This window comes from Carica papaya, chromosome 3, assembly GCF_054855325.1.
Source record: "Carica papaya isolate Zhongbai chromosome 3, ASM5485532v1, whole genome shotgun sequence".
NCBI lineage: Eukaryota > Viridiplantae > Streptophyta > Magnoliopsida > Brassicales > Caricaceae > Carica > Carica papaya.
The window spans coordinates 32,590,819-32,841,671 of record NC_142311.1 but is presented as its reverse complement, the minus strand read 5'-3'; the positions used below and the strand labels follow the sequence as shown (position 1 = coordinate 32,841,671).

Genomic DNA, 250,853 nt, shown 5'->3' with positions numbered 1-250,853 from the left:
CTCTCTAATTATTAAAATTTCCTTCATTTAAACCCTAAGTCCTAATTTAATTAACTTATTTACACACTTTTTTATTTTTGAGGATCGGATATTACAATTTTCCTCTCTTATAAAAATTTGGTCCTTCAAATTTGATACATCTTTAAAGCAAGTAAGGATATCGAACTCGTATCGAGTCCTCATTTTTTCAAGTTACTGCTGGTGAATGATGTTGTCATAGTACTTTGACCAATAGAATAGTCTTGTTCCTTAATACTCGCTATTATCTATCTAATATGCTTATGGGTACCTCTTGATAGGATATTTCTTTCTTGATAGGAATATCTTCATATTGAAGTACATGAAATGAATCAGGGTGATACTTGCGTAGCGTGGATACATGAAACATATATGGATATTAGCTAACTCTGGTGGCGATGTCGATCGGAAACAGTGGTCCCAACTCTTTTCGGTATTTTAAACGGTCCAATAAAGCACGGGCTCAATTTGTCTTTCTTCCTAAATCTCATAATGCCCTTCATTGGTGATACTTTTAAGAACACATGGTCCCTGATCTCAAATTCTAAGCCTCTTCTACAATTGTTTGCGTAATTGTTTTGTCTACTTTGGGTTGTTTGAAGTTTTTTCTTAATAGGACAATCTTTGATATAGTTTCTTCGACTAATTTAGGCCTAATTAATTTTTTATCTCTAATCTCTTCCTAACATATAGGAGATCTACAAGGTCTGCCATAAAGTGCTTCATACGGAGCTGCACCAATACTGGACTAATAACTTTTATTGTAGGCAAATTTGATTAGTGGTATCCCAATTTCCTCCCATGTCCAGTGCACAAGCCCTAAACATGTCTTCTAATGTTTGGATGGTTTTCTCCGTTTGGCCATCTATTTACAGGTGAAATATCATACTGAAAGATAATGTGATGTCTAGAGCATACTGAAGACTTATCCAAAATCTAAAGGTGAAACGAGCATATTGATATGAAATTACTAACACCAAAATACCATACAATCTAGTCACTTCTTTAATATATAATCTATCAAGTTTGTCTAAAAGGTCTGTAGCTTTTATCAGTAGAAAATGGGTTGACTTTATAAATATGTCTACTATCACCCAAATAGCATCGTGGTTCAACTTGGTTCTAGGCAAACTCATCATAAAGTTCATAGTGATATGCTCCTACTTCCATTCTGGAATTGGTAGGATTCGGAGTAATTCCCTTGACTTTTAATGTTCAACCTTGATCTTCTGACAGGTGAGACATTTATTAACAAATTCAAAGATGTCTTTTTTCATCTCATTCCACCAATATCAAGGTCACAAGTTCCGATACATCTTGGTGATGTCTAGGTGTATGGTAAATCTAGAATTATATACTTCTTATAGGATGAGTCTCTTCAAGTTTGGGTCATCAGGAATGCACAGTCTTCATCTGAATCGAAGCAACCCATCATCATGAACTCTTAAGTTAGGTCTTAGGCCTTGTTCGATTTTTTTTCTCAAGGTCTCTATAACAGAGTCAACTTTTTAAGCATTTTTAACTTTCTGAATCAATAGTGACTCGCTTGTTAAGCTGGCTATATATATTCCCCATTTCTGAATGCACAATTGTAATTCTTGTAAGGTTTCTAAAGTTTTCCATTCAGAAACTATTAGTTTTGCTATCATATTGGAAGTTGTGCAACTCAATGCATCAGCCACCACATTTTATTTTCATGAATGGTAGGATATTTTGCAATCATATTCCTTAAGAAGATCATCCATCTACGTTGGTGCATGTTTAGTTCTCTCTACATAAAAGATATTTAAGACTCTTGTGGTCAGTATAAATCTTAAACATATCTCTATACAGATAATAACGCAAGATCTTAAGAGTATATACAATTGCAGCTAATTCCAAGTCGTGAGTTGGGTAATTTCACTCATGGTTCTTCAATTGTCTTGACCCATATGCGTGACTCTACAATGTTGGATTAAAACACATCTTAAACCCTGACCTGATGCATCAATGTACACTGCATAACCTCCTGATCCACTTGGTATAGCTAATACTGGAGTTGTCACAAGTCAATTTTTAAGTTCTCTAAAACTATTCGCATAGTCTGTAGTCCATTCAAACTTATTATCTTTCTTGGTAAGTCGGGTAAAGGGGATTGCAATCTTAGAAATTCCTTCAGAATCAGTGGTAATACCTAGCCATACCTAAAAATTTACAGACACTTTTCACAGTGGTGGGACATTCCAATCCCATAAGAGGCTCAATCTTTGTCGGATCCACAGATACTTCGTCCTTGAAAATCACATGACCTAAAAAGGCAATCTGTTCGAGGCAGAATGCACATTTACTTCATTTTGCATATAACTTCTCTTTCCTATGGGTTTTTAGAACATGTCTTAAGTGTTCTGCATGTTCTTCTCGACTCTTTGAATAAATCAATATATCATCAATAAATACAATAACGAATTGATCTAGTCATAGCTCAAATATCCATTTCATCATATCCATAAATATCGTTGGGGCATTTGTCAACCCAAAAGGTAAACCTAAGAACTCATAATGATCATATCTAGTTCTAAAGGCGGTCTTTAGAATATCTTCAGCTTTAATTTTCACCTTATGGTAACCGGATTGTAAATCAATTTTGGAGAAGACTTGAGCCCCTTTCACTTGGTCAAAAAGATCATCAATCCTTGGTAAAAGATATTTGTTCTTGATGGTGACTTAGTTGAGTTCTCTATAATCAATGCACATTCATTTAGTTCCATCTTTCTTCTTAGTAAATGTCACATGAGCGCCCCAAAGAGAGACACTAGGGCGAATAAATTATTTTTCTCAGAGTTCTGTTAATTATTTCTTTAACTCTTCCATTTCAGCTCTTACTAGTTTATAAGAAGCAACAGAAATAGATTGAGAACTGGTTGTAGGTTAATAGAGAATTCTATTTCGTGATCCGGGGGTAACCTTGGAAGTTCATCAGGAAATACATGATATTCTCAAACTACCAATACATCATAAAAACCAATCCCTTTGTTTTTATTACCTACCACATCAATATCCACACGTTAGGTTTAATAAGTTGTATAACTTAAATAATGATATATTATTAATAGCACCATCCTATTACAAAGTAAAAGTTTCTTCATTAGAAATATTAAATACAACATTCTTATTACAATAGTTTAGAATTGCATAGTAAGCTATTAACCAGTCTATCTCTATAATTACATCAAAACCTCTAACATCTAAAAGTATCAAGTGTATCTTTAATTCTCTCCCAGCTATTTCTATTATATAATCTTTATATATAACATTAGAAAGTAATATATTCGCACCTGGTGCGGATATCATTAAAATATTCTTCAAATAAACAGAGGTAATACTCAATCGTGGTGCAAAAGTGTGTGACATGAATGAGTGTGTGGAACCAGGATCTATTAATATCTTAACTAAATTTTTAGAGACAAGATACATACCTTGGACAACGTCTGGATTCGCTTCAGCATTCGATGCAATAAGGGTATACACTCGTCCCTGCTTTAGAGCTTCCGTCTATTCCTTCATGAGTGGGCAGTTACGAATAAGATGTTGTTGGCTACCATATTTGAAATAGGATTGAGTGACATGATAGCACGACTGATTACCATGATTCTTCCTGCAAGTACGGCAGGGCGGCACTTTACCTGGTGCTAATAGTAGTCTAAGAGATATTTCTGTTGTCCTTATAGACATTTTATCTTGTGAACCAAACACTAGAGTCGGTCTTCTCAGAGGTACAGAAGGTCTAGAATTGCCTACTCCTGATGATGAACCCCTAAGTCTATTTTCTATTATCTTTGCTTTTTCCAAGACTTCATCATAAGTACTCAGTTCTAAAAATATAAGAGAATCCTGAATTTCTGGATGTAGCCCCCACTAGAATTTCCTTACCCTCTGTCATTCATCAGTCAGAATTGCCGGGGTAAAACGAGTTAATTCAGTAAACCTCCGAGCATACTTAACTACTGGCAAGTTTTCCTGAGTTAGCTGTATAAATTCTAACTCCTTATGATGTCGAAGTCGTGCAGGAAAATACTCGGCATTGTATGCCCCCAGAAACCGTTATTAGGTGATGTGAGTAGGTAAAGTGGTCTGTCTAAACTCCCACAAACGGTCAGCTTCGCTTATGAGTAAGTATGTAGCAATAATCACTTTCTGCTCAGTAATCACCCCCAAAACTCTGAATGCCTTTTCAACTGCCTTTAACCATCCCTCAGCTTCAATAAAATTCTTTGTACCAGCAAAGGTAGGAGGATTAAGTCTCATAAATCTCCTATGATAATCTAGATCTATAACTTGTGGTTCTGGATTATATGGAGCTGGTATTGGGGAAGGACCCGATAATTCTTCTCTACCTCCTTTACGCTGATTGATAAGCTCCTCTAGTATGTGGTACAAACGATCAATATTTTTCTGTAAGGACATGTAATTAGGATGTTGCCCCGATGGAGGTCGTCCATGTCTCATTTTACAACCCTACACTTAGAAAAGAACGAATTAAAACATTCCAATATAACTTTTCCTACTCCTCAACATCCCAAATATTATAAGAAGTCACATTTAAACCCTAAGACCTCATGCACAAGTGATGATTCTAGGAACATGGGTTTTGATACCACCTGTCATACCCCAAAATTTTAAAACTCTATAATGATGCACAAATCCTTCTAATGCCATTTTTCATAAAATGAGCCCACAAAATATGCATATACATAACTCAAAAATTTAATATAAAATCTAACATCTCATATGATATATACAGTAATTATATATACAGAATATGAGGTCAAAAATTTAATATTTAACAAAACAAATGGAAATGTTTAGAATATGAACAAAATATACATGAACTAGAACACTTTTACAAGTTCTACTCATCCGGCAACGGTTCTGACTTTTCTTTCTCCTCTGAAAAATATCATGGTGAAATTTAATGAACTTCACAAACTCAATAAGTATTTTTGTTCTTCCAAACCCATATTAGATATCATGCAAAACACACAACATGTGGCAGAGGTAGTAGTAATATTTTCAACACAAAATTTATTTATAATTTTTACCATTTTTTAAACCAGAATTTACTTATTAAACACAATTATTACGGACATTCTGATTTTACATGTTTATGATCTGATTTCTTAATTACACTCGAATATCATTTATAGCCTCGAAGTATCACTATAATCACTCGAAAGAATATATATACAATCGGAAGGGTATCTCTAGGATTTCATCCCGCAATACCATTTATGTCGTCGTTGAAAAGAGGCAAAATAGATCCCTTCATCGCATGAATAACACACACACAAAATCTCACATGAGTCACAACAGTTATGTTCGCTAGGTGATCCACTATCACAAACATCTATTCACGTCTGGATTAGGTTTTAAATTTTATCCATGTGCAGGTTCACCATACCCACTGAACTTCAGCAACACACACACTCTCCTTCTCAATTCAGACTAAACGAGAAAGCATCCAGGGTCCATATACTATTCACTCACAATATCTCCTTTTCCAATTTCTTATTTACTTCCATTTTATTTTATTTTTTAAAAATATTATTTAAGTTAATTTGTTTCGTAACCATAATTAATTCATTTATACTTTTATTTAGTTTCTTACGTTATTTCATTTTTCTCAATCTTTTATTTTATTTGTGGTTTCTTTTCACTTATAATTTTGTTACTTATCAAAATTTCAAATATTTATCAATCCTTAATTTTACGGTTTCCATCTCCTTATGATTTCCAAATAAGTTAGGGTCATTTATCATAGGTCCATGTTCTGTTCTTCATCAACGAATCATGTCAGTATCTGTTCACACACAAATTCAAGAATACACATACATAGGCTTTCAAAATCCTAATCCAAGTTAGAATAAGGAAATACTTACCAAAGTCCCTCTCTAATACCCTAAATTAAATTTTAATGTAATTTAAGATTTATTTATAAATATAATTTCTTAATTTTTTAATTTTAATTTAGAGTAAAAATGAAGTGAAATTGATGGGGGGTTAAATTGAAAATAATTATTGGAAAAAAGGATGAAAATTTGGGTTCTGAGAGTATTTTTGAAAGAAAAATCAAAAACCGGAGGTCAAAATACAATTTAGAGAAGTTTTACCACGTAGGATGCCAGGTCAGTAACCCCGACGAATCAGGATGTGTCGTGTTGCAGTGGACATTGATGCGGTGCCATATGGGAGGCCACGCAGGCGATCTGCGTGTCCGCGATCGAACAACTCAAATCTGTTCCCGCGTGCACGGATTGCCTGAATGCATTCCCTTCCCAAATGCGATCGGACAGTCAGATTTAAATGTGATCAGACGGTTTAGATTGGATCGCAATGAATAGTTCAGATTAGATTGTGATGAACGGTCCAGATTCACTCTCTGTTTAATTACGATCGGACGGTCCAGATCAAATGCGATGGACGGTCCAGATTAACTGCAGACAGACATAAATAACCCCCATTCGCACCAAATCCTAACTCTAGCAGTCATACCCCCTCGCCGGAGAAGAAGACCCAACCGCCGGGAAGGAGACCGCCGCCACTTGTTATCGCACTGGAGCCCTTTCTGACTGTCAAAATGGGTAAAAATTTTCTCCTTCGCTCAGAATTCAATTTTAAACACATCTATGGCCAAATCAGAGCAAAAGGATCGGCCGATTGGTCGAAAAACGTGGGCAAAGACTGGCGGCACTGCCGCATAGAATTTCACAAAATGCATTTGATAAGGCCCTTCCCGGTTCCCGTTCTGCGTAATTTTTCTACCATTGTGATCACCGTTTCTTTTTCTACAGGTTGACTAGAACAAAACACTCAACTGCAACGTGAGCCAGAGGAGCCGCCGCACCGGAGAGCCCCGTCGCCGGTGAGTTTTGATTTTTTATATTTTTTCGGACAACCGAGATCCCTTAACGTGTTTTTTCACAAGGATTGATGTAAAATTGGCCGAAAATAATCGACTTGAGGCGGACCGCCGACCCGGGCAGCGGCACCGTCACCAGAGCACGGCGGAACTAGCGTGCCAGAATTGGCCAAAGTGGACCCTGAGACTGATTTTTGGTTTTTTTGGGACATTTGTAGGTACTTATAGTGCGTTTTGATTTCCGAAAAAAAATTCAGAGAACCGAGAAACCGCCTGTAGGCGCAGTAAATAGCTTAGTTTTTCGGACATCAAATTGTGTAAGAATCCCTCACCATATTCTCTATCATAGAATTGAAGTCTAATTAATAATAAGTATAGTATTTTGTTACAATTTAGAAAATGTGCACAATTAATTACGGATTGTTAATGGAGCCAGAACCAAAAATTATCTACTGTTGTTTTGTTGAATGTTTTTACAGTTTAAATGTATGATAATACCTTATTAACTGATTTTATGGCTTTGAATACATGTATGATTTATTTTATGTATTTACGGCTGAATTGGAAAAAAATAAAGGTTAAAGGAAAACAAAAAATTGTGTGATTAAGTGAATGGATGAAACAACAGCCTTACTGGATATCCTGAGAGATGGTGGACGGACCGGGCACATAGGGAACCCTACCGTGAATGTTGTCTCATACCGGACGGGGTATCGAGACTTGGTAATTTAGCACTCATACCGAACGAGATATAGGGACGACCCGCTTCACACTTATATCAGATTGGGTATTGAGGTTTAGTAATTTGACGCTCATAACAGATGGGGTATGAGGATAACCCGTAATTGAGAATGTTAGAGAAAAGGGTTCATGTATAACGGAGATATCTCTATGAACCCCCATGGATACCAACAGGCTGATAAAAAGAGTGACAGTTGTTGTTTGATTTATTAAATATGGATATGGATTTATAATATGTGCTATGTTACCGATTATATATGAAATTATAATTTATATAATATTATTGTTTCTATGGGTTGTTTTTATAAATCTCACTACTGTAAGTGCATGGTAAATAGTTTTATTATTGATAAATAAATTTGCTAAATTTAGTGCTCCATTAGTTGTTTTTGATTTTCTATCAACCTTTATTTCTGTGTCGGTGATATAATGTGATATCTTTACAGGAGTAGTGTAGGTCATCCCTTATTTGACCATTTCAGATCAAGAGGATTAGGATCTAAAGCCCGATCCGCAAGAGAATTGCGAGCAGAATGCTAATTTTCTTTATTTTCCGTTCATTTCCTTATTTCTTTGTATTTCTTTCAAAAGGATAAATTTCGTAACACTAATTGGTACTTTAAGTTATTGTGTAAGGAATGTAAATTTTGAACATTTATTTCGCTTCCATACTTTAATTATCATTTATTTTTTTTGGATATTTGCGAGGTCGTTACACCCTCAACAGATTGTACTCCACTTGATCAACAGTCTAGAATCACCATACATAAATACATTTAAATTTAATTAATAGAAATAAATTAAACCTAAAAGAAACTACTAATAATGGTTGTTTTGGGTAAGTACTACAACAATCTGGTTCTTCGGTATTCGATGAACCACCACTTTAGCTCTTTGTGTAGGGTTGGACGATCTGATTTCCAAAATCTACACGTATACACATACATATGTATTAACACCTGTATTCACCAAACTCAATAACAAGGAAGGAAAAGGAAGGTTACCGAATTTGATTAGGTGCAGTGAAGGCCAAACAACTTCACTTTTCTCGATTTTCACTATGGGAGACAATTTTCGATTTTCCCCAAGAAGACCCTCACTCACCATGGCGAGGTGAGTGCTCTAGCTCCCGAAACCTACACACAAACACACATGAATACCTATTTTGTCGAGAACACACACTGAAAGAGGAAAAGGAACGCACTTGGTTCGAGTGGAGTGCTCTGAAAACCCGAACAACCTCGGGTTCTTAACTCATAGCTTTCGGAGGATGGTCTCCCTGGGTTTCCTGAGAGCACTCCTCGCTTACTTGGAAGATTTGATGATTGGTTTCACACCTACACGCCGGTTAGTGTAAAATAGAAAAATGAAATCTAAAAAAAAATAGAAAGGACGAAACTTATTGATTTTCAAACACTGACGTCGAGTGCAACACGGTGTTTCTCGGGCACGATTCCCTTTTCTTTCCTTCCCTTCGGCTTTTCGCCTCTGCGACACCTCCTCCTTTCCCTTTTCGGTTGCATTTCCTTCTCCCCTTATAATTTCTTTATTTATCTCTCTCTCGTGCTACGTTCTCTTCTCCTTATCGGCCCGACGACTCCTCAATCTCGGCCTCCTCTCTCACCCCATTAGCCCCTCTCTTCCTTTCTCATTTTAGTTTTCATTTACTTAATGAAGGAGAAAACCCTAATTGTTTCTTTAAATACCCATCTCCTTAGCCGTCTGATCTTGCAAGATTCAATATGGACTGTTTAATATGATGAAATTGTAAGTCGTTGGATCAGTTAGACGGTTCAATCAAGACTGTCTATTTCCTGATTTCTTTTTGTCTCATTTTGTTTTTATTTAATTATGTTTTCACCCTCTTTTTTTTCTATATATTTTTATCTAGGTCCTTAAAATTTATAAAAACTCCATAATTACTAAAATTTCCTTCATTTAAACCCTAAGTCCTAATTTAATTAACTTATATACACACCTTTTTATTTTTGGGAACCAGATATTACAAAATATGGTAGTTGAATTTGCGCCAACTAAATCTCGCATTAATCAAGTGCAAAATAAGCAAAATAAAGAACCTAAATCTCTTTATAAAATTTATCACAATCTTTTGATTCTTTTCAACAAACTCGTCAACCAAATTTACAAACTTTTTCGTATTAAATATCATGAAATACTTGTTTAATCTTGCACATTATTGAATTATTTATTTCTTTTTCCTACTTTGAAACTTAAAGACTGATCATAGATTAATCAATTATATTATAATTATTTTTGTTGACTTTAGTTCTTACGTGTTGGTCAAATAACAAGCACGACAAAAATACTCATTTTTTTGTGGCATTTGAGCTCCTTGAAAAAACAAAGTAATGAAGTACTAAAAAATCAAACTGGAACTTTACGTACTTTCATTTTATCATCAGTAGTTTAATTTATAAACATTCATCATCGTTTAATTTTATAAAAAAAAATATATGCATTTAAATCTCTATATTCATTCACAAGTTAACATTGATATGCGTCACATGAGACTAGGAGCAAATATATTCACTTGGAAATGCGTTCGAATACGTCTCGTAAAAATACCACATTATATTAATACGATTTAGTTTGTCAAGTTTTCGAGAGCTCACACAAAGCATTGACAATTAGCGGTCACGGATCGATATTCAACGTTTTATTAGATACTATGTTACCGTATTAATTAGATTTTCTACTTACTATAAACCATATTGAGACACTGTATTCACTAGATATTCTGTTACCGTAGTCAATGGATTTTATAGTTAATATTATTAAACTTTCACTCTGTGTTATAATGACCAAATTAGAACCGGCCATGCACTTCCTATAAATTAATTAACACTTCAGAAGCCACCGCCCAAAAAAAAGGGTAAAGCAGGACGTTCCCGCCAAAGAACGCCAGCAGTTATGCTTCTCGGGGGGATTTCCTCGTAGATTTCCCGCCAACTACGCACTATTTTCTCTACTCTGCCAATCAATGGCATCTCCTCCTTTTTCCTCTTTTACGCTATATTGTTTGCTAACAGTCGTACTCTCTTCTCTCGTCATCTTTTGAGAATCTCTGTCTCCATCTCTCTGTACTGTCTAATCTCTTTCTCTGTTGCAACCGGAGCACAGTGAATTCAAATGGCGTCGTCACGTCGTCAAAGCAATGGTAGATCGCCGCTGGTGAATCAGCAGCGTCAGATCACTGCCTTCTTCTCCAAAACCATGTCTCCGTCTCCTTCTCCTTCTACTATTCTTTCCAAACAGAAAAGCACCGAATCTACAGATAACACTAACCCTAGTCCGGGTCCACCTAGCCCGGGACCAAGCCCGACAACGCCATCGCCGCTCCAATCGAAGCCTAAGAAGCCTCTCCTAGTCATTGGCCAATCTTCCTCTCCTCATCCTTCGACGCCAGTCGCCAGATCATGTGGGGAAGAAGTGTTAGACGAGAGGATTAGGGTTTACTGGCCGTTGGATAAGAAATGGTACGAAGGTCGCGTGACATCGTATGACAAGACATCCCGGAAACATTCGGTTCTGTACGACGATGGCGAAGAGGAGTTGTTGGAATTGGGAGAGGAGAAGATTGAGTGGATTCAAGGAGACAGTGAGAAGAAGTTCAAGCGGTTGCGGCGAGGTTCTTCCATGTTTAATAGGGTTGTGATTGAGGATGAGGAGATGGAAGATGTTCAAAAGGAAGAGGATAAGAGTGATGGCGATGATTCTAGCGACGAGGACTGGGGCAAAAATATGGAGAAGGAGGTCAGTGAGGATGCTGAAGAAGATGATGTTGTTTTGGAGGATGAGAAAGATGAAGACAACGAGGAAGAAGAAGCAGAAGAAATGCAGGAAATTTTAAAAGGAAAGTCCAGTGGGAAGATTAAATCTAGGAAGAGGAAGACAAGTAGAGGAGGGAAGCCTGAGTCGGGAAAGAAGAGTAAGAGTATTGGAGATGTGGGTAAAGGAAACTTTAAGGTTTCCGTTATTGAGCCTGTGAAGATTACTGAAAGTAAGTCATGCAGTATGTTTGGATACCAGTTTTTTCCATCAAGCGATTTAATCATTTAGAAAATTTAAGTCATGGCATCTATTATTTTTCTTCAATTTTGAGCTTGTGGATGGAGAGCATGGCAATTTGGATAGTGTCACTAATGGCCAGTATTTGAAATGTCTTTAATATATATACTTTACCGGAAATTAATTGAATATAAAAGATAATTCTGTTGGTAACAACTTCATTTCGATTCGAGTTTCAAATTGGAAATTTGCATGAATTATGACATTTCTAACCTGGCTTCCTCTGGATTCTAGCTACAAACGCTTCTGCCAATTACTTTTCCTGCTTGTACTATAAATTCATTAATACCTCCCAGGAATAGCTGAAACTGAAAGTAACAATGTAACTTCAGATTATTGATGCTCAGCTTTAGCATATTTTACTGCAGGTGAGAAAACATTCAATAGTGATAATGTATTAACAGGTGAGGCCACAGACAAATTCAGCTGTCGTGAAGCAGAGAAGTTGCAGTTCCTGGGAGGGTAAGTTCTTGATCAATCTTTGTGGTTTATGGCCTAAAAGAGTGATGAAGCCAGAGTATGTTCTGCATAGCAACAGTCTTAAGTATCTTTGACTCAGTCTCTTGAAATTCCAGTTTCTTTATGTGTTTATCTAGCCATGGCTTCTTTGTGCTTTCATTTAGCCACACTGTCGCATAAGTAGCATGTCTGCACCTCTATTTGTTGCCTTTTCTGTGGAGGCCATTAATTAATTAATTGAATCTTACTTGCTATCACCTGTCCAATTCATTTCATGCGGAATTGCTTCGATCTTGAAACAGAGAGCGCAGGGATGCAAGAAGGAGGCGTCCTGGAGAGGATAATTATGATCCCAGGACTCTGTACCTGCCTCCTGATTTTGTTAAGGGTTTAACGGGTGGCCAGGTAATCACTATCAGTTTGAATGATTTAAAATTTACTTCCACCTTAATTTTCTTGAACTGATGGCCTTTTATGGTTAAATAGAGGCAATGGTGGGAGTTTAAGTCAAAGCATATGGATAAGGTTATTTTTTTCAAGGTATATATAAAATAGCATACATTATCATTTGAATTTTCATCCTGTTTGTAGCATTAACATATAAGCATTTCTTTCTTCTTTTCTTTTTCCTTGAAGCAGATGGGAAAGTTTTATGAGCTTTTTGAAATGGATGCACATGTAGGGGCAAAAGAACTGGATTTGCAGTATATGAAGGTATTGATTTTGCTTCATTTAACATTAATAGCTTGTTTCTGGAGTTTGGATACAGTCCTTCCTTTCTATCTTGAACTAACCCATGATTGTGACAGCTTGGAGAAAAGAAATGAAAATCTTCCTCCTGTAGTTTTTGGGAGTTGTTATGCTTCTTTTTCATCTTTGAGAATATGTATCTTCTACATTTTCTCTCAATCCCCCTCCAGTCCCAAATCTTTGCTTGACACTTGACATGTTCTGGAATTTTCAGGGAGAACAGCCTCACTGTGGGTTTCCTGAGAAAAACTTTTCAATGAATGTGGAGAAATTGGCCAGAAAGGTTCATGTTTATTTGTCTTTAATCTATGCATTACTTTTTCTGTTGCCCATATTGCAATTTTTTGTTGGTGAGCACAATTTTGATTTTGGATCCGAAAATGTGCTTAAACTTGTTTATGGCTCAGGGTTATCGAGTTCTTGTAGTTGAGCAGACAGAAACACCAGAGCAGCTGGAGCTGCGACGGAAGGAAAAAGGTTCTAAAGATAAGGTCTGTCTTACTGAGCATAAGAACTGAAAAAATCTGCAATCTTCCCAAGATAATTAAGTATTTTTTTTTTATTTTGCATGGTGCACTACTTAATGACATACCTCTCTCTCAATCTCACCTCTTTCCTAAGGCTATACCAATTGATGATATGTTGATTATCAATTAACCTTTGGTGCATTAGAAGGTTGAGATCAGAAACATTTGTGTTGGGCATATCTTTTAATAGTTTCTATTATTCATTAATCCACCTTTTTCGTCAGGATAATTGTGGATGATGATTCTGACTTCCAGATGTCACAGTGATTCTTGCTGATGAGAATTGATGTTTCACCTATAATCTTAAATCATTCATTGATCCACCATTTTGGAATTAGTGGACCTGTGTCTTTTTTTTTCCCTTACACTAATATTCTTACTTGTGTCTATAGGTTGTGAAGCGTGAAATATGTGCAGTGATCACCAAAGGAACCGTAACAGAGGGCGAGATGCTGTCAGCCAATCCTGAGGCCTCTTTCATAATGGCAGTGGCTGAAAGTCCTTGGCATTCTTCAAACCAAGCATCAAATCTAACATTTGGTGTGTGTGTGGTTGATGTGGCAATCAGCAGGATTATTCTAGGACAGGTGTAGGTCAATAACTCACAGCTTGAAAGCCCCTCAATTTACCCCATGTTTATGTTACTACTAGTGCTCTAAATGTCCATAGATTACTGCTTGGTCCTAACCTATTGATATCATAGTCTAGTTGACCGAATGCACTCCCTTTTTCTTTTTCCAGTTCAGGGACGATCAGGAATGCAGTGCCTTGTGTTGCCTGTTATCTGAGTTAAGGCCAGTAGAAATTATTAAACCTGCCAAAATGCTCGGTTCTGAAACTGAAAAGATAATGCTCAGACATACAAGAAACCCATTGGTCAATGAGTTGATTCCAACCACTGAATTCTGGGATGCAGAGAGAACTGTTCAGGAAGTCAAAACTCTATATAAGCGAGTTGCTGATCAATCACCTACTGAATATTTAAACAGTGCAAATTCACCTACTGCAAAATCTGTCATCGAGGAAGATGAATGTGGCTGCATGCCAGAGCTCTTGTTAGAGTTAGTGCGCAGAGGCAGGGATGGCAGCTTAGCACTTTCTGCCCTTGGAGGCACTCTTTATTATCTAAGACAGGCATTTCTAGATGAAACATTGCTTAGGTTTGCAAAATTTGAGTTGCTCCCTTGCTCTGGTTTCAGTAATGTAGTTCAGAAACCCTACATGGTACTTGATGCTGCTGCCCTGGAAAATCTTGAGATTTTTGAGAACAACAGAAATGGAGATTCCTCAGGGTTAGTTGATCATTTGCTTCTATATTCATAAAAAAGGAAATGCATATACATGCAGAGTTGTTCTGACTCATTATCAAGCAATTTTTTGTTTGTGAAGGACACTATATGCACAATTGAATCACTGTGTGACAGCATTTGGGAAGCGTTTACTGAAGACATGGCTTGCAAGACCTTTATATCATCCAGGATCAATCGAGGAACGACAGGATGCTATAGCTGGTTTACGGGTGAGTTATGTATTCATAATTTGACCTTCAATATTCCTTTATTGGTTCATGTAATCTTTTCAGTGCTGGTTTTCATTTAACATTTTTTTTTGTATTTTTGGTGATGACTTATTCTCCAGCATTGTATTTTTTCTCTCTCATTTCTCAATAATATTTCTGATTTTATAAAAAAATATAATATTTTCAGTGCAATAGTCACATTAAGGATATCGGATAAATATGAGACTTCCAAACCCTTTTCCAAGAAATCTTGTGGTTTGTGGTTGGAGTTTGGGTTTGACAAACTACCTCCCAGTAATTCTCATACCAAATTAGTCTGTGTCTTGAAATTTTCATCTCCCTCAATATTCATATTGCATATGCTGGATAAACTGGGGACTACTACCTGTGGCCACAGAATCAGATCCATGTTGCAGATCTTCAATGAATGAGATCCATGTTGCTTGCTGTAGATAAATGAGGGAAGCTCTGTTTTCATTGCATTTCTTTCTTAATGCATTGCTTGCTTTTAGCAATCACATTTTGTTTCTTACTATGCTAAGTAAATAAGTTGCCTCCAACAAATGTATAATCACTATAGGTTGATCTCCTACAGATGGTATTTCCAGCCCAATCTACATTTGTATATACTTCAATTTGCAGACATTCAAGTTTCTGTCACATCAATTCTTTTTCAGGAGTTCCCTTTAGGTACTTTAGGGTCCTGTACACAAGCTCAAAGTTTTCTGGTTCTGGTTTGGACATGAATTGAGTCAGTATACGAACTGCAAAAGTTATGGACTGCTCCCTGTTAGCCACTTCTTCGGCATTGGCAGATTTAAATTTTATGTGGGGCTCAATTGGAGCTTTAGTGCCTTCACCAAGTAGACCTGTTTCACTGAGTTGATCAAGAATATATTTATGTTGATTAACAAATATAACTTCCTTGGATATAGCAAATTTTGTTCCAAGAGAATATTTCAAAGTAGCCAATAAGAAACAAGCATCTGCAGTTCTACCAATTAATTACAACCAACCTTTCTTATTTTAACCCAATGACTTTATTTTATATAGAATCTAAAAAATCTGTAAATTAATTCCCGTAATCTCTCAACAAATCTAACAACAGATCTGCTGGAAATTAATTTCCCAACTCAACATCGCATAAACTAATTTGGATCCAATATAGAGTTCGAACTTGTGAATGTTGTATGGCCTGTAACTAACTTTCCATCTTGTATGCTGTTGGGTTGGAGGGTGGCCTTGCTTATATAAATTCGGAACTTTTCATGGGTTTAGGCATGAATATCATGTCCTCAATGATGTAAAGCTTCAGCCTGGATGATTTGGAAATCTTGCTGTTCTGCGACATTTATGACTGAGCATACTGTTATATTATTCATGTTTCTAGGGTGAGAATCTGGAATATGTACTTGAGTTCCGAAAAGCACTATCCAGGCTTCCAGACATGGAACGGTTGCTTGTGCGTATCTTTGCTAGCAGGTAAAGCATGGGCCAAACTTAGACATGTATCAATATGAATACAATTCATGATTATGTACGTCAAATTTTCTGGTGTCCATGGAAGATCTAAGATTGGTGTTTGTCATTGAAAACAGTGAAGCAAATGGAAGAAATGCAAATAAAGTTGTTCTATATGAAGATGCAGCCAAAAAACAACTTCAAGAATTTATTTCAGCTCTACGGGGTTGTGAATTGATTGCTCAAGAATGCTCCTCACTTAGTGTTATTTTGGAAAATGTCAAATCTAGACAGCTACATCATTTGTTAACTCCTGGTATTGCTGGCTTTGGTGCTCTTATATCCTTCATAAATATTGTTCAGCATCTTATACTTTAACCATGTGCAGGTGAAGGTCTTCCTGATACCCAGTCAATTCTTAAACAATTCAAAGATGCTTTTGACTGGGCAGAAGCCAATAACTCTGGACGTGTGATACCTCATGAAGGAGTTGACGGGGAGTATGATTTTGCCTGCAAAACAGTTGAGGAGGTCAAATCTACTTTAGCAAAACACCTCAAGGAGCAGAGGAAATTACTTGGAGATACATCAGTGAGAACTTTGTCAAAGCAATTCTTGCTTGTTTGTTTGTTTGTTTGTTTCCAAGTTTTCATTTGGTGAATAATTAATTGGTTCCCATTCTCTGATCAATACAGATTAATTATGTCACTGTTGGGAAAGAAACATATCTGCTAGAAGTACCAGAAAGCCTGCAAGGAAGCGTTCCTCGGGATTATGAGTTGCGTTCATCCAAAAAAGTAATTATTATTTTTTGCTCACTTTTATTTTTGGTTAAACATTGGATCATTAAAATATGAAATATCTATAAAGCACTAGATGTGCGCCATGATCTTTCACTTAAGGCCTCTTTGATATCTTAATTGTGTACTTATAATTACATTTTTAACATTCCTTATTTTCAATCTTGTAATGAGCTGCCATTTCAATTAACAAGTTAAGTCAAAATTCACTTAGAACATGTTGTAAAAAGATCTTTTTTAAGTAGATGGTTGAACAGCCTTTTTCTGCCCCTTTAAGAATTTGACGACGTTAACTTTTTACTTCCGTACATTCCACGAATGCTTTTTTGCTAATTTTGTTTTACTGTTCTATCCCCACTACATAGTTTATATATAATCAAAATTGAAAATTTATTAGATATATGCCTTTCGGCTTTCAATCATTGTACTTATTAAATATTTCAATTGAATTCAGTACTTAATTATTCAGAAATTACCACGGAATTTCTTAGCTTTCAAATTCAGCACTGAATTTAGTCAAGATTATTTTCCTGATGCGTGCAGGGTTTCTTTCGGTACTGGACTCCTACTATCAAGAAGTTACTGAGAGAGCTCTCAGAAGGTGAATCTGAAAAGGAGTCAACTTTAAAGAGCATTTTGCAGAGGCTAATCAGACGTTTCTGTGAGCATCATAATAAGTGGCGACTGCTGGTTTCTGCAACTGCAGGTTAGCCTTGCTTATATTCATGCATTTGAAGTAAGTTTTCTATTTTGTGATTCAGCACCTCTCTTTCAGGTGGCAAAAATAATAACATCACGATGGCTATTTCTACATTTTTCTTTAAGAACATGTGATGAGATTATCATAATATTTATACATTTAAATTTGTCCCAAATTTTGATTTGGTTGTAGAACTTAACTAGTTCACAAGGATGGTGGTGAGAATGGAATACATTTCCAATTAAATTTTTGCAACTGAATTTGCTTATGTTGGTTATGCCATGTTGCAGAGCTGGATGTATTAATCAGTCTGGCAATTGCAAGGGATTTTTATGAAGGACCAACATGCCGCCCAGCTATATTAGGCCAATCATCTTCAAACGCTGTGCCATACTTTTCTGCTAAAATTTTAGGACATCCTGTTCTTAGGAGTGATTCTTTAGGCAAGGGTGCATTTGTCCCCAATGATATGACTATTGGTGGTTCTGGAAATGCCAGTTTCATCCTTCTCACTGGTCCTAATATGGGTGGAAAGTCAACTCTTCTTCGCCAAATTTGCTTGGCTGTAATTCTAGCTCAGGTAAAATTTGTCAAAACCTTGTTTCTTGTTTAAGGAGAAAAAATCAGTTCTGGATCTTTAATATTTTCCCCAGGTTGGAGCAGACGTTCCTGCTGAAAGCCTTGAACTTTCACCTGTGGACCGAATTTTTGTTCGCATGGGTGCCAAAGATCATATTATGGGAGGGCAGAGTACATTCTTAACCGAACTCTCTGAAACTGCTTTAATGCTGGTGAGTGTACATTTGGTTTGGATTGACAGATTAGAAAATGCCATATTATATGACCCTGACCGAGCCGCGTTAAAGATGTTGAGTATAAGAAAAAAGTGAAAAAAGGATGGATCTCACTATAGCATTCTGGCTTTGAGACATCATGTGCCAGAATTACCATAAACGAATCAATTTAAATTTTGTACTTGCATTCTCCAACAAGTTACTCAAATTGAATCAGTATATATGTTTTTTCATGATATCCTTTTCTGTGGGGACTTCTTGTTTCCATCTTCTTTTTGTTAGAGCGCCTATGCTTTAGTTGCCTAAAGCATTTATGGTGTGGAAGAATGGAATTCCGTATTTATTGTTGAATAATGAGGCCCTATATATACATATTCTTGTGTAAGAAAAGAAAACCTACAATTATGTACAGGTAATTTACTAATATACCCTTTATTCTAATTATGCATAATATACACTTTCTAACACTTACCCTCAAACTGGTGAATAAACATTATCCATTCCCTACTTGACAATGATTGTCTGGAACACTGGATTATTTAAACCCTAATCAATACATCTGCAAATTGAAAGTTAGTAAGCATATAAGGTATATATTTCGAGCTACTATTTAGTTTTTCTTTAATAAAATATTTGTCAACTTCAACATGTTTTGTCCTATCGTGTTACACTGCATTATGAGGAATGTTGATTGTTAATTTGTTATCACAGTAGAGTCTCATAGGACCAACCCATTGATCATTAGGTCTCACAGAATCATATCTAGTCATAGTAACTTACATACTTGTTGAGTCATTGTCCGAAATTTTGATTCTACACTATATCTCGTCATTGCGTTCTATTTATTACTTCTTCATGTGACTAAATTTCCTCCAAGATACAATAACCTATAGTGGATCTTCTATCCACTATTGATTCAGTGTATTCATTATGTTTCCATGAGTAATATGTTACTCTTTCTAACCATAATATATTTTTCTAGTGTTCCCTTCAGGTACTTCAGTACTAGTTATGTTGCCTGTAAGTGCACGTCCTTTTAGGATTGTGCATAAACTGGTTTGTCACACTTACTGCATAAGCAATATCTAGTTTTGTGTGCGGTAGATAGATAAATCTTCTAATTAGTCTCTAATACATTTTCTTGTTGATAGCTACATATTCTTCTGCTAGTCCCAGTTTATGATTGGGATCAATTGTTGTGCTAATAGGTTTGCATGCCAGCTTGCATATATTTTTTAGAAGTTTGCTGATGTACTTTTATTGTGAGATGGAAATTTCAGTTTTTGAATAGATCACTTCAATTCCGAAGAAGTATCTTAGACTCATCAGTTCTTTAATTTAAAGTTCCTTGGCCGAGCATTATTTGAGTATTAATCTCTGTTGTTTATCATTGCTTCTTGTAATAATGTCATCGACATGCACAAGCAGCATTGTATCTCCTCTTAAGTCTTAGTATTTGATAAACAAAGTATGATCTTTTTTAATTTATTTATATCCCATGGCCAACATCACCTATGCACACCTTCCAAATTTATGCCCTTGGTGACTGTTTGAACCCATAAAGAGCATCGTTTAATCTGCAAACTTTAGTTACTCTTGCATTTTTTGTGAATTCTGGTCGAATTTCCATATAAATTTCTTCTTGAACGTCCTTGTACGATAATGCATTCTTTACATAAACTGTTGCAGTTTCTAATCAAAATTGGTAGCTAGAGACAATAGAACTCAAACTGTGGTTATTTTGGCAATAGGTGCAAAAGTCTCTTGATAATCTATTTCATATGTTTGGGTATATTTCTTGGCTATCAATCTTGCTTTGTATCTCTCTTGTACCATCAGCTTTGTACTTTATGGTAAACACTAATTTGCATCCCCTAGATCTTTTTTCCTTAGGTAGTTCCACTACCTCCCATAGCTTGTATTTCAATGTTCATAGCATTTTCCTATTTTTGTAAGATGATGTCTTAGATAATATGTTAGAAATAGACTCTATATTTAAACTTACAAAGAACCTCTTATGGCATGATGAACACTCAAATAACATAAAATTTGAGATTAGATAAAATAGGTGTTTAATACATTCTCTGGTTCCTTTTCAAATTGCAATAGTTATAGCCATGTCAAAATGCAAAAGATTATCAGAAGTTACCTCATTTAAAAAATTTGACTCTAATGCTTTCTTCTTGAGTGCACTTGAGAGAATCTTGGGTCATGTATGGTTATTGATGCTGGTTCATTCTCTTGGTTTGAAGTAATGGAGGTGGATAATTTTCTGGGTTGTGAGGTAACTGAGGAGGGTTATTTACTGGTGGTAGAGGTGCCAATGATGTTGAGGGTAATGTAAGGTAACTTTCTGGATTTTAAGGTAACTGAGAGGTCTATTTGCTAGTGTAGAGGTGCTGATGATGTAGATGGTAAGGTCAGGTCAAAAAAGAAAAGGTCTTTATCTTCTGCTACAATCTCCCCATGACGAGTAGATTTGTTAAAGTATGAATCAATCTCAACAAATGTATCAACATTTAGTAGGCGGATGATAACATTTGTAGCCCTTTCGAATTGAGGAATATCCCACAAAAACACACTCGAGGGCTTTTAGGTCGAGTTTCCCTCACTGATGCTGATGTATGTGAATAAAGGCGAAACACCCAAATATTCTAAGCACAAGATGAAAGAATGTATATATATATATATATATATATATAAAATATACTCTTGAGTATAAGAAAAGGAAACATACAATTAATTACATACAAGTATTTTAATAATATACCATTTTCCCTAATTAAACATAATATACACTTTCCAATATATGACATAGATAAATTTTGTTATAAGCATGTTGATGTCAGTGGCTATTTATGATGCTTAATACAGTTGTCAGCAACTCGCAATTCATTGGTTGCACTGGATGAGCTTGGGCGTGGGACAGCAACTTCAGATGGACAAGCCATTGCGTAATTAGCCCTCACTTTTCTAATTGGTTCTTTCCACCTATTCAGCATTTTCTGTGAAATGCTAGTTTGGCGGTTTGTTAGGTTAGTGATTTACATCTCAGTTTCTCAAATTCAATTTGGCAGGGAATCGGTTCTTGAGCATTTTGTTAATAAGGTCCAATGCAGAGGAATGTTTTCAACTCACTATCACCGATTAGCTGTAGACTATGAGGGAGATCCTAAGGTATGTCTCTGTATTGTTGACATAACATTTCATAAACTGAACTTTCTAGATTAATGATTTACATCTCATTGGTGTTATCTAACTCATAAGCATTATTGAAGATTGAAAGTGATGTTGGTAACTTTGTTGTCATGGACCTGATGCCTGGACCTCATAATGAATGTTATACCTTTCTTCTCCTGAAGTATTTAAAGCTTTTCTAACATTTTGGTTGGTTCCCTTTCATATAATACAGGTCTCCCTCTGTCACATGGCATGCCAAGTTGGAAATGGTGTTGGAGGTATTGAAGAAGTCACATTTCTTTACAGGTTGACACCTGGTGCATGCCCCAAAAGTTATGGTGTCAATGTTGCTAGATTAGCTGGTAAGATTATTTGGACTTCTCTGCCTCTCTGTTGTCAAGGTAGAGTTTAATGGTTTATTTTGAAGTTATACGTTGTGACCCATACTTATGAGCATCTTGCTGCAAAATCCATGCTTTCTTCAAATTTGGTATGACTTAGGCATCAAGCTGACAGATTGTATGATGAATACTTCAAGTAGGAAATTACATTTACTTTCGTATGTGCAGATCTGTTCAGAAAATGAAAATTTGCCTCTAATTTATTTTCATAAATTATGAATTAATGTTTGTAGTGCTGTCGCCTTATCATTAAGCTATGTTCCACTCCTTGTAACAATGTTCAGGTCTTCCTGATTCTGTGCTATTGGCTGCTGCTGCCAAATCTCAAGAATTTGAGGCTGTATATGGTAAATGTAAAAGAAGATCACACAGGAGGGTAGTTTTCATTCAGAAATTAGTCAGTGCCATAGAAAACTGGAAACATCTCAAGCCTTCTGAAGGTCTTGGACTAGGTTCTATGGTTGAACTTCAGTGTAGAGCAAGAATACTTCTCCAGCAAAGCTGATTGAATCCCTCTCAACAGATAATTTGCTGTATGCAGGTATATTTTTAAAACTCATTGTGTACACAAAGGAAGCTTTCTTAGTTATAGTTTTGCCACTGGCATTGCCAATTTTTCCACCTGAGGCATTGCCTTGAATTTTCTAAATTGTCTAAAACCAGAGTGATTTTTTTGCTGCATTTAATTGAGCACATAATGTAAATGATTATTCCAAGTACCTTGGTCCAATCCCTTTAGACCGATTGGATTAGTTTCTTCGACCTGGTCATAGTATGACCAAAATCTCACTCTTTATAAGTTGGACTGAACAACTTATTTCTTGTATGCATGTATAAAAAGTAGTCACAATCATGAGAAAAAGCAGCAGACGTTGTATCTGTCTCAACTGGATAGGAGGTATTATGACCAGGTCATTTATACATGCTAGTGTACATGTTCTAATGTCAAACGCAGTGGTTTTAACCAAGGAAAGTGAAAGGTCAATGACCTTACCCCTATACGTAACTATAAAAATCTGGCTTATCTTAGAACTTGCTTTGCTACTTGCTAATCTTTCCTTATTGTCGGTAGTTGCACAAAGAGGGATTTTTGTACTTTTACTAAAAGTTTCATTTGGAATGCAGAAATTTGTTTGTTGAATTCAGTTAAAAATCGGCACTTATTTTAAATATGAGACGGACAAAAAATCTTTCCCAACATAATAAAAATTGAATTGCGAAGGATCCAAAGTGAAATTTACTTCCATGTTTAAATTTCACTGAAATTTGTGAGACTTAGAATTTAAAATGTGTTGTCTCAATTCCATTTGGCTTATTGGCCTAACATGTTTCGGAAAGTGAGGATATATGTTTGTTAGTATGACTGGTCTGGTCTGTTGGGTTATATTCATCCCACTTCCAGGAGCTGATTTTATGTTGTCGTTAACTTCAAATTCTACTCTATTCTGGATAGTTGAACAAATAGGTTTTCTGTACTTAGTGAGAAGACAATAGAAAAAGATTATATAATAATATCAATTAGATGTTATTTTACTGAAGGAAAAAAGTTGAGAAAACTAAAACCTTGAACCGAAGTTATGGAGGCAATACAGCACGGCTAACCTCCATATAAAGAGAAAGAACTAAGTTGCAAATTATATGCAGCAAGAATTGAGCGCACCACAGTTTTCATGGTTGTTTGACCCCTGACAGCAGAGTGTGATGAAGTGGTCATGCAACATTCATCAGTGACTCGCATTACAACAGGTTTATTAAGGTAAAGCTTGGACGGAGCATCTTGCTATACTAGTTTTACGAGGTTGAAGTACGGTCATATCATATTCTAATGTATTTCGTGACACGATAAATTAATAAGCTACTCATTGTTATTCTCAATAATGCATGTTTACTTACATTATATTCTTCAAATAGATGCTCTCTGCGAGTTTTGAATCTGGCACCTTTCCTACTGTGTACGGCTTGACAAGTCCCACAGAGCAAGTTGTAGTACTACTACCTGCCAAGGCAACTCAACTCTATGATGTAAAATTTGTTGGCTGTCTACTTTGTTAATGGGAAGGAGAAAGCAGTTGAATTTTGAAATCTCGTTTTGCATGCTTTCAATTTATAAACATGCCTGTGAGGAGGCACACAGTGCAGTTGCGCCACCCATGAACTTGCTCAATCCCCAAGTTATTCTATAAATGAAACTTGACTTTGCTTAAAAACGTATTCTTATACAATATTACATTGACTGAGAAAATGATTGTTTTATAGGATTCAAGTAAACTGTCAAATACCACAATCTTTACACCAATAACATAATTTTTACATAATGATGTTTTTCTTCAAATTAATGAATTACATCTTTTATATTTATCTGCATCATTATCGTAGTCGTACTCGAATGCATCAAATTTTACTAATCGGCAACATAGTTGCGTTGTAATTGTAGTAAAATCGATCAAATTGTAGGAGAGTGAATCACTTTGGTAGGACATCAAATGGTATAAGAATGCAAATAACAATAAATAAACTTAAATAACTCAGAGTTACATCCCCATCTAAGCAGTCATTACGATGTAAATCTGCGTATACTAATTTTTACTTTCATTTTGACTTTGTTTGTGAAATATAAGCCAAGACAATCACAGCTTTCTAGCCTCTTAGTATATAATCAATGACTACTGCAAGAATCCACTTTTAATATCAATCACTAATTAGTCTATTATTATTATTATTATTATTATTATTATTATTTTGTTTCAAAAAAAGAATTAGGAACACATTAAACAATATAATAAAGTAAAAATTGTAACTATTGGTACCATATTTGAAGTGGGTCTCAAACTTAGGAATTTTGATGCATTGAGGTATTTTTATTAGAATGTTGATACAAAATTAAAGGAATGTTCAGAGTATCTCCATTGCCCGATAAATAATATTCACGTGTCACCACATCAATATCTGAAAGACAACAAAGCTCCTCAAAAAATAAAATTATTTCAGAAACTGTCATGAGAATCACTACTGCAGCATAAAGTTTTGAATTTACAAGGAATTAGAGATTTAAATTCCAAGGGATTCAGGATAAAAAGTTGTGATGCAATTGCTGTATAGTATAGACTAATTAATTATGGAGAAATTACATGAAACATTTATTCATAACCTAAGAAATGCGAAAGTGCTTGAGGTTGATAATCTTCTACAAATAAAAACTCATTAAACTATACGATATAAATTTTTACTTAACTATCTCTCAAAACTAAATATGTAAGAGGGAAATTGTAATACCCTTCATGATCTTTTACGATCATAATCTCACAAATATATGAGCAACTAAATCAAGCAAAAATTCAAAACAGTGCTCCTTTAACTTGATGATCAATTAAGTATTAGCAGTCATTATCTTGATTTCCATAATTTTCTTTTTTAGAACCGTTTCATCTTTAAACATACATGAACAATAAAATTAGACCATCCACATTCAAATAAGTTTCTTCAAACCATGTCTTAAAGACTAGATATGTGAAGAAGCATTGAGCCATGTCCCAAATGTTTAGCATGCAAAACGTAAAACTTTTAGAATTTCATAAAAATATCCATATCAAAGATATCAGAGGTAGAGAGAGATATTTTAGTATTTTCTTAATCCTAGACGAAACTTATGGAGCTAAAAAGAAATCGCAAATAGATATTCATGCAAATCACAATTTATCATGACCTAACAAAGAGAAAGCAAATTCATTGCAATCAAAAACCTTATAGCAACTAAACATTCCAAAACATAAAAGAGACCAAGTGCCCTCACAGGGACAATAAGATTTGCATAGAGAAATAAGGGATGCAACACTCCTTAAATGTTATTTTTCTTAAATAATAAAACATAAATGACATGGAGACAAAAGTACAGAGAGAGTAATAGCTAATCGCTTTAAAACAATAAACCCAAACGTATTTCCTTAAGCCTTTTCATTACCATTTGGTCATAACAAGCTCTAGAATACAAGAATAGACATTAAACAGGTCTAGTAGCAATAACAAGATCAGTTAAATGATAAAATAGGGAAGTCCATTAACCATCCCATAAATTAATTCAGTTGTCGGTTAATCTTTTGAGGGTTCTCGAAAAAAACTAAATAGCAAGCAAGAAAGAAGAAAGAGATTTGAGCTTAAAATAACACTCTTTTTGGACTTTAACCAAGCAATTGATTTGCAAAAATTTGTACATAAAGGTTGAATTATATCAAGATCTGCTCAATTGTTCTTAATGTAGAATAAAGCATCTTAAATGGTCTCAAGAAAATCATAACATGCTTTATAATAGTCCTATTCCAGATAATCATAGCAGTGAAAGTTCAAGAAAGTGAGTGAGTAGAAAGAAATAAAAGATAATGATTATGAGCACAGAAACCAATTAACCAATAACCTAAAGAATAAAGTGTCGTTCATTCATAATTCAAAGCAACATTCGACATGAATTCATAATAGAAATTAATACATACCTCTCACAAATTACGGTCTCTTTTTTTTTTTACCTTACTTGTTTTGCAATTTTCCTAGTTTTCATTCCCTGAGTAGAATTTAAAAGAAACCAAGAAAATTCCAAATCCCAAAAACAGAGAAGGTTTATAATAAGAATAGCTCTCTTTTATGCACTCTTCTCCCAAAGAAACCTCATAGAACTCCCTTCATCTGTTTTTCGCTTCCTCAAGGAGGACAAAGACCCCCTCAATCTTCGGCACTCTCTCTAATCCCTTACCAAAAAATCCTAGAGCCCGACCCTCCCAATAGTGAATAAGAAAAAAGCTCCCTTTGTAATAATCTCTCCAATCCTAATCCGCTTCTAGGAGCCTCCCCTTCCCTTATCGGTCTAAAATCTCTCCTAGCATTGCCACTCCCTCCTCATGTTCCCACATAACGACCTCTGACCCTTCTGTACACACCTGCGCTCCAACACCTATTCTCCTGTTCTCAGGTCCTCCCTCTGGCCCCATCACATGAACATATCTTCCTTGTCGCTTCTCTCTTTCTCGCCTCTTCAGGAGTGACTCCCTATTGTTGGCTATCCTCCCCACTTCTTTCTCTTTCTTTGGCAACTCAAAAACATAGGAACCCTGAAGAACCTTTGTTTTTCGATCATCAAAAAACCACAAGAAAACTCCTTGGAACAAGCACCATTTGGAAATTTAAAAGAATAGGCTGCAATTTGCACGAGCCAGGATAATGTTTGGGGCGAGTTGAGTGCAAGACTGAGCCGCGAGTTGCGTTCGGTGTGGGTTTTAATGTAATAAAATAGATTTAATTGGTAGAATTTTTATTAATTATATAATTGATCGAGAAAAATTACGATGATTAAAAAATTTCACGGTTAATTGAAATAATACACTTAAAATTTCATCAAAATTAATTTTGTATTTTAAATTAAGTATGAAATTATAAATGAGTTCATATTTGTTTTTAGTATACTTATATTTATTATATTCTGAAAATACATTGCAGGCACAGCCTTCACGTGGTCAAACTTTGACCGACGGCTTGACTTTCATAAGTCAAATCCCACGCGGAGGTCGGTTCCTCCATAAAATTACAGCTCTTTCTCCCTCCATCAACCTTCAACCCCAAATCCAAAACCTTGGAACTCCCTCTCTCTCTCTCTCTCTCTCTCTCTCTCTCTCGTGAAACCCAACCAGAGAAACCAAAATGCTTACTCCTTCTCCGTTGCCGTCTTCCACTAAACTCAGCCTTAACATCACAATTCCCTTGCCCAGTTTATTGGGTACCAAAGCCCAAACCGCCATGGCGATCATGTCCACGCACCGAGTCAGAAGCCTTCGCCAACCAATCAACACCATTAACGCCGCCGTATTTCAGAAACGTTGTCCCTTCACCTCCGTTAACAACTTCACTGCACAAATCCTAACGAAACAACCGCGCCCCAGCGAGAAAGAAGGCGAAAGCTCTTCTCATGATAAGCCTGAATTTCTGGACGGATTGGAGCCGGATATGAAAACCGTAGTTCAGAGGTTGAAGACGGCCGCGGAGAGAATCAGAAAGTTGGAAATGGAGAAGTTTATGGGAAGAGTTAAAGGAGAGTTGGCGGTCGAAGAGATTTTGTTGGCCGAGAAAATGAGTGAAGAGATTGTCGCCGAGTTTTTGGAGAAGCCCATTGGATATTTGAGATCGAAAAGTTGTCACGAGAATTTGGAGGAAAAGGTCAAGAATGTCGATTTATTGGTCAACATCCTTGAAACATCGTGTTTAAGAAATTAGACATCCCACAAAACCTTTTTTTTTTTTTTCCTTTTAATTTTGTTTTTTTTTTCAATATTCTTTTATATTTAGATTTATTCCATAATTTGTAAAATTCATATGTAGAAATTATAAAAATTTGTTATATTGATACCAAAATTTTTAATATACATATATATATATATATACTCTTATCTTAGTTCTCTTTCGTTGTAGCACCCTCATCTTTAGCTTCCTTCATTGTCGAGCCACGTCTTCCTTCACTTTTGCTCGTATATATTTATTCATATTTTTACCATAATGTAATAATATTTAATTAAAATTAGTAGTATATCCTCTTAATAATATATATATATATATCATTATTTTACTTTTTACATATATTGTTATTGATATATTTATTTTGGTTTATCGTGTAAATGATAATTTTAGAGAAAAAATCGAACAACCAAATGCTCACAATAAACAAACGAAACTTATAGATTATGGTCACCAAAAGAAAAATAACAGTGTGAATTATAATAATAATATCAATCCAAAAAATATATATACTGCAATTTATTTGAATAAATAATTCATCACTCTTCTGATGATTTTACTCGAATTTTGAGATAAATTTTTATAATATTATGATTTTTTTTTTGTTAGTACGTATCCTATTTTATTTAAGTTATTGAAGGATATTGACTATTACATACCATAGAGCTTAGATTATGAACTAAAAATTTGTCTATAAATACAAAAAAATATATATGTATTTGATATTTCGGTATATGAAATCACTTTAATGGTATTGTGAATGAATACAAAACTTAAAAAATTTGTTGTTTTGCTTATATTTTTAATTTTATATTTATAGCATTTTGAATTATTGAGTAATTATATTTGTAATTTAATTAACATGTAAATATACTATACAAATTTTGGGTAATTTAATCAACAATATAAATATATATATATATATATATTAGGTGGTGAAGGAGCGTTGGATACCAACTTTTTTTTTTTTATGCTCAAATCATTGATATAGATATAATTGTTCAAACAAAATTCCTCTTGTATAGACTAGACCTTTGGTAACACATAAATCTTTACTTTGATAATATAACTAATAATAATAATTAAATTTATAAAAGGATAAATCATTTATATAATATGAATTTAAAGGTAATATTTTTAAAAATTAATATTAAAATTAATGATGATATATTTTATTTTTATAAAATATAAATATAATTATATTTAATATAAATAAATAAATAAATCATCTAGATGCGTGTTAGAATTGGAACTGAAGTTTGGATTTGTATTTTATAAAAATACCGGGATAAGGACACGTGTAATTCTAACAATCTACGTGGCCCCACCCAATCAGACTAATATGATTCCACAAAAGTTCAAAAACGACACAACAAAAGCATATCCTTTAACAAAATACGCAACGAAAAGGCATCACTCCCTCTCCACAATAACCTGCCACGTACGCTGACGGCGACAGCTCAAATCCCTCGTTGCTCACCACGCGTGCCTACAAACTCCTGGGCTTCAAATCGAGACTGTGTGTCTCGTGGACACGCGTCACATTACCATTGGCTGTGAGAAGATTTTATATTATTGGAGACGTGATCTTAGCACTGCCAATCAATGATTGACAACCGAGGTCTTGTCTCCCCAGGTAATTAAGAATATTTTAATATTCTTAATTAAATTATTATATGTGAAAAATAACTAAGTTAAATTGTAATAAATTTTGAATTAATTAATTTGATTATTTTAGTATTAAATATTATTTTAAAAATTACGATTTGTTGAGATAAGTGATGGCGCAAGATTCGATGAATTGTCGTTTTGTCACCAAAAATAGAAAACCAGGGTGGGGAAAAGTAAGAGTAACAGTGAAAGCCACGTTCTGGAAACGGAAACCAAACCACTTGAGTTATTTATTTATTTATTGGAATTACACCCCCTCCTTAATTAATGCCTTCTTCCCTCCCTCCCTCACCACCTTCCACGTTCTCTTGCTGACAAAAGCGAACGCCCTTAATTTTTGCGCTCCCCAACCTTTCCCATTTTTCCATGCTGTAAATTCATATTTAATTAATTCAATAATTTAAAATTATTATTGAAATACAAATTAATTTTTTTAAAATAAATTATGAAGTAAATATAAGTTTTTTTTTTTAAAAAAAATAACAATGAATTATAATATTTTTAAGTTAATAAAATCTAACCGTGATTATGTTTATGTAGATTTTTTTTAATTTATCTAAATTATATAAACGTTTGTGGACACGTGTCTGCTACTCCGTTAGCATCTACCGCGCAGAATCTTAGATATTTTGGAGCCACGAAATTAGATATTTTGGGACACGTGGCGCTTTCTGATAAGATTTCATTGTGCTAGCTGACTACGGTCTCTTTTTTTTCGATTCTCTCTCACGGCACCCTGCGTCTCTTATCCAATCCTAACTAACCACGTGTCTGCCGAGTAGCGAATTATTGAATGACACGTGTATTTCTTAAACCTCGCTCGACATTTATATATCCGCGCCCAGGAATTGTCAGCACTTTCTCCAGACCAGAGAAGGATCGAGAAACATAATTTAGAAAAGAACAAGAGAGAGAGAGAGAGAGAGAGAGAGTCAAAGTAATGTGGTACAATATGAGTGCTAACCAGAGAATTAGAACGAACCCACCGAATCAGGGGTCCGAGTACTCTGCCGAATCGGGGATACTCAACGAGAGAATTCTGTTGCTTGTGTTCGAGTCTATCAAATGGGACTTACAGGTGCTCTGTTTGACCGCATCTGTTAATCGTAAGCTCAGAGCCATAGCTAATCGAATTCTCTGGCGAAACCTCTGTGCGTCCAGAGCGCCGCGGATGGTGGCTGCATTGGCCAACGGAGTGCCCGACGGAAGAATCAGCGGTGGGTGGCACGCGCTCGCGAAGCTAATGTTCTTCTGCTGCGGTTGTGAGTCAACTCGGCATTTCAAGTTGAGTCGACCAAGTCCGGGTCATTTCGTGAAGGCGTCTCGATTTTCGAAAACGTCGGGTCAGAGTTTCTTGAGCAAGAAGTGCCGCGGCGATTTGTTGTACGTTAGCGACCCCTGCGAGCACCCAATGGGGGATAAAGAGGATGATCTAGGGATCTACAGAGGGGTATTTCAGGGATTTATGAGATCGAGGACGATGGCGTGTTTGATCAGACGACAGGTGGAGCTGGAGGAGCAGGTAAGATGTTCGTACTGCGGGGCCCGCGTATGGAGCATGTCGACGGCTCGGCTGGTGCCGAAGAGCGCAGCTAGGCGGCTTGGCTCCCACGATGGTGGAATCGAGTACTTCGTGTGCGTGAATGGGCACCTGTACGGCAGCTGTTGGCTGCTGCCGTTGTCGTCCGATGAAGATGAGCGTGAAGGTACTCGCCGCGACGGCGGTGATGATGATCATGATGTCGGTAGCGATGATCCCGATGGATATCGGCGTTGTGATTGAGACGATCGTACGGCGGTGAGATGTGGATATGTCAGGACTGGCCCACATATTTGTTATCCTAACAGTATGTAGTTGAACTTTGACAGACTGGACATGAATGTCGAACGATGACACAGAGGATTAACTGATGAATCCGGATTACGCTCTGACTAATTCTTTTCGACCAAAAGACCGACTTTCATTTCTTAATTTTTGTTAAAAAAACTAAAAAGCATTATTTAGTGAATTAAGAATTTGCAAATCCCATAAATAATTACAAAAATTAATCAAAATTAGATGTAAAATGTGATTTTAATTAGTTTTTAACATCGGTTTATGCTTTATTACGCGCATAAGCTGCTTGTTCGGCTACCCGAAATAGAAAGCAATTTGGAGGATATAGATTTTAATTCTATCTAATTTTATCTTAATAAACTCAAATATGAGAATAAGATATTTTGAATTGACGATAACAAAAAATCTCAAATATATAAATTAGTACAAATTTTTTATATTTATATGAAATTACATCATATAATAATCTCCCTCAAACTAAACACTTACCGCAATAAGTCGGATGCAAACATAATATTGACAATATACTAGACATGGGCCGTACGACCAAGTTTTGATGTATAATTGACTTTAATTGTATTGTGTGTTTTTAATTATGAACTGGATTCAGATGGTGTATCATTTATATAATAAATTTAACTTTGGTAGGAACTAATCTATATAGAAAATAATATATGCGTACAAAATAACTTATATATAACTCTATTTAAGATACATGCTTTATTATATTAACATTTTCTTTAAACTTAAAGTGGATGTATTAATGTCAACTTGAGTTTGAAGCTAAGTCTTGAAAACGATTTAAAAGATAAGATTTGGGGGAAAATAGCAATTATTTGCACCCTATATCCATTTAATCAAACTTGTTAAAACCCATTATGGCATTTTTTTCAAGTGTAGGTTCGCACGAGGTTGAATTTCTATTGACATAAAAATAGGAGAGTCGTTGTGGTTTTAGGGTTCCGTTTATATAAATCGTCTAAACTCTACCCACTATGTATATGTGTGTGCGTATATATATATATTTAATATTTTATTATAAATGTATTTATGTTTACATTAATAAATATAATCTATTGTATTAATTAAGATAATATATTATATTAATAAAAATATTATTATATTTATATTGATAAATATAAGTATATATTATATATATTATTACTAGATATATTTTTAATTTTTTTATATAAATATAATGATATTTATATTAATGTAATAAAATAACTAGATTGAAATCGATTTGGATAACTTAAACAGATTTATATAGCAAATGCTGTACAGTTTTTTTTTTAAAATCAAACATATCCTAATTTCACTTCAACTTTTGTGCTCATTTTTTATATGAGCGTTCAGATCTAAGTTAACCCAAACTCATATTATTGTTGTCTCTATAGGCTAAGTTGAGAGTGTCATAAACATATATTATGAATAAAATGACAATTGATTTTTTATATATATATTCAATATATCAATATTAATTCTTAGTTATTTTATTTGATAAATATATAGAGATTAAATAGAGAGTTTATAAGCATACGACAACACAAATTGATAATTAATTTCGATATATTCCGTATGCTTGTGGAATACATTATAGTGTCAATATGAACAATAATTTCAATTACCACAACACAACATGGAGTAATATAAAAAAAAAGAGTGATACTCATAATTTTTAGTAGTTACAAAATTAAATTAATTTATAAATGATATCGTTAAGAGTGTAGCACTTAGATTATCTAAAGAACTCCAAAAAAAGAAGCATGTCCAATAATAGAAAGAGGTTCAGTAAAATTTTACCACTTACTCAACATTATTATATTTAGATAAAACTAATAAAGAGTTGGTTAGATTAGTTGAAAAATAAAGTTTATAAAATAAGTATATTTTATATAATAATTCATTCACAGAACAAGTATCATGAACAAATATAAATTGACTAATTAAATAAACTACAGAGCAGTATTAAGAATATCGATATAGAGATAAAACGGACTTTTGGCTACTTGTGAGTATATACTAGGATCGGCATTAGGGATATCATTTAAGAGTGACGAGTTTCACATTAGACTCCAAAAAACACATTGATAGTTCTATGATGGTGATACCATTACAAGATAATAAGTGAAAATATATTCAATTTGAGCTTGATAATATCTATTAATTCAATACTAAAAAAAAAGAAAAACAAAGAGTACAAATATCCTTCATTTCAAAAAGTTGACTACAATATTATTATAATTACAGAACATGTATTACATTATTACTAATCATAATCATATTATCAAAAACAGTAACAAAAGATTAATACAAAAATTAATCCATTAGACAAATAAAGTTGAATCATAAACTTTAAAAATAGTTAAACTAAATTTGGCAAACCAAATACTTGGTGTTTGTTTCAATTCACATAATATTTGCTAAAGTCGAAAAACCTTGTGAAGTACATGAGAGTAACCAGGAGATGATGCGTACAAGTGTTTCCTTATAGTTTACAATTAAGAAAAATATTTATATGTTTATTTACATAATATGATTATTAGTAGCAATAATAGTTAACAAATTATAAAAAGAAGTCAATAGAGAGGTAAGATAAAAAAAATACCATATTTATAAAAATATCTTTTGTATATAAAACATACTTTGTAACATCAATAGATACATCTTCGTAGGTTTTGATCTTCAAAACATATTTATAACCAATTTATTCTTACAACAGGGAGTCAAGTAAATTTTACACATGAGTTTTCTCTATGTCTAAAGTTTTTTTTTTAAAAAAAACAACCTGTTACCAAAGAGAATATTACTTACCTATAATAAAAATGAGACTGAGACAAAATGATAAAAATATAAAACAATAATAATTGTTGAGATATTTATCCATCGTTTTTATCTGAGTAGACTGATGACTAATGGTAGTGGAGTACTAAATAACATCAACAACTAAAGTAATCTCGACGTGTGCAGTTGTTGTGGTGCAAGAACTTTGATTAAGCATAATTGAAGTTGAAAAACTATAATATAAAAGTAGTCAATAAGTGATAATATTTTAATAGTGAAAAAAAAATATGATCCCCTTCCATGATATAATAAATTTTAAGATAAACAGTTTGTTAAAATACGATCCTGAAATATTTTGACCTATAATTGAACGAGTAATAAGATAGTTACGGGGTTCTTATTTGAACTTTTAAAACATCTGTTACCTTAATGAATTTGACAAATATAATGCACTATAAGCGAATGAAATAAGAAATTTAGCATGTATTATAATTTTATTTGTAGATATAATTTACTTTTAATTATAAATTATTAAATATGAGAAATATAAAATACAAAAACTTATTTTTTATGCATCTTATATAACGAAAAATATTAAAAAAAATTAGAATTTAATTTATTTCTGAATTTCATTCCTAAAAAAAATCGTAGAAATTGAACGTGTTATTTTACAAAAAAATAAGATTGAATATTTCTAAAAGTCATACAAATTTTTAATTAAAAAAATATTTTTATTTATTTAATAATAAAGAGAATTTTAATTTTTATGTTATGAAAATTCATTAAATATTTGGGGGTGTACTCAAAATCTCGCATTCCATTTCTCCAAAAAAAGAATGTCTTTCACTTGTCAGTTACAAGGTGACAGAGGGCAATTTCGTCAAATTGAAAAGAAATTCAAATATTTGAGCGTGGCCGTAACAGCACCAAAACCGGTCCGAGCTTTTTGCCGCCATAAATACAACGATTGCTCTCTTTTCTTGCGCCACTCTTTTCCTCTCTCCTGGCTTCGATTCGTTGGAGTTCAAAAAAGAGGGAAAATAACAACCTAACCAGCGAACTAAGGCCCCGAATTTCGATTCTTCGTCGCGAGTAAGATCGAATTTCAGTCTCCTTGGATTCGATTCTGGTAAGACCAATCAAGAACGACGGACTATCTGGTATTATATTATCAAAACTTTTTTGGTAATTTATTTTCCGCCTTACATTTTCTTGTCAGACGAGGACGAAGAAAACGTTTGGTTTGGTTAAGGATTTTTCATGTACTGGTAAAGAAAGGTATATCAGGGACTCCGCCTCCTCTTCAGATTTCGTTTTGCTTTTGTCTGTTTTCACGGGAATCAAACAGAGGTAATTGCTAAATTTGTTTAGTTGATGTCTTTTATTCTATCTAGGGCTTTATTTGACGAATTGTTATCCATGCAGTGTTTAGATTGCTCTTCCTTTGATTATGGTGGAATTATGTCATTTACATGCCTATATAATTGTTCGTTATTAGAAACAAACGAACTCTAACAAGTTGTTGAAATAAGAATTGACGACGAACCTATGTTTGCTTTGCTCTCTCAAATGAGGCCTTATGTCAAATATATTTCATTAGTTCTATTTTTTAAAATGTCAGAAATTGCTGCAGGAGCTACAAAAATCAATCTATCGCTGGAAATGTTAGTGAGCTGTATCTATGCAATATTATTTGCCTTTTGTTTGATGCTCTAAATTTGTGATAAGAATTAATAGTTTCTAATGGAGCCATCTGCTTCGTACAATGTATCGATTTCCTCACGTATTTTCATAATTGTTAGCGGGATATCAGTAATATTTTGGGAAAGAGATGGCCAGTTTTCAAGATATTGGTTTGTCAGCAGCGATTAATCTTCTGTCTGCATTTGCATTCCTTGTGGCATTTGCAATTCTAAGGCTTCAGCCGGTTAATGATAGAGTTTACTTCCCGAAATGGTATCTGAAAGGGATAAGGGGCAGTCCAACGCACTCTGGAGCCATTGTTAGCAGATTTGTCAACTTACACTGTAGTACATATATAAGGTTTCTCAATTGGATGCCTGCAGCACTTAGAATGCCACAACCTGAGCTCATTGACCATGCAGGACTTGATTCGGTTGTCTTCATTCGTATTTATCTTCTTGGGTGAGTCTTATATATTATAAGTCTCTGTATTGAGTTCAACAATACCTATATGCATGTATGTTTCTTTCCTTCCCTTTTACGCTGTTTAGAGCAAATGAATTCCACAAACGTAAAAAAAAAGGTATGTAAGTCATTTGTATATGCACATTTTTTATTCTTGCTAAATTACTGAAACTATTTTTAGTAAATTCTACATGGAGTTGAGCAAGTTTAAAGTAATTAAATTTGGTAGATTCTTAGTTAATCAAATGAAATTAATTTCATTAATCAGTAGTTGGAAACAACCTCGGGGAATTTCTTATTTATACTCACGACCGTTTTGATAGTTTTAATGAATAACCATTTGCCCAAAGATTATTTTGCTTACTTAGAACATGACAACATGGTGACTTTGCACTTTGTGAGATTGATATAGTGTATTTGCTAATTTTTTGAATTGTAATTTTGTATCTTAGGTCATAGTGATGTTGTCCCTTGTTCTGTGATTGGTGACTGATATACCATTAAATTCCTGTTTAAATTCATTTTCTAAGATCATTGAAATCATTAATATGCATTATTGAGTGTCTTGTTTGTTGTTGCTGGAATATCTAATATGATTTGTGCTGGTATGCAGCTTGAAAATGTTTGTGCCCATAACTTTACTAGCTTTTGCGGTTTTAGTGCCTGTCAACTGGACAGGGGGAACACTAGAGCACATCAAGGATTTGACTTTCAGTGATATTGATAAGCTATCAATATCTAATGTTCCATCTGGATCGAAAAGGTGTGAAGTAAATATTTGTTATCGTTCAATGAAACTTCATATTTATCTTGTGTGTGTGTGTTTTTTTTTGTTTTCTAAAAATAGCTATTGCCTTGCCGTATACGGACTAAGGAACGTATTCCTAGGTGAGAGAGAATACCTTACAATAACCTTTCAGCTTGCCCGTACTTATACTATCTATGTTGTTTATGGTAATAATCCTGCTAGTTTTATCAAATGGAACGTGAAAACGCTGGTACCACTTTCATTGGTAATCTTCATCATTATCTTGAAGCTTGCACTACTTGATTTTGGCTTTTGAGTGATAGCACAAGAAATTAGTGGTAGTTCATTCACGTGGATTTTCATTATATGTTTTTTTTTTAATTTTTTATAAGATGTAAATACTACTATTTTGAGTGTTAACGAGGGATCATGCATGTTTACTTGGAGTCTCAACTTCTCTTTCCAGGTTTTTGGCACATTTGGTTATGTCATATGTCTTCTCGATCTGGGCATGTTATGCATTATACATGGAATACAAGCAGATAGCTGCTATGAGGTTGCGATTTCTGGCATCAGCCGATCGTCGCCCTGATCAGTTTACAGTGAGTTCATTTTTTTCATGCGATTTATTCAATGCTTCAAACTACCATAGTTCTAGTTGTACAATGTTTGTACTTTATATTTTCAGAGTGTTTGACTATTTGCGACCTTCGGTTTCTAACACAAATCAATTTGTTTTTTCATAAATATTATCTACAGTTGAGAAATAGACGTAAATTACCATCGCCAAAAAATTAAAAGTGAGGATAGGGGTAGGATTAAACATACATAACATTAATGTAAAGTTTGGAGATGAGAAATTGATGTGAATGGTAACAGGCCTCCTTGGCCACTTCATGCGATACCATTTCTGATGAGTTATTACTTGAGTCAATACCACCACTGGCTGAGGAAGAAGATTGAAATGGAAACTCAGGCTCAACAAATACAACATGACGTGAAATGTAGATTTTTTTAGACGGCGGTCATAGCATAAGAAGGCACTTTGAGTAAGTGAATAGCCAAGAAATACATATAGACGAGAGCGAGACTCTAACTTGTGAGACGTGTACGGACGTAATCAGGGATAACAAAGGCAACTGAACACACGAAGTTTTAAGAAATTGAGGAGTTTGAAAGAGACATTCAAAGGATGATCTCATTGAGAGGTTTTGTTTAAGCATACGATTGATGAGATATACAGCGACAGCAAAGGCAAAGGGCCAAAATGAGAGGGGAGGGGGGGGATAGAAGCGTGATGAGGCAACATTAAGCCGGTTTCAACAATGTGACTGTGTCGGCGTTCGGAGAAATCATTATGCTCAAGTGTGTAAGGTGGGGTTGTTAGGTGATAAATACCATGAATTCGAAGAAAGGCTTTAAGAGCCAGATGTTCCCCACCATTATCGGTGTACAGTGTGATGATAGATTGGAAAAATCATTTTTCGACGATAGATTTGAAGCATTTGAACACAGAAAGACATCAGATTTATATTTAAGTGGGTAGAACCAGATATATTTGGAGTAATGATAAATAAAAATTACATAATATTTATAGTCATCACATGATACAACTGGAGAGGTCCATACATCTGAGAACACTAAGTCAAGAGGAGAATGAGATGTAAGGGATGAATCATGAAAAGGTAATTTATGACTTTTATTGCAGAGACAAGCATTACAATGAAAGATAGTTGATTATAGTAGAAAAAGACAGACAAGGACGATGATAAATGACGCATGACTCTATTAAACGGATAACCTAAACAACTATGCCATAGAGAAAGGGACTCATGAGACACAAAAAAAGCAAGTGGTGATTCCAACACACCCAAAGATGATGATGACCAACTGTAAATACCGCCTTTAAGTGGTCCTTGACGGAGGATGGAGCCCTCGTGCGAGGGTCCTGCACCTAAAAGTGTGTTGGGGTAAAAATAACAATAACATTATTAGTTGTGCATAACTGGAAAACGGATAATAAATTTTTGTTCATTGAGGGTACACGTAGGGCATCAGAAAATTTTAAAGGAGATGAGTTAGGGAGGGGAGAGGGAGCCCGTGTGGGTAGTTTTCAAACCTGTACCGTTGCCAACTACAACATCGTCCGTTCCCTCATATGGAGAGTGTAGTGAGAGGTTGGCAAGATCTGTTGTCACATGATGGGTGACACCTGAGTCAAGAATCCATTGGATGATGTCGGGGAAGAGGTGACGGTGTTGGCTTGAGGAGAAGCATAGCCTGGTCTATTTTGCCTGCAAGGTGTTGTTGAATTAGTCTAGGGAACATGTTTGAAAGCAGGACACCGCTTATCAGAATGGCCTTGTTGGTCACATAGCTGGCACCGCCCAAGATATGGACGAAAACCTCGATGATTAAGTGAATGTTGTGATCGTGGGGGCCATGCCTCGGAGGAGCGAAGAGAGCCAGATTGTGGTAAACCCGTGGGACCATTATGCATTCTATGAGATGATGCAGACTTTGCAGCTGCATGAGCAGTGGTCGAGAAGGTTATTTGGGTACTCTTTACAGCAACAAGGTGTGCTTCGCGGTTGAGAAACTTTTCGTACAATTCTTCAAAGGAGATTGATGTCTCTTGGGCGTGAATAGCATTGTCAAGTTCTTTATAATCCTCATCAAGTCCATTGAGAATTTTTATAGTGAGATTCTCAACATCAATAGGAGCATTCATCATTGCAAGTTCATCAGCCTTGGTCTTGATGTTTTGCATAAATTCGGTGATCGTTTGAGAGCCTTTGACCGGACAACTAAGTTGAGTTTTTAATTGGGTTATACGACCACGGGTTGGTTTGCCGTATGTGCGAGCGAGAATCGACCAAGCATCTTGAGAGGTCCGAGCGGTTGCAATAAATGGAATCAAGATTGGAGACAATGAGCCGATGATAGTATTCAAAATGAATTGATCTTGCCGGATCCATGTATGATGCGCGAGGTTGACAGTGGCGACACCATTAATTGTGATGGTGTTCTCGGGGCATGGATTTGTTCCGTCAACAAACCTGAGCAGGACATAACCGGTGAGAAGAGTTGAGAACTGGAGGCGCCATGAGAGGTAATTGGACGCAGTAAGCTTCAATGGTGCTTGCACAACAACATTGAAGGAGATGATAGGATGCTAATTAGCGGGAGCGCCGATGGTGGTGATTGGTTGAACCAGAATGGGAGCGTCTGTGGATGGAATGGAGGAGGTAGCATGCGCTGGGGAGGATTGTGAGTCCATGATGGCAGCGGCACTAAGCCGATAGTGGAGAAAAAGGAGAAAGAAAAAAAATTACTTCTTTCTGGTGTGGGCGTGAGCCAGCTGCTTTGATATCATAACAGAGATTATTTTCTAATGTTTATTGCTTGAATGACTATAGAGATATATACACCATGAATTCACTAATAAGGAAAGTCTATGATTAAGGAAGCAGAATATTTAAATTAACTACAGCCTAATTTAAAGGATATTGATAATATTCAACTATGCAACAAATATTCAGTATCACAAAATATTTTGAAGATGCAAGATATAAAGCAATGTGTATCTGTTCATAAATGGATTAGGAATTGAAGAACACAACTCAAGTGAAATTGAATCTCAACCCAAATGAATCGAAAGTTGGGGAGAAGATATTCAAACACAATAAATCTATTGTAATTATGAATGTAAACAATATACCAAAATTAGAAGTAAGAATTGATTAGTAATTTAATGGAAAATGAATTGGATGGAAATTAATTGTAGTTGTTGAAGTTACTTGCCAACTGTTCCGTGAAATAGTATAAGGTCTATGCCTCTGACAATGCTTGTACCTTTCACCATCATAGCTATTTATTTTATTGAAATGTGAATCGTTGTGGGAAATTCACTCAGTGACTTGTATCTCTTCGACAACAAAGAAGTCTACCTTTAGGTAAAACACTTGACAAAGATAAATAGAAGAAAATTTCAAACTTCCACTGAAAGTATACCCTATCGTCCCCTACAAGTTGAGCGTAGGATCGCAAGCAAATTGGATTCCGATAGTTGAAATCTTCTAGAAGTGAGCCCTTTAGTAAAAATGTCTTCCAATTGCTATTAAGTAGGAATGTTGGAGATTTGTAGATGACCCGGATAAATCAATATCAAGTTCGACATGTATGTGGCATTCGAATTCTCACACCAGATAATAGGCTGTTGGAGATGGAAATATGCAGTTCATATAGAAGATTGGTGATCGAAGTAATATCTGCAACTGCAGAGGTGAAGGGCCACAACATTATCCTCGGCTTCAGCGCTTGAGCGATGGGTTATTTCGTGGTGCTCTAAGACAGTACATTGGATCCAAGGAAAATACAATAAAAGACAGTAAATTGGGTGTCCAGACCCCAAATCCACTCGTCATTTAAATATCCAGTAAACTTCAATGAGGAATTTGGGTACAATTGCAAGACAAAAACCGCGGTGCTACATTTGACTATCATAGATGAACGTGCTTCACTGCTTGAAGGTGATCTGTAAAACCCATTGCATTAATTCATGGAAGAACAAGTGCCCTTTGATAATTTCCTCGAAGCATGTGGGAGGAAATTGATTTTGGAAGAATTAAGACCACCTTCACTATAGTCGGTCAAGGGCATTTTTGATTGATCCAAGAGTAGGTCATCTTTTGTTTTTAGTGACTCGAATGCGTAGACAAAATGCAAGTGCCAAGATCAGTTCATTGCGAACTGCAGTTTCATGCGGTGCAATAGTTCCTGCGAAAGAGCTTATCTAGTTCTCAAGATTATGACATAGCATATAAAAGGAGTTGCCATGCCACTATCATACTTGTAAATGAAAAATGATCTATCTGTTTTGCTACTCCAAAAATAAAAAGAGAAGAGGAAGAAAGCAAATCGCTACTGCAGGCTCTGAGGGCCTATGGAAGATAATGCATAGCTTCATGCAGCTATACTACTGGTGAGTAGCATCCTCAAATCCCTAGAGCTACCACATACATATATTCTTTTAAAGTTAAGACTGCGCTATTAACATCTAGTTGAGAAGAGTTGTTTTCAGCGGTTTGAACTAGTGGGGAGCATACGGTTGGTTGGCATAAGGTTTTGAGGAAGCATAAGGCTAATGTCTATTCCGTTTAAAACATAACCGACCAATACTAGCAGAACAAACCGATCTTGCAATATCCTGAATTGAAAACCGTTCATTTGGCTTAATAACCAACCACAACGAAATGGCCAACCCTGGGTTCTGTCAGTTATGGGCCGAAAAACCAACTAATAGGCTGCCACTATTTCTAGCGCCCCCCCTCCCTGTTAAAGAAACTGCAATTAGTGCTTGTGTTTAAGTATTGGTTTTTATATTTGTATTTTTTAGATTTATTTTTGGGATTGAATTTGGATAATATATAAATTTTGATTCAGAACCAGTTATTTGAGTTGGTACCGATCTTAACATTTCAAAATTGAAAATGAAAGGTCTAAATTGGTCATTCTTGTCAAGTCACAGCTAAAATCTCAATTTTTTCCTTCTGGTTTTTGTTCATCCTTGGCGCACTACTGCTCCACCCTATTTGAAATGGTTGGAGATGGTTGGTTTTGGTAACAAATATTTTTCCTTGATCGGTGATCCAGAGTTTTTGAATTAAGTATAGGAAAAGTTTTAGCTAATGTGAGGAGCATCATTTGCCCAGTTATTGTTGGAGGATATTCGAGGAATAGAATCAGTTATGGTGTGTTGGATAGGTAAGACTTGGTTGGATAAAGATTGAGGAAGGCATTAAGATTTAAAGAAGCCAGATGGTGAAGTCTTGTTTCGGGTCATGACGTTTATAGGTTGGATGAATTTGGGAATGTCATTGATCTCGTAACTGATTTGTAAGTTCTTTTATATATAGGTCGTACTTCCTTGGTGTCTTTATAATATTTACTTCACACTTTTTATCTCAAAAAAAAGAAGCCAGATGGAGAGGTAAGTGAAGGAGACTTCCTGCACTTGGAATTCAAAAATAGGAAGGCATCTTCTTGAAATATAACATATCTTGAGATGGTGGCTTTCCTTGATTTGGAGTAGCAGCGTTGATTTCCTCTCTAGTTATCACAATGAAAAGTCAGGGTAGATAATGGTTAGAATTTTTGAGATCTAAGCCCTGAAATTAGGAAAGTGTTAGTTTTGGACAAAGAGAGGAGAGCAAAATAGTATAGACTTGCTGCTAATTTCCAATCTTGTTGAAGCTGTCCATCACAGAAGAAAATTTTCAAAAAGAAAATGATCCTTCGCTTGCAACTTTCAAATATCTAGAGAAAATGAAGCATACATAAAAAGCTTACTAACTAATACAAGCAACTAACATTTCAGTACTCGGGAAAATTGTAGAATTTCGAAAAAGATACATGCTAGAAAGTTCGAAAGCAAAGAATGTCACACCTTAATATTCTTTGGCATTTTTGCTAGAAACACTAAGTTTTCTCATTCTATTGTGTTACAGATGCAAAAAGCGCAGCAAGAATAAAAAATTAACGTTCAATTAAATATAAAATTCTAATTAGTATTAAATTCTTAAGTAGTTGGAATTTTAATTACTATTAGATTTCTAAATAGTTAGAATTTTAATTAATGTTAGATTTCTAAATAATATTTTTTTTTTCATTAGTACTTGATTGCTAAATCGTGTAGGATTTCCAATATTTTAGTAAAGTATTTCTAATTAGATTTAGATTTCAAATTATATTGACATTTTTAAATAAAAATTGTAACCTCTATATAAACGGGTATGCTTGATATTGATAAAAACATATCAGAATATTATTTTAAACTATAAGATTGAAACTCTCTTTAATAAGATCCAAGGTAGCAATTTTTTTTGATGAGTTATAATTTATTTTTACAAAATAGATCACTATCGCAATAAAAATAAGAGTGTTAACCCTTTACTGAAAGACGACTTTATTGTTAACCACTCGGTGACTCAATTTTTAATCAAGGAATATAATAATTTGGTATCAAAATAAGGCACTATAGGCGACCAAATTTTACGCGAAAAGTAGCTGAATCTAAAATCTCGGATGACGGCTTCTGAAACTGCAACAAAAGAGAGTTTGCGCCAAATCACACAGTAATTAGAAATTCTTTTTAGCCGAATCGCCCAAGTGTAAGAAAAAAATGAAATTGATAACGTAAAAACTGATAATGGTGGTTGAAATCAGAATCAAGGAGCGAAAAAGCGGCACACTAAACCAGGGTGCGAAGAATTCAACATCAGTTCCCATAACAACGAAAGGATTCATCGTTATACAAAATTTGATTTTCCTGCCTAAGATGGATTGGACGACCCGTTGACTTGGCTCTATTGTTGCGAACAGTTTTTTATTAATCAAAAAATGGCTAATAGCGATGAGGTTGGATTGACAGCCTTTTACTTGTTAGGTGATGCTCAACTTTGGTACTACAAACTGCAACAGGAGGAAACAGGGATGTCATGGGGCCAGTTTGTTAAATTCTGCACATTGCGGTTTGATCCGCCCCTGCAGAACAATTCATTAGGAGAGTTAATCAACCTAAAACAAACAGGCATAGCGGAGGACTATATACGACAGTTTCAGAGACTCTTGTTCTGTGCCCATAAAACACAGCAAGACTAGTAAATTGACATGTTTACTATGGGTCTAGTAGATTCAATCAGACTGGAAGTCAAAATCCAATCACCCACCACTTTTATGTATGCAATGAGCATGATCAGAGCTTTTGAAAGGAAATAACAGTTGTAGGATATGACCGAACACAATTATAATGATCATTTTCAGTCCGTTATCAAACCTAACAATTCAATTTAGAAAACACCATAAGGCAGCAACTTCACGACAACTGGTAACACTTCATCTCCATTTATAAAGAAATTAACAAAAATAGAAATGACAAAAAGGAGACTGAAAGGGTTGTGTTATAACTTCGATAAGTCATTTGTTCTACGTCACCAATGTAAATAATTATTTTGGATCGAGATTGAACACGACACTGGTCTTGAGCAACAAGAAAAGACCAATAAGGCAGATATATCCATAATTCAAGTTTGAGAATAAACTTGCAAACAAGGGGGGAGTAATGTTATGAATGCAAATATAGAAGGCACAGTAAGAATAGGAAATTGACGTTCAATTAAATATGAAATCTTAATTAGTATTAGATTTTTAAATAATTGAAATTTTTATTAGTATTAGATTTCTAACTAGTTGAAATTCTAATTAGTATTACATTCCTAAATAATATATATATTTTCCATTAATACCTGATTTCTAAATAGTGTAGGATTTTCAATATCTTAGTAAAGTATTTTTAATTAGATTTAAATTCCAAATTAGATTAATATTCCTAAATACGAATTGTAATCTCTATATAAAAAGATGGTATGCTTGATATTAATAAAGACAAATTAGAATATTATTTTAAATTATAAAATTGAAACTTTCTTTAACAAAATTCAAGGTAGTAAATTTTTCTCGCAATAAAAACAAAGGTGTTAATCCTTTATTGGAAGACGATTTTGTTGTTAACCACCCAGTGACTTGATCCTTAATCAAGAAACATAACATATTGCTCTTAATCCTCAACAACTTAGGTTTTGGTTTCTCGATGAATTTTGGACTTGCACACTTTTCTTGTCAAAACCTCATGCAGGACCTATATCGCACTCCAAGTCTATACCAGCAATATTTCTCCACATAATTAAACTTTTTGTTAGTCTGCACCAGCAATACTTCTCCGAGTGACTAATCTTCTTGCAGCTTGGACATGGATGAAATTTTCTTCTTTTTTCCTTTTTCCTTTTTCTTCATTTAGCATCTTGCTTGTCTTCCTAGCAACCTTCTTGTTTCCACCTTGGCTGTTTTGTGGCTTCTCCTTCCTTTTGGCCAATAAAGCTCCTTCAACTGTCATTTTTCCTCAAAGACCTTCTCTATTTAGTAGCTTTTAGGGCATTCACAAGCTCTGGCGAGGACCTTGTTGAGATGTCCTTTCAATTTTCTAGGGAATTAATTTTTGCTTCAAATTTTTTCGCAAACTCACAAAACCTTCTCAACCATGATCATATTGTTAGCCCTTCTCCAGCACCCCTGTCTAGTTGACAAACTTCATTACTTTGTCTGCCTTTTTCACTATTCTACATCACTCATTCTAAGGACTTCAAACTTCCTCATCAATGAAGCATTTGACTTGGTTTGTTTTCTCATTTCCTTGACCTTTTAATCCTATCCATTCTTGTTTTTCAGTTTCACAAGATAAGATCAATATAAAAATGGATTCATAGCCTGCTAAGTGGATGGAGGAAAAAGAAATTTCACATGGTGGGATTGCACTCAATAGGAGTAAGCAAAAACTGACTGAAACTGAAAAGCCGAACAAGCCAAACCAATTAAGGAGATCAGTTCGGTTTATTTGGTTAAATTGGTTAAAAAATAAAAAACTAATATCTTAATCAGTACAGTTTCACTTTCAGAATTTAAAAACTAAACTAACTGTAAAAACAATTAAGGTTTTTAGTTTTTGTAAAATTAATAATTACAGTGATATTAAATTAATAATTACATATATACTATTTTTTAAAATAATTAATAATTATACATATTAAATTAATAACTCTATATACTTATATACTGACTTAGTATATGTATATATATTTTTAATTAATATGTTTATAAAATTAAAAAAAATTAATTTTATTAATTTATTTTTGCATTATTTAGTTTATTCGGTCATTTGTGCAACTGTGGGATTAGCTCTCAAGGTGGGGATTCTCTCCTACAACAGTCTCCAATAATCCATGCCTTTTAGAGGTGCCTACATCCTAACAGCTCATGGCTCCAATGAAAATTGGTGGTGCAGGAGTTCTAGAGCTTCCAGAGCCATGATCTAATCAGTGCAATTTTTTGAGTTTTTATTAGTTTTAAAGCAAGGAAAGAACTTTCTTTCAGTCCTTTAAGAGCAATAAAGCTCTGATCCCATTTGTTGGTTTTGGACAAAAAAGAGAGGAGAGAGAAAATGGCCTAGAGTTGCAATTAATTTTCATTAACATTTAAGTTGAATACAGAGATGTACAAAACTTGTTGAAGCTGTCCATGGCAGCAGAACGTAACCAAATAGGAAATGATCCTTTGCTTGCAACTTCGACAATCTAGAAAACATAAAACATACATAAAAAGCTTCTTAACTAATACAAGAAGCTAACATCTAAATATCCATTCAAAAAGCTACATGACTTGGGACAAAATGTACGCTAGAAAGTTTGAAAGCAAAGAATGTGAAACTCTAACAGAAAGCAGCTAAAGGCTAACATTCAAAAGTCTGTGTTGCAAAGAATCTTCTAATGTGGCCATGAATAAGGTGTATCATTGACCGTTGCAGAGCATGGCACTATGTTAAGAGTATAAGCAATTTTTCGGTCTTGCTGCTTTGTTGAGGGGTTTAAGGGCAAGAAAATTGCATGCAGGCCCTGTTATAATAAAAAACAATCAGTTGGTCCCAAAATTTCCTGCTGCCATCTTATTGGAAATTCTTGATCTTGATACCCCAATTAGGTGTGCACAATCTTATGAAAACTAACAAATATTTTATAAACTTAAGACCTTTTTTAAGGAAAAAACAAAAAGATTAATAGAATCATCTTGGAAAAGCATATAATATCTAGAGCTAGGGAATTATGAGAGAGGAGAGGTCCAACTGTTGCTTTATATTATTTTAAAAGGACTTAACATATTGACATGAGACACCAAAAAGAGCTGCCTAACATTTTTACGTAAGTGATGAGCAGAACATCACAGCTTGCTAAGAATGGACCTATTGAGGGACCAGCAGGGAGCTGCTTCGTTGTTGCTAGAGTGGAGACTCACAAAAATAAGTTGGCAAATACCTTGAATAGTGGTGCAAAGTAGGTGGAATGGAACTAGAGGACATGGCCTGTGTTGAGAGAAAGGAGTAAAATCACTTGGACAATTACAGTTAAGGAGTGGATTAAGTCTGAGAACTTTGGAGGCCATGGAGGAGAAAGATGGGTTGGAGATGAGGGAGGAGAACACTCTGCTGGAGAACTCATGGAAGGAAAAATGTATTAGGATTGCTTTTAATACCATTTAAATTGTCCTATCCTTTAAAATAAAAACTAAAACCATATCCTATGATTAAGTTAATCATTTGAATTATTAACTGACTCTATATCCTTCATTAAGTTAGTTGTTTTTCCTTCTTTTCTCTCTCCTGAATTCTTTTGCAGGTTCTTGTAAGAAATGTCCCACCAGATCCAGATGAATCAGTTTGTGAGCATGTCGAACATTTTTTCTGTGTAAATCACCCAGATCACTATCTTCAGCATCAGGTGTGACTCTTCTGACAATATTTTCTTTAGAAATGTAATTTTGTGCCTAGAAAATCAGTAAGGGAAATAAGAAAATGTTTCTGGATTGTAATTTTTTATTTTATTTTGAGTGATCCTCTCCTGCATCATTTTAATATGTCTATTTTACTCCAGTAGCATTAATAAATCATATCAGCCCTGTGGAAAATTGCCAGGCTGTTTACAATGCCAATAACCTTGCAACGTTGGTGGCGAAAAGAAAGAGTTTTCAGAATCGGTTTACATATTACAATAACAAACATGAGAGAAATCCTTCAAAGAGACCCACCACAAAGGTACTAGAAAGTGAATTCTTCTCTGAATTTCTTTTTTAGTGGAAGAGACCATCTAATTCGATAAGTTATTGTTAGTACTAAATTGTATATTAAGTGTATCATCTAATCCACCATGTACAGACAGGTCTATGGGGTCTTTGGGGGACTACAGTGGATGCTATTGATTACTATGCTTCTGAGATTGAGAAGCTGACTGAAGAAGTATGTTCTTATATATTATCATCATAATTGTTGTTGTTATAGGTGGTCTTGGATAATAACAACAGTTTAACTCGGTAACTTGCATTGGCAATTTCTTATTTGAAGTTTCCAATTCTATTCAATATTCTCAGTCTTGCTGATATCAGTTCTAAATCTTTTCTGAACTGACTCTTAAACTGAACCTTGGCTAATTTTCCATACAATTGAAGTTGAAAACAAAATAATATATGATAATGATATCCTATACATTTAACAGTCGCTTCAGTAGGTGTTAAATATGAATGTGGTACAACCACAGGGCCTACAAATATTTTTCTTTCCTTGAGCTGCTTTTGATGTATGCTATGTCACATTCGTATAGGAACGCACAGAAAGAGCAAAGATTATGAGTGATCCTAAATCTATAATTCCAGCAGCATTTGTTTCATTCAAATCTCGATGGGGAGCAGCTGTTTGTGCTCAAACTCAGCAATCTAGTAATCCAACTATTTGGTTGACAGAATGGGCTCCTGAACCTCGTGATGTTTATTGGCATAATCTTGCAATTCCATATGTTGAACTTACAATTAGAAGACTGCTTATGGCTGTTGCACTTTTTCTGCTTATTTTCTTCTTCATGATCCCAATTGCATTTGTTCAGTCTCTTGCCAACATTGAAGGGATTCAGAAGGTTTTCCCTTTTTTGAAGCCACTGATAGACCTGTAACTTTCTTATTCCTTCTGTTATTTAGGCCTTTCCTTTTGCTAGCTGAATGATTTGCTCCTTGCATGATAGACTACTGATGTTTTGACTGGTTAAAAAATTGTTCTGCAAATAAATTCATTTGAACTATTTTCTTAATGTCTTCTATATTGGTGCACTATGTCTGGCCTCTTTATTTGATAGACAAATTTCCTTGATACCTTCAAAACTCATCTTGAACTAAATGTTTTGCATTTCTAAGAAACTACTCAAGATGCATGCCTCACTTTGCTATCAGAATTTTCTTCCAAGACAAAGGCGGAGTATTGTCTTTTTTTTTTCTTTTTTTTTTCTGAAGTGCAATGGATATCTGAAAAACAGGATATATTTCACAGAAAAGAAATTAATGAAGACAAAATGAATTTACAAAGATGATCTTAATACATTATATTACCTAGGTTGATGAGTTTCTTTGCTAGCTACCTGAAAATGGTATTACTGTTTCGTATTTCTTGTGGCCAAAAATTCAACTGATGATTTTGTTACTTTTTGCAGGAAGACTATAAAGTCTCTCACTCAAGGCTTTCTTCCAGGGATTGCACTGAAGATATTTCTTATCTTACTTCCAACAATTCTCATGACCATGTCAAAGATCGAAGGATTCACATCACTTTCAACATTAGAGAGAAGATCAGCTGGGAAATATTTTTGGTTCATACTTGTCAATGTTTTCCTTGGAAGCATTGTTACGGGGACAGCATTTCAGCAACTTAAATCTTTCCTTGACCAGCCCCCAACAGAGTAAGTTGTTTCCCTAAAAATGATGCTAAATATTTATGGCCTGTAAAAAGTAAAAATAAGTTAGCAACATAGAACTTTAGCAACTTAAGATCATAGATCCGGAAATCAAGTCTCAATCTTTTTTTTCAAAGATTTTCTCATAAAATTGGCTGGATATTTGCATCAGTGCACATCTTCAGCCCAGGATGATATTCAACTTTACAAGTATGTTCTTTATTGCAGCAAGGTTCAAGCATTTTCCATTTTGAACTTCAGTTTGAGATAAACTCTGGATTCTTTAAGATCTTAACTGGAATCTTAGCTTCTCTATTTAGATAGTTTCATTTTATGGCGAATAACCTATGAGATAAAATATAGGATGCTGACATGAGATTTTGCTACTTGTACAGGATTCCAAAAACTGTTGGCGTTTCAATCCCAATGAAAGCCACATTCTTCATTACATACATAATGGTTGATGGTTGGGCTGGAATTGCAGCAGAAATCCTCAGACTGGTACCACTAATAGTGTTTCACCTGAAAAATACGTTTTTGGTTAAGACAGATCAAGATAGAGAGCAAGCAATGGATCCTGGTAGCTTGGACTTTGCAATATGTGAACCTCGAATTCAATTATATTTCTTGCTGGGGCTTGTATATGCGGTTGTTGCACCTATACTTCTGCCTTTCATCATCGTCTTCTTTGCTTTTTCCTACATTGTGTTTCGTCATCAGGTACATAGGCTAAGTAAACAATATATTAAAGATCCTAAAAATTACATATGTCTCTTCATACCACCACATAATGTTGCACCTATACTTCTGCCTTTCATTATCGTCTTCTTTACTTTTTCCTACATTGTGTTTCGTCTCAGAGACATAGGCTAAGTAAACAATATATTCAAGATCCTAGAAATTACATGTGTCTCTTCATACCATCACATAATCTTTCTCATTGCAATATATATCATCTCAGTATTTTGGAATATTTTGCATCTAAGTAACACCATTGATGCTCCTTTGAATAGTTATGCTCTCTTCATTAGATTTTTGGTCCTTCAAAGGGTGGTTCGATGTTTGCCTGGCTAATAGAAGCATCTATAAGTTGCTTATAATTTGGGAATTCATTACATAAAATAATATCTCCAGGGGCTACGTGAGCCGACATTGTGCTGGTAATTAAGTTTTCTTTTTGTTTTTTTGAAATAAAGTTTTCTTAGATCTCATATATAAAAGAGTACTTCTCATTTGAGAGAACTCAAAGTTTAACTTGTTAAGATTTATAGCTCAAAACAATTTTTTTGTTAGAGAAAAGTGACATTATTAGAGATAACAGGGAAGATACAAGAATAGATTATTAGATATCATCCCAAAAGGAAAAAGAGTAGAAAAAAGATAAAAAAGAGAGAAAACTCAATATAGGATATTCTATCAGTTTCTATGCAAACTAAATAGAGAGCAATCTCCAAAATGCCTCTGTGCCTTGACCTAGGGAGGGAAGAAAAACAGAGAAAATAAACCTATATGATACAAGACAAGTAGCAGTTGAACTAACTTCTTCCACATATAGTTTAACAATAGAGAAAATTTTTCGGTGAGAAATAGAAACAAAGATAGGCAAGAGGAAAGTAGAGATCAATGTGAAGAAATATAAGGAGAAATAGACTGAATGAGATAGGGTAGACAAAACAATAGTTAGAAGAAAGGAACATAGAGAAAGATAACAAGGAATAAAAGCTCTAGAAAAGAAATGACAGGAATACCAAATTTCACCCTGTAGTTTTAGAAAACATTCAAATCGCACCATCTCTACTTTTCTATTCGAACTATATGTGTAACAAGTTAGTTTAACCGCTACTCGTCTTGTATAACACAGGTTTTGTTTCCCTTTATTCTCCCTCTCTAGGTCAAAACTGACCCGATCAGAATCATACTTCAACAAAAAAACCATATCGGGTTAGGTTAATACGTGTCGGATTAAGCGGGTTTGAATATAAAATGCAATTTCTAACATTATTAGAGTCCTTTTGTCTTTACCTACCAACTTTGATTGACCATTTCTCCAATTGGATGTGAAGAATGTCTTCTTAAATGAAAATCTAATAAAAGAAGTATACATGAAGCTTTCTCCTGGCTTTGAGACTCAGGCCTCAAGGAATCAAGTTTGCAAGTTGAAAAGGTCTCTCTATGACCTTAAACAGTCCCCAAGAGCCTATTTCGGCAGATATACAATAGTGGTAAATTTACAAGGCTACTCTTGATGCCAAGCCGATCAAACCTTTTACATAAAGAGATTGTAAAAAGGTAAGTTGTCTACCATGACTGTGTATGTTGATAACATAATTTTCTGAAGCATACTCTTACTAGAAAATTTGAGATTAAATACTTCGGAAATCTTAGATATTTCCTAAGAATGGACTTAACTTGACCAAGCAAGGGAATCTCTATGTCTCAGAAAAAATATATTCTGGACTTACTGAAAGAGTGTGGGCCTCTGGAAACTACTAGGAAACTTTGAATGGCAAAAAGTAGTGCTCCAATTGATAAGAGTCGATATGAAAGGTCAGTAGACAGACTCATCTATCTCACTCACACCCATTTAGACATTGGGTTCTCGTTCAGTTTTACGAGTCAATTCATGAATGGCCTGAAGGAAGAACACATGGATCCTAAGGTACTTGAAGCTGACACCTGGTAAGAAATTATAAAGTGAAGATTTATAGTGATGCAAATTGGGTTACTGATGCATACGGAAATTTGATTACTTACCAAAGGGAAAGCAGTGTATCGTGTCAAGAAGTAATCAAAATTGAATTTCGTGCAATGGGTCATGACATCTGCTAGAAGTTGGATAAGAAGACTACTTGAAGAACTTGAAGTCAAGATTGAAGGATTTACGAAGTTGTTTTATGACAACCAATAAGCCATTTGCATTGCCAAAAATCTGGTTCACTGTGATAAGACAAAACAGTGGAGTATCCAAGAAAATGTTGAAGGGAATGTTATTCAGATAGTCTACATGCCAACAAGCTCCCAACTTGCTGACGTCTTAACTAAAGCCTTGTTTTTTGAAGTGCTTTGAAGGCCTAAGTTCAAAAGCTTGGAAGGGGAACAGTATGTTCAGTGCCGCTTGAGGGAGAGTGTAGAATTATTCTAAACTTGAATTTATTATCATTCATTTCCTATTTTATTGTTTTTTTAGTTAGGATAATTAGGAGATTTGATTCTTGCCTTTATTGAGAGTTCCATTAGCTGCTTTTAGATATTATTGCTATTCCCTCATAAGATCTATTTGTCAAACTCTTCCCTTCTTATTAGAGATCCTTTTCTATACGTAGAATGGTTAAAACCAGTCATAGAAGTATAAAATATAATTTTAACTCGGTCAAAGTCTTCAGCATCCTTAATATTTCAAACTCTCTTTTAAAAGTTAATAATTTGACAACCTTTATCTTTTTCAGTTCCTTCAAACTCTCGGGACTTGTCCCCATTGCTTGCTTTGCTTTTGTAGCTCCGCAATCTTTGAAAAATTTATTCCAGAAAATTGCTGGATGTAGGAAATATATGTTAGTGTGTTCTAAATTTCAACTAGCTTAATAAGCCAGCCAAACAGTTCTTTTTCTTTCTGAAGAGTCGGCGAGCCAAGTGTATTTTTGGGTTTCTTCATAGCCATAATAATATATGGACGGGCATACATATATATGTCATTAAAGTTTATTTTATATCGTTTAATGTTTCTAAGAAAGTTATATAACCAGAAAAATGCTTGTTATTTATTTGGTTTTGTACTTCATGGTTTAGATGTGCTCATATCTTCTGCTCATCATTACAAGGTTATCAATGTCTATGACCAAAAATACGAGACAGGGGCTGCATTCTGGCCAGATGTGCACCGGCGCTTGATTATCTGTTTAATAATTTCTCAACTTCTTCTCATGGGTTTGTTGAGCACAAAGAAGGCTATGCAGGCAACACCTCTGCTCCTTGCTCTGCCTATTTTGACCATCTGGTTTCATAAATATTGCCAGGGGCGCTTTGAATCTGCATTTGTGAAATTCCCCTTACAGGTAAGCAATTAATGACTTTGAAACTTAATTCTTTAAATTAATTATTTAAGGGGAAGCTTTAGACGAACTAGTAATAGGTGAGAAACATTTTGTCTTTCCATCATTTAGGAGGAAACATTAGCAAACTCCTGGTTAGGAAGTATCATTTGCATAAGAGCACTGAACTATTCCATTCTTGCAAAAGAAAAATCATGCGTCTTTTGACCCAATTGGTACATTAATTAGATACCAACAGAAGTTATAATGGTAGTTTACTAATAAAAAATTAAGTTAATATTAGCTAAGTTTTGTTTTAAATGAATAAACTTTTAAGTAAAATTTATTTAAAAATCTATAGTTGATGAAAATTTAATAGAAGGTAACAAAAATAATTTTCTAATAGATATGTTGATAAAATTTAAAATTTAAAATAATATATTTCAAATTTTATCAAAATTAATAAAATTTAAAGTGTGTTGTTCCAATTCTTTTTTGAAATTTATTATAAGTTCATTTTTTATAATTTTAAATAAAATATTTATCATCCCCTAATTATGAATTTTACAAAAAAAAAATTAATTTATTCTGAATATAATTGCAGCATTATAATAGAGAATTCGAAACAACATGGATATAGGTAAAGCTTGAATTATATTTGCTGTTGAAATAAAGTTCCAAATTTTATTATAGAACTAATTATTTTATAATTAAATATTTTTTATAAAAAAAATTATAAATTTAAATCAGATTTAATATTTTTACGTGTTATAATTGTTATATATATTTTACTTAATAATGAAATATATTGATTTTAGTGTAACATTTGATTATAAAACTTTATGAATAGAATGCAATGGTGAAGGACACGCTCGAGAGAGCAACCGAACCAAGCCTAAATCTAAGAGCCTATCTACAAGATGCTTACATACACCCAGTGTTTAAGGGCGGTGAAATGGAGAGACCGAAGGTAGTCGACGAGGAGGAGAGCAGCCCACTTGTTCAAACGAAAAGGAATTCTGTTAAGAGCAGCAAAAACAATTCGGAATCGGGCAATGAAGGTGTAACTCCAGATTTGTAAAGAAAATTTTATTGTTATTATCATCATCCTCTTTGCTGCCTTTTTCCTTTTTGCGTAAATGAATTATTTAGCAGCAAAAATTGGAGGCAAATGTTGTTGGGTATGTGTGAATAAACATATTCCACTTACCTGCATCTTACAAATTGGTACCTCCTAGTTTTATACCTTGTAAATGACAGGTCAGAGGCTGCTCGTTCCTGTTCTTGGTTTGGTTTAAAATTTTAAATTTTCTACATTAACTGAACTTATAAAATTATTTCCAAATGTAATTTGTTTTTGTAACTCTAAAATTTTAATAATTTTTTTGAGTAAGATGACAGAATAAATAAAAAAATTAATTAATTTATTTATTTTTATTCTAATTCCGAGAAGTCATAGATTAATTTCAAAACTGAAATCGATGTTGAAGGAATAAGTGTTTGTTAGTAAAAAATTTATTTTATTGAATCGATCAATTTTAATTAATTTAATATAATAAAAGGTGCAAATAAAATAATGATTGATCGTAACATAATATTTATTATTCATAACAAGAATTCGGAAGGAATATTTTTAAATCCTGTTTATATTTTAATTTTTATTGAATTTGAAAGTCACGATATTTAAAAATTATTTTTAATAAAATTAGTAACAATTATTTTATTATATTTAACATTAGAACAATGAAAATTAGGAGAAAAAAAAAATGTCCGCAAGAATTGTCTTTTCCTAAAAGTTTTTGGTTTTAATTTTGAACTTCGGTTAAAATGGAATTACATTTTTACTTCACCTGCAAGTAAAAATAAAAAATAAAAAGGCATTTGTAAAAAAAGAATAAATAAACGCAACTCGGAGGTTCCAGACTTCCAGTGAATTTCGTTTAAACACAAACTTGAAACGCAGCGTTTTTGGCCCTACCCGCAAAAATTGAACGAATTAAAAAAAATAAATAAATAAGGGCGGGGATTTTACAGTACTACTCGGTAAAAGTCGAAACGCAGAAAAGTAGCCCGTTTTGGCTCGCATTTTGCGATCTCGGTGCGCCAATCGCAATCAGCCTCGCTGTGCGGTTCTCCAGGAGCTTATAAATAACAGAGGGAGACAAATCCAAATTATTGTTCTTCTCTCTGCAGATTTGAACTCTCACTCCTCTACTTTGAACTCTCTCCTCGGTCTCTGTCTTCGTTCATGGATTTCTTCAGTTCAACTTTACCTTTTCTCACTCCTAACCTTCAATAATGTAAGTTCTTCTCCCTTTGCTTTTACTCCTGCTTTCCGTGCTTTTGGCTTTCTTCGTTCTGACGTTTGGTTACCGTAATTCCTCTCTTCTTTCTACTGGACATATTTGATGAATGAGGTACATTCGGTTTGTTATGCATTCATCTTTCTGAACAAATCTATTTTAATTATATAAATTGCGACATTTCTGTCTTTTTTTCTCCTGTGAAGATGTCGATATGCTAATTCTTATTGTGAATGGAGTTTTAGATGACTCCTAATATGATTACGGTGGTTTTGAATCGATAGTTTTAGTTTTTCTGGATCTTGTGTCATTACGGTGGTGATCATGGTAAAGGTTTTGATATGTTTTGCATCACGAAAATTTTCTGGTAGTCAGTGCTTGGGAATATGGATGGTCAATTGTGGGGTTTGGTTTAGGCTCATAAATTTGAACCATAATGAAATATAAGAAAAAAAATTGTTCTGTGCGTGGTTTTGCTTTCCTGATATGTTGCATTGCTCTGCATATGCAACCTACACCTCCTATGTCATTAATAGAATTCATTCTTCAGTTCCTTAAATATAAAAATAGTTAACTTCCACCTGTAATGTATTTGAATAGTACTTGAGCTTTTGTATTTATATCTTCATAGATAAATTTTTTTATATGTTTTCTTGTTTATATTAAACTGCTTATGATTAAAAAAATCCAGTATGATAAAAATGTATCAATACAACTCCTTATGCTTAAGAAAATTCAGTGTCATGATAAGTTTTTGTACTTGCTTCAGGGATATCCATTCAGTTCACTATTTCTTTCAGATTCATTAAGGAAGAGCCCCCTACTTAGAAAGGGTTTATTCTACTTTCTGGTTTCTGTTTTGCAAGCAAAGATGGCAGCTCTTCCACCATCGCTTACAACGAGATCCTGTTATCTGAACTACGGCACTGCAGAAATGTCAAACTTGATTGCTGCTGAACATTTTATCAGTAAAAGCAAAATTACACACAGACCTGAGAATGTAAATGTAAAGAATGAGAATTTTTGTGGAGGATCTATAAAGAATTTGGGGAACACCCGTAAAAATTTTGATGTAAGGATGTTTGCTGCAGCACGAGTTTCTGTTGAACACAGTGAAACGATATTTACAAGAAGTCTTCAAGTTGCTGATCTTAAAAAGGTAGCAACTTATCTATTTAGGACAGAAATTGGTGGCCAGGTGAAAGTTTTTGTTAGAAAGAGAAATGATAAATATGCTGTGAATGTTGAAGCTTCATCCTTGCAACTATGTGGTAATGACAGTTGGCTTGCATTAGTTTGGGGAATACATAGATCTGATTCTTCATGTTTCATGCCTGTAGAATCTCAACACTACAACCAAAATGCAAAAACCCGGACCACTGAAAACCCATTCATAAAGACTTCCTTCAGTGAGTTTGCAATTGAGTTGGAGCTTGAAGCGAAATGCTCCCCATTCTATCTCTCCTTTTTGCTGAAATCTCTCTCAAATGCTAACCCGGATGGCCAAGAGATCAAGAGCCACAGAAAGGCAAACTTTTGTGTACCAATTGGATTTGGTGCAGGTTATCCAGCTCCATTAGGTCTCTCCTTTTCGAAAAATGGTTCCATGAATTTTGCATTTTTTTCAAGAAATTCAGAAAATGTGGTTCTGTGCTTGTATGATGACAGCACAGCTGAAAAACCTGCTTTCGAGCTTGATCTTGATCCATACATCAACCGAACAGGTGATGTTTGGCATGCCTCTGTTGGAAGTGCCTGGAATTATGTGAGCTACGGTTATAAGTGCAGAGGGCCTGCTCTTCAGGGAGATGGAGATAACTTCCCTGCGGAGCGCATTCTTTTGGATCCCTATGCAAAAGTTATTGCTAATGTCATTTCTGACAATAACGATTCTGTTTTGCTTCCAACATATCTTGGACAGTTATGTAAGGAGCCTTCTTTTGACTGGAGTGGTGATGTTCGTCTGAACCTACCAATGGAAAAACTAGTGGTTTACCGACTGAATGTGATGTGTTTTACTGAACATAAATCTAGTAAGCTGCCTACCAATATGGCTGGGACCTTCTTGGGTTTGACTGAGAAGGTGAATCATTTGAAAGCTCTAGGTGTAAATGCAGTTTTGTTGGAGCCAATATTTCCATTTGATGAACAGAAAGGACCATATTTTCCATGCCATTTCTTCTCTCCGATGAACATATATGGGCCTGGTCCTGTATCAACTATTAACTCAATGAAGGAGATGGTGAAGAAACTGCATGCAAATGGCATAGAAGTCTTGATGGAAGTTGTCTTCACCCACACTGCTGATTCAGGAGCACTCCAAGGAATTGATGACTTGTGCTATTATTACAGTAGTAATACTGAAAATTTAGGACCAAGGAGCAACTTGAATTGCAACTATCCCATTGTTCAGCAGATCATTTTAGATAGCCTTCATCACTGGGTAACTGAGTTTCATGTTGATGGTTTTTCCTTTGTAAATGCTGCTTCTTTGTTGAGAGGGCCTCATGGTGAATGCCTATCTCGCCCTCCCTTAGTTGAAGCAATTGCTTTTGATCCATTGCTCTCAAAGACAAAGATCATTGCTGATTGTTGGGACCCACATGGCTTTAAACCGAAGGAAACTCATTTTCCTCATTGGAAGAGATGGGCAGAAACTAATACCAAATTTTGTAATGACATAAGGAACTTTTTGAGGGGTGAAGGTCTTATTAGTGATCTTGCCACTCGGCTTTGTGGGAGCGGTGACATTTTTTCAGATGGACGAGGCCCCGCTTTTTCTTTCAATTTCATTGCTAGAAATTTTGGACTTCCTCTTGTTGACTTAGTCAGCTTCAGCAGCCCTGAGCTATCTTCACAGTTAAGCTGGAATTGCGGGGAAGAAGGACCAACGACTAACACGGCTGTCCTTGAAAGAAGACTTAAACAAATCCGTAATTTTCTATTCATTCTGTATGTTTCTCTTGGTGTTCCCGTTCTTAACATGGGAGATGAATGTGGCCAATCTTCTAGGGGTTCTCCTTCATATGGCGACAAAAAAGCTTTGGATTGGAACACACTTGCTACAGGCTTTGGTATCCAGATTACACAGTTCATTTCTTTTCTGAGTTCATTAAGAATTCGGCGAAGTGATGTTCTTCAAAGTAGGAATTTTTTAAAGGAAGAAAATATCGATTGGCATGGAAGTGATCACTCTGAACCAAGATGGGAAGATCCATCCTGTAAATTCCTGGCCATGACATTGAAGGCAGATGAAGAAGATCCCCAGTCATCTCAGCAAAGTGGTGATCTATTTATTGCCTTCAATGCTGCGGAACATTCAGAGTCTGTTATCTTACCTCCACTTGATGAAGGGATAGAATGGCGTAGATTAGTTGACACGGCTCTTCCGTTCCCAGGGTTTTTCTCAATTAGTGGTGACCCTGTTCCTGAGCAGATGGCAGGGTTGGTTGCTTATGAAATGAAGTCCTACAGCTGCACTCTGTTTGAAGCCAGCAGCGGTCTTAGTGGTTGAAATCTTCTACTCTTTTGTCATGGGACAAGGCTATATAATAGATGATTAACGTACACTAAATCAACCCATTCTTTCAAAAGGCTCCAACGCTGTTGGTTTAGTGTATATTTGTCTAAGTTGGCAGAAATTCTGTAATGGTTTCCTAAAATTTTTGGAAACTATATAGTTTATCCAGGTTAGTAGCTACTTTTCAAGTAAATCTAAGCTGGCTTTCCATGCACATTCCTTCATCTTGTACATTTTTCTTTAGTCCTTTGAGCACGTACTAGCTCGTTTCTTTGAGTACTTGACTGAGCTACTTGTGCTGCAAATGCAATGATCTTAACAGTTACCAGGTTAAAAGCTATTTTATTATCACCTTTCGAAGAGAATAAAATTCGACTAACAGAACTGATTTAATATTGTGACAAGAACTACTGGTAAGTGAATTGATGTTTATGACTGATGAGCATTTTCAATTTACAACTCAATTACTAAATTAAAACACTGCTTTACTACATTCCCCCAAAGTTGTAAATCCTAAGAATTAAAACACTGCCTCTTGAATGCAGGCCCGCAAAAACTCAACTGTTACCACATTAGTCATCTCCACTAGATTAAAAACCCCGAATCTTCGTGACAGGATTATACAGAATACATCTGCAAACTTGACCTGAGAATGCAGAAGATACTTCTACCGGTCGGCCCTCCGTGCCATGAAAACAAGGAAATGCTACCACTGCAAATTAATGGCCAGCTCCAGCAATGCTTCCACTTGACGAATTGTCCGCTGCTTCTCTTGCTGCTTCAACCTGCTTGCTACAGATTCAGGATCAAGTCCTCCTGCACTCTGTGATTCATTTTCTTCCAACCGAACCTCTTGTAACAATGCATCGACCTCTCTAACAAAATCTACCCTTAAGAGAGCATCATCAGCTTCAGCTGGCAATCGCAGTGGTCCTTGATGCTGGCAGAGAATTAGCCAATTATAATTTTATTTAACTTAGAAGCTACCACAAAATTCTTGTATGTATTCTTGATGGATAATCAAATATGTGAGATAATATCTAAATTGATCAATTGCTGGAAAAAAAACGAAAGAGATACGATTGCGGAATTGCAAATCAACTGTTCTTCATATCATCAGGTAAAAAAAAAATCTAGTTCAAATGCCAGAACATTGAAAGCTAATCAGCATGAAAAATGGTCAGAAAGCAGTTCATACATAAAGATTATGTCACACAGCACACCTTATCAATGTCAAATCCGGATGGCACGAGAATGCTAAATGGATCTTCCCTTGGAAAGGTATCAATCATGCTTTTTCTGCACTCCTTCAACCACCCTTCATCATCAAATCCATCATGCATATTCAAAAGATCATTGAGCAGTCTCATGGCAGGACTAGCCTCCCGTTTCAAAATCTCAGTCTAAAATATTGAGTGAAACTTAGATATTTTGATTCCTTTCCAGAAGTCAAAGAACAGAAATGACAACTCATAAATAGCATCAATTAGTCGCGTTGCATAGAAAAAATTAAGAGCAGTACATACCTCGACCCTTCTATATAGAAGATCAAGACTTCTAATAGCATCTTTCTCATCCTGGGAAAATATACAATCCAATTAATAGAGAGAGAGAGAGAGAGAGAGAGAGATCAAATCTATTCGATCTGTGGACTCATTCAGCACTTGAATTTCAGGAACTCCATTATGTTGTGCGGTTCATCGTGTATGTTTACTAATGAGAGCCTATGGTGAGCAATATTGTAGCGGCAACTACTCATCGTGTATGATAGAATACCAACCTTAACATATTAACTGAGCTAGAGATATATTATGTAACAAAAAGGTCACCTCCAAAAGAAAAGGCGGGCAAAAACGAAAGAGGCAAACTAAGAAAAGGAGTAACCACTAAACTAAAGAATTACAGAGCATAATAGAATAATCTTACATCACGTCGAGCAAGATCAAGGCGATTCCAAATGACCATGAGTATAAGTTCATTGAGTTCTCCTTTCTCTGCAGCTTCCTCTATTTTCTGTGTCAAAAGTATGAACATGAGATAAAGATTAATGAAGTGATCTGAAATTTATAACCGAAAGAGCATTTGACAGAAGATATTACGAACGATGCATATGCATGGAGGGCAATCAAATGGAGTGTGTTTAAAAATTGAACAAAATGAAGCATGGTTCACTTTCAGGAAAAATGTTAGTAAGTAATCTAATAACAAGCCAAGTTGTTCTCAACTTCAATGCTCGGTTATAAAGGCCAACAATGCTGCAATTTACTAATTACATAAATGCTGAAATTAGTTAATGAGGTAGTCACAATAATCTACTTCAATATAATAAGCAAAAAAGCATGGAGGGATCTTTGTATCAGCTCGATTTTTCACCATGAAGGAAAAACAGCTAAACAATAAAATTCTCCTGGAGAGGCAAAGCATTACAGTTGAAACTATTTTTAAAGTAATTACTTAGCAAACTCTGGTCTAAGTTCCCCTATAGACAAGCTAGAGTAAATAAAGCAAATGTGGAATACCCATAGAATCATGATCAAGCATACCCATCATCTTTAAGCATGAAGCCATTGGATAGGAAGAAGAGGAGTGATGTCAATATTGCTTATTAACCTTTATTAATATAATCATGTGAATACCTCTTCCACCTCTTCAGCAGCTCTAATAAAACTTGAAACCAATTTTCTGGCTTTTCTAAGATCTTCTTCTGGATATCCCTTCAACCTTGTGCCAATTTCACGATATTCTTCAATCTTTCTTTCCTCTTCTTCTTCTTCCTCTCTACGTCTCTGGTGCAACTCCTTTGTCTTTTCCCTTTGTCGGGCTTGCCATTCCTAAGAATCATAAGGTCATTTATAGCTCCAGAATACACATTTCTTTTACAAAAATGCTAAATTTAGCACAATAAGTTATCCATTCTGCTTAAGTTGATACATTCAAATAACACTAACATTACAAAAATACATAGATTCTATCTATACAGCAGCACCTAAACATTCAGAAAACGAATAAATTTTACAAATTCCACTGTGAGACATGACTAATAATATGTTCAGTCATAATAAGATTAACAAATTCCACTCCGACCCATGACCAATTATGCTTTGAGCCATAAATTACCACAATAAGCTATTTACATAAGAACCAATTTGCTTTTGCATATAGTTAATCTACTGGCAACCCAGCTCAAGAAATTAAGGAAAGAAAAACTGAACACACTCAGATACTAATAAGAATTCCATAGCAAGACAAGAAAACAAGAGAATCCCAACAGAGTAAAGCATAGGAAAAAAAAAAATAAGAAAGAAGAGGCCAAATACGTTGTCGTAATACTCCTTCGGCATCCCTTCTAAAACCGGCTCTTCTTTCCCCATACATCTTCCCAAAACGGCCCCTTAAAATCAAAACCCACAAAAAGGATGAAAAAAAAAAGAGAAATTCAGAAGCAGAAATTGTTTGAAACTTATCAAATAGTTGATCTTTGAGAGTGAAAGTTAAATTTGTGGTACTAAAGGGGACGAACCTGCAGCGGCAAGTGGGGGGTTAGTCTTGAAACAAGATATGCGCACGTTAACGGATAAAGGTTTTTGTAATTGCAGGGGAGCTATGGACGTAAAGGGCAACGCTGATGCCTCCATTTTTCATTCGACAACCGTGACAGAGCGAGGACGGAGATTCAAAAGTTCAGTCTCTTCATTTCTTACTCACCCTAGGAAGTAAGCTGTTTCATACTCAATATCAGATACCATATCATAGGTTCTCCTGCACAAGTAGATTTTATTTATATATTTTATTTAATTTGATAATCTGTGTATTCTTACCAGTTTTTTTTTTATCATTATATAAAAATATAAATTATAAATTTCACCATCAACGAAAATTGAATTTAAATATGAATTGGAGATGAACTTACGTACTACTAGTAAAATAAATACTGAAAAATAAAATTTATAAATTACATGCATTGGGTTGTTGGATACTTACCCAAACATTGGGACTCAAGCCTCAAGCGTTGGGCATCCGACACAGTCCTTGGGCCATGAACATTAGGCCTCGAGCCTCAAGCTTTAGGCCTTAGGCCTCAAACCCAGTACTTAAGACTTGGGCCAAGTTCTTTGTCCTCAGCAACGGGCCTTGGGCTTGGGCCTTTGGTTAAGGCCTCGGGACCAAGCCCTAAACATTAAGCCTCTAACTTGGTTCTTGGGTCATCGGCCTTCAGCCACAAGACTCGGGTTTCTGACATGGGCCTTGGACCTTAGGACTCCGACCAAGGCCTTGGGCCTCGGACCTAATTCTTGGACCTTGGTTTCGGGCCTCTGGCCCGATTAATGGGCCATGATTTCGAGTCTGGGGCCTTTGGCCACGAGCCCCCTTGGAACCCAACTTGGGTCCAAACTTAGGCCATAAAACAGGTGTGGACGAACCATGGGCCTCGGGTCCGGACTCGAGTCATGGGTCTGAGCCCAAGCATTGGGCCTCTGTTCAAGCCAAAGACTGGGGCATCCGGACTAGGCCTAAGCCTCGGGCCTCAACTTTGAGCCCAAGACTCAACCCTCGGGCCTGGGCACAGTACTTGGGCCTTGGGTCTGGTCCTTGGGCATCAAGTCCAGGCCTTGGGCCTCAAGTCTGGGCCTAGGTTTGGGCCTCAAATTCTAGCCCGGACCTTTGGCCTCGGGTCTGGCCTGGGCATTAGGCTGCGAGACTAGGCCTCAACCTTGGGCCTCGGTTCTGGGCCCGATCCATTGGGCCTCGATTTCTGGCACAGTCTTTGGGCCTCAGTTCTTGGGCCTTGGGTCCGTGCCCCAGCTTTGTACACAAGCATTGGGCTTCAGGTCTATTCTTGGTCCACGGATCTAGTTTTTGGACCTCGAGTCCGGATCCGGGCCTTAGGCCTTGGGTCCGAGTTTAGTCATTGGGCCTTAGGATTGGCTATGGCATTAGGCCTCGAGTCTGGCCTAGGCCTTGGGCCTCAGATCTGGACTCGTACTTGGGCCTCAAGCCCAGGCTCGGGGACTTGGGCCTCAATTTAGGCTCAGGCTTTGGGCCTCTGATCCATTCATTCGGCTCGAGTCCGGTTCTTGGGCCTCATGTTTAGGTCTCGAGTCTGGGCCCAGCTCTTGGGGCTCAAGTCTGGGCATTCAACCTCGGGTCCAGTCTTGGGCCTCATGTTTGGGTCTCGGGTCCAGGCCCAGGCCTTATGCCTCGAGCCCGATACTTAGGCCTTATATCTGATCATTGGGCCTGGGGTCCGGGTCTCGTTTCCAAGCCCGAGCCTTGGGACTCAGGTTTAAGCATTGGGCCTCTTGTCCGTTTCTTAGGCTTGGGGTCCAAGCCTTTGGCCTCAATTCCAAGTCCATTTTTTAAGCCTCGGGTCCAAGCCAGAGCCTTGGGCCTTCAATCCGGGCACTGGCCTTAGCTCTCGGTTTCGGGCCCAGGCCTTGGGCTTGGGTCTGGGCTAAGGCCTTAGGCCTTGTGTCCAAGCCCGAGCCTCAGACCTTGGGTGAGGGCTCGGGCCTTAGGCCTCAGGTGTGGGCTTGTGCCTTAAGCCTCGTGTTTGGGCTCAGGCATTGAGCCTCCATTTTAGGCCCGGTCCTTTGGCCTCGGGTTTGGGTTTGGGCTTGGGCCTGGGCCTCAGTTCTGGACCTGGGCCTTCAACCTCAGTTCTGGACCCAGTCTTTGGGCCTTGGGTCCAGGCCTCCTGCCTCGGATCCAGGGCTAGGCCTCGGGCTTCGATTCTGGGTCTCATTTTTGGGCTCGGGCCTTAGGCCTTGATTTGATCCTTGAGCCTCAGGTTCTCTCGTCTCTGTTTTTCCTTTTTTTGTTTTTGTTGCTACATTAGTTCTGTCATGTTCGTCATCTTCCCTCCACTTATAATCACTCTCTCTTTCTGGAAAGAGTCTTCACAGCCCATCTTATCGTTACGCCCACTAGAACAAGTACTGATGATGGATCAACGGGAATCTTAGAAACCAGAAGAATAAGAAAAAGAATGTGTGATCTTGATCTCATAGGAATATCTAAAAGATGAAGAGAAAAGAAAAGAGTTTCTACCAGTACTATTCATATACGGAAGTGTGAAGACAGATTGCGGAGAATGTGCAATCTGCTTAGATGACTATGTGTTGAAGGTGACATTCCAGATGCTACCCATGTGCCAACACATCTTTCTCTTCACCTGCATTAATAAGTGGTTGATGGAGGGTCACTCCACTTGCCCTCTCTTCAGAACCCATGTTCTTAAACTGGGCCTTCGAGGACCCTTAAATGTGCTTAAAATGGGCCTCAGATTGCCTGGGATTGGCCTCAAAATGGGCCTAATATGGCCTTAAAGAAAATACCAATGGTACCTTTGTTGTTTTTAGTTGTCTTATTTGGTTTTGGACTCAAAACTTTTAAGACATTTAACCTTAACTCCCATTTTCTTGGATTTATTCCTAAAGATACGTTGAAAAACATATATATTTTCATAATTCATATAATTTTCCGTCATTATAAGAGACACAATGAAACCCATTGATATTTTCTTTATTCAACAATTTATATGTCCATATATACATATAATGCGTGTTTAATTAAAATAATTATTATGAAATAAAAAGTTGATAAAAATAATTAATTATAAAATAAAAGTAGATAGAAAATAATTAAAAATAATTATTATATGGGCCTAAAATGGATCTCATATGGCTCATAGATGGGCCTTATATTGGGCCTTAGATGGGTCTTAAAATAGGCATGAAATGTGCTTTAGATGGGCCTCATAAGGGGATCATATTGGACCTAATATGGGCTTCTGGCAAACTTAAAATGGGTCTGAGTGGGCTTTAGACTGATCTTAAAATAGGCTTTATATGGGTTTTAGATGAGTACTATATGGGCTTATACGGGCTTTAGATGGGTTACACATGGCCTTAAAATGGGCCTTATGATGGGCCTTCCTTAGTAGAATATCTATTATCTTTAGTTGTTTTATTTGATTTTGAATTCATCTTTTAAGACATTTGACCTTAAACTCACACTTTTTAAAACTATTTTTAATAAGATGTTGAAAACATATATATATATATATATATATATATTCACGATTGTATAAATTTTTGTCATGATAAGTGACCTATGAAGTTGATGGAGATTCAAGAGGTTTTTTGTGGTGGGGGGTGGGGATCAACTTTCTCGTTGAACCTCCTTGTGCTTGAAGCTTGAGCGTTAACGATGGGTTGCGAAACGGTGAATCCTGCTATAGTCTTTTCAGGAATTTGTGAGGTTTATATGGAAGGAATATGAGTTGAAAGAAGTTATAGTTTGAAGTTTTACATGTATTGATTCAAGTGCATAATGCTATGAAAGATGAGCAATTTACTCTTTTTTACCAACATAAGAAAACAAAAGAAGCATAAATTTTAGAATAAATTTTAAAATTGAGGCAATAAAACACAAATTTTTAGAACATCATTAAAAAAACATAAATTTTGTTCTAAATATTATTGAAATAAAATAAAATAGAAGTACTTTTTTTATAATTTATTTAAAATTTAATAACATGTTTTATAAATTACTCTACTAAATCCATCTCTATTAAAAAAGCGTAGAGACATTCCAATTTAATCCTTTTCTACTCCACTTATCCAACACTCTCTGTTTCCGCAGCCCGTGTCCTCCTCTCTTCGACCTCCTCTTCCCAAGAAGAGCAGTTGCTTTAATCCTATTTCGTTTTTATAATAACAATATTATTGTTACAGAATAGTAACATTTAAGTATTAATATAAAAATATATATATATACTGCTATACATCATTATTCTGATATATAATATATAAAATAAATTATTATATAATTTAGGTTGAATCACATTATTACGAATATTTACTTTAGTTTTAAATAATTATTATAAACAAAGTGAAAACTAAAATAGGGTTGCTGATCCAGCAATCTATAAATACAATTTTTTTTAAAGTCTCTTGAGCTATAATAATAAATGTTATTATATATTTAAAATTCGTCCTTACCTTTTTCTTTCCGAAATTTTTTTAATGATAATAGTAATAATAATAAAATTTCGTCGACAAATGGAGAATAAAAAAGGGCTGATTTTACTTTATATACTCTACAATTCTACAAAAAGACTAACAGGCAGAGGAGCTGAGAATTATAAAATGAACATATCTACCTATAATGAGGACATAATCTAGGGATTCATATTCAGAAATCCTAGATTCTACAGTCAAAAGAGAAAACAAAAAAAAAGTTAAACTCTGCTTTGAAGGATCAGTTCGGCAGCTGCCCCCATCGTCCCTACTCCACCACTTTCCAGCAAAGTCAGAGCCAACTCTTCCTCATTCCAATGCCTCAATCCTTTGCTCAACCTTTTTAAGACCTCCACATCAACCTCCAACACCCAGGTCGGTGCGCAGCTCACCATCAGGCTCACAAACCCTGAGACGTACGCTCGCCATGTCGCTTCATCACAACCCAGTGATATTTTCCCATCAAGTGCACTCACCACAAATTCTAAATGAGTTCCAAGAACCTTAGGCCGACGCTTTGATGCCGCTGTTGCAAAGTCCACACCCCAGGCAAATGTCCCGCAAAGAACAGCAAAGTAGGCGAGTGCATAACCTCTAAGCATAGCAATTGCCCCTCCAGATTCTCCATCTTTCTGTTCTGAACCATGGAGTGATAAAAACCAAGAAGGTAAGGTTTCCTTGATAAGAGACTGAACTAGTCCTAATCCACCAGATATCCAAACTAATGAAGCCCCAAGAGAAGCTGCTAACTTCACCCGTGTCATCGCTGCAGCGAGAGAAACTTGCCCGTATTTTGTCCCATATTTGGCCTTCCTTAATTTTCCTAATTTCTCTTTAGGCAATCCGCTAGTAGCAATATTCCTAACAGATTGCATTAAGAGAGAGACAATTTCCTCTGTCATGAACATGACATCTCTGATAGATCGATAAACACGTAAGTAAAGAATTCCAGGTGCAACTGCAGAAATGCCCCCAGAGAAGTTAGAGCCAAATCCATGGCCAAGAAGTGCACCAACACCACTATTGCCATAAATGTGGGAAGGACTTGAACCAAGAATGGAGGCAAAACAGACCTCTAGGAGTTGAACCACGGCATCACTATTATGATGGAAAACAGTTTGGGAAGCAGAGAACACAAGAAAATCACTCCAACGCTTCACTTTCTGTGCCCATAGGGAAGCTAAGATGGGCATGCATGGCCAAGGGCAACCAGCAGCAAGAGAATTTAGGGCTGGACCAATTAACACAAGAAAGCGTTCTGCAGCTTTGTCAAGTTTGTAAGTAATGGTGAGGCTGACAAGAGCAGCCAAAGGCAAAGGAAGTGTAGCTGGAGAGTTCCCCCCTGCAAGCAAAATCAAGTTCAAGAAATTGCATCCTGACTGAACAAACCATTAAATTTTTAATAAAAATCAGAAGTAAAATTTTGTTTGTCCAGTATATTTCACTGTTCCTGCTTCATTGTTACAAAATTACAAGTCAAGAGACATTAATAGGTTTCAAGAGTCCAAAGCATGCAATCTTTGCAACAGATCGCTTGGGGAAAAAAGAACATATAATGTATGCAAAGTCTGAACATAGACTGAAATTCAATAAAATGAATGTTATGGTAGACAAAATAGTGTGAAGTACCTATGGTCAGGCTAGGAACATCGACCCCAGTAGCAGCTAGAATTTTTTTGATCTGCTGCTCAACACTTGCTAGATTTGCAGCAGGGCTTGGCCAGTCAGTTCCATTCATAAAAGCCGGCTTCCATATTCCCCTTGTTACTTCAGCTGAAAAATAACCAACAATGGTTCCCAAAGTTGCCGGTAGAAAATCAGCAAGATCCTTGAGTCCTGATATCAAACATGCAAAATTCAGCTCAAGGTATCGCGTGGTTTGATTTACCAAGAGGATAATAGTTAAGTCTTCTATTACTTCTGTGTTAATAGATAAGAAATAAGCATATGATTATCCAAATAATGCTAAGGACAATAAACAGTATTTAAACTGTATTATATTACTTCCGTGTCAATAGATAAGAAATAAGTATATGATTATCCAAATAAATGCTTCAGGCTACAACTCATTCTAAATTTCTCCTCACTGTGACTCCTCCTCTTGGACCAAAATCAGCAAAGGAACTAAAAGGGGAAAAAATAGTTTTTTAAAGGGAAAAGATGTTTTCTTTGTTGGATGACCAAAATTTTAAGAAAGAAAAAAGAAATAAAGGATTATTATGATATTTTGTTTTGCATAGATTTATAAAAGAACAGAAAGTTAATGATAAGAAAATTTATCAACAATATCCTCTATTAATAAAATGACAAGTTAGACAATTAAGCATAAGATAAAACATTAATCATTAAAAGTTTTAAATCTTTTACTTTCCCTTTTCCCCCAATTTGGAAAGAATACAAAATTGATTTTGAAGGAAAAACAGTGAATATTCAAAATCCCTTCCTTTACTATTTATATTTTACCCAAGAAAAGAAAACGATGGTGTAGACATTTCCTCCTTCCATTCCCCTCATTTCCAATCCAAACATAATGTAAATCAAACAAGGTCCAAATTGAAACACGAGTAAGCTGTATAATTCAGATGTGAATGCCTATTTCTATGAAATGAGGAAAGAATTAAAAAATATATAACTTCTGATGTTTGGGTAGACTGAACAAACCTGTAGCCAATTCACGAGGAGAGAGCCTTCCATGAGCACAAGCTGTTAAAGCAGCATCAAGCACAAATGGAGTTGCTTCCAGGATATCCCATGCAGGTACTTTGAGTCTAAGAGCAGCATCTTCAGCTCCAGAGCCAGATGAATTATTACTTCCAGAAGTAGAACCTAAAGATTGACTTCCTTTATTTACCTTCCTGAACATCAAACTTAGGAGTGCATCCGCAATCTGATGAACAGCAGTCCCATGTTTGAGCTCAGAAAGAATGGAAGCAATACATTCTTGATGCTGCCGATACCAACTTTTTAACTTAGGAAAAGAATCCATAAATATGGGGTCGACACTCATAGTCAACACTTTTGACAGTCTCTTACTTCTCAGTCGATCTTTTGGCAAATTACCAAATGATGCTAAGCGAGAGTTCCGCACTAATAGAAGATATTCAGGGCTTATTTCGGTACACAAATGTGGTGTCTCTCCCATTGCATGCTCAAGAGGTGGATGATAAAATCTCCATAACCTCAGAAGAAGTGTAAATGCATTGGAGAAGACTGCATGACAAGAAAGTTCTTCCCCTGTGGGAAGAGTCCACGAGATATTGGGGACACATGACCCAAAAGCCTCACAAATGGGCATCAGTGCACCAGCTAGGAGTGGGATCTGCCATGATTTTTCATATAATGTCAGTTTATTTAAAACAAAAATATTCCATCCACGACTGGATTGCATTTGCTAGATGCTTGTAGATGTACATGCACACAGACACCCACAAACAAGCACATTCAACTAAAAGAGTAAACACATGCCCACATGAAAATATCACAGAGAAGCATGAGAACAAGTGTGCTGCCACACAGACACAAAAGTCAGCAGTAAACATGGGCTGTTCAGTGCAACCTACCAAGCCATGCAAGGAGAATATGTGGACGCAATCTACAGGTGATATTCCAACAAGAAGAATATTAAGAAATGGCGCATAGCCAATTAAAGGGCTTTCATTCCCGGAGTAATCTGCTGGAACGGGAGGCGAAAGTAATCTTACAATGAAAAGGCCGACATGCTCCTGCAAACAACAGAAATAGAGATAAACATAAATAGAGTAATTAAAGCCCAGAAGGAAATGAGAATTTTAGAGGAAGAGTCAGCTTCGAAGGCAAAGAAGATAGTAAAAACATCCTCCAGGCAAACCAAATGGAATCCAATGCGTTACCTGGACACTCCACCCACGAACAAGAGACGCACCACATAGAATAGTAGCAGCAGCCATCTTCTCATCATCTGAACCCCCAACTGCGATTTCATATATTTTTTCGATCTCTGCTAAGCTTCCATCAAATCCAGGAGCTTAAGTTCAGTTGTCTTACCACTGGGTAAATTTACAAAAAAGAGCATCTGATATACCTGGCTTCAGGAAAAAGAAGAGAATAACTGAAGGCCAGGTCTTAGTCAGAAAGATTATGGAATACCATAACTAATTGACAACCATCCTTCTTTTCCCAGACACCCTGCGACCCAACTAGCAACCTCTCCACAAGAGAGAATCAAAACAATCATTGTCTTAAGCATGAATTCACAAAATACGTTACCAAAATGGTGGAGCACAGAAGAAAGCATCCTGTGCATATGGATGCATAACTAAATGACAACAGGAACAACATTAGAACAAAACTATTGCCTTTAACATGCGCCTTTTAATGTTTGTGCATGTTTTAGTAGCACAAAGAAACAATGCAAGAAGATAGACGATGCTTCTTTCATGACCATCCTAAACCACTCTTTCAGCTGGTTTGTAGCATATCATTATTTGGCAAATGATAGAGGACACACAAAGGTTCATTGAACATAACACGAAAGGACTCTTTGGTTCATTGAATGGGCTCTGAGTAAGAGCTCGATAGAATAGCCATTACACATGCGAAAATAGTTCCTTCTTTGGTTAGCCATTAGTACATGTAGTGCACTGGCTACCCCTTGAATTTAAGGAATAGACATTCATCGGTAACGACCTATAAATTGCAACCAAGTGAGTTGAAAATAAAAACACTGATCGGTTTTGCCAATGATTTGTTCAGTATTTTCTTTTTGGATCCTAATCCTTCTGCTGATCCTTTGTCAGATGTAACTGTGAGATGGAAGACACTGAGCATGGTGGGCAGTCAGGTGCGAGGGTGCGGATTTAGGTCTCTCCTAAAACCTACATGAGAATGGAGATAGGGATTAGAGTTGCTTTAGACCATAGTCCTTCCAAGAACCTTCATAGTCCATTCCAAAATTTACATGGTCTGTTAATAGGGGTAGAATTGCTTCTTCCCTGCTTTTTTTTTTTTTTAATTGTCTACTTGCTGGGAGGATAGTTTTCCTAACTTGGTTCAAGAGGTTCTCCCTTGCTGTATTTTTTATCATTTCACTTTGAGACTATATAATTACAACATACTTGATTCTTTTACAAAGCGAAGGAATGCTGAGATTCATGAGGATGCTCCAATTCCTAAAAGATAAGCTGTACGTATGGAATTAGGAGGTTTTTGGAGATGTAGGTACCAGGAAGAAAGAGTTAATCAAGGAGGTCTCTTCTTTACATAAGTTGATTGCTTCTAATACTATTTATGATTAAATTAGTGAAAATTAGGAAACAAAAACATAGAGAGAAACAGAGAGACAAACGTAGAGAGAGAGATGTACTGAGAGAAACATAGAGAGAGACAGAGAAAAGGAGGGATGGGTAAGGGAGTAGGGAACAAGAGGAGCTGCAAGGAGAGGTGAAGGCGTGTATCCCGGCCGATCGGAGGAGGCTGAGGAGATGGCAAAGAAGACAAGATGCTTTCTGGTAATAGACAAAAAATCCTTCGACCTGGTTTGTGAGGGATGCACATAAGAGAGAATGAGCATAAGCAAGAACGGAAGAGGCTTCAGGGTGACAATTGAACTCGAGGAAAAGGAGGTTGAACGGCTGATGGACGTGCTTGGAGACTTTTACTGAAGGAAGGGAGGGAAGACCTAGGGAAAGCACACAGTTGGGAAGAAACATAAACTCTGAGTGGCATTGGGCAATAATTGCAGGGGGAGGTATCTAGTACTGGTAGATGAGGCAGGTTGATCGGTAAAGAGGATTTTCATCCCCGAGGGAACCGAAGCAGGCGGATGGTGGAGAGTCATGAAAAATGTGTATAAGTTGCAGAGAGGTTGTTAGTGAACCCCGACAAACCGAGGGCGGCCATACAGGCGGAGGAGGGAGGAAAAAGGACTCAGAAGGTGGAGGAGCAACGGAAAGAGTTTTTGAATTGTCCTCATTGTCATGCAAGCATCTGAGTCACTGTCAAAGGGGTTGAAGAAGCATCATATGCAGATGTCGTACAAAGGAGAGGAGAAGGGGTGATATGGGTTGAGAAGACGGATCTCGTTTCCAAACCGGAGCAGGCCAGTTTCAAAATTCAAATTGGGTCCTCGTCCAAACCAAAACGTGGGAGTGGTTGGTCATTTTGGGAAGAGGTATTCTGGGCTGCCCAATTAAACTAGGCCCAGGTCATTTCTCTAGGATTTGACTATCATCTGATCATATGCCTTATTGAGTTCCATCATAAATTGGTATGTCATATCTTTCTCGATAAAACTTTTAAAGGTTGTTCCCTAGTGATACTGTGATATTGATCAAATTCTTGCTATAAGCCTATTAAAAGATTATAATATTTTGTGTCTGCCTTGTTACTTTGTTTAGTTGTTAGGGTCTTGACGGTCATATCATACATCTAGGTCACATCTTTTCCTTTGGAATAGATTTCACAAATTGATTCCAAATATACTTTTTTGTAGATAAGCGCATAACTGGTCTACTAAAATTCTAGTGACACAGAGTAACAAAGTTAGACCATGATCATCCTCATCCCAAGCATCAAAAGTAAGATCTCCCAATTTTGATCTAGTGCCAAAGAGATGGCTTAACTTGCCTCTGGTTTTGATGTGGCCCGTGTGAATTGTGATCAACTCAAGTAATTTTTGCTGTTAAAGTGGTAGGCAGCCTAAAGGAGAAGTTTGTGCTGGTAGATTGAGACGTAACCTCTGATACCTTGGACAAAATTTGGGGTGACTAAAATCAATTAAAAGTGACACAAATAGAGATTACCGGCTAGTAGCATTGGCAGTGGCCGAACAGTGGGTGGCTGATGTGGTCTGAACATGGCTGGAGGCAGATACACGATAAAGAACAGGTAAGTTTGTCTGGTCTACAACTAGTTGGGATGCAAGGGTTGGCTGGTTAGAGTAAGCAAATTGTGCATACAACCTTTCTTGCTAGATTAGGCTAGTCACATGGCTGGTTTTTGTCATTATGCAAATCTCTTTTGTACATAGGTTGGCATCCCTTGCTGCCTGTAATTAATGTATATATACTTCTACCTTTTTTTGGAAAATAAAAAGTGTAAATTGTATCAAGTACATGCACCAAGAGGGAGCAACAACTCATGTATAAAAAGAATTTACATATCAGTGAACCTATCAAATTAGTTCACTTATAATTGTTGTTTCAAAACCAACACGCCAAGGAATTGGAACCATCTCTCCCTAAGCTTCTCAAAAACTCTCCTATTCTTTTCTTTCTAAACCACCTGGATAATTGCCATTGGAATAAGTCCCAAAAACTTTTTCCTTCTCGCTAAACTCTTTCACGCTCATATTTCTCACTTTACAGTACCAGTCAGAGTCCACTTATACCCCAGAAGCCTAAAAGTTGTAGACCACAAGCTATATGCAATAGGACAACGAAGGAGAACATGACTACAAGTTTCCTCCGCTCTCTTTCATAAACAACACCAACTCACCAAGATCTTCCCTCTGTTCACAAGTTTATCTATAGTCAAAATGCTCCCTCGCACTGCTTCCCAAGCAATAAAAAGCTACCCTTGGCAGTGCAATGAATTTCCAAATTTGTCTAATGGAAAACTTGCTCATTTGGCTCTTTCTTGATCAGAAAGTCATAAAAAGTCCCAACAGTGAACTAGTCCACACTGGTTGCCCATATTCCTCATTTAGCAAAACAAGATTCAAAGCACTTAACAATGATTCATATTCATTTACCTCCCAGTCATTAAGATTGCGCAAAACCCCCACATGCCACTCTCTCCTATTCTCCTCTCCAATAAACATCCTCTTAACAGAGCTCTCCTTCTATCGTGCTATGGCATAAATCCTAGAAAACCTCACTCTCATGGACCCTCCTCTCATCCACAAATCTGTCAAAAAACTGACTTTCTCCCACTCTCCACTTAAGACACCCCTGAAATTTTTCTCTCGCCAAACAGATCATCTTCCACAAACCAGTCCCATATGGCCTCAGTAATATGCACAAAACTAGTAACAAAAACTTCAAGCTCAATCAGTCCTAAGTTCTCCAACAAGATTACAGAAGCTATTGACAAAAATTGTAGGAAGAAGATAAACTACAATGACTTAGAAAACAGCTCTGTAAATAGCTTAAATCCTCACACAGTTTGCTGGTGGTGCAGCGGGCAGTAGGCTTGCGTTGAGAAAACTTAGGAAACATGATGTATCGATTTTAAGTTCTAATACCAATTGATGTAGGACAGAGAGCTGGAGTACAAACTTAGAGAAATTTTATTAAAAACAAAACTTAAAGATCTCGAATTTCAATAATCAGAAAAATATCTCAACGTGTGAAAATCATGAGTAGTCTACCTAATAGTTAAGCTAGGATACTTATTTATAGGCACCAAAATATATCAAAAATAGAAAAATCTAGAAAACCTAGTAAAATAGGAAAATGAGTTAAATAGAAGAAAACTAGGAAATCTTCCTATTTCCTTCTGTTGTAAACAAAGAATCCTAAAAATAGGAAAATAAATTAAATGGAAGGAACTGGAAATTAGAAAGTCTTCCTATTTCTTTTAATTATAAAACTTTCCAGAACTTTATTTCTACTATGAAAGGAAATTAAAAATTTCTATTCTCTTTAGTGAAAAGAAAAAGGAAATTAACATTTCCTATTCCATTCAATGTAAAATTTCCCAAAATCATTGTTCTCCTTTGTTGGTTCTGCATCAAAATATCTCTTTATTTTTGTAATAAAAGAATTCAAGTGCTACTTTGTAATGAGTTTTTCTTTTGCTTTGGTTTCCTTCCGTTCATTCTAGGAGGTTTTTAACAGAATGTCTTATCCTCTATTCTTGAACTTTTGTTTCACCTCCTATAATAATATTTATTTTACTTTTTTTTTTAGATAAAAGTGTAGTAATATATTGAAATAGGTCGCCGAGGAGGCGCCAACCCATGTACAAAAAGATTTACAAGTCAATTAACATATCTACAATTGACCCTAAATCATCATGATGGGTGATGCTATGTTCTAGTATTATATAACAAAAAATATGGAACCATTTGTTCAAAATATTGCTAAAGTTGTCTTTTTTCTCTTCAAAAGCTCTATTGTTTCTTTCTTTCCAAATAACTCAGAAAATGGTAAGAGAGATGAGTTTGAATTTTTTGTTCATTCTGCTTATCATTTCCCATACAAGCAATTCATCTTCGACGGTTACAGCCATGACCCAATGGATGCCAAGTAAACAGTAGACCATGGACCATAGAGAATATGTGTTGGGACACCAAAGCAAGAGATGGTTACAAGATTCTAAATTATTCTTGCACAAGTAGCATCTGTTTGTTAGGATAATACCTCTTTTCATGAGATTATTTATGGTAAGTATACGATTTTTGGAAGCTTCCCAAATAAAGAAAGAGATTTTAGGAGGTGCATTTGCCTTCCATATCATTTTTGCTGGGTACATCTGTTTGTTAGGATAATACCTCTTTTCATGAGATTATTTATGGTAAGTATACGATTTTTGGAAGCTTCCCAAATAAAGAAAGAGATTTTAGGAGGTGCATTTGCCTTCCATATCATTTTTGCTGGGTACATCTGTTTGATCTTGTTATTTTGGCCAGCAATGTGGTTATTTTTTTTTTTTTAATATCAGACAAGAAATATTATTCACAAAGGTACCAAGGGGGTTATTCACAAAGGTACCAAGGGGGTACCGTCCATGTACAAAGTATATATTACAAGTCTATTAAATGGTCCATGACCTAACTATAATCATCCCAATCTATGATATCATGACCTAACAAAATAGAACCAAAAGAATAGATCCACTTATTATTAATTTTTGTAATATTAGTCTCTATACTCTCAAAAGCTCTTACATTTTTTTCCTTCCACACAACCTAAAAAATAGTTAGTGAAATAAGGAACAAATGTTTTTTCTTCTTACAATACCCTGTCCACGCCCACAACTCTTTACTCACATTTTCAGTCATAACCCAACTTAATCCCAGCAGACCCAAAACAGTATACCAACAATGTGGTTATAGAAGGATTTGATGCTAAATGATCCACTTTTATTCAAAGTCCACATCAGCTTGTCTTCTCTATTGCTAATTCTTGTAGATTCCAGCAAAGCCATCAAATTTTCAAACTCCTCAAGTTCCCAATCCTTCAAATTTATGTGCAATACAATATTCCAGCTTCTGCCAGTACTGTTATCAAACGCTTGTTCAATTCTCATTAGTTTGTGCTTGGATAAAGCATAAATTTGGGGGAAATGGGATTGCAGATTATTGTTTTCGCACCAAATATCCGACCAAAATTATTTTTTTACCATTGCCCACCTCCCATTTAGAGCAGTGCATAGCTTCATTGCCCACTTTAGAGATACTCTTCCAAAGACTCACATCATAGTTACTATGGTTTACCAACTTCTGATTTAGGCATCCCTTCATGTTCCATTTGCAGTCAACAACTTTTTTCCACAAACTGTTTGATTCATTCCAATATCTCCACACACATTTACCATGTAAGGCTTTATTTAAAGTTTTTAAGGATCTCAAACCAAAGCCACCAGAACTGATGGGAGTTTTCACCTCTTCCCAATTTATGAGATGAAATTTTTTCTTATTTTCCTCATCTTCCCATAGGAATCTGCATTGTATACTTTCAAGGATTTTGGCAACCTTTGTAGGGATGGTGAGGACAGAACGATAGTATGTTGGGAGGTTTGATAATGTGTTTTTGATCAAAGTCAATCTCCCTCCCTTAGACAAGTAATTTCTTTTCCAACCAGCAAGACATTTATCAAAAATATCAATTATTGGCTCCCAACTTTTTGAATCTTTATGTTTCGCTACAAGAGGGACCTATTTGATGGGAAACATTGCTGATTTGCACTTTAAAACCGACGCAAAAGGTTCTACAATGTTGTTAATTCCAAAACCCACCATCTCATACTTTGACATGTTGATCTTTAACTCCGAAACAGCTTAGAAACAGAGAAAAATACATTTAAGATTAAGTAGCATATTAACATCAGGTTGGCAGAAAACTAGTATGTCGTCGGCAAAGAATAGATAAATGATCTCAATGTTTTCCTCTTTACCCATCCTTATTTTACCATTTAAAACAAGCAAACCCCGTCTACAACCTTGACCACCACCAGACCTTCATTATCCGCTGCCAGAGCATTTGCAACTTATGCTAGAGACCACTGCACAACCTGGTCTGGCACGTCATTGTCGGTTCCAATTCCAATTGCAGATTACCAGCTCTAGCCATGTGTCATGGATGGTTTCAATGGAGAATGAACAGTTCTAGCCAGAGCTAGCCATAAATTTTAGATGCGTTATATCCAGTTTTGGCCAGATCTGTCCTAGCAAGGGAGGACAAATAACTGGCCCCAGGTAGGGGCCTCTGTCCATGCAACATTTGGTGTCTCTGGGCTGGTATGCCATTGATTCAAGCTGTATTGTTAATTTATTATTTTTTTCTAGATCAGTTGGTCAAATCTAGTATGAATCATACATGGACGATAGTTAGAGTCGGCGGCTCTACTAGGATTCCCTCATCTGGGATCCCTAGGGAAGATAATCAAATTGGCCCTTGCGAATAGCTTCATGCACTGTCGAGACAACTCTTTCTAAGGAACTCAGCCCATAACTTTGGGAGAAGGGATGCCTCCTCACAAAAGGGGTCGTAGTAACCAGGCCCGGGTGATTGTTTAACAAGAACACAGGTTTCCGTAAAATCGTAAGACCATGTATGGAGACCAAAGCCTGTCAGTGCCAGAAGGTCAAGGAAGTTGGTGACCTGATGACAGGGGAGCCAGCAACTGAAGTCTCAGTGAACGATAGCCGTAACTATAACGGTCCTAAGGTAGTGAAATTCCTTGTCGAGTAAGTTCCAACCCGCACAAAAAGCATAACAATTTGGGCACTGTCTCAGAGGGAGACTCGGTGAAATAGACATGTCCGTGAAGAGAATGTGTTGTAGGAGTAAACCATTACCTTCTAGGTGGAATTGCCACAACATGAGCATTCTTCTTAGCAAGAATTATTGCAGTAGGACAATAATAATGGACAGGAGGATTTGAAAGGCATTATGATATTAAGATTTCCATGGTTTAGCCAAGACTTAGCTTAGGACACCACTACTCGTCGTATTTGGTTTGGTATTGCTACCGCACATGACTTCGAGAGTCAATGATGATATTACTGAGGAACGTCTTTATCAAAATATTTTTGCTTCTCACTTCAGGTAATTAGCAATAATTTTTGTGGACTTCTGGAAATTTGTTTCATGTAGCTTGGCAAGGAAATTTTGAGGCATGGATACAGGAACCTTTACATGTAAGAACGATTGCTCATGCAATTTGGAATCCTCAGTTTGATCAACCAGCTATATAATGGTACTAACAAGGTGCCACCCGTATACAAGATATTTCCAATTAAAAGGTCAATGACATTCCCAAAATCTTCCATCCTATTAATGTCTGACCCAAGATTAGGGAATGTTTGAAATGCCAAGGTTAATTTTTAGCAATCTGTCATTTCTTTGGGGAATGGTTATCCTCTTATTTCTTTTCGGCAAACCAGAAGCTAAAGCTATGATTTTTATGGAATTAATTTGGAAATCAACACTGATTTTCACTGTGAAGGGATGCAAGAACAAGCACCCCACACAATTCCAAGTGTGAATGAGCAACCAAAATGTGACCTTCCAAATCCCATAAACAAAGTTTATGACTTTGGCCATGCATTATGCACCAACAGCCCAGCCCATCTGCCCTGATCACATGAATAAAAAACGTGCAAAAGAAAATGGATAAAAAAATATAGTTTGGAACTACAGCAGATATGGGTGGCAGCTTACCTAGAAGCTGGAGTTGCAACTAGTGCATTTGTCAATGGCGGGGTTAGAGGAGACCCCTTCATCAGTGATGACCAACTAGGCATTTGCCCAGCAACACCATGAGCTACTTGGTTACTTCGCATATTCACATAGCCGGGCCATAGATATGATGATGTGTCCAGCAGATTTCTGGCAATACAAGCCTCCACAATCAAATGCCGCATGTCACCAGCTACAATAGAAGGTGATTGATTAGAAAGCATAAAACATTTAGAGAAAAAAAGTAAAAGAATCCAAAAGGAAAACAGGAAAAGAGGGTGTAACAGTGATTAAACAAAACACTAAGTCTCTGTTAAGTACATGGAGACATTTCCTAAATTCATGTATTTATAAATAAAAAAGATGCATTGTAGGCGGAAATAAGAACAATGTTTAGACAATATAGTGAGCTTTTTGTTTACAAGAAGCCTATGAATCTAAGTACATTAATCTTTTTTAATTGATTAAATTGAAAGAAATAATAAATAAGAATCCTGGAGGATATGGAGATAAGGAGAAAGGATGACAAAAGCAAGAGGATATTTCACAAAGAACCTACTTAATCAACTACTGTGGTGCATTTTCCTGAAATTAAGTAAACATTTTTTAAAAAAGAAAAAGTACAATATATTAAAAGGACACCAAATGAGAGCAACCCATGTAAAAAACATTTACTGCTCTGTCAAAAAGTCAAAAGGTCCCCCATAACCACGCTAGTATGTATCTGAAATTAGGTACACATGACAGTTTGCAAAACATAAATTAAAACAGCCAATGCCTTAATTGATCTTGAAGTTTTTCGGAATTGTTCAATTCTATTCCTAAACTATTTCCATGTTTAACTTGATACATACTTCTATTTTGGGCTACATTGACTCTACTTTGGACTGCATAGGAAACAGTCAATGTGGCATTCTTACATACTTCAACAAGAAATGAAATAAACTATGAATACTTAGAACACTAATTATTTAAAAAAGAAAATAAGAATGGCAAGTTCTACTTCTCCTTCTGGCTACTCCTCCCCCTTTGGAACTATCCTCCATAGCCATCCTCAGTGAGTCCAACCCATAAAACTGCAATCTTACTGCTCTCAAATCCTTTCTTCACAAACCTGCCTCTTGAATGGAATCATAATCACCAAATCCATATGTTATTCATCGACATGAGAACACAATCTTCTTCCTCCACAATCCGCCTGTATAGTCCACAAACCGAAGTCTAAATCCTTCATTTTCAGCATCCACGACAATCATCGCTCTAATTTTATAAATCTTTACTCAAAAATCAAAACTAAAACCCTCAATACTGCACTTCAGCCTTCAAACACCAACCGGCAACCACTCCCCCCCTCCCAAAAAAAAAAGAAAACAAAACAAAACTCAAAACTCTAAAACGCTTATTACATACAAAATCTGCATCAAGTAGATTTAATCAATTTTTCTTTCTCTTATTTCAAGTTACACCCTCTAATTAGATCTGTTAAATCCGGTCTTCATAGGTATGAAGTAAGATAATGTGATTTCTCTTTCCTCTCCATCTCTGTTCCCCTCTCTCTCACTCTCTAGAAGCACTAAATGCAGTAAGTAAATCCGTATTGGGGGCTACAGACTGGATTTGTTGTTGGTTGTGAGTGGAGGCTTTTGGGTGATAACAAGGTGGTCGGTGTTGGTTTGGGTAGAAGGATGATTAACTCATTTCCTTAATGAGAACAAAGAAGAGAACTGGAAAAGAGAAGAGGAAGAAAGACAAAGGTGAGTTGTCAAGGAGCGGAGGGACCAATTCTGGGTTTGATCAAATGAGCTTGTCAATTCTGCACTGTCCATGGTAAAAGAGTAGCAAAAGAAGAGGGAGAGAAGAAAAGGGAAGGTCTCGGCAGCAAAACAAAGAGAGAAAAGGAGGACAATGTCAAAGCAGGAAGATTCGTGATGATTATGGCAATTGGGGATGGTTTTTTGGGATAAAATAGCCCCAAAAAGATCATCATGGGGAAGAATTGGCAGTGGTTGTTCTTCACAATGCCCCTGCAGCAAAGGGAAGGAGGTGCTACTGAACACAAGAAAGAGAGAAGAGAACGTGAGAGGAAAGGGAAAACTAGTTAAATAATATATTTTCCACATCTGTAAAATACTACATTATCAACCATGTGTGCAAAAATAAACCTCAATTAATCAAACCAAATGCCTGTTTCACACTCCCTCTGAATTAGGGTCAATTTGGCACCAAAATAAAGGTCCAAAGTAACCATAAAATAAGGTTGATCAGGACCATTTTGAAAAGTTGGAGGTCAGTTTAGGCATCTGGCCAAATTAGAACTATTTCCTCTTCCTCCTATAAGAAAGAAAATACTAGACTTAATTTTACTTTGTGAAAAGAAAGCAATTCAAAATGATAATTCCACTTACAACAGTTTAAAGGCATGTCATTCAGGCTCATGGATTCATAGTATCCACTACCAGCTGTTAGCCCCGATATGAACATAACTGCTTTGGCTGCAGCCTGATTAGCTGCTGCGCGAACAGACTGAGGGGGAGTTAACAAGACCTCGTAATCACCCAGCAGCTGCAAGCTGCTAACTAAACCTTTCCGACATGCTCCTGGAGCCTGTTTCTCTTTCCTTTGATTGGTTGAGCCGCAATCCATCTCATCAATCCATTCACTTTCTTCGTCATCAATGATGTTTGCAACCGCAAGTGTCGTAATAGACAACAACATACAAAGGCAAGTATCAAGACGAGGTACTGGACCTTCTCTGGAGTCTCTTTCCTACAAACCCCAAAGGAGGAAAGATGAGGGCAATTAAATTTAATTTCCTCAACTGAAATATATAAAATTAAGACTTGAGAATTATGTCACCTAAGATAAAATTGCTTGCGTTCACTAAATTGAATAAATTGTCAATCGGGATTAGTCAGCATAACCATCACAAACAAAATTTGTCTGACCAACCCTCTTGTGAACCTACTTTAACTAATAATTAACTTACCATCTAGAAATGATATCTCTTGACACTATTTGCCTTCTCTATGGCAAATGCAGTCTCTTTGTGCCTTCTGAAGATAAACATGTTTTTGGTGTCAAAAAAAAAATTTCGTCTTCCTCTTCTTATAAATACATAACCCATATTGTCCTCCTACCCAGTTTTTGGATGTTTAGAAAATTCATGTACTACAAGTCTTAGTGAACTCAGTAAGATCCAGCCTAACTTACTAAGATTCCCCAACTTGGACACAAAGTAATGAAATTCAACAGCTAAATCAAGAAACAAATGCAGCAACAAGAAAGTTAAAAAAAGGAAATAGTTTAAGATGCACTGAGATTATTAGTCTAAAGAAGTTTCTTCCCACTCCTACTAAAAGGATAACAGTTCAGATTATCTTCCAGGCAGAATGAATTCATACCCTTTGAACAAGACGTAAAGATGCAATCCATAGACCCAAAAATGCATCATGCCATTTGGTACCATTAACTGCCTGCAAAGCCTTCACTAGACCTGCAGTATTCACTCTAGCTCAAAAATGTGCTTAGAAAAACTAGTCTTGTCCACAAATATAGAATGACTTCAGAACTATAATATATGAATTGACTTTTACCCATGAGAATCTCAGCAGCACTAACTGCTGCCACTCGTGACCCATCCATAGCATCTTCAAGAAACAGATCAATAGGAAGCCAAAGGCCAGATTGACTAGTCCCAGTACATTGACCAAATAAAGATAATTGAGAGCCAGAAGCCCTTATAGAACAAAAAGTTTCTTGTGGTGTTGTCATTTTGCATTCCCTAGATAAAACTTTACGTGTATCTGCAGTCAACTGCAGAAGGACTTCTGGAGTTATATGTTTTGAATTCCTCAATGCCACTGACTTTGCCGCAAGCACTCTCAGTCGCTGAAGGAAGCTTCCCCAATGCGATGACCTGCGAAGAGTGATAAATGTACGAGTTACATTTAGCAAATCTCTTCAATTGTTACTGGAATGCTTGCTAAAGTTTAGAACTGAACCAAGACATCAGCCATTTTCGTTTCAAATAATAACCTAAGTTGGAGATGGTGTCAATTGAAAGGGGAATGTACTGAGTTAACTTGCATGCTATATGTTTTCCTCTACCAAAGACCACGATTGGATAGGGGAGAGGACAAACTAAGTAACAAAAATTATTTAAAAAGAAAACTAAGTAGCAAAAACAAGGTCTTACATGTTTTGACATGCCAAGTGAAGAATCCTCGAAGTTATTTTATTCTGCAGGAATTCTCCAACAATCTCAATAGCCATTGTACTATTTGCTCCACACAGCACCTCATAATTCTCAGTTCTCTTCCCATTAAAGCTATCAGGACCATCTATTTCCATGTCTTCTGGGCCAGTTGGCCACCTTGATTTCTTCTCTGGAGTAAGTTCCAGCAGTCCTTCATCATCTAAGGATGCATCAAGTAACTGCCACACAATTGAGAAGACAAATTCAACCAGAAGAAGCCCAGGTTCATAGGCATGGGCCCCAAAGATGTGAGAGAGATTGAGGACACCATCTATGGATTTCATGTTCCTGCAATCTCATGGAAATTTATGGTGAATACCCACTTACTAGTAATATAAAGAAGTAACCAAACAAAGCTTCTGAAGTTATTAAGTCATAATGTTTGATAAATTAACAGGAACAAAGGTTTCATTTAGAGAGAAGGAAAAGAAAAAAAAAAACGAGTCTATTTAACTGCTTGTAGCACTTGAAAAAAACTTTTACTGCCACGTGAACTTGATATACTGATTTTAAGTTAAGTTTTAAATGTTTGCATTATTAAGGAGCCACTTCTAAGATAGCCATGTCGAGTCAAAGTCTGGCCAAAAGATTTAATATTCCAGATATATGCTGATCTAAATGACTATCGCTACCAAAAGAAGTGGACAGCACAATATCGTAAAAGATTTTACTACAAAACAGTTAATAGATGCAAAAACGGCTAGCTCATTTCCGTTAAAATAAATACCAGGCCTAGCAAACATCTACGTACAATGTTTTTAGCACGTGATATTTTCATGCAAGTAATTCTCATTCACAAAAGAATCTGAAATCCTAAATTTCAAGTTGAATTTTAGGACTTCGAATCTCATTATGACCCAAAAAATTTTATAACTAACATCGAAACCGCATAATGTGTAGATGATCAACATACTATATTATAAATGCAAGTTGATCATCAAAACAATGCCAATTTCAATGAGAAAACAAACGTTACTTGACAACGAAAAATGCCACTCAGAACCTTCTGCAATAAATTAAGAGTTAACACTCACTTCTGATAGTTTGACCCTGTGATTTCAGATGAGAAAGGCAAAACATATCTCTTGAGGAGTTCCATGTAAAGCCTGTAGGCTGCAGGGTGAAGCTTTCTATTTGGGATTACCCTGTCAAAAGCAGATATATGTCAAATTCAACATTAGAATTCGACCAAAAATATAATAGGAGAGGTATAACAATGCTTACATTTATGCATGACATAGACCAATTTTACTTCTCAAGCTCATCAGAAGAACATGCATTGACACAGTAAAATAGCAAAATATTTAATCATCCACATCAATGCCAAGCACCTCAAAACCCAGAACCGCAGCATTTTGCGCATGCATTATGTGGATAATTCAGCCAATATAAAACGCTCTCAAACAACACAATCATAATCAAGCCTCTCCAAATGCAATCTCTCACAAAAATCATCAAAACAGAATAAATAAATAAATAAACCTAAAAGAAAGCAATAAATTAGGCAAAAGGGGTTTTTGGCCACCTTGTAGAGAGAAGGGCGAGGACAAACAATGGGGGAATGATCTTGATTGAGAGTGCCTTCTCGAGGAATTTCCAGGCGATAGGGACGTGATTATCCCAGAAAATATGAGAGACCAAGAGGCGAGCGAGTTCGATGGAAGGGAGGGAAACTCCAGCGGAATTGAGAGTGGAGGTGAGTTGAATCGCCCATATAAGAGGGTCGGTGGTCTTGTCCTGAGCAGACTTGGTGAATTCCAGCACCGAGTCCCAGAGACTCGGCTGGACTGAAACAGCCATGGTTTGATCTTGGAGAGTGTGGGAAACGTTTATGTAGAAGACAGGTTCATGGAGAGCGGAGAGACGGAGAGATGGAGTACCGTTTGGTTCGTGTTTAGTCTCATTATAAATAAATAAATAATTAATTAATTAATTAATTAATTAATTAAAATAATAATAATAATAATAAAGAAAAGATTCAGTGTCGTTTTGGTTTTTCGTGGTTTTGCTTTTCTTGACCGAATCGTGAAAGTGAAGTGGCTCAGGGTTTTCAAGTGTTTTCAACTGGCCCACTGCTACGAAATATATATTTATGCAATTTGATTTTAATTTTCTTTTTCTAGAAATACAAGAATTCCTTTTTTTCCACAAAGATTATTTTTTAAAAATACTCCAATAGGAATTAGTCAAATATATATATATTATATATAATACTTATTCTAGTACCACTTAATAAAAATATTCAATATATTTTAAGAAAAGAAAAACACTAAAAAGTCAAAGGTACGTATCGTTTTAAAATAATGCAGTCATAACGTGATTGAAAAACCGTTTGAAAAAATCTTTAGTTCTCTAATTCATTTTTTCTCTCTGTCTAACTATTATGCACAAAAATTTTATAAAATAAATTATTTATTTCGAGTTGATAAAAACATACATTTCATATTTTAATTTATTTTATAATAAATATTACTAAAAATAAAATTTTAAATATATTAAATAGACCAAATAAAATTTTAATTTAATTCTCTAAATTTTGAATTAATAAAATGGTAAATGAACACCATGTGTTGCTAAAAAATTCAAATTTGTTTATTTTATTTTATAAAAAACTTTAAGTATTTTTCCTCAATAATATATGCTTATTAACTTTTTTAAATGGTTTTTTTAAAAAAAAATAACATATTTCTAATTTTCTAAATTTTTATTTTTTATCTAACAAATTTATTTAATTATTTTTATTACCATTTACTTGAAATAAACAATATATACACATAAAAACTAATTGTTTGTTTTTTTTTAAACAAAATCTATCTTTAAAACACTAAAATATTTAAGTACATTTTTTTCCAACACTTCTTAATTCAAAAATTAAAAAAAAAAATAGAATAAATTTTCTTACTACTTTTGCCTTGAGAAGTAAAAGGAAACAATAGAGAAAAAGAGAGGGAGAGATTAAGTTCATCATTTCCCTCACCATCTTTTAGCATTAAAAGGGAACAAACTAAGAAGAACAAAAAAACAAAAACCTATAATGGAAATGCAATCAAATTATTAACAGAAATATTTGTAAAAATTATTTAAAAATAGAATTAAAAAAATAAGTATTTTTTATTATGTGATATTTCTTTCAGAATTGTACGTATTAGTTCTCATCTATTATATATTATAAGTCTTATTTATACATATAATGTTGGACTTATAATATTGTACTAAATTATTCAGATTACGCTCGTATTGCAACAACAAAACAAACACTTTATTCAATTGAGGTAGCAAATTCATTGATAAAGTATGAGATTTTACGACATTAAAGCATTCATTCAATCATTTAAGAAATCTTATTATTTTGCCCTCTTCTTGATATTTCCTACTAGCATTTGTTATAGTATATGCACAGTGTATTTGACGATTACAAACAGGTATTGATCTTAAGTTTGATAATTTTTCTCATGAAATTTTAAATGAGTGAAGTAATCAGTGGCAGAATTTGTAACTTATTTCAATAAATTTTTTGTTAAAGGGCTGGGATCCTAACGATATTATTTTCCACAAATCGATCATATAGATCTCTCTACATTTTTTCAGTATAATCTATCTAGATCAAATTTTGAGCTATGGAAAGTGAAAATGATCTCATAATCCATGACACAATGTGTTAAACCATTCCCATGCTCTATACACAAGATCATCTTTTGCTAGGGATCAAAACACATTCGTCCACAAATTTCAATATGTTTTTAGAAATCAAAACTAATGTTATCGATTTTGATAAGGAGTAGAAAGTATTACCTGTAAGGACAGATGACACGAGATGGATTAAAAGAATCGTTCGGATGGAAATAATAAGAATTCACAAGAATTTCATCAATTTTTGACGAATTTGAACTAATTGAAGTATCCATATCTGCTCCTCAAATGAATCTTCAAACTTTAAACAGTAATCGAAAAAAAAAATGAAAACCTAGGGTTTTCTTCTCAAGCTTCGAATCACGGCCGATCAACTAAAAAAACTTTAATTGTTTTAATACCATATCAAATCTGTGAGTGATTTACAACTATATTTGACTTAAACTGAGTAAAATTGAAAAATTTGGTAAAATCTACGAAGGGGGGAAGGCTCGAGAAAGTGCAAACTTAAGAGGGAAGAGAGCTCTGAGTTCACAAAATTGGGAATTTTGAGATAATTGTTATCAATGAGCATTAATGAGGTATTTATACAAGAGAAGTAATTTACAGCTATTTACAAATTTAACCCTAACATTGTAAATAATTACAGTTAAACCGGATGTGTCACTTCATGCCCACAAAATTTCCTGTGTTATACGGGAGAAATTGAGAAGTCATAATATTGTAGGCAGAGAATGTTAAAAATTATTAATTTGGTCTTATAAAAAGCTTTCAAGTATTTTTTTTTTCCTCAATTTCCAGTAATATGTTTATCAAAATTTTAAAATAGTTTTAAAATAAATAAATAACATATTTCTAACTTTTTAGATTTTATTTTTATCTAATAATTTTACTTATTTAAAATAAACAATATATAAGCAATAAAAACATCATCAAGAAGTGTAATTGTTTATTTTTTAAATAAAATTTATCTTATTCAAGTTCTTTAAAACACTAAAATATTTAACCACATTTTTTCAACACTTTTTACTTCAAAAATATAAAATTAGAATGAATCTTCTCACTACATTTGCCTTGAAAAATGAAAAGAAACAAAAGAGAGAGAGAGAGAGAGAGAGATTAAGTTAGTATTTTCCTCAGCATCTCCAGCTTGGAAATTAAAAGGAAACAAAGTAAGAAAAACAAAAACAAAAACCTACAAAGGAAGTGCAATGAAACTATTACAAACATATTTCCAAAAAAATATTTACAGACAGAAAAAAGAAAGTGATCATGGCTAATCGATTGCAGAAAAACTTCTACATTACCTAATCGGCTTCCAGCCAGAGAGATACCATGGACAACTAGAAGTCTACACAAACGATGGTTAGGTTTCGTTTAGTCAAAAGACAAAAAAGTTTCATCACATCTCCCTTCTCATCATGATAGAAATAAGGGGAAAAAAAGGTGTCTGACCTGGAGTTTATTTCCACCTGAATCATAGACCTGTCAATTTCTTCTGTCGCATAAGCATTTCTGGTTTCAAATCAATCCTTGTTCAACATCATTGAAATCCCTACAAACTCGAGAAGCTGACTAAATAGAAAATACAAAATTGCAAAGACAAGACAAACAACCATTAGATTCAACTGTGTTAGCTAGCTGATGATTCATCTAGCACTACCGTGGGAGAACATCCATCTCATAACAGCATAGAATCTGCAACTGCAATATGTACTTTAAAATTTGTGAAATATCACCAACTGAACTAATGGCCAACTGACCAAGGGATCTATTCCGCAACTATGCAAGTTATGCTATGCCTAATTACACAGTAAGAGGGAAAAAAAGAAAAAGAAATTCCTAATTATTCACATTTCGGGGCATGACAAATTTCCAAAAGGTAGAGAGAGGAAAAACCTTAACATGTTTTCTGAAGGGAAACTATTTCTGTAGTTGGACGAAGAACAATGTGAAAATCAATGGCGGGTGCTGCATTACTTGCATTGATCAAGACACCAACACCTATAGTCTGATCTTGAGATCTCATAAAGCTCCTCTGGACTCATCTTCTCAAGTTCCTTAGATTTCCAGGAGTCAAAAGCATTAATTAGATTGTGGGTTTCAATTCCTTTCCCATGATGATCTTTTGCACGCATTCTTTTATAAAGTCTCATCACAGAGACACAATCTTCATATGGATCATGTATTCCAGATTGGATATCATACCTGTAAAACAGAAGCCCCATGACATTGGAAAGTAGGGTTGACAAAAAATAAAAATGAAGACTTGAGGAAGATTTCCAAATCTGTGAAAATGGAGGCAAAAAATATTTCATATTTATCAAATTTTTTTATCCTAAAAATAATCCCTCCATGTAGTGCTTGTGTGATAAGGCTAGCAAGAAGAAGAAAATATTCATACTATGAACTCAAGTTGGATAAGTTTCAAATAACTCAACAGATAACTCTAAACCTTTCATTTACTGAGTAGTCTTTGATCCTTTCTCTGTTACTCGTACTTTAGAATGAATAATCTACTTTTTGATGTTTAGAAGAGCAAAAATATGTGAGAGAGAGAGAGAGCGTCCCTCTTCCCCTCAGTGATGCTTCTCCAAACCATGAAATTAGTTCCAAGAACAACAAATAACTTATATCTTATCCTATGGTGAAGAAAATAATCCAATTTCAAATAGTTTTCTATGTAAAGAGATTGAATGGGAAAAGATTTGGGAAACAATATGACAAAGAGCAATGAAATAGACACCACCCCCCCCCCCCCCCACCCCCTCCACCCTAAAAAAAGAAAAAAAAAATTGAAAATGACAATCAATAAGAATACTTGCCCCAAGTATGTTTGGGTTAGGTACTTGAGCGAGTGGCTCATAAGATTTGTTTTCATCAATGGGCGGTATTTTGCAGTGTCCCTGCAGAAAAGGAAGCTAAATAAGATAGAGAGAAGCTTGGATTGCCCTATCATGAAAAGCTTTCCTTACAAAGGAAGTGTGAAAGTAAATTACTCAAACAATCAAACCTTACATTGAGAAGGAAAAGATTCACTGCATTTGACTACATATATCCATGCTCCCTCATGATAAAACTAAAACAGACTGATTGCAAATACCATAAAAAATTAATCATAAAAGTCCCCTTAATTACTTTTTTGCCCATACTGAATTTTGCTATATTTTCTATTTTGGTGATAACCTCTGAAAATTATGTTCTCAACTCTTTTTTCCAATGTATCAATTTATGTTTAACACTGACAAAAATGATCGATGGCTAAATTTTGTCCTGGTGTCAAAGATATGATGTGATGACTGCAAAATTAGATGTACTTAAAGCATTAACTTGCTATTTTAATTTTCAATAACATTACTGATGTGAATTGGACATGTCAACATCAGGGTTCAATAGAAATTGCTAATGGAAGGAATTAAATGAACAGAAATGAAAAACTAGGACATTAATCTTAAGATTTTAAAAATCATGGACCAAAATGGGAGAGAGGGAAAATTCAGAGAGCAAACACATAATTAAGATAAAATATACATTTACAGGATGCTTGGATTACTTAAAGATATGTACCGTAATTAAAGCACAAGGTGGAATAAATTAGTCTAAACAGTCAGGTACTTATTTAAAAAATAAGCAACTTCAAAAAATAGAAATTTGTTACTAACTCTTTTCCTACTTAAAATTACTTTTAAGTGCTTCATAAGCACCCTACTACTTGTTACCAAACGGGTTAGTTGAAACAGAGTACTTAAAGTTCTTCATAAGCACCAAATAACAAACCGAAACCCTCTCATAGGTAGAAACTAAGAAAAATATTAAGTTCATGGGCTCTTAAGATCATGCTATGTCAATAGAAAAAGAGCCAAATGTATATAAGTAGGTTTGATAAGAGTAAATGAATTTATTTCCAATAAAATAGTTAACTTTGGACAGACAAAAGGTTAGAATATATTTGGCCATAGAACATTAAAACGGATGAGTTTGGTTATAGTTGCATGGCTTTGTTTATGGTTTCATTCAAACTTAAAGCAACCAATTTGATAATACTGCATGTACACGAAGATGAAATACTGATGCCAATTGATTTACCAAGTTCAGAAGTCAGCAGTCTATTATACCTCAGCAGATCACGAGGATACTTAATTCGCAAGCAATTCAGATCATGTTCCAAGCTATGACCCACAAGAAGCTTAGCTTTTCCACCATCCAACTTTGGTCTTGCAACAGACTCTCCATTATACAAAATTTCTAAAATTTTTGTTTGCACTTCCCTAAGTGACATGCCATCCTCTAAATGCTCTTCAGTTAACCCAGTCACTTCATACCTGATATAATCATGCAATATGCAAATGATCAATGTAAGATCCTTCAAAATTTTCCTTCTTCCTTATCTTTAAGAAACCAAATGAAAGCATGGGAGATTCGAAGTACCTATAATTGGTAACAGGATTTTGTGGTTTAATATACGTGTGGAAGATTAGATTCTCAGCTTCATCAACAAGACATACCCTAGCACAAATATCATCAATATCACCAGCAACCATCTCACAGTCAACAGCAATTGCTTGAATACCTCTGTAAGATTGATCTTCAACAACTGACCGGGAAGTGTTGACTTGGGATTTTGGACAAGAGGCTGCCAATTTTTCCTACAAAAGCAAGATAACATAAAGTAGTATGATAAGCAACACATTTCTGCAATTCCTCACTCAACTAAAGGAAAAGGCAGTATAATAAAGATGGAAGAAGCTTAAATTGCATAAAGGCATCAGAATCTAAAACTCAACTTACAAGGGGAAGAGGTGCAGACAAGGAACATTCTGACTTATGCTCCCTTAGAGAATCTGGGCTATCAAAAACTTTCAAGCAAAGATTGCAGCCTTTTTCCAAGAAAATCCTTGAACAATTTCCTTTTGGTAATGAGCCTGGATGTCAGAGGACCAGAAAGTAAAATACGCAACTCACCAGAAAAGGAATCAGAATGAGTGTTATAATGATATTGTACCGCGAAGATGTTCTCGAACTGATTCAAAAGATTTGCAGTGCTTTTGACAAACCCCACATCTAGGCTGATGAACTGAATGGTACGAGATTTTCATGTGCTCAACGAGATGTTCCTTTCTCTTAAACTGCTTGTAGCACGCAAAGCATTTATGCCTGTAAATGATCATTAAGGATCAACAAGCATTGATCAGGAAGACCACCTCCGAATTTAGCCAATTATTTACTGGTGTATTACAAAGGCAAAATGCTCTTCGTTTCAGTATCAAAAACCATGAATGATGTAATTAAACTTTTCTGCCACCGAGTATGCTATCAAAAAACATTTGAATGTGAAAAGAGTAAAAAAAAAAGTATATCAATGAAAAGGTGTCAAATTTGGGATATCACTGACATGATCAAAATTAAATAAAAGCAGATACACAAAGAGGTGGAGTTAAACGATATTTTCTGTTCAAAACTTCAAGTTTTCATTCTCCTATCTTAACAGCTCCAGTACTGGATAACTCTGTTGAGAAAACATACCAAAGGACAAATCTGAAAATCAAGAAAAAAAAATTCAGAAAATCGAATAGACTGCATAATAAGTGAACATAGAATTCGTCGGCGACAACAAACATTTAAGTAATCAAAGGTCGCGTTAGCTTCATCTCATGTACACAATCACGAAGTACCATCGCAAGCAGGATTCTACAAACACAAAAAACCACTTGCAGACAACAAGATACCACATGCACGCTGTTTAAATAGCTATTTAGCTTCAACCAGTAGCCATTTAGGGCATCCGCATTTTATAATCCAAAATCCCTAGTTCAGTTTACGGGGTAAGAAGAACACCGGAGGTAATCTGCTGAAACTGAAAACTAAAGGACAATTAACACATTGTTTCCTTCTCCTTCTCGATATCTTCTCAGCAATGAAAAACGGCCTTTTCGGAGATATGTAGCGGAATGAGGATAAGTATCTACAAAGTAAGAGCACAGAGAGGGACAGAGACAGAGCGAGAGAGAGAGAGAGTAGAACCTTGCGGTTAGGGGTTTGGGATATTTGGTTTCTGAGTCCATGGAGACGGAAAGTAGCTCTCAGGTAACCTCCAGACGCACCTAAAAATGGCGGCAAAACGACGACCAAACCCCCACGAATAGAAAAAGGTCAGTCAGGCTACGGACAGAACAAACCAAAAATGTCAGACGAGTTGTACGGTAACACTACGTTTAGGTTAAAATGAGTCAAGAAACGGAGAGAGTTTTCTCCGGGGGGAAAAGCTTTTTTTTCTTTTTTTTTTTTGAGAAAATATTAATTAAATTAAAACATTTATTTTTTTTAAAAAAAATATCCAACTTCATTAAAACTTAAATAGTCAATACATTAATGTTCGGAGTTAAATCATTCCGACACAAAAGTAAAGATAACATGCATTTCTTGCTAATTTATGTGTCAACTCGTTACTTTGTCGTCGGATCCAATTAAGCGATATATTCGATCTTAATTCAACAAAATTCTGCAGTTATCATCGAATTTATGATCATTTTTTACTTTAAATAATAAAATATATATTATTAGTTGGACACCCGTTATTAGAACATTCAATCCCTAAATGTAACTACCATGTATTGTAAGACAGTGCGACGGTTCAACAGTTCAACTAAATAGAATTAAAATATTAATTTAAAATTTATAATATTATATAAAATTTAAAATTATAAAAAAAAAGAATAGTGTGAAGAATTAACTTATTTTTGTAAATTAAATAGAAAAATTCTTATTCCAATAATTATTATATTTTAATCGTATTAAATTTAACAAAAAATTATAAAATTTATTTTGTTTAATAACGAAATTATTAAAACAGGCTTAACAATTTATTTAAATAATAAAAATACGTAAAAATTTATTAAACCAATTTACAATTGGCATTAATAAAAATTATTTGTAAATAATTATTCAAATAAAAAAATAAATTAATTAAGTAACAAAAATATATTTATATTTAAAAACTGATATTAAATGGAGACACAAGCTTCTCTCATTATATGACAATTTAAAATAAATAAATTAGTGGGATTATATGACAAACTATATTTATATTTTCCATTATTACAGATTTTACTTAGTTTTGTACCAAGTTGAAAATTTTATTTTTGTAGGAAATGGTTTTCTTTTCTCTTAAAAAAATTGAAATATGCTTCATAAATTCAATTAAAAAATTGAAAATTTCTTATGATTTGAATATTTGAAAATTTAAAGTTAGAGCTAGAAAATATAATATCCTAATTTTGTATGGAGTAATTTTTATTTTTTGTTTTGATTTAATTTTCAAATTCTTTATTATTATTATTATTATTGTGTGGGGCAAACAAAGAAAGAGAGAAGGAAAAACCAAAAAATAATAATAATAATTTTTTCAAAACAAGAAGGTTGGTATTTCTCCTTTATTTAGTTATTTATTATTATGTAGTAGTTTTTTCTATTTTTTATTTATAGAATAAAATAAAATAAAAAATAAAAGTTTTTATGCTCTCAACATAAAATCAGAAAAAAAAAATTATGAATATTTATTTATTTATTTAATATCATACTTTCATTATATTCTAATATTTTAGATTTATTATTTTTTAAAATAAATTTTTACCACTTTTTTATGAAATTTTTTTACATACATAAAAAAAGTCGTAATTGTTTGTTGTTGTAGAGAAATTTCAGTCCATCATATTCACTATTTTATTTAGAATTTGCTCTTTCTTCAACATCGACAGTAATCTTAAAAAAAGCTTATTCATTCCTTCTCTAAGAGATGTGAGACTTATTGAATCTTTTTTTTTTAATCTTTATTTTGTTAATATCATCTTTCCTTTGATCAGAAATATATTAAATTGATTTTGTATTGTACAAGAAAGAAAGTCCATTTGTATATGTGCTCCCGGAAAATTCTAGTACTTCATTCTATTACATATATAGATGGGGAACAATCGAAAAAATAAGAGACTCGCACCCCAAAATCTGTGGGAGTCTTGAATATAAGGGATACTATCGATATTTGTTTGATGAGAAATGAAAAAAGAAAAAAACAAAGATACTATTGGAAATGAAATTCTACCATTTATATCCCTTAGTCATAGAAAAGGGGGGGTGATGGATTTTTTTGGATCCGTCAGGACTAACAGGGCTCGAAACCGCAGCTTCCGCCTTGACAGGGCGATGCGCTGACCAATTGAACTACAATCCTAAGGGTATAACTATTCATCAACGGATGCCGCTTTCTAGATTGGGTAAAAGTGCAAACCTATAGCTGCAGAAGTAGGAATAATGGTACCAGAAATAAAATTGTTTCCATAAAGTAGAGATCTAGAAATAAATTTACGAATACCATCAATATCTATTGGAAGAGCAGCAATGAATGCGATAATAAATACAGAAGTTGCGGTAACAAAGGTAGAGATCATTAAAACACTAAACCATCCAATGTAAAGACAGTTTTCAATGCTAGTTATCCAATTACAGAAGCGACCCCATAGGCTTTCGCTTTCGCGTCTCTCTAAAATTACAATCATGGTAAAATCTTGGTTTATTTAATCATCAGGGATTCCCGAGCACACAAATTCTCTAGAAATAGGTAATTAAGAGCTTGAAACTATGAGATCACCCCAAAGATGCCTTCGGTATCCAGGGGTCGCGGACCGACCATAGAACCCTGTTCAATAAGTGGAATGTATTAGTTGTCCGCTCTCAGGTTAGGCAGTAAGGGTCGGAGAAAGGCAATCACTCATTCTTAAAACCAGCATTCGAAAGAGTCGAGTCAAAAAAGGGGGGAAAGCTCTCCGTTCCTGGTCTCTTATAGCTGGATACTCCAGAACCACAAGAATCCTTAGTTAGAATGGGATTCCAACTCGGCACCTTTTGAGATTTTGAGAAGAATTGTTCTTTAGAGAGCATAGTACGATAAAGTTGTAAGCTATATTCGGGGGAGAGTTATTGTCTATCGTTGACATCTATGGCCATCACGTATGTGATTAATGAAGACATAAATGGCAAACCAAAAGACTAATCAAACTTGTTGACCATTTAAATCTTCAACATTATAATAACTAACTACTTGCTGCTCAGGGTGCTCTTCAGCACAAAGTTGACAGCTTTTCATATGATTATGATCATATAGCCATCATAAGAACAAGAAATTATAAACAGTTCATGAGGTTCACTCACAGCTATTGCAGAAGCAGCAAGTCCTGATCACTCCCTTGGATCCTTACGGTAATAGTTACCGAAGTATAGAACGGTTGCGAAGTACCAAATCAATGGACATACAAATCCAAGGAGAAGGCTATGGAAAGCAGTTAAACCACACATGAGGGTAGGAAATAATAAGATATCGAGTAAGTGGAGGAGGTTGGAAGAACTTACGAAGACCATCTTATTCCGCAGCCAAAGCAAGGAAGGGGTTTATCATAAGCTCCTAATTGGGGACCCTCTACATCTCGAATGGGTGCATATTCACCTTTCTTTTGTTCAATCACATCTGTTGAGAGTCCTGTGTTTGAAGCAAGTGTCTGATTACTACTTATTCATTAAGAACCATACCATACCTGCAGAATGTCTCCAAAAGAAAAAAGAAGAAAAGCATTCTGCATTTTCTTTTTTCATTATAAAGGAAAGTATTAGTCATGGAAATATATGCATGGTAACATATTCCCAACACATAGATGAAGCAATTAATGCATGGGCAAAGCAATTGTGTTTATGCAGCTTTTAGAAGAACAACTCAAAAGTGTTCGAGCCCGCTTATCTCCAACTCGTGAACTTAGCCGATACAAAGCTATATGATAACACCAATTTTTTCCGATTCGGCAGTTCGATCGATGATTTCTCATTCATGAACGTTGATAAGATAAGATCCTTCTATTTAGCAACACCTTAGGATAACATAACCTTAAAGTTAAGGGCGAGATTTAAACGAGGAAAGGCTTACGGTGGATACTTAGGCATCCAGAGACGAGGAAGAACGTAGTAAGCGACAAAATGCTTCGGGGAGTTGAAAATAAGCATAAATCTGGAGATTCCCGAATAGGTTAACCTTTCGAACTGCTACTGAATCCATGGACAGGTAAGAGACAGCTTGGCGAACTGAAACATCTTAGTAGCCAGAGGAAAAGAAATCAAAAGCGATTCATGTAATAGCGGCGAGCGAAATAGGAGCAGTCTAAACCGTAAAAATGGGGTTGTGGGAGAGCAATAAAAACGTCGTGCTACTAAGCGAAGCAGTGGAGTGTTGCACCCTAGATGGTGAAAGTCCAGTAGCCCAAAGCATCACTAGCTTATGAAATGACCCGAGTTGATGGATTTTTTTGGATCCGTCAGGACTGATGGGGCTCAAACATACAGCTTCTGCCTTGACAGGGTGGTGCTCTGACTAATTGAACTACAATCCCAGGGAAATAAAGTGTACAACATATATATTCTTATGATTTCATTTAAACCATTTATATTTCGATTTTAGAATAGAATCCCTGTGTTGTACCAAATAGAAGTGCGAATGATATATTGACATCCACACGGATATGCACTTTAGTGAGAGCAACATAGATTACTGGTAATTCTTTCGTTATTGCCAAAACAATTAATAATCAAATTTTCAATAAATTTCGGTCTTTTTTTTCTTTACTTTACTCTTTTTTCCTTATTAAACTTTATACTTAATGATCCTGATATTAATCTAAATCGTTAGCAAAATCAAAATTTATGTAAACAAAATAAATCGAGTAAATAAAAAAGAAATAGAAATAAAAGTAGGGATATATCAGAAAATTTGACTTTTTTTTTCCCTGCTGTTTTTTTTTCTTCCTTACTGACTGACAATTATGAAAAAAAAAACGAATTATATCATTTTATGGTGGACAACAAATTATTGGGTCAAACTGGATTTGAACCAGCGTAGACATATTGCCCACGAATTTACAGTTCGTTCCCATTAACGGCTCGGGTATCGACCCAAGAAAAATCAATTTGAAGTTTATTGATAATCCATTATCAACTTCCTTTTGTAGTACCCTATCCCAGGGGAAGTCGAATCCCCGCTGCCTCTTTGAAAGAGAGATGTCTTGAACCACTAGACGATGGGGGCATACTTGCCCAACCGCCATCATACTATGTTCATAGTATGAACAGTTTTTTGAAATTATCAATATAATGGAATGGTATGACTAGCCCTGAAGGCTCTTTCCATCTTTTATGATTCCATAAAAAATTTTGATTTGTTATTTATATTCATGAATCATTCATTTTAATCACAATTCTATAGAGAAATTAATATTCGATTAATTTATATTATTTCAATTTCATTTCTATTATATGTTAATATTCAAATCAAATAGAAATAATAGTACGAAATATATGATCTTTTCGAGAAATGATTGATCTAAAACCATAAAAGAAAAGAGAGTTAAGCTTCATATTTTTTTTTTTTCATTTTCATTCATTTATTGATTTACTCATTGTTAAGATGAAATAGGCGCATCCCTATGTCACACTATGTCAAGAAATTAATCATTCTATGACAAACTTACCCTCTATTTTTGTGTCTTTAGTGGGCCTAATATTCCGGCAATTGCAATGGCTTCTTTATCTCTTCATGTTGAAAAAAAAAAAGATTGTTTAGATCTGATGAGACAAAATCTCATTTATTTATTTTTTATTTTCAAAACTTAGACAACACAGATATCTATTTAGTAGAATATTATATAATATGTACATTATTCTGAATATAAATGAAAAAAGCTCTTATGCATGCGTAAACATAATATATGGGTAAATGAATTATAGCTATTTTCAAAAATAGATCACGATCGGATGGATGTATAAAATTAAAGTCAATGTATCTATATGTCTGTATATATCTATAGTGGATATATGAAGAGGATATTAGATCTAACTAATTCTATGAATTACCCCTAAAGGTTCACATCAAAATAGTGCTAGTTGATGAGAGTTACTTCGAAAACAAAAAAAAAAGTAAAGTAAACTTTTTGTTATTCTCTCAATTCCAATAAAATGCAACTGGATCTAATATGTATAAGTTGGCGACGGCTGGATAAAACCCCATACCTAAAGCTAACATCATATAACCCAATTGAGACATTGTAGAATAGACTAACCCTCTCTTAATATCTCTTTGAGCAAGAGCTAAAGACCTTGGTTCAAACCCTTCGTTATTGGATAAAAGATACATCTTCTTTGCATTTATTAGGGTTCTGTCTTAAGTATTGTAATTGGAATTGGAAGAGTTTTATTACTCAAAAGAAATCCATTTTGAATCCAAGATTGTTCTTGTTCTTATATAATTCTCATGTATGTGAATATGAATCCATCTTCTTTTTTCTACACAATCAATCTTCTCATTTACGATTAACATCTTTTGGAGTCCTTGAGCAAATTTTATTCTATAAAAAAATAGAACATTTTATAAAAGTTTTTGTTAATAATTTTCAGGACATCTTATGGTTGGTCAAGGATCCTTTCATGCATTATATTAGATATCAAGGAAAATCCATTCTGGCTTCAAAAGATACGCCTCTTCTAATGAATAAATGGAAATATTACTTTGTATGGCAATGTCATTTTTATGTGTGGTCTCAATCACGAAGGGTACGTATAAAACAATTATCTAAAAATTATCTAAACTTTCTGGGCTATTTTTCAAGTTTGTGATTTAATCCGTTAGTGGTACGGAGTCAAATATTAAAAAACTCATTTCTAATCGACAACCAACTCGGCACCTTTTGAGATTTTAAAAAGAATTGCTCTTTAGAGAGCACGGTACAATAAAAGTTGTAAGCTGTGTTCGGAGGGGAGTTATTGTCTATTGTTAACCTCTATGGTAGAATCAGTCGGGGACTTGATAGACGATGGTTTACCCTATGGCGGATGTCAACGGTTTGAGAAAACTGAGAGGGAGAAAATATTAAAAAAAGAAGAAGAAATAAGGGAAAATAAGAAATGAGAAATAGAAGAAAAAAGAGAAAAAAAAATGTATAAAAATAAAATGAAGAAAAAATCTTCTTTAACTTTCCTCTGTTTTCCTTTGAATTCTCAAATGTATAGTTTCAATTCAATTTTGCTTTTTGAGCTGCAGTCTATTTCTTCCTCACTGAAATTACCATTAAAAAACAAGTTGAAGAACACCTAAAAATGAGTTGTATATCATAAAATTATAGTCACAGGAAAACATTTTACTTCAGCATCAGTCAAAACCCTAAAAAAAAAGCATGTTGAACTACATTTCTCTGCTTTTAATGCAATCTTGTTTCAATTAAGAACAGAAAGAAATACAGCCACAAAAAGCCATAAAAAATATCTCCGATAACATAGCAAAATGATATTTACCTTATGAGACCGACAAAATCTTCTGCAGAAAATTGTCTGTTCGTGAAGAAGATGAGAATTAAGATTGCAAATAACGAGCTGACTGAATTATCAAGCTCGAGTAGGAAGTTGGCTGGCAGTACAAGAACAAAAAAGTGTTTCCAGGTAGATATTCAATGAGAATACAAAGGTAGATACCTCTTCCTTTGAACAAACAAACTGAATTCAAACACACCATCATAATAAAAACACACCTTTTTAATTTGAACACCTTTAATGTATAGACTAAAATAAACTAAGATAAATACAGATTCATTTGTGGGAGGTGAACCTCATGATAAGTAAGAGAAAGAAGAAATAAGATACAAAAGTAGGCAAGAAATAAGATACAAAAGTAGGGAAGCCTTGCCCCTACGGACCCACCAAACATCTTGCCTTACAGCTGGTTTCACATTTCTTACCAAAACATCTTGCCTTAAAGCTTTGTCTTGGATTATCTTACCAAGCCCTCCCTCGCACAAGTAAAAGGATCAGGGATTAGAAAATAGCAGAATCAGTAAAACTATGAGAAGCCAGAGCTCCTGACAGACGATCTCTGAAAGAAGATAGAAACACAAAAAAGAAGTAAAATCTCCTATTGTTCTAGTAATTTCAGCATGGTCTTCATAGGACAGTCATAGAAGCCGAGTAACTTGTTCTCCTAATCTATATTGTAAAGTTTGAAATACACAATCGATCAAATATAATTCAGATCCAAACATACATACACTTCAGTGTTGGAGCTCAATCCACCTACGGCCTATATCAAATTTAAGTTTTCAGGCTTTATTCTTGAAGAAGGGGACAAACAATACTTCTGTAAACTTCTGTATCAGGAACTACTCCATTGAGAACCATATAGTCATGCAGTTCAATCACTTCCTCTGGAGTGCAATTTTTACCGAAAGATGTAATAAGAGTTGTATAAGTAATAAAATCAGGAACCACACCCAGAAAAACCATCCTCTTCACAAGTCTCTTCGCTTGTTCATAACACTGAAATTTGCAGAAAAAGTTCATTAATATATTATAAGTGACTCTGTTTACTAAGTTGCCCATTTTTATCATTTCTGAGAATAGAACGAAGGCCTTGTTAATCTTTCCGCTGAAAAAATACCCATTCATCAGAGTATTGTAGGTTACAGCATCAAGAGAATCAATTCTTGCCAATGAATCCACCATAAGTTCTGCAGCTCCAACTGATGCCTCCTTGCATAATCCATTAATAATGGAATTGTATATCACCAAGTTGGAGTAGTTAGTTGCCTTCGTCATTTTTTCATAAACATCAACAGCCTTTTCAATATTTCCTTCCTTGCAGTACCCATCAATTAAAGTACCGTAAGTGACAAGATCGGGCGTCAATCCACGAACATACATACTGCAGAATAATTGGTTCGCCCCTACCAAATTCCTAGTCTTGCACATGTAATCCATAAGAATGTTGTGAGGAAAGGCATCTTCTATGAGGTTCTTGCCAAGAAGTTGATTAACAAACTTAAAAGCTTGAGTTACATATCCATTTTTACAAAGCCCCTTTGCAAGGATGGAGTAGGTGAATTTATCAACACGTATACTTTTCTCAATCATGTCTGATATTACGGAGGAAGCTGCTTCAACATCACCTTCGGTGTACAACCAATAGATAATTGAGTTGTAGATAACAGTATTAGGCATCAAGCCGCATTCCACCATTTCATTACACAGCCTCAGGGCCTCATCTAAACTCCCTCCTCTTGCATACCCATCTATCAAAGTCCCATATGTCCTTTCATTACACTCAATGCCTGCCTTAATCATGTCATTTCGAACTTCTTCTGCAAATGCTACTCTTCCTGTTTTGCATAAACCGTTAATGATTGAATTGTATGTTATTGTGTTTGGCAAAATACAATCTCTTGACATTACTCCCATTTTCTTGACAAGCTTCAAGGCAAGATCCAAGTCACCCATCTTGCAAGCTCCATCAATTATCATATTAAAGGTAACAACATTAGGCCAGATCCCACGCTTTAACATCAAATAAATTACCGATATCCCTTCTAATAATTTCAATTCCTTACAAAGAGCATATATGACCAAGTTAAAGGTGTTTATATTTTCGATATATCCACAAGCCAACATCTCCTTATACAGCTTCCAAAATCTATCAATCTCATCAGACTTCAAGAGATGACTCATAAAGTTATTCCAAGCATGAATTGAAACCCAGCAACCTTCCATTCTCAACTTCTTGATCACTTCATAAGCGCCATCAATGGCTCCAATTTGATTACAAGCCTTAACCAGTGTATCAAAGACAGCAGGAACTGAATGGCAAGTTTCATAACTTCTAACCAAAGCATCCAAAACTTCCAATGGTGAAACACCATTTACAAGCATCAACTTCCTCATAAGGCATAAAGCATCATCGAATCTCCTCGAACAAACTAAGACATGACATATTGTACAACAAGATTCTAATGAATGAAAAAAACCCGCTTTCTCTGCAACCAAAGTGTAGAACTCCAGAGCTAACCGTGGCGAGTCGCGAAACTCCCAAATAACTTGATTCACCAAAGAATTGTTGAGATTTGGCAATGTCTGTTGCAAGATTTTCCATCTCCTTTGTCTTAAACTTACACAAATAGCTCGAAAGACAATATCCTCAGTTCTTGGATTGGAGAATTGCTTGCCCACGTGAAAACCTCTGCTTAAAATATTACTTCTTTTTAGAAAACAGCGGCCTAAAAACATATCGTGCTTAACATTATCGCTCTAAAATCTTCTACAACTGATTGAAATAAAGAACAAAAATATCAGCATAGAATCAAGACTCATCTCAAAAAAAAAAACAAAAGAGGAATCTGCTTCAGCTTTCAAATATCGTTGAACGACCACTTGTTATACACAGGGAAGTTAAAGAAAACTGTTTACCCACTTGGAATATAGCTAGTTAGAAACCGAATCACTTGTAAAAATAATAACAGAATCTGTAAGAAATATATAAATAGAATAAGGTAATGCAAGGATGCCTACCTATCTATGTTCTATCCTTATCCCTCAAGCCTTCTCTCCTTCTTCACCTTTTTCTTCTTTCTGCCTTCACCTCTCTAATCTTCTATTTCTCTTCTTCTTCTCTCTAATCTCTCAATCTCTATGAATGTCCAGCATATACAACTCTCCTTGCATCAACTAGCACGTACCAGGCCAAAGTGCGACGAGCAGGGCTGCTAGCTGCGACCGTGAAACTGATAGCCGAGAGTCCTAGAAGCAGGGGAGAGGAAACGCGAACGGAAGGGATAGAGGAGAGCCAGATGAACGGACAGACAATTAACACTGTTAAATGTTCAAAAAAGCCCCCAAAATTTTCTGTGTTCAAAATAGTCCTTTTACTTTTACAAAGTGTTCAAATAAGCCCCCCTAGCGTTAAAGCAATTGACACCGTTAAATATATGTACATGTGCAAGCTGACAAGGCAGGGTCTTTTAATTTTTGCCACGTAAGCATCCACGTAGGCGACTAAGCCCAAACCAGATTACATTCCTCTCCTCCCCTTTCTTTCCCCCGAAGCTTCATCAAGCTTCCTCTTTTCCCTCTGCAACACGCCTTCTTCCTCTGCAATACGCCTTCTTCTTCCTCTGCAATACATCACATTATAGCTTGTACGTCCATCCGAAAGCCAAAGAAAGCATAAAAAAGGCTTCCTCCTTGCCTTGGGACGTCGGAGAACCAGAAACTTCATGAAGCTCCTACCTTTTGTTCTGCAACAGTGACGAGGAAACCCGAATAGATGTTTTGTATCAGTAAGTTTTCTCCTTTTCTCCATATTTCTGCAACAAACACACGTTCAGGAAGATTTTTTTTAAAAAAACCCAACCTCAACAGACCTGCAAGTAATCTTCTCTCTTGAACTCAATTTACCTGCTTGAGAAAATCAAATATTGGTAGTCATTAGCCTAGGGCCTGCTTAACTTTCATTTCCTACAACCTTATATGTATATATGTGTTTTAGATTAATCTAATTATAAACTATATCATGAAATAAGATTACTTTTCATAACAATACATACATGTGTGTGTGTGTGTGTGTGTGTATATACACAACACATATGCTCATTCAGATAATTACATATGACCAGCAAGAAAATATTACATGGATTTAAAGAGTCCTTGAAGCATTTTGTCAAGCACATTATGAGCAGCCTCTGTATACTCTTCATTGACAACAAACTGCAGCCTGTACATCTCTGTAAATTAACTAAACAACACCAATTATCACCAATAGGATTAAAATGCAAATAAAAGTTAAACATGAAATTAAATGTAAAAATAACAATATAGTAAGAATATATTATTTGATGGATCATACATAAAAATGACCTTCGAAATTGGTAGTCTTTATGCATTTAAGAAAAATTAAAATGCATATTTTACAAAATTAATCGATTATGAAATATAATTGGGTTAAACATCAACCTATTTTCTCACCTAATCCACCATTTTTAAACATGAATGAAGGTATCCAATATATTGGGAAGCTCAATACAGTCTAGAACAATTGCCTAGAACCATACAATTCATGTATATGCACTTGCTTTACCTCAAGAGACCTTTAGTTTGGAGGAACTAACTAATAAATGCAAGAAGTCAAGATCTTTGTGTGTGACTAGAAATTCTATATAAATTGGTGTAACCATGTTCAAGTACCAAAGCCAAAACAGACAAATTCATTTCTCCATTTTCCTTTAAACACAACTGTGCATAAACCTATCTATTGCCATGAATTTGTTTCCTTTTTAAGTCAAGAAGTACCAAGAAAGGAATGCCTTGAACACTACATTCCTTTTCTCAATCTTTCAAATAATAATCCATTTGGTATTTGCAAAAACAATACATATCAATACAATTAAAGCAAAAATAATAACATGTAGAGCACATCATGACCAGCAAGAAAATATTACATGGATTTAAAGAGTCTTTGAAGCATTTTGTCGAGCACATTATGAGCAGCCTTCATATACTCTTCATTGTCAACAACCGACAGGCACCTATACATATATCTAAATTAACAAAACAACACAAATTAGGAAGTAAAATAAAAACAAAACGGTAAGCATGGGAATTAAATGTTAAAACAACAACACAGCGAGAATATATTATTTGATTAATCCTATATAAAAATCACACTTTCTAAATTGACAGCCTTCTGTAAAAAATAAAAAATGTGTACGTTACCAAATTCATCAATTATGAAATATGATCTGGGCTAAAGATTCACCTATTTTCTCACCCCAAGATCCGGATTCTTGAATCTTTCCTTGATGCAGGTTCAGTCGTGTTGCAGAAATAAAGAGGAAAATTCAGGTTTGCAGATTGAAGAAGCTTCAGATTGAGGAAGCTTCAAAAAAGAGGAAATGAGAAATGTGGAAGCTTATTGAACAGAAGCTTCAGGTTCTGCAAGATGCGTTGCGGAGAGAAAGGAGGAAGGTTGATGAAGCTTCGCATTTTCTGGTTCTAGTTTCGAAGTCCGCCTGCAGTTCTTGCAAGCTTTTTGCCTTTTCTTGTTTTGCTGAAGAATCAGATATGGAGTAAGAAGGGGAAAGACGGGGGAGAAAATATATGTAAACGTGTTTAGATGTAGGGGTGCCCATATCAGCGCCATTTAGACGCCAACATGGACGTCCACGTGAATGCCACGTGTCAAAAGATCCTGCCTTATCAGCCTTCACGTTTGCACCCATTTAACGGTGTTAATTATTTTAACAGTTTGGGATTTATTTGAGTAATTTTTTTAGGTAAACTATTAGTTTATTTAGTAAATTACTTGTCAATAATTTTTTTTAATTTTATTTTTAGACTTATCAGATTATCTTAATTTTAACAGAAAATAAAAATTAACTTTTTTTTTATTTTAAGGGTATTTTATTTCTTGTAGAATCTTAAAAAATTATTATAATTAAATATTTTATTTCTTATAAAAATTTAGAAATTATAATAATTAATAAACTAACCTTAATTAACTTAGAAATAATAATTAATTAGTTTTATTTAAATTATGCAAATAATTTGCTATTTTATTTTTGAGATAATAATGTCTTCTTCTTTTTACTATTTAGAACCATTAACTAATTATACTTATTATTTAATTTGATTCATTATCATATTATTTGAGTTTGTCACAATTAATTTTTGAGTTATTATTTTATATTGATATATTTATTTTTTTTTGTTTTTTTTATGAGAATGAGTGTTAATTTAATTAAAAGTGAAAAAAAAAATTAATTTAATTGCTTCAAATAAAAAAGTTAAAAATGAATTTTGATACAAGAAAGTTGGAATTTAATATCATACCACTATTTTTTTTTTTTTAATAAATAGCACTCGAGACACAAATCGAATATATAAAAATGTTATGTCATATAAATTAAATGTTATTGACACATTATATTATACTTTATACTAAAATTATTTGTAACAATTGTAAATCATAATAAATGCTGCAAAGTTAAGACCAACATGGTTTTTTGCTTGGCTGAGCCGGGGAGGTTTTCTCACCGTCGCCTGAGGTCTTCTCACCACTGCCTATGAGTTAAAGTTTCGTGCCCGGCTCCCAACATGTTCCGATAAATTAGCTATCGCCAGAAAAGGTTTTAGTGAGGGAGAGTAGAAAGAACATAATTATGTCGATTCCATGATCCATCTTAGTTGCCATATCCAAGAGTACCCCATGCCTAACGCACAATACGTCGATATCAACATAAGGGGCAGGAAAGGAAGCTTACCACCAAATATATGAGGATGTAAAAACTGAGCATATATCTCGATAACTAAAAGACCAAATACGTAGCTCTTTCTAATCCATCCAATATCAAACCGGAGTCTTTCATACTTGACTCCCACATTTTCCTCATTCGATTCCCATTCAGCACTTTTTTTCTTGGTATTCACTTTACTAGCTGCGTCCCTACTGTATTGTGCAGAAAATCCAAGCCATGTTACAATGGGATGTAAGAGCAACAATAGCACTTTAACTGGATATTCTTGGGCTTCATATAGAAGTGGGAATAGCGAGTAACAAGACACTGCACGTGATAACACAATCATAAATAGTATTAGAACATGAATGGATGCCAAGAAATCAAGGGATGACAGTTTAAAAAGTTACAAAATTTACTTCCTTTTTTTCTGGTTTTAGGCTTGGTTAGAGCTAAAGAAGAAACCAAACAATGCACTAGTATAAGCTTAACAAATTTGGGAAGGACAAAAAAAAAAAAAAAAGAAAGAGAAAAAGGACCTATAGATATAAGGACATTAAAAAGGAAGAGATGGCGGCATGGTCCACAAACTCTTGGAGAACATGCATAGGCCAGGCTCAATAGCATTTACGCATATGATAATAGCATATTCCAAACAACCCAACCAAATCATCATTCCAAGGAGATGTAAGAGAAGGAAGAAGCATACCGATAGAAAGTAAGAAGTAATGTTTTGCATCCTCCAAAGTTTGTACTGCAACAATAGCTAGAGGGATGACAAAATGGAGGGATGCTTTCTCATGAACATGCCATCCAAATAGAAAACCACATGTGTAAGCATAAGCCACCCATCTAGCAACCAGTCCCGGTCGGGGATTCCTCCAGGCTTTAACAAGACAAGGAGATAAAGCCAGTAGGACAATCATGAAGTTTGTGGGGGGAGTGATCTGTCATTATGTCAATTTAAATAAGCAAATCAAGCTTTGGCAGCACAATAAATTTGGATAAGAAAAGGAAAGTGTCAATTCAATCCTACAAGAAGAAAAAAAAGAAAAAGAAACAATTTAACCCATTATCCAAGAAAGTTCATCAAGTCACTGCATGCTATAAAGGCATTGCCGAAATAGAAAAACTAAAAGTGAAACTGCTACAATTAACAGCCATGGTGCTGATTTCTTAGAATTGAGAAAAGTCAACCAGTTAAATAATCTTATGACTCAACCCTTTACCTGGACTAAGCATCAAATACCGTGTACTTACATGCATCCATGTCCATCTTAGTCAAGTTCACAGGAGAGAATTTACCTTCGGGAGTACAGCAAAAGGTGAAGAATCCCCAACTAGTCCGCCACTGAATGAAGCAGTTGGAGTCTGAATATTGAAGCCGAGTTTTCTAAACAAGAAGGCCAGCCCTTTGTCAAGTACAATATAGAAAACCCAAAAGTTTGGCGCCCAATATGCATGGCACAATCCCCTGCCAAAAGGAAACAAGCGGCGAATGACTTGTTGCATCTGCAAGCCATGAAATGAATATTAATGCACTAAAAACCATACAATTTAATAAATGTTTTTTAAATTAATTGGCATTTGGGGAAATCTGAAATTTCTTTAAAAGGCTGTCCACCATTTGGTCTTGCATCCAAGAGAGACGGAGAAGCCTATACTGTTTTAGTGAGTGTTACTACAATTACACATATACATGTCCACAAAAATTTTAAAAAAGAAAAAAGGAAAAGAAAGTAAAGGTTTATACACAACAATTGCTTTAAATTGATTCATGGAATTGAAACTATATATTCTGTTGCCAGAGGAAGGACAGAACACAGACCTAACACCCCGACTTGAGAAACAAGTCAATGGTCAACCCAGATTCTTTTCTTTAAAATATGAATCAGTATGATGCCAAAGTTAGCCAGAGGCTTTTCTATTCTTGAAGACAAGAAAATTGATCATTCAAATAAAAGATTTCACTTACAAACTTCATAAACAAACATGAATAAGATCTCATAATTTGCTAAATTTCAAAACTAGTTACTTTCAAGGTTCAAAGCTCCTGGAATCTTTCTTAGGCAAACAAGAACTACACTGCATAGTGATTACTAATTAAATCTCCTTTTTCGTTCTCTACTGCTAGAATTTGCTTATACTTACAGATCAATTTGATTACAGTGGTTTAATTTTCCAAATTTTGGAAATAATCACTTATTCAGTACACCCATATGCATCACTACAAACCCAAAAAGCGCCCTAGTTTACCAGTAGTAAACAGTATGAAACACATTTAATGAAGAAAACATGTTTAAAATCACTTGAACTGCCATCTCCATGCAAATATCTGTCTAGATAAAAAGAAAGGGCAGCAAGAAGCTCCACTCTCATGACTAAGAAGCAGAAGATAAAACTTAGAAAACTGTTTGATCTCACAGACCAATAATTGAAATGTATAAGCTCACTTACCTGGCCATGGTAGATAAATGGCCCATATGATGCAGCAAAAACTGATAAAACCACTGCACCCATAATCGAAAGCCGCCAGAAACCCTTAACCAGTCCACCCCAACAATAATGCCTCAACAAATACACAAAATAAACTGGAGCAGCAACAGCAAACAAATGCTTGAAACAAAGCAAGACCGCAAAAAGAAACCCGCCCATCAAATCCCTCCCTTCCTGCAAATACGAAATTGACAGCAACAAAAACCCTAGCAAAAATCCATTATACTGAAAATGGATATGATCCACAATCATAAGCCCCGGACACCAAATAACCAATATGCATATCAAATTTCGCCTCGCAGAATCCAAGCCCGGAGTCAATCTATAGACCCCATATAAAAGACACAGATCAGATACAACCACGGAAATTCTCTGAAAATAGATAACTGAATTTGAACTATAGTTGAGACCTTTCTGGAGATCGACGATCTGAGGATCGACAAGATGAGCAAAAATGGAAAGCAAACGCTCAAAATATGCAAAGAAAGGAGGGTAATCGAGGGTCCATGGACTGGTCTCGTCGAAGTACCATTGATCGAGAGGGAGAGAATGAGTGAGAGCCAGCCAGTGACGATGGACCTCGAAATCTGTGCTGCGGTATGATGGGATCAATAGGAGCTTCAACGTTGTGGCTATGGCAAAAAACCAGAGGAGTTGCCGCTTGTTGCTTGATATGGCTTCTTTGTTTTCCATGGGGGAAGAACCAGAGGAGCTGCACCCTTAGATTCTAAATGCTTTTTCCATTTTCTTCATCCTGTAAACTTCACCGACGCCTTAAAATGGTGGATTGTGCCAAAAAATTTAAAAATAATTTATAAGCTGAAATTTGGTTCAAGTGATTAAAAAAAATTATTTAATAATTTATTTGAAAATGTATTATAATATTATTTTTATCATCAAATAATATTTTAATTATTTTAATTTTAAGTAAAAATGTTCTTTAAGATTAATTTTAATTATCTTGCTCTAATTTAAGGTTAATAAGTGATTAATATTATACATATAACTTTTATATAAATAAAAGAAATTTTCAAAATAATAATAATATGATTAAATACTAATGATATAGTTAGCAAATTATAGGTGGATCAAAGAATGTAGGATCACAAGCAACCGGCAACTTGTTTAAAATTAGGCTAAAATATTAATTTAGTTTAGTTCTCGTACTACTTCAACATATTTTAACCGAATCGATGTATATATATATTTTTATTATTTTGGTCATTGTATTTTTTAAAAAAAATTATTTTAGTATCTTATAGTTAACAGTACTGTAAAGTTACCATGTAAATTCAAGTTGATTATATTACACATTTTGAGTGACTCGATATCCGTGTCAATTTTACATATATAATTAAATTTTTTTAATTTATATACTATAAGTCGATTTAATTAAAAAACTGGTTCATTCATTTTAATTTAAAAGTTCTAAATTTTTTATTTTGCCATTTTTTTTCTCCTCACACTCTCGTTAGAGTAACGTTCGTCGCTCTCATTTTAATGGTTTATTCTTTAGAAAATTACAACACTTGTATTGAAGTTATCCACGAGAATCAACAAAAGCGAGAAGAGAACAAAATAATGAATTTGAAAATTTGAAATTTTACGGTTAAAATTAGTGAATTAATTTAATTTTTTTATAAATTTATTTTTTTAATTGAGTCTATTTATATTATAAAAAATAAAAAATTTATATCAGATGTCACATTATTAAATATGTAATATTTGATATGTATACAATTGATTCGGAATCACCAAGTGGTCAATATCAATTTATATGGTAATTTTACTAATTAACTTAACGTTAAAAAAAAAATTACTGTTTTTTTTTAAATAAACAGATAAAAATAGTAGAAAAATATAAGGATTAATTTAAATATTTAAAAATAATATAATTACAAAATTAATATTTTTGGGAATTAAAATTTCTTAAATCTGCGAGTGACATTTTGGGGGTCCCGAAACAATTTCCAGTCGTTATTAACGTAGAAAGTCTTCAAAACCCCACGCTCTCATCATGTTGCATATATCACCACAAGGTCATCATCTTCGATCGTCTCTCTCTCTCTCTCTCTCTCTCTCTGCGCCATTATAAACTTTAAATTTCCAAAAATTCCCCCAACCAAACCCTAGATTTTCTCACGCAAATATCAATTAATTTTCCCGAGAAACTCTTAATCCAATCTTAGTTCTCCAAATTCCTGCTCCGCTCCCACCTTAAATCTCTCCGATTATCACCGACACCGAACCCTAGATCCCCAAAAGAATCCAACGCCTAAAACTCCGAAATTCCCCTCAAAGATTTCAATCTGAGGGACATGGGTAAAATTTTACGGGAAACCTCGAGACCCTCCTCCTCTCACGCATCATCTTCCTCGTCCTCTCCTCAGACGACGACATCGACGTCTATCACGGAGACCGTGAACGGGTCTCACCAGTTTAAGATCACCGGGTACTCTTTGTCTAAAGGTTTAGGTGTAGGGAAATATATGGCTTCCGACGTTTTTATGGTCGGTGGGTACCGCTGGGCGATTTACTTTTACCCAGACGGGAAGAGCGTGGAGGACAATGCCGCGTATGTTTCGCTTTTTATTGCGCTGGCCAGCGAGGGTACCGACGTGCGGGCGTTGTTTGAGCTAACGTTGTTGGATCAGAGCGGGAAAGAAAGGCACAAGGTGCATAGCCATTTCGGAAGAACACTTGAGAGCGGGCCTTACACGCTTAAGTATCGTGGTAGTATGTGGTGAGGATTCTCGATTTTCATGGTATTTGATCTGTTTGTTTCATTGCGTTTCTCGAGTTTTCCCCCTTAATGGTGGGTAGGTGGAATTTTAATACTGGTGTCAAAATCGTGGGATGATTTGCTAAATACTTTTTAATATAGTTAAGAAACGTGAAGTATCAGGTCCCTTCAGAAATGTAAAAGAAAAAGGTAAAATTGGCAAAACATTTAAGCTCCGGGCTTCTATAAAAATATATACATATATATAAATATATTGATAGAATCTATAAGAATATCTTTTATTTTTAAGGTTTGGGAGATAGAGATAGGTGATACTGATTGCAATTAATTTATAATGGTATAAGTTGTGGATGTGTTAACGACTGCTAAAGTTCTCCCTATATTTGGATGGTCTTTTGAGCTTTTTTAAATTTTTGGGAAAGGTTTATCTTTCAGACACCAGTTTGCGACATTTTGGTTTGGGAACGATTTAAATCCTTGCAATTGCAGTTCTCGTCGGTCTAAGCTGTAACCCTTGGCAGGGCAATCATCTTTTGACATTTTTTTCTTAAATTTTAATTGTGTTGCAACTGTTGTCTCTCACTTTTCTAAGACTTTATTTTCTAGACCTTATGCTTTGCAGCATCTTGCAGTTTTTCTCTTGAATGATATGCACAGAGCTGAGAAAAATTTTCTAGTTTATTATCTAATTTTATTTCAAAACTAAGACATTTTTCTGAGGAAATTTTGTCCCAATTGGCTCTCTTTAGTGGGTAGTAAACAATCATGAAGTATTTGGTTTCCTCATGTATCCATTTCCGGCATTGTGATGCATGTGTTTTTTTTTTTTATTCTCTTTTTGGGGTGTATTTATGGGTTTGATTTGAGAATTTGGTCCCGTGAAAATATAATGTTTTAAGGAAGTTTTCTTTTGCAAAAACTCTCGAGTTTGGTGCTTGCAGGACGGAAATTGAGATTATTTATTTATTTATTATTTTGTTTTCATATTGTTGGATGCACTAGTGAAGAAGAGACTGAAAATGCTAGCTAATATATTCTCAAGTACTTGGCTGTGTTTTAGAGAAGCTCAGTGGTTTAAGTTTATCCAAAGGAAGGTTTTATACTATTTGTTTATATTGCTGGACGAAATTTGTTTTATTGTAATTCTAAAGGTAAAAATCTAGGCTTCTACGTGCTGTTTCTGTTCATTCATATTTTGTTTATCAATATTCTATATCATGTTATGATATGTAGTTTCTGTGCTGTAATCCAGTTAAGCTCTCTGCAATTTCTCAATGAAATTGCTTGTTGTGATCAGCCATAAAGTACAGTTAAGTAGAACTAACTGGTTACTTGATGGATGCTGTAGGGGATACAAGCGATTCTTTAAAAGGTCTCTTTTAGAGACATCGGACTATCTCAAAGATGATTGCTTGTCGGTTCACTGCAGTGTTGGTGTTGTCAAGTCACACACAGAGGGGCCGAAGATCTACTCCATATCAGTCCCTCCTTCTAACCTAGGTCAGGATTTTGGTAAAATGTTAGAAAGTGGGAAAGGAATTGATGTAAGTTTTGAAGTTGATGGGGAAGTCTTTGCTGCCCACAAATTGGTCCTTGCTGCGCGGTCACCTGTATTCAGGGCTCAACTTTTTGGTCCAATGAAGGATCATAATACTCACTGTATAAAAGTTGAAGATGTGGAGCCTCCAGTTTTCAAGGTTCAATACTCAATTTGCTTTTTGCCCTCTAATTTTGTCGGCCAATTTGTACTGGTTATTATATCATGGAATCTTTGCAAATTATCACCCACCCACACGTGCTTCGTCTATATACATGCTGCAAAACTACTTGAGATGGTATTGAAAATTGTAATATTTTGTTTATATAGAAAATGTAATAAATCAGTCATGGTTACTGCTCCAGAATTTTTTCTTTTATCAATTGATCAAGGATTGTGCCTTCATGATATATTGTTCATAATCTCTTTTTTCTTGGGGCTGATAATATTGGGCAATGCTTGTATTTTCCAATTTAGGTTTAAAACCGTGACTTTGGTCTAACAATATTCTAAATGTTTATTTAAATCTGAAGAAAATTATTTTAAGTTAAAGAAAACTTAAAATCTAAATTAACTCCATGAAGTGCATACTTGAAGAATTCTTAGTGATTGTTGCACTCTGAAAAGCATGAGGTGAATACGGTGAATTTGCGTCTGACAGTTGTGCTGGTAAGATGAAATTCCTGCCCCCTTGCCTGGGGAATTTTGGACCTTCGCATGGTCATAGGAAAAGATCTGCACTTTTAAGGTACATGACCAACTGATTGTAGCTTCTAGCTACTTGAGAGATTGTCTTGAATGTTGGTGCTAGTAGCATTTTCCCAGATGTAGCCCTTATATATATGTTTTGTTGAAGTATAATTTTTTTAAGGTGTCCTTCAATTTCCATGCTTATTTGTTGAGTGGATTGCACTTTATAAGAACAGTAACTTCACACAATACAAATATTACTTACATATTTTTTTGGCCATACTTTTTGGGACTTACAGGCTTTGCTTCATTTTTTGTACTGGGATTCTCTTCCTGATCTGCAAGAGCTCACTGGTTTGAATTCAAAGTGGGCTTCTACTTTGATGTCTCAGCATCTTCTTGCGGCGGCAGATAGATATGGTCTAGATAGGCTCAGATTGCTATGTGAGGCCAATCTTTGTGAGGATGTTGCCATTAACACTGTGGCCACAACATTGGCCTTAGCGGAGCAACATCACTGTTTCCAGCTGAAAACTGTGTGTCTCAAATTTGTTGCGATGCCGGAAAATCTAAGAGGTATCAGTTCAAGTGCCATTTTCATATTTAGCCTTCTAACAATCTTTCATGGATTTGTATATGTTGAAAAAAGTTGTTTGTAGACATTAAGAATATGCATAAGGATAACTGACAATCTGATTCTTATATTTCTGTGAATTTTATCTGGTGTAATATGCCAGCTTAGGGGTCATTCAGTATCTGAAAATCTTGTAAGTTCATTTTTAGTTCTTTTGTGATGAAAATTTATGTCAATTGTGATGATTAATTGGGTCACGTGTCGAAAGCATGTAACCATTTATTTGTCTTGCAAAATGTCAGTACAATTGGATGGGTTGTTAAAGCATTCCATTGATGAGATTAAGTTGCATTTTATATGTTCGATTTGGCTCATGATTGTTTCTTTTATTAAATGGCTTCTTTTAAATGATAGTTTGGGTTCAAACCTATAATTGCTAAGCTGTTGACTGTATTGGCAATCTATGCATAATGAGGGTCTTGTAAATAGGATGTTATGATGGATGAGTATGTACTTTGATGGCTTTATGGTAATGCTTCTTGTTTTGTGCCAGCCGTGATGCAAACAGATGGTTTCGAGTATTTAAAAGAAAGTTGCCCTTCTGTCCTGACTGAGCTCTTAGATTACGTGGCTAGAGTTAGCGAGCACTCTGTAGTCGTAAGCAGATACGGGAATGAAGCAATTCTCGATGGCAGTGACGCGAATGGTAGACGGGTGAAGCAACGGCTATAGTGAGAGCCATTCTCTGTTGCACTTCCCCTTCTGTATTCCAAAGATCTTTAACAAAAATATAGAACAGTTTGTTTGTGATAGATGTAAATTTAGTTAATTGTTGTCTGTGCCTCCCTCCACAATTGGTTTTTCTTTGTAATGTTTTAGTTTTGTTTTGTTTTTTTTTTTATTCCTTTTGGTATTTCATCTTTTTAGTTGTGCCTCTTGATGTGCTTTTCAGCTCTAGGAAATGTATTTTTTTTTTCTTTTTTTGGGTAGAAGTCATCAGCAGCTAATGTTGAATAACAAATATGAGTTTGCTGGAGGTGTTAAATTTTTTTCACCTCAATGTCCATTTGAATTATATATTATTTGTTCCAAAATTCTTGGTTTGAAATATTGTGTTTTATATATTTTGTATGTATGTACATACATATATATATGACAGACAGCACATGAATATAAAATATGAATATATATATGTATGTATATATCATAGTATGAATATGAATGTATTTGTAGAATACATACCATAAAAAAAAAATATATATATATATATCTTCTTCATGTATTTTTTTTTTTAATATATTAGAATTTTGGTTGGATTTGGTATTAAACTAAATATCATTATGGGCTACAGAATTAAATTAAATATACTGAAAATTGAAAAATTATTATAATTTTAAAATTAATCAATGTTTTACGTATTTAATTATATTAAATATTTGTATGTTAAATAATTTAAAAATTAAAAATTAAATAAAAATCAAATAAAATTCAAACAAAATAAGCTCTGCGTTATCAAGCTTTGACGATTAAATTACTATATTACCCCTCCCTTAAACTCCCCCAAAACCAGTTCAGCGTTCATATCTCGCGCTCTCTCTCTCTTTTCATCTCTCTTCCTGGGCATCGGCTGGTTTTTCTGAACTCCGGCTCGTTACAGTCGATTAGCAGCGCCTCTTTCGAGGTCTCTGGCCCAAGCACCGGTGGCCTATCTGCCTGCGCATTCCCACTCGCTGCTAAGGTATGTTTCTTCTTTCTTTCTTAAAATCATTTCTCTCCTTTCTAATCTGTTCTGGCCTTCTCATAATCGACTATCGTCTTTCGTTAATGTGAGGAATTTTTAGTTTCCGCCCTCTAGTCTATCCTTTCTTTCGATTTATATGCTGTAATTTAGAATCTTGGTTAGTTTGCTTAACAATGAATTCTCTTAGGGTTTATGCATAGGGTTTTCTTTTCCATTTTCGGTGCTTCGTCTATGTTGTTGTGCGATTTATGATCTGCACATTTCTTTTTTTTTTTTGAGTGACCTATTTTTGGCGGGTTTAAAAGAATGTTCAAGACCAAATACTTCACTGATATACCCTAGATTGTTTGAATATAAAGAGAGTTGCTTTGACATATTGTGGATCGGGCATTACGAAGGCTGTATGTTTGTAACTTAGAGGAACTTAGGAAGTAGGAAGAAACTGGGAAGTGACAAATGACGTGATACAATTAGTTCAAAGAAGGGAAAAAATTGTAAATTCATGCATCAGCCTCCACCTTTTAACTTTTTAGTTAACAGCAGTTTTAATTTGTTTAATGAATAGGACTCTCTCCGGAACTTCTCGTGTAGTTGGGTCAATTGTGCGTCACTACAGTTTCAGAAGAGCTGAATAGCTGATCTTTCTCCTTCTCTAGCGCACAAGTACAACCGAGAAATATGGTAACATTATCTTCTTTCGGGTCTTCCTGTCAACTTTGGTTATTTTATGTTGAATTGTAATTTTTCTGAATTTTTCTTGTTTTCCTTTGCATTTCTTAATCTTCCTCCAATCTTTTCATGTGTTTCCCGAAGATGTTCGGTTCAACTTAGGTTACTATCTGCTCCTGATTCTCTAATTGGTTTTGGTTTTGTGGCAGCTGTTCTTTTCGTATTTTAAGGATTTAGTGGGCAGAGAAGTGACTGTTGAGCTGAAGAATGATCTGGCCATAAGGGGAACTCTGCACTCTGTTGATCAGTATCTCAATATCAAGCTCGAGAATACAAGGGTTGTTGATCAGGACAAGTATCCTCACATGGTATACATTTTTCACTTTATCTTGTAGGGTTTTCTTAAATTTTTCGTTGGATCATAATTTCCCTATCATCTCATTGGATTGAATTATTGAATTTTCTTGTTTACATTTTCGGGGGATTCTGGTTGTAGTGCTTATGATGGCATGATGCAATATGATTTGAAAATTTAGGGTTTAGGTTTTATCAGTGCTCTTGAATAAATTATCATAAAAATTTTTCAGTCTATAAATGAGCAGTACGCTTATGTGATGGGTGGTGCTGCTTTGTTTCTTTTGGTCTTTTGATAATGGATTATTACCTGAGGTAACAGAAATTTATCTGCATGTATCCTCATGTTTGTCTTTCTCTTAATACTGACGCACATAAACTGTATGTTTTGCCAATTGATATTTCACTTCCTCAGCTGTGATAATGTTTAACCTTGTATGGAGATGAATAGTTGATAAGGGGAAATGATTGGTACTAGGGTTTCAAAAAGAACATAGATTGTTGTATTTGGCTATTTAGAATCTTTTGGAATGATTCCCCCCCTTAATCAGCACCTTGAATTCCTTGGGCATGAAAATTCATTTTTTGCTTTAATTCATAATAAAACAATTTTCATCGCAGAGATTCAAGGTGGGGTAAAGGGTGGGATTAAACTTACAAGTTATGTTCTAATTTACATTTAAAGAACAATATGGAGATTAGAGGTTGGAATTAGAATTGAACCAAAGACTACCCCATTGCTGTTGATAGAGAATGGATATGGTGCAGGAATCAGGAATCTGTTGTTTGGGATTGTTACATTGTTTAACTGTCACATCGCTTTCTTCAAACATTATCTTTTGATTTTGTTTTTGTTTCACGTTGACATTTTCTTTTGAGTCATCCAAAGGCTGTCTTCTGTTAGAAATGCTTGAAAAGAGAATGTGATTATTTTAGTTGAATTATTTATCTCACTTCTAAACCATCATAATCTTGAGTCAGATTAAATTGGTCTCTTGGGTAGTTGAATTATAGAGTTCTTTTTTTTAATGGTTGATGAGTTTATCTTCTTCCTTTCAGCATTAAGATGTCATGGATTAATAGACAACAATGGGAATCTTTTATCCAAACCTTCAAACCTCATGTTATTTCGGAATTTTTTTTTCTCCTGAAGTCCTAATCTAAAGTGTCATAATTTTCTTCATCACTTAATTTTTTCCTCAACTCTGTGCCTGCACCTCCCATTTGCAGCATGTCATTTATATTGAAATTTTAATCTAGTCTTATTTTGTGGCCGCTATAACTCATTGCTAATAGTGTGATTTATCTTTCAACTTCCCTGTCCTGTATCTCTTCTTTCTATGACTTCTAATAGTCTCTCTTTTTATAAAAAAAACTTTCAACTTCTTGCATTGTCACTCGGATTGGAATAGTGAGAAATAACGCATGTAGATAGTGATTCCTGTTATTCTGGGAACTTTTTGGCAAGTACATAAAATAATCTTATACAGTCTAGTGGGTATTCAGTATGCAGGGTTGATAACTATAGACAGTTACATTTCTTTGTTTTTGAAACTATGCATTGTTATGTTGGATTTGTCCTGCTAATGGGATTCAATTTTTTTTTTGGAGAAGATTACTGTTAAATGGGCATTTCCTAGTATCATGGACAAGTCTCTTTGGCTTTTTATCATCAGTTCAGATTTATAACACCCATTCCGTGATGGTTAGATAGTTGATATTTTGGGCTTTGTTTGTTCATAGTTTTGTTAGCCGGTATTTAGATGGAGTTGTATGGATTATGATGATATTTATATGTCTATAGGTCTTGGGTATATTACGGCAGCTAAAGTTTGTTCAGAATTCTAGACTGGAAATTTTTTTATATAAAAGTTGAACTCTAGATGGCAGTAGTAATGTCAGTTTCTGGCAGCATTTATCAGAGGCTTAAAGATATCAACTTGTCCGGTGCCTTATATTTTTGCTTTTAACTTTTCTCTAGTTCTGGTAGATGTGGTGATTCACCGGTTGTTGCTAATACCTTTTGGCTTGTTTTTGACTGGAAATGTGCCAGTTGAAACTCCACATCAAGTTCTGTTCTTCACCATTCTGTAAGATTGTATTCACGTGAAGATATGGGTTTGATGTGCACCTTGGCAAGTTTGTGTTGTGTTTGCTTTCTTGTCTATGGTTACGCACTGTTGTAAATAAAAAAGTCTCTATATTTGTGTCCTTGACCTTTTCCTGGTCCAGTATCTACTGCATCTTAGATAAATTCTTTCTAACAATAATTTGTGGTAATGGCAGCTTTCAGTGAGGAACTGTTTCATCAGAGGATCTGTGGTGAGATATGTTCAGTTACCTCCTGATGGGGTTGATGTGGAACTGCTTCATGATGCTACGCGAAGAGAAGCTCGGGGTGGGTGAAAGATAGCAAAATTTCAGTTGTAGTGTAATGAACATCCCAATTTGTGCACTTATAATTTGATAGTAGTATATTGACCGAATTGTCTAGCATTTTAATAGTCTATTGAAAGCTGTGTACCTGGTGCCTTGGAGGTTTTGGATTTCTGGTTCTTTCTTTCAAGCTTCTTTTAGCATTACCTGTTTTTACTTTATCTATATGTGATGATTAGTGTAGTTTTTTAAAATATACCCTATGACTTATAAGGCACCTACATGAAGGACTATTTTGGAATGAATTAACCCCACCCTTTCTTGGGAAAGAAACAGAGGGCCATTCATGCTCACAACTAAGGTAAAATTTACATCCTTTTTTTTCCTTTGGTTTTATTTGACATAGATATAGAAACTATTTTTCGCTTGGTATTTATTTTGTAAAACTTATATATTAGAATGTAAACTAAGTGAGAATATATAAAATTGTATTAGGATGAGAATGAAATTCAGGGCATATGGAATTTTGTGGAGATAAAAGTATATGCTTCAATGGATGGAATTTTATTAGTATCTTGTTATTAATGAAAATGTGATTGAATATTAATGTATATTCATTATACATGATAATTCATCTGCAGTATGATTCCAAAAGTGTATTGTTAATGCCCAATAAATTGTAACTTCATGTCTGTGTATCATCAATTTTGATAAACTGACACTTCTCTTGATACATTTTATATGTATTTACAATGACACATTACTTTCTTCTTGTAACCAGATCTCATCATAATTAACAGGCTAACTTATGTCAAAATTTTAGTTTGGAATGAATTAATTATAAATATATATATATATAGGTTCAATACCCTATTTGATTATTGATTATCTCCACAGTAATATCTTATCCCATCTTATACAAGGAAATTTCAGATCTTCATATGAACTTCCATTTCCAATTTCCAACCAAAGGAGGAGATGAAGTCTTAACCTTTTAAATATTACTTCCCCTTCAATCCACCCTCAGGATTTCTATATATACATTTTATACTTATTTCAGACTCTTGAGACAGCACTTTCAACTTCTACAGCTGAAATGGCAGATAGCCAAGATATATCAGTATGTCCCTACATACATATATAAATATATAAGTGTGCATACATGTATTGTTCATTCATGCTTCTTCTTTTCCTACTTTCATCTCTTTAACTCTGATGTGGGTATATGCATATAACTCTGAGGGTTTGTGTTTTGAAAGTGAATCTGCAATGTTGTGCATCATGTCCGATGAAAGTTAACAAGAAGCTACAGAAAATAGATGGTATAACATAATCTTCAATCTTCAATCTTCAATATGTTTCCTTTCTTAATATCTTTCAATTAATATTTTGATCTAGGAGTGAAGAAGATAAAAATAAGTCTGGAAGAAGGACTGGTTTCTGTCTGGGGAACAACATTAGACCCTATTGTACTAATAAACACCATAGCCAAGTATTGGCAGAAAAGCAGAGATTTACACTCATGAAAATGGTCAAACATGTTCTTCCTCCGACGATGATGATGATCATGGTCTGCAACAATGGCCGCACGATCCGGCATTTTCTTGGCAGCCTTCAGTACAGTTTGGGTTTAGATGTGTTGAACCTAGAAAATGGTGGCCGAATCCTCTGCATTTTCCTTGCGTGTGCTTCGGAAGAGGCCTGCAAATGACGGAGCCGCCATTGCCACACCCTTATAGTTTCTATGAGCAGACAGAATCCCCGGTTGGCAATTCCATGCTTCATTTGTTGAGTGATGATAATGCTAACTCTTGCTGCATTTTATGACTTGCTACACCACTCCATGTTGAAAATAATAATTTGTAAATTAAGAGATTTTTTGTTTTAGTAAGGAGTTAAAATGATTAATATATATTTTTTGAGTTCTATCCGGTGGTTCATGTATTATATTTAAATATGTATTTTTTGAATTTTTTTAAATAATTAATGTATTAAATTTAAATATATATATTTTAAGTTTTTTTTTGATAATTTATATCTTATACTTAATTATGGTATATATATTTAGAATTTTAAGAATTATATTAGTGCTTATATATACCAATATATTTGAATATTTTTTATAACGACCATGAAATTGGCCTCCAACTTATTCTTTTTTACATTTTTACCCCAAAATCAATTCCATCACATAATTTTCTCTCAAAACCTCTAATAAGCATAATGGAAACCTCCATATCACGTTTACTTATACATGCACGAACACAAACAAGTAGCTGGTGAAGCGGTAGTAGTACTAGAAATCTACTGATAGTATATAATATGTGTATATATATATATATATATATATATATATGTATATATGATGATTAAGCTGGGTTGGGTTTTGAAAAGTGGAGAGGGTGATGGGAAGGTGGAGGATGAAAGAAGAGGCAGATAGCAGACATATCATCCATTGCAATCCCTCTCTTGTTATATTTCCATGCCTGAGCTGCACTTTCCACCAGTTTCTTTGCCGATTTTTCCCTCTCTCTCGTTGCAGAAACTATCTCTACTGCTTCTTGGTTTGAAATCACATCCCACACCTAATGAAAAACATTCAATTCAATCAACCGTAAATAAACACCTAAGAATAATTGGTATTTTCACTCCTCTGTATGAGGATGTGTATTCAAGTCAAGACTGTTTTTTACCAAGCTAATGTGTTGTAATTGGTACATAAATGCTATCCACTTATTAAAATCTATGAATTTTCAATATATGTCTATATATATATATAAATATATATGCAGATATGAACATACTCCATCAGTAGCCAGGATCAGAAATTGGTGTCTGTTGGTGATCTGAGTGTCAGTAACATGAGGGACAGAGATGAGTCCAAATTCTTTGACACAGTAATCACCTAAAGCTCTTGACAGAGCCAGTCCTGGGCTTTTACCATTTGGTCTCCATACTCTGTAAACTCCTGGTTCATCTTCTAAACACAACACTTGACCTTTTGACTCTTTGATTCTCTCTGCCTCTTCTGCAACCAAGACCCACATATTATATATACATATAAACACATGCATATCATATATACATATTGCTGCAGGAAGAATAAGAGGTCGCTAACCAGGTAAACTAGGCTTGAAATCAACAGTCAGCTGAAGGGCCACCAAACTTTTACCATCATCAGCACTCACTGCCAATACAGCCCGGGAATCCCCAGCATTTGCAACCATAAGGTTTTCACCCTGAGTTCATCATCACACACATAAACATATACAGATACGCATATATATTGTTAAATAATATATTTAAAGGATGATAACAAAAGCACTGATAAATATCCCTCATTACCAGCATGACTACTAGCTAGATTGCTAACTGTGCTAAAACTAGCTCGGTATCATGTTAAATGATAAATTTTGAACTAATAATCAAAAGTTTAAACTTGTGTAAAAGAGTTCAACCTATTATTTATCGACTAACAATACGTAGATACCTGTTTAACAACTGTTAAAGCTGTTGTGCCGCTACAAAAAGAATCAATGGTGGGATGGTGCTTAAGCTCTTCATCTACGGCAGCATAAGTTTTCAAGTAAGATTGCTTCCATATGTCATATTGATCAGAAGGGTTGTTGTACTCCAAATCCAAGCTGGTTGATGAGGAAGCAACAGTTTCTTGCCAATTGCATAGCAAAGATGGAGGCACTGAGTTCCTAACCTTCTTGGCTATAATATGACCCCAAGGACCATGCCCATCAAAGATCCCACAAAATATCATATCTTCTTGACCTCCGAATTCCTAGAATTGTCGAATCCAAATTTTGATATGTAATTGTTGTATTGTTTCATATATTAAATAGACGAATCAAGTAAAATAAAAAGTAAACAAACAAAAAATTTACGCAGTTCAGTCAATTATTTCTCAGACCCGAATTTTAATACACAAAAATCTCATAAAAAAGTATAGGAATTCGACTATAAAAATAAAGAAGAAAAAAAACTAAAATTTTACATACACAACTTACAAAATTTTCTAAATTATCATATATGATCATGTGGATAGAATTCAACACTTCATACATACCCGTTCCATAATATGATAACTTTACCAGGCAAACAAAAGTTGAGAAATATAAAGATAGAGAATTTACATGATTTGATTTAGTTAACATACTCCACATGAGAGAATCCAAATTTGCTATCAAAAAAAGACTCTACATGAAAAATACATATATAGGAAAAAATTTAGTACTATGGTTATATATTAGCTGTGTGTGTGTGTGTGTGGATATATATACCTCCCATACAATGGTAGAATCCTGGTTGGTTCCTTTCTGGCCTTTCTTGGAAGAAACAGAGGCAAAATTATTAGACTTGTTGGACTTGAGAATGCCTGAAGAAGTCAATAATAACTCATTCCTTTTGGCATCTTTGGCCATTGTTTCTGCAGCACCTCTTCCCACATCATCCCCAATAGAGTTCCTCCTTTTCTTGGTTGATACGCTTCTTGCCAATCCATCAAGAAGAGATGGAAAAAGCACCATTTTAATCTCCTGCCACAAACACGCCCTTAAAAATCACCTTCAGAATCAATATATATATATATATGTATATTTACATGTATATAAATATGTATGTATGTATGTATGCATGCAAAGCATACCTTTTCAGTTGGCTAGTTTATTCAAAAGGGTATTTCAGTTATTTGCCTGGAAACTCAGAACTATTTCTCCCAATGGAGAAGACAGTGTTTGGCTTAGACTCCATTCTTTCTTCTTCTCCTTCTCTTCATCAACTTTTTTAAGGCTTTTCTCCATGTACATAATGTATGTAGCCTTGCGGCAACTGTAAGCACGATGAAATTACTATTTTACCCTTCCTTTTTGTCAACCAATAACACGAAAACGAGGGCAGTTTGGTAATTTTCTGATGTAATACCATTGGAGATATATGTAATTAATATGACGAGGTATGATCATAATTAAATATATCAACTGTGTGTAGAGTCGGTCTACAACATGTAATTTTGTAAGAAGAGAAAATGATTGAATAAGATAATTTTGTGGCTAGGAATGAACACTGGAGAGTGGTTAACGAGGAATGTGCAATAAATAAATAATTGTTGGCGATGGTGAAAGTTTATTCAATTGAAAAAAGGATGATTAAACAAAGATTAATTGTTAATTAGTCATGCACTGAAATTGTTAATTACGGTAATTAATTATAAGTTAATTAATGCAATTGCAAAGATTAATTAAACAAGGAAGATAATATATCTTATTGTGCTCCAATCAAAAACACCAAACACATGGAAACCTGTTAGCCAGTCGATTTTGGGGACCATGGATTCTGAAAGGTCAAACTACCCAGATGATTGCGACCTACAAAAGATATATATATATATGTATGTATATAATTCCACATTTAATTTGATTTTTTTTTTAAATTTCTTAATGAAAAAAAAAAGAAAAATATAGACAAACAAAATCTTAATGTTTTCTGGGGTTGGTATAAAAAGCTTGTTTCTCGAGGGTTCTAAAAAACAATTTCTATAATTATAGGGAGATGAAAATTATAATGTCAACAGTTTTTTTTTTTTTTTTTTGTTTTCTCACTTTAAAAAGAAAAACAAAAGTAGAAGCATGATGTTGAAGTTGGTATTCATGAGGGCATGCATGTTTTATATATATATATATATATATATATATATATATATATATATTGAATTAAATATGTAGATATATGGGACCAGAAGAGGATCACTAGATTCTTGTTTAAGCAATATTGTACTATGAGGACAAGGGCTATAGATATGGGATGAGGTGTAATAGTATAGAGGAAAGTGAATATCGTTATGTGTTTGTTGGAAAACACGAATTATTTTGGGTTACTAGTATCTTTCAAACACCATAGTTCGTACACTTGGGCAATATTCTTCTGTGCTTAGATCTAAATGGTTGGTGGGCTAGGGTTCTTGTAAATGGTACCGGATCCTTCTTTTTCATAATTCTGTAGTGGGTTTCTGATTTCATCCAAACAGTGTCCTCTGCACTACGACTATGAGAGACACAGAATATTTGCTTTATAATGCCTTTTTTAGAGATAAGATTCACAAATTCATCGAGTTTTATGAAAAGTGTCTCATGTAATTTGAACCACATGTTCTCGGTTTATAAATTATAGTCTCAATGTTGGAATTATATATATATATATATATAAATAATAATAACGAAGAAATAAACCTAAAAACTACTATTCGTAAGCTTTATTAATAATCCCTTCTAACCTCTACTTTAAGTTTCTAAAGAAAAAAAAATTCAATAGTTTTTTAACATCATTCTAGAGGTCGTCACTCTGGATAATAATCTACTTTCAACTATAATTCTTATTCTTTAGAGTGAAGTCGTTACTGCACTAATACTTGAATGTAAGTAGAAAGACTTCTTTCCTGCTGCTGCTAAAAACATAGACTAATACTTGAAATGAAGTCCTTTACCATTCCGAGTACAAGCCATGTCTCACTACAACATTGTAAAGCGAATATCAAGTGTTAACAAATTGAAAAAGCAGAGATGATGGTTGAAGCCAGGCAAAGAAAATGATGAGTAAAAACTATTCTCGACAAGTCAGTCAGTATGTCGTGTGATGTGGTATAACCTGTAACCAACCGTCTGTCATTAACCAGTTCCCACTTTATAGATACAACCAAGACATATCTACCAAATGAAGTAAAAAAAAATAAAACATAAGTAAATGAATTTTATATTTATACAACAATTACATCCTTAAAGAGGCTTGAATAAATAGAGGCCTCTCTCTCTCTCTCTCTCTCTCTCTCTCATCTGATATCTATGTAAATACTAGTATGAACAAGAAATAAATGAAGGGAAAAAATATAGATCTCTTGCTTCCTCCGATCGTAGTTAGTATACAGTTTGTTCACAAAAAAATTGTTTCCGTGAATTTAAGGCTCTGCTGCTCAATAATTTGGTAAAATCAATGAAAAACTTGAGGAGAGGCATAATACTCGCTCTCATTAAACACAGGTCTTAAATCTTCTTTGCACATAAAATCCAAGGGGAAAGAAACAAGATGTCCGCAAACTGATCGCAATCTGTCCAGGGGATTGGTTTTCTTGAGATCTCCATTTTGATAAGATTCTAGCTTCTCAGGGGCTATTCCTAAATCAATAGTTGTGTGGCCAAGTCTTTCTTTCCAGAAGCTTAAGCTTTGTCTAAATGCAACTCTGTCATGTGATAGCAGAGGTAAATAAGTGTTATTTTTTCCTGTGCAAAGAAGGATGGAGGAAGGCACGAAATGTGCTATTACCTGGAATGTATCAGGTCATTAGGCACGCAAGAAAAGACATCCTGGTAGATTGTGGTATTTGTCTGCCAAATAGTAAATACCATTAATTAAACATGTATCCAGAAAAACTTTCATCCTTAATCCCAGATGCAGAAATAAAAAAGCAAAGGAGGTGGGACTTTCCATCTAGTTTGCACTACTGCATAAAATCCTCATTTTCTTAGTTGCTCAAAGTTTTGAAGAACGTGGGTTTTCAATTGAATTGATTTTGAGCTGAAAGAAAATTTAATCTAGTTGTTCTTACCTTTGCAGTTGCAACCCATATATCTTTGTATGTCGAATCAATTATAGGATCAGTAACTCGCTTGACCTGAGACAAAAAGATTTAAAAGAATACTTGATCAGCACATTGCCAAAAGATTCATTTACCGATTGACAAAAGAGTGATTTGCATAGACATGTAGCAGAGAACCATAAGCAGCCATACAAACCTCTCCGGCACGAAGACCAAGGTGTTCAGACCACAGGGAAAGGCGGAGACTCAATGAAAATTTTCCAGCCTTCCATGGCTTCCCTCCCATGTATGAATCAACTAGTTCCTTGTCTTCAATAAGCACTGCAATCTGAAATAAAGAGGAGCATTATATAGTACCTAGGCAGGGTTTATTGAATTGACAAAAGCCATTACAATCACCTCCTAGCTTATTCTTTTAAACAATTCTAGAAATTCCTTGTTCTTTTTTGCTCTTCCAACCTCACGTCAAAGCTGTGCAAATTGAATATGCTATGCAAGAGCCTTATTTCCCCCTCCTGCATCCTTATATCAAAGAAGCAGAAACTAAAAATGATATTCCCTTTATCCTGTCCTAGAGGCTTAGTTGTCCCTTGTTCCTTCTTCTGCCCCATCCTTGCATCAAATATGTGCAAATTGAAATGTTTTTGCCAGAAGCTGAATTATTAAGAGGCTAATCCGGTGCGGTTTCAGCAAGGAGCGTACAATATCATTTACCTTGTTTATGTGCAGTTTTTACTCGTTTTTTTATTGTTTTCCTTGTTCACTTTACCATTCCAGTTGTTACCATTGAGAATATACTCAGATGGTTGTCTGTGATGCTATTTTTATTGCTTCTTTTAATTTCCATGTATTCCAGGAATGAATTTAGTTGTTGTTGCATTTTTTAGGTAGGGCTATAATTGTTTGTCAATCAGTTTGGAGTCTTATGCTGATTATAACCGATATCAGATAAATCCATTTCTCTCTGGAAATTCTTTTTTTCTTCCTTTTTCTTGGGGGGGATAGAATAAGAAGTATTATTGATAAGAGGAGTAATACAAAAAGTGCAGCGGATAAGTTATCCAGCTTAAGAAAAATGGAAAAGATAAGAGAACAAGAATACAATAACACATAATAATAGAAACAAAATCGACAGCATCTCACGTGATCAAAGCATCCCAACTCCTATGTTTCTCTAATTCCACTCTTTTTCTTCTTATCTCCTCTGTTTCCCTAATTCTACTTTTTCACTAATTCATCATCAATCACATTTCATGTATCCTGATAACTTTGAAGCCCCATGAGTTGGACAAAACCCTAGCTTATTGCAGCAATATAGAGAAATTTGAAAAAGCAGGGGTAGTGAATCAGCAGCGGGTTCAGCAATTGGATGAATCAGTGGGCTTTTGATGTTTGAAGTTTATGGTATGCTGCAAGATGCTTCGTAATAGCTATATGAGATGCAACAGAGAACCACTTGAGATTAGAGCAAGGGTTCTATAACCTTGCAGAAATTATGAGGCAAATGCTGCATCCAATAGACGCAAGCACTCAGGTAAACCAAAACTTCCCTATTTTACTTGCTGCGAGGGGTATACTGCCGATCTTGAGAATAGAGATATGAGTGGTAGCAGCAATCATTAGGCTCCTCTTGTAGCCCTGGGTGGTACCAGCCCGTATGGATATTCCCCTATTTGATGGAGAAAAAAGCCACCTCGTTTGTCTTTATCTTCCCATGTTAATTTTCTTTTGTTATAATTGTTGGTGGCGGAGGCAATGGGTGGTGGCAGAGGGCAGCAGAGAAAGGGCAGAAGACAGCTGGCAGGTCGGAGAGCAGTCTATGAGGGGTGGAAGTCAGTCGATGGCGTGGAGACGGCCGGTGCATGGTGGAAGGCAGCTGACAGGCGATGGGTTACGAGCAGTGCGCAATGAACGACAACCAACAAAGAGCAGCTAGCAGCAGTGGGCTAGTGGCAGAGAATGGATAGCTGGTGACAAGTGTCAGTCGATTGGCAGCAGAGGATGACCAGTTGGCGGAGAGCAGCAGCCAACTGGCAGACGAGGCAGCAGCCAACAGCCAGCTGGTGGCAGAGAGCGGTGGCCAGTAGCTGGCTGGTGGCTGAGGGCGGCGAGCAGCTAACAGCATAGGATACCAGCGAGCGCTGGACGGTGGCCGGCAGACATTGTACAAAGTAAAACAAAGAAGAATATGTAAACTTTTAGTTGATTGAAGATAATTTTGGAACAAAAATATTGATATTTGAAGCCATTTTGCAAAAATTAGTATTTTTAACTTATGTTTTTAAACCTATCTAAAACATATTTTGGCTTTCGTCTTGACAAAAAATGCTTTTATTTTTTTATGCACTTGGTTGTAAAATACTTTCTAAACGCAGACACTGCAACCAGTAGCTGCAGCTAAATGGATACTAAACTCTTTGTGCCGGAACAGAATGCTAGTGATAGAAGAATTGAGGCAGCATTGTTGTAGGTGGGAAGACTAGCAACCTTTTCAAAAAGGCCTTCAATTTCAAACATCTGGGATTGTCGTCATTGGATGGATGGACAAACTTATCTGAGGGATGGGCTAAATGCCTCAATCAGCGGCTAGAAGGATACTTGAGGTGCAAGATCTTTAGAAAGCCACGCATGTTGGCCAAATGGTAGTTTAGCATAATAGTGGTACAACACCATCTACCACTCGAGCATCTGCATAAACACCCTTTGAGGCACCGTATGGCCATGATCCTCCAACTGATAGCATGTCTTCCTATCAGTTGGAGGAGTTCCTTAAAGGATGGGCATCACATTTAAGGAGCTCCTAAAATCTCAAAATAGACACAAACACTTCTCTGACCAACATTGTTCAGAGAGAGAGCTTAGTATTGGAGATTGGTCCTGCTGAAACTCCAATCTTGTAGGCAGATTCTTTAGCAAGGAGGAAACTTTTGAAGTTAACACCTAAAAACTGTAGACCATTTTAAGTAGTGATTAAGATTAATTTTAGTTGCTTACATGCTTCAACTACTAGAGGGGTCTCTCATACATTCAGCTTTCCAAGTCTACTTAAGAAATATTTGAAGGCACCAGAGTAGTGGAGGCTAGTTAGCCCAAGCTTGATAAGGCAAGGCAGTCCAAGATAGCCTTAAATGATGTTACAAAAGAGAGTAATCAACAGATACAACAAACCTGTTAAGCAGGCATTTGTGTAATGGGTAAACATAGCACCGGAAGAGACAACCTAGGAAGACCTTTCATTTTTGAAGAATAAGTTTCCGGACTTCCACTTTGAGGACAAGTATGCGGCTGAAGAGGAGGGAGATGTCAGGGACTGAAGATGCTAATGAGTGTTGTTTTGGCAAGGAGCATAAAGTGTTGTGTACTTTGTTAATGAGTAAGCTTCACTTGATGTCCTATTGTTTTCTTTATCACTTTACTATTACAGTTGTTACCGCTGAGAATAGATGGTCGAGCCTGTTATGCTTTTGCTATTTCTTCTTTTCATTCCCATGTATGTCGGGAAGCATGAATATGGTTGGTGCTGCATTCTTGAGGTAGGCTGTAGTTGCTTGTGGATCAATTTTGGAGTTTTATGCCAATTCTAATCAATATTAGATGAATCCATTTTTCTCTCTGGAAATTCTATTCTTCTCACCTCCTCTGTTTCTCTTATTCTATTTTCCTGTAACTGATCATCAATCACTCAGAGTTCATGCCTGAGGATCCTGACAGTTTTAAGGCATAGATATATACCACTTTAATTCTTAGCATTAGTAACAATTCCATAATCAACTCTTCAGTTATTAAGATCATCCATTTTTGGCCAAGAAATTTGCAAATCATGACAATTACATGCAAGCGGTTTCCGCGAGATGCAATATGCAGCTCTGCTGCAGGAATAGAAGGTATAAAGCACGAGATACCAGGAATCAAATGTTACCTCAGAATCTCTTGAACCAAGCAAGCTCCTGTCATTAATATTAGCAGATCCAATCAATGCCGCACAGTCATCAATTATCATAATTTTACTATGAACATAGACCTACATGAAGCAAATAGGAAAAATGTAAACTTCATGATCAAAATGAAACATGTTCAATTAATGAACAATAGAAAATTCTAAGATATCCTAGACCATAGAAGAGATGTAAACCCTATATTCCACAGATTTAGAAATAGAATACCTGGCTGGTCACCACAGGCCCACCATCAAAAAGTTTACCATAAGATCTAAGGCCATAGAAGGAAATATAATCATGAGCTCTTGGGCCAAGGAAATCGTAAAGGTTATGCACTATGGAATTCTGCCCTCGGCAAATTGTTCGGTACTGCCAATGCATTATTGCTCTAACAGATGCTGCACCACCATCATCAATACCACCCTGTTAAATTTTAGATGTCAATATATATTGATACTGTTAAAATGTTTTTGATAGTTGCATAAACTCTACAACTAAATGAAAGTACCTGAAAACCCGGCAGGAGTGGTATGACAATAATAACCCTGAAACACTTGTTTTCATTATATGCTCGCATAATACGCCGGTATAGTGCTTCCAAGACCCGATTCCTTATAATTTCATCTCCAGAGAGACCTGATATGAAAAATTGATTCTGGGAACAATTTGACCAAGAACAAAATAGAAGTCAGACATATGAGCTACATGGTGTAAATTCACATGCCTCCTCACCTTCAACCAGAAAACCTGAAATGCTAAGTTAACATTATGGATAAACGTAAAACAGTAGCAGATCAACCAAGCATCTCAGTTATGGAAATAACTGCTACTCACTTACCACTTCCCCAAAACCCATCACAATTACATGCTGGTTTTTTTAAAAAAAAATCTTTGCTTTTAAGTATCTTGCTCTACCCGGAGATCAACCTGCGTTGTTTCCTAAGTATCTTAATGAAACATATATATATATCTAAGCAGAGTCAGGTGAGCTTTAAGATTAAAAAATCACTAAATAAGATTAAAAAAAAGTAAATAGAAGACTGACAGATCCAAACAAACAATTTTTTTTGAAATACACAAATTGACCAAAGCATTTTTGTGCAAGCTTAACAGAAAAATTCATAAGTTATAAAATCAAGGTAGCTGTGATGTCCCTTAATGTTTATTGGCAAGATCATCGATTTTTTTTTATCAATCTAAGTTAAAAAGCCAACGTTGATTAGAACTCATGAAATCTGTTCTACAGGACCATAAATCATAATGGTCATCTTGTCTGGACAATAGTCCATGAATATTTTTTCTGCTTAGAAGATTCTTGCAACATTTTTCTAGAAAGCATATGAGAAAATTATACAGGATACTAGTCTGTAAATCCTTGATATGATGACTAGGAAATTGTATTCACTAATGGTTTTCATTAAATGATTCATATAAACTGCAAGGCAGAGAATTGAAAAGCTCAGGAATACCTCAATATAGATGAAATGTTCTGCTTTCTCAATAAGAGAACAATAAGCACAGTGAATACTCTCTTCAATTTGGCTAGTTCCAGCAGACCACTGACTGACACTCCGTATGATCTGAAAAAGAATATACATCATTGATGGTGAGAGGAAAAACAAGCCGTTATTTTATAGTCTCAAAGGCAAATTTATAGGAACAAGCCATAAACAGGTGTTTGTTCCCCTTTACTATGTTCACAGAAAAAAAATTATATAGCAGGTTAACTTCCAGTTTGTGCAAATGCCTTGCAGGCAGCGTAGAAGAGACCAAGTAAAATGGTATTTTCTTTTTAAACTAGAATTTTGAATAACAAAGGATGTATCCCAAATTTCATGCTTACACAGTTTATGTAGATAAGAGACAATAGACAATAATTGTTCAAAGCAAACAAAAAAAATACATTCAATAATATATGTATCTTAAATGTTATAGTTGCATGGATATCATTAATTAATGTGTCCTAAGACCACTGTGGACCTGTCACTTAAAACAGCTAGTTAACTAATTTTAGTGGTATGGTTGGAATTTTTTTCTATGGCGAATGTGATTATAGGTACGAGAGTTAGATAACCTTGTTTGATAGTTTTTTAAAAAATTGACCTACAGAAAATATTGTTCCCTGAACCCTTACACCCTTCTTAACTCTTCTCCTAATCACCCATTTTGAACTGGTAAAGCTACTTGGTAACCCATTTTTGTTTTGTCATGTTTAGGAAAATTCCTGTCTTACTTGCGCTTTTCAACAACAAAAAGTGGGTGCAAAAATTTCCTTTGCCTCCTTTACCATATGAACTCCCAGAAAAAATATTTAAATAAAAAAAACCTCCCAGACAAGATATCATCACATGCACTATTTTCCTCTATTTTATTTTACTCTATTTTACTCCCACTACTATTTTGCTCTTTTGGTAAAAACTCTCAAAGACTGTGCAAGGCTCTAGAGTCAAATACATAACCATTTTTCTCAAAACGATAAAAGAACTAGGATATGATCCATCACAAAATCTCCCAGGCACGCGCACAAGTCACAAATCATAAACAGTCATTAATCCTCGTGAAACTAATAACTCATACACATTTCAACCTATTGAATAGATAAATGACACAAAAACAAAACTATTAACACGTCAATAAGCTTAGGTTGGCTGTACTAGTGCTTGTAACATCATGAATTCTCACTCAAAAAGAATTAGCTGATCAGTGCTTTCAAGGACAATGGTTACAAATACATACCGTCAGCTTCCCTAGTACAGAAGTATAAGGTGACAGTACTCCCGTTGCGATGCATCAATCTTAAACTAAAATGTATAGAGATGAGCATTTTTACATCATTTATATCTCCCAATATACTATAGAACATAAAAGCCAAAGTGCATTTACCTTAGAGCCTTACAAATACTATGTACATCTTCAATTAATTTAGCAATTTAGTACTTTAGTATCATTTAAGCTCTTTAAAATAATAGATTCTCTTAAGCAGAAAAATTATTTTACAAGGCTGAGATTAATTTAATGTTGCGAGGAAATAGTCAAGGAGAGGGTCACTATTAGAGACGCAAACTAGGTTCTATATTTTGTCAAGGGAAAAAGAATTCAAGTTCCTTCATAAGTTAGAACCCACCTGACAATGGCATGAAGAACGGGGACCAACTTGTCCAGTTTCATCAGCAGAACCAACCTGATCACCACGCTCTTGTGTTTCCCACCAGTCTGGACCTTGAGTTTTGGGATTCCGCTGTGACAATAGATCTGAAGACATTTCAACATGATGATCCGGGGAATCAAGGTCATCTACGAAGCCTTTCATTGGTGTATCTGTAACTGGATCTTCAATTTTGGACTTCCGGAAAGAGAAAGGAACACTTCTGCTGGGGTTTGAATCTAAACCATTTGGTTTTAAGGCTCCAGTGGAACCATCCTGCTCTTCAGGTTCTTGAGGCAAAAGCAGCGGTATGTCTTGTAAATATGACATGGAGGAAAAAGAGTCCTGCCTTTTCATTCCTTGAAAATTTTCTTCACCATTCTTACTTTCGATCTCCATCTCTTTGCTTCTTCCCATATAGTGCGGAATAACCATGTGATGCTGTGGCATAAGTAGTGGGATTGCTTCCTCATATGGAGCTTTATTTCTCTGAAAAATAAGAACATCAAAAGATCTTTTAAGTTATAAATACTAGGACAACATTATATAAAAAACATCACTGTCTGGGGGGAACCTTGGCATAGTTCCAACGCTGAACGAAGTGTCTGGCTACATCACGACAGGGTGGACCCCAGAGAGCACAATGTACATCATGCCAAGGCATTCGAGGGTACTTTTCTCGATCCAATTCATCTTTCATTGTATCCTCCCATGAATTAGGCTCAGATTCTCTGAAAAAAAAAAAAGAAAATGACAGCTCCTTAAATGAAGAGGAAAAAAGCGATTACCTGCTATTATTCTCCAAGTCCAACCACAGCATGAGATTTTAATTCAGAACATTAAACATATTTTTATGATACAATTACGAACCTGTCATGAAACCAACTGAATTCCTTAGAAGACAAAAGAACTTTATCAAAGTTTTCCACCTAACTAGATCCCTGTGCTAGTTCTGATCATAGTAACATCACACCTAAAAACTTCCCACTCTCCACAAAGTCTTTTAGTGGTTATCCAATATTATTGTACAGGTTACCAGTATATGCTTTTGCTGGAACACTAGCAACGGTATACTCTATACATTCTGAGCATTACATTGTATCATCTGTGTAGGCTCTAAAACATTTTATACATCCCAACCAGTATATCGTATTGTCTACATAGGCTCAGTTTGTTTTAGAGCATGCTTGAAAGAAAAAAATGCATTTATAAGTATTAATCTTATCACGACAGGTTGCATGCACCACAATTTGAAGAAGATGACGTGGGTTTCGGCAACTATTAAACATAAAATCATAATCTTGACATGCACTCCTTTCAAAAAAACTTGTCAACTACACTGCCCTTCCTTTGTTATCAACAGCTTTCTTGTTTGACTTATGATTTTGCTAATGTCAGTTTCAAAATAACTCGTCAACTACCTTCCTCTTCCTTTCTTGTGTCTGGAAATATATGCAGGAGTTCTTCACCCAAAAACTTGAAGGTTCAAACTGCATAAAATCTTTTGAAAATCTTCAGGAGAGACACTGGATAAATGAAAAAGTACCTTGGGTTATAATAGTCCTTTCCAGGCCATACTAGAGATGGATTATCATCTACTCTGTGTTCAAATGTGTCATAACGACCGAAGCATAAGTCCAGACCTCCAATAAAGCAAATCTGATAATCAACAATGACAAGTTTTTCATGGTGGGACCTATATATAAACAGGAATAGATATCAGATCTTAAAAAGAACAGCATAATAAGGGAATGATGTCCAAATTTTTACAAGAAGTACTATAAGAGGGTCTCAAACTATGGCCTACCAGAGGTAAACACCACTAGAGAAGTGGTCAGGATAACGTAATACTCTCACATTCTCGTGAATGCCAAGAAGCTTTCTCTTGCTGTACACACTGTTGATTTTCAAAGCAAGAGCAACCTCTTTGTAGAGAAGAATGAAAATCTGGTGACATAACATGAAGAACGGGTACATTTAGTTTCTAATCTAGGATGAGCCTCAAAATTTTAAAGAAAACATAGCGTACTTATATGCCCAAAAGTCTGTTTCAAGTAACTGATACTGGAACTAAGTCCAGCTAAAACATCCACAATTTACATCAACATTGGACATATAATAAACTTATGAGAACAAGTACTTAGGAAATAGACGCACACACGCAAAAAATATAAAATCTAAAGATCTTATGTAGGGTTTTTAATCAAGTAAGTGATGCTTTCGAGGCAGTAATAACTCTCGATACTCAATATGGGATTACAGTTCTTGATGACTTGAGAATAACTGTGCTTCAAAGTAAAGACTCTTAAGTTAACACAAGAAGGGATGCATATTCACATATATTCACCAACTGTACATATATTCAAAAAAAATGTGGTGATAGAGCTCATCTCCTATGTCCTACAAAAATTCAACAGCTTCAGTATCTATGATAAGTGTTCCAAGACCAATCAATTCAGAGGTCAAAAGAGATATAACTAGTTCATAACAAAATGACCAGAGGAAGATACCTGAACTCCTTGCTTAGCTTTAGCCTCCAACAAAGCATCAAGCCGGGAGGAAGCATGAGCAAGAAAAGGACGTCGTAGATACAGTTCTGGGCAGAGCCACCAACCACAAATGAATATCTGCATGAAACATCAAATCAACCATTAGTACTATGCAGATTACGACTTAATTCTCTATGCTAGAGCAATAAGCAACTGACCTCAGATTTAGCATTTTCAATTGATGAAGCAATAGCTTCAAAGGCTGCCCTGCCATCTACAAACCACTGAGCTTGACTTCCATCTTCAGTCAAACCTCTTGGAGGAGCGAAAGAGCCAAAGCGATGAGGATAACACCAGCCCTCAGGAGGCCTAAGTCCAGCATCATTGATTGCAGCAACCCAATCTTTAATTTTTGCACTACTTTTGGCCCTTAACCTTATACTCCGATTTCCACAAGTCACCTTTTGGAGTTTGAATTATCTGTTAGAAAGTGAATTTCTCTGGATCTTCTTATGAAAAATTAAATATTGCATCTACTTATTGCGACTGAGATTAATGTTTCATATCTATAATGAAATCAAATTTAACATTCGCTTTGGATCCTGAAAAGACCAGTCAGAAACTCTGAGATGCCTCCACCTGTAAGCTTCATAATTTATTTCAATGATTACCCAAAAAAAAAGAGCTTTTGAAAAACTTTATGTTGATTTTCTTGCTATATTTAACACTACCTTCTTTTTTTCATAACAGATATTATGGTTTTCTTGGGGGAAAGGCTAAAACAGAGGCATTAATGCTCCTCATTCATAACAAACATTGAAGTTTTTCTAGAATACACAATAGACCTCAATACTATGCCCCAATAATAGGCAAACGAGAAAGAAAGAAGTAAAGAAGGAAGTGAGAGAATATCATGGCATAAGTGTGGGCCTGCCCTACGATGGATGAAATTTGGACTGATCTCCAAAAGAATTTTAAATTATTGTTATGTTAATTAGGAAAGAAGGGTAATTTTAGTTAGCACTTACAAAAAGGTAGAACACGAACTCTTTTATGTTAATTAGGAAAAAGAGATCAGCTAAAGATCCTTAAATTATGAACTAGATCTTTAAAATTAGGAATTTGATATTTATGATACTTATCCCTTTATCTATTTTCTGAGTCATATGGAAAGAGAGGAATGCTAGAGCTTTTGATCGAATTGAGAGGGAGTATGTAAATGTTAGAAATAGGTGGCTTAATACTTTTGGTTCTTTAATTTTAGGTCATGACATTTATAAGATGAAAGATTTTGGAAATGTCATTGATCTCTAAATTGATTTGCAAAACTTTTTGTACATGGGTGGTATCTCCTCTTCATACCTTTGTTTATAATATTACATTTTTTATCTATAAGAAAAGACATTTATCATTATTAGAAGTAGATTACTAATATATTAGTCTCTGTTAAAAAAGAAAGCTTAAGTTATGGCTTACCTATAAATATGTAAACAGTTCACATTAATAAGAGCAACCAAAGAATAACAAGTTAAAAGCAGATTTTAGAATAACTTACACCTAAAAATCGGTGGAGTCTCTCTAATGAGTCCTAAACCCTAATCCCAGATACTTAACCCATAACCTGATCCATTATATGGGATCATATTACAGTCTACTACTGCCAAAATAGAAAATAATAATTGGATCGGTAATCCTGAAATTCCAGGACATTTGATATAATCTACAACATGTCACAGTGTCCCCAAGATTAAGCACATTGACCTTAACTTCAAAGAGCACAACAACAACTACTTAGATAGCTCTTCATCAGTATTTGGGACACTTCAGTTTCCTTTTCTGCTCGAAGAACATTAAATTTGAACCTTCACTATATAAATTCAGCAGATGTCTCCAAGAAGCAGCAATCATTATTAGCAATTAATAAGAAAAAACTACATGAAAACAAAACCCAATTGGAACTTCATGTAGATAATGTAACACCTAACCGTCCACCCACCCAGAAAAGTAATGAGCTCTCTGGTTAAAGTCTTACACTACTTTTCTCTATATAGTACAAATAAAGAATTCTAAAACATGTAGAAGTTCGTACATATTTATCGGGGCTGCTGATTACCTTAAATGCATGGCGTAAAGGATTACGCTCCTTTACTTCTGTTGCTAATGATACTCGGCCCTCGCCATTCCCATCTGAAGCTGGTAGCACATCAAAAACAATTATATCTAAAGGCTTGGTGTCAAACGGATTTTCCAGTAAGGCCAAGAATCCAGGTTTTAATACAGCCCACACCTAGAGAAAATGGTAGAACATGATAACACTTAAACTTAATGAAGTTAACATAAGTGGATATAAAATGGCAAAATGAAGTAACATTAGAAGTTGAAACTTATGAGATTATCATAAAGATATAGATATATATATATATATATACACGTGTATATATCAGTTATTCAGCCACAATAACAAAACGAAGAACATTTATTAAGTGCCTAACTGAAACAAGATGGAGCTCCATAGGGCAACAAACTCAAATAAACTGTTGAGTAATGAGCAGGAAAAACTATATCAAAAAAGAAAAAGACAAGGATAACTTGTAAGTTGAATCAGTTACGTAGAGCAATAGCATGATACCATACATGATGCACCATAGGATATTGTAAGTTGTCAGTTATGGTCAGGGACAAGTAACAATAGTAGTTTCAAGCGAGCAACTTGGGAGATAGCATACAGACTGGTCAAAACTCAAAAGGTCACTATTACAGCCAAGGCATAACTTTTACACATAAATGGCTCCCCCACATACCAGTAATTTAGCTTTCTGAAATCTTGAACAACCAAAGAAGGGGGTCACACCTAGAGTGAGCGAATAAGAGAAACATAAGAGCATGCCTAATTAGACTCCTCATTCTTCAAAATTTCTGACATGCACTAACATTATTAAGACCAAGTTCTGAAAAGTAAACACTTAATTTATTACCTTCTGCCAGTTATCATTGCAACAACTGAACCAACCGCATCCACAGCACTTCCTATTGTTATCACGCTTAGGAATTTTTGGTAGATGTTTTGCCATAACGAAGTCTTCTTTCAGCTTAGGGCCATACTCAGGTGAAAATGACAACTTGGAAACTTCCAGAAATTTGCAAACCTAAAGACAGCACTTATCATTGTGAATAGTGAATGTTAACAATGGAAATGTTAATAGCGAAAAATTTAAAAAAAAAAAAAAAGAATCAGATGTACAAAAATTAGCAATGAAGTGCATTAAATATTCCATTAATTTACACCTACTCGATCAAAATAAGAATCATTATGATTTCAATCTTCTAATCTATATATCTTTGCTAACAATCCCAATCAGCATGGAGAAGAACTGAAAGCCACCTGACAGAGTCCCAAGCTTTGGATCCAGTAACAGGACCCGCTAGTGTGAAATCCTGAAGCTGCTTGCTTCCCTGCTGCCCGCACTTGCCGGTCTAGAATGAGACCCATCTAAGAGAACCTCCAATCTTCTAGAGAGAAAGTGATAATGGGAGCTATTTAGATCCTTATTACAATCTAGAAATCATAGTTCTAGTTTCATTCCAAGTCCTAATCTAAATCTAATTACAATTCTAGGAATCTTAATCCAAGTTCTGTTCCTATTTACTAATCTAACTCTAAAACTAAATAACTAATATAAATCTTTAGATAATTCTAACTCTTATTAGTTCCTTAAAGAAACCAATGTTCTACTAGACTTTTAGCTGCTTTCACAAGTCCCACACCCTATTATTTTCCATACAGTAATATCTCTCCCCTCCTCGAATTGAAACTTGCCTGCAAGGACCAAAGTAGAATGTTTTCTCGTCCCTTGCTTCCTCCTCATCTCTTGCCTCATCATTCTCATGGTCCAACCAAAATAACCTTTATACGCATGCTCTTGGACAAACCATTCAGCACAGCCAAAGCAGAGGCCCTTTTTTCTCCTGTCTTCCATCCCATTCCTACTTAATTTCTTGACAAATGACAGGTTGGACACTCATCTATTGCAATTGTCCTCTGGGTTTCTTTGGTCACCCTTTCTCTCTTAGAGTCTTGCCAAACTCATAGCAGTAGTGATGTCATGTGGTTGTTGTAACTCAACTTCATCAAAAATATATTCTTGGAGACCACTGATAAAGATCTCAACTTCTTGCTTAGGGGTGAGAATGGGTGCACACGCTGAAAGCTGATTGAAATGTCGTTGGTACTTGGTGATTGTTCCCTCTTGCTTCAATTTAACCAGTTCTCCCAATTTGTTTCTGTGTATTGGAGGCTAAATCTAGATTTACAATGGGATTTAAATTCTTGCCAAGAAAGCTCCGATTGGTCTTTTTCCAACTTTAGGAACCATAATTGGCATCATCTTCAAGGTGGAAAGAGGCTAAGTCCACCTTGTCCTTTGGTGTCAGAAGAAATGCTCACACCTGTTAATCCATCCCAGCAAATCAGTTGAGGCATTGTAACTAACCTTGCAAATAGCGGCCCCATACTTCTCCATTTTGTATGATTCTTGGAGTCAATTAGTTTCTTGTCTTTTCTTTTTTGTTGAGCTAGTGGGGTCGACAACCTCCATCCTTGTAGCCAACAGTTCTAGGATAAGCTTTTAACTCGGGCAGCAAGCTCAGGCTACCTCTCTTCTGAGGAGGCATGATCCTCCTGGAATTGTTTCATGAACGTCTAACTTTAAAAGTCCTCCATGACCACCAACTCTATTACCAATTGGATAGGGTCCCGAACTTTGGATTTGGTCACAGCATCCACCAAAATAAAATCCTGAAGTAAGCAAGCTATTTGCTTCCCAATTTTCCAGCCTTGTCGGCCTATGATGAGGCTCGTCTAAGAGAGCCTCTAATCTTCTAGAGAGAAACTCTTTTGATTAGCAGTCATGATCTTATTTACGATAATAGACGTATTAAAAAGAGAGCTAATTGAATTAGATCTCTATTATAATTTTAGAAACCATAGTTCTAGTTTTATTTCAAGTCCTAATATAAATCTAATTATAGATCTAGGAATCTTAATCCTAGTTTCATTCCAATTTCTAATCTAAACCTAAATCTTAATAATTAAAATTAATCTTTAAATAATTCTACATCTTATTAGTTCCTTAAAGAAACCAACTTCCTACGAGACTCAAACTCCTTTTTTTTGCTGCTTTCACGGGTCCCACACCTTATTATTTTCTGTATTGTAACACCACCTCATGGTTTTTCTGGGGAGATTTCAAGGATAAAAAGAGCTTTTACTCAGTAGGGTGGAAGGCAGTCAAGGACCCAATTCACATGGGCGGTTTAGGCATCAAGTTTCCACATGAATTCACCAAAGCATTTGAAAAAAAAAATGGTTATGCAGATTTGTGAGGGAGAAAAGTTTGTGTTGGAGAGTGCTAAAAGCGAAGTTTGGGATAGACAGCACGGGAAGCCAAAGCAGCACCACTAGAGAAGCAAATTTATCAGTGTTGCAGCGCCCAAAAGCTGGCGCAATGACACCAAGATGGCAGAAAGTTGAGACTGCAACCACAGAATTCCTAGGTCATGATGCGATGCGACCATGTGAGACAAAATCCTAGAACCGCAGCGCCAGTCACAAGAAGAGAATTAAAGTAAAACGGGAATTTAACCGTCTAATTCTAAATTTAAGGCACTGATATAAATAGGATATTTGTGGAATCCTTGAAGGAGCAAGCTACCTTCAAGGCACACTGGCACAATAAAACAATAGGATATTTGTGGAAGAGAGGGAGCTTTCAAGGACATAGAATTGTCTTCGATAGTATTTAGGATGTTTGGTTCCAGACTCTAGCTTTTCTTATTAAGGATCAACCTCTTTACTCTTGTGAGAACTTAGGTGACCTCATTGATATTTTATGACTGATATGTAACTGTTTTTGTACAAAGTTGCATCCTCTAGATGCTTTTTATGGTATATTATATTTTTTATTTCAAAAAACAATATGGTATTCCTTTACTTTTTTAAAAAAAATAAGGTGTCCCCTTTATATAACTCATAGTTTTATCAAAGAGACAGAAAGCCACGAAACCAAAGGCGTGTGGATTCTACATCACTTGCACAATACTGCTAAAATCGTGTATCTTGGTTTGAGGAAATAAGACGTAATCTGATCATAAACCAAATTCATTAGAAGTGACAGCAAGAACCATAATGACATGAATATATAATTTAATAACTTGTAATAGTACTAACAATATCACCCTCTTAGGAAAATAAATAGAGCAAGCATACCTCCCTAGAATTGACAATATCCATGTTTCCTAGAAAGTGATTCAGATATCCTTGCATTGCAGTCTTTGCTCTGTCTGACATGGAATGTTGTCTTCCAAGGGCAGGCCGAATGATTGGGAAAGCAGCGCTTGAAGGTACATCTCTAAACAAAAGCTCATTTATGAGAACTACAACAATAACAAGGAAACAGGACGATGATTTAATCCATCTTAAACATTTTGGTGGAAGTCACCTGTTTTTAGCACTTTCATCGTGATGCAAAGGAATAGTCTCATCATCAGCATCATCATCATCTTGCACAACTGGTGTATGATCTCCCACTCCTAGATTTTGAAGCCATTCTTTAACCTTGAATATAATGTTCCCAGAAAAACCAGACCATAAAGTCCCAAGTGCCCAATCATCAGTACGGCCATTAAGAGTAAAAATTGAAATTACAGAGCTTATTTACATGCCTATAACAGGGAAAAGAAAACATCGACGCAGCCCAAACAACGTTAACCAACCATACCTGCTCCTGCTTTTCATGGATTTCTTCAATAAATGCACGTTTCTTCAATGCAAAGTGCAAATAGAAGACTTGGGAGGCTTTCTTTACTAGCAGCCACTTAAACTAGAGAGTGGAAACAGAAAATTAGTATACTAACATCAGGTAACAATGGTAAAAAAAAAAAAAAAAAGAAAAAAGGACAAAAGCAGGAGGCCTAGTCCCCCCCATACTCCGCTTCTTCTGTAGGAAATAAAATTTAACTTGAAACACATATAACCTACACGAGTAATAAAATCCAAATGATGATAACTTCAAAATAAAAGCAAACGTTTTCTTATTCACTAACTGGTGACAGTTTCAGAAATAATGAGACGAACCAAAAGTCACAAATACTTTATGATTCAATACTCCATGTTACTTCCATTATCCCTCCTTTATCCTTCTCAGCATCAAAGCCGTTATTCAATTGAATAATCAGAATCAAACTCATTAGCTGAAAAGATATATGAGTCCAGAAAAGATGAAAGGCTACTATATTATGCAAGTATACTTCAAATCCTTTTAAGGAAACATATGAGTGATTAGTGATAAACCAGAGAGCAGATAGAGAAACGAGGGAGGAGATATACCTGTTTGTATTGAAATTCAATGGTATAAGATAGAAGGACGGGGCTGATATCACCAGCGTCTGGCCTGGAGACGGAAACAATGGTTGCCTTGGGCAACTCATCAAAAATTCGAGTGGACTCGGGAGTAGGTCCTTGAAACGATAACAAAGACGACATCATCGTCGGCAACTGCTCCTGTTGCATTTGAAAGTAACGAGTCCCACTCCCGGACATCAACTGCTCCGACGCCATTCACGGCAATCTCTTCCGGATCAAGAAAACCGAAAAAGGAAAGACCAAAGAAATCGAATGTAGAAACAAGTATTCTCTGCGTTGGTTAGTTGAAACAGTGATCTAACGAGGAGAAGGAGCATTGAAGTACGAAATTACGAGCGAAGGATGAATGAATCGCGATTGGGAGGGTAGTTTCTTTGGATCCAAAATTCAGAGGGGCAGATACGGGAATGGTTTGTTCTGGGCTTACGTACAATTTGTAAACCGAACACGAGAATTACGTCAAATCTGGAGAGTCCGAATTTCAATAAAAGGACTTATATATAATTGCCTTTTTCCTTTAAATGATTGTGGAAGATAATTATTTTACAAATTATCTAATTGTCTTTTTAAAAAAAAAAATGATTATAAAAATTATTATGCAAATTATAATTATTATTGAGTAATTTAATCATTTTTTAAAAAAGTTTTATTATTATAGGGAGTAAATTAATTATTAAAAGCATAAAACGAAGACGTTTTGACCTTTCGGGGTTGATTTGGTGGGTGGAGAAAAGTAGGAGAGAGAGAAAAGTCAATAAACGACAAGAGACAGAATGGTATTTCAGTAAATCACGCAACTCAACACAGATAGCCAGCCGGGTTACAGGCACGTATTATGGTTCTTTTTCTAATTAAGTAAAAAAATTAGAGATTAAAATTTAATTATTATAAAAATTAAAGAAATATTGAAAAATAAAACAGAATAATAATTTTCTAATTATGTGTATTTAAAGCTAATTTAAGAAATGAAGTTGAAATTAACCAAATGTGGATTTCTTAATTGACACGTTCCTATTAATGAATTAGAAAGTGTTCAATCGATGCTAGATTGAATTGGACACAATTATGGTATCAATTTCTTAAATTAAATATAAATCATGTTTGGACCAATTGATACTTTTAATTATTTGTTTTTATTTAAAAATAATTTTTAAATTATTAATAAGATATGAATATACATACATATATATATAATCCAAACATTATTAACTAATAATGTCATAAATATAGTGAAAATGATTTATCAAACACATATAATATACTAAAAATCATAATCTAATTTCATGCTCCATAATTCATCTTATTCCAATCCATACTACCGAGTCACGACAAGCATGGGTTATTTATAAGATTAGACTGTAAAATTTAACAGCTGTTGCAAACTGCAAAGATCTTCATGTAATTGCCTCTAGAAATTATATTCAATTACAATTAGATGTCAAATTCAGAACCTTGTGAGTAATTAAAAGCACACTAAACACACGCATTTACTAAATATAGATTATACTTCTGTACTTGAATTGACCAAAGCAAAACAAGTTATAAATTCAACAAAGACTGTACGTATAAAACCTGTAGAGTTCATATTTCAAAGGGAATTGAGGGTTGCTATCACCGTGTTCTGAGAGCACAACTCTTTTGAATTTTGCACAAAGAATTCGATAATTAGTTCTACCCCATGTACCCTGTGGAAACATCAAGGACCCAGCTACCATCGAATTTTCGAGCACTTAGGGTTGGCCAAAAGAAAAATTTATTCTCCATAAACTTCATAACCTTACTGTTTCGTACCTTTGTTTAGTTAAGGCCATCATTGGATGTAGCAAGCAAACATCACCATTCATCTTCAAATGCAACATCAACTCATAATCCAGTAATCAATGGATGTAACAAACAAACATTCACCATTAAGTGTAATCAAAGAAACTACAGCTTAGAATGTTCCAAAATTATGTCCTTTATAACAAAAAATTTCTCATAGAAGCGAAACAAGTTTACGTAACAAACTGCAACTAACAAAATCAAAAGCATCAAACTGCAACTAACAAAATCAAAAGCATTTGACATGTACGATTTCGGTTCACCAATTACTTCTTGGCTTTCTTCGCTCCCCTACATAAATCAAAAGGAAGAGATTTTCAGTTATATACCTGTGTCAAATAGACTCGGGAACAGAACATGAATCAAGTTTCTTACTCAGCCTGTTGGGGTGCAGGTGTAGCTGCTGCCCTCTCTCCAGGTCCCTGCAAAGAGAGTTGTCCAAATTAACTAACAATACCAAGAACATCGGCAGAGACAGGGACAAATTGTGAAGATCATTACACAAGAAAAATCTAGTGAAATCAAAGAAGACGTAATGGTCCTAGCCTTATTCCACCCTGGAAAATTTATCAACAGTGAATTTATAAGTTGGCAATGCCTTCCAGGTTGGAGACCGTGTCATCCCTGGGTAAAGGAAAGGGAAATGGTGGTAATATAAGGCATATATCTCAAGAGAGAGGGAGGTCTTCAAGGGACAAAAGATAGATCCAACTTGAGAGAGCCTCAGGGTCATCCCAAGGAAGGATCATATCATCAAAAGTTACCCTTAGTTACCTTCTTAGCTAGTTTAATACACTTCATGAAAGAGGATAACAAAAGGTCAATCTGAACCTAGGAGGCTCGGCAGCAACAGAAATTGAGTCATTCTCAAATGGAAAGAATAGTGGGGCATCCTAGCATCTTTTATTCTTAATTAGCTAAAAACTGAAATTCCATCCAAGTTTAGTTATAAACTATCCCACCTGGGCAAGACGCTCCTCCCTTCTAGCCATCTTTCTCTCCCTGCTAGCCTTATTCTTTGCACGCTTAGCTTCGAATTGGTCAGAGAGAGTCTTCTCTCTTGCCTTCTCAGCCTTCGATTTGTGGATGCTCTCCATTAGAACACGCTTGTTCTTGAACACATTACCTTTGACCTTCATGTACATATCATGGTACATATGCTTGTCAATCTTCTTGGATTCACGGTACTTCCGGAGCAATCGTCTCAGCACACGCATTCTCCTCATCCAAAGAATTTTAGTGGGCAACCTTGCCTCCCTTGTACCCTTGCGCTTACCTAAAATTGCCATGAAAAATCAAGTAAAAATCCTCATCCAAATGCTTCTAGAAATAGTCCACCCCTATATATAGAAGTAACAAATTTATGGAAAAAAAAGAGAATCTAACCAACTATTCATGGTAAATCATACCATATCCAGAGTGACGACCCTTTCTCTTTGCCTCTTTCATCCTGCGTGCCCGAGACCGCGAGTGAATCTTTGTAGGCCTCCTGATGATGAAACCATCCTTCACCAATTTCCTGATGTTCTGCCCTGCAAACAATAGCCATAGATCATGTTACAGAACTTATAACAAGTAACAGATATGTCATCTTCCTGACATTCTAACAAATTCTCAACACCCTCCACGAGCCATGGATGGAAGACGAACAATCAGCTTCAGTTTCATTTTTATCATTTTAGCCATTTCTCTCTAAAGCACCCATACACTAGAAATAATCAAGTTACTGACTCCAATTAAACCTATTCTAACAGGTAATAACTCGACATCGGGAACATATTACCATCAAACTCAACCATTCATTTCTTCTGTAAGTTAGCCCCAAAAACCAAACAAAACATCAAGAAACAGAGAAATTAACTAAAACGCATGATAAATTCACAAACATCATCCAGTAACATATAGAACCTACTAATCTATTTACCGTGATCTTATACTTAAATACGACCAGAACCACCTACTATTTCCGCTAAACCCTAAATTGAGTTGTTTCCAAAAAAAAAAAAAAAACCCTAAATTGAGATTCAAAAAAGCTTCCATTCAATACTCGTAGCCCGTATCACACTAAGTAAAGTATAAATCGTAAAAGAAGACAGATAACAGAAACGATGAACTTACTCGAATTAGCCATAGAGATCTCATTTCCCTCATTAGGATCGAGCCAGACTTTGCCTTTCCCGCACTTGAGCACGCTGGCGGCGAGCCGCTTCTGTAGCTTCAACGACACCATCTCTTCCTTGAATGGAATCCAGGTTTTCGGAGACTAAAGAATCAGAAATTTATAGCAGGTGCGGTATTATAGGGTTAGGGTTTTTGTGGCACTACTGAGTTGGGCTAAGGGTTTTGGGTTCCGCGCGTTTACGGTTTGGGTTGGGCTTTCCATAAATAAATTTGTTATTGTATTTGTGGTGTGAAGTTAATAACTTACGCTCACTTTCGGATGATCGGAAGGAAATGTAAATAACCATAAATGAAATAAATTCAGTATTAGTCTTGCTATTTTCTGTAGTAGTGGATATTATTAAAAAGTAAGTTTAATTGCAGTAATTATTTCTTTAATTATCTATTATATTATTATATTCAATGTGTTGTTTACTTTAATGTATTTATTTTAATTATACGGTGAACGTGGTAAGACATCTTAATATATATTGTCATGTCATCCTATTGTGTGTATAATATGTTTCTGTCAGTATAATGCATACTTATTTCATGTACGCACTGTAAAGTGTAAATTTATTATTCATGTAGTGTTTGAGATACAGTTATACATGTCTCTTAAGGTTAAATGTTAAATAAATGAAAATATATGCGTGAATTAATAGTGTTGAATAAAAGAGGCTTATCGATTGTCTTATAAAAGAGTGTACGAACTTGGTGTATATGGTGAACCCTACCGTAAATATTACCTCAGTTGTACGGGGTTGAGAAGTTCCATACCATAAGGGGTTGGAAATCATTTTAATTACGCTCATACCGGATGTGGTATTGAGGCGGTTGTATGTTTTGACGTCCAATACCAGACGGGGTATGAGAACGGTCGTTTGATTAATAGAATGTATGTTCGTGTCCACGTGTAATGGGGATCGCAGGATGATCTACTCATATGAATGTTCAAAAAATATCAATAAAACTCTAAATTACGACCAACATTAGTTATTTAAGGAAGTAATGAAAAATTCATCTAAAGCTACGCTTGCATTTCGAACATTTTAATTTCATTTCCACCAAAGTAATTGCATCATTTTCCTCTAAAATTCAAACATCTTTTAAGTTGCAACAAGTTAATCAAGTTTTTGCCAAGTAAGTGAATATGAAAAGTTAAATTAGATTGGTTTAGATTTGGTCGATGGGCCAATAACAATAATATATATATATATATATATATAAAGATTATCAAAAATTGGCATGTGTTAATTTTTTATTAAAATAACTGTATATTTAATATAATAATATATATAAGAATTATCTATTTATTTTTAATATAAATTTTTTAAAATATATTAAAATAAAATTAATGAAATAATATGAGTAGTAGTTATTTATTAAATATAATAATTATCTATGTATTTATTTAATATGATAATTTATAATAATTATTTAATTAAATATTTTAAATGTGAAGATAAAATATAAGTATGATTACATTTTGTATGTAATTTATTTATTTTTTATTTTTAAAATATATTGCGTTAACTTAAGAGAGCCAAAACATTAATGTTTACGCTCCCAAACATAGAAATCTGGGTTCAAGTTAGCTTTTCTAGCAATAGCATGAACAACCTTATTACATTCTCTACGTGCTCACATCACAGTTATTTCCGGTGTCGCCATCAACAAGGCCCTGCAATTTGCCATAATGAAATCGAATTTTGAGTCATCATCCTCCTTAGCCAACAAGGTCTTATATACTCTCTAAGCATCTAACTCCACGACACTAAGACTTGAAAAATGTGTGTATACATATTCCAAAGTGCTTATACAGCCTAGCAGTTCCACAATATACACAGATCAACATCCCTTCAGACTTTAAGAGAAGACCACCAATACCTTGCTTGCGAAATCACATACAGTTCCACCAAACCTAGCCACAGAGCCCTCACTTGGAAGGCTGCTTCAACATTACATTTCCATACATCCTCTCTAAGGGCTTGCCACGCGTGCAGTTCCTCTGTGATCATATTTTATTTCTCTGTTACTTTGCTACAGACCTTTTTAACAAGCAACAATTATTTCATAAACTTCCTTATCAGACAGATCGAAGTTTGGTTCGTAAAGATTTTTCTTGTCCATACTAGCTCGTTTCTCTCCAACTATAATCTCTACGACAACACGGAGCCTCGAATACCGCTTGTTTCGAGCATGATTTGATCAATGTCCCCCCCAACTAAATATGTCTGCTCCTGCATCTAATGCTATGTGGATGCCCAGGTTCCCAACACTCCTTTGCCTTTTAACACTCGAAGAATATGTGATTGAGAGTTTCCTCATGACACTTAACGAGAACAAGCTATATTAACATCAATCTCTTTTTCCCGTAAACAGGTTTTTACCGGAAGGTTATCACTCATCAAACGTCATATAAAATTTTTCACATTTGGAGGAATGTTCGATCTCCAAATATAATTCCACAAGTTAAAACTTTCCTTTGCCAAACTTGAATCCGCATGCCATAGGTATTGACATGCAGATTTTACAGTATATTTATCGTTCTGGGTGAACATTCAGATACATGTGATTATTTTTAATTAGTTATAAATTTTGAAATTGTATATTATATAAATTTTTATTATATATATTTTTTTTCACATCTCATTTATTATGCTGATTATTCCTTAGAAATTAAAATATGATCATCTTTTAATATTTGTATTTAAAATTGTTACATAAATTTGTTCACATAATAATATTTATGTCATATTTATATACTTATAAAAATTATATTATTAAGAGTGCAAAAGATTTGGTTACATCGAATTGAAGTAACGCCAAAGCCAACGAGATGGTCCTACACCAAAATATGCGTGTGACGCGTGTCCGGGATTTTTGCGCGCGTGCCAATTGAATCCCAAAACCGTCAGCCAGCTGAACGAGACCAACACGTTTCATATTTAACTTTGTCCTCCAAACAAATTTTGCGTTCCAAGTCGGTTTTCCGTCCTCCCTTCTATTCCTTCCTCAATTTTCCCGCACTTTCCCGGAAAATCCCTAACCCAAACACACACGTATATCCGCTTCTCTAATCATATATCGATTCACTATTCATAAAAATTTCATCATTCAACATTGCAGCCATGGACATCTCTGTAATCGCCGATACCGTGACTGTGGCCGCAGCACAACAAGCGCTAGGGTTTGCAAATTTCGTCATGAAACGCCACGATCTCACCGCCAACAGCCACGTTTCTATATTCGACAACTACAGCGATCAATCCTCCGCCGGAACCCTGCAAATATCGGCCCTTATATTTCCCATCGACGCGGTTGCTCCTCCTCCCGTTAAGCCGAACTCTTTTAAGACCATATCCCGCACTCTCCTCCGTAAAAAGAAACGTACAAGGAGGAGGTCGTTCAGTGGGGACTCTGAGGATGGCGGCTTCTTTGAAGACGGTAACGCCGGCGGTTTTGATGGTCCTTTTGGTGGTGGTAGTGGTTGGGGCGGCAGTGGATGGAATTTTGACGGATTTGGATGGCAAAATTGGGATGAATCTTCATCGTCGCCGTCCTGGTCTGATCCAGCAATGAATTTTGTCTACGAGGTGCTCTGTTGGATCGCGTTGTCAAATTGCGTGCACTTCGCATTCAAGAAGGTGGTGAGGAACATGGCCGAATCTTTGAGGGAGAAGATGCCGATGAGATTGACGTCTGTTTGCTGATTCTTCAGAGACGATGAAGATCAATGGTGGTGATTTATCTAGTCATTCTGTAATTAATATGGATGTTTATGTTTTTAATTTTTTTTTCTGTCGTAGCGCATTGCACATTGGAGTTTTCTGAGGTGACTCCTAAGAAAATCAAATTAAGTGACCGTGGCTTAATAGTTGGATTTATCAAAATTAGATTTGGAGATTCTGTATAATAAATCCAACCACACAAATCGTAGTGAGTCACCTTGGACTAGGCCACTGTACATTTTACATATTGTGTATATAATCATTCATTTCTTAATCTGCGTTTGTTTCTCTGTCTAAATAAACTAGCCACTGCAGTACGTATAATGTTTATAGTGAATCAATGCAAGCAGACGGATTTAGGATCTAAGACAGAATGCAAGGTCCAAGCAGAAGTAGTATCAACCAGAAATGCTGTAACAAGGTAAGCTTTCATGTCTGTGAGAAGTTGGTGACGGGTTATGTGCCAAAGCTGTCCAGACTGTTGATTTTAGTTGAGTTCTTGTTTGATTGAGTTGTTTATTATTCTTGAATTGGAAGTTGATCCTTCATTGTTGTTTAACTGGGCTATCGTTCAAATCTTCATTCATTGATCTTGTTGCAAGTTAGTTGTGGAGCTCATCAATCTTGACTGTGAGTTGTTTGCAGAACTAGATACGTTTTAACTTATTGTTTTCTGTTTAATTCAAGTGTTCTGACTTGTTCTAGTTTACTTGTAACGAGATGAGAGCTAATTTAGACATTAGCTTGAGTGTAGTGTTAGAGAATAATAAGGTATATATTTCACTCTATTCTTCTACATGGTATTGGAGTAGAGCTTGTCTCTTAAGTTAGACCTATGAGAACCTTTTTTTTTTCATCTTCTTTTTTCTTAATTGTTGCTCACAATTGCCCCACTATTGGGGATTCAAACAATGCAAGAAATTGTGAGGACCCAACTAATAGTGGTTAGATTTGTTAGAAATAATTAGTTAAGTTGTTTTGATTAGTTAGAAATTAATTTCAACTAATTACTTTTCAGCTATAAAAGGTAGAGTTGATAATGGATTTGTATGCAGAAAACATAAATGAAATTTGAAACTTCTCTCTACAGAGTTCTTCTTTTCTCTTCTTCTCCCTTGTTCTTTCTTCATCCTAAATTCTAATTCTGCTCTCATCCCCTTCTAAATTCTTTTCTATTTCTTCTACAATTCTTCTTCCTTTATTTCTTCACAAGTCAGGACCCGTTCCTGACAAATCGGTACTGTAGCAGCTTGATTCTGAGAAAAATCAAGTTGCTATTATGATGACCTGGAACAAAGGAAACGTAATAGCAATCGATCAACAGCGGATCAATGAGTCTGTTCGATCTGAGGCTGTCCGAGTTTGTATTGAAAATGTGCAAATCGCAAAGGCAAACTCACCAACAGTTGGATCAGATTTTGGAGCTTCTGCACGGTAACACGCGACTGTCCAATCTAAACGCACCAGGAGAAGCTTCACTAAATAACAGAGATCAAATCTGATCAAACTTCTCCATTCATAAGTTCCCAAAGGTGGACAGAGCTTCAATTAGAGCAGAAGGTTGCTCTACAAGAGGGTGATCATCCATTGGACCACAAGATCAAGGAAATGATTCTGGACCACAGAGGTGAACAATTGGAACAAATCCTGGAGCTTCTGTGTAACGGTCTCGGAAATTTAAAGGAAATGTATATATTTATTATAAGTGCGGAAGCGAAATAAAATAGATTATGATTAACATCCATTACATAATAATCAAAATGTATTAAAGATATGAAAGAATAAACTAACTGAAGGAAATACTATGAATGAATACTATAAGGAAAACTAATAAATATTTAAGCTTCTATTCGCCGTCTTCTTGCGGAACGGGCTCGGGAACCAAGTTCTCCTGATCTTAAATGGTTAAGTAAGGAATGAGATACACTAGCCCAGTAAAGATGTCATACTATCTCATTGTCACAGTAATAAAGGTTGGTAGAAAACAAAAACGACTAATGAAGCATAATTTATAATAAATTCATTTATTAATAATAAAACCCTTTACGGTCCATTTACCTCGGTGAGATTCATGAAAATAACTTATGAAAACAATAATATTATAAACATCATAAGATCATGCACATTCTGTAACATAACACATATCATACTTTTGTATTTCAATCATCAGGCAACAAATTTTCTCTTTTATCAGTCTACTAGTATCCACTTATAAATTCACATACCATCCTTATTTCTTTTAGTCTCAATCAACATGAATACGTAAACCAGCGACGCACACCAAATAAGGCAACACAACATCGGGTTCACAATGATTCAAAGCATAATAGATTAAACAGTTATTCATGCATACGGAACCACAAAATAAACAATCAAATACTATACTGCGTTTAGACTGTAAAATACATCAAACAGAAACAGACCGACAAATACATCAGGTTCGGGCTCCATTAGCAATCTTAATTAATCATACATATCCATAAATTCATAAAATACCGTTTTATCATTTATTAAGTTTTAATGCCGTGATAGGAAATAGGATGAGAGATCCTTACTTGTTTTGGGGTCTGAAATCAGCTTTACAATGTGCCTACGAGCTGTCCCTAAATTTCCTGAATTTTTTTCGGGAAACTGAAACGCACTACCGGTACCTGCACATGTCCCAAAAAATTCCAAATCAGACCCAGGGTCCCTTTTTGGCCAATATTGGAATTCCGGCATGGCGGCTCCGCCGTACTTCGGCGACGAACCGTCGCCCGCGGCGGCGATCCGCCTCGGGTTGTCCGTTTTCGGCCGAATTCCGCCAAACTTGCATTGGTTCCTGCGATAAAACAACCCTAGGGCCCTCGGTGGGCCAAAAAATCACGAAAAATCGAGACTTACCGGCGGCGGCTTCTCCGGCGCGAGTCGCGGTTTGACGTTTTGCTCTGGTCAACCTGTAGAGAAAAGGACGGTGATCACAGTGGTATAAAAATTGCATCGAACGGAAACCGGAAAGGACCTCATCGGAGGTAAAAATCGAGGGAAGCCGCGGCGGCGCCGTTGGACTTCGGCGGTGTTTTCCGGCCGATTGGTCGGTGGTTTGGCTCCGATTTGGCCATGGGCGGATTCAGCATCGAAAAACGAGCTAAGGGGAGAAAATTTACCTCGTTTGGCGGTCAGAAAACCCTCCGGTGCGGTGGCGGGCGGCGGCTGCTGGATCCTCCGGCGACTGGTTCTTCTTCTCCGGCGAGGGTACTGGCGGCTAGGGTTTGGGGTCGGGTGTGGGTGAGGTTATTTATAATCTTCCCCTTTTAATTCAAGCCGTCCATCACGAGTTAATCTGGGTCGTCCGTGCACGTAAGATCTGAGCCGTCCGCACGCGTGAGATCTAGACCGTTCGATCGCGTGCATGCGGATCGCTCACATGGCTCCGTCCCGCGTGGCCTCCTGCGTCAACTTCCTTGCCACGCGGCGTGTTCTGTTTAGCCGGGGCTGCTGACGTGGCTGCTGACGTGACACAACTTTCCTAAATTGCGTTTTGACTCCCGATTTTCGATTTTTTTTTTTAAAAACACATTCAGAATTCAAATTTTCACTCATTTTTTTTAAAATCAATTTCAATTAAATCCCAAAAATAAATTTTACCCTATTTTATCATTATTATTATTTTTATTTTCATTAATTTAAATTAAATTAAATTAAAATTTTATAAATTAAATATTAAAAATTAAACTAAAATTTTAATATAAATAAAAATAAATTAAAAAATAAAAATAAAAATAATAAATTTGGGTGTTACATTCTGCGCGGTAACACGCGACTGTCCAATGTAAATGCACCAGGAGAAGCTTCACAAGAAACAAAGAGCAATTTGGTCGAACTTATCTGCTCATAAGTTGCCAAAGCTGGACAGAGTTTCAATTAGATCATACGGTTGCTCTACAAGAGGCGAACATCCATCGGACTGTAAGATTGAGGAAATGAAGACGTTCTCGCGAGTGAGCTGTTGTTTTTCTCCACCATCTGCATCAGCTTCTACAGTCATGACTTCCGCTTTGCGTGAACAGAAACTCAACAAAACACAAAAAATATTGTGTGGCGTCACTTCTCTCCTACCATGTGGAAGAGTTGTCCATCATCTTCAACTTTGTCACCAGTTCTTATTGAAAATTTTTCTTCTGTTGATGAAGAGATAACAGTGGATTGTAGAATCCGTGATGGTTGAGAAGCTGTATGAATCTGTAGAGGAGCCAAAGCATGTTAAAGATGTTGGGTGGCTCGGTGAATGAGCATGAGGTGCCTGTTAAAATTCCCCAACCATAATGTTCTCTGTATTTGTTTCTATTGATTTTTCCAACTTCACCTAATCTTATGCCCGGTGTTCATGGAGACATGGAAGTTCTGATTGTTGCAGATGAAATTCAGGTGAAATATGGACTAGTATTTGAGAGAGCTGTAGAGAAATTTTCCTGAAGAGTTATATGAGGCTGATGAGAAGATTCTACCTAACCATGCACACCAGGAGTTCAAAAAAAATCCTTCATCAAAATAGTATGTTTTTTGGCAACTGATGGCAAATAAGAGAAAATTCATTATGTTTGCGGACGATGGAGGTGAACTTGTATTGATTGATATTTGGGTTTATACCAAATTTATCCTATCAAACTAGTCTAGCTACATTCCTCGAAGATTTTTCACACAAGACCGTATTCCACTTCAAATTTCTTTCATAGATTAAAATATGGAAGTCCTCTCTAAGGTGTCACATCTGTTCAGAGAATGCATAATTATGGTGGCAATGAAGACTGGAGGTTAATCCAGTTCGTCCTTGTCCACAAGGATGCTCTCATGGGGAAGGTATTGTGAGGAGCCAACTAATAATGGTTAGGTTTGTTAGAAATAATTAGTTCAGTGTTTTGATTATTAGAAATTAGTTTCAATTAATTACTTTCCAACTATAGAAGGTAGGTTGAGGATGGATTTGTATGCAGAAAATACAAATGAAATTTCAAACTTTCTCTCTGCACAATCCTCTTTTCTTTTCTTCTCCTTCTTTACTCCTAAAATTCTAATTCTGCTCTAATCCTCTTCTGTTTCTTGTACAATCTTTATTTCTTCGCAAGTCAAGAAGGTTTCCTGACAGATAGCTTGTCAATCTTTATTTACTTCTATTACTCAGCTGCGAAAAGATTATGTCTTTGCCTATTATTTGCGGACTGAATCCACGTGCAAATAAGGTGGTGGAATGTAAAGAAACAACAGAAGTCAAGCCGATTTATTGAAGTAGAACTTGGACTTCAAGTTGACCTTAAAGCTCGGTGTAGTAAAACAAAAACCATTCAGCCTGGCCGCTGTTGGAATGATGAATAGGTGAAGTGATTCCTCTGATTAGAAATTGGGGATAAGGAATTTTTACAATTTTGCTGCAGTGCTTCCTTTCATGGTTTTATGTTAGCTATAAATGAATCTGACTCGTTTGGCTAAATGATTTTTTTTTTTCTTCAGGCTAGAATTTGTCTCGAACCTAATCGAATTGAAATTTTGTTGACAAAACACTTTGGTAGGTCTGCTGGCATACGTACTGAGAAGTTATGGGTGTTGGTATTATTTAGGAAAAAGAAATAGCAAGTTAAAGACAAGTTTGGGTGAATTGGTAGATCAGGTTTAGAATGGGGGACGGAAATCAGTCTTGTAGTTGAAGTTGTTGTATGTAAACTTTATGCTACAGAATTAAGAAGCAGTAGTTGAGGTCATATCCTTGTACTCTATTCTCGGATAGCAAGCTACATAAGATGTCATAATTTCCCACTTGTTAAAACAGCAGGTGGGGTATATGATAATGATAGCATGTAATTGTTGTTGGGTTGAAATTAAGTTGTGAGGAGAAAGACAAAATGGGAAAGTAACCAATTCTCATCCTATAATTATATGATTATCCACCTCTTTTTTTTTTTTTTTTTTTTTTTATATCGTCAAACAAAACATATGATATAAGCTACTAGGCCTGTGAGCACTGTATTATCAAATATTTTTATTTGAACTATAATTATTGTTTTCGAGCTCTGTCATACTGATTTGGTTGTCTAAAGAAGATCCTGACTTGGTCCTTGTTTGTTTCTTTATTTTTTGAATGTGTAGTCTTTTGTTTGTTGAATTTGAAGTACGCTATTTAAACCTTACGATTCGATTCGATTAAATCGTAGATCTTACTGTTGGTAGTTCAACTTGAATATGAACATTGGTCGGAGAATTTTGTCATCGGTTCGGTTCGATTGTTTTTAGGTAAAAACAAAAATTGGGTGGCAATAATGTTTGGGTCCTTTTTTTTTTTTTTTTTTTTTTAACAGATTGTGAAGGGAAACACGTCTGGAAGAGGATGCCCAACTGACAAAACTGAACCAATTGCCATTAGGTGATGCATGTATTCTAAACATAAATATATGTATCTTAATCTATCATTAAATTAAGTATTAAAAGAATTGATGATTGACATTATGGAAATCGAATCATACCCAGTAGATAGTACGAAATAGGAAAATAAAATATATGTCCGTCGGAAGTTTTAATTGTATGGAAACCAATAATACAGAATGGAATGGAATGGAATAAATTAAGTGATTAGATTTCATGAAACAAAAAATAAAATAACATATTTTGAAAGAGTCTTGGATTAGAAGAATGGACCAACTTGGATTTGTTGTGATTCACGTTCGCTACGGTTCATGAATCTTCCCCCCCTCCCCCCTCTCCCGCTTTACAACACTAATTATTCAATATTCACCAACCACTTAAAAGTGAATTTATTGACTTAATTGAAAATTATATCTATATATATATATTATATTATATCATATATATATATATATATAGTACTGATGTTAGATTGAGCACTACTAATTGCATTGATGCTGAATATATGCATGTTTAATATATATATATATATATATGTATGTGTATATCTAAACTTGGATTTTGGTTCTTTAAGCACTTTTTTTATTCAATAAATGTCCAGGTCCGGGTGACTTCAACTGTTTGGTTATTATTGTACTAATGTATATATAAATAAAAAAAAAAATTTGGTCGTTTTATTATTAATTTATATCTTTGATATAATCAGTAATACTCAATTATTTTTATATTTAAAAAATTCAATATATAATTATTATTTGCATCATCACGTTAATTTTATTTGTGTATTTTAAAACCTGACTTAGATAATCGTGCCTGAAATTTTGGAGAAATGAAATTTTTTTAACTAAAATTAGGGGAGAGAATTCTGTCTATTAAACTTTTTAGATTGTACTTCTCCAAGTTTGGTCAAGATTTTTAATTTTTTTTTTTGCCAAAATTTTTATGTGGTTTTTTAGTATTCAGAAAAAAAAAAGAGACATTAATTTTGACATTTGGTAGTCATTTAAACTAATTATGTAGTAATTCAATTAAATTATAATATTTTAAATTAATGGAAGTCATTAAAAATTAGGTTCAAATTTTCAAAATCTTACGTAACCTGTAAAAAATTAAGAAAATTTTATGTCATTTATTCTATTTTTTAATGTAATTTTCTTGTGTTAGACAAATTATTATTTTTATCTCTTAGACCGTTAATCACGTCGCGATTTCGTTTCGAATTTTTTAATTATAAGTTTAAGTCTTTAAAATTATAAAATTATTTTAATTTATAATTTTTAACTCAATTATGAAAACTTTGTGAAAATTATAATGTGTTAAAATATTTTTTTTTTATTTTAACATAAAACGAGTAAATTTATTTAGTTAAATTAATTATAATATGTTAAATTTTAGTTTAATTTTTTTTTTTTTGGAATAATATATGCAAAAAACTGATATGGGCACACTAATTTTTGGAATAATTTATTATTTTTAGAAAGAAAAAAAAAAAGAAAGTGGAAATAGTAAACTTTGGGAGTGGAAACAGTAGTTTCAGAAGAACAGTGAATCGTACATTTATTGATGTATGCATATGTAAGCAGCTGTTTTCAGTTAAGACTTCATCTTGACTCTTCCCAGAAAACAAACCCACAATTTCACTTTTGACAAAATTATAATTATATCTCTACTTTTAATTTGTAATTTTTCTTTTTTTTTTTTTTTGTATATGCAATATAATTACTTGTTTTATATAATATTATTTATGTTTTAGAATTTTAAAATTAAGTAACTTAAATTTAAAAAAAAAAATCAGAACTTTACAAAATATAATGCAAGAAATATATTGCAAAAAAAAAAAAAAAAACTCAACCTATATTATTATGTAGCCATTATATACCCCAATAATTGATAATCCCATGAGAATAATAATAGTAAATACAAATATATGTACATATATATAATATTATGTATTATATATTTTTATAACACAAATTAAAGGAGGAGATAAATAAAGCAAGAAAATCTGGTACAATGCACCGACATCCCGGGCATAGTCCAAGATTTAGAAACAGACCCAAACCAGGAGACAAGAGAAGGAAGATGATGCATGCAGCACCCACCAACATGCTTATTTTCCTATTTACCCGCTGTTAAAACACCATAATTACCCACTACAAATTTCTACCTAATTCAAACCCTAAACAAACAAACAAAACACCCACTACCATTGCATGCTTCAACTTTCAATACCTACCAGCTTCATCACTTCCCTTCGCCAGCCATGGAGGTATTGATTTAGTAAACCAGACGGTGGGGATGTTGCTGGTGATGAGTCACCACATCATCAAGCATCCACAGGTCGCCCGAGTTTGACGACTCCACCGACTCAGACGACTCTCCACTTCCACTCACCTGCACCTGATCATCCCTATCCAATCCCAGCAGCGTTTCCAAGGTCCATATCTGTTCCTTCAGCTCATTCTCGCTCGGGTTATAACCCTCGTTTCCATAACCGAAGTTCACCTGATGGTATCGAGGATAAACTGGTTGTAGTGCCACCGCTGGCGCCGGCGGTGGTGGTGGTCCCGTTGTCTGTAAACTCGCCCGAGCCAACTCAGGAGATATGCATCTCTTCTTAGCTGGCGGCGGCTGAGTTACAGTCCTGGCCGGAGGTGGTGGTGTTGGTGGTCGGGCGAAGTTAAGTTTGGCCTTGTCGCCGCGGATGCGTTTGGCGGCTTCATCGTAGGCTCGTGCGGCTTCCTCGGCGGTGTTGTAGGTGCCGAGCCAGACACGAACTCCCTTGTGAGGGTCCCTGATCTCGGCTGCCCATTTTCCCCATGGCCGCTGTCTGATCCCTCTGTACATGTTCTTCCGAGGTCGCCGAGTTTTCCCCGGCTTATCCGCGGCTTGGCTCAGCTTCTCGGCTTTCTCGCTCGTCACTACTGCGAATCCCCAAGTGAAGTCAGAAGTTCTTTTCTCTTTTTAAGAAAGCATCAGAAACTTTTTCTCGGAAAAAGTAATCACACCCAAAACTAAATTAACAAAAACTTCTCTGTGAAAATCTCAAAATTCAAATAGAAACTCGAACTCAATCTGATCATCGTATGAATCATGCAAGAAAAATATCATTAAATCAATCACATTAATCGGATTTAAACCCCATCAGTAAGAACAAAAACAGCGAGAGGAATAATTTGAAAAAAAATCCAGACCGAGATGTTAAATCCATGCAAGGACATCAAAAAAAGCGAAAATCAGTCAGCAGCCAGATGCAGAAAAGGCGGAAAAAAAAGAATAAGACGAAGAAGAAGACGAAATGGAAGAAGACGAAATGTTATATTACCATGGTTGGGGTGGTTAGTCGGCGTTTGGGAGGCCTTGGAATCATCGACCGGCTTAGGGGCTTCCTTCCTCATAGAATCCAAGCCCCATAGATCAGTAAAGACGTCGAGCTCAGACCAAAGCTCCTCCGCCGTTAATTTCCGGCCACGAGTGGTCACCGGCACAAAATCAGAAATGATTGCACCTCCACACATCCTTGTTTTGCGTTTCTCCTTCAATTCTCAGCACAGAAAGAAAGAGGGGGAAGAGAGGGGGAGAGAGAGAGTCTATGTAATTATATGTGAAGAAAGAGGAGAGGATTTATAGTATGACGGTGGCCAACCAAAGGCGCCATAAACAGACAAATCAATCATCTATAATTTCACTCTGCGGTGATGGGTTTTATTTTGGTATGATATGATATTTCTAATCCGACGGTGGAGAGAAGATCGGGCCAAAAGGGGTTAGATCATACTGCAGAGGGATGTCAGCCGTGCGATCTTGGCGGTAGGGTCCACATAGTTTAAGATTAAGAATTAATTAATGGGAGAAAAAATATTTTATTTGTAAAAGAAAGGATACAGAGACAGGTGGGTGAAGGAAGATGACGTGGCGTCATGAGATTGGGGCAGAAAAGAAGACGGAGGAGTGTTTGTGTCTTGAGGAGAAGTAACGGACGTTACCGGATTTCGAGCAATTGAAAGGTAACGGCAGCATGTGAGTAAAAGGAAAGGCTGCATCTGCATTTCTTGCTTTCCTCCTCTATCCTATTGCATTAAGTTCCACAACTGCCCTAAAATTTACCTCTATTTACAATCCAACCCCTAATGTAATGTAATATTTATTAATTAAATTTTTCTTTATTAATATCATTTGCAAAAATATTATTTTGTTTAAGATAATTATTGAAAATTTTAAATATCTATTTTTTAAGAAAATTAAGATGATGTATTATAAATTATCATTTTAAAAATAATTATCTCGTCATAATGCATTTTTAATAACTTTTCAAAATACAATTCATGTACTTTGTGATGCTATAGGTTTGTACAATATTTTTCACGTGTTTTAAATTGTTTCTATATCTAATTAGTAAATTAAATAAGTATTTATTATCCATAAAATTTTGATATTAATATACATGTGAGTTAGGATTACAAGAGTATTTAGATGAGTTTTTTTGTTTTTTTAGTTATCAATTGCTCGAGAGTAACATGTCTGTAAGATATTTTTCTTATAGCGTAACTTAAATTCTTAAATATTACTAGTGATTTTATAGAGTCATTGCCTAATTTTTTTTTCGAATTTCTAGAAGTTCGTTGCCTTTTCTTTATTGATTGAAGTTAGTTATTAAAATGAACTCTATTCATTTAATATTAAAAGGAGATATTTTGTTAGCTTTTGAATATTACTTTCTTTCCTAAAGTCTAGTTTATTAGATGATGATTTTAGAATTTTTTCTAACATTTCTTTAGAAAATTCTCGTTCACTTAAAATCATAAGTGTTACGATCAAGTCTTGCATGTTTTTGTAATATTTGAGTTTGAAATTTGGTTCGGAATTAATTTTTGTATTTATAAAAATAATTAAAAATATTATTTTAATTTAATTTTATTAAATTATTTGAGAAAAATAAGTTAGTGACGTAATTGAAATCAACTTTGAAAAAAAAAGGTGAAAATTTGAGTTCGAATGGTGTTTTCGAAAGAAAAATTAGAAACAGGAGATCAAAATACAAAAAGAGAAAATTCAGCTATGTGGGACGACTCAGTCAGAAGTCCTGACGAACCAGAGCACGTTGCGTAACAAAATACGTTGACATCAATGCCACGCAAGAGGCCATACAGACGATCTGCGTGGCCAATGATCTGACATCCCAAATTTGATCCCACGCGCGTGAACGGTTTAGATGCATTCCCCCCTTAGGCACGATCATACGGACGAGATCAATCACGATGAACAACTTAGATTTGTCTACACAATCGGCCTAAACAGATAACGATCGAATGACTCTCCTCGCTCTACGTCGACGCGAATAGACGACCCAGATTGATGCAGAATAAGTATATAAACATCATTTCGCAGGGGAACCCTAATCCTAGCCGCCTTGCCTTCACTAGAGAAGGACCAGCCATCGGAGAAGGAGATCGACCCTCGATCGCTGTCGCACCGGAGCCACTGTCGACTACCAAAAAAGATAAAATTCTCCCATACTGGCTCGAAATTCAATTTCGAGTCTCCCCGTGGCCTTATGGAGCAAAAGTGATTGTGGGTGAGCTTGAAACTATAGGCAAAGCTCGGCGGAGTTGCCGCAGTTGAAACCCTAAAACCCCTCCGATGAACCCCTTCCCATTTCCCGTTTCACAAAATTTTCTAACCATTGTGTTCACTGTCATTTTCTGTGCAGGTTAGCCTAAGAAAAAACCCCAGTTGCGAAGGAGAACCAGTGGAGTCGCCGTACTCGAAGTCCCCCCCCCCCCGACTGGTAGGTTCATTTTTTTTTGTGATTTTCTAGCAAACATAGACCCCTATAATGTGTTTTTTTACAGGGATATGCATAAAATCGGCCAAAATTGACCAAAATCAGTCAGCTCGAAGCGAATCGCTGTCGTGGGTGTTGGAGCCGGTGCTGGACAACGACGAAGTGCTAGAACCCTAAAATTGGCTGGGAAAGGTTTTCAACACTGATGTAGAATTTTGAGATATTTTTAGTTGCGTGACAAGTATTTTGGATTCCCGCAGAAAAATTTAAGAAACTCGAGACTCATTAGAAGACAGTGCGACGTCTCGAAATACCAATCCTTGTAAGGATCCCTTACCATATAATTGAAGATCAATAATCGATAATTGTGTGTTTTGTGAAAAATTAGAAAAAGCCTAAAAATATTATAGGTCACTAGTGGAGCCGAAACTGTTTAGTTTACTTTTGTCAGATTCCTTATTTATTTTCCTTTACTGCATATATTTGCTTACTATTATACTGTGTTTAATTGAATTGATGGTTTTTATGATCTTCTCAGTTATTTGGTTATTTTGTTCTTTCTGTATTATTTATATGGTATTCTGGTTATTGGTTAGTTAGCTATGTTAAGCTATATCGTTTATTTAAGTGCCATTTGAATTAATATGTGAATATGATATAAGATAGTAGTATGCTTTAGTAGTTGCTTGGATGATAAGAGTATAAATAAATGAAAGCTTATTAGGCATCTTGGGAAAAGATGGACGGTTCGGTATATAAGGAACTCTACTGTGGACATTACCTCAATCGAACGGGGTTGAGAAATTCCATACCGAAAGGGTCTTGGGAGATACGATTCACCTTCATACTGGACGGAGTATCCAGGCGATGGTGTTTTTGGCGCCCATTACCAGACGGGGTATGAGGACGACTGGGTTAATTGTCAATTTTGATACTGGGTCCACGAGTAGAGGGGATATCCCTATGATCCCCCAAGGGTCCTAGTAAGTAGGTTAAAAAAGAAGGATTGCTAATCCTATGCATGAAATTGAAATTTCATTTAGTTAATTGTCTTCATAGGTTAATTTTCGAAAAAATCGTAACGAAAAGTATCGAATAAAAAGTTTTAAAATTAAATGTATTTATTTAAAGCAATGGTTCTATTAGTTGTTTTCTGATTTTTACCAACCTTTAATTTTTTGTATCAGTGATTAGTATGATATTCTTACTGCATTAGTGTAACTCACCATTTCATTAACTATGTTAGATCAAGAGGACCAAGATCCAGATCCTGATCAGTAAAAGAGTTGTGAGTAGTCCACCTCTCGGACTTCCTTCAAGTATTAGTGAAGGTTGCCATAAAATACTTATTTATTCATTTTTCTTTAATTACTGTTTGTCTTTTATGAACCACGTAAAGAGACATTTCTGTAGCCTTATTCGGCAATTTAATTTATTGTGTAAGAACTGTAAACCCTAATGTTATTATTCACTTTTTTCTTTAAATTATAAATTTATTTTCTTTAAGGTTTCGGACCTTTATAGTTGGTATCAAAGTCACATTCCTCGAAACCATTTCCTACACAAAGATTTAAAATATTTAAATATAACCTGACTCTTAATCCTTTATCGTGAAAAATAAGTACAAAGACATTAGGAGAGGAGGGCCCCCACTAAACAATGCAGCCCGAGATGAGTCACTTTGGGAGGATATCGATCGGCTCTTCGAGATGTTAAAGAGACTCATCTCTGCCCAGCAGGCTAGGGAAGAGAGGAAGGAGCTGTCTGACACTCTACCAGTACCACAGTATGAATCATCCCTATAACGAGAGGATTCAGTGCCATCTGGATCAACCTTGCCCCTCTACTGTATCATCTGGTACCGTCACAGTATAATCCGATGCCCCATCATAACCAGGTGCCACAGGATCACTCAGTCCCTCCACAACATAATCCAGTTCCTCTTCCATAGGACTTGCCAGCACCGCGGTAAGGACCATGGGGATCAACTCTTCTATCGTCTCAACAACACCTGCCACATCTGCGGAAGTGCCGAGTACTACGCGAGAGAGTATTTGCAGAATCAAAAATCAGGCTAGACCTCTAGTCCAGAGCATAGTCTATACCCTCATCCAGCAGATACTGAAGCTAACCTGGGCGTTATACAGGGCAAATGTAAGAAAAAAATTTGCATTCAAGAGATTCCTATGGTAAGAGATTCTCCAGACGTGTTCCCTGATGAAATATTAGGACTGCTAGTGGATAAAAAAGTTAAATTTACCATAGATTTTCAACCTGATGCCCTACTTTTCTCAGTTGCCCCTTACCACATGAGTCGTGTTAAAATGAAAAGGCTGAGGAAATAGATTAGTGAATTGCAGGATAGTAGATTCATCTGATATAGTGTGTCTCATTGGGGTGCTGGAGTCATATTTGTAAAGAAAGGGGATGAAACATTAGGATTATGTATTGACTACAGGGGATTGAACAAAGTCACTACTAAGAACAAGTACCCTCTCTTCAGGATTGATGACATTTTTGATCAGTTACAGGGTGCCCAGATCTTCTTCAAAATAGACTTGCGTTCGAGTTACCATCAGGTAAAGATCATAGCAGAGGACATTTCTAAGACAGTCTTCAGAACCAGATACAGACACTATGAATTTATAGTCATGCCATTTGGACTAACCAACGCACCAATTATTTTTATGGATTTGATGAACAGATTTTTCAAATAATTTATGTATCAGTTCATTATTGTATTCATTGATGATATCCTAGTTTATTCAAAGAGTAGAGAGAAACACGTTCACCACATAATTCAGATCTTGCAGGTTCTTAGGAAAAAAAAAATTTATGCAAAATTAAGAAAGTGTGGTTTCTGGCTCGAGTAGACGACCTTCCTAGGGCACATCATATTAAGGGATGGAGTATCATCGAATTCTAAAAGAGTTGAGACAGTATTTGGTTGGGAGAAATTGACATCAGTTAAGAAATTCATAACTTTTTGGGAATGACAGGTTATTACCGCAGGTTTGTGGAAGGATTTTCTAGCCTGACTGCTCCTTTTATTTGACTCACAAAGAAGAATGTTAAGTTTGAATGGAACGAGAATTGCGAAAGGAACATTATGAAACTCAAGAAGCAGTTTCCCAAAAAAGTTGAGGCAGTATTTGGTTCGGAGAAATTGACATTGGTTAAGAAATCCATAACTTTTTGGGAATGACAGGTTATTACCGCAAGTTTGTGGAAGGATTTTCTAGCCTGACTGCTCATTTTATTTGACTCACAAAGAAGAATGTTAAGTTTGAATGGAACGAGAATTGCGAAAGGAACATTATGAAACTCAAGAAGCAGTTGACTACTGCACCCGTGTTGGCCTTACCGAATGGAACATGTGGATATACAGTGTATAGTGATGCCTCCTACATGAGGTTGAGTTGTGTTCTGATACAGCATGAGAATGTCATAGCCTATGGGGTTAGGTAGTTGAAGAGTTATGAGAAAAATTACCCTACCAACGACTTAGAACTTGCCACATTTATCCACACTTTGAAGACCTGGTGCCACTACCTGTATGGGGAGACTTTTGAGATTTATACTGACCATAAGAGCTTGAAACACATATTCACTCAGAAAGATCTCAACATGCGTTGACAAGGATAATGTGGTAGCTGATGCGCTCAGTAAAAAAAGCGTAGGTATGTTAGTTCACCTAATAGTTTTTTGAATGCAGGGTAATAGGGGCCACACAACATATATGACTTCAGAACTTGAAAAGAGTTACATGTTTGACCCACCTGACTGTCCAACCTAAATTGATCCAGAGAATAAAGGAAGCCCAATTAACCGATTCCATGATAGCAGCTCTCAAGAATGATGTAAAACATGGAGTAAATCTAGAATTTCGAGTCTCTGCCGATGGGTTGCTCAGACTTCAGGATAGGGTGTGTGTTTAAGATAACAGTGAACTGAAAATGATATCATGACAGATGCTCATAACTCAAAGTTTGCCATACATCCCGAAAATATTAAAATGTATTAAAGTATGTGATCCCAGTTTTGGTGGAGCGGGATGATAAGAGAGATAACCAACTTTATCTTCAAGTGTCTGGTATGTCAACAGATTAAGGTAGAACATCAATGCTTAGACGGGTTACTTCAGCCATTATCGATCCCAAAGTGGAAGTGAGAATATATCACAATAGACTTTGTGACAGGATTGCCTAAGGCACGCTTGGGATATAATGCTATCTAGGTAATTGTCGACCGACTCACCAAGTCCTCTTACTTCTTTGCTATCAAGATGATCGACTCTTTGGACAAGTTAGCAAGAATGTATATCCGGAAGATAGTCAGGCTATATGGAGGTTTAGTGACAGTGGTATCCTACAAAGTTTGCCTACAATAATAGCTATCAAGCAAATATCAGCATGACCCCCCATACGAGACATTGTATGGCCGCCCTTGCAAGTTGCCGATCTGTTGGGAAGATGTTGGTTAGAAAAATATTTGATCCAGATCTTGTAGATGAGACAACATGCAAGATAGTTAAGATCAAGAAGAATATCTAGACAGCTCAGAGTAAGCAGAAGACTTATACAGACACTCGGAAGATGTATTTGGAATTTGAGAAAGGTAATCGAGTGTTTCTTAAGGTCAACAATTTCAAGAAAATCAGTAGGTTTAACAAGAGGGAGAAATTAAATCCCTGGTTCATTGGGTCATTTGAGATCTTAGACAAAATTAGCATAACTGCTTATACACTAACACTACGTCCAGAGCTATCCTGGTTTCATAATGTGTTTCATGTATCTATGCTACACAAGTACAACCTGAACCCCTTATGTAGAGACCCAGAACTTAAAAGAAAATAAAGTCATAAATTAAATGTGAAAGTGAAATAATAGAGTTAGAGTTTACATTTCTTACACAATAATTTAAAATACCCAATATGGTTACAGAAAAATCTATTTTAAAATAACAAATAAAAATCAAAGAAATAAACGAAAAATAAATAATTGAGCTTCCTACGGCGACCTTCACTAGCTTTTGAAAGGAGTTCAGCTGGTGAACTATTCACAACGCTCTTATTGATCAGGATCGAGATCTTGGTTCTCTTGATATGAAATAGTTGATGAAAGGGTGAGCTACACTAGCCCAGTAAGAATATCACACTACTCACCGATACAGAAATTGAAAGTTGGTAAACATCATAAAAACAACCAATAGAGCTCTTAATTTAAGTAAATTAATTTATCATAAGAAAAATTATTTATTGCATACTTACTTTTATGATATCTCTAAAATCGATCTATAGAGAAAATAACTCAAATAACATTATAATCCTATATTCAAGTAAGCAAGAACAACAACTCTCCTTTTTGTTTGCTTACTGGTATCGCTAGGGGTTCATAGGGATGTTCCACTACGTGTGAACCAATATCTAAACTTGTTAACTAACCGACGGTCCCCATACCTGTTCGATATGAGAGCCAAAAATATTATACTTCGATACCCGGTCCGGTATGAGGGTGAATCGGGTCGTTCCTATACCCCATCCGGTATGAGCACCAAAAATACCATCCATCGATACCCCGTCCGATATGAGGTAATGTTCACGGTAGAGTTTGCTATGTACCCGGTCCGTCCAACATCTCTTAGGATATTCAGTGACAACCATTCATTAATTCATATAACCAAACAATTTTTCGTTTGCATATTATTTTTTAATTTTATAAATGAACTATTAATCACGAAATGACAAGAAATATATGCATCAAGGAAGCACAATTAAATCATTTGACTATTCCAGTATTTTATCATGTATTTAAATCTATAAAATCAAACAATCAGTTAAACATGATAAATAAATAATCAATCGGTTCCGGCTGCATTAGTGACATGTAATTATTTTTAGGATTTTTTAATTTTTCATAAAAACATACAATTATCGAATATTAACCCTCAATTAACTGTAACAGAGAATAGAGTGAGGGATCCTTACTCGAATCAGTGTTCGAAACACCGAACTTTCTACTGCACCTACTGACGGTCTCCGAGTTTTTTAAATTTTTCTGCGAAAATTAAAACACGCTTCATGTGCATAAAAAAACCCCCCCAAAACCCAAAATCGGTGTTAAAATATTTTTCGGCCAACTTCAGGGTTCCGGCATGGCGGCATCGCCGTGCTCCAGTGATGGCACCGTCGCCCGCTTTGACGAATTACCTCGACCTGGCCATTTTTGGCAAGTTTTGGCCAGTTTCAGTTGCCTTTATACATATTCATGCAAAAAAATACGTTAGGGGGACTAGGTTGGCCGGAAAAAAATCAGAAAACGAAAACTTGCAGGTGGTTGAGTTTTCTAGGTGCGACGGCTTCGCCAGCTCACCTTTGTGGCTGGGCTTTTGTCTTCGGTCAACCTGTAAAAAATAGAAGGTGAACACAACGGTATAAAAATTGTACGAAATAGAAAATGGAAAGGGACTCATCAGAGGAGGTTGCAGGTTTTTCTGTGGCAGCTCTATCGGACCTTTTTCGCAGTTTTCGGCTTACTCGCCGTTAATTTTGCTTTGATATGGCCACGTGGGTGCTCGGGATCAAATTCTGAGCGGGTGGGAGAATTTTTTACCTTTTTTGACGGGCGAAGGTGGCTTCGGTGCGGTGACGGTCGGCAATCGGCTCCCTTCTCTAGTGACTGGTTCTTCTTCTCCGCCGGAAGGCTAGCGGCTAGGGTTTGGAGTTCGGTGTGATGTGAAATATTTGTACTAATCTCGCATTAATCTGGATCATTCATCGCGTTTAATCTCGATCGTTTGAGCGCGCCTAAGGAGAAAATGAATCTGAACCGTTCATCGTGTTTGATCTCGACCGTCTGATTGCAACTAAGGGGAAAACAAATCTGGATCGTCCAGGCATGCGAGATCATTTCTGGGTTGTCTGATCGCGGGGCACGCGGATTGTTAGCATGGCCTCCCGCGTGGCATCGAGTCAGCATGCCTTGCCATGCGACGCGCTTTAAGTCGTTGAGACTGCTGATTGAGCTGTTCTACGTGGCTAAAATTTTTTTATTTGCACTCTGACCTATAGTTTCTGATTTTTCTTTCAAAAATACCATTCGAACCCAAATTTTCAGCCCTTTTTCCTAAAATTATTTTTAATTTCATCCATATCCTCTTTTTTCTATAATTTTACATTAAATTAAAATTTATTAATTTCCAAAAATAGATTTTTATACATTTTAGAATGTTAAAATTAATCCCTGGCCAAATTTTGGGCCTGGGTATTACACCTCTTACATTCTGTCCCCACGAGTCCTTTTCACTCAAGGAGGATATATCCTATGAGGAGGTACTAATGGACATTGTATATAAAAAGACAGAGTATTTCACAACAGAGAAATTTCATTCATCAAGATCCTATGGCAAAATCACATACAGAAAAAGGCCACATGGGAGCTAGAATTGGACTTTAGAGCCTAGTATCCCCAACTGTTTGATCAAGTGAGAGGGTCACAAATTTGAGGGACCAAATTTTTTTAAGGGGGGAGAGTTATAATACTCAGACTCAGAATTTGGCATGAGCTCAATTTTCATATTTATAAAAATAATTTAGAATATTAATTTAATTTAATTTTATTAAATTATTTGAGACAAATAGGTTAGGGACGTAATTGTAAGCAATTTTGGGAGAAAATAGTAAAAATTTTAGTTTGGAGAGTATTTTTGAAAGAAAAATTGGAAACATAAGAGTCAAAATGCAAAAAGAGAAAATTTGGTCACATGAGACGGCTCAGTCAGCGGGCGATTTATGTGCCCAGCGATCCGACGACCCAGATTTGATTCCGTGCGCGTGAATGACTTAGATGCATTTCCTCATTTGGTGTGATCGGACAGACGAGATCAATCGTAATGAAGGACCCATAGTCACCCACGCAATCGGCCTAAACAAGTAACGATCAGACGACTCTACTCACTTCACGTCGACATAAATAGACGACTCAGATTGATGTGGGATGAGTATATAAACATCACATCATAAGGAAACCCTAACCCTAGCCACCCTGCCCTCGCCAGAGAAGAATGACCAGCCGTCAGAGAAGGAGATCGACCCCTGACCACTGCCGCACTAGAGCCACCGCCGACCGCCAAAAAATACAAAATTCTCCCCTACCCACTCAGAATTCGATTTCAAGTCTCTCCGTGGCCATATCGGAGTAAAAGGGACAGCGTGTGAGCCGAAAATTATGGGCAAAGTCCAACGGAGCTGCCACGACCGAAACTCTAAAATTCCTCCGATGAGCCCCTTCTTATTTTCTGTTTCACAAAATTTTTTGACCGTTTTGTTCACTGTCCTTTTCTGTGTAGGTTACCCAAAGAAGAAACCCCAGCCACGGAGGAGAACTGGTGGAGCCATCACACCCGGAGACCTCCCTGTTGGTAGGTTCAATTTTTTGTAATTTTCTGGCCGACCGAGGCCCCTTAATGTAATGTTTTGCAGAGATTCGTATAAAATCAGCCAAAACTTGCTAAAATTGGCCAAGTCGAGGCGAATCCTAACACTAGTGGCGGAGCCGGTGCTGGAGTAAGGCGGTGCCGCTGTGCTAGAACCTTAAAATGGTTAGGAAAAGATTTTCGACGCCGATTTAGGATTTTTGGAATATTTTTAGTTGCGTGACGAGTATTTTGGTTTTTTGTAGGAAAATTTAAGAAATTCGAGACCCGTTAAGAGACTGCACGGCATCTCGAAACACCATTCCAGGTAAGGATCCCTCACCTTATTCTCGGTTACGGTAAATTGTGAATCAATAATCGATAATTGTGAATTTTGTGAAAAATTAGAAAAATCCTAAAAATATTATAGGTCACTAGTGGAGCTGGAACCGGTTAGTTCATATTTGTCCTGATTTTCTGTTTATTTTTCTGTACTACCGATATTTATTTACTATTATATTGTGTGTAATTGAGTTGATGGTTTTTATAATCTTCTCAGTTATTTGGTTATTTGGTTCTTTCTGCATTCTTTATCCGGTATTCTGGTTATTGGTTATTGGTTATTTGGCTATGCTAAATTATATCGTTTGTTTAAGTGCCATTTGAATTAATATGTGAATATGAAATGAGATGTTAGTATGCTTTAGTGATTGCTTGGATGACAAGAGTATAAATAAATGAAAGCTTACTGGGCATCCTGGGAAAGGGTAGACGGGCTTAGTACATAGGGAATCCTACTGTAGACATTACCTCAGTCGGACATGGCTGAGAAATTCTATATCGAAAGGGTTTTGGGAGATATGATTCACCCTTATATTGGATAGGATATCGATGCGTTGGTGTTTTTGGTGCCCATCACTGGACGGGATATGAGGACGGCTGGTTTAATTATCAATCTTGATATTGGGTCTATGAGAAGAGGAATATCCCTATGATCTCTCAGAGGTCCTAGTAAGTAGGTTAAAAAGGAAGGATTGTTGAACCTATATATGAAATTGAAATGTCATTTAGTTAATTATCTTCATAGGTTGATTTTGAAAAAAATTGTAACAGTAAGTATTGAATAAAAAGTTTTAAAGTTAAATATATTTATTTAAAACAATGATTCTATTAGTTGTTTTCTGATTTTTACCATTATTCGATTTTTTGTATCAGTGATTAATGTGATATTTTTATTAAAGTAGTGTAGCTCACAATTTCATTAACCATTTCAGATCAAGAGGACTAAAATTCAAATCCCAATCAATAAGAGAGTTGTGAGTAGTTTACCTCCCCGACTCCCTTTAAGTGCTTGGAAAAGTTGCCATATGATACTTATTTATTTATTTTTATTTAATTACCGTTTGTCTTTTATGAACCACAGAATGGAAAGCCCTATTGGACAATTTAATTTATTGTGTAAGGAATGTAAACCCTAACGTTATTATTCGCTTCCACATTTAAATCATAAATTCATTTTCTTTAAGGTTTCGGACCTTTACAACTTTTGTTAGAGAAATTTGATGATTACATATGTTTGTTTAGAGAAGGATTTGTTGATACTTATCTAACGCAATACTTTTTTGTTTATAAAAAATGATTTTATTTAACATAATTATTAAAAGTTTTAAATACTAGGAAAAATTGAGAGAATTTATTAAATTGTAATTAAAAAACAATTATCTCGTAACAATATATTTTGTCGCATATCTTTTAATTGTGTAGTATATTATTAAACTGAGATAATTTATTAAATTATAATTAAAAAATAGTTATTTCGTGACAATATAGTTTTCGGGTGTTCTTTAATTGTCATCACTCTTATTACAGTTTTCAATTACTTTTTCATGATACATTGCACGTGTCTTATACTGATATATATTGTGTAATACTTTCTACATATTTTAAATTATTGATACTTATAAAATGATTTATTTAAGATAATGATTAAAAGTTTTAAATACATATTCTTTTTTACAAAAATTTTGAGATACTTTATTAAATTGTAATTAAAAAGTAGTTGCTTCTCGACAATGTATTTTTATATGTTCTTTAATTATTATCCACATTCGTCATAGCTTTCAATAGCTGTTCACGATACATTGGATGTGCCTTTGTATTGTTATGTATTATGTAACACTTCGTACATATTTTGAATTATTTCTCTATTTGATTGTTAAATTAAATAAATATTTATTAGATATAAAATTTTGAGATTAATACGTTATATATGTGGAAGTTATAATTATCGGAGTATTTGATTTGATTTATTTATTTAGTTAAATTAATTTATAAGAATGACTCTCTAAGGACACAAAAATATATAATCTAACTCGAAATTATAATTTTTTATAGAAAAAGAATACCGACTATTTAATTAAGTAATAGTTCGCAATGCTTTTATAATTTGTGCTTATACACTTTTTATATTTACATATAATTGTATGTCATTTTGCTCTCTATGATCATTATAATCCACATCGATTATTCTCAAAATTTTGCCCTTTACGTTGACTTTGTATTTCCATGAAGTTTTCAATGTCTAACTCTTAACAAAATGTTTTATCCATTTCTTTTCTTATTTAATTTTTGGAATAAAAATAAAATTTCATCATTGCCATAAAAAAGGGTGAAAAGATTGTATACCCACTTTGAGGAAACATCTTGAATTTGTTATTTAATAGCAAAAGAAGGCACTTTTAAGTTTCTGCCTCCCATGGCGTTTTCCCGAGAAACAAACACAAAAATCCTCCTTTTACATCACTTCTCTTACGTACAGATAATGTGGTCCTCAGTTTTTTTAGTCATTTTCCATTTTCCAGTTGATGTTTTGCTTTCTTCATTTTCACTTTGGCATGCAGGGAATTCCATATATAGTTAGTATATATTTAGAACGAAGTATGGTGAGGTTATAAGAGACCCAATTGGAAGAAACAAACGAAAAATATATATATATATATATATGTATATAATATAAACATATCATGTTTGGTTAGGTGCTGACTTTGAAATGAGAGATTGGCATCGTTATTGCATAACAGTGTGTCGTCATTTTTCGTAGTTTATAGACAGAACAGCAGCGGGAACTGGGAGTGTGTTGATTGAATATAAATATAAATATATATATATATATATACATAATTAAATATTAAATTTAGTAATAATTAATTGTATGTATTATATCCATGTATGTCATATAAACGAAAGAGATATAAATTTGATTACTATATTATATGTTTAAGCCACTAATTTCGCCAATCTTAATTTTTTTTTTTATGTTTAATGTGTTAATCTTATTTATTAATTCATTTTCATAATCTTTTATGTGTTATCTAATGATATGCTAAACAATGTATGTAATATTCGGACTTGAAAAATGACCCGAGATAAATTTTTTTTATGAAATTATTTTATTGAAATAATTAATTAATTTATTTCAGTTTTGTTTTATTAAAATTTTGAGAAAAAATAGATTTGAGATGTGATTGAAAACAATTTTAGAGAAAATAAGTAAAAATTTGAGTTTGTAAGGTGTTTTTGAAAATAAATTTTAAAATAGAGTCAGAATGCAAAAAAACAAATTCGGTCATATGGGACGACCCACTCAGTAGCCTTGACGAATCGGAGTACGTCGTATGTCAAAACACGCTAACATCACGCGAGTGATCCGCGTGTCCAGTGATTCGACGACCAAGATTCGATCCTGAGCGTGTGAATGACTCAAATTCGTTTCCTTCTTTAAGGGCTATCGGACGGACAAGATCAATCGCGATGAACGGTTCAAATTAATTTCCTCCTTAAAAGCAATAGGACGGATGAGATCAATTGCGATGAACGACCTAAATCGACACAGGATCGGTATAAATATCTCGTGTCGCAAGAAAACCCAAACCCTATTCGCCAATTCCTGTCGGAAAAGAAGAACCAGACGCTAGAGAAGAAGACCGACCGCCACATTGCTGCCATCATCGACTGTCAAAAAAGGTAAACTTTCTCCCTAGCCGCTCAAAATTTGATTTCGAGCATCCCTCTAGTCAAATCGGAACAAGAGGGATGGCGCGTGAGCCGCGAGCAAAGTCCGACAGAGCTGCTGCGGCCAAAAATAAAAAGTCCCTCTGATGAGCCCCTTCCTGCTTCCTATTCCACGCGATTTTTTGTTTATTGTGTTCACCATCCTTTCATGTGTAGTTTAGCCGAAGAAGGAATCCCAGCAACAAATAAGGACCGGCGAAACTACCACACCTGGTGACCCCCTACTAGTAAGTTCGGCTTTTTTGTTATTTTTTGGCCAACCGAGGCCCCATAACATATTGTTTTTGTAAGGATACGTGTAAAAGTGGCCAAAATAAGTCAGATTGAGGTGAACTGCCGCTGTGGGCGACGGAGTTGGCGCTGGAGCACGGCGGCGCCGCTATGTCGGAACTCCAAAGTTGGCTAGAAAGAGTTTTGGATTCTGATTTTGAATTTTTAGGGTATTCTTATGTATATGACGAATGTTTTAGATTCTGCAATAAAAATTCAAGAAATTCAATACCCGTTAGGAGGCGTGGTAGACAACGTGACGTTTCAAAAATATCGATTCGGGTAAGGATCCATCACCCTATTCTCCATTACGGTAAATTAGGGCTTAATGATGTATAATTTTATGTTTTTGTAAAAATTTAGAAAATCAAAAAAATAATTATAGGTCACTAGTGGAGATGGAACCGGTTACTTCGTAATTGTCATAATTTCTTATTTATTTTTTTTGTATTGTCCTACTTGCTTGTTACCATATTGTACATATTCTTAACTTATAGTTTCAATGGTCTTGTTGATTTATCTAGTTTACTTGGTTATTTGATTACTCGATCCCTTATTATAATAAGCTACATCGTCTGCATAAATGCCGTTTAATTGATCTGTAAATATAATATGAGAAATTATTATGCGTTTATTAGTTGTTTTGTTAATAAAAATCTTTATGTAAAATACTTAGTGGGTACCTAGGGAAAGGACAGACGGACTCGGTATATAGAGAACCCTACCGTAAACGTTATCTCAGTCGGACGGGGCTAGAAAGTTCCATACCGGAAAGGTTTGAGAGATATAATTCACCCTCTTACCAGACATGGTATTGAAGTAATGTAATGTTTGGTGCTCATTATCAGACGGGGTACGGAGACGACCAGTTAATTGTTAAAATTAGATATTGGGTTCACGAGTAGGGGGACATCCCTATGGACCCCAAGAGGTACCAGTATGTAAGTAAGAAAAGAAAATTGTCGTCTCATATTCTCTTATGCGTAAAAATAAAAAATGGTATGGATATGGGTCTTCATAAGTTGTTTTTTGAAAAACTCAATACGGTAAGTATCAAACCAACATCTTTAAGTTAAATGTATTTAATTAAAGTAAAGACTTCATTAGTTGCTTTTCTGATTTTTATTAATCTTCAGTTCTTTGTATCTTTGATTAGTATAATATTCTTATCGGGCTAGTGTATGTCACTATTTTATTAACCATTTCAGGTCAAGAAGACTAGGATCTAGATCCCAATTAGCAAGAATGTTGTGAGAAGTTCATCACCCGAATTTTCTTCAAGTGCTAGTGAAGGTTGTCATAAGATGCTTATTTATTCACAATTTTTTTTATTTCTTAATTATTGTTTGTATTTTAAAATAGACATTCTCATAGCCCTATTGGGCATTCTAAATTATTGTGTAAGGAGTGTAAACTATAACTCTATTATTCGCTTCTGCACTTAAATTATAAATTTCATTTCCTTTAAGATTTTTGTCATTTACGGTTGGTATAAGAGCCGCGTTCCTCGGAACCATTCCTTACGCAAAGATTTAGAAACACAAAATACAATTTATCGCTCGACTCTCCCTTATGAAATGCAGGTATAAAGATATGAGGAGGGGAAGACTCCTACTAAACCAAACAGCCCAGGATGGTCCGATTCGAGAGAATGTTGACCGACTCTTTGAGATGCTAGAGATATTCATCTCTGCCCAGCAGGCTCAGGAGGAAAGAAGGGAGCTGCTTAACCCTCCCTTGTTGCCACAGTTTGAGCCACCCTTGAAGTGGGAAGATCCGGAGCCATCCCGGTACAACCCTGCTCCTCCTCCATGCCATCATCTTATACCTCCACAGTATAATCCGGTGCCTCCATCGCATCATCCGGTGCTATAGTATAATCTGGTGCCTCCATCATATCATTCATCACTGCCAAAGGGCCATCCAGTCCCTCCCCAACACAATCTAGTCCTTCTTCCACGGGACCTAGTTCCACGCATAATGGATGCAAGCTACATTAAAGGTACAAAAGACAAAATTCATCTACCTTTGCAGGGGCATCCTTTTTTGAAGATGCTGAGTATGGATTAATTGAAACATAGAAGATCTTTGCAACTCTTGGGGTGGTTCTTGAACATAAAATTGTACTTATCACCTACATACTTGTGGGAGAGATAGATTGCTAGTGGCAGCTCAAGTAGGCAACCCTGCCAGTTCTAGTTACTTGGGAATAGTTCCTGATGACCTTCAATGGAAAGTACCTCCTAAAGTACCTCCAGTATTTCAAGAAAATAGAGTTTGCACACCTAGTTCAGGGTGATATGATTGTGTTGGAGTATGCTCGAAAGTTCTTAGAATTAGGCCGTATTCCCTTAAGAGCATTATGAATGAAGGTAGAAAGACAAGGAAGTTCGAGTGGGGTCTCCGTCTTGAGATTAAACAACAATTATACGTATTTAAGCTCAGTACTTACTTAGCTGTTCTTGACAAGGCACAGTTAGTGGAGAAGAACCTTCGTATCTTTTCTTCAGAAGTGGGGAATCCCAGACCCCCGGTTTCACATCGTAGACCAACACCCACTGCATCGATTCAACAGAATAAGATACCTAGGCTAGTGACTCAGGCTCTGGTAACAGAACGCGGTAGGACTTGCTAGCACTGTGGCAATGATCATGTGGACCGACCATGCTATCATCTCAATAATACCTTCTGTATAAGTGAGAGTGCTCAACACTATACGAGAGAGTACCTACAAAATCAGAACCAAACCAGACCTCCTATCAAGGGCAGAACTTACAACCTCACTCAACAGGGTGCTGACGCTAACCTAAACGTGATACATGGTACGTACACTATCTGTAATTACCTTGCACATGTTTTGATTGATACTGGTGCTTCACATTCATTTGTCTCACATGCTTTTACACCAAACTTGAATGTATTACCTGAAATGCTTGATTCTGTATTGTTTGTGTCTACTCTTGGGTGTAGGACACTACTAGGAGATGTCATATACAAAGCTTGTATCATATACATAGTAGATAGAAAATTGAGTGTGGATCTAATAGAGATTGGCACATGAGACTTTAATATAATTTTAGGAATGAACTGGTTAGCGGCGTGTCAAGCTACCATAGATTATTTTCACAAAAAACTTGTATTCAACCCTCCCAATAAAGAGTAATTTACAAGTTAATAAAAATTTTAAATATCATTCCCTCGTGGAAATTTTCTTATTATATAGTGCTTTAACTTGGTTGTTTTATCTACATTAGGTAAACTTAGGAAAGAAATTTGCATTCAAGAGATCTCAGTAGTCCGAGACTTTTCGGATGTATTTTCTGATGAACTACCTAGACTGCCAGTAGATAGAGAAGTTGAGTTCACCATAAATCTTCAACCTGACACTTAACCTATCTCGGTTGCCCTTTATCGCATGAGTCATGTTGAGATGAAAGACATGAGAAAACAGATCAATGAATTAGAGAATAGTAGATTCATCCGACATAGTGTGTCTCTTTGGGGTGCTGGAGTCACATCTGCAAAGAAAAATAATAGGACATTAAGATTATATATTGACTACATATTGACTACAAAGGATTGAACAAGGTCAAGATCAAGAACAAGTACCCCTTTCTTAGGATCGATGACCTTTTTGACCAGTTGCAGGGTGCCCAAGTCTTCCCCCAAATAGATTTGCGTTCATGTTACTATCAGGTAAATATCAGGGCAGAAGATGTTCCCAAGACAACCTTTAGAACTAAGTACGGACATTATGAGTTCATAGTTATATCATTCGGACTAATCAACGCACTTGTCATTTTTATGGACTTAATGAACAGGATTTTCAGACAATTCATGGATCAGTTTGTCATTGTGTTTATCGATGATATCCTAGTTTATTCAAAAAGAAGAGAGGAATATGCTCATCACTTAACTCAGGTTTTATAGATTCTTAGGGAGAAAAATTTGTATTCCAAATTGAGTAAGTGTGGATTTTGACTCGAGAAGACTACTTTCCTATGGCACATCATATCAAGGGATGAAGTATCAGTGAACCTCAAAAAAGTTGAGCCAGTGCTTGGTTCAGAGAAATTGACATCGGTAAAGGAGATTCGTAACTTTATAGGAATGACAGGTTATTACCGCAGGTTTGTGGAAGGATTTTCTACCATAGTTGCTCATTTAACCCAGCTCACAAAGAAGAACGTTAAGTTTGAATGGAACGAGTACAACAAAATGAGCTTTACAGAACTCATGAAGCGGTTGACTACTACAACTCGTATTGGCTTTACCGAGTGGAACATGTGGATATACAGTTTATAGTGATGCCTCCTGCTTGGGGTTGAGTTGTGTTCTGATGCAGTATGAGAAAATCATAACCTATGGGTCGAGACAGTTGAAGAGTTATGAGAAAAAGTAGCCCACCCACAACTTAGAACTTGCTGCCATTATCCACGCCTTGAAGGCTTGTCGCCACTACCTTTATGGGGAGACTTTTGAGATTTATACCAACCATAAGAGCTTGAAGCACATATTCACTAAGAAGGATCTCAACATGCATCTGAGGTATTGGATAGAACTCCTTAATGACTATGATTGCAATATTTTATATCACTTGGGCAACAACAATGTGGTAGTTGACGCGCTCAGCAGAAAAAGTGCAGGTATGTTAACTCACTTAATGGTTTCTGAATGCAGGAAAATAAGGGCTGCACAACAGATATGACTTCAGGACTTGAAGAGAGTTACATGTTTGGCCCACCTGACTGTTCAACCCAAATTGATCTAGAGAAGAAAAGAAACGCAATCCACTGATTCCACCATAGTAGCTCTCAACAAGGATGCAGAATAGGGAGTAAATCTAGAATTTCAAGTCTCTGTCAATGGGCTGCTCAAGTTTCAAGACATAGTGTGTATTTTAGATGACAGTGAACTAAAGAAAGATATCATGACAGAAGCTCACAACTCAAAGTTCGTTATACATCCCCGAAGTACTAAAATTTATCAAAGTATGTGACTCCGGTTTTGGTGGAGCGAGATAAAAAAAAAGTAGCCGACTTTATTTCTAAGTGTCTAGTATGTTAATAGGTTAAGGTAAGATATCAATTTTTAGACAGGCTACTTCAGCCATTATTGATTATGGAGTAGAAATGAGAACATATCACAATGAATTTGGTGACAGGGTTGCCTGAGGCACGCTCAGGACATGATGTTATTTAGGTAATTCTCGACCGGTTTACCAAGTCTTCTCACTTCTTGGCTATCAAGATGATCGACCCTTTGGACAAGTTAGTAAGAAAGGAGATTCGGGAGATAGTCGGATTACATGGAGTTTCAATGACAGTGGTATTCGATAGAGACCCCAAGTTTACTTTTAAGTTTTGGTCTAGTTTTCAGCAAGCCATAGGAACGAAATTGTCCTTTAGTATCGCATTTTACCCTCAAACTGATGGACAATAAGAGAGGACGATTTGCACACTAGAGAATATACTTTGAGCTTGTGTTCTAAATTTCGGGGTTATTGGGATGATCATTTACCTTTGATAGAGTTCGCCTGCAATAACAGCTATTATGAAAGTATCGACATAGCTCTGTACGAGGCATTGTATGGCCGCCCCTGCAGGTCACTGATTTGTTGGAAAGATATAGATTATAGAAAATTATTCAGCCCAAATCTTATAGAAGAGACTACAACCAAGATAGTTAATATCAGGAAGAACATCCAAATAGCTTAGAACAGGCAAAAACGTTATGTAGATGCCTGGAAGAGGAATTTGGAATTTGAGAAAGGTGATCAAGTGTTTCTTAAGGTCATCACTTTCAAAGGGATCAGTAGGTTTGGCAAGAGTAGAAAATTAAATCCCCGGTTCATCAGACCATTTGAGATGTTAGACCGGATTGGTACGACCGCTTACATACTAACACTACCTCCAGAGCTATCCAGGGTTCATAATGTATTCCATGTATCTATGCTACGCAAATACAACCTGAACCCCTCACATATCCTGTCCCACAAGCTTCTTTCACTTTAGGAGGATCTGTCCTACGAGTAGGCACCGGTAGGCATCGTAGACCGGAAGAGTAGAGTACTCCGCAACCGAAAAATTTCATTCGTCAAGGTCCTATGGCAGAACCATATGCAGAAAGAGGCCACTTGGGAATAAAATCAAGCTTCAGGGCTTAGTACCCCAAATAGTTCGACTAAGTGAGAGAGTAACAATTTGAGGGACTATATTTTCTTATTGGGGGGAGAGTTGTAATACCCGGGTCCGAAAAATGGCCCAAGATAAATTTTTCTTATGAAATTATTTTACTGAAAAATTAATTAATTTTAATTTTATTTTATTGAAATTTTGAGAAAAAATAGATTATAGATGAGATAGAAAATAATTTTAGGAAAAAAGTTTGAAAATTTAAGTTCAGGGGTATTTTTGAAAGAAAAATTAGAAACAGGGGGTCAAGTGCAGAAAGAAAAAATTTGACAACGTGGGACGACCTAGTCAACAGTCCCGACGAACCGGAGCACACTGCATGTCAAAACACGCTGACATCGACACCACGCAGGAGGCCACACGGGAGGCCACGAGTGTGATCCATGTGCTCAGTGATCCGACGGCCCGGGTTCGATCTCGCGTGTGAACGGCTTAAATTCGTATTTTTTTTAAGCGTGATCGGACGAACGAGATCAATCGTGATGAACAGTCCAAATCAACACAGGATGAGCATAAATACCTCGTGTCGCAGGGGAACCAAAACCCTAACCACCAGCCCCTACCAAAGAAGAAGAACTAGGTGCCAGAAAAGAAGGTCGACCGTTGACTGCCGATCATCGCCGCACCGGAGCCACCATCGATCGTTAAAAAAGGTAAAATTTTCTCCTACCCACTCAAAATTCAATTCCGAGCATCCCTGTGGTCAAATCAGAACAAGAGGGATGACGGGTGAGCCGAACACCGTGGGCAAAGCCAGACAGAGTCTTCGCGGCCAAAACCTAAAAGTCCCTTCGATAAGCCCTTTCCTAGTTCCCGTTTCATGCAATTTTTCGATCATTATGTTCACCATTTTTTTGTGTAGGTTAGCCGAAGAAGGAATCCCAGTGGTAAAGGAGGACCAGCGAAGCCACCGCACCCGGTGATCCTTTACCAGTAGGTTCGATTTTGTGTGTGTGTGATTTTTTGGCTAATCAAGACCCCCTAACATATTTTTTCACAATGATACATGTAAAACGGCCAAAACTGAATAGGCTGAGGTGAACCGCTGCCGTTGACACTAGAGCTGGTGCCAGAGCATGGTGGTGCTGCCGTGTCGGAACCCCAAAATTGGCCAGAAAGAGTTTTGGACACTAATTTTGAATTTTTAGGGTATTTTTATGTACATGACGAGTGTTTTGAATTTCGTAGGTAAAATTCAGAAAATTGGTACCTATTAGGAGGCGTGGTAGACAGTACGATGTCTTGAAACACCAATTCGGGTAAGGATCCCTCATTCTATTCTCCATAATATATATTGGGGCTCAATGGTATATAATTTTGTGTTTTTATAAAAATTTAGAAAATCCTAAAAATAATTACAGGTTACTAGTGGAGACGGAACTAGTTAGTTCACAATTATTCTAATTTCATGTTTTTTTTTTCTGTACTATACTATTTGCTTGTTATCGTATTGTACATGTTCTTAATTTATAGTTTCAATTGTCTTATCGATTTATCTGGTTTACTTGATTATCTAGTTACTCGATCTCTTATTATGATAAGTGTCATCGTCTGCATAAATATAGTTTAATTGATTTGTAAATATAATATGAGAAACTGATATGCGTTTATTGGTTGTTTTGTTAATGACTTATTGGGTACCTAGGGAAAGAGCGAATGAGCCCGGTACATAGAGAATCCTACCGTAAACGTTATCTCAGTCGGACGTGTATGAGAAGTCGCATATCAGAAAGGTTTGGAAGATATGGTTCAACCTCTTATCGGATGGGGTATCGATGCAATGGAATGTTTGGCGCCCATTACTGGACAGAGTATGGGGACGACTGGTTAATTTTTAAAATTAGATATTCGGTTCACGAGTAATGAGACATCCCTATGGACCCCAAATGGTACTAGTAAGCAAGTAAGAAAGTCAAATTATTGTCTCTTGTTCTCTTATGCCGGAAAATGAAAAGTGATTTGGATATGGGTCTTCATAGGTTGTTTTTTGAAAAACTCATTACGGTAAGTATCAAAAACTCTATTAGTTGTTCTTCTTATTTTTATCAATATTTATTTTTTCGTATATGTGATTAGTGTAATATTCTTATTATACTAGTATAGCTCACTATTTCATTAACCATTTTAGATCAAGAAGATCAAGATCAAGATCCCGATCAGTGAGAGAGTTATGAATAGTTCATCACCCGCACTCTTTTCAAGTGTTAGTGAAAGTTGTTTTAGAATGCTTATTTATTCATTTTTTTTAATTTCTTTAATTACTATTTATATTTTAAAAGAGATATTCTCATAATCCTATTAAACATTTTAAATTATTGTGTAAGAAATATAAATCATAACTTTATTATTCGCTTTCACATTTAAATTATAAATTTTATTTTTTTAATGTTCTGGGACTTTATAATACAATTAAAATAAAAAGCCAATTACTTTGCCAATATAAAATTTACAAGTTATATTAGATGATTCATTACAATTAATTATCTTCAAAAAAATAAAATCTTTAATTTTATATAGAACGATTTATATTATTTTTTATTTCTTAAATTATATGAAAAAGATTTTAAAAAACTTTGAATAATATATGAAAATTTCTTTTAAAACATGTATGGGAAGGGTATGATGGAAATGCCACTCAACAAATTGGTTCAAACACAAAACAGATAGTCACGGAGAATTGACTATTAAAAAGCTACAAATGATTAGAAAGGGTAGATCGCGAGCTTCAATCAGAGCTCAATAAGAGTCGTCTAATGATAGTTGAATGAATAGCACAGTGTGCTAGAAGGTGAAGTTTCCATGAAAAAAAAAGATATTATAAAACTAATTATCGAGGTTGACTCCTTATATTAGAAAAACTTTCTATATTAACTAGCTAGGAGAACCTCCTCTACCACAACCATCGAATTTAAGCTCATAGATATTAAAAAATATTTTGGTTGGTATAGAAAATGATACCGATAGATGAAATTTATTTACCTAGACGGAGTCAATTGGTAATCAAGAAAGCTCATGGTCAAGGCTAATGAGTTCTATTGCACTTATCGGGACCGAGTTAATTGGTGATAAAAAAGGCTCATGGTCTAAGCTAGTAACTTCTATTGCACTTAGGAAGAGTGCTTACTCTAAGGTCTCTTAAGAGTAAGAGCCTACATCATAATTTGGTATAAGAAACAACAAGAAATATCGAAAATTAATCCTACCATGTCAATAGATGAATCTTTTTACATTACTTTTGTGAAAAATTTGTAATTCTTTTACCTACTGTAACAGCCCCAGAAATTTAAATAAAGATGTATGTATTAAAAATTTTAAGTGCGGAAGCGAAATAAAAATTATGATTAACATTCCTTACACAATAACCATAAACGTATTCAACGTATGAAAGAATAAGCTAATTAAAAGAAATACTCGAAATAGAAACTATAAAATCTTTAGGTGTCTAACTTGCCGTCTTCCTGCGGAACGAGCTCGGGAACCGCGTCTTTCTGATCTGAAACGGTTAAGTAAGGAATGAGCTACACTAGCTCAGTAAAAACATCACACTATCTCACTACCACATAAGTAAAGGTTGGTAGAAAACAAAAACGACCAATGGAGCATAACTTATAACAAACTCATTTATTAATAATAAAAACCTTTACTGTCCACTTATCTCGGTGAGATTCATGAAAATAACATATGAAAACAATAACATTATAACCATTATAAAATCATATATACTTTGTAACATAACACATGTTATACTTTTGCACTTCAATAATCAGACAACAAATTTCCTCTTTTACCAGCCTACTAGTATCCATGGGGATCCATAGGGGGTCCCCGCTACACGTGAACCATTAACATTAATAATCTGATTCCAGGGCCATCCCCATACCCCGTCCGGTATGGGCACCAAAACCATGAACCTCAATACCCCGTCGATATGAGGGTGAAACGGGCCATCCCCAATATCCCATTCGGTATGGGCGCCAAAACACATAAGGTCTCCATACCCCGTCCGATATGAGAGACCACGTTCTCGGTAGGATTCCCTACGGACCCAGTCCGTCCACCATCTCTCAGGATATCTAGTTAGGCTGTCCACAATATCCATTTATCAATTCACATAACATTTTTTTATTTTTCTTTGTCTCAATTATTAAATCAAACATAAACACATAAATCAGTAATGAACACCAAACAAACAACACAACATCGGGTTCACCATAATTCAAACCATAATAAATAAAACCATGATTCATGCATACGAAACTATAAAACAAACACATCAGATATCATACTGCATTTAAAACTATAATTAATTATACATATCTATTAATTCATAAAATACCGTTTATCATTTATTAAACTTTAATACCGTGATAGGAAACAGGGTGAGAGATCCTTACTTGTTTCAGAGTCTGAAATTGGCTCTACAATGCGCTTACGGGCTGTCCCTAAATTCTCTGAATTTTTTTCAGAAAACTGAAACGCACTATCGGTATCTGCACGTGTCCCAAAAAACCCCAAATCAGACCTAGGGCCCCTTTTCGGCCAATATTGAAATTCTGGCACGGCGGCTCTACCGTGCTCCGGCGACGACACTGCCTCCCGCGGCGGCGATCCGCCTCGGGTTGGCCATTTTCAGCCGAATTCGGCCAAACTTGTATTGGTTCCTGCGATAAAACAACGTTAGGGCCCTCGGTGGGCCAAAAAATCATGAAAAACCAAGACTTACCGGCGGCGGAGCTCTCGGGTGCGGTGACTTCTGCGGCGCGAGTTGCGATTTGATGTTTTGCTCCGGTCAACCTGTAGAGAAAAGGACGGTGATCACAGTAGTGTAAAAATTACATCGAACGGGAACCGGAAAGGACCTCATTGGAGGCAAAAATTGAGAGAAGCCGCGGTGGTGCTGCTAGACTTCGGCGGTGTTTTTCGGCCGATTGGCCGGTGGTTTGGCTCCGATTTGGCCGTAGGCGGATTCAACATTGAAAAACGAGCCAATGGGAGAAAATTTACCTCGTTTGGCTGTCGAAAAACCCTCCGGTGCGGCGGCAGGTGGCGGCGGCCGGCTCCTCCGGTGACTGGTTCTTTTTCTCCGGCGAAGGTACTGGCGGTTAGGGTCTGAGGTCGAGTGTGGGTGAGGTTATTTATAACATTCCCCTTTTAATCTCAGCCGTCCATTATAATTTAATCTGCACCGTCCGATCGCGATTAAAATGGGAATAAATATGAGCCGTCCATCGCGATGTGATCTGGGCCGTCCGTGCGCGTGAGATCTAGGCCGTCCGCACGCGTGAGATCTGGACCGTTCGATCGCGTGCACGCGGATCGCCCACGTGGCTCTGTCCCGCGTGGCCTCCCGTGTCAGCTTCCTTGCCACGCGGCGTGTTCTGGTTGGCCGGGACTGCTGACTGGGCTGCTGACGTGATACAACTTTCATAAATTGTGTTTTGACCCCCAATTTCTGATTTTCTTTTCAAAAATAACTACAAAATCCAAAATTTCACCCTTTTTTCTTAAAATCAATTTCAATTAAATCCTAAAAATAATTTTATCCTATTTTATCATTATTATTATTTTTATTTTTATTAAATTAAATTAAAACTTTATAAATTAAATATTAAAAAATTAAACTAAAATTCTAATATAAATTAAAATAAATTAAAAAATAAAAATAATAAAATTTGAATGTTACAACTACAAAGTAAATTAAAGGTAACTTTTTTGAGATTAATTATCAAGCATAACTTTTGTCGTAAGTTATTAACTCATTGATTTATTTGAATCCAAAACATAGATATCATTACTTTTCAAAAAAACAATAATCAAATATCATATTGTTTAAACTTGATTGCGTAAGTTGACAGCAATTTTCGTCCAAGATTTGATCTATTTAAGCCGAAATTTGAACTCTTGTACCTAATTGAACATAAAAACATATACAGATTGTGAGAGATGGTTCAATTATTTTGGCTTTCTTCGTGCTAGGTCATGACATCATCAAGGCTGAAGATTTTGAGGATGTCCTTAATATACTAACTAATTTGTAAATATCTTGTAAATGAGCGATACTCCATCTTTTTTGGTACTAGACTAATACAGTTTCAATACTTTTTCTTTCAAAAAAAAAGAAAAGAAAAAAACATATACAGATTGTTCTAAACAACTTCTAAACAGATCATCTAGGTTATGAGCCACCTCCAGATAAGTTTTAAAAGAGATCCTAGAATAACATTCTGGATACACCTATGATTCTGTCTGCATTCAGAACTTGTCCTGCTTATACATACATGTCTCTGCTTATTCTATACTAACACAAGGTACAAACTCATAAGATGCTTACACTAAGAAACGTTCTGATCCTCAAAAATGGAGGAAAACTATTGAGCAATAAGAAAATTTTTCTACTCATAACAGTCATCAGCAGAGTTCCAAGAAGAAATCAAGCAAGTAAAACTTTTAGACATTAGACATCCTGGAAATCAAAATGTATCTTGAGATGTAAACAAGGTATCAATCCGTTGAACAGTGATGATTTATAGAGAATGCAAAAGTTACATCACAAAAAGCAATTTGAAAAAATATTTCAAATCAATTTTTAAGTGCCAAAGAATAAAATTTTCCAGTCACAAATAAACAAAATTGATAAAACCCAAATGAATCATACATGTAAAGTTTACCAGAAAGCAATATCTATCAATTGAATCCATGTATCATGCAAAAGAAAAAAAAAAAACATATTCCCCCATTTTTCTTTGTTTATACTTAAAGGGAAAAAGTTATCATCTTAAAAGAAGAGTAATACAAACGTCAATGAACCTCTCTAGCCTGCTGCCATTTTATTCAAGCGATGAATGGTACTTCTTGCAATCCTGTTACCAGGATCGATCTTCAGCACAGTTCTCAGGTCTTCTGCCCCAAGTTTGTATTTTTCCATACTTTCATAAAGAAGTGCTCGTTGTACGAGGACAGATACATTTGCATCATCCTGTTCTAGCACCTAAACATCACAATACAGATTGTAAGACTTGTAATAGATCAATTTGATGGTTATGAACATCCTTGGTGTGATTGTGAATATGGAACCAGACAAACTTGCATTCCTCATATGATTGTCATATTCCTTAAAACTACAAACCTCAGTTAATCAGAACTTTGGAACTTTTTTATTTTTGAAATAATCAGAACTTCGGAACTTATTAATCACTTAATCAGATGAAATTTAGATAACTTGAAAATTGGCATGTAGCAGGCCAAATTGTTTTTCCATAATCAGTAACTCAATTGCCACAATTCTTTTACGACATTATTGCAATCTTACCCCTAATTAAGAAAGTAAGTTCATTCAATGATTCAGTCCACATTGTTATATGCAAATTTATGGATGTGTGCATTAACATTTATATATCAATCAAACTACTATTTACATGTATATGGACATATATATATATATTTACACACATATGAAAGGCACATATTGCGTAAGCTAAACAATTGTCAATTATAAAGGAGAAAGGAAAGGGGAAGATACCTTTGAACAATCAGCCACAGCCTTCTTATACTCCCCAACTTCTTTGTAACATGATGCCCGGCATGATAAAACATCCATGCTGCCTGCCTTATCACCTGATTTCTCCATGAGAATTACTGCCCAGGAAAGCCACTTAATGGCATCAGCATACTGGCCCTGCTTTTGGTTATCAATACCTTTGTTCTTTGCAGCTGAAGCTGTTACTCCCGCAGGCGGAGGAGGAAGGCCTTCAAGCTCAGTGGTGGCTCCACCTGAGTCATCACCTCCTCCACCAAATTCTGAACCAATCCCCCAGTCATCAACTTCCGAGAATTGTTGCTCCCCGCCTCCTCCAGATGTCGTAGTAGCAATCCCAGATCCTGAAGATGTTGAAAAGAACATGTTGAAAGGATCACCAGCACCCGAAGATTGGCTAGTGGGCTGATTTGGAGCTGTGAAATCGTTGGTGGGCATCCCAAAATCATCCATTTTCAAACCAGAACTGGCGTTTGATGGCGTAAAACCAGTTGATGGGAATGAAGATGTGCTTGATTTTGGAGCATTCTGGAAATCCCCAAAGGCATCATCCCCAGCACGGGCCTTGTTACTTTTGCCACCCGAATTCAGACTTCCGGATGGTTTTGATCCGAAATCAAACAAGGAACCAAATGGATCCTTGTTCGAATTTACGGCACCTCCACTTCCACCTCCAGTCATACTCCGCATCGAAGGACCCCCAAGATTTGGACTCTTGTTATTATTATTACCATTGATATTATTAGTACTGCTCTGATACCCACCAGAAGAGCCCCCAAAATTTTCAGAAGATCCCCAACCAGCACCATTTTTAACTGAATTACCGGTTTTGGGCAATGAATCAGCCAAATTCCCCATCGAGTAGGGGCTTTTATTTGCCGCCATTTGTGTCGATGAAGGTTTAGCATTCTTCAGAGGAACATTACTATTAGTTTTACCCTGACCAAGAGCAGAGGTGACCAGATCCCCAAATAAATTAGGGTTCTTATTAACAATCCCTATGCTAGAAGCTGATCCAGAGGGTGCGGGTGCAGAAGAAGTCCAGGTCTTACCGAAGATATCACCAACCATTGGAGTGGATCCACTGGATAAACCGGCTCCGGTCGCGTGAGTAGGAGCCGGTTGGTGCGTCCAGGAGGGCTTGTTTGGTTGCCATGCTGGTTTGGATTGCGTTGCCGAATTGGAAGACGGTGAGTACGAGGAATACGAAGAAGGCTGGTTCTTTTGATCGTTGAGGGATTTGGGTCGGGTGGATCCGATCCCAAAATCAAACTGGAAGTTGTTGAGTGAGCCAGATGATCCCTTACCGTAATTGGAGTTCATTTCTTGCTTCTACCAGATGTGAAGGCAGAATGATGACTATATCAAGGATGCAGAAATTAGATCGTGAAAAATCTGATTAGCTGGACCAAAGGAGACGAAGCGGTGATGGTGATGATGATGATGCTATTCTGAACCTTGGCGATCTCTCCGCACAGAGAGAGAGAGAGAGAGATGGTGGAGACTGGTGAAGAGGTAAGAAACCGAGTGGAAAGCTTCTCCTCCGTCGAATTTAAATGATTCTGATTTTGGTCTGAAGAAGTCTTTTTTTAGAATCAGAAAATCGTTTTTGAGTGTGTGTATATATATATATATATATATATATAAATCTACATTTAAAAAGTAATTTTTTTTTAAAAAATATTAAAAATATTTCTTTTGAATTACTATTTACTACTGCCTTTTCTTGATAAAAGATCAATACCAATATGTTGATATATATATATATATATGTGTGTATATATATAAAGATATCGTGTCAATTTTTTAATTTTCTAAAAACAAATTAATATTTAATGTAATAATATATATATAAATTATTTACTTATTTTTAAATAAAATCAACATGATAATATAAGAAAAATTATATCATAGTTATCAATTCATTTAATTGATACAAAGTATAATTTTTTAAACTTTTATTAGATTTTTTTTATTTTAGTTAATATTATTAATATAAAATAAAAATCATACAATATTTTATATAATTATAAAAATTAGATTCTGTGCATGGCACAAAATAATAATCTAATTTATATTAATGGAAATAATGCTTAAGAAAATGTTAGAAATTTTAGCTTAAAAAAATGAGATTTTCTATTATTATTTTTATTTAATAATTATTGTGTATTTAATTCGATAGAATTTCATATTAGCGTGAAAAATATTTTTATATTATTATTATTTTTAAATTACATAATTATTAATTGTTACTGTTGTAACAATAGAATACTTTCAACAAAAAAAATGTAATTTCTACTATTTTACCTTTTCAACTACAGTAAATATAATCATAGTTTTCTTTTTACCCATAAAAATCTACCATAATATATTCTTTTTACACTCCTTATTTTAACAATAATATTTATAAATTTCCACAAGGGTATGAAAATCAAAGTTGGTTTTCTAACTACATTTTCTTGAAATAGTAAGTATTGAGGTTTCACACACACACACACACACATATATATATATATCAACTGTAACACAATCTCCCTAACAAAAACACACTTTGAGTTAAATCTACAACTTTTTATATGCAGAGAGAATAGTGCAGACCATCTAAATCAAAACTAATATAATGGTTGAAAAGTTACCATTCACATACTAATATTTAAGTTCTGAGTTTACAGTAACATTCTTCCAGAGAAACTGTAAACTGTCTACTTAGAACCAGGATTATCTAGGAAGATCTTACTTCGAATACTGACAACACTAAATGCCCTCACGTTAGAGCCTAATGCTTCATTTGGGAGAGTTCCATTACTCTCTAAAATCACTTTAACCTATATATAATATAATAGTCCTATCATATACAACTATTTCATCAAACTTTCTCTTCTCTCTTCCATCAGTCTTTTCTTCTTTCACCCGCGCCTGCTTAGCCTTTCAAACTAATCAAGGTATATTTTCTTTCTTTTAAGAATTTGCTACTTCAAACTTGTCAACCATATGCTGTCTGCTAAACTTGCCAATCTAATACATTGCTAATATACTGGGTTTTGTCTGTGTATATGGCTCTGACAATATTACCATCATACATATATATATATATATATGTATACCACAAAACTTGTAAGCTATGACTTTACATGTATCTGACTAACATACTCCTATAATTTGATAATATAGCTAACTAATAATAATTTTTATTTAAAAAAAGCAAGTATTATTTAATGTATGTGCTCTAATGTTGTATAGGGCAGTGTGTTTGGGAGTTTTTACAAGAGAAGGAAACAATAAAAAGTAATTTTGTCAGATTAATAGAACCTTACTCTACCTACTCTGTTCAACCAAACAAGAGTGAGGTTAAAAACTCCTTTTACTTTCTTTACTATAATACACTTCCAAACAAGGTTTGCTTAATAACCTTTACTTTATTCTATCTCCCCCTAGTTTACTTTAAAACCCCTCTTTTCCTCTCTTAAAAAAAGCCCTCAAACACACAGTAAACCTCCCACAAGCTACGGGAGAATACTAAGAATCCGCAAGGTAAGATTCCGATAAGGGAGTTTATTCTAGTAGTTAAAGAAAAGAATCTCCATTTATAATCTCTCTTAACCATTATATAATGCAAAGACAACAACAATTGCATACAAGAAAGTGCCTTGTTTCGATGAGCTAAACTAATAAGGTTTGGTCTATAAAAGTTATACACAGAGACAAGAAAAGTGTTTCAAGTTTTCTGCAGTTCTTGACAGTTTTTCATTGTGCTTTTCCAAAAGTGTGGGAAGAAGTTATTCCAGACAAATCTGAGAGCTACCCAGGCAGTTTGCAAATTATAAATTTAAGATCCTATATTGTGTCCGAAGTTGTGTATAAACCTATAGGATCTATAAACAAAAAAGTTAGCATAATTTATCTTAAAAAAAGTTTAGGAATTCTAAATTTATATGATGCATAAATCAGGGACCACAGGCTTCTCTTGGACAAGTCCTCATCGTAACGAGTTCTCTTTACAAGCAATTATTCTCTTCCACAACAATTCATAACTAGATTCTAATTTAGGGGACCTTAACAATCACTTACGGAAGATTCATGGAGCAAAAATAAGCATTTGGAACTTGAAAATGATAACAATCAGGAAAAAAAACCTAAAGTAATGACGGTAACGATTTCTATCACATGTAAGGACACCTGATGATGATTGGAATTTCACAATAACCAAAAGGAAGAACGTTATATGAAATGAAACATAATTATTCACAGTATTCTAATGAAACTCTAGGTAATGTATGTCATGGAATCTAGTTCAAGAAAACTCGACTTTCACCTAGCAAATAAGGAACACAACAAGACTCAAAATAAAAATCTAAGATCAAGATTAGCAAACTGTACTCCTGAATACCATGAATTCCTCCTGTTTATCTCCCTTGATTCATAGGGTCACTTCACTCTCGCTGTAAGCTGAACTCAGATTATTCATCGGTGATTCCCTTCTCCATTGTAAGCTGAAGTATTCTGATTGTTTGTTGATGGTGTTTGCTGCATAGTTCCTGTCTGACCTTGGTTCCAACTCTGTCTTTGCATTGGCTCTCTCCTTTCAACCTGCATTGTTTCTCGACGCCTATCATACCGTGGGCGAGCCCTGTTCCTAGTTGGCTGCCTCTCGTTGAACCTATACTGTGGCCTATGTATTACTTTCCCATTGATATACAAATCCCCTGATCATCAATTCAAAAATTGTAAAAGGAGTGAGCTTCAGAAAGCTATAAGGAAATTCAAACAGATGAAAATAGCTGATTTCTCATTGAAGTTGATGTTTGAGATAAAATGTCTACCTCCATAATCTTTGTTGGGAACATCAAGATATGAATCTGGCAAAACCCAGAGAACACCCGGCAAGCCTGTAGAACCAGGACACAGAAGAAATCTACTTAGTCTGATAAAGATGCAATAACTTTGCACAGAAAATAGAACAAGCAAAAATCCTGAATTTTCTATTAACAACCCCTGAAAAATCATCAAATTAGTTCAACCAAAATCTATAATTTGAACCAAACAATATAATCATCACTTAAAACCCTAAACCCTAAACATTTCCTCAATCCAATTGCCAAGCACACAAAGATTGAACAAACCAGTTTTCAAACGAGTAACTAAAGAACACCCATCTTTCGACTCTTCATCATCCGAAAATCAATTTAATCGATCATAGCATCATATATATTTTTTAAAAAAGATTTAAACCCTAATTCCCAAAATAAAGCTCAAAACCTTTCACTTTGTAAGAAAGCTCCTCAGATATCAAGGCACCGAAGCCAGTATACGTCGTCGTACAGACAGAGTAGATCTTCTTTTTAGCCTCCTCCTCACTGCAACCAACGATTGAAAAAAATAATAATCAAACTTAACTGAGAGAGAAGAAAGGAAACAACGAAAATCGATACAGCAAAAAAAAAAAAAACAAAAGACAAGATGATTGGTTGCCTGCCCACAACAGTAGCTAGCGTCTTGACATAAGCGTTGATCATCTCCTCTTCGGAGGGTTTGGTTTCATTGGGAAACTCCATGACTATGAGCCAATGCTCGTAATCACAGCCATCTAGAAGGATCGTCTCCTTCGGTGGTCGGTTGCTCCAGTTGGGGGACGGATCGTTCAAGGGTGAGTAACCCGAACCGGACGTCTTCGGTCGGGTCGGTATCTTCACCGCGTCCGGCAAGACTTGCGGCAGAAGGCTCTTCTCGAGGAGAGGAAGACAAAAACGACCACGAGAGGAGAGAGAAGAAGGAGATGAAGAAAAGGACCGAGTGAGGAGTGATGCCAGAGCTCGCCGAGCAGTAACATGCGCCATTTCTGATCAGCTATAGTGTTTTTTCCGTTAACGAAAAGATGATTTATGGTGTTTGTATTCGAATCTGTACTCTCTTGTATCCGAGCTTTTGGGTGGTAAAAGACTAGAGGAGGACCCAGCTGCTTTGCGATAAATACGACGACGTTTTCAGACGGACAGTGTAGGACAATTTATTACTTGAAATATTATTAATTACAATCCTGTCCAAAAATCAGGGTAAAGAAAATTAACCAAAAAAATATTAAATCTAGAAAATGGAAAATCCCAATCTATAAAATGTTCTTACAAACTTTCCTTTCAATTAACAGAATCCGTTGGAGAAATTTCTTTAAAAGCTAAATCTAACCTTCTTCTCAAATACAATATATAATTAGGTCAATTTTCTGAAACAAAAAAATACAAAACAATCTGCAATAGATTTCTTCTTCTTTCTCTGAAATCCTCAAGAATATTTCAACTTAAGATTTTGTCAAGATTTGGAAGTGATGACTCATGGCCGCTGCGCAGCTTGTAAGTATTTGAGAAGAAAATCCCCTCAAGATTGCATTTTCTCTCCTTATTTTCCTTCGAGTAATCCTCAAAGATTTTCTTCTGTCCATAAAATTTATGGTGCCAGCAATGTTGGAAAGATGCTCAAGGTAAATCCCATTTCATTACATATCACATACATACATATACATATATATATATATTTATAAAAGAACTGTACTAAAAAAAGGAAAACCCAACTCATATTTTAATATTTATAAAAGAAATGAACCCATTTTGGTGATGTTCAATTTGAGTTTTTGACATTTAAGAATTTTGATCATAACGTTTCAGCAACTCCCAGCCCATGTAAGAGCAGAAGCAATGGATTCATTAAATTTTGAGGCGCAGTGTAGAATTGAAGATCCTGTCTATGGCTGTGTTGGGATAATTTCTCTGTTACAAAAACAAATCCAGAAAGCCGAGACCCAGCTTGCTAAAATGCAAGCTGAGATTGCCGTTTACAGTTCCTATTTCGCCCACTTCGACAATTTTAGTCCGATCCCATTTTCAATCATCAATACCAGTAAACTAACTTATTGGTTAACTCAGGCCGGATTCAGGTCGTGCCTTAATAATATCTAAGAAAATTTTGTTTGTCTGTCTGAAATTTTAGACGATTATCTTTTTGTACAAGAAAAATTTTAGTGGAATTTAAAAACTTGAGTTATTAACTAGTAAATGGTGAATAACACCATTTGCGTTGAATCGGCCTTGTGGAGGACTTTCTGGTTGGGTGAATTTCAGGTTTATATCCACAAATTGTATGTCCTCACAGGATGCTTCATTGCTGCATAGCAAAGTTACAGCTGACTTTGTGTTGTAAGTCCCACTAATTTGCCTGAAGGTAATGTTTTTGAGCTCCAAAAAAGATGGCTACATCAAAACCAAAAAAAAAAAAAAAAAACACCAGCGATTAATAAATACTTGTTTCCGAATCCCGGATTAAAGTTTATAAAATGTTTGTGCTTGATTGACGCATTGAATCTGATAAACTCGCTGGTGGAGAAACGTGTTAAAGTGTAAATAATAAGAATTATTAATACATGAAGATTTGTTAAACTTACATTGGTTCGATTGCAGCTATTTGAAGGACAGTAGTCTTGATCTATAACTATGGGATTTGATACATTGATCATCGTGATATTCGCAAACACCATGTCCGAAGCATGGCTTGGCGGAGCACCAGGCCAAGATTTCACTCTTACACCATTCTGGGTGCCGCTGATTGTGCAGTTATAAACACTAATTCCAACCACATCTTCCTCATTTGGATACTTGCCAAGACTTCCTACGCTATCAATTTGGGTAAAAAGCTAGTTTCAATTTTAGTAGATCTAAAAATTTGTTGTCCGAGTGTTGATTAGTATCGATTTTCTACTAATTATTTTCGGTAGATAATAAAATATGCCCGTTAGTTTTTGAAAAAATTAGTTCAAAGGACTAGAATGATACCTGATTCCATGGCCTGGACCACAATGAGTGTCGGAAACGGAGATGTTGACACTGCCAGGGCCGATGGAGACACAATCATCACCCACTCCGATGCTCGATGAAGTAATGTTGATGTTCGAGGAGTAGCTTACATGAATACCATCAGTATTTGGACTATCCCAGGGAGCTGTAATATTGACATTGTGGACATTGATGTTGTCGCTGCCATGGAAACCAATGTGGAAACCCTTACTATTTGACAGACTAATGTTGCTGATAGTCCCCTTTGAAACATTGCTGAATTTTAATGACTGAATTAATTAATTTCAAGTTAGTTAATTCATATTTTTCAACAGTCTAATTAATAATATTTCAAAGGATTTTACAACTTACAGTGACTAATTGGTCACATCTCATCGATTTTCGACAACTTATCTGATTCCATGCTTCGACTGCACCTTGGCCATCTAGTTTTCCGGGTGTTTTAGTTGCTCCGGTTAGTCTGATTTCTTTTAAATTTTGAAACACAATCCAACTGGAATGGGGAAAAGCAGTGAGGCTCGTAGGTGCTATCAAGGTGCCCGCGATTTTTATGTCAGGTGACTCGTTATTAAAGCAAGGCCCTGAAAATGTGACTGGTCCGACTAGATATGTGCCTTCTGGCACGTAAAAGGTCGAGTTGCCGGTATGATTACATGCTGCATCCCACGCTGCTGAGAATGCCTATACCAACACAATATACAACCAGTTTTATATTTGCTAGTAACATATTTAGTTCGCTTAGTTAAATTTAATTATCACTTAATTATTAAAATGTATAAGAAATAAAGATAACATGATAGTGATAGACATGACGTGTTGAAATCTTTAATGTAAAAGGAGAGGACATACCGCGCTGCTTTCGGTCCATCCGTCTGGTACTGCTCCGTGCTCAGTGACGTCGAAGATTCCAAATGTAGGAATAAATTCTGTTCCGGGAGGATCAGCTGGTGCAACGGGAGATAATGCTGGCGAGTCGAATTCGGAGGCTGGGACTGGAGATGGGGCTGGTGAGGCCACCAGGACTGAACAAGTTAGGTGAAAAACTAGTGTCAAGCTGAATGGAAGTGTTCTCTTCATGATTTTTGTGTTTGCTAGGCTGTGTTTGGTAATCTCTTTATAAAATGAGGATTAATGAATTAATTGAAATTAAATAAATTTCATACTAACTTAATGGGTTAAAAGAAAATGCAGAAGCATCAACAGGGAAATTCTAATCAACAAGGGATTAAGTGGAATTGATATGGTTAATGAAGTGCCTTAATTGTGAACTAACTGCTACCTTGGAATTGGATAGCAACTACACATCAGATGGGTTTTTAGGATGTGTTAGCAAGTCGAGATGTACATTCGGTGCGATAATGCATGTAAAAAATAAGGTGATTAGTATATATATTCGCTTCACAAAAGGTACAAAAAATATGAACCTTCTAATTGCGAAGTAGGAGCTCTCGTTTATAATTTTTTTAAAAATATATAAGAAAATTAATCGAAAAGAAAAAATAGTACCATGTCACGCTTGTAGACACTAGGGTATGTTTGGATGGAGAGATAGTGAAGGAAAATTGAAAGAAGGGAAAATGAAAATTCATGAAAGTATGCTTAGGAATGGTGTAAAGAGAGAGGAAGGGTGCTATTTCTTTTTAGAATTTTATTTGAATGTTAAAAGTAGAACAAATAGAGCTCTTTAAGTTCTTTCTTTTACTCTCCTTGTCGTTTCCTTTGTAGCATTAAATTTGGTCATTGAAAGTGTATTAATCTCTAATACGTTTTGAGATATGTTGTTATAAAATTAAAAAAACTATTAAGAATCATTAAAAATGCACTAATACTATACATTTACAAAAGCAAAAAGATGAACATGTTTTGGTTACGAACCAAACTGGCTGAATAATTCCGGCCAATTCGATCTCGGTTTTATCACTACTTCGATCAGTTCTATTCACTTATTTTAATTTGATCGGTTTATTTAGTTTTAAAATTTTTTTACTCAAATTAATCGAACCGATAATTTACTTACCCTTACTTGTAAATTTCCCTCTTGTAATTAGAGAGCTGATGCTTACAAAAATGAGGTTTCAGTTTGGTCTCCAAAAAATTTGTGTCAAAATACTTAACTTAAAGGGCTGAAAACCTAATCCGCATAACAATCTTGTATGTCATAGTCTCTTACGTGTCGAAATTTGGAGTCTGTCGCGTTACTGTCAGATAGTGATTCGTTAGAACTCACGAATCTCATTAGAACAAAATCGAAATATACTTTTTTTTGTGAATTTTACTAAGTAGAAACTGTTGCATGTGTCGATCAACGGGATAAAACTGTTTGAATCCATTTCCATCAAGCTCTCTATTTGAGGGAGAAGTGTGTTTTTCCAATTTAGGGTTTTCCCATGTTCGTCTGTTCGTTCTGGTTAGATTCTATGGCCATTTCCAAAAAGGATCTTATCTTCTCATGCTTAGCAAGATGTGGACTGGTAATTCACAGGAACCAACTTAAGGGGAAGTAGTATTAAATAATACTTGTTCTTCTTATTATTTCTTGTGTTTACTCTTAGTTTGTATATATAGCTTTCGTTTATATGTTCAAATTTATGTAGAGACTCAGAATGTGTTCTTTTTTTACTAATTGATGTTACACAACAATTTTAGAGCATTCTCTCTCGTTACTTTGTCAGATCTCTTTCTTATTATGCACTGAGAATTTGTTCTTCTTTATGGAAATATCCTGAAGAATGAGGACAAATTTTTACGTAAGTTATTTAAAAATTTATATTGATTTTATATATATATATATAATTCAAACTCGAGTTATTAATTTTATAATAAAACCACCGTATCATCTTAAATTTACATCGACTAATTCATTTATGAGATAAATAAAAACTTCAATATAAGATTTTTTCAGAGGAAAAATAGTTCTATCTGTTTGTAAGGCTGGCTAGCCTAATTAAAGAAAAACCAGAAACCAATTTGCTTGAAAAAGTTCGCCATTTTGAAGATTAATTTATTACTTAAATGATATAAAATTTAATTAATCACAATTATTTCAAAGATTCATCTAAAAAACTGTTGAATTTAATGGCAGAAAAAACAAAATTAGCAGAAAAGAGCAAAACTTTTACCCGCAATCATGCGAATTATCATAATTATACAGAGAGAGAACAATACACAGACTGGAAATTATTGAATTAAGACGATATACGTAGAAATTTTTGTCTTACAAAGCCAAAACATACAGTACAAAACCATCCTATATATATATATATATAGCTCTACCCATTATAAAACTAGCTACACCCTTTCTTGGTTTTCACAGTAGCTAGCTAGTACTGTATCTAATACGTATATATATATATATATATAAAGATATGTAGTAGCAAAAGAAAGGAGAGTATATAATTAAAAGCCCCAAGAAAGTGATTTCTTCTTACGGAACTCCATGAGTACTCGGCCATGGCAGGACTGAGCGGTGTAGTTAGAATCCAAAGAGTCAGAGCCTCTGACTGCAGAGACATGGTGACCCTGACAAACACAGTATCTACGAGCTGGTTCATCACTACTTACAACCACTAATTCGTCTCTTACTTGAGGTCCTTGGTAAATTAATGGCGCCGCCTGCTGCCCATAAAACTGTGTCGTCTCGCTCCCAGTACCTACAGCTTGTTTCACTGTGTAAGCTTGAGGACCATGGTAAATATAAGGATTATATTGGTGATAGGAAGAAGAAGAAGAAGAAGAAGAAGAAGAAGCAATTAGCATGTTGGAGAACTTGGCGTTGTTAGTTTTGTTATAGGATTTTTCTATCGAACCAAACACTTCCATTTTCATCAAGAAAAGATCATGAAAATACTACTTCTCCCAAGGAGATTTCCCTTTTTTCTTCCCTTGTTTTTACTAAGGCTGTAATGATTTAGAGGTGAAGGGTACATATATATATATAGAGAGAGAGAGAGTGTGTGTAGTAGTTGATATTTGGATTTTTTTTAAAAAAATTGTATTTATATATATAAGTATATGGTAATAATACTAATATTAATAATATATAAACATAATTATATATTTGGGGAGAGGAAGAGGGAACGGTGTCGTTTGGAGAAGAGGGAGTGGACGACTAGGATGAGATAGGATCGACAGTCAGGATGAGAGGTAGGGGGGATATAAATAGGAGGAAAGAAAAAAAAAAGGGAGGAAAAGAAAAGGAAAAGAAAAGGAAAAAAGGAAAGAAAAAGGGAAAAACAGAGAGGAGGAAACAGGGAAGAAAAGATTCGAGAGAGAGAGAAGCTGAAGAGGGAAGGAACGAGAAGAGAGAGCGGGAGAAGAAAGACGGTGACGGTGCGAGCTACAGAAGTGTGGAAAGAAAAAATGGAGACTGGAGGTATAGTAAATTTAAATTTCAAGTGTAGGATGAAGATGAAATATGGAGTTGTGGCTGTAAGTGTTGAAGAAATGTATGAATAGCTAAAGAAATGGAGTAGGAAACCATGATAGATGGAATAGGAGAGTGGAAAGAGACTGTGAGTGACAGAAATGTGGATTGGAGCTATGAGTAAAGAGAAATGGAGGAAGTTGCAGGAGGAGAGATTGATGAGTTCAGTGAGTGAGTGAGTGAATTACCGCTAAAAGAAGGAGTACGGTGATTGAAAAGGTGCAAGTGAGTTCGTGGAAATGTGGATTGGAGTTGTGAGTAGCGAGAAATGGAGGAAGCCGCGGGAAGAGAGATCGATGAGTTCGATGAGTGAGTGAGTTACCTTTAGAAGAAGGAGTACAGTGATTGAAAAGGTACAAGAGAGTTCGTAGGGAAGTGAGGTGAGTTGGAGTAAGTTTGGACGGACAGAACGTGCACGGGTGAAGAGTGCTGGAAGCCGAGGCAAACGAAGAGGAGGCAAGAGAGGTATTGAGAGGGGAACAGTTAAAGGTAGAATGAGTATGGGAAGGTAGTAGGAGAGAAGCTGAAAGAGGAAGATAGGAAGAGGTAGAGTGCTGTGAGAGAGTGATATTGTTAGGAAGAAGATGACGGGAAGCCGAGATAAACAAGGAGAAGGCAAGAGAGGGATGGAGAGTGGATTGGTTGCTAACAGGGAGTGTAGGCATGCAGGGGTGCAGTGTGAGTATTTTGGAAATTAGGGAGCATAAAATATAGGCCTGTAGTGGTTGTGTGTGTATGTGGTTGGTGTAGAGGTGTATTTGTGTAAATGTGTTGTGTGTGGGTGTGTGTTGCATGGGAATGTATGTTGGTGTAGATGCTGTAAATTTATGAATTGTATGGGTGAGTACTCGGTGTAAAGATGTATTTGTGTACATGTGTTAAGTGTGAGTGTGTGTTGTATGGGGATGTATTGTATATGTTCTGTAAATATGTTAAGGAATTTGAGAGTTTCAGGATAATGTTGATGGTTTAGAAATAACTTATGTTGGAATAACTGTCGTGGGGGTTAAGTATGTGAGTCTGCGGGGCAACTTGAGTAGGAATGGGGTAAAATTATCTTAGAGGTGGTTGAGTTGGGGGACACCGATATTGGTCGTCGTTACCTAGAAAGAGTAAGTCAATCGCCGATAGTGGTGATGTTTGAGAGTTTTTAACGGGTAAGGTGTTGAGTCACCGATGTTGGTGACAAAAGAAAACAGTACTAGTGTGTGTGGGTGGCCAACTAGGGGTCGAGTGATAGAAGAATAAATAATGGTCGCCGATACTAGTGACAGATGAGAGTAACCGTGCGGGTGAGTGGCCGAGTCAGGGCCGAGGGGGTGATATGGGGGGGGAGTGATTACACCTAGTATGAATAACGATTAATTACTTGGAAGATGTAGTAATACTGTAGAGTTAAAGAGTAGGAAGAAAGCATGACTTAGGTAACGGGAAGGGAAAACATATAAGAATGAGATTTTAATTTGGTTTGTATGCTATACTTGTTATTTAAATTTACTGTACTAAGTTATATGTACTCATTCTTTATTATTTACAGATGAAGTAGGAATGAAGTCGGGATCGCAGTTACCGGTTTCCGAACCTAGCATATAAAGAAAACGGAGTAGGGATTACTGCCGGTATAATTGTAAACTTACATAGTTGGTAGTAATGTGGATCATATGTAAACTAAGAATGTATGAATTTGTATTCTACTGTATTGATACATTTATGGTTGAGGGTTTCTATTTGGCATTGAGTAATAGGTTATGATAGTTTTTTTTTTTTTACGTGATTGATTTGAAATGAGATACGAGTATTCTGCATATCGAACTGTTTGAGACTACGTCACTAAAGAGAAAAAAAAAAAAACGGGGCGTTACAGAGAGAGAAGAGAGAACAAATATAATGCGGATATCAATATGGCTATAAACTTGAGTCTTGTAGTCTTATCTGCATGTGATTGTAAACATACTAGGCTATGGGTGAGCATAAAGCAAATTATTTTATACACATATATTTTAAAAGCTAAAATAATAAAATATCTCCTAAAATATATAAAAATATGGTAATAAAAATATATTTTTAGTTAATTTTTGGGTAATAAATTGGCACAAATTAGATAGAAGAAGTCATAAATCTTATTGATTTATACAAAATTTTTGTAAGTATAGGCTTTGTATGAGATGGAGAAACCTTATAGTACCAAATGCAATGGAAGAGGAATTATACCAATTCGTTTCTTTTCGGTTGGAGCATAATCTTGAAATAACATAAAGTTGCATATTTATCTTTTCATGATTCCATTCCCTTTCTTTTAGCTTAAATTAACAAATTTAAAAATCGTGTTTTCATATCCATATCTTTTGTTATTCTTTTTTGGTGATTTTATTCAATCGTAAATAATAAGTAGGTACTTTACTTCGTAAAATAATACTTGAAAGTATATACAAATGGATATACATATATATATATACACACACACATATTAATAATGTAAAAGCCAAATTAACAAGTTTTTGTGATTTTATATATTCGAATCGGGTTGTACTTCTTTTTACGTTCTCATTTAAAAATTATTTTTATTGTCTTATAATTAGTACGTATACATTATTTAATCAACAAATATATAAATTTATTCAAAAAATTTATCGATTTTTAGTACTTAACATTGTTCGATTTCCCTTAAAACAACATTGAGGGTTTTTAGTGTTTATATTATATTATTGGACATGTTGGGGATGTTTTTTCAATATTATAAATCTTTTTTGTGCAACTAAATATATAGAGATAATTTTCAACTTACAAATATGATAGTTTAATGTAGTTAAGGTAGAGCATATATTATACAATTAAATTTAAATTCTGAGTGTGCGTGCATATATATATATATACCCACCATATGTTTCTGTATATATATATATATATATATAGACTATTGTTTAGGAGGTGGGTATTTACAAAAGTGTAAGTTATGATACATGCTTTGGATTTTAATATTCTTTCTGAACCCACAAATTCTTATAAGATTAGGTTAAAAAATGAAAGTGCTTTTGGAAGAAACAAGATTACATGACCAAAAATCTCCTCTTCATTATTAAGTATATCGATGGAATACAAACATTATTTAATGGATCTATTTAAAAATATTATTATTTAATTAGTTTAGACTCAATATGAAACTTAGAAATTCAAATTTGAATAAAATTTTAATAAAAATTAAAAAAAAAGATCAAATTTCTATTTAATTAAATTTGGAAAATACATATGATAATTTAAAAGATAAGTTTATTAATTTGTTTAATTTTTATTTCCACAAAATTAACTCTTTAAGATTATATATAAACTAATTAAATAGAAATGACTTCATAAGTACATCAAAATATCTTCTTAGTTTAGGTATATATATATATGTATATATATATATATATGTTGTAGGATAAGCTTTAGTATGGAAAAAGAGTCAACTTTGGAGATGGAGTCATGTTATTTTCACATGAATTGTGGGTCCAAATGAATGAGATTTATTATAAATATAATAAAGTAATTATGCAAATTATATTCGATATGTGAATATTAATCTTATAGTTTGAAGATAAAATCTAAGGAGTTAGAGAACCTTCTATATATAAAGAATACTAGATTCTTACACTCTACTACGTATATAATATTATTATTTTTGGTTATATAAATATTATTTTGTGTAAACAAAATTAGATGAAAATAAATAAATTTTTAACAAAAATATAAAAAATTATCATACGTTTATTTTTAACGAAAAATTTATAGAATGAATGAAATATAGAAAAAAATATGTAATCGAGAGTTTATATAGTGAATAATTCAGAGTCTGCGATAAATTAAAAATAAATTAGATGTAATAGTAATCATACTCTCAAATTATATGTTTATATTTAAAATATGTTAAAAAATAATTATTATATTTTACTACATTAGTATTAAGTGAATAGATAACTATTACTTGTATTTATTATCATATTAGTTTTATTTTAATATTTTTAAAATTATTTTTATATTATAAAAATAAATATATAATATATATATATTATTATATTAAAAATAAAATTATTTCAAAAAATATGAAGAATTGACACATGTTAATATCCATTATTCCTTATGTATATATTGATTTGATTTTCATGATAACATTGATCAATTTGGTTTACATTTTTTTTTTCATATAAATTTAATTATTTGGTTTAGGTATATGATGTAAAATAAACTAGCCCATTTATACTCTTTTTATTTTTAAGTACATGGTATATCCAATACGTAAAAATTTTATTATTTATCATTATATTAAGATAGTGTCTCTACAAGATTTGAAATAGCTTAATTTGAGTAAATAAAATCTTTTTTAATTGAAAATTTCGTTTAAGGATGTCGAACAAATTAATGATAATTTATTCGTGTTGTATTTGAATATATCATCTCTCAGTTTTATACAAACAAAATAAGAATCAATAGAAATACATTTCATCTTGGCATGTAACAAAGGGCAAGTTGATACTTAAATTGCTCTTGAATCATTATAATAAAGAATAAAATGGTTTGAACAAAAAAAATATATATATTATCCAAAGAGAATATCGGAATCTAGACTAGCTTTAGTGGATAATAAAATAACATTCTACCTTGATGGCATATCAAGTTACTAATTTTTATTTATGAATATAACAAGAAATAAGATTAACGTCCATAAAATGTGTTGATAAGTTGAAGTTTGCATCTCGTCTTGTTGATATGTGATTATGTTATAAGTAGAATAGAGGAGATAGAATTCATATGGTTAAAGTTATTTTGAATGTACCTTTTAAACAATAATGTAACCTGACTTTAGAATTTGGTCCGGGATTAATTTTAATATTAAAAAATATATAAAAACCTATTTTAAAATTAACTTATTTTAATTTTTGTTGGATTTATAAAAAAAAAAGGTTATTGATGAAATTGAAAATAATTTTGGAAAAAATAGATGAAAATTTAGATTTGGGGGATGTTTTTAAAAGAAAAATCAGAAACTAGAGGTGAGAATACAATCAAAAAAAATTTTACCACGTAGAACCGTCCAATTCGCAGTCTCGACAAATCGGAGCGCCCCCCGTGGCAAGGCAGGTTGACTTAGTGCCACACGGGAGGCTATGCTGGCGATCCGTGTGCCCCACGATCGGACGATCCAGAAGTGTTCCCGCGTGCGTGGACAGTCCAAATCCGGTCTCCCCTAAGGTGCAATCGGACGATCGCGATTAAACGTGATGAACAGTTCAGATTCGTTTCCTATTTAAACGCGATCGTATGGTCGAGATCAAATACGATGAACGATCCAGATTAACGCAAGAGGAGTATAAGTATTTCGTATCACACCGAATCTGAACCCTACCCGCTAGCCTCCTGCCGGAGAAGAAGAACCAGTTGCCAGAGAATGGAGCTGACTACCGCCTGCTGCCGCGTCGGAGCCACATTTGACCGCCAAAAAGGTAAAAATTCTTCTATCCGCTCGGATTTGATTCAGAGCACCCCTATAGTTGAATCAGAGCAAAAAAATAGCTAGTGAACCGAAAAACACGAGCAAAGCCCGGTGGCGTCGCCGCTGGTAAAACCCGTAACTGCCTCTGATGAGTCCCTTCCCGTTTTTCGTTTCGTGCAATTTTTTCACCATTGTATTCACCGTTCTATTTTTTACAAGTTGACTGAAGAAAAATACTTAGTCGTGAAGGTGAGCTGGTGGAGTCGCCGCACCAAAAAATTCCACTGCCGGTAGGCTTTCATTTTTTGACTTTTTTTTACCAACCGAGGCCCGCTAACGTATTTTCTCGTAAGGATAGGTATAAAACCGATCGAAATCGGCCAAAAGTGGTTGAAAACGGCCAAGCCGAGGCAAATTACCACCGCAGGCGGCTGTGTTGCAGTGCCAAAATCCCGAAATTGGCCGAAAAAGAATTTTTAACACCGATTTTGGATTTTTAGAATATCTTTAGGTACGTGAAGCGTATTTTAATCTTCATAGAAAAATTCAGGAAACTCAAAGGCCGCCAATAGGTGCAGTAGAAAGTTCAGTATTTCGGACATCGATTCGAGTAAGAATCCTTCACTTTATTCTCTGTTATAGAGTTGAAGCTTAATAATCGATAATATGGTATTTTGTGTAATTTAGAAAACTTTGAGAATAATTACAAATTACTAATAGAGGCGGAACTGATTAGTTATTTATTTGTCTTATTTAACTGATTGTTAAATTTACAACTTTAAATACATGATGATATACTGAAATAGTTAAATGATTCGGTTGTGCTTCTTTGATATATATATATTGCTAATCTTGCGTGATTTATAGTTGAATTGTGAAATTAGAAATTAATATGCAAATGGAAAATTAGTTGGTCATGTGAATTAATGAATGATAGTCTTATTGAATATCCTAATAGATGGTGGACAGACCGTGAACGTTGCCTCATACCAGACAGGATATAGGGACGACCTGATTCACCCTCATACCGAATGAAGTATTGAGAGATAGTATTTTTGGCGCTCATACCGGATAGGGTATGGGGACGGCCGGTTAGTTGACAATATTGGATATTAATTCACATATAGTGGGACATCCCTATAGGCCCCCAGGGATACTAATAGGCAAATAAAAAGGGAAATTTATTGTTATTATTCACTTGAAAATGAGATTAAAATGTTATTTGTGTTATTATCTTTATAGGTCAATTTTAGAAATCTCACAATAGTAAATATATGCAATAAATTGTTTTCTTTATGATAAATGAATTTACTTAAATCAAGAGTTTCATTGGTTATTTTTATGATTTTTACCAATTTTCAATTTCTATATCGGTGAATAGTGTGATATTCTTAATTAAGTTAGTGTAACTCACCCTTTTAGTAACTATCTCAGATCAAGAAAATCAAGACCCAGATCCCGATCAACAAGAGAGTTGTGAATAGTTCACTACCCGGACTCTCTTCAAAAACTAGTGAAAGTTGTCGCAGAATGCTCAGTATATTGTTTTCTATTTATTTTTTTTTTATTTTCGTTTGTTCTTTTAAAATGGACATTCCTATAGATCTATTGGAGATTCTAAATTATTGTGTAATGAATGTAAACCCTAAACTCTATTATTTCGCTTTTGTATTTAATTTATGATTTTATTTCTTTTTAAGTTTCGAACTTTTACAAATAAAATAATTATTTAATTGCATATTAATATGACCACCTTGATTCGACTTAATTTATTTTTAACTCAGATATTTTAAATATAAACTTATCTAGTAAAAAATACAAAGAAAAATAAGAAATTCAAGTTTTCGTCCAACATAATTATTTTAGACTGTTAGGAAAATGATATACATTATGTATAATCTGTTCGAACATGCAATCTCGTCGAGAAGAAGAAACGTAATAACTCTTCGTTGACATGGTGGATAATTTCAAGTTAAGTTTAAGAACAAATCATATAGAATTTATTAAGATATAAAAATTTTTACAGATTGATCCACAATTCTTAAAAGTAACATTGAAGTCATTTCATTATTTAAGACTTTAAAACGGTGTCGTATAGAAAGCACGGCAGTGAATTTTTGGTAAACGGGGTGGGCTTTGGGCCAATTTGGGCCTTCGTATGGGCTGGGGGGGGAATAAGTAACCATTAATGGAAAATTGTATTAAAATAATAGTAATTAAATGAAATCCACCTCGTTAAATTAATTTAGTTTTAAAATTAATTAAACTCAAATTAATTTAATTAATTTTTTCAACACGAAAAAGTCTCGACTAAGTCAAAATATAGATTGACTTTTCTACATTAATATGGTAAATATTCTTATTCACTCATATTTTTAGAGGTGAGTGAAGCACACTTAATACTGATATAACTTAGATCTATACACATACATAATGTTCATTACTTGCATATATATATATATTAATATATATCATGTTCAGTACTTACATATATAGTATTTAGCAGGTTCATAGACAGGTACATATTGCATGGGTGGTTGTTTGATGAGAAGTATATAATGGTGGGGTTCATGTTGATCGTTCTGGTAACGTGGAAGATGAAAGTTGCAGGCTTGAGATGGATGAGGAAGACGAAGCTTGTTACTCTTCCCATACACCTCGTCTATCAAAGCAAAACCTTCTTTTCCAATCCTGGCAAGGTCATCTTCACCACCTGCAAATCCCATTTTAGTGTGTGTGTGTGTGTGTGTGTGTGTGTATGTATGTATGTATATAGATTTTGTTTTGTTTTCCTTGCTTTTAAATGATCAGAAGTCATGCCCACTTTATAGACGACATAAAGTGAGGGGGTTAAATTAAGTTAATCTCCATAGATTAAGGATCCTTAATTAATACCATATTGTTTAAAATTAGACGACATGATCATTACGATTATTCTAATTAGCCTTTTCAAATATATATTCTGCAATCTGCAATCTGCCATCTGCAATGCTTTCTGAGATTCTTTTCTTTTTGTGATTCCATTCACTTATGTTGATATATATATATACACACTAGATGTACGTACAAGTGGTGTATGTTTATATATTGACGGAATATTTGAATATCTCAAGATAAGATCAAAGATTGGAAACTTTGAATACCTGCAGAGGACCAAATGGCACAATGTGAGTGACGGAGTCCCGTAAGCAATCTGTGTGTCTGTAAATATGTAGTACATGCATATATGACACATTAATCCTTAAATTCCAAATATTACTTTCCTTTTAACAGTCTTATATGACACATTAATTCAATGGGAAATTATGTGTAATAAGGATAACTTGAAATCCCCTCGTCCAAACAAGTCGATAACCATTTGAAGATTTCACAGGGCGGCAAGAGATGAGAATGGGAAGAACATACACATGATTTCCAAGAAAGAAAAGCTCATGCATATATATATATATATGTGTATGTATATAGTTACAAGCAAACCTTATAATTGATTTCAGCTGGAACAAAGTGACCTGTCGCAAACTGTAGTACAAACTTACATTAACTATATTGATTTACATGTAGAAATACATTACATATATATACATAAATGCTTTACTTTGAATCAATTAAAAAACCCACTTAGGAAATGATTTTTTCTTATGAAAATCCATAAACCCTGTGCCTCCAAGGTATTGAGCAGCTTGATTGCTACCCGGTGTAGCCTCTTTCCCGGCGTAAGATTGGCACCTCTGACATAAACGTGACTATTGCAATAGCTGTTTTACTGTTGAAAATAATAATTTACAAATTTTAACATCTCTAAATTTTTTATTTTATTATAAAATTAAGTTAAATATAAATTATGATTATACACTCATAATAGTTATAAACACTGGTATAACATTAAACTATTTTACTACTAATTACAAGGTAGAAACTTGCCTCTCCTTTGATACACATGAGGCCGGGTATATTATTTTGTGCTCCTATACTATTCTCATTTTTAGAGTTACTATCATGTGGACTCATGTTCAGAAGTTCTTAAAGTGCTCATTTTTTTGGAATATATATATATATATATATATAATGAGTGTATATGTACATATCTATTAAGAGAATAGCTTTGTATTTTCTTAACAATTTTTTTTTATTATTCTCGTACCGAAAGTAAAATTCTTGATAATTTGTTAGACAAAGGAAGCAACATGTCCCTAAAGCTTTGTGGGTCTTTTAGTTAGCGAATCTAACCTTTTGAAGTTACTCTTTTAAGTTATGATATACTTGATTCTTGTAAACTTGAATATATATACATGTATATATACATATACATATGTGTGTGTGTGTGTGTATATATATGATTCTTGTTAACCTAAAAGGAATAATGAGTCAACTTTTTTGGGTTAATATACTTTATACATGTGCTGGTTAATCTACATATTACATAGGGAATATATGTAGAGTTTGCAAGGTGGTCGGATGAAGATTATTGCTTTTGTTTCTAGTTAAAGCATATCTCAATTATTGAAATTGATTCAAAAAATATGTAGCAATCCGCAATATAAAAAGTAAATAAATTATAAATTGAATACGGAAGCGAAATAATAACGGTAGAACTTACATTTCTTACACAATAATTCAGAATAGTCAATAGGGTTACAGGAATGAACTTTCTAGAAAAATAACAAAAAATTAAAAAAATAAATGGAAAATAAACAATTGAACTTCCTATTCGTAATCCTCTTATAGATCGAGATCTAGATCTTGATCCTCTTGATTTGAAATGGTTAATGAAAGAGTGAGCTACACTAACTCAGTAAAAATATCACACTACTCACCGATACAGAAATGAAGATTGGTAAAAATTATAAAAACAACTAATGAAACTCTTAATTTAAGTAAATTCATTTATCATAAATAAAATTATTTATTGTACACTTACCGTGGCGAAATTTTCAAAACTGATCTATAAGGGTAATAACACAACAATATCATAATCTCATATTCAATTAATTAAAATAATAACTTTTCCTTTTAATCTGTCTACTAGTATCCAAGTGGGTCTATAGGGATGTCTCCACTATACGTGAACCCTTATTCAACATTGTCAATTAACCGGCCGTCCCTATACCCCGTCCAGTATGAGCACCAAAATACCAATTTTCGATACCCCGTCTGATATGAGGCAATGTTCACATTAGGGTTCCCTATATACTTGGTCCGTCCACTATCTCTTAGGATATCCAGTAAAGCTACCATTCATTCACTTACTTAATCAAACAATTTTCTATTTATATTTAATTTTTAATTTTACAATTTAAATATAAATTACACAAAACAAGCAATACATGCATTAAGGAAGCACAACTAAATCATCATACCAACTCAAGTGTAATATTATACATTTAAAACAGTAAAATCAATTAAACATGATCAACAGTGAATAATAACCGATTCTGACTCTATTAATAACTTATGATTAATTATCGAGATCTTTTAAATTGTACAAAATACCAAATTATTTATAATTAAATTTTAATTCTATAACAAGGAATAGGATGAGAGATTCTTACTCGAATCGGTGTCGTAATGCTAAACTTTCAGCTATACCTACTGACGGTACTCGGGTTCTCTAAATTTTTCTTCGAAGATTAAAACATGTTTTAAGTACCTAGAAATACCTCAAAAAATCTAATGTTAAAACCCTTTCTCGACCAATTTCAAAATTCCGACACAGCGGCACTGCCGTGCTTCGGTAACGGCATCGCAGTTTGCATCGGGCTGGCCATTTTTGACCGATTTCGGCTTGTTTTGTACTCATCTTTGCGAGAAAATATGTTAAGGGGTCTCGGTTAACAAAAAAAAAATCGTAAAATAGAAGTTTATCGGTGGCAGGATTTTTTGTTGCGACGGCTCCGCCGGCTCACCTTTGCGGTTGGGCATTTTCTTCGATCACCTGTGAAAAATAAAATGGTGAAAAAAGTGCACAAAACGGGAATTGGAAAGGGGCTCATAGAAGGTAATTTTTTATTTTTTTCCGCAGCAGTGCTGTCAGAGTTTATCCGCTATTTCTGGCTTATCCGTCAATTTTTTTGCTCCAATTTGGTCATGAGGGTGTTTAAAATTAAATTTCGAGTAAATGAGAAAATTTTTACCTCTTTTGGCGATCAGAGGTGGCTCCGGCATGGTGGTGAGTGACGATCGATTCTCTCTCCCGGTGACTGGTTCTTTTTCTCCGACAAGGGGGCTGACGGCTAAGGTTAAGGTTCGGTGTAAAGTGAGATATTTATATTCGTCTCCCTTTAATCTGAACCGTCCATCGTGTTTGATATTTACCGTCCGATCGCGTTTTAATAGAAAGTGAATCTAGACTGTTTATCGCGATTTGATCTGATCGTATGATCGTGCCTGAGGAGGGAACGGATACGAGCCGTCCACGCGCACGGGAACAATTCCAGACCGTCTGATCACGAGTACGCAGATTGCCAGCGTGGCCTCTCGCGTGATACTACGTCAGCGTGCCTTGCCACGCGACGCACTCCGGTTCGTCAGAGCTTCTAATTAGGCAGTCCTACGTGGTACATTTTCTGTAAATTATGTTTTGACTTAGTTTTCGATTTTTCTTTCGAAAACACTCGTATAACTCAAATTTTCATCCATTTTTTTCAAAATTATTTTCAATTTCATTCTCTACCTATTTTTCTAATTTTTTCATTAAATAAAACTCATAAATTAAAAAAAATTATATCTTATACATTAATTTTAAAATTTTTCTTATGAAAATCCATAAACCCTATGCCTCCAAGGTATTGAGTAGCCTGATTGCTACCCAGTGTAGCCTCTTTCCCGGTGTAAGATTGACACCTCTAACATAAACGCGACTATTGCACCAGCTGTTTTACTGTTGAAAATAATAATTTATAAATTTCAAAATGCTAAATTTTTTATTTTATTATAAAGTTAAGTTAAATATAAATTATGAATGTACACTCATGATAGTTATAAACACTGGAATAACATTAAACTGTTTTACTACTAATTACAAGGTAGAAACTTGCCTCTCCTTTGATACACACGAGGTCGGGTATATTATTTTGTGCTTCTATCCTATTCTCATTTTTAGAGTTACTGTCATGTGGACTCATGTTCAGAAGTTCCTAAAGTGCCCATTTTTTTGGAATATATATATATATGATTCTTGTTAACCTAAAAGGAATAATGAGTCAACTTTTTTGGGTTAATATACTTTATACATGTGCTGGTTAATCTACATATTACATAGGGAATATAGGTAGAGTTTGCAAGGTGGCAGGATGAAGATTATTGCTTTTGTTTCTAGTTAAAGCATATCTCAATTATTGAGATTGATTCAAAAAATATGTAGCAATCCGAAACATAAAAAGTAAATAAATTATAAATTAAATACGGAAGCAAAATAATAACGTTAGGATTTACATTTTTTACACAATAATTCAGAATACTCAATAAAGTTACGAGAATGATCATTCTAGAAAAATAACAAAAAATTAAAAAAATAAATAGAAAGTAAACAATTGGACGTCCTATTCGCAACACTCTTTTAGATCAAGATCTTGATCTTGATCCTCTTAATCTAAAATGGTTAATGAAATGGTGAGCTACATTAGCTCAGTAAGAATTTCACACTACTCACCGATACAGAAATGAAGGTTAGTAAAAATTATGAAAACAACTAATGAAACTCTTAATTTAACTAAATTCATTTATCATAAATAAAATTATTTATTGTACACTTACCGCAGGAAAATTTTTAAAATTGATCTACAAGGGTAATAACACAACAATATAATAATCTCATATTTAATTAATTAAAACAACAACTTTCTCTTTTAATCTGCTTACTAGTATCCAAGCGGGTCTATAAGGATGCCTCCACTACGCATGAACCTTTATTCAACATTATCAATTAACCAGCCGTCTCCATATCCCGTCTAGTATGAGCGCCAAAATATCAAATTTTGATACCTCATCCGATATGAAGTAACGTTCACAGTAGAGTTCTTATATACCTAGTCCGTCCACTATCTCTTAAGATATCCAGTAAGGTTACCATTCATTAACTCACTTAATCAAATAATTTTCCGTTCATATTTAATTTTTAGTTTCACAATTTAAATATAAATCACACAAAACAAGCAATACATGCATCAAAAAAGCACAATTAAATCATCATACCAACTCCAGTGTAATATTATGCATTTAAAAAAGTAAAATCAATTAAAAAAGATCAACAGTGAATAATAAGCGGTTCCGACTTCATTAATAACTTGTGATTAATTATTGAGATCTTTTAAATTGTACAAAATACCACATTATTTATAATTAAATTTTAATTTCATAACAAGGAATAGGGTGAGAGATTTTTACTTGAATCGGTGTCGTAACGCTGAACTTTCAGCTGCACCTACTGGCGGTCCTTGGGTTTTCTGAATTTTTTTTTTGAAAATTAAAACATGTTTCAAGTACCTAGAAATACCCCAAAAAATCCAAAACTGGTGTTAAAACCCTTTCTCGGCTAATTTCAGAATTCCGACACGGTGGCACTGCCGTGCTTCGGTGACAACACCGTGGTTTGCCTCGGGCTGGCTGTTTTCGGCCAGTTTCAACTGATTTCGAGTTGTTTGTACTCATCCATGCGAGAAAACATGTTAAGGGGTCTCGGTTAGCAAAAAAAAAATCGAAAAATAGAAGCTTACTGATGGCAGGGTTTTCTGTTGCGGTGGCTCCGCCGGCTCACCTTCGCGATTGAGTGCTTTTCTTCGGTCAACCTATGAAAAATAAAATGGTGAATACAATGGTGAAAAAATTGCATGAAATGGGAATCGGGAATGGCCTCATCGGAGGTAATTTTTTATTTTTCCCACGGCGGTGCCGCCGAACTTTACTCGCAATTTTCAACTTATCCGTCGGTTTTTTTGCTCCGATTTAGCCATGAGAGTGTTTAAAATTGAATTTCGAGAGAATGAAATTTTTTTTACCTCTTTTGGCAATCATAAGTGGCTCCGGCATGGTGGCGAGTGGTGGTCGACTCTTTCTCCCGGCAACTGGTTCTTTTTCTCCGACAGGGGGGCTGGCGGGTAAGGTTAGAATTCGGTGTGAAGTGAGGTCTTTATATCTGTCTCCCTTTAATCTGAATCGTCTATCGTGTTTAATCTTGACCGTCCGATTGCATTTAAATAGAAAGTGAATCTGTACTGTTCATCGCGATTTGATCTGGACCGTACGATCGCACATGAGGAGGGAACGGATCCAGGCCGTTTACGTACGTAAGAACAATTCCGGATCGTCTGATCACGGACACGCAGATTGCCAACGTGGCCTCCCGCATGGCACTACGTCAGCATGCCTTGCCACATGGCGCACTCCGGTTCGTCAGGGCTTCTAATTAGGTGGTCCTATGTGGTACATTTTTTGTAAATTACGTTTTGACTTAGTTTTCGATTTTTCTTTCAAAAACATCCCCAGAACTCAAATTTTCATCCATTTTTTTCGAAATTATTTTCAATTTCATCATCTACCTATTTTTCTAATTTTTTCATTAAATAAAACTCATAAATTAAAAAAAAAATTACATCTTATACGTTAATTTTAAAATTTTTCTTATGAAAATCCATAAACCCTGTGCCTCCAAGGTATCGAGTAGCTTGATTGCTACCCGGTGTAGCCTCTTTCCCGGCGTAAGATTGGCACCTCTAACATAAACGTGACTATTGCAATAGCTGTTTTACTGTTGAAAATAATAATTTATAAATTTCAACATGTCTAAATTTTTTATTTTATTATAAAATTAAGTTAAATATAAATTATGATTATACACTCATAATAATTATAAACACTGGTATAACACTAAACTATTTTACTACTAATTACAAGGTAGAAACTTGCCTCTCCTTTGATACACATGAGGCCGGGTATATTATTTTGTGCTCCTATACTATTCTCATTTTTAGAATTACTATCATGTGGACTCATGTTCAGAAGTTCCTAAAGTGCTCATTTTTTTGGAATATATATATATATATATATATATATATATATATAATGAGTGTATATGTATATATCTATTAAGAGAATAGCTTTGTATTTTCTTAACATTTTTTTTTTTATTATTCTCGTACCAAAAGTAAAATTCTTGATAATTTGTTAGACAAAGGAAGCAACATGTCCCTAAAGCTTTGTGGGTCTTTTAGTTAGCGAATCTAACCTTTTGAAGTTACTCTTTTAAGTTATGATATACTTGATTCTTGTAAACTTGAATATATATACATGTATATATACATATACATATGTGTGTGTGTGTGTATATATATGATTCTTGTTAACCTAAAAGGAATAATGAGTCAACTTTTTTGGGTTAATATACTTTATACATGTGCTGGTTAATCTACATATTACATAGGGAATATAGGTAGAGTTTGCAAGGTGGCAGGATGAAGATTATTGCTTTTGTTTCTAGTTAAAGCATATCTCAATTATTGAGATTGATTCAAAAAATATGTAGCAATCCGAAACATAAAAAGTAAATAAATTATAAATTAAATACGGAAGCAAAATAATAACGTTAGGATTTACATTTTTTACACAATAATTCAGAATACTCAATAAAGTTACGAGAATGATCATTCTAGAAAAATAACAAAAAATTAAAAAAATAAATAGAAAGTAAACAATTGGACGTCCTATTCGCAACCCTCTTTTAGATCAAGATCTTGATCTTGATCCTCTTAATCTAAAATGGTTAATGAAATGGTGAGCTACATTAGCTCAGTAAGAATTTCACACTACTCACCGATACAGAAATGAAGGTTAGTAAAAATTATGAAAACAACTAATGAAACTCTTAATTTAACTAAATTCATTTATCATAAATAAAATTATTTATTGTACACTTACCGCAGGAAAATTTTTAAAATTGATCTACAAGGGTAATAACACAACAATATAATAATCTCATATTTAATTAATTAAAACAACAACTTTCTCTTTTAATCTGCTTACTAGTATCCAAGCGGGTCTATAAGGATGCCTCCACTACGCATGAACCTTTATTCAACATTATCAATTAACCAGCCGTCTTCATATCCCGTCTAGTATGAGCGCCAAAATATCAAATTTTGATACCTCATCCGATATGAAGTAACGTTCACAGTAGAGTTCTTATATACCTAGTCCGTCCACTATCTCTTAAGATATCCAGTAAGGTTACCATTCATTAACTCACTTAATCAAATAATTTTCCGTTCATATTTAATTTTTAGTTTCACAATTTAAATATAAATCACACAAAACAAGCAATACATGCATCAAAAAAGCACAATTAAATCATCATACCAACTCCAGTGTAATATTATGCATTTAAAAAAGTAAAATCAATTAAAAAAGATCAACAGTGAATAATAAGCGGTTCCGACTTCATTAATAACTTGTGATTAATTATTGAGATCTTTTAAATTGTACAAAATACCACATTATTTATAATTAAATTTTAATTTCATAACAAGGAATAGGGTGAGAGATTTTTACTTGAATCGGTGTCGTAACGCTGAACTTTCAGCTGCACCTACTGGCGGTCCTTGGGTTTTCTGAATTTTTTTTTTGAAAATTAAAACATGTTTCAAGTACCTAGAAATACCCCAAAAAATCCAAAACTGGTGTTAAAACCCTTTCTCGGCTAATTTCAGAATTCCGACACGGTGGCACTGCCGTGCTTCGGTGACAACACCGTGGTTTGCCTCGGGCTGGCTGTTTTCGGCCAGTTTCAACTGATTTCGAGTTGTTTGTACTCATCCATGCGAGAAAACATGTTAAGGGGTCTCGGTTAGCAAAAAAAAAATCGAAAAATAGAAGCTTACTGATGGCAGGGTTTTCTGTTGCGGTGGCTCCGCCGGCTCACCTTCGCGATTGAGTGCTTTTCTTCGGTCAACCTATGAAAAATAAAATGGTGAATACAATGGTGAAAAAATTGCATGAAACGGGAATCGGGAATGGCTTCATCGGAGGTAATTTTTTATTTTTCCCACGGCGGTGCCGCCGAACTTTACCCGCAATTTTCAACTTATCCGTCGGTTTTTTTGCTCCGATTTAGCCATGAGAGTGTTTAAAATTGAATTTCGAGAGAATGAAATTTTTTTTACCTCTTTTGGCAATCATAAGTGGCTCCGGCATGGTGGCGAGTGGTGGTCGACTCTTTCTCCCGGCAACTGGTTCTTTTTCTCCGACAGGGGGGCTGGCGGGTAAGGTTAGAATTCGGTGTGAAGTGAGGTCTTTATATCTGTCTCCCTTTAATCTGAATCGTCTATCGTGTTTAATCTTGACCGTCCGATTGCATTTAAATAGAAAGTGAATCTGTACTGTTCATCGCGATTTGATCTGGACCGTACGATCGCACATGAGGAGGGAACGGATCCAGGCCGTTTACGTACGTAAGAACAATTCCGGATCGTCTGATCACGGACACGCAGATTGCCAACGTGGCCTCCCGCATGGCACTACGTCAGCATGCCTTGCCACATGGCGCACTCCGGTTCGTCAGGGCTTCTAATTAGGTGGTCCTATGTGGTACATTTTTTGTAAATTACGTTTTGACTTAGTTTTCGATTTTTCTTTCAAAAACATCCCCAGAACTCAAATTTTCATCCATTTTTTTCGAAATTATTTTCAATTTCATCATCTACCTATTTTTCTAATTTTTTCATTAAATAAAACTCATAAATTAAAAAAAAAATTACATCTTATACGTTAATTTTAAAATTTTTCTTATGAAAATCCATAAACCCTGTGCCTCCAAGGTATCGAGTAGCTTGATTGCTACCCGGTGTAGCCTCTTTCCCGGCGTAAGATTGGCACCTCTAACATAAACGTGACTATTGCAATAGCTGTTTTACTGTTGAAAATAATAATTTATAAATTTCAACATGTCTAAATTTTTTATTTTATTATAAAATTAAGTTAAATATAAATTATGATTATACACTCATAATAATTATAAACACTGGTATAACACTAAACTATTTTACTACTAATTACAAGGTAGAAACTTGCCTCTCCTTTGATACACATGAGGCCGGGTATATTATTTTGTGCTCCTATACTATTCTCATTTTTAGAATTACTATCATGTGGACTCATGTTCAGAAGTTCCTAAAGTGCTCATTTTTTTGGAATATATATATATATATATATATATATATATAATGAGTGTATATGTATATATCTATTAAGAGAATAGCTTTGTATTTTCTTAACATTTTTTTTTTATTATTCTCGTACCAAAAGTAAAATTCTTGATAATTTGTTAGACAAAGGAAGCAACATGTCCCTAAAGCTTTGTGGGTCTTTTAGTTAGCGAATCTAACCTTTTGAAGTTACTCTTTTAAGTTATGATATACTTGATTCTTGTAAACTTGAATATATATACATGTATATATACATATACATATGTGTGTGTGTGTGTATATATATGATTCTTGTTAACCTAAAAGGAATAATGAGTCAACTTTTTTGGGTTAATATACTTTATACATGTGCTGGTTAATCTACATATTACATAGGGAATATATGTAGAGTTTGCAAGGTGGTAGGATGAAGATTATTGCTTTTGTTTCTAGTTAAAGCATATCTCAATTATTGAAATTGATTCAAAAAATATATTTACTCATTTTAATATTAATTAGTAAGAGAATGAAGAGAAAAAATTTAAAAAAATTAATTTAATTTATGAAATAAAAATAAAAATATAATATAATATAAGGTAAAAACTATAATGAAGACAACATTATTTTTCCAAATAAAACAAGATTAATTAAAAAGAAAAGATTAATGATTATAAGAAAATTCTTTAAAAAAAATATAATTTCAACTTTATATATAAGTAAATATATAAATAGAGATTGTGTAATTATGCATCAATTATATAAATATATAAATCAAATAATTAAGACGTAACACTCTGCGTAATAGAATCTTTAATTTTTTAGGATAATTTAAAAAAAAAATGTGGGAAGAACTTATACATGCTAAATGTATATTTTAATTTTAACTTTCACTAAAAAATACTTTCAAAATTTCTTATTTATATATGTTAAAAGCATGTTTTACATGTTGAAAGCATAAACAGTTTTTAAAAAGTATATAAGTATATATATATATATATATGTTGAAAACATAATTTTAGCTTTAAATTTGATCAAAAGTGCTATCAACTTTTTCAATTTTATATTTGTACATGTTAAAAGTATATTTTAGCTTCAGATTTGATTAATATTACTTTTAACTTTTCCATTTTAATTACAAAGTTCCTTAGCACTGCAAAAAACTATATTCATACACCTAATAGGTAACATGGTGACCCATATCAACCAGTATATATTGGATTGTTTTTAATACATAGTGGCAAAATTCTTGAAAGTTAAACTTTTAAAGCATACCAAATTAAGATTCAAATTATTTTATAATTTTTAATAACGCATTTAAAAAATTAATAATTAATAAAATAATTTTTAACAAAAGATGTTAGACTTAACTCTGTTAACTAGTTATTAATTAATATTTTTCTTTTGAAGTAGGAGAATATACTATCACGGACTACGATAACGAATATTTTAGATTCTTAAATATAATATTTTACTATTGACGGATAGCGAAAATAGTAGAAACATCTATCATATTTATTCTGCCTAAAATAAATATATATGGATCTTTTTATATTGTAAAGTTAATAGGTAACTTGTTTATTGTATGGAGACTATTCTTTTAAGATATATTGTTATGAATGTATGTTAATATTATTAGGTAAAAGTTATAAAATTTTAAAACGTATATAAAAAGATAAGTTTACACCGATCTAAGATAAATTATTTTTGTATAGTTTTAATGATAACATCGACCAATTTGATTTACATTTTTTTATAAATCAAATTGAATTATTTGGTTTAAGGTATAATGTAAATTAAGCGAGCTTATTTATACTCCTATTTTTTTTTTAAGTATATGGTATATCCAATATGTAAATATTCTATCATATATCACTCTACTAAGATGGAGTCTTTACGAGATTCAAAATATTTCTAATTTGAGCAAATAAAATCTTCTTTAAGTGAAACGTTTGTTTAAGGATATTGACAAACTAATGATGATTTATTTTGTGTTTTATTTTAATACATTATCTCTAAACTATATACAAATTAAATGAGAATCAATAAAAATACGTTTCATTTTAGTGTGCAACAAGGAGCTAGTGATACTTAAATTGCTCATGAATTGTTAAAGTAAATAATGGATAGATTGGATTAAAAAATAGTTCACTTTTACGGAAGATCAAATTACTAATGTTTGTTTATTAATCTAACAAGAAATAATATTGATGTTGAACTAACAAATGTGTAAAAAGAGGAAAACATGTTATTAGTGGGAGTTTATCTTTTAGGAGATTTGATTTATATTCATCTCTTAGATAGTGATATATTATTTTTAGAAAATTTGAATTTGATGTAAGTCTATTTAAAAATACTTTAAGTTATTAATTTTAAAGTGAGTGAAGTCAATAAAAATTTAAATTTTCTTCGTTCTGAAAAAATCCCAACAAGTGGTATTAGAATTTTTATTGGTTATGAGTATGTAAAAAAATAATATAGAGATAAGAACAATGAGAAAAAGAAGAATAAAAAAAACCAAGGAGAAAGTCCTCATTGCTAAGATGTCAAACAAATTTTCATCAACATTAAAAAAGAAAAATTTTCACCATGTGAAGTATGCAAGAAAAATAATCATGATAAAAAAGATTATTAGCATAAAGGTAAATCACAATATTTTTATTGTAAAAGATTAGACATATACAAAAAAAAAAATTTGTAGGTTGAAGAATGAGCAAGCAAATATTACTGAAGAAAGAAGAATCTCTTTCTTGAAAATTGGAAAGAAGTGCTCCAAAAGATTTTAATGAGAAGTGCATTAAATAATTGAAAATTGATGAGAAGTGCATCAATAATCAGAGATTGGTGAGAAATGCATCAACAATTGAAAAGAAGTACTTCAAAATATGAAGATCAAACAAGAAATATTGAAGAAAAGTGCTCTAACAAAATAAATTTGGTGATTATAATTTCTATATTAAGGGAGAATGTTGAAGATTAATGTAGAAATTATAAATTATTTTATTTATTAGTTTGAATTCAAATAAAATTTATTTTTAATTAGATTTAGAACACATTTATTTTTAGAAATTATATTATAAGTAGGAGTTTATCTTTTAGAATATTTGATTTATATTTATGTAATACTCGAAATTAATTTTAAATGTTTAAAATTAATGTATGAAATTTAATTTTTAAATTTATGAATTTTTATTAATGTAAAAATTAAAAAAAAATATATGGATGATGAAATTGAAAATAATTTTGGAAGAAATATGTGAAAATTTAGGTTCTAAGAGTATTTTTGAAAGAAAAATTAGAAACTGTGGGTCAAAATATAATTTTAAAAAAATGTGCCACACAAGACGTCCAGTCAGCAGCCCTGACGAACTGGAGCGTGCCGCATGGCAAGGCACGCTGACGTGGTGCCACGTGAGCTGTCACGCTGGTGATCCGCGTGCCCACAATCAAACGGTCTAGATTTGCCCTCACGCGCGAGGATAGTCCGGATCCGTTCCCTCATCAGACGCGATCGGACGATCACGATTAAACGCGATGAACGGCTCAAACTCATTCCCTCTTTAAACGCAATCGTACGGTGCAGATCAAATCGCGATGAACGGTCCAAATTCATTTCCTATATAAACACAATCGGACGGTCGAGATCAAACGCGATGGACGGTCCAGATTAAAGGGAGATGGATATAAATACCTCATTTTACACCAAACCCTAACCCTAGCCGCCAGACCCCCCGCCCGCCCCGGCTGGTGAAAAAGAACTAGTCGTTTGGACGTGAGCCGACGCCCTACCGGAGCCACCCTTGACCGCTAAAAAAGGTAAAAAAAAATTTTATTCGCTCGAAATTCAATTTTAAACACCCTTATAACCAAATCGAAGCAAAAGGACCAGTGAATGAGCTAGAAATTGCGGGTAATGCCTTGATGCGCCGCTGCAGGAAAAATAAAAAATTACCTCCGATGAGACCCTTTTCGATTTTTGTTTCATGTAATTTTTCCACCATTATAATCATCATTCATTTTTCTACAGGTCGACCGAAGTAAAACACTCAACCGCGAAGGTGAGCCGGCGGAACCGTCGCACTAGAAAACTCTACAGCCGGTAAACTTCTATTTTTTGACTTTTTCGGTCAACCGAGATCCCTTAACGTATTTTCTCGCAGAGATGAGTACAAAATTGACCGAAATCGACCGAAATTGGCCGAAAACTACAAACTCGAGGCAAACTACCATCGCGGGCAACGGTGTCGTCGTCGAAGCACGGCGCTGCCATCGTGTCAGAATTCTAAAATTGGCCAAAAAAGGGTTTTTAACACTAATTTTAGATTTTTTTGAATATTTCCAGGTACTTGAAGTGTATTTTAATCCCCAAAGAAAAATTTAGGGAACTTGGAGACCACCAGTAGGCGTAGCTGAAAGTTTAGCATTTCGGACATCGATTCGAGTAAGAATCTCTCACATTCTTTCCTGTTATAGAATTGAAGTTTAATTATAAATAATATGGTATTTTGCATAATTTAGAAATATCGATAATTAAATATTACTAATGAAGGCAGAACTGGTTATTTATTACTGTTTGTCATATTTAACTGATTGACTGATTTTATAGTTTCGAATGCATGATAATACACTGAAATTGGTATGACGATTCGATTATTTTTTCTTAATGCATGTATTACTTGTTTTACGTGATTTACAGTTAAATTGGAAAACTAGAAATTAAAGGTAAACGAAAAATTGTTTGATTAAGTAAATGGATGAATGGTAGCCTTATTGGATATTCTGAGAGATGGTGGACGGACCGGGTACATAGGAAATCCTACCGTGAATGTTGCTTCATACCGGACGGGGTATCGAGAATTTGTATTTTAGCGCTCATACTGGACGGGGTATGGAGACGGTCCGTTTCACCCTCATACCAGACGAGATATTGAGGGATTGTATTTTTTGCACTCATACCAGACGGGGTATGGACGACCTGTTAGTTGAAAATGTTGAAAAAAGGTTCACGCATAGTTGGGACATCCTTATAGAACCCCATGGATACCAGTAGGTTGATAGAAGAGAAAGTTGTTGTTCCGACTAATTGAATATGATATTATGATATTGTTTATGTTATTGACTTTATAGGTCAGTTTTGAAAATCTTATTACGGTAAGTATACGGTAAATGATTTTATTTACGATAAACGAATTTGCTTAAATTAAGAGCTCCATTAGTTATTTTTATGATATCTACCAACCTTCATTTCTGTGTTGGTGAGTAGTGTAACATTCTTACTGAGTTAGTATAACTCACTCTTTCATTAACCATTTCAGATCAAGAGAATCAAGATACAAATCTCGATCCACAAAAGGGTTGCAAATAGAATATCCAGTTGTTTACTTTTTATTTATTTCTTTGATTTTTCGTTTGTTCTTTTAAATGGGTTATTACCATACCCCTATTGGATATTTTAAATTATTGTGTAAGGAATGTAAATTCTAACTATTTATTTCGCTTTCAGATTCAATTTATAGTTTATTTTCTTTTAAGTTCCGAATTGTTACAATTTATCTTTTAGATAGTGATAAATTATTTTTAAGAAATTTTAATTTGATGTAAATTTATTTTAAAACACTTTAAGTTGTTAATTTTGAAATGAGTAAAATCAATGAAAATTTAGATTTACTTCATTCTGAAAAAATCCCAACACCTCTTGATTCGGCTTAATTTCTTTTTTAAATATAAAATTATTCACAAAAAATACAAAGACAAATAAAAAGTTCAATTTTTTGTGGAACATAAATGTTTTTAGAGCTTTTAAAAAATAAACTTAGTTCTTAACATTTTAGAACATAAAAAAAAGGCGATATTAGTTATATTATTACAATTATGAGCTTATGTGTGCATAAACGAGTATATGATACAACCGATACTAATAAAGTGAACAAATCTTCATTTCTATTACTACCCAAATTCTTAAATCAGAAAATTTCACATATATAACAAAACTAAATTTTTGTAAGTAAATGAAATCTACTTCTTTAAATTAATTTAGTTTTTAAAATTAACTAAACTGGAATTAATTTAATTATAGTACTTAAAGTTTTTCAATAAAAAAGAGAATGGACTAGATTAAAGTATATATTTATTTTTCTACATTAATATGGTAAATATTCTTATTCACTCACATTTTTCTAAAGGTGAGTGAAACACACTTAATATTGATTTAACTTACATATACATAATATATATAATATTCAGTACTTACGCATATAGTATTTAGTAGGTTCGTAGACAGGTACATATTGCTTGGTTTGTTTGATGAGAAGTATATAATGGTGGGTTTCACGCTGATCATTCTGGTAACGCGGAAGACGAAAGTTGCAGGTTTGAGTTGGGTGAGGAAGACGATGCTTGTTACTCTTCCCATACACCTCTTCTATCAAAGCAAACCCTTCTTTTCCAATCCTCACAAGGTCATCTTCACCACCTGCATATGCCATTATATATATATATATATATGTATGTGTGTATGCATATTGATTTTGTTTTGTTCTTCTTGCTTTTAAATGATTAGAAGCCATGCCCATTTTATAGACGGCATAAAGTGAGGGGGTTAAGTTAATCTCCATAGATTAAGGATCCTTAATTGGCCTTTTCAAATATATATTCTGCATTCTGCAATGCTTTTTGAGATTCTTTTCTTTCTCTGTGATTCTATTCACTTGTTGATATATATACTAGATATATATATATATATACCCAAGTGGTGTACACATTCTTATATTGACCGAATATTTGAATTTCTTAAGACGGTTTCAAAGAATGAAGACTTTGAGAACTTACCGAGCCCCAAATGGCACAACTCAGGTGGTGGAGGCCAGGATCTGAGCACACATCTATACATAATATGTATATCAATGTTTATGTAAATGACATCTTAAGTTGGTTCTAACTTAATCGTCTTGTATTTTCTTCAATCACTTAAAAGTATAAAAGAGTTTCCGACGTAAAGAGATCAACAAATCACATCTCGTAACGAATATAAACCTATATATATAACGAGTATATACGTACATATCTATAAAGAGAATAACTTCGTATTTGCTTAACGTTTAAGAAGAACTCCTCATCGTTTGCTACACATAAGGAAGCAACATACCACTTACCCACAAAAGATTTGTGGGTCTTTAATTAACGAATCCAATCTTTTGAAGTTAGCCTTTTTAAGTTATGATATACTTGAGTCTTGTTAATCTAAAATACATATACATATATATATATATATATATACGTGTATATATATTTGATTCTTGTTAACCTTAAAGGAATAACTCCTCATATTTTTCTGGGTTCATATACTTTATACATGTCTAGTTAATCTACATATTTCACAGGGAATATAGGCAGAGTTTGCAAGGTGGCGGGGTGGCAGGATGAAGATTACTGCCTTCTTTTCTAATTAAAGCCTATCTTAATTATTGAGATTGATTTAAAAAATATATTTACAGATTTTAATATTTAATTAATAAGAGAACAGAGAGAAACTTTAAAAAAAATAATTTAATTTTATGAAATAAGAATTAAAATATAAAATAAAATAAAATAAAAGCTATAATGAAGACAACATTATTTTTTCAAATAAAATAAGATTAATTATTCTAAGTCAATTATTTATCAAATTTAAGTTAATTTTTCTTTTCCTTAATATTATTTAAAAACCATAAAAAGTAAATATTATTGTGTTTCGTATAAATAACTGTATATATTAAAATAAACAAAAATAATATAAAAATTATTTATTTAAAAATTAAATTCAGTAAAAATAAATGTAGAGATTAAAATAAAAAAAATAGTATAAAATTTATTTATTTAAAAATTAAATTACTAATATTGAAACAAAATTAAAATAACAAATATTAATAAATTTTTGATATTTTAAAAATCAAATATATGTTTAATGAATGTATTTAAGGAAAGTTTTCAAGAACTATGTATGTATTTTTTCTAAGAGTATAAGTAGGTCGAAAACATATAAAGAAACCAACTTTTTTTTTTATATAAAGAGAGATAAAAGTTTTAAAAAAACTAAAGAGTCTTCAAGTACATCCTGTATAATATTCGTGTCCGAAATTTGATCCGGAATTAATTTTTGCATTTAAAAATAAAAAAATTGATTTATAAATTAATTTAATTTGATTTTTGTTGAAATTATTAGAAAAAATAGGTCATGGATTTAATCAAAAATAATTTTAGGTGTAACGGCCCCGAAAATATTAAAAAGAAATGAGTATTTAAATATATCGAATGCGGAAGCGAGATCAAAATTTTAGTTAACATCCCTTACACGAAAAACCAAAAAACGTACTTAAAATATAAAAGATTAAACTAACTAAGAAAGAAACTCGAAAATAAAACTATGCGTATGACTACAGAGTCTCTAGGCATCCCCTTCGTCATCCTCCTGCGGAACGGGCTCAGGAACCATGTCTTCCTGATCTGAAATGGTTAATTAAGGAGTGAGCTACACTAGCCCAGTAAGAACATCACGATGTCTCACCGTCACGGAGATAAAGGTGGGTAGAAAAACACAAAAAGACCAATGGAGCATAATTTACAACAAACTCGTTTATTAACATGAAAACCTTTACCATCCACTTACCTTGGTGGAATTTATGAAAACTATATAAGAAAAACAATAACATTATCATAATCATTGAATAATATAAGCTGTAAAACATAACACTTATCACGCCTCTTGTAATTCAATCATTGTACAACATATCTCTTTTCTCATTTACCCGCCTACTAGTATCCGTGGGGGTCCATAGGGGTTCCGCTACCCGTTAACCTTTAACATTCATAATCAGTTTCCAGGGCCGTCCTCATACCCCGTCCGGTATGGGCGCCAAAACCATGAACCTCAATACCCCGTCCGGTATGAGGGTGAAACGGGCCGTCCCCATACCCCGTCCGGTATGGGCGCCAAAACCATAAACCTCAATACCCCGTCCGGTATGAGGGTGAAACGGGCCGTCCCCATACCCCGTCCGGTATGGGCGCCAAAACCATAAGATCTCCATACCCCGTCCGGCATGTGAGACCACAATCCCGGTAGGGTTCCCTACGGACCCGGTCCGTCCACCATCTCCCAGGATATCTAGTCAGGCTGACCCCCATAATACAATTATCAGTCTACACAATCTTTCATTTTCCTTTTCCTCAATCAGCATCGTCAATTCACATACAAACAAGCTAATCGTAATTCATGCCAAACATACAACATACAGTATCAGTTTTTCAGTCATTCAACCCATGATTGATAAAAACGTAGTAAATGCACACAAATCTGTAAAATAAACACATCAAACCTCATTTTGCATTTAAAGCTGTAAACAGGCCAAATAACAATAAATCACCAATCACACTAGACTCGGGCTCCATTAGCTACCTTAAGCAATTTCACACATTCGTTAATTCAAGAAATACCGTTTTATCATTTTGAACTTTAATACCGTGATAGGAAATAGGGTGAGGGGTCCTTACTTGTTTTCGGGATCCGAATACGATTCACAGTGCGCCTGCAGGCCGTCCCTAATTTTCCCTGAATTTTTCCCAGGAAACTGAAACACACTAACCATACCTGCACGTGTTCCAAAAAAAATCCAAATTAGGCCCAGGGCCTCTTTCGGCCCAAATCGCAACTCCGGCAAGGCGGCTCCGCCGTGCTCCGGCGACGGCGCCGCCGCTGGCGGCGGCGAGTCGCCTCGGGTTGGCTGTTTTCGGCCAAATTCGGCCACACTCGCATTGGTCCTTGTCAGAAAACAACCTTAGGGCCCTCGGGGGGCCAAAAAATCACGGAAAAACGGAGCTTACCGGCGGCGGCGCTCTCGGGTGCGGCGGCTCTCCGGCGAGGTTCATGTTTTGGTGATTCGGCTCCGGTCAACCTGTAGAGAAAAGAATGGTGATCACGGTGATATAAAAATTGCATCGAACGGAGGCCGGGAAGGGCCTCGTCGGAGGCAAAAACCGAGAGGGGGCGCGGCGGCGCCGCTGGGCTTCGGCCGCGTATTCCGGCCGTTTGGCCGGGATTTCGGCTTCGATTTGGCCATAGGAGGAATCAGTGGGGAAAAACGAGTCGGGGGTATGAAATTTACCTCGATCGGCGGTCGGAAATTTCCCCGGTGCGGCGGCGAGTGGCGGCGGGTGGCGGCGGTCGGCCTCTGGTTCGTCTTCTCCGGCGAGCGGCTGGCGGCTAGGGTTTGTGGTCTGGTGTGGGGGTTCTATTTATAACCCCTTGCCTTTTGATCACAGCCGTTCATTTTGTTTTAATCTGGGCCGTTCGTTTTTGATTGAATCTGGGCCGTCCGTGCGATTGAATCTGGGCCGTCCGATCGCGTGATTGATCTAGGCCGTCGGATCGCACCCACGCGGATCGCCAACGTGGCTCCTTTTGGAGTGACGCGGTCTTGCCACGTGGCAGGCCCTGGTTGGCCGGGACTGCTGACCGGGCCTGCTGACGTGGCTGCTGACGTGGCCCTTTTTTTTTTTTTTTTTTTTTTTCTCCTTTCCGGGTGCTACATTAGAAAAAAGTGGTGAAAATTTGGGTTCAAATGGTATTTTTGAAAGAAAAATTAGAAACAGGAGGTCAAAATGCAAATAGAAAAAATTGTGCTACGTAGAACTGTTCAGTTAGCAGTCCCAACGAATCGGAGTACGCCGTATGGTAAAGCATGCTGACATCGGTGCCACGCGGGATGCCATTAGGGCAATCCACGTGCCCCACGATCGGACGACCCAGGATCGATCTCACGAGCGTGGACGGTCCAGATTTATTTCCCCCTTACCCTCTGTTTGGATCATGGTGAATGGTAGAATTTTAATGTACAGTATTTCACTTAGAACACCGTATTTATTTCAACTTCCAATGGTAACAAATAATATTTGACTGACAAATTTTGAGATGAATTTTTAAACCACCGAATTAGTGGCATGTGATCAACATACTATTTTTTTTCCTTTATACCCCCATCTAATTTAATTAATTTTATTTTTATCCTAACAATTAAAAAACTTATTTTCTCTTCTTCCTCAATGAAGCCGCACGCAGGGAGGACGAACAACTCCAGTCTGCTTCTTATCTGATCGATATTTGCTTGTTCTTCTTCTTTGATTGCTTCCAAACATTGGTTCATTGATTCTATTTCTTATTTGTGTTCTTCACCTTCTCAATCGGTAAGTATTTTTGTATTTTTTTCTCTGATTTTTTCAGCATCAATTTCTTTCATTTTTTCTTTGATTTGCATGTATTTCTATTATTTTTTCGATGATTTACATGTATTTCTTTCTATAATAGCCTATATCTATGAGTGAGGGTGAGATGAACGATTATGATGTGGAGTTGGGATAGGTATAAAAGGGGGTGTTGGGCAGAGAGAGAGAGGGAGGAGGAGAAAGAAAAGAGAGGAAAAACAGAGAGCGGAGTGAGAGAGGAAGATGATTGCGAGAGAGGCAGTAATCGGAGGCGAGTGTGGAAGGAGAACTGCTCGGAAGTGCGAAAAAAAGGTGAGGTCACGGTAGCTTTGAGTGGTTGTACCATCTATTGGATCACTCTAGTGCTTTGGGTACTACGGACCCTCTACCATCTATTGCAGCAAAGTTGTTTCATTTTCGGGCGGGGGGGCGCTAAGCACAGTTCTTTGAATCAAACGTTGAATGAAATCGATTCTTTTTTAGATATCAAAATAAAAATCGGATAGGATAGATGGATGGATCTATCTTTTTATTTATATATATTAGTATATAAAATGGATTCTTGTAGTTAAGTAGTGTAGCAAGAAGCCCCAAATCCTTGATTTGGCCAGGAAAGACTGCACTGCTTTGGGCCCAGGAGATATAGAAGGATGGAAGCAAGAGGTAAGAGAAATTTAGAATTTCTAAACTAATTTAGGGCAAACCTTGGTAAGATTGTGTATGTAGGTTAATGGCGGTGCTCCTCGTCAAGGAGATGGAAGTCGAGGCGTGATATTAGCTAAGGAAGTGCAAGAGTAGTCGAGGTTTGAGAAAGGAGAGGGAGTATATAACAGCCCCAGAAATTTTAAATGAAATGTATATTAAAATATCAATGCGGAAGCGAAGTCAAAATTTGATTAACATCCTTTACACTGAAACAAAAAAAAAACGTGCTCAAAATATAAAAGATCAAACTAACTAAAAGAGAAATTCGGAAGTAAGTTATAAATATGACTTTGGAGTCTTTAGGTGTCCCCTTCGTCGTCTTCTTGCGGAACGGGCTCGGGAACGATGTCTTCCTGATCTGAAATGATTAAATAAGGAATGAGCTACACTACCCCAGTAAGGACATCACGATATCTCACCGTCACGGAGATAAAGGAGGGTAGAAAATACAAAAAGACCAATGGAGCATAATTTACAATAAACTCATTTATCAGTAATAAAACCCTTTACCATTCACTTACCTCGGTGAAATTCATAAAATAATATACGAAAGCAATAACATTATCATAATCATGAAATCAGATAAACTGTGTAACATAATACTCATCATGCCCTTGCAATTCAATCATTTCACAATTACTTTTCCTCATTCACCAGCCTACTAGTATCCATGGGGATCCATAGGGGTCCCGCTACCCGTTACCCTTAATACTTGTAATCAGATTCCAGGGTCGTCCCCATACCCCGTCCGGTATGGGCGCCAAAACTGTAAACCTCAATACCCCGTCCGGTATGAGGGTGAAACGGGCCGTCCCCATACCCCGTCCGGTATGGGCGCCAAAACACATAAGATCTCCATACCCCGTCAGGTATGAGAGACCACAATCCCGGTAGGGTCCCCTACGGACCCGGTCCGTCCACCATCTCCCAGGATATCTAGTCAGGCTGACCCCATTACACAATTATCAATTTATACAATCTTCCATTCTTCTTTCCCTCAATCAGCATCATCAATTCGCATTTAGATAAGCAAAACAGTAATTCATGCCAAACAAACAACATACAGTATCAGTATTTCAGTCATTCAACCAATAATCAATAAAACAGTAAAATATGCACACGAAACTATAAAATGAAAACATCAAACCTCATACTGCATTTAATACTGAAAATTAGATCAAACAATAACAGACCAACATTGTATCAGACTCGGGCTCCATTGGCAACCTCAATCAATTATACATCTATAAAGTCTCAAAATACTGTTTAATTATTTATTAAGCTTTAATACCGTGATAGGAAATAGGGTGAGGGGTCCTTACTCGTTTCGGGGTCCGAACACGGCTTCACAGTGCGCCTACAGGCTGTCCTTAATTTTCCCTGAATTTTTCTCGGGGAACTGAAACACACCACTGGTACCTGCACGTGTTCCAAAAAAATTCCAAATTAGGCCCAGGGCCCCTTTCGGCCCAGATCGCAACTCCGGCACGGCGGCGGGTTGCCTCGGGTTGGTCGTTTTCGGCCGTTTCTGGCCGAATTCGGCCACACTCGCATTGGTTCCTGCGATAAAACAACCCTACGGCCCTCGGGGGGCCGAAAATTTACAGAAAACCGAAGCTTACCGGCGGCGGTGCTCTCGGGTGCGGCAGCTCTCCGGTGAAGTTCGTGTTTTGGTGATTCAGCTCCGATCAACATGTAGAGAAAAGAATGGTGATCACGGTGATATAAAAATTGCATTAAACGGAGGCCGGGAAGGGCCTCATCGGAGGCAAAAACCGAGAAGGGGCGCGGCAGCGCCGCTGGCTTTCGGCCGTATTTTCCGACCGTTTGGCCGGGATTTTGGCTCCGATTTGGCCACTGGGGAAATCAGCGTGGAAAAACGAGTCGGGGGTATAAAATTTACCTCGATCGGCGGTCGGAAATCCCTCCGGTGCTGCAGCGGGTGGCAGCGACCGGCTTCTGGTTCGTCTTCTCCGGCGAGCGGCAGGCGGCTAGGGTTTGTGGTCTGGTGTGGGCGTTCTATTTATAACCCTTTGCCCTTTTGATCTCAGCCGTCCATTTTGTTTTAATCTGGGCCGTCCGTTTTTGATTAAATCTGGGCCGTCCGTGCGATTAAATCTGGGTCGTCTGATCGCACGCTTGATCTGGACCGTCCGATCGCGCCTACGCAGATCGCCAACGTGGTCTGTTTTGGAACGACGTGGTCTTGCCACGTGGCAGGTCCCGGTTGGCCGGGCCTGCTGACGTGGTCTTGCCACGTGGCAGGTCCCGGTTGGCCGGGCCTGCTGACGTGGCTGCCGACGTGGCCTTTTTTTTTTTTTTTTCGACCCCTTTCCGGGCGCTACAGAGAAAGATATAGAGAGGGTTGTACATGTGGGCAGTCGATTGTGTGACGGAGAGGAGTGAATGGGAGGTGGCGTAAGGATGGGAACGGAGCTTGTGGATGATGAGTTGTGTGTGACCGAGTGGTGAGATAACTGTGAGAGTGGGATGCTTTGTTGTATAGGTATAAGTATAGGCGACGGGTGATTGGTGGCGAGTGTAGGTTCAGTTGTGTGTGTGTGTGACTACTTATTGAGGGTGACACCTTCTGTTGTGCAGGGATGGTGGCTCGTGGGCTGTATGTGTGAAGCTGTCGATTGAGTGGGGTTTAAGTGATACAGTGGGGGCGTTGGGCACTCTGTGGTGTGTGTATGTATAAGTATTTAGGTGTGGGAGGCCTCTTAGCCGGTGTTTGTAGATTCTGGTATACTAGTGTAGAAATCAATGGCACGCTGTTTGTACATGTGTGTGAGTTATGTGTGTGTAAGGCCTCTGCCCGATGCTTGCAGCCATGGATGTGCTGATATGATAAATAGTGGCATGTTCTATTTATAGCCACTCAGTGGTCGATGTGGCACTCCCCTGGTCAGGTGTGTAGGAGGCCGTTTGGCTGACGTTGGTGGAGTTCAGTGAGGCCAATTAGTGGTCGTTATCGCGGGAATAGCAATGTGCATTTGATGTTGTGGTGCAGTAGTGCACGGGGCCATGTAACAGTCAATGGGAGGATTGTGTTTGCTATTGGGGTAGGGCCCCTGGAGGTAGCAAGGGTGTGCGTGTGTGGTCTTGGATTGGTGTTTGTTGAGAGGGCATATGGGTGTGGTGTAGGGACTACTTGAATGGTGTCGAGTTGGTAAGGTGCTGTAGTTAAAACAAAAGGGGTAAAGTACGGGTCTGTTATATGGTTGGGAGAGTGAGGAGCTAACGGTAAGGAGTGAGGTGGGATTAGGAGGGAGTAGTATTGTTATTTAATAGTTATCAAGGGAGGAAAACCAAATGATAGAAATAAGGAAAATGATAGTAAGGAGGGAGGTCATTTAATTGTCATTCATTAGTTTTAGTTCCAAATTTCATCTTATTGAAACTATAACTTGCAGATGAGGGTTATATGAACTTTGTTAACATAGAATTAGGTTAAATAAATATTAACATAAATTTCATCTTAGTGAAAGTGTGTGTTGATTAAAATGTATGCTATGACTTGCTTTGATTTGGAGTAATTAAACTCATTTTTTCTTTTTATTTCAGACATAGGTATCGTTTCTGTTCACACATTAGATAAGAAATATGAATATTTTGATACGTCTAATTATTTTACTATGTCAGTTTATCATACTTCATGAGCTAGTAGTTCATAAAAAGGCACGAGATAAATTATAGGCTTACTCATGAATTAAGACTAGAGTGAGAGAAAACTTGAGATAGGCTTATGCAAAATTTGTTATCAAGTGATTTTTGTCGTCATATAATTAGGATGAGAGTTTCATCTCTTATGAATTTATGTCGTTTACTAATTATAGATGGTGGACTTAGGCATACCATTCGTGCAACTGTAAAAGAACAAGTATTTAAAACACTTTACTTATTATGACACAATGAGAGAAATTGAGTTATATCTTAAATTTTTCGACGATCCGGAGAGACGACAAGTCGTCATTTTCACAATGTACTATGATGTATAGTACATATGGCCGATAAATTTATTAATAAGCCAAATGGATCACAAGTGCCTCCAGAAATAACTAACAATCCCATATTCTTTCCATTTTTTTAAGGTATATCTATAAGTTACATCCATTTAATTAATTATTTTAACAAGAGTGCATATTTAATTAATTAGTTAATAATTAATTTCAGGATTGTATTGGTGCGATTGACAAAACAAATATACATGTTAAAGTGTCTAGAAAAGATGCTCCACGATTTTGCAGGAGAAAAGATTTCCCTACCCAAAACCTATTAGCAGCTTGTACATTTGATTTGAAATTTTCGTACGTCTTAGCTGGGTGGAAGGGGACCGCTTCAGATTCAAGAATAATAAAAGATGCGTTAAACAAAGTTAATAATCCTCTAGTAATTCCCGAAGGTAATTAAAATATATTTAACTTCGATATGTAATGTATATTTTTGAAGAAAAATGTTATAACTTAATTTGTTTATTACTTATAGGTAAGTTTTACCTTGTCGATGCTGGGTTTATGTTGCGGGGTGGACTAATTACACCATATATATAGCGACCCCAGAAATATCAAAGGAAATAAATTATAAATTAAGTATGGAAGTGTAATAAATGTTCAAGGTTTACATTCCTTACACAATAACTTAAAGAACCAAACAGTGCTACGGAATTTAGTCTTTTGAAAAAAAACACAAGAAATAAGGAAATGAATAGAAAATAAAGAAAACTAGTATCTACTCGCAATCCTCTTACGAATCAGGCTCTGGAACTTGGTCCTCTTGATATGAAATAGTTAAATAAAGGATGAGGTACATTAACCCAGTAAGGATATCATACTATATCACTGACACATAAGTAAAGGTTGGTAGAAAATCAAAAACCACTAATGGAGTACTATATTTAACAAATTCATTTACCAATCATAAAAACGTTTACCGTCCACTTACCATAGTGGGATTTATAAAAACAACCTATACAGACAATAATATTATGCAGATCATGATTTCATGTATAATCAGCAACATAGCACATATTATAAATCTATATCCGTCCACTTACCGTAGTAGAATTTATAAAAACAACTTATACAGACAATAACATTATGCAGATCATGATTTCTTGTATAATCAGCAATATAGCACATATTATAAAACTACATCCATCATCAATAAATCAAACAATAACTGTCACTCTTTTTTACCAGCCTGCTGGTATTCATGGGAGTTCATATGGATGTCCCCACTACACGTGAACCCTTTCCTTTAACATTTTTAACTACGGACTATCCCCATACCCCGTCCGGTATGAGTGCCAAATTACCAACCATCAATACTTCGTCCGGTATGAGGGTGAAGTGGGCCGTCTCCATACCCCGTCCGGTATGAGCGCCAAATTATCAAGTCTCCATACCCTGTCCGGTATGAGACAACATTTATAGTAGAGTTTTCTATATACCCGGTCCATCCACCATCTCCCAAGATATCTAGTAAGGCTGCTGTTTCATCTATTCACTTAATCACATAATTTTTTACCGTTTAACCTTCATTTTTTTCCGATTCAGCAGTAAACATATAGAATAAACCATACATGCATTCAAAGCGATAAAATCAATTAATAAGGTACTATCATGCATTTAAACTGTAAAAATAATTAACAAAATAATAGGAGAAAATTTTTTGTTCTGGCTCCATTAGCAATCCATAATTAAATTTGCATATTTTCTAAATTCACACAAAATACCGTATTATTATTTATTTAGACTTCAATTCTATGATAGGAAATAGGATGAGGGATCTTTATTTAGTTTGATATATGTCGACTGCGCCTACGGGCGGTTCCCGAGTTCTTTGAATTTTTTTTCAGAAATTAAAACGTGCTAATAGTACCTACAAATGTCCCAAACAGATCCAAAATCAGTCATAGGGCCCACTTGCCCAATTTTGGAATTCTGGCACGGCGGCTCCGCCGTGCTCCGGTGACGACACCGTCACTCGCGGCGGCAGTCCACCTTGGGTTGGCTGTTTTCGGCTGATTTTACATCAGTCCCTGCAAGAAAACACACTAAGAGACCTCGATTGGCCAAAAAAACACAAAAAAAATTGAAACTTACCGGCTGTGGAACGCTCCAGTGTGGCGGCTCCTCTGGCTCACATTACGGTTGGGTGTTTTGCTCTAGTCAACTTGTAGAAAAGGACACGGTGATCACAATAGTGGAAAAATTTCACATAACGGGAATCGAGAAGGGCCTCATCGGAGGCATTTTGTGAAATTTTCCGCGGCGACACCGCCGGGCTTTACCCATATTTTTCGGCCAATTGGCCAGTGCTTTTGCTCCAATTTGGCCATGGATATGTTTAAAATTGAATTCTAAGCAAAAAAATTTTTTTTTACCTCTTTTGGCGGTCGGAAAAGGCTCCGGCGCAGTGGCGGGTGGCAGCAGTCTCCTTCCCGGTAGCTGGGTCTTCTTCTCCGGTGAGGGGGTCTGGCGGCTAGGATTAGGGTTTGGTGCGAATGTGGGTTATTTATATCCGTCCACATTTATTCTAGATCATCCATTGCGTTTGATCTGGACCGTCCATCGCGATCCAATATGAGCCGTCTGATTGCGTTTGAATCTGACCGTCCGATCTCATTTAGGGAAGGAACATGTCCGGGCCGTTCGTGCGCGCGGAAAAGGATCTGAGCCGTTCGATCATGGGCATGCGGATCGCCTGCGTGGCCTCTCGCATGGTACCGCGTTAGCGCCTGTTGCCACGCAGCGCATCTTGGTTCGTCGGGGTTGCTAACTAGGCATCCTACTGGGTAAATTTTTTCTAAATTATATTTTGCCCCCTAGTTTTCGATTTTTCTTTTAAAAATACCCTCATAACCCAAATTTTCACCCATTTTTTTCAAAATTATTTTTAATTTAATTCTCCGTCAATTTTACTCCATTTTACTCTAAATTAAAATTAAAAAATTGAAAAATTAAGGATTTATATTTATAAATAAACCTTAAATTACATAAAAATTAATTTAGGGTATTACAATATAGAGGAGAATGCTACCATTTAAGTGGATACTCTAGGAATCCACCACGCAATGCTCATGAGCTATTTAATCTATGACATGCTTCATTGTGTAATGCGATTGAACATGTCTTTGGAGTTCTAAAGAAATATTTTCCAATTATCCAAACCTCGACTGAACCTCATTATCAGATTAAGACTATTAATACCATTATATTTGTTTGTTGCATTTTGCGTAATTATTTACAGAAAGAGGGTCAAACTGATGAAATTTTTCAAGAGGTTGATGAAGAACTTCGAAACATTTATCTAGACGAACGAAGTATTTGTAACTCTATGGATAGTACTGAAGAAATGACAAAAGGCGAAGCAATTAGGGATGTAATAGCAACTGATATGTGGGCTGATTACATTTTGTGTAATTTATGATATTTATATAGTTTATGATGTTTGTATGGTATATGCTATTTGTATGACTTATGATATTTGTGTAACTTAAATAGTTTAATTGAATGCTACAATTTGGAATTTATTTTGTTGTAATCATATTATATTTTTTTATATATGATTATTTTTTATGTTTTCATATGTGTTTTAGACAATGGCTAAGAGGAACAGGAATGCAGACACAGGAAGTAAAATGATCCACTGGTCAAATTATATAGATAACGTCCTAGTAAACTCGTTTTACGATCAACATTTGTGTGGTCGTAGATCGGGTGGGGGCATTCACATCACACGCTATTGATTGTGTAGGTGAAGAAGTGAGGAATGCATTTCCAGAGCTTGACATTGATAAAGAGCATATACACAGCCGCATAAAAAATTTGAAAAGGCAATTCTCAAAATATTATGATGTTTTCAAACATAAAATGAGTGGTTTTTCCTGAAATCCAACAACTGAACGATTCAAAGCAGAAGAGGAAGTTTGAGAGCAACTAATAAAGGTAAATCTCTTACTTTATCATATGTTATTTGTCATTTTTTATATTATTCAAATATTAATATAGTTATTCATGCTAGGCTCAACCTAAAGCAGTGAAATTAAAAAACAAACGCGTGCAAAATTACGAAAAAATATTAAAAATATATGGAAGGGATAGAGCTAGTAGGTCTACAAATGAGACATCCCTAAACCCTCGAAGACAAAAGAAAAGGAGTGGTGATGAACATGATCTGAATGCTACAAGTGAGAGACCAATTACCTAAGATTTAAGTAGTAATTTTAATTTTCATGGTCTGGATAGTTCATGTGAGGTTCCAACACTCGAAACTCTTACTTCAGAATCCGAACATGAGGTGCAAGAGTCTCTAATGCGAAAGAAAGCGAGACGTTTGACAACAGCCTATGAAGAATAATATCTGGCTGAAGTTTCAACTATTTCAAATTTAGTGAAGGAAATATTAATTTCAAAGCGCCTGTTTCAGCATAAGAGATATATCAAAAGATTTCTCGTATGGGATTAGATCCCCTTCTAGAAACAAAAGCTTTTATGCTGCTTATGGATAAACCAAACATGGCTAAAGCTTTAATGACTTGTCCTCCTAATTGGCGTAGTTTTTTCATGACAAATTTGCTTAATTTACCAGATAATGACTAATATCACATCTCAAGTTCGAATATTTTTTATTTGTTATTTTATTGATTTTGATTTTTTGCTTTCTTCGAATTTTCAAATAATTGAACATAGAGGTTGTTGTTGCCGAAATGCAAGACTATATTATGGTTTTAGAAACCTTTGTCAAACTGATGTTGGATGTTTAATAGATGAATCTTATTATTTTGATGGAATAATTTATGTTTTGGATTGATTAATTTATGTTAAATGTACTAATTTCTTCTATATTTCTTTGCTTGTTTGTGACAATATTTTACATTTTTGAAACAGTTTTGGTTTATTGTGGTATTTGTTTAATTTTCAAGTAATTTAGTAAAAGAATATAAATATTTTTCTATTATTGAATATGAATACCAAATATCTACATATGTATATATCTATCATATATTTTTATTAAAAAATAAATTTAGAAGTTTGAAACTAATAAAAAATATTATTGCACACATGGAATTTGATGATTAATTTTTTAAATAATATTAATTAATAAATTAATTTATGATATGTTATTATTTCAAGTATATTTTAATTTTTTATTTGTTAAAATAATTTTAGATTTAATATAATAGTATCTAATTACAAAAATTTGTCGCTAATATATAAATAATTTTATTTTTATTAAAATTAAATTAATGTGATAATATAAATAATTGTTATTTATTTTATTAAATATAAAATTTAAATTTAATTATGTATAATAATTATCTATTTAAATACAAATATAATTATATTGGTAAATAATTTATTTTTTTTTAGTTACATACTTTTTTATACCATTTACTATTACATATAATAGGTATGGGTAAATTAGTAATTTGACTAAAAATAAAACCATATCATCCTATCATCCAAACAAAAATATATCATTAACATATATTAATATACAATTATACAAACGTAAAAAAATTATCATTCCAATTCTGTGTTATTGACATTTAATTATTGCTATTGTTATACATGTAATACCCAGAATTTAATTTGCAATATTCAAAGTAATATATATAATTTAAATTTTATATTTATTTTAATTATTATTTAACGTAAATATGGAGAAAATTAAATGGGGGATGAAATTGAAATAATTTTAAAAAATTTGGATTCTAAAGATATTTTTAAAAGAAAATTCGAAAACTGATGGTTAAAATGTAATTTAAGAAAATTGTGTCACGTGGGACGCTCAGTCAGCAGCCCCGACGAACAGGAGTGTGCCACGTGGCAAGGGATGTTAACGCGATGCTACGCGGGCGATCCGCGTGCCTGCGATCAGACGGTCTAGATTCGTTCTCGCGCGCACGGACGGTCCGGATCCGTTCCCTCCCCAGACGTGATCGGACGGTCAGATTTAAACGCGATGAATGGTACAGGTCCACTTTCTATTTAAACGTGATTAGACGGTCTAGATCAAATCGCGATGAATGACCCAGATTTACTCCTTATTTAATCGCGATCGGACGGTCCAAATCAAACGCGATTGACGGTCCAGATTAAAAAGGGACATATATAAATAACCCTCTTTACACCAAACCCTAACCCTAGCCGCCAGACCCAACCCCCACCCCCCCCACCCCTTCCCCCAGTTGGAGAAGAAGACCCAACTGCCATGAAGGAAGCTGACCATTGTCGCAGCCGCGCCGAAGCCACTTCCTACCGCCAAAGGAGGTAAAAAAATTTTACTTTACTCAAAATTCGATTTTAAACACCCCCATAGCCAAACCGGAGCAAAAAAATTAGTGGATTGACCGAAAATCACAGGCAAAGCCCGGCGCCGCCGCCGCGAAAAAATACAAAAAAGTCTCTGATGAGGCCCTTCCCGATTCCTGTTCTGCATAATTCTTCTACCATTGTAATCATTGTTTCTTTCTCTACTATAATAACTGAAAAAAAGAGAAAATTAGTATGTATGTATAGATGTGTATGTAGAGTGAGGATTTCATAGGTGAAATGGCGTCGTTTGGTGAGGGGGGGGGGACGACGTCATTTGGAGAAGAGGAGGAAAATAAAGCCATTTGAAGGAAACGGCGTCGTTTGAAGAAGTGGAAGGGGAAACAACGTCGTTTGGAGAAGGGTAGAGTGGACGGTTAGGATGAGGTGAGATGGACGGGTAGGATGAGAGGCTGGTGGGGTATAAATAAGAGAAGGGAAAGAAAAAAAAAAGAAAGAGAGGGAGGTAAGAAAAGAAAGAATACAGAAAAAAAAGAGATCGAGGGCAGGAAGAGAAGGTTCGAGAGAGATAGAGAAGAGCCGGATTGGAGAGAAACGAGAAGAGAGAGAGAGCAGAAAGGAGGACCGTGACAGTGCGAGCCACGGGAGGAAGGAAGACGGAGATGGGAGGTACGGTAAATTTTGAGTTCTTGTATAAGTGTGGTGTGATTTCGAATTAGTGATTTTAGGTTGAGAAATCTAGGCTCTGTTTAGTATATAAAGCAATAGAACTACGATGTAGGGACATGCGAGTATGGATGGCAAGTGAAATCGTGGAGGTGTTCACGGAAGAGACCGCGGAAAGAGAGAGAATGAAGACGTTGGAGAATGGGAGAGGTCTGTGAGAGAGTGAGGATATTTTGTGTAAAATGAATGTAAGTACATGGTGAAGGTCATAGGAGGAGAGACTGACCGAGGAGGTCGGTGAGTGAGTGAGATCCGTGAGGGCGAGGAGATTTTGTGTGTGTGCGAACAGGGTGCATGGAGGAGGCCGCAGGAGGAGAGAGAAGGAAGAATGAGGTTGGTGAGTGTCCTTGAGAGAGATGAGAGTACGTGATTGTGTGAGTGTGAGTTGTGATACTTTGAATAGGTCGTGGGAGGTAGAAGAAGAAGAAAAACGGTGTGTGAGGTCTATGAGAGAGATGATAGTTCATGATTGTGCATGGGGTCCTTAGTGTAGACTACGAAAGGAGGGAGAAGGAGGAGTTCAGTGTGCGAAGAGGTTCATGTAAGAGGAGAAGTGTGGTATGGCTGTAGGGAGAGGTAGATATAGAAGGGGAGGAAAGTGTATACGCTGAAAATTTGGGAGAAGAAAAGGGAGGCCGGTAAGGCGTGGTTTAAGGTATCGGGATAGAGGTGTATTGGTGTAGCTGTGTAGTGTGAGGGTGTGGGTTATATATAGGTTGGTATAGCTGCTAGAAATTTAGGGGATGGCGAGGGAACATTACCGGCGTGTGTGTGAAATGTTAGTGTGTGTCCTATGGGAAAATGTGTGTAGGTTCGGTATACTGGTTGAAGGTATAGGAGAGCTTCAGGATAACATGGTGAAGCGAGTACGGGATGGTATGGTTCTTGAGTTGGTAGCATTGGGGGATGCCGATATTGGTGGTTGCTACCTAGAAAGAGTAAGTTGATCGCCGATAGTGGTGATGGTCGGGAGACCCCGACGAGCAAGGGGTTGGGTCGCCGATATTGGTGAGGGGAGAGAATGGTATATGTGTGTATGTGTGGCCTATTAGGGGTAGAGAGATAGAAGGTTGAGTGTTGGTCGCCGATATTGGTGATGAGTGAGAACATTTGTACTCATGCAGTGACTTCAAAAGGCAGTCACATTTGATATACAATATAACTAAATTACCAGGGCAGGTTAATTCTGTGTAGTCCCAGGGTGGTACTAAAGCAGGACATAGGTTTCATAGATAGGGTACATACAGGAATCTGTTGTTGCATGTGTTACTTGTAACCATAACTAGATTTTCGAGATAAGTTAATGTTGTATAGTCCCAGGGTGGTACTAAGGTATGGCTTAGGTTGTGTAGGTAGAGTGCATATAGAAATACTGAATTTCCTGTTATTGCATATGATACTTGTAACTTAATTTTTACTGTATTGAGTTATGTATACTCACTCTTTATCATTAACAGATGAGGTAGGGATGGAGCATTGATCGGAGTTGCCGGTTTTCGAGCCTAGTATATAGCACAACAGGGAAAGGATTCCTTTTTTGGGCGGAATAGAGTGTGTAAAAATTTATAGTAGTATGGATAATGTCTGCTGGAAGTGTATGAGATTGTATTACTTTGTGATGTATATGTAGGATTGCATGTTTATCTTAATTATGAATAATAAATTGTGGAAAGGTTTCTAGGTGTGTGATTGATTTGGAATGAGACTTTCGTGGTTGGTCCTGGAATTGTCTTAGACTGCTCCGTTATAAAAAAAAAAAAAAAAACAGGGCGTTACAGTTTGTATCAGAGCAAACTAAGAATTCTACTAACGGATATCACTATTCTGCAGGTGGATCAAGGGAGGTGACGAAGAAAGGACGTGGCCGACCCCGTCATGAATCTGCTCCGGGGGTGCAAGGCTCACCGGGAGCCCCTCGATGAGCAACGGAGTTCCACTAGGTGCCACTCGCTAAATTTCAAGGGCTGCCCCTGTACCACGCTGTGCCCCCTTCCGCACAGCCGAGACCTACTCCTGGTCCATCGGCAACCCAGGCGGGGCAGTCCGACGTGCAACAAGATGACTTTAACCGGCTTTCCAAGGTAGTTGAGAGTCTGGCTACTATGATCAGAGATAGAGAATTACGATCGGAGACAACCTCGGTGCCACAACAGGGAATTCATCAAGGTGTAGTGGATATAAATAACATTGAGAAATACCGTAGGCTAAACCCTCCTGCCTTCAATGGGGGTTCTGACCCATTAGTGACGAAAGATTGGATAAAAAAGACAGAAAAATTATTTGAAGTAATAATCGTGACCACGGAACAGAAGGTACAACTGGCTATGTTCATGTTCAAAGGATCCGCCGAGCGTTGGTGGAAATTGAAAAGGAGAGCCCTGATCCCCCTAATCACTTGGGAGGTGTTTCTAGAAGTTTTCAATACGGAGTATTTTTTAGATTTCCTAAGGCAGAAGAAGGAAACAGAGTTTACCGAACTAAGACAAGGAAGATTGTCTGTGGTGGAGTATGTTGAGAGATACATAGATTTGGGCCAGTTTGCGCCCGAGATTATGATGAAGTAGGCAAAAAAGGCTTGAAGGTTCGAGAAGGGGTTACGGTCGGAATTGTATCACCAAGTGGCTGTGTTTGCATTACCTACATATCATATGGTATTGGAAAAGGCACAGTTAGTAGAGGCACTGTATAAGGAACAGGTTGAGAATAATAAAGGATCTTTCACTTAAAGACGCCGACCACCATCATCCGGCCAGACATAGAAAAAGCAAAGAATGGCACAAGATGCCGCCCCAAGTCATCAGGTGTCCTTGAGTAACCCGAATTGCACGCGGTGCTGTAAGAACCATAGGGATCGGCCATATATGAATGACGATCAGGGCTGCTATCGGTGTGGGAACACTCAACATTTTGTGCGGGATTGCCCTTTGCC

General features: G+C 35.3%; 19 protein-coding genes, 1 long non-coding RNA gene and 2 pseudogenes across 41 annotated transcripts; 9 read left to right on the top strand and 13 right to left on the bottom strand.

Annotated features, from left to right (window-relative positions):
- Positions 1–10,525: 10,525 nt before the first annotated feature.
- Positions 10,526–24,416, top strand: MSH6 (MUTS homolog 6). 7 transcript variants are annotated; one of them, XR_015818038.1, is made up of 23 exons: positions 10,527–11,675; positions 12,097–12,205; positions 12,505–12,607; positions 12,689–12,742; positions 12,842–12,916; positions 13,167–13,235; positions 13,360–13,443; positions 13,872–14,066; positions 14,221–14,771; positions 14,869–14,998; positions 16,389–16,480; positions 16,597–16,775; positions 16,848–17,050; positions 17,155–17,256; positions 17,803–17,965; positions 18,250–18,539; positions 18,613–18,750; positions 21,628–21,707; positions 21,831–21,930; positions 22,166–22,295; positions 22,619–22,875; positions 23,874–24,090; positions 24,246–24,416. XR_015818038.1 is itself a non-coding variant. In XM_088216602.1 (22 exons), the coding sequence occupies exons 1-21, from the start codon at positions 10,805–10,807 to the stop codon at positions 22,837–22,839; spliced, it is 3,939 nt and encodes a 1,312-aa protein (XP_088072728.1). In that variant the 5' UTR covers positions 10,527–10,804; the 3' UTR covers positions 22,840–22,875; positions 24,246–24,416. The 7 variants fall into 7 exon arrangements, 5 of the variants coding, with proteins under 5 accessions (XP_088072728.1, XP_088072730.1, XP_088072729.1 ...); XM_088216602.1 differs by lacking the exon at positions 23,874–24,090; XM_088216604.1 differs by lacking the exon at positions 24,246–24,416 and having other exon boundaries at positions 12,148–12,205; positions 23,874–24,226.
- A 6,706-nt stretch (positions 24,417–31,122) lies between these two features.
- On the top strand, positions 31,123–32,190 carry EDL3 (EID1-like 3). The gene has a single exon (XM_022052032.2). The coding sequence runs from the start codon at positions 31,216–31,218 to the stop codon at positions 32,056–32,058; it is 843 nt and encodes a 280-aa protein (XP_021907724.1). The 5' UTR covers positions 31,123–31,215; the 3' UTR covers positions 32,059–32,190.
- Positions 32,191–35,867: 3,677 nt separating this feature from the next.
- LOC110822035 (hyperosmolality-gated Ca2+ permeable channel 1.7) lies at positions 35,868–56,510 on the top strand. Of its 4 annotated transcripts, XM_088216598.1 has the most exons (14): positions 35,868–36,025; positions 36,116–36,246; positions 36,518–36,560; positions 36,710–37,041; positions 37,658–37,807; positions 38,259–38,394; positions 49,075–49,176; positions 49,371–49,490; positions 49,611–49,691; positions 50,053–50,393; positions 50,929–51,174; positions 51,564–51,888; positions 54,987–55,220; positions 56,047–56,510. In XM_088216598.1, exons 4-14 carry the CDS (start codon positions 36,728–36,730, stop codon positions 56,275–56,277), a joined length of 2,280 nt encoding a protein of 759 aa, XP_088072724.1. In that variant the 5' UTR covers positions 35,868–36,025; positions 36,116–36,246; positions 36,518–36,560; positions 36,710–36,727; the 3' UTR covers positions 56,278–56,510. The 4 variants fall into 4 exon arrangements, with proteins under 4 accessions (XP_088072724.1, XP_021907735.1, XP_088072723.1 ...); XM_022052043.2 differs by lacking the exon at positions 36,518–36,560; XM_088216597.1 differs by lacking the exon at positions 36,518–36,560 and having other exon boundaries at positions 36,699–37,041.
- A 755-nt stretch (positions 56,511–57,265) lies between these two features.
- DBE1 (debranching enzyme 1) lies at positions 57,266–61,243 on the top strand. The gene is made up of 2 exons (XM_022052001.2): positions 57,266–57,496; positions 58,269–61,243. Exon 2 carries the CDS (start codon positions 58,371–58,373, stop codon positions 61,011–61,013), a length of 2,643 nt encoding a protein of 880 aa, XP_021907693.2. The 5' UTR covers positions 57,266–57,496; positions 58,269–58,370; the 3' UTR covers positions 61,014–61,243.
- A 146-nt stretch (positions 61,244–61,389) lies between these two features.
- On the bottom strand, positions 61,390–64,789 carry PAC (pale cress protein (PAC)). The gene is made up of 7 exons (XM_088216596.1): positions 64,540–64,789; positions 64,337–64,410; positions 63,656–63,850; positions 62,946–63,032; positions 62,546–62,596; positions 62,243–62,422; positions 61,390–61,959 (listed from the first exon to the last, which is right to left on the bottom strand). Exons 1-7 carry the CDS (start codon positions 64,652–64,654, stop codon positions 61,726–61,728), a joined length of 936 nt encoding a protein of 311 aa, XP_088072722.1. The 5' UTR covers positions 64,655–64,789; the 3' UTR covers positions 61,390–61,725.
- A 4,298-nt stretch (positions 64,790–69,087) lies between these two features.
- Positions 69,088–88,049, bottom strand: REF4 (reduced epidermal fluorescence 4). Its single transcript, XM_088216595.1, has 12 exons — positions 87,705–88,049; positions 87,214–87,324; positions 86,120–86,467; positions 85,518–85,840; positions 85,326–85,417; positions 84,330–84,690; positions 81,907–82,117; positions 72,910–73,024; positions 72,601–72,762; positions 71,702–72,359; positions 70,670–70,876; positions 69,088–70,382 (listed from the first exon to the last, which is right to left on the bottom strand). The coding sequence occupies exons 1-12, from the start codon at positions 87,977–87,979 to the stop codon at positions 69,262–69,264; spliced, it is 3,984 nt and encodes a 1,327-aa protein (XP_088072721.1). The 5' UTR covers positions 87,980–88,049; the 3' UTR covers positions 69,088–69,261.
- A 2,805-nt stretch (positions 88,050–90,854) lies between these two features.
- On the bottom strand, positions 90,855–96,052 carry LOC110812136 (Exonuclease family protein). 9 transcript variants are annotated; one of them, XR_015818036.1, is made up of 9 exons: positions 95,831–96,049; positions 94,812–94,963; positions 94,598–94,731; positions 94,238–94,455; positions 93,925–94,131; positions 92,635–92,715; positions 91,709–92,017; positions 91,265–91,384; positions 90,855–91,160 (listed from the first exon to the last, which is right to left on the bottom strand). XR_015818036.1 is itself a non-coding variant. In XM_088216593.1 (7 exons), the coding sequence occupies exons 1-7, from the start codon at positions 95,869–95,871 to the stop codon at positions 91,786–91,788; spliced, it is 1,065 nt and encodes a 354-aa protein (XP_088072719.1). In that variant the 5' UTR covers positions 95,872–96,049; the 3' UTR covers positions 90,855–91,785. The 9 variants fall into 9 exon arrangements, 2 of the variants coding, with proteins under 2 accessions (XP_088072719.1, XP_088072720.1); XR_015818037.1 differs by having other exon boundaries at positions 91,265–91,380; XR_015818035.1 differs by having other exon boundaries at positions 91,265–91,364.
- A 2,889-nt stretch (positions 96,053–98,941) lies between these two features.
- On the bottom strand, positions 98,942–99,679 carry LOC148268581 (uncharacterized; annotated as a pseudogene).
- Positions 99,680–103,402: 3,723 nt separating this feature from the next.
- Positions 103,403–106,647, bottom strand: LOC110815023 (Pentatricopeptide repeat (PPR) superfamily protein). Its single transcript, XM_088216592.1, has 2 exons — positions 106,220–106,647; positions 103,403–105,974 (listed from the first exon to the last, which is right to left on the bottom strand). The coding sequence occupies exon 2, from the start codon at positions 105,935–105,937 to the stop codon at positions 103,988–103,990; it is 1,950 nt and encodes a 649-aa protein (XP_088072718.1). The 5' UTR covers positions 105,938–105,974; positions 106,220–106,647; the 3' UTR covers positions 103,403–103,987.
- Positions 106,648–109,581: 2,934 nt separating this feature from the next.
- LOC110815024 (ALG6, ALG8 glycosyltransferase family) lies at positions 109,582–113,227 on the bottom strand. The gene is made up of 4 exons (XM_022042646.2): positions 112,396–113,227; positions 111,244–111,450; positions 110,648–110,885; positions 109,582–110,265 (listed from the first exon to the last, which is right to left on the bottom strand). Exons 1-4 carry the CDS (start codon positions 113,125–113,127, stop codon positions 109,862–109,864), a joined length of 1,581 nt encoding a protein of 526 aa, XP_021898338.2. The 5' UTR covers positions 113,128–113,227; the 3' UTR covers positions 109,582–109,861.
- A 1,216-nt stretch (positions 113,228–114,443) lies between these two features.
- Positions 114,444–119,086, top strand: LOC110814988 (BTB/POZ and MATH domain-containing protein 2-like). Its single transcript, XM_022042604.2, has 4 exons — positions 114,444–115,177; positions 116,526–116,874; positions 117,704–117,980; positions 118,532–119,086. Exons 1-4 carry the CDS (start codon positions 114,753–114,755, stop codon positions 118,708–118,710), a joined length of 1,230 nt encoding a protein of 409 aa, XP_021898296.1. The 5' UTR covers positions 114,444–114,752; the 3' UTR covers positions 118,711–119,086.
- Positions 119,087–119,556: 470 nt separating this feature from the next.
- Positions 119,557–123,284, top strand: LSM2 (Small nuclear ribonucleoprotein family protein). The gene is made up of 4 exons (XM_022042605.2): positions 119,557–119,716; positions 120,285–120,400; positions 120,598–120,756; positions 123,029–123,284. The coding sequence occupies exons 2-4, from the start codon at positions 120,398–120,400 to the stop codon at positions 123,146–123,148; spliced, it is 282 nt and encodes a 93-aa protein (XP_021898297.1). The 5' UTR covers positions 119,557–119,716; positions 120,285–120,397; the 3' UTR covers positions 123,149–123,284.
- Positions 123,285–125,333: 2,049 nt separating this feature from the next.
- On the bottom strand, positions 125,334–127,933 carry LOC110815080 (Protein phosphatase 2C family protein). 2 transcript variants are annotated; one of them, XM_022042738.2, is made up of 6 exons: positions 127,776–127,933; positions 127,411–127,665; positions 126,609–126,911; positions 126,237–126,357; positions 125,923–126,146; positions 125,334–125,703 (listed from the first exon to the last, which is right to left on the bottom strand). In XM_022042738.2, the coding sequence occupies exons 2-6, from the start codon at positions 127,654–127,656 to the stop codon at positions 125,488–125,490; spliced, it is 1,110 nt and encodes a 369-aa protein (XP_021898430.1). In that variant the 5' UTR covers positions 127,657–127,665; positions 127,776–127,933; the 3' UTR covers positions 125,334–125,487. The 2 variants fall into 2 exon arrangements, with proteins under 2 accessions (XP_021898430.1, XP_088072717.1); XM_088216591.1 differs by having other exon boundaries at positions 127,411–127,681; positions 127,776–127,929.
- Positions 127,934–129,760: 1,827 nt separating this feature from the next.
- Positions 129,761–148,183, bottom strand: PLDP1 (phospholipase D P1). The gene is made up of 20 exons (XM_088216589.1): positions 147,672–148,183; positions 147,064–147,165; positions 146,785–146,900; positions 146,553–146,694; positions 143,263–143,433; positions 142,401–142,574; positions 140,506–140,748; positions 140,309–140,425; positions 139,606–139,745; positions 139,345–139,494; positions 138,373–138,529; positions 137,778–138,287; positions 136,123–136,233; positions 135,162–135,308; positions 134,879–135,076; positions 134,635–134,736; positions 130,912–131,043; positions 130,725–130,790; positions 130,442–130,503; positions 129,761–130,358 (listed from the first exon to the last, which is right to left on the bottom strand). The coding sequence occupies exons 1-20, from the start codon at positions 147,900–147,902 to the stop codon at positions 130,109–130,111; spliced, it is 3,321 nt and encodes a 1,106-aa protein (XP_088072715.1). The 5' UTR covers positions 147,903–148,183; the 3' UTR covers positions 129,761–130,108.
- Positions 148,184–149,594: 1,411 nt separating this feature from the next.
- LOC110815071 (large ribosomal subunit protein eL19z) lies at positions 149,595–151,806 on the bottom strand. Its single transcript, XM_088216590.1, has 5 exons — positions 151,647–151,806; positions 150,938–151,060; positions 150,491–150,804; positions 149,904–149,950; positions 149,595–149,819 (listed from the first exon to the last, which is right to left on the bottom strand). Exons 1-5 carry the CDS (start codon positions 151,756–151,758, stop codon positions 149,795–149,797), a joined length of 621 nt encoding a protein of 206 aa, XP_088072716.1. The 5' UTR covers positions 151,759–151,806; the 3' UTR covers positions 149,595–149,794.
- Positions 151,807–154,640: 2,834 nt separating this feature from the next.
- On the top strand, positions 154,641–161,343 carry LOC148268580 (glycine-rich protein). Of its 3 annotated transcripts, none has more exons than XM_088216587.1 (3): positions 154,641–155,630; positions 155,729–155,843; positions 160,584–161,343. In XM_088216587.1, exon 1 carries the CDS (start codon positions 154,823–154,825, stop codon positions 155,402–155,404), a length of 582 nt encoding a protein of 193 aa, XP_088072713.1. In that variant the 5' UTR covers positions 154,641–154,822; the 3' UTR covers positions 155,405–155,630; positions 155,729–155,843; positions 160,584–161,343. The 3 variants fall into 3 exon arrangements, with proteins under 3 accessions (XP_088072713.1, XP_088072714.1, XP_088072712.1); XM_088216588.1 differs by having other exon boundaries at positions 155,729–160,774; positions 160,910–161,343; XM_088216586.1 differs by having other exon boundaries at positions 155,729–161,343.
- A 2,402-nt stretch (positions 161,344–163,745) lies between these two features.
- EBP (ethylene-responsive element binding protein) lies at positions 163,746–165,467 on the bottom strand. Its single transcript, XM_022032616.2, has 2 exons — positions 165,141–165,467; positions 163,746–164,739 (listed from the first exon to the last, which is right to left on the bottom strand). The coding sequence occupies exons 1-2, from the start codon at positions 165,331–165,333 to the stop codon at positions 164,093–164,095; spliced, it is 840 nt and encodes a 279-aa protein (XP_021888308.1). The 5' UTR covers positions 165,334–165,467; the 3' UTR covers positions 163,746–164,092.
- Positions 165,468–193,177: 27,710 nt separating this feature from the next.
- Positions 193,178–195,688, bottom strand: LOC110815108 (Tetratricopeptide repeat (TPR)-like superfamily protein). Its single transcript, XM_022042762.2, has 2 exons — positions 194,067–195,688; positions 193,178–193,535 (listed from the first exon to the last, which is right to left on the bottom strand). Exons 1-2 carry the CDS (start codon positions 195,402–195,404, stop codon positions 193,359–193,361), a joined length of 1,515 nt encoding a protein of 504 aa, XP_021898454.1. The 5' UTR covers positions 195,405–195,688; the 3' UTR covers positions 193,178–193,358.
- Positions 195,689–198,248: 2,560 nt separating this feature from the next.
- MORF3 (plastid developmental protein DAG) lies at positions 198,249–200,014 on the bottom strand. Its single transcript, XM_022042785.2, has 4 exons — positions 199,551–200,014; positions 199,338–199,435; positions 198,902–198,967; positions 198,249–198,784 (listed from the first exon to the last, which is right to left on the bottom strand). Exons 1-4 carry the CDS (start codon positions 199,913–199,915, stop codon positions 198,543–198,545), a joined length of 771 nt encoding a protein of 256 aa, XP_021898477.1. The 5' UTR covers positions 199,916–200,014; the 3' UTR covers positions 198,249–198,542.
- Positions 200,015–200,249: 235 nt separating this feature from the next.
- On the top strand, positions 200,250–201,028 carry LOC148268579 (LOB domain-containing protein 23 pseudogene; annotated as a pseudogene). The gene is made up of 2 exons (XR_015817850.1): positions 200,250–200,553; positions 200,738–201,028. The product of XR_015817850.1 is annotated as an LOB domain-containing protein 23 pseudogene (transcript).
- On the bottom strand, positions 200,625–203,284 carry LOC110815026 (exopolygalacturonase-like). Its single transcript, XM_022042648.2, has 5 exons — positions 202,769–203,284; positions 202,271–202,600; positions 201,899–202,188; positions 201,511–201,739; positions 200,625–201,319 (listed from the first exon to the last, which is right to left on the bottom strand). Exons 1-5 carry the CDS (start codon positions 202,994–202,996, stop codon positions 201,098–201,100), a joined length of 1,299 nt encoding a protein of 432 aa, XP_021898340.2. The 5' UTR covers positions 202,997–203,284; the 3' UTR covers positions 200,625–201,097.
- A 2,592-nt stretch (positions 203,285–205,876) lies between these two features.
- Positions 205,877–208,080, top strand: LOC110815109 (uncharacterized). The gene is made up of 2 exons (XR_002539775.2): positions 205,877–206,291; positions 207,880–208,080. It is a non-coding gene; the product is annotated as an uncharacterized LOC110815109 (long non-coding RNA).
- The last annotated feature ends 42,773 nt before the right edge of the window (positions 208,081–250,853 follow it).

Excerpts from the sequence above, each read along its gene's own strand:
- LOC110815071 (XM_088216590.1), bottom strand. The coding sequence starts at position 151,758 with ATGGTGTCGTTGAAGCTACAGAAGCGGCTCGCCGCCAGCGTGCTCAAG. Across the intron at positions 151,061-151,646 it reads GATCTCTATGGCTAATTCGA|GGCAGAACATCAGGAAATTG; the intron begins GTAAGTTCATCG and ends TATTGTTTGCAG. Across the intron at positions 150,805-150,937 it reads GGGTCGTCACTCTGGATATG|GTAAGCGCAAGGGTACAAGG; the intron begins GTATGATTTACC and ends TGGCAATTTTAG.
- EBP (XM_022032616.2), bottom strand. The coding sequence starts at position 165,333 with ATGTGTGGAGGTGCAATCATTTCTGATTTTGTGCCGGTGACCACTCGT. Across the intron at positions 164,740-165,140 it reads GACTAACCACCCCAACCATG|TAGTGACGAGCGAGAAAGCC; the intron begins GTAATATAACAT and ends GGGGATTCGCAG.
- LOC110822035 (XM_022052043.2), top strand. The coding sequence starts at position 36,728 with ATGGCCAGTTTTCAAGATATTGGTTTGTCAGCAGCGATTAATCTTCTG. Across the intron at positions 50,394-50,928 it reads TTGAAGCCACTGATAGACCT|GAAGACTATAAAGTCTCTCA; the intron begins GTAACTTTCTTA and ends TACTTTTTGCAG. Across the intron at positions 51,889-54,986 it reads ACATTGTGTTTCGTCATCAG|GTTATCAATGTCTATGACCA; the intron begins GTACATAGGCTA and ends CATCATTACAAG.
- LOC110815108 (XM_022042762.2), bottom strand. The coding sequence starts at position 195,404 with ATGAACTCCAATTACGGTAAGGGATCATCTGGCTCACTCAACAACTTC. Across the intron at positions 193,536-194,066 it reads CTGTGGCTGATTGTTCAAAG|GTGCTAGAACAGGATGATGC; the intron begins GTATCTTCCCCT and ends TGTGATGTTTAG.
- LSM2 (XM_022042605.2), top strand. Across the intron at positions 120,757-123,028 it reads AGGACAAGTATCCTCACATG|CTTTCAGTGAGGAACTGTTT; the intron begins GTATACATTTTT and ends TGGTAATGGCAG.
- EDL3 (XM_022052032.2), top strand. The coding sequence starts at position 31,216 with ATGTGGTACAATATGAGTGCTAACCAGAGAATTAGAACGAACCCACCG.
- LOC148268580 (XM_088216587.1), top strand. The coding sequence starts at position 154,823 with ATGGACATCTCTGTAATCGCCGATACCGTGACTGTGGCCGCAGCACAA.
- MSH6 (XM_088216602.1), top strand. The coding sequence starts at position 10,805 with ATGGCGTCGTCACGTCGTCAAAGCAATGGTAGATCGCCGCTGGTGAAT. Across the intron at positions 11,676-12,096 it reads GCCTGTGAAGATTACTGAAA|CATATTTTACTGCAGGTGAG; the intron begins GTAAGTCATGCA and ends GCTCAGCTTTAG. Across the intron at positions 16,776-16,847 it reads ACATCATTTGTTAACTCCTG|GTGAAGGTCTTCCTGATACC; the intron begins GTATTGCTGGCT and ends AACCATGTGCAG.
- PLDP1 (XM_088216589.1), bottom strand. The coding sequence starts at position 147,902 with ATGGCGTCGGAGCAGTTGATGTCCGGGAGTGGGACTCGTTACTTTCAA. Across the intron at positions 147,166-147,671 it reads TTGAATTTCAATACAAACAG|TTTAAGTGGCTGCTAGTAAA; the intron begins GTATATCTCCTC and ends TCCACTCTCTAG. Across the intron at positions 146,901-147,063 it reads TCCATGAAAAGCAGGAGCAG|GTTAAAGAATGGCTTCAAAA; the intron begins GTATGGTTGGTT and ends ATTATATTCAAG.
- LOC110815026 (XM_022042648.2), bottom strand. The coding sequence starts at position 202,996 with ATGAAGAGAACACTTCCATTCAGCTTGACACTAGTTTTTCACCTAACT. Across the intron at positions 202,601-202,768 it reads GATGGACCGAAAGCAGCGCG|GCATTCTCAGCAGCGTGGGA; the intron begins GTATGTCCTCTC and ends GTGTTGGTATAG. Across the intron at positions 201,740-201,898 it reads GGTCCAGGCCATGGAATCAG|CGTAGGAAGTCTTGGCAAGT; the intron begins GTATCATTCTAG and ends CCAAATTGATAG.
- PAC (XM_088216596.1), bottom strand. The coding sequence starts at position 64,654 with ATGGAGGCATCAGCGTTGCCCTTTACGTCCATAGCTCCCCTGCAATTA. Across the intron at positions 63,851-64,336 it reads CGAAGGAGTATTACGACAAC|GAATGGCAAGCCCGACAAAG; the intron begins GTATTTGGCCTC and ends TATGATTCTTAG. Across the intron at positions 62,423-62,545 it reads TTCTATATAGAAGGGTCGAG|ACTGAGATTTTGAAACGGGA; the intron begins GTATGTACTGCT and ends TCAATATTTTAG.
- REF4 (XM_088216595.1), bottom strand. The coding sequence starts at position 87,979 with ATGGCTGTTTCAGTCCAGCCGAGTCTCTGGGACTCGGTGCTGGAATTC. Across the intron at positions 87,325-87,704 it reads CTCGCCCTTCTCTCTACAAG|GGTAATCCCAAATAGAAAGC; the intron begins GTGGCCAAAAAC and ends TGCTTTTGACAG. Across the intron at positions 70,877-71,701 it reads TCCTCGTGAATTGGCTACAG|GACTCAAGGATCTTGCTGAT; the intron begins GTTTGTTCAGTC and ends GTTTGATATCAG.
- MORF3 (XM_022042785.2), bottom strand. The coding sequence starts at position 199,915 with ATGGCGCATGTTACTGCTCGGCGAGCTCTGGCATCACTCCTCACTCGG. Across the intron at positions 199,436-199,550 it reads CTAGCTACTGTTGTGGGCAG|TGAGGAGGAGGCTAAAAAGA; the intron begins GCAACCAATCAT and ends CGTTGGTTGCAG. Across the intron at positions 198,785-198,901 it reads TCCCAACAAAGATTATGGAG|GGGATTTGTATATCAATGGG; the intron begins GTAGACATTTTA and ends ATTGATGATCAG.
- LOC110815080 (XM_022042738.2), bottom strand. The coding sequence starts at position 127,656 with ATGGTGCTTTTTCCATCTCTTCTTGATGGATTGGCAAGAAGCGTATCA. Across the intron at positions 126,912-127,410 it reads ATTCTACCATTGTATGGGAG|GAATTCGGAGGTCAAGAAGA; the intron begins GTATATATATCC and ends CGACAATTCTAG. Across the intron at positions 126,147-126,236 it reads TTTCAAGCCTAGTTTACCTG|AAGAGGCAGAGAGAATCAAA; the intron begins GTTAGCGACCTC and ends TCTTGGTTGCAG.
- LOC110814988 (XM_022042604.2), top strand. The coding sequence starts at position 114,753 with ATGGGTAAAATTTTACGGGAAACCTCGAGACCCTCCTCCTCTCACGCA. Across the intron at positions 116,875-117,703 it reads TGGAGCCTCCAGTTTTCAAG|GCTTTGCTTCATTTTTTGTA; the intron begins GTTCAATACTCA and ends TGGGACTTACAG. Across the intron at positions 117,981-118,531 it reads GATGCCGGAAAATCTAAGAG|CCGTGATGCAAACAGATGGT; the intron begins GTATCAGTTCAA and ends GTTTTGTGCCAG.
- LOC110815024 (XM_022042646.2), bottom strand. The coding sequence starts at position 113,127 with ATGGAAAACAAAGAAGCCATATCAAGCAACAAGCGGCAACTCCTCTGG. Across the intron at positions 110,886-111,243 it reads CTTTTGCTGTACTCCCGAAG|ATCACTCCCCCCACAAACTT; the intron begins GTAAATTCTCTC and ends ACATAATGACAG. Across the intron at positions 110,266-110,647 it reads TTACTTCTTACTTTCTATCG|TGTCTTGTTACTCGCTATTC; the intron begins GTATGCTTCTTC and ends TATCACGTGCAG.
- LOC110812136 (XM_088216593.1), bottom strand. The coding sequence starts at position 95,871 with ATGGACTCAGAAACCAAATATCCCAAACCCCTAACCGCAAG. Across the intron at positions 94,132-94,237 it reads AATCCTGTTACCAATTATAG|GTATGAAGTGACTGGGTTAA; the intron begins GTACTTCGAATC and ends TGATTATATCAG. Across the intron at positions 92,716-93,924 it reads TATCCTCGTGATCTGCTGAG|GGACACTGCAAAATACCGCC; the intron begins GTATAATAGACT and ends CCTTTTCTGCAG.
- DBE1 (XM_022052001.2), top strand. The coding sequence starts at position 58,371 with ATGGCAGCTCTTCCACCATCGCTTACAACGAGATCCTGTTATCTGAAC.
- LOC110815023 (XM_088216592.1), bottom strand. The coding sequence starts at position 105,937 with ATGTTTTTAGGCCGCTGTTTTCTAAAAAGAAGTAATATTTTAAGCAGA.